At 35.4% G+C, this 234,079-nt stretch overlaps 14 protein-coding genes and 2 long non-coding RNA genes across 25 annotated transcripts in view; 7 read left to right on the forward strand and 9 right to left on the reverse strand.

Annotated features, from left to right (window-relative positions):
• Positions 1-452, reverse strand: part of LOC122281269 (G-type lectin S-receptor-like serine/threonine-protein kinase At1g11300) — a 4,025-nt gene extending 3,573 nt beyond the window's left edge. For both annotated transcript variants that reach the window (XM_043092630.1, XM_043092629.1), the window contains exon 1: positions 1-452. This exon is cut by the window's left edge. In XM_043092630.1, coding sequence (XP_042948564.1) covers positions 1-426 — 426 coding nt within the window. In that variant the 5' untranslated portion in view covers positions 427-452.
• A 23,292-nt stretch (positions 453-23,744) lies between these two features.
• Positions 23,745-27,735, reverse strand: LOC122281270 (G-type lectin S-receptor-like serine/threonine-protein kinase At1g11300). Its single transcript, XM_043092631.1, has 7 exons — positions 26,458-27,735; positions 26,113-26,235; positions 25,825-26,024; positions 25,224-25,434; positions 24,876-25,113; positions 24,605-24,752; positions 23,745-24,302 (listed from the first exon to the last, which is right to left on the reverse strand). Exons 1-7 carry the CDS (start codon positions 27,674-27,676, stop codon positions 23,991-23,993), a joined length of 2,451 nt encoding a protein of 816 aa, XP_042948565.1. The 5' UTR covers positions 27,677-27,735; the 3' UTR covers positions 23,745-23,990.
• A 993-nt stretch (positions 27,736-28,728) lies between these two features.
• LOC122281279 (sodium/hydrogen exchanger 4-like) lies at positions 28,729-33,771 on the reverse strand. The gene is given in 16 exon segments (XM_043092643.1): positions 28,729-29,540; positions 29,832-29,923; positions 30,043-30,105; positions 30,207-30,351; positions 30,853-30,955; positions 31,048-31,147; positions 31,598-31,664; positions 31,796-31,842; positions 32,290-32,484; positions 32,581-32,605; positions 32,607-32,622; positions 32,793-32,852; positions 32,950-33,008; positions 33,010-33,048; positions 33,160-33,275; positions 33,553-33,771. Coding segments are annotated over 16 exon segments (1,572 nt in total). The 5' UTR covers positions 33,718-33,771; the 3' UTR covers positions 28,729-29,260.
• An 871-nt stretch (positions 33,772-34,642) lies between these two features.
• Positions 34,643-41,564, forward strand: LOC122281274 (glycerophosphodiester phosphodiesterase GDPDL3-like). Its single transcript, XM_043092637.1, has 9 exons — positions 34,643-35,233; positions 36,087-36,380; positions 36,587-36,705; positions 36,841-37,342; positions 38,614-38,652; positions 38,797-39,081; positions 39,884-40,026; positions 40,350-40,833; positions 41,139-41,564. The coding sequence occupies exons 1-9, from the start codon at positions 35,119-35,121 to the stop codon at positions 41,402-41,404; spliced, it is 2,247 nt and encodes a 748-aa protein (XP_042948571.1). The 5' UTR covers positions 34,643-35,118; the 3' UTR covers positions 41,405-41,564.
• Positions 41,565-46,662: 5,098 nt separating this feature from the next.
• Positions 46,663-148,475, reverse strand: LOC122281265 (disease resistance protein RPV1-like). 4 transcript variants are annotated; one of them, XM_043092620.1, is made up of 7 exons: positions 147,718-148,457; positions 144,618-145,152; positions 142,558-143,650; positions 141,383-141,796; positions 140,395-141,303; positions 140,229-140,282; positions 139,472-140,114 (listed from the first exon to the last, which is right to left on the reverse strand). In XM_043092620.1, the coding sequence occupies exons 1-7, from the start codon at positions 147,878-147,880 to the stop codon at positions 139,713-139,715; spliced, it is 3,570 nt and encodes a 1,189-aa protein (XP_042948554.1). In that variant the 5' UTR covers positions 147,881-148,457; the 3' UTR covers positions 139,472-139,712. The 4 variants fall into 4 exon arrangements, with proteins under 4 accessions (XP_042948556.1, XP_042948555.1, XP_042948554.1 ...); XM_043092619.1 differs by having other exon boundaries at positions 139,472-140,282; positions 147,718-148,455; XM_043092622.1 differs by lacking the exons at positions 139,472-140,114; positions 140,229-140,282; positions 140,395-141,303; ... (1 more) ...; positions 142,558-143,650; positions 144,618-145,152 and adding exons at positions 46,663-47,615; positions 47,691-48,038; positions 48,939-50,022; positions 50,729-51,266 and having other exon boundaries at positions 147,718-148,475.
• On the forward strand, positions 65,832-72,807 carry LOC122281273 (glycerophosphodiester phosphodiesterase GDPDL3-like). 2 transcript variants are annotated; one of them, XM_043092636.1, is made up of 10 exons: positions 65,832-66,435; positions 67,296-67,589; positions 67,796-67,914; positions 68,050-68,551; positions 69,859-69,897; positions 70,042-70,326; positions 71,130-71,272; positions 71,596-72,079; positions 72,366-72,552; positions 72,607-72,807. In XM_043092636.1, the coding sequence occupies exons 1-10, from the start codon at positions 66,318-66,320 to the stop codon at positions 72,683-72,685; spliced, it is 2,250 nt and encodes a 749-aa protein (XP_042948570.1). In that variant the 5' UTR covers positions 65,832-66,317; the 3' UTR covers positions 72,686-72,807. The 2 variants fall into 2 exon arrangements, with proteins under 2 accessions (XP_042948570.1, XP_042948569.1); XM_043092635.1 differs by having other exon boundaries at positions 65,833-66,435; positions 72,366-72,807.
• Positions 76,912-77,922, reverse strand: LOC122281278. Its single transcript, XM_043092642.1, has 2 exons — positions 77,794-77,922; positions 76,912-77,718 (listed from the first exon to the last, which is right to left on the reverse strand). Exons 1-2 carry the CDS (start codon positions 77,842-77,844, stop codon positions 77,146-77,148), a joined length of 624 nt encoding a protein of 207 aa, XP_042948576.1. The 5' UTR covers positions 77,845-77,922; the 3' UTR covers positions 76,912-77,145.
• LOC122281267 (disease resistance protein RPV1-like) lies at positions 77,903-85,891 on the reverse strand. Of its 2 annotated transcripts, none has more exons than XM_043092623.1 (5): positions 85,276-85,890; positions 82,511-83,048; positions 80,273-81,374; positions 79,320-79,583; positions 77,903-79,243 (listed from the first exon to the last, which is right to left on the reverse strand). In XM_043092623.1, exons 1-5 carry the CDS (start codon positions 85,445-85,447, stop codon positions 78,428-78,430), a joined length of 2,892 nt encoding a protein of 963 aa, XP_042948557.1. In that variant the 5' UTR covers positions 85,448-85,890; the 3' UTR covers positions 77,903-78,427. The 2 variants fall into 2 exon arrangements, with proteins under 2 accessions (XP_042948557.1, XP_042948558.1); XM_043092624.1 differs by having other exon boundaries at positions 78,997-79,211; positions 85,276-85,891.
• Positions 88,671-96,307, reverse strand: LOC122281268 (disease resistance protein RPV1-like). Of its 3 annotated transcripts, none has more exons than XM_043092626.1 (6): positions 95,807-96,307; positions 93,445-93,974; positions 91,645-92,737; positions 90,571-90,963; positions 89,528-90,437; positions 88,671-89,458 (listed from the first exon to the last, which is right to left on the reverse strand). In XM_043092626.1, exons 2-5 carry the CDS (start codon positions 93,888-93,890, stop codon positions 89,820-89,822), a joined length of 2,550 nt encoding a protein of 849 aa, XP_042948560.1. In that variant the 5' UTR covers positions 93,891-93,974; positions 95,807-96,307; the 3' UTR covers positions 88,671-89,458; positions 89,528-89,819. The 3 variants fall into 3 exon arrangements, with proteins under 3 accessions (XP_042948560.1, XP_042948561.1, XP_042948562.1); XM_043092627.1 differs by lacking the exon at positions 95,807-96,307 and adding an exon at positions 94,975-95,201; XM_043092628.1 differs by lacking the exon at positions 95,807-96,307 and adding an exon at positions 94,115-94,824.
• On the forward strand, positions 127,757-128,543 carry LOC122281280. 2 transcript variants are annotated; one of them, XR_006230191.1, is made up of 3 exons: positions 127,757-127,862; positions 128,042-128,145; positions 128,269-128,543. It is a non-coding gene; the product is annotated as an uncharacterized LOC122281280 (long non-coding RNA). The 2 variants fall into 2 exon arrangements; XR_006230190.1 differs by having other exon boundaries at positions 128,042-128,543.
• Positions 148,476-154,202: 5,727 nt separating the features above from the next.
• Positions 154,203-163,589, forward strand: LOC122280910 (glycerophosphodiester phosphodiesterase GDPDL3-like). The gene is made up of 9 exons (XM_043092031.1): positions 154,203-154,393; positions 160,102-160,398; positions 160,572-160,687; positions 160,868-161,369; positions 161,453-161,494; positions 161,677-161,919; positions 162,197-162,339; positions 162,486-162,951; positions 163,309-163,589. Exons 1-9 carry the CDS (start codon positions 154,252-154,254, stop codon positions 163,398-163,400), a joined length of 2,043 nt encoding a protein of 680 aa, XP_042947965.1. The 5' UTR covers positions 154,203-154,251; the 3' UTR covers positions 163,401-163,589.
• Positions 163,590-169,613: 6,024 nt separating this feature from the next.
• On the forward strand, positions 169,614-173,544 carry LOC122281961 (glycerophosphodiester phosphodiesterase GDPDL3-like). Its single transcript, XM_043093853.1, has 9 exons — positions 169,614-169,808; positions 170,101-170,397; positions 170,571-170,686; positions 170,867-171,368; positions 171,454-171,495; positions 171,678-171,920; positions 172,198-172,340; positions 172,487-172,952; positions 173,303-173,544. Exons 1-9 carry the CDS (start codon positions 169,667-169,669, stop codon positions 173,392-173,394), a joined length of 2,043 nt encoding a protein of 680 aa, XP_042949787.1. The 5' UTR covers positions 169,614-169,666; the 3' UTR covers positions 173,395-173,544.
• Positions 173,545-173,723: 179 nt separating this feature from the next.
• Positions 173,724-175,410, forward strand: LOC122281963. Its single transcript, XR_006230349.1, has 3 exons — positions 173,724-174,410; positions 174,720-174,758; positions 174,898-175,410. It is a non-coding gene; the product is annotated as an uncharacterized LOC122281963 (long non-coding RNA).
• A 3,341-nt stretch (positions 175,411-178,751) lies between these two features.
• LOC122282541 lies at positions 178,752-180,547 on the reverse strand. Its single transcript, XM_043094475.1, has 5 exons — positions 180,112-180,547; positions 179,831-180,012; positions 179,652-179,741; positions 179,508-179,564; positions 178,752-178,922 (listed from the first exon to the last, which is right to left on the reverse strand). The coding sequence occupies exons 1-5, from the start codon at positions 180,545-180,547 to the stop codon at positions 178,752-178,754; spliced, it is 936 nt and encodes a 311-aa protein (XP_042950409.1).
• Positions 180,548-181,501: 954 nt separating this feature from the next.
• LOC122282543 (protein FAR1-RELATED SEQUENCE 5-like) lies at positions 181,502-182,188 on the reverse strand. The gene has a single exon (XM_043094476.1). It carries the CDS (start codon positions 182,186-182,188, stop codon positions 181,502-181,504), a length of 687 nt encoding a protein of 228 aa, XP_042950410.1.
• Positions 182,189-194,336: 12,148 nt separating this feature from the next.
• LOC122281962 (glycerophosphodiester phosphodiesterase GDPDL3-like) lies at positions 194,337-198,177 on the forward strand. Its single transcript, XM_043093854.1, has 9 exons — positions 194,337-194,539; positions 194,835-195,131; positions 195,293-195,408; positions 195,589-196,090; positions 196,178-196,219; positions 196,371-196,613; positions 196,891-197,033; positions 197,185-197,650; positions 197,935-198,177. The coding sequence occupies exons 1-9, from the start codon at positions 194,398-194,400 to the stop codon at positions 198,024-198,026; spliced, it is 2,043 nt and encodes a 680-aa protein (XP_042949788.1). The 5' UTR covers positions 194,337-194,397; the 3' UTR covers positions 198,027-198,177.
• The last annotated feature ends 35,902 nt before the right edge of the window (positions 198,178-234,079 follow it).

Raw genomic sequence — 234,079 nt, forward strand, 5'->3', positions numbered from 1 at the left:
AACTCTGAGATTGCCTGTATCCAATAGCATGGCATAGGTATCGTTCCCAGAAGAAGTGTTGGCCACCATGTACTGCATTATGCCGCCAGATATTACAAGGTTCCCATCCGGATTAAGGGTTAGAACGGCAGAGGAATTTGGGAATGGCCGCTCTCTATTTGCAACCCAAACTACGGTGCGGTTAGGATCTTTCTTGTACCATATTCCCACATAATTCCTAGTCGAATTTGCCGGGGAGAAGAAACCAAGTTCAAACTTTCCCTTAGCAGAGACAATAGTCTCCGAGGTTGTTAGTGACTGGCCTGGTCCGATAGTATCAGTGACACTACCATTGGCGAGCTGCAAACCAAGACAGAATAAAAGCAGAAGGGTGGGAATAAAAGGAGAGATTCTACGGCTCATATTTGGAAAAGGAAGCTTTGCCATACAGGTTGCTCTTTGCAGAAAAACGGTATTCTTGGACTAGGAGACGTAAGAGTTCAACGAGGCTGCATATAAAGTTCAAAATATCGAAGTTTTTTTGACCATTCAACTCAAGTTTTGGCAAAAGCAATGGAATTAATTTTTTCAAGACCGCAGTCGACATAGACCAGAAGCGGTAGCGGAACCAGAAAGACTATGTGTATGTATATATGACACTTTGTTATTTATAATTTTAAGAAAATACATTATAGACATAATTTAAATTCATATTCATTCAATTTATAAGAGATTTCTTAATTTTGGTCTGTATATTTTTTAACTAATATTTTCAAGTTTTTAAATTTTTGGTATTTTTTATGTATGTATACTCATTTTTTATATTTTGGATGCAAAAATTATTCTTTAGATCAATAAAATCTTGTTTATTATAAAAAATAAAATAAACTTTAAGAAAATATATATATACTATTTTTTTTCATACTTTTAAGAAGCCTCAAGAATTTTTAGATGGGATTACAAGAAAACTTTCATATTTTAAAAAACTTAAAGAAATTTTAAAATTTTTGAGATCAATATTAGCTTTTATTAAATTTTATTTAAATTTAAATAATAATGATGATTTTTTTTGTGGTTCCGCCACTGACCAGAAGCCAGAATATTTTTCGTTTCACATGCATCCCAATCTTATTATGGACCAACAACAAAAATTATTAAATATGACTCCATAACATACAATAATTTGACATACTGTATTAAGATAAAAGGGTACAGCTTCAAAATTCAAACATTTCCTCTTCTAGTCTACGATACCCCATCATTACTCAAAGTAGAATCAAAAGAGACGTTAACGAGAGGAAAATGTCTTCCGCCGTCTTCTTCTGTACTACTCTTGTGTGGTTGTCATCAGCTTTCTCGAAAGCGGTACTTTCGCACGAGCTTCCAAAAGCAAGTTATACAAAGGAATCATCAATAAAAAAAGGGAAACACACTTCTATTATATATATCATAAGAAAAAAATAGACATAGATAGTTAGATACCATTACCCTACTGGAAGGATTAAAAAAAGACAATGCTAGTGACATTAGAAAAAGGACAATGTTAGGAAGACTGAGAATGGTCTCTCGTATTGTATGCACTTTTTTATTTTCTTTCAACTCTTTCTTATACATTTTTAAATATTTTTTTTTTTAAAAAAACACTTTACTTTCTTAAAAAAAAAAAAAAAAGCCAATTGATAACTTTTATAGATAGAATTCTAAATTCAAATAGTATTTTTCTTTAAAAAAAAAAAGAGGAAATTCTAGATGATAAAATAAGAAACGAAACATTAATCAATCAAAGTATTTAAAGTAAGGATTATCAATAAAATTAGGTATCGCTTTTTATTTTTTATTTTTAAAAACATTAATTAATGTGCTGTCGAAGGGAAAGTATTCAAAGTATGCATGTAATTTAAAGTTGCCGTCTTGGACTTCGAATCCAGCAACCTGGTTTCAACTCCCGGTAGGCCTTTCAAACACAGTTTACCTTAATAAAAAAAAAAAATTATATATATATATATATATATATATCTAAAGTTGCCGTCTTCACCGTCTTCAAGGGATTTCTTTTCTTTGTCAATGCTCATCATCCGAATAGACTTTTCTCAGTTGCCACGTTGGTCAACTCGTGCCTAGCCGGCATCACATTTATTTTTAGGTCAAGGTCGTGTTATTATTTCTCCTCTATTATTTAGTTGGCTCTCAATCACTCACTGAATACACTCAATTTTTATTTATTTATTTGTTAAGAAGAGGATAAAACTCTAATTTTATTAATAGTCCTTATTTTTAAAAGAAGAAAATTATAATTACAACTAGACACTTGAGATTACAACATGAGCAAAAGGACCAAAACCCAGACATCAAAATTAAACAAAATATTAATAGACAAAATACAAAACAACTATAGCAAAACAGCACGAAGAAAACAACCACCTGTAAAAGAAAAAACAACATCTCACCATATAAGATAATACCAAAGCAAACAATAGCAAAAAGGGCAAATACCTTACTTCAAAAACCTTAAATAAGGAAAATCCAATTTGTCCATGGGAATGAGGCCTCTTAAATGATTGAGTAACATATCCATATCACAGATCCAATCCATATTTAGACCCCCAGAACCCTGTTTAGCGAGGAAATCAACCACTGCATTACCTTCACGATAAATATGGTTCACTCGATACACCTTACAATCAAGACAGTCTTGAAGCTCATTCTTTTTTTTTTTTTTTTTTTGATCAAGAGTCGGGGTCCCTTAACAGGAGACCTCTCCCTAATATATTAAGCTTAAGCAAAAAAAAAAAAAAAAAAAACTTTGTGCATGGGATTACAACCTCCTTCCCAGCCACAAACAACCTGCTAGAATTACCAGAAAAAACATTGTTCCCTAACCAAACAAATACAAAAGGAATAGGGCTACAGACATTGCTATCAACTTAAACCAGAAAAACAACTTAAAACAGAAAGACATTGCTACAGGCTTAGTGACAGCACTAGATATATGGCAGCCCAAGTTTATCAGTTGGCAACACTCCTCTCAACAAGTGAGGAAGTGAGGTCCAGGAATCCCAAACCTTGTTGATTCCTTGAGATCTCAACCGAGCCAAGAAGTCAGCAGCTGAGTTTCTTTCCCTGTAAATATGTTTCAAGGTGAACGTGATTTGCTGTAAATAGGCCATAAGCTCCTCCCAAAATTCTTCAAGGTACCATAACCCACATGAGGATGAATTGATCCAGTTTATAACCACCTGGGAATCCATCTCTATTTCCACTTGAGAGAAATTCTTCTGTTTTATGAGTCTGGGGCCATGTAGTAGAGCAAGGAATTCAGCAAAAGTGTTAGTACCTTGTCCAAGTTCAACTGCAAAAACTGAAATCAATCTCCCCTCACTATCACGTATCACCCCTCCAGCTCCTGCCATGCCCGGGTTGCCTCTACTACTCCCATCCACATTTAACTTGTACCAGCCCATTCTTGGTCTAAACCATCTAATCAGCTTATCAGGTTTCAGTTTTGGGGATTTATAGGGAATATTCAGATCCAATAAAATCTCCTCATCTCTTGCACTCAAAGGCTTAGTCGCTTTGAGTTTTTCACTTATCTTTACAATCCAGAATTTTATTTTCCTCCATACTTCTTCTGAGCTGATGTCTCTTCCTTCCATACGCACACTGCATCTTCTAAGCCATAACTGCCATGTGACTATAGAGGGAATTATTCCTAGTAACAGTCCCTTCGTGGTTGATTTAGAGGCTTTACTAACCACTCCTGCACCACTTCATACCAACTTTGATACCATCTCCGCGGCATACCAACCTGAGTTGCACATCTCTCCCATATAGATCTAGCCATCTCCCCCGTAGCTAGCACATGATTGAGGTCCTCATATCCACCAATTTTACAGCAGTTACATTTTGAGGCTAAAGGAATTCCTGTTCGGCGAATATGGTCATCCACACTTAAGGCTTTTTTGACACTTCTCCACATAGTAATGGAAATGTTTTTAGGAAGGCTTGGGTGCCACAGCCATTGTGCCCAATTACTCTTTGGAGATTTTATCCTCAAGACCTCCCATGCACTTTTTGTTGTAAAAATCCCATCTTCCTTGGCCATCCACACAAGTAAGTCATCACCTTCTTTTTGACTACTCAAAAATCTGAAGATTTCCCCTGCTTTAGGTTCTCCAACTAGGCTTATTAAAAGATCCATATTCCATTCCCCATTCAACTTGCACTCTTTAACCTTCATATTTGGATACCTAGAGATTGGCATCCTTTCTCCAAGTGTCTCTTTCCCCATCCATTTATCAAGCCAAAAGGAAACTGACCCCTCTCTCGGTCTCCACTTAGAGTTCTCTAGAATGAGTGGAACACTCCTTATCACCATCTTCCAAAACCGACTACCTTTGTTTGGGTTAACTAAGGAGACGTGATCATTGTTAACATATTTTGCTTTGAAGAAGCTGGCCCAAAGAGAATTTCCAGTTAAAAGTCTCCACGCAAATTTCGTGTGTAGTGCTTTCTGAGTTTCATGCAAATCACGAATCCCCACACCACCTTCCCCTATCAGCTTACACATAATGTCCTAAGATTTCCAATGCTTCTTAGGCTTTCCATCCTTGTAGCCCCAAAAAAAATCAGACAAACACTTATTGATGCTGGAGAGGATAGATTTTGGGACTTGCAGCACAGATAACAGATGAACTGGAATGCTACTAAGCACATGTCGAATTAGCAGCAGTCTTGCGCCACTCGACAACAATCTCGTCGACCATCCTCCAATTTTCTCTCTGATTTTTCCAACCAGCTCCTCAAAATGAATGGCCTTTAGTCTTCCAGCTATGATAGGGACCCCCAAGTATTTAAAAGGCAGTCCACCCTCTGAGAAACCCATGTAATTTAAAAGAGCCCTGTGCCTTGAAGAGGAGAAATGATTAGCAAAAAAAATTGCAGACTTTTGCTTATTCACCCTCTAGCCAGACCAAGCTTCATATAACTCCAACACCTCAGAAATGGACCGAATGGACTGTTTACAGCCATTTGAAAATATTACAATATCATCCGCGTACAAGAGATGAGATATAGTAGGGACCTCTCTAGCATGTGTAAAAGGTTTGATTTTGCCTTCTTGGAACTTCTTTTTTAAAAGTCTCGTCAGGATCTCCTCCACAATAATAAAGAGATACAGGAAAATGGGATCACCCTGTCTCAGCCCACGGCCCCCTTGGAAAAAACCTTTTGAAGTGCCATTCATAACCACTAAATACCACGGGGAGGATATGCATTGCCAAACAAGGCAACAGACCGGTTCAGAGAAACCAAAGACTGCCAAGACTTGAATGAGAAATTTCCAGGCAACAGAGTCATATGCCTTAGCCATGTCGATTTTAAGAACTACATTTCTACCTCTTACTTTTTTATTAATGGACTGAACCATCTCTTGCATCAAGCTAATATTCTCCAGGATGCTTCTACCCTGAATAAAAGCTCCTTGTTCTTGGGAGACAATACGAGGTAGCAATGGTGCTAACCGACCCACTAAGAGCTTTGAACAAGTTTTATAAAAAACTGAACAGAGGCTTATGGGGCGAAACTTGTCAAAGCTCTTTGGATTTTCAATCTTTGGAATCAACACTAAAAAAGAAGAAGAAGAGAAAAATTTTGGGATTGGATTACCTCTAAAAAAGTCATGGACAGCAGCGACAACATCTTCAGCAAGGATCTCCCAACAGGATTTAAAGAAACCTGAGCCAAAACCATCTGGCCTCAGACTACTATCAATGGGGATGGAGAAGACATCATCTTTTATCTCTTGGATTGAAGGAAACTCCAGAATATTCAGATTTTCCGCTGGACTCACCACAGGGTCAACTAAACTGGTCAAATCAGGAGCAGTCCTTAAATGGGATTATGCCAGAAAATTCTTGAAAAATCAACAGCACCCTCATGAACCTTTTCAGGGGACTTCAACCATCTATTATCACCTATTTCCATCTCCCTTACCACCCTATGGGTTCTAGAAGACAGAGCACGGAAGAATTGGGCATTACCCTCCCCCTTCTCAAGCCATCTTTGCTTAGCTTGTTGGGCAAGTCTCATTTCCTCCCTCCTCTCCCATGTATCCAGCTCAGCCTTCGATGCTAACAGGTCCAGTTCAACATCTTTAGAAAATCCCATCTGAAGTTTTTCTTCCAGGCCACATATCCGTTCCTCAAGCCCCTGAATATGAGAGTTAGTCCAACCAAAAACCTCTTTGTTCCATCTTCTCAGCACCCCTTTTACAGCCTTTAATTTATTTGCCAACTTAGTCATTCCCTATCTGACCTGATCCTTACGCCAAACACCTCGCACACAGTCATGGAATAGCTCATGAGAGGTCCACATATTCTGGAATTTGAAAGGGCTGAACCCATACGGTTGATCATTTTTCTCCATGGCCATCACTAGCGGGGAATGGTCTGAGTTTTGTCTAGGCAAATAGTTCATCACCAAACCTGGAAATTCCAGCATTAGTTTCGAATTAACGAAAGAACGATCCAGCCTTACCCAGCTACGAGCTCTTCGTTGCTGCCCATTACACCACGACATCTTGTTTCCTTCAAACTTTGTTTCAATCATCCCCACCGCATCAATAAAATCATTGAATTCCCTCATAGCAATGGTCGGTCTGGGTCTTCCTCCAATCCTCTAATCATTATTACGGATAATGTTAAAATCTCTCATAATGATCCAAGGCGTGATTCCGGTACTCAACAAGCTCAAATCCTCCCAAAGTCTTCTACGATCCAGATATGAACATTTAGCATAGACAAAAGATGTGAGGATTTGCTTATTCTTCTCTTTGACCATTAGCGAGATGCTTTGACCCTTGATGGATTGAACAATAACCTTGACCTTGGTGTTCCACAGCACCCATAGTTTTCCCCCAGCCTCCTCATTAGAAACACATCCCCCAAACTCCAGTCTATTCTGAAGCCGAGCCATACACTGCTTATTGACAAAAGGTTTCGCAATGGCTACCACATTCACTTTATATTTCTTTATCATTTTAATCAATTGCTCTTTGGAGGTACCAAGCCCCCTTAAGTTCCAATATAAAAATGGATTCATAAATTCAACTTTGATGGCCTGCTCTTGACCCTAAAGGAACTCCTCTTCCTAGCAACTATACCTCTTTCACTATTTTCTTTTAGTATTTCTTCATCTGAGAGAATTTCCTGGGTTTTTTGCAGGTGCACTAACTCTTGCGCACCTTCAGAATCAGATAGGGAAACTGGTCCCATGATAGGCATCAATTCCCTTACTTGGTTAACAGCTTGGTTCTCCGTATCCGTCTCATTTTGTGGCTCTTCCCTTGCCACATTCTGCATTTCCTGGTTTTCCTCCAGCATCATTGGCACAGCTGATACTAATTCCTCCTGTAGAATAGGGGAAGTATCTTCTGCCCTTTCAGCTTGTTCATCTCTACTTGGAGGTTTTTTCTGAATCTTCTCAAAAGCTTTTTCTATTTCTTCTAGCTCCCCCTCTTCTATTTCTTCTACTAGAAAAAAAGTCATCATCGTTCACAGCTTCCTTTTCTGATACCAACTCTGATTCCTGTTGAACAACCTCTTTCCCCTTCTTCCCAGAGGACTCTCCTGTCTCATGCCTTGTAAAAACCTCTGATTCTTCATTCCACTTTATACTTCTCACCCCATTTTCTTGTGCTGGTTCCTCCACTTTTCCTGCTTCTCCTTCCTTTGTTATTTTCATCTCTAAGGTGCGTTTCTTTCTAGACTTTCCCATTTCATCTATACCAGGATTTTTATCTGTTTTTTGCAAGTACTTAAGTTATGGCCCTGCATCTTGCACTTACAGCAATACGCTGGCAGGGTTTCATAAAGCACAGCTTGATATCGACTTGAAGGAGCCCGAGGAACACCAATCCAAAAGCCATCTATCGGTTTCATCGCTGCATCCATTTCAATACAAATCCGAGCTCCATCTATTCGGGTGGCACATCTAGTGCTATTATCACTTCTTAAATATGTACCAATTGGTATAGCAAGGTTTCGAAGGTAGGATTCATGATAAAAGTTGGGCGGAAGCCCAGGAAAAACCACCCATACCGGAACCAAGGATGGTTCCGATTCCTCTGAAAAATCTGTAGACCACTTGAAAATCCGATATGGGCTACCTTCAATATCGTAGGCCTCACGAGCATAGGCCTTATGGTAGTCATCTTCTTTAGCAAATCTCAGGAAAACATGCCTTGGGAATTTCATAGAGGAAATGACTGGTTGGGCATTTAACCCCCACCGATTTCGAATAAAAGCACGAATAATGTCTAAGGAAGGACGTTGCCGAATAAATTTCAGAACAAGAGAGTACCTGAATGGCTGTGCAGACCGCTCCATTTCATCTTGGGAGAACCAGATGTAGGTTTCGCCGTCCAAGGATTTTGGGGCACGCATCGGCACCACCACTTCGGGAAGGGGAATCAGCCTCTGCGAGACCATATCCGCGAAAGTCCGTGGCTTGGAGCTTGCTGGCGGGCCCTTAAGGGCCCCGGCGGCTACCATACGCCTCAGGGGAGACCCAAACCTAGAAACAGAGTAATCGCGTTTCTATTTCTCTCGTACGGGTCGATAGGACGCAGTTTTTTCTGGACGTTATTGATTGCGTCTTGAAGCTCATTCCAAAAGTCCTCAAGATACCAAATATTACAGCTTCCCCTAGTAATCCAGTTAACAAGAATTTGAGAGTCTGTCTCAATATGAATTTGATAAAAACCAAGCTGATAGCACCTCCTAACTCATTCCAGCAAACTTCTCATTTTTGCAAAATTATTAGAGCCCTGGCCAAGATACACAGAGTAAGCCGCACGAAGCTTGCCACCTGCATCATGAACAACGCCCCTAGCATCGGCCATACCAGGATTAACCAAACTATTATCATCGATATTAAGCTTCACCTAGTCCTACTGGGGCGGAATCCACTTCACCAAAGTAACCTTCTTAGCTTTAGGAAATAAAATGGGGATCTCCAACCTTTTTAAGTAATCAACATCCTGCTTAAGAGGCCTCGACATTTTCATATCCACCTGCATAACACGGTGGATCCAAAATTTAATAATATGCCAAGCTGACTCCACTGATTCAACCTTACCTTCATACCCAGCTTTACACCGTCTATCCCAAAACTTTCAAGAAACTATGGATGGAAGAAGATAAAAAATAAATTGAATTTGAGAAGACTGACCAGCACAACGAAACCAGAGATTAACTTGCTCATGCTAAGTACGAAAAAGACCCATATGCACACCTAAGTGAATTGCGGCCAAACGCCAAATTTGTCTTGCAAAATCACTAGTACAAAGAATATGATTAACATCCTCAAGGTGACCCGCAGAACAACAGTTACATTTAGAGACCATAGGAATGCTAGCCATTTTAATCTTTTCATCCACACTCAAGCAGTTATTATTTGCCTTCCACATCATTATAGAAATTTTCTTGGGGAGATCGGCATGCCAAATCCATTGAGCCCAGGATAAAGAAGGTGCTCGAACCTGAATAAGATCCCAATCACTCTTAGTAGTAAATTGACCATCCTTATCATTCTTCCAAATAAGAAAATCCTCCCCCTCCGTATGTCTAGCAAAAATTTGAAGCAAATCCTTAGCTTTTTGGGGACCCACCAACCTTTCTAATAGATGAATATCCCACGCATTATCAATACAACACTCTTTAATTTTCAACAAAGGCTTTTCAGTCACCGAGTATTGGCCATGAAGAGGGCTATCCTCATCCCAATTATCATACCAAAAGGAGATGTTTCCATCTCTCACTATCCACTTAGAATTATTTAGAACATCAGGGATACTATTAACAATAACCTTCCAAAACTGAGAACCCTTCATAGGATCAACAAGGGAAAAATGATTACCTCGAACATACTTACTTCTAAAAAAATCCGCCCACTATGATTGCCCAGAAATCAATCTACAGGCCAGCTTTATGTGTAAAGCCTTTTGAGTATCCCCAAATTTGTAAAATGCCCACTCCACCTTCATCAATGGGTTTACAAATTTTATTCCAAGACACCCATTTCCTCTTACCTTTACATTCATAATTATCTCAAAAGAAAGAACTCATAAGCCTATTTAGCACCTTGATCATCACATTAGGGACATGTAAGACAGCAAGAAGATGAGTGGTCATACTAGATAAAACATGACGTAAAATAATAGTTCTACCACAAGTTGAAAGCAATTTCATCTTCCAACCCGCAATTTTCCTTTTCACCTTCCCAAGTAACTCACCTAAGTCCAACGCCTTCAAAAGACCAACCACAATAGGGACACCCAGGTACTTAAAAGGAAAAAACCCTTCATAAAAACTAATGATTTGAAGGATCTCTTTCTGGATGCATGAATAAGCTTAGAAAAAATAAATAGCACTTTTATTTTTACAAAGAACTTGATCCGACCAATCCTCATAAATCTGTAAAGCCTGCATCAATGCTCGCATATACCTTTTACCATCATTAGCAAAAATAACAATATCATCAGCATACATGAGGTGGGTAACAAGAGGAGTACCTCTAACTTGAGTAAACTGCCCAATTTTACACTGTTCAAAATAATGCTTAATAAGACGAGAGAGCACCTCTTGCATAATAATAAATAAATACAGGGATAGGGGATCACCTTGTCACAGACCATGCTCAACTTTAAATAACCCCAAAGATGTGTCATTCATCATAATAGAATACCAAGGCAAAGAAATACACGTCTTAAACAACTCACAGACTAGAGGGGAAAAACCAAAAGCATCCAAGACATGCAGTACTCCAATTAACTCGATCATATGCCTTGGACATATCAAGCTTAAGTAACACGTTACTCCCATTGGATTTTTTATGGATGGAATGGACCATCTCTTGGATTAAGGAAATGTTCTCAAATGTACTATGACTAGGGATAAAAGTCCATTGCTTCTGAGATATCATCTTAGAAAGCAACTTTGTCAAACGGGCCACAATAATTTTAGATAGAGCAAACCTTATAAACAACTGAACAAAAACTTATGGGCCTGAATTTATCAAAACCAGTCCGCTTGTCCACCTTGGGAATCAAAACAACTTAAGAAGTAGTATAAAACCTGGGAAAATGTCTTTCTTTGGAAAAAATTAGAGATAGCTTCCAATAAGTCATCCTTAGTAAAATCCCAACAAATTCTAAAAAAGCCAGAACCAAAACCATCTAAGCCAGGGCTGCTATCAATGGGGATACTGAAAAGAGTATCTTTAATTTCTTCCAAAGAAGGATCTTTACAGAGTAAAAAATTTTCCTTATTAGTGATCATAGGGGAAATTAAGTCACTTAAATTGGGCAATTCTGTAAAGCGACTTTGACCTAAAAAATGTTAGAAGTACTCAACAGCAGCCTCATAAATATCCCATGGAGAATGTAATGTAGTTCCATCAGCAAGGCATATATCACTAACCCTTTTATGCTTCTTAGAGCTCAGAATAGTATGAAAAAATTTAGAATTTTAATCCCCATCTTTCATCCAGTTTTCTTAGCCAAGTGCGAAATTCTCATATCTTCTCTTTGCATCCAAGTTGATAATTCCAACTTAGACACCAAAAAGGTCATTTTCGTCCTTAGCATTAAAACAGACTTGAAGACTATTTTCTAATCTGTCTATACATTGCTCAAGATCTTTGATAATGATATTGGTTCTACCAAAAACACGTTGATTCCACTCCCTAAGTGTAACAGCCCGTTAGAAATTCAATTATGGAATTTTTATAGACTTTAGGAACTTCGTGAAAATTTCATAAGTTTTCACAAATCAACTAATCGTATAGGTTTTATTCTGTCAACATAGTCAGTGTCATCACTCACTATGATGCCAGAAATGCGATTTTAATTATTTAAAGAGTTAGAAGTGTCAGAATACATTATGGTCTGCGCCACTAGATTTAGTTGATTATTTAGAATTTTATGACACAATAACTCATTTTCATAATTTCGAACGAAACGCCTGTTCAAAACTATGAAATTATTTTTAGGGGCACTTTGAGGTTGAGTTTTGGTAAACGATTTTCACTGTAGATTAATATGAATATTTAGGATTTTTAAGTATTAAGTTTATTATGCATTTTTTTAGAGTGAATAGTAACCTCGATAAGCGTATTAAGTGCAGTGTTTTCAAAGTCACAGTGTGGAATGTCCAAATTAGGTTAGAGAAGTTTTATTAGGAAACTTGGCAAGATCTTAACCACACATAGCGAATAGTATTAAACACTTGGTACAAAGAGGAACCATTAGATGGATTTGTGAATGAAAATCAAGGTGTGAGATCATGCCACCTAAGCAAAACTTTTTTTATCTGATCAACCATATTGTCTTAGACCAAAGATGGTTTCAACCCTAGCGAGACCCTAAACGGTTGGAATCCAATTGAAATTTCAAAAACTTGGTTGAAACCGAAACCCTAAAGGGTTTCCCTAAACCCTAAAGTTGGCCTCCAAATCCATTTTTATGCGATTTCTAGCATTGTGTTTAATCACTTGATTAAATCACTTTCACATGTTATTAATTCATCAAATCCTTGTTATGATATTATTATCCAACCTTTAAACCTTGAAAATTTGATTGTGCCAAGAAAAACTGGATTTGGGCTTGATAGAATCTCAAACCCTAACCAAACCCCCTTTAAACCCCAAATTGAAGCCCACTTGGTTGAGGCCCACCAATTTGGCCATCTTGGCAAAACTTCTTGAAGAAACTTCCTCCCCCACATGGCAGACCATCCACTGCCCTTGGCTGCACCCAATAGTGCCTTGATGAGATGGAGAAACTCACCTCATCAACCTCCATACCTCACAGCTTCTGCAGACAGTCATTTCCCCTCAGTATTCTCCACTTTATGTCCCATAGCCACCTCCAATCAAGGGTTATTCAAGCCCAGATCTTCCCCCTCTAGAAGTATAGAGTCGTGCAAGACACACTTCTTTTCCTTTAATCACTTCTTCACCCCATTCTTAGAGAGAAATCCAAAAGAGTTCTCTTGGACAGATTTCTGGATTTTTTTGCATGGAGATTTTTGACCATTTTTTGGTATTTTCACATGATGACTCGTCAATAAAAGTTGATCATCTTTGAGTATAGTTTCCGTAGATATATTATTCGTATCATTCCATGTCATTTGGTTTGTCAAAAGTATTTAACTATAGAAAGGTCATTCTAGGCGTGAAACTGGAGAGTATGTTATGTTTTGAAAATTTTGATCAAGCTAATAGACATATCTTGGTCCGAAACTTTTATGTAGATTTTTTAGCATGTGTTTAAGAGCGTTCATTGAATTTTTTTTGTATAAATAAAGCTTTTGATAATATATTTTCTTAGATCTAGAAACTGGAAAACTAAAAGTGAAAAACAGTTTTTATTTGGAGAAAGTTTGAATATTTCGTGGTTTAATCTTACTCTAAAGGCTTTTATATTTTTATATGATAATCCTAAGTCTCTTATTTTCATGTTAGAATGTTATTTTGAAGATATTTAGTATTAGTTTCAAATATATGATTTTTCTATGCAAGAGGATTTCGGTTAGGCCTAAGATTTGATTTTTTGGATTAGATCCATGTTTTATTGATTTTTATCGATATGATTTCAAGTTTGATGGTTGGATATTCTTTAGGACACATTTTTAAACCATGTGATGCTTTATTTCGAAGATTTCACCTTCTTAAGCCATTGATCAAAAAATTTATCAAAGCTAGTTGAGGAAAGAGTTCCTGTTTTTGGACTAAGTGTAAAACCAAAAACTCCAAGTGTTATTTTGTAATTTTGGTGACTTTAGTTTGATGATTTAAAACATGGTTGATCTTAGGATGATGTTATGAATATGTTAGAAGTAAGATTTGATTTTTTGAAATTCTTGGAGATGTTTTGATTTAGGGTCAAAACTTGTGATTCAAGTGTTTGGATCTTTTTATAAAAAAGTTTGGTGTTGATTATTGATTTGTTCTAAATGGATATTTTAAATATGGTTTTAAACTTAGGATAGGAAGATCCTTGTTGCATAATTTTAGTTTAAGCATGAGTTTTGAAATTAGAAGGAATTGCAACAAAAATCAAGAGAAATGACCTATGGATGTTTCGGCCATAGTGTGTTTTTCATAGTGGTGATTTATTTTAAATTTTTCTGAGTTGATATTTAAGTTTAGGATAAAATTTACATGAGGAATGTAAATTTTAAAAATTTTTGGAGTTAGGATGTAAAATTCTTAAGTTATGGATAAAATGGTCATTTTTCCACATGTAGAGGGTAAAATGGTAATTTTATTCTAAGTTGTCTCTTTTATACATTTCTAGTTGTTAGTAATTAAATTTCTAATTTTTAGAATATTTTCTTACAGTTTCTTGTGTTTTGCGCTTTATTTTCATAGAACGCGACAAACAATGTAAGTTAGCTTTCAATTTATTGTGTATGTATGATAGGTAAGGGAACTATAATTTATGTATGTATGTTATCATATATGCCATGCTATACCACGTCATTACATATTTATCTGTTATGCATGATTTATTCTGTCATAAATATTTATCTGTTACACAATCTATTTTGTCACGTATTACTATATGTTATAAGAATGTCATGTTAAGTATGTCATATGTTACATGTATGTCATATCATGTAATATTTACCATTGTAAGTATGTCATGTTAAGTAAAGAAGTCAGATCAAGTTTATGTTAAGTTAAGTTTCAGATCACGTTTATGTTAAATTATTCATGTCAATCACGACTCTAAGTGTTAGGATGGAGTAATATCCTAGTGAAACTCCTTTGTTTATGCTGGAGTGTCTAAATAGGTGTGAAATTTCCTAAGTTGACAAAGTCCAATTAACAGGTTGCGAATGGAGCCTAACTAGCTGGTCACCGGAGCACGCCAGGCACTAACGTCGATGAAGCCATATTTTATTTTACGTGTATTTATAACAAGTGTGGCACAAATAATTTATGGGGCCATAACAACTGTGGAGTACGTATTAATGCACTCACAGCTGGTGTAGATACCTGTATTGTGATGCGGTAATCGACAAAGACACACGGCTCAAGGGGACCCGTATAGCACCCATATGGTCACGTTATTAATTAAGTCTATCGAACAAGATTCAAAGTTCATGTCAAGAAGTTAAGAATAAGCAATCATGGTAGCCCCATGAGATAAGAATAAGCAATTATGATAACCCCATGAAATAAGAATACACCATCATGGTAACCCCATGAGATAAGAATAAGCAATCATGGTGATCCCATGAGATAAGAATAAATTTCAGATCAAGTTCATGTTATGTTATGTTATGTTCACGTACATGTTATGTTCATATTCACGTTAAGTTTTAAGTTCATGTTCATATCATGTTATGTTCACGTTTATGTTATGTTCAAACTCACGCTCATGTTAATGTCATGTTATATTCACGTTATTTTTTAAGCTCACGTTCATGTCATGTTATATTCACGTACATGTTATGTTCAAGTTCAAGTTTATGTTATGTTATGTTATGTTCATGTTTACATTATGTCTCAAGTTCACGTTTATGTCATGTTATGCTTAAGTTTATGTTAAATTCAAGTTTATGTTTATGTTATGCATGTTCACATTTATGCTATGATTCAAGTCCATGTTATATTTCAAGTTCACGTTCATGTCATGTCAAGTCAAGTTCAGTTTATGTTATGTCAGTTATGTCATGTTATATGTCAAGTTATGCTATACTTACTTATGACTTTAATTATGCATTCATGCTTTCACTGCCATGCATGCATCATTAACCTGTGTAGGAGTTTCCTGTTAACTTACTGAGATTTGTAATCAAATCTCACCATGGTAGTTCTAACTACCATTTCCTCTGAATGGTAGGTGATGTGTCAGAATCAAAGAAGGGAGCAGACATTGGTAGATTGAAAGAGGTTGACTAGATGCCGCAGACACGACACGAAACTTACAGTTTCCATAGTTAGTTTTTGGACAGTATTTTGGCCTCGTTAGTTGAGTTAGATGAGTTACTCGACGAATTTCCTCAATAATATATTTTGGTAATGTAAATTTGCAATCTGACCTCCCATGCTTTTGAGATTACGGTCTTCTGAGACTCATAGTGAAATCGTGGATGTTTATTTTTGTTAAGTATGCTTGAATTACAATTTAATTATTTGAGATATTATAAGTTTGGTGTATAGTATTGCTAAAAAAAAAAAAAATTATTATCCGCTGTGAATATTGCATAATGTTAGATGCATGTTAGGAACATTGCATCTTATATGTTATGAAAAGGGGCAGGTAACCTTGTATTGCATGTCCCGACGCTTCAGATGTTTGTCCGATCCCAAACGGAATCTGGGGGCGTCACACTAAGAGCAACCTTAACCCTTTTCAACTTAGAAGATAATTTATATAGCCCAAAATCAAACCCCTCCTGCTTCTAAACCCTCTCCACAAAACTAAGAAAAGCCTTATGATCAGTTCACATATATTGAAAATAAAAAGGACTAGGGCCATATTTAAAGGGATCCTCTCCCATTTGAACGACCAAAGGAGAGTGATTCGAAGTGGTACGAGCCAAGACTTGATAGAAAACATTCAGATAGGAATTGAGAAAATTTGAATCAATAAATATCTGTCTAGCCTGGCCCAACTCCAAGCCAAACCACCTTGACCATTGCACCAAGTCATCCTCAATCCTTTAAAGCACATGTCCAACAAACCACAATGTTGAATACAAATATTAAACTCTTCCATTGCAGAAAAATGGTGAGGACACCCACCCCTTCGCTCTGAGTCTTCTTTAATAATATTAAAATCACCATAAATGACCCATGGAAGGTTATCGCTAACAAACATTTCCAACTCCTCCCAAAGAACCATCCTCTCAAATCTACTAAATTTGGCATACATAACAGTAAGAATGAAAACATGACCATTGTCCTCCACCCTCACTGTCACAAACTAACTAGAACCTGCCAACCAATTCACAAAAACTGTCGAATTCCATATAAGCCAAATTTTACCGTCATGCACTTCATTAGTAAGAAAAGAAGCGCAATGTAACCTACTAAAAAAAGTAAGAAGTCTATTTTGTAATAAAAAAAGGTTCAACAAGAGCAATAATATTAGGCCTGTAAGTATTAATAAGCTTTTTTAAACACAAAAAGGAAGTACCAGCTCCCCTAATATTCCAAAAAATAATAGGACTAATCATAAATTAAGTTTGGAAGGGCGTATTACCGACCTGGTAGAAATTCCTGTCTTTACCTTCCTAGCACTATCTCTTGAAATTTCTGAGTCTGTGCTATAGTCTTTTTGTATGTTGACCCGCATCTTAATTTGATCTACTTCCTTTTAGGATTGAGTTTCGTCCAAAGCAGTACACATCTTCGGCTCCCGCACTATTTGAATGGGCTCTTCCAAAGCAACACACAAGTCTGTTACAAGAGGATCATCAATAGCATGACAATTAGAACCATCCTTCACCTCTAGCATCATGTTATGCAAAAGCCCACTACTATTAAAATTTTCCTTGTCACCTACATGCAATGGCACTGATGCAACATGCGTGTCATTTTCAACAAAATTTTCAAATCTTAAAACCTCTTTTTTTGATGTCACAAACACTACACCAGGAAGATCGGTTTCAACTTGAGGATCGGTTCTTGAAGCCTCATCGCCAGAATTCAGAACCATTGCAAAAGTATTGTTAGGTTTCTCAGAATGAAGGGCCGAATCCTCCATGATGCCACCATCTTCCTGCATAGTTTTGGTAGTCTCAAGTTCCATCCCTGACGACTCACCATTCTCCACTTCCGGAATGTCCCCTTTGACCTCCACATCCACCACCCATTTTATACCAGTTTGGACCCAAACTTGGCCTTCCTTTAACTGATTTTTCTTCTTGTCAAGAGCAATTCTACAAGTCTGTAGGTTGTGCCCCTGCCTCTTACAATTAGGACAATATGCAGAGTCTCATAGATAATTTCTTGTTTTCTACTTTGTGGCATACCAGATATTCCAATCCAAAAATGAGAGATTGGTTCTTTTAAAGCATCTATCTCAAGACATACTCTAGCTCCATCAATTCTTGTTGCTCAAAATGCAGAATTATCCCGACGAATAAAACGTCCAAGTGATGTTGTAAGCGATTTTAGAACTGATGAATGATAGAAATTAGGAGGAAGCCTAGGCAGAAAAATCCAAACTGGCATACATGAAGGTTCATTGTCTTCATCAAAATCCGGCATCCACGCAAACTACCGATATGGGATGCCATTAATCTCACACGATTCCCTTGATAAGGCCTTGTTAAAATTAGCTTCATCCGAAAGTCTAACAAAGACGTGTCTTGCCTGTTGCATGCTTGAGACCATAGGGACAGTTGCTAAACCACATCGACAATGAATAAAACTTTTGATAAGATCAAGAGATGGCCGCTATCGTAAGAACTTGAGGACCAGAGAGAAACGGAATGGCTGGGCGGTGTGATCAAGTTCCTCCACAAAAAATAGAAAACAGAGTTCTCCCTCAATGACTTTCGCTGGCTAAAAAGCCACTTCCATCTCAGGAAGGGGTTACAGCACCACAACAACCATGTCAGCGAACAATTGTTGATGGCCTGCTAAGGATGGCTCGACGGCCGCCATGCAGAGGTAACATAAGGCTATCAATGAAAGGTTTTTCTATGTAAGGAAAGTTTTTCTTATGGCTTGCACACTAGAAAAAAATACTGATAATGGAAGAGGAAAGATCGAGCAAAAGGTATGAAGGCTGAAATTGGCTCCACTAACTTATTAAGAAAGAGGAATGTGTATGATGAAGTGGAGAGGGTATGATGAAATTGGCTCCACTAACTTATTAGGCTGAACATGCTCATATGGAAACCATTCATGCAAAAAATTTTGAGTCTTGTCTCTCTCTTTTTTCTCTCTAGAAACGGTGGAGGTGAAGTGTGAGCGTGCGTTGGTGCATGTGGTTTTCAGTTATAACGTAAAGGTGAAGTAAGGCATGAGGAAGATTCTGTAGTGGGCCCAAAATAGAATTCCAGTGGTGGGTAGAGGCTTAAGGGAGGAACAAGGCGGAGACGATGAATGACCTGGAAGAAAAATGGAAGAATCTCAGACTATCAGAAGGGGAAGCCATAAACATAATTATAGAAGAAAATTCTTCTGAAGAATTGAAGTATAAAAAAGATAGAAGTTTCATGGAGAATTTATGCTCAACGAGAACTATAAGAAATGAGGTCTTGGGATCGACAATGGTTAAAATATGGAGGGTCAGTAAGGCAACAAAGTTTTTGGAAGTCAGCATAAACATATTCGTCATTACTTTTGAGACACAAGCCAATAAACTAAGCGTATGGGCAGGGCGACCTTGGCTTTTTGATAATCAATTGTTGGTACTCAAGAGTTTCGATGGTTTTACATCCCCTCAATGATTGAATTTTGACACTAAAAGGTTCTGGGTGAGGATGCATAACCTACCCCTTGCGTGTATGACAAAAGATCGAGGTGAGCAAATTGGTGGGACTTTGAGGATGGTGGAGGAGGTGAACGCATATGAGGATGGAAATGGATGGGGTAATTTCCTTAGAATTTAAATCAACTTAGATGTAACACAACCATTGGCAAGAGGAAGAATGGTGATGGTGAAAGGGAAGAGCCTATGGATACCATTCAGTTATGAGAAGCTGCCTAGTTTCTATTTCTCTTGTGGATGCATCGTTCATGGAGATAAAGGTTGTAGTAGTTAGGATGGCCACAAGGTTGGTGAAGAGCAGTATGGAGTTTGGTTGAGGGCAAGTCAAATTCCTAGGATAAAGAGTTACATGAGGAATTCGAATGGGGATGAGGAAAAAAATAATAGGAAAAAAGGGTGAGGAAGATGGGGGATATGTAGAGTGATGGATATGGAAGTTATTATGAGGGTAACATCAATTATGGTCTCACAGGTGATGGGGGAAACAAAAAGCAAAAGGAAAGAAGATGAGGAATTTCTTTTAAAAAAAAGGATGGAAAAGGAGTAGAGGTTGGGATGTAAGGGGAAAAATGATGCAGTTGATAGTGGAAAAAAGAAAGAAAGGTAAAGTTGGTAATGACAGGCGAGAAGGAGATGGGGAAAATCACAGTGAGAGGACAAGTGAAAATATAGTTAGCCTCAATGACCATGAGGTAGAAAAGATGCAAAAGGGTGGAGTGGGCGAGTTGCAAAAGGGTGGGGTGGATTCAAAGAGGGTTGACTGAATTTCTATGAGAACAGATATTATGGAGGGGAAGTGGGATGGGTTAGAACAAAGAGAGAGTAGTACCCTTGATGACAAGATTCAGAAGAAGGGAGTATGGAAGAGGAAAGCTTGAGCAAAAGGTATAAAGGCTGAAATTGGCTCCACTAACTTATTAAGAAAGAGAAATGTGTATGATGAAGTGTAGAGGGATCAGATTAAGAAGAAAAGAAAGCAAGCAAGAGGTGATAGAGGGGAAGTAGAAAGAGAAAACACAATTGTAGTGGTGGAGGCTGCGTTTCAGCCCTCCAATCATCATGAAAATTTTAAGTTGGAACTACCGAGGGTTTGGGAGCTCTCAGATAGTTCAAGATCTCTACAATTTGGTAGAGGACAAGAAACCCAACATAGTCTTCAAAATAAAAACAAGAAAAAAGAAAAAAAAAAGAAATGGAAAACATGACAGTTTGAGGAGAAATCTGAAATGTGATGGTTGTTTTACAGTGGATCGTAGGAAAAAGGAGTGGTATGATTTTATTATAGAATTCTGTGGTAAATATAGAAATTGTGAACTATTCTCAAAGACACATAAATGTATGGGTAATAGATGAAGAAGTGAAGTCTAGGTGGTTGCTTATTGGGTTTTATGGACAGCCAGATACAATTAAAAGAAAGGAGGGATAGGTTTGCTAACTTCTCTTAAACTAGAGGGGCTAAGGGGTGGTGTATTGTGGGGGACTTTAATAAGATATTATATTAACTAACCATGAGAAATATGGGGGAAGACCAAGGTCTGAAAGGCAAATAGAAATGTTCAGAGAAGTTTTAACTGAGGAGAACCTTCATAAGCTAGGATGGAAGGATGATAAGTTCACATGGAATAAAATGCATAGGGATGAGACTTTCACAAATGAAAGATTAGACAAAGCTGTGGCAAATTTAGCATGGATTGAAGTGTACAATGAGGTGTGTGTGGAAGTACTGGCTGCCAGAACGTCAGATCACAAACCATTACTGGTCCATGTTATTAAAGGAAGGGAGAGGAGATGGGTGAGGAAACAAGGCTTCAAATATGAAGCAAATTGGGCCCTCGAGGAGGACTGTGACATTGTGTTAAGAAATGTGTGGAAGAAGGAAGTGGTTAGATTGGATTCTATAAAAAAATGTGGAACAATAGAAGCATTATTGAACAGAAGCAAAGAGGCCTCTCAAAGATGGAGTTGACAGAAGTGTAAGTTGGGGGGGGGGGGGGGGGTGAGAAGGAAACTGAGGAAAAGATAATCATGCTGCAATAGTTACAAGCTATTGAAGGAAGACATAATGTTGAAGAGATGACGGGGGTGAAAGAAGAGTTAAGATTGCTGTTGGAAAAAGAAGATTTGCGGTAGAGACAAAGAGTTAAGAGGAATTTGTACAAGCTTGGAGATAGAAACACGAAATATATCCATGCTTGTGCCAATCAAAGGGGGAGGAATACTATAAAGGAAGTTATTAATGACTAGAATAGACTGATAAGTGGCAGCACTAAGATAGAGAGGACTTTCAGCAGTTATTTTGAGAATCTGTTTACTACAACAAACCCAACCTGTGTAGATATTGAGGAATGTTTAAAATGCATTAAGCCAAGGGTCACAGTTGATATGAATTAGAGGTAGATGAAGCAGTAAAATAGATGTACCCTCTGAAGTCACCTAGATCAAATGGATTTGGAGTATGCTTTTATTAGAATCACTGGAGCACAATTGCAGATGAAGTGTGCAATGCTGTCCTATCAACTTTAAATGGTAACTCTATGAAAAAGTTCTGGATTTTTTTTTTTTTTTCTGGACTACTTTGTAGATAGTTTGGCAAAAAACAAGAATTGTATGGTTTGAATTCATATATGAAATACAGTGTTACATTAAAAAAAAAAGGCTCAAAATCCTATACAGAAAAATATTATTTGCAACTGTTTTGCGCTGTAATGAACAGAAAAACAGATGCCTGTTTGAAAGCCAATGCAATAGAGACTGCCCCTCTCATAAGCCCGGCTCACCAAATGATTATCTACATGGCAAACTAGCTGGCAGTACTCACCTGGTGTTTAAATGTGAGTTACTCTCTCTAGAGCGAGCTATGATAAGAATTTGATCATGGCTCTTGACATGTTTGAAAAAGTTCAGTTTTTTTCATTAACATTCATGTTTTGGTCTTTTGTCCTGCACGCTAGGACCAAACACGTAAAATGTTGTTAATATTAGACAGACATCTGAGTACAATATAGGATTTTGGAAGCATTAACATCTAGGAAGTTTTGTCCATGTTCATTCACATCATCTTGTCTCCCATAATATTAGTAGATAATTGTCCAAATTCCCGTACATCAATAGAGTTAAAAAATCTTGGAGATCGAAGTACCAACATTGACTCTCTCTCGAAAGTTCTATATATTCATTGCATAATGGTCCAAGATAGTTTAACTTAATCACGTGTATTATTTTCTATTTAAGAACTTAATATTCCAGTTTATGATATAGGTTTGAGAATTTGCTATGTTTTGAGAAAGAAACGTTTTCTAGCCATTTAATAATATATATACATATAATTTTTATTGTTGTTGTTGCAGTGGGTTGAAGAATTTATGGTAGCATCTGCCTCAAATATTCTGAGCTCGCCTTGATGTAGTTCTTAATTTCCAGTATCTGTTGAAGATTTTAGTATTTTGACATAAACTTCACTTCCTGTCAAGAAAACTGAAATGGTTTTATTCTGAAGGCACTTTTGTCGCCGTAAATGCGTCCCTGTTGTTAATCGGCAATTCCTCTCATTTTGAGATCCAATTCTCACTCTCGTTCTGTATATTTGGTTGAAAAGTGAAAAATAGAGAAGAAGACAAAGCAATACCAGGAAAAAATAAAAATAAAAAAAATAAAAATCAAACGTAATCAAGTGATGAAATGCAGAGGGCGGTAGAACATCTACCAAAGCAGAAACGATTAAGTGGAATTGTAAAGCCAGTTTAATCTATATTTTCGTAGCTTTTCATTTATAATCCAGTTTAATCTATATTTTACCATAATAATAAAAATAAGGGGGTGGGGCTACTCTCTCTTACCGCTGGGCTTACCGCCCAATGTAATTTTTTTTTAATTTTCTTTTCACAATTTTTTAATCACTTTCTTAATCATTAAGTAAAAAAAAATACACCAATACATTTAAAATCACTTTCTTAATCACTAAAAAAAAAAATTCCCAATGGTCAACCCGGGCGGTCAACTCCAGGCGGCAAAAGGGCTTTTTCCTAAAAATAATAATTTGTTTATTATTTATGGAAAATTATGAAACACCAAAGCTCTGTGGCCAGTTCAGATACTCAGAACTCAGAAGAGAGCATTCCATCGGGTTAAAGCTTTCTATGAAGGAATCACTGACAAACATAGATGCCAGTTTAGTTTTGTGATGCCCATATTGGACTCTGAGAATGTTATGAAGAGATGTGCAGGGAGTCTTGCCATGTTTCAGGCATACTTGATCTCTCCTTATCAGAGATGAAAGCTCATATTTATCGACTATATTACAGGATTGACTATAATACCATAACCATATTAACAGATTTTACGCTGAAGACTCAAAAATCCCATACACTGCTCACTCTGTTGAGTGGACTTTGACATAAAACAGGAAAAAGGGAAGTACAACCTGTAGGCAACCTAACAGAATGTTTTTATGATTATTACACAGATAGTATGATGCTTATGGCCTGTCTTTCAAAGATTAACGGCCTTCAACTATTGAAACTGTTTCATTCTTCAGATAAGAGAAGTCTGACATGCCGCTGATTGGGTTTGGCTTTACCTTACTTCTCACAAACAAGAAACCAGGTTGGTTGGGATAAGGTAGAACTGTACTATCATTGCTAAGCATTGCGACAACGTCGGACATGGTAGGTCTATCCTCTGCACTTTCTTGTACACAGAGGAGAGCAATGTTAATATATCTCAACACCGTACACATGGAGGACATATCATCAAGGAGCAACGGATCCACTAAGTCTGATCCCTTGTCACTAATCCATAATTCCCACGCCTTCAAAAAAAAAAAAAGAAGCAAAATGGTTAAGCGATTGAATTCCTTTTTTCCTATCATTTGAGCTTTTGAGAGATTGGCAATTCATCATCATATCAGAGAAGTAAAAGGAGAGGGCCAGGTGTATAAGAGGAGAGGAGAGGAGTAATGGGATTAACTTTCTTTGCAGTTCTGGAATTCTTCCATTTGTTTCCTAACCATTTCTAGTTTCTTTTGCATTAACAATGTGTAAATCCTGAGTATCAATCAGAAGTCAAACGTGTTTGAATTTCTCCACCAGAAGGTACAAGTAAGATACTCACATATCCCAAAAGATGGAGAGAGTCAGGTTGATAAAAACCAGTGTTCTTCCGGCCACTCAAAATCTCTAACAATAAGACACCAAAGCTAAAGACATCAGATTTGATGGAGAAGACACCTTCCAGAGCATATTCAGGTGACATGTAACCGCTGTTCACCATCATCAAGTTAAAAATATTAGTAGCAGAACGTTTTATGTGCATGTCTATGCATGTGTATGCTACACTGATGAATTGGTTTTTATGATTCAGTAGTTTCCTTTATTTTACTTACTGTGTGCCCACGATCCTATTGGTATTTGCTTCTGACTCGTTTCCTCCAAATATTCTTGCCATTCCAAAATCTGATATTTTGGGATTCATGTCGGTGTCCAACAAAATGTTGCTAGCCTTCAAGTCCCTATGAATAATCCTTAATCTGGAATACTGATGTAGATAAAGAAGTCCTTGAGCAACCCCTTGAATGATTTGAATCCGTTTCCCCCAATCTAGTATCTTGCGCTTTTCTGCATCTGTTTTAAAAATATGATTAGATTGACAATACGGAGCCAAATTTGAAGGACAAAATAAAAATCCTAAAAAGAGTAATGAATTGTATTCTAAAGTGCGAGAAAATACAAACCAAACAGGAAAAAATCCAAGCTTTTATTTGGCATATACTCATAAACTAGTATCTTTTCATCTCCTTCAATGCAGCAGCCCAAAAGTCTGACAAGATTCTTGTGTTGGAGAGTGGCTATGAGGATTGCTTCGTTTTTTAGCTCCTCCCAACCTTGCCCAGATTTTCTCGAAAGTCTTTTTACAGCTACCTCGTCCCCTCTCAGTAATATTCCCTGGATTTGTTTTTGTTTTGAAAAAGATAAAAAACAATAGAATGGTAAACTAGATCCACAAGAAATCCACTATCAATGATAAGCACTAGGCACTTTCGTCGCTAAAACTAACTAGTTTGGACACTTTTAAACTCGAGACCACAATGACATTAACACACCACTTCCAAATATCACACACCTGGTACGTGCATGCAACAGTTTAATTTAAACTTAGTTTCATTAACCCAAAATCAGCCCACTTCTTATTTAAATGGGTACACAGCGGCGTTACAGCATATGCAGCAACAAAAGATGCATGTGTCTGTTAACATGGTAGGTTGGTTACTGGCAAAGTGTTTACCCTCTATGTGTAGCCCGCATCCGAGTAAGTTTAGGGATACTTAAACATACCTTGTAAACGGGTCCAAAACCGCCCTCGCCTAGCTTATTTGCATCCGAGAAATTATCAGTAGCCGCAGAAACACTTGCAAAACTGAATAATGGCATTTTGACTTCGCCTCTTCTACTATTCCCATGCCTAATTGACTCCGTAAGCTCCGAACTATTAGATTCTATGGTCATGCTCAAATCTAACAGTAACAAATCGTCCCCTGCAAGGTGAACAACATATGATTATGGCTTTGCTTTAGAATATACATTTTGATTTCCGAAATACATTTTGAACACTTCTTAGCTCACCGTTTTCTTTGAGCTCTTTCTTTCTCCTCACACAATAAACAAAAAGACTGAATACCAATGCAAGAGATATGGTCGGTATGATGGCTGCCCACAATAGCCCTGCAACCTTCGCGTTCTTATGTCCTGAAGATGTTACAGTTGCATACCATAGAAGGAAATCAGAGAAATAGAATTATACATGTGTTGTACTTTTGTTACGACTGGATTTTCCATTGGCAGGCCTAGAGGTACCTCCTCAAAAAAATTGCTGACAGAGAAGTAAATAATTGAAGAAAGAAGAAGAAGAAGAGACAACAACAGCAATAATAGTCAGCAATAGCTGACAAGTCCTTGTGTTTTTCTGACCTTTGGTACTCAATTCCGAAGGATCAAGCTTCAGATAAAAATCATTTCCATATCCATCATCTTCTGAGAGCTGCTTCACATTTAGCAGAGGACCTTCCCATACTAAGCAGTCATGGTTTCGATGATCATAAGCATAAGCAATACAGGAACAGTTGGTCGAGCAAGCTGACATGCACTCTACAGAGTCGCTGATGTCCAATTTATTCGGATTACTGGGCCAATCTACCTGAGACAAGGGGAAAAATTTTGTATAATTGCCGCACTTGAGATCAATTTTCCTCACACACCCTCGGCCACTCGACTTAATCCCTTCAGCTACCACCTGTTTAAATCCTGGCAAACAGTCACATCCTCTATCGGTTGTCTCACTGCATATGCTGTAATCACCGCATAATGCATAAGCCCCGCACTTAGGTGAGGGTAATAAATGCCAAGATCGGTCAACTTCTGCCCACGAGAGCAGTCTAAGTTGCCCTGATGCATCTAAAACCATTCTTAACATTTCATCGGTGTACTTGCTACGCCAAGTAACGGACTCCCCAACAATCACTAATATATCAGCCAGACGACCAATGAGTGCGCTACTCCAGTATATTTCAGACCCCTTCATTACGAATAATTCTTTCCAAGAACCCCGAAGCAGTTTGTTCCAAGAACCGAGATGCAGAGTGAAAGGACCAGGAGCAGGGTCTTCTGTACTTTTCCATGATGTTAATGACCATCCCGTGGTGAAATCACTAACGTTCATTCCGGGCAAAACAGTATCCGTAGGATGCTCAAAGCTTTGCCACAAAACAACACCCGAGACCCTCTTTGTAACTCTAAGATTGCCTGTATCCAATAACATGGCATAGGTATCTCTCCCAGCAGAAGTGTTGGCAACCGTGTACTCCATTCTGCCGCCAGATATTACAAGGTTCCCATCCGGATTAAGGGTCAGAACGGCAGAGGAATTTGGGAATGGCCGCTCTCTATTTGCAACCCAAACTACGGTGCGGTTAGAATCTTTCTTGTACCATATTCCCACATAATTCCTAGTCGAATTTCCCGGGGAGAAGAAACCAAGTTCAAACTTTCCCTTAGCAGAGACAATAGTCTCCGAGGTTGTTAGTGACTGGCCTGGTCCGATAGTATCAGTGACACTACCATTGGCGAGCTGCAAACCAAGACAGAGTAAAAGCAGAAAGGCGGGAACAAGAGGAGAGATTGTACGGCTCATATTTGGATAAGGAAGATTGCAGCACAGGTTGCTCTTTGCAGAAGTAAGGTATATTCTTGGACTAAGGAGACGTGCTGCATTTAAATTCCATTTTTGGCCATGCAACTCACGTTTTTTAAAAAGCAATGGAATTAATTTTTTACTTCACCAACCACGTTTTTGTATTTTGCTGTGATGGTTTGACATTATTTAGGTGAAGGCCGAAGGGAACTTCAAAATCCAAGATATTCTCCATTATTTAGGTTCGGTTTGACCAGAATTTTGACGTGAGAATTTAAAATTTTAAGATGAAATATTAAAATATTATTATTATTTTAAAATTTAAAAAAATTATAATAATGAGATAAAAATTTTAAATTTGAATTGAGAAATTTTAATGACCAAATCGAACCTAGGGCAAAGGGATTTCAAAATTCAAAATATTCTCCACTTTCTCTTGTTGTCTATGATCTTCAAAACTCGTGAGTACGATTAATACCATAAAGCATAGTCTCTACACAAGAATGGCAACATCGTATTACAATTCCAATGAGTAATGATCTGTTGCTTAAACATTTTCACTGATCCTTCCTTTCGGTTAAAACGGTTTTTTGAAGAATTATGATGAGCTACTCAACTTTGTACACCCCATCATTATCCAAATTGAATATTAAGAGATGTTAATCACTTTATTAAAGAGGAAAATTTCTTCTGTAATCTTGTCATCAGCTTTCTCGACAGCTATACCTTTGCACCAGCTTTCCCAAAGCAAGTTATAAAGGAACCATTTTCCGAAAGCTAGCAAAGAAAGCAGACATTTTTAGGTTTAGGTCGTGTTATTCTTTCTCCTCTATTATGCTCGTGACCTTTCGGATAGAATGATCAATTATTGGTCTAGGTTCATCGAGATTCAATGAATTTCATTGTTTTACGCTAAGTAATCGGATTTATAGATCTAAATTGTTAAAAAAGTTGACAAACTCATCAACATCTTCAAAATCTCAATTAAATCAGGAAAAAAATGATTTGCATATTTATTCATTTGAACCGTAAAGTGGATTTTCTATGAACCAAAAACAATACTTTTTTCCCTAACAAAAAACCAGTGCTAAATTTGTACCATTTTCTCTGTTTTCTTTCTTCCACAGATCCTTATTCTATTGAATTATCTACATTATTACAAAGATTGTAGTTTAATCTCTCTCATTACCATAATACATAAAGCCTACACATGCTTATGGAAAGAAAAAAGCTTGAAAACCAAAAACCAAAAAAGATAAAAGCTTATACCCAGAAGTGTCTCAGTAAATCTCCCAGCGAGTCTACTAACAGATTTTGCATAGTCATGAGGAAGGTTAAACCTTACTCACCTAATAGATAAACATACAGCTGCCTCAAAAACTTTCAACTCCTTTGTCTCCAGAAGTACACTCACGCTTGTAAGTCTGACCTTTAAAGCCGCATAGTTTGGTTATAACTATGCCCAGAGATGTTAATGTCAAGAAAGTATGTATCCCGCAGAATCCCATGCGTATGTAGGCTGCACAGCAACCAAGCATGCCCATTCGTAACACTGGACTATAATGAATATCTGCTGTAGTTCGCTTAACACTCCAACTGGTTGGTAACAGGCCCTCCAAATATGGGTCTCATGCAGGCATCATCAAATTTCCTCCAATAGAAATGTATGGTGCACACAGGCCTTTCTATCAGCATGGATAAACTATCCTTTGCACGGGTTATGTCGCTTGCAGCAGATCCTTCCAAGGAGATCAACGGCATGTTCAAGTCTTCTCTTGTAGAGGATGATTCTCGATCCCCAATTTTGATAGTATCATGGTGGGGAATCAGATAGCTTATAAGTGGTTTGGTTAGAAAAAAACACCTGCAACCAGTATAATAGTTATTACCAAATCTTTCAAATCTAACAAGGTTAAAAACTTGTTCAATGTATCAACTCTCAACAACTACTCCATTAGTAGTTGGGAATGTCCACATTTTGTGGTGTGAAACAATGTTTTATGCTCCTAACTGCCAGGAAGACAGAGAGAGAACTGCTCCTAACTGCCAGGAAGACAGAGAGAGAACCTGACAGTTGCATGGATGTATAATGGTTCTTTTGAGAGTCTGAATCTTCTAACATCATTGTTAACTGAAATCAATTGGAGAGATAGACGAACATACTAGTGTACTGAAGAGGACTATGACAATGGTGTCGGTAATCATTGTAGCATTGATCGGAATCAATGTAACACCAGAATATGTGAACTTCACAATCAAGGAGAGAATAGATTAAGACAGGATTTTTAACAATTATAAAATTCACAATCTTACAGAGAATATTCTTTGCAACTGTTTTGAACTGTAATGAACAGAAAAACAGATACCTGTTTGAAAGCCAATGCAATAGAGACCGCCCCTCTCATTAGCCCAGCCCACCAAATGATTATCTACATGGATAGAAATTTCAATAATAAGAGGCCATCAAAGCGTGACTGCCTTTTCTTTAAGTATGGAACAAATCTACCATGGCAAACAAGGCAATACTAACCTGGTGTTTAAATGTGATTACTGATGTTCTCTTGGCTCTTCTATTCATGTAATTGGAAAGAACAGAGAGAGGAAAAACCAATGCAGCACGGCAAAGCAATATTAGTAAGATTAAGGTACTATAGATGCTCATTGAAGTCCCAAAGCTGCAACCAACAGAAAGTTTAAACAACATGATTTAGATAAAGATACCTGCAGTTGTTCCAGAGAACAATGATGTCATGTGAGAGGTTCAAATTCATATTCCTAAGAATTTAGGTTAACTTAAGATATTTCTGGCTTGAATTTGAGTAAATCAAAAGACTTAGATCTTTGTTTGAAGCACAAACGGTGTATGCAAAGGTCTTCAGAGATTTTTTTGAAGCACATACAATGTATGCGAAGGTATTCCATATGAAAGTGTAGTATATATAATATACAAGCTTTCACTGAACTCGTATCAATATAAATCCACTTAAAACTTCTTTGAAGAACATACAATGTATGTGAAGGTATACCATATGAAAGTGTAGTATATATAACATACAAGCTTTCACTAAACTCGTATCAATATAAATCCACTTAAAACCTAATTGGACGATCTGAATATAAACTAACTGTAATATGTGATATGAATGAGCTGAATTGTAGCAGAAGAGAATTAGCACCTTAATTTGGTCATCCTCCACATTTCAATGTCAAGAGCATCCATTCCCACATAGAGAAATATGAATGTTTCTGCAATAAATGACATTGTTGCAAATAGATGCCCGCAGAGGAGAGGCAATAAACCAAGCACTAGGCATCACTAATTACAGACTTTTACAGTCACCACACTTCCAAATAATCCCTTCATACGCACCTGGTCGTGATTCTTGAACTCTCAGAAAGATTATGCCATGTATAGTGTGACATCAGAATTCCACAGAAGAAAACAGTGAGAATTCCACTAAGTTGCAGCAGCTGCACAAACAAACAGCAGCATCCAAACTATGCACTTGCACAAACAAGCTGCAGTATACAAAATATTGGCTTACAATTTGATGCTACAAAAACAGTAGTTTTAAAAAAGGTTCAGAGTGTACATCTTAAAGAAGCTCAAGATCATCAAGTGCATGATATGGATTTGTGGTTTCCTTCATCTCACACTCTTTTCTCTATCTTCAAGGAGTTGAATAAAAAAAAAAAATCTCCATAAAGAGGGTTTGGCTCCTAGGTACTTAAATTTCTCAGATGTTAATCGGCAAATTACTTATATGTTTGAAAGAGACATCTACTTCAATGATATACATACATACATATATATATATATATATATGTGAGATTGGATTTGAGAATAAAAAATCTAGCACTTCGTATCAAGTCTTGTTATAATTACTCATAAAGTGAATGGACATCTGAGCACATCATTACCTCTGCCAACATGTAGGAGAGATATGCCATTAAGATCATCAAAGCTATTTCACGAACACTGGAATGTCTGAAAGCAAATAGAAGAGCAGATTCATAACGGTGGGACATCTTGTTAGTCTCCAGATATAAATAAGGTATGAAATCTGACCTTCATATCACAGAAATTAATCTGCACCTTTTATTCAAAACAGAGTTTACCTTCCAAAAGTTAAGGTCTTAAGAACATATGATGTCACAAGTCCAGCCTGCAATGAAATTTTTTGGCATGATTTTCCTCCCGATATATGCACAACTTATTACTGGCATATTCATTAATACAGAGAAAATTAAGAACGCATTATCTAGTATTGTGCAACAACTACACCGCCAAAGACTATGTAAAAAATTTTACATTACATAGTTCCAGATGGTGTGTTATGGATGTTGGATGAGCAAGATTGGCAGGCAGGAAATATTCAGATATGCAATAAGCCAGAAATGAGCTTGAAGATAAGAACATATCTTCAGGAGCCATGTCAAGTCCAGCTGCTTAAGTTTTAAAGGCGAAATTCAACACAAAAAGGTTGTCACTTTATTCAATCGACAGGGACATTATTAAGTCACAGGTAGACACAGAGAACGTATTCTATGTGTATGGCAAAGGAGAGCATAATTAGCTGTACAATATGGCATGGCATACTATCAATGCTTACCGTGATTCCAAGAGCAGTACTTGCCAATAAAAGGTAAAAGAAATCTCCAATAACGTGAAGTGCCGTCCTACCATTAATTCTTGAAATATCAAGCTTCTGAACTGCATTGAAGAGAACAACTGTCGTTGCATCATTCACAACTCCTTCCCCAAAAACTAGGCTGTACAGCAAAGGAGTTTCGTCTTGATGGAGAACCTACATGTAGATATATTTATGTATACACAGAACATCCAAGATTCAAAGCAGCTCACCGCAATTAAAAGAAAGTGAATAATTACAAACCCAACCAACCTGCAGTGTACACACTGTATCAGTTGAATATAGTACCTACAGCTGAATCAAAACAACCTAAATTCATTTGCAAATAATGGTTGTGAACTAGAAACAACTAAATGCCTAAATATTGGGGTACCTTCCTCTTCCTAAAAAATAAAAAATAAATGCCTAAATAGATCTTCCAAGTGTCTTATATATGAAAAAGGTGATGAAGGGAAGAATCTCACCAACATAGTCTCGTGCGGTCAGACCAAAAAAGCCCAGCTTAGGAAATAGCCACCAGCTGCCTACGTCAAAAATAACATGCACCAATTTAGAAGTGAACTCATGGAAAATAAGCAAAGGAAAAAGAAAAGAAGAACAAGAAATTGATTTAAAAGTTACCAGCAGTAATAATTATTGCTGAAATAAAAACGCTAATCACCCCAAACGACATGATTGTGGAAATTTTGAAAGAACTGTTTTTTCTTCACCTGGAATCCGTAGTAGGTATACAAAGCAGAGAATTGCACAGCAGATACATGTTAGTTATCCGCAGAGTAATTCAATACATGACCAATTCAAGAATCCGGTTTATAAAGACGTCCTTACCCAGCATTGAAAATGATTGGTGGAAGGAGATATATGAAGAACAATTCTTCGTTGAATGCAAGGATGTGAGAGCTCTTCCCCTTACTCAGAAGTAAGATTATAGTTCCGGCTATGCATCCCTACTAATTCAAAAAGAACATTGATGGGCATTACAGGACTAAAGTAAACAAGTTTAAGCAATCTCTCATAGAAAAGCTATATCAAGTTATCCACACACCTAAAAAACAAAACATTCTCTACAGCCACACTTTCCTTGAATTTTTTTTATTTCGAACTTCATTTCGTCCCCTAAAGCGAAAAAAAAATCCTTTACCGACAATATCATATATTTATGTATATGCTAAATTAAAGAATCAAGTAAACATCATACACACACGTGACAGAGAGAGAGGTTACGATCAAAATGGCAATTATAGACTCGTTAACCCAGCGGTTTTCTTCGAGCAAGTGACCGATGACTAAGCACAAAAAAAGAACAGCCACGAACACCGTTACTGGAACCACCTGTTCATGGTCGTTCCCAAGGTTTCTTACATATTCAGATACCACCATCGTTGCCATTCCGCTAGCTCTGCAGCAGTTCGAAGTGGAGGAAGGGAGTGAGAGTTTGCCCGGATCGTGAGAACATACTTTGTAGATGGTGCTGACACGTGTGAAAGACTGCTTGGGAAAATAACACGTGGTGAGAGTGAATAAGAAACGCTGTTTTTTTTTTTTTTAACACATCATAAATATTTCAGCTCATATAAAAAAAATAACCACAGTGAAAGAGTACGTTTTATCTATTTTTATCTTCCTTTAAATTTTTATATAAAATATAATAAATAATTTAATTTTTTAAAATTTTAAAATAATAATAATATTAAAAAACAATATTATAATAATATTTTATTTAACTTTTATTTAAAACTACTAATCTCATCTCATCTTATCATTCAAACAAAAACTCAATGATTAATGGAACGCTATTTTTAACATATAAATATACATAAGTCTTAAATTTTTGTTGACAAAGACTACTAATTTTATATTACTACATTTTTTATTCTTCTTTGGTTATATTTCATAAATGTGTTGTTTTTTTTTAATAATTTTAGATAATATTATAGTAAAATAAAATTTTATAATATTCTCAAACTTTTACAAAAGCCCTTTACACATTGCAGCTATGTATGTTAATTATTATCTTATACGGCACTCTCAAAATATAAAAAAATTTAATAATACTTTTATTAAAATCTGATAATCAATGTTATTTCATATCTAAGAAACTAATTAATTAATCGAGGTACATTAATATTAGAAAGATCAAATCAAAACCATATATGTTTAGAGTTTTTTAATATAATGGATAATATTACGAACAAGTCTCGAATATACAAATCGTACATATCGGATCTATTTTTAATAAAATATCAATTTGTACACATAATATATCATTGATTTTATAATAGAGCAAGTTCATAGATATTAATGATCTCCCCGGCCACAAGCGTTTCTGATCCGAAGAGATGAAGATTGTTCGTGTTTTGTGTGTTAATTGTGTGGAGGGTTACTGCGAGTACTCCAGTTCGCATGCATCCAAGTTGAATTTGTAAAAGTAGGAAAATAAAAGCTAGTGGAGGAGGCTGATGCATTCAATTCCCATGCTGATCATGAGTTTTCCCACTTTCTCGGTGTAGTCGTCGATTAGCTGTAATGGGCAACCTAAAGGCCATATCATTCGTTCTTACATCACATCATGATGAGTCTTCGTCAAACAAGCATTTTTACCTGTTTGTTTTTTATGCATTGACTCTACAGTTGACCCAAATGGAAGATGATTTAATCATCAGACTGATCTTCGTCAACCAAGCCTGGTTGCCTGATCTCTTTCTCTCTAAAACCTTAAAAGATCTATCTCACGAATTCTCCAGCAAAACCTGATCGCCGGAATTTATTGACGTCGATTACTTGCCGGTCATGCACAATTCACTTGGTCGCACGTTCTTTCTTCTTCTTCTGCTTCACTCGTTGGTAGTGACTCTGGTCTCTGCTCAGGGATCTAACAAGACCACTCTCTGGCCTACACTTAGCGGTTTGTGTTTTGCTCAATCTCTCTTTCTGCTCCGTTATTTTCTGTCTGATTGTCACTAAAATGAAGGGAAGGAAAATAAGGATTTTTGTGTGTGTTTTTATCTTTATAATTGGCGTTGTTTTGACTGTTGGAAGATGAAAAACTGGTCTACAGTTGCTTGACTTTTTTTTATTCCGTCTTTCAAACAAAAAAAATTTATGTCTGTTTAATATTCCTGAGAGATCTTTTGAATCTTTATTGGAAGATGAAAACTGATCTACAGTAGCTTGACTCTTTTTTCCGTCTCTCAAACTCGACAAATTTATGTCTGTTTGATTGCTGATCAGAGAACTAAATGAAGATAGAGAACCATGTTGAATCTTCATTTAGCCTTGTTTCTATTTTTTTTTTTTTTCGGGGTGCAGTGAAAATTGAAGACTTGTTCAATTAGCAAAAGAGTTGACTAATTGTAGCGAAAATTTTTCTAATATGGAAAATTTTGTACTGAATAGCTAGATCCATCGATGGAAAAAAAAAAGACAATTGTGGTTCTATAATTCTATTAAATCATATACGGCAGTAGAAATTGACAAACTTTCCAACGTTAGAAACAGAAACTATGAAAATGATTCGGAGATTGCAGCAATTCAACATTCCCAACTTAATTTGGATCGTTTTCAGGAAATGTTTAGAACTTCCGATTGTGAAATTCAACATGGAACACTATCTCAAACGTCAAAGTTAACCCAATCAGTTTAGCCTCAACATTGTTACAGTAACCACTTAGTCTTGTTGTTTATACTTGACATTGGATTCCATCACACGAGATACTCATGTTCTGTTAGCTAACCGATATGATTGGATTAATTTGTAGGTAATCCGCCTTTGGTTATTGCACGCGGTGGGTTTTCAGGGCTATTTCCTGATTCTAGTTCAATTGCCTACGCTCTGGCACTTCAAGTTAGTGTACCCGATGTGCTCTTATGGTGTGATGTGAAATTGACAAAGGATGGAGCCGGGATTTGTGTGCCGGATATCAGGCTGGAAAATGCCACGAACATTGCGGAAGTTCACAGAAACAAGAATAAGGTTTACCTTTTCAATGGAGTTCCAACCCGAGGATGGTTTCCTGTGGATTTCACCCTCAATGAGCTAGCAAATGTTTCCCGTAAGTCTGAGTTGTCTTATACTTTTTTTTTCCTTGCATTTCATACCGGTTACTTGGATGTCTAGTCAACCAACATTTTTCTTTACATATGGTTGATGTCGTATTTGTTTAAAGCTATTCTTATGGAAGTAAGGCTATCGGGCCCTGTTGTTGCTTATCCTAATATTTTGCATTAGAAATTGATGTAAATTTCTGTCTCTAACCAGTAACACAAGGAGTCTATTCTCGAACTAATAAGTTTGATGGAAATAGCTTACAAATTCTCACCGTTCAAGATTTGGCTAAAACAACAAAACCACAACCAGGCATATGGTTGAATATTCAGGTAAATGGATGATTATAAACTGTCTTACATTAAAATTATATCCTCTGATGTTGTACAGATGTGTCTCTAATCATGTAGGATCTGGCTTCTCATCTATCATTTTCACCAACCCATTTGTTCTATCACTTTTTGCAGTATGATGCATTCTTCAAGCAACACAATTTGAGCATGCGAAGCTTTGTTCTTTCTGTGTCAAGAAGTGTGGTAGTAGGCTATATTTCATCACCAGAGGTGGGTTTCCTAAGAAGTATTACAACACGATTAAATCCAAGAACGACAAAACTGGTCTTCAGGTTTCTAGGACAAGATAAGCTTGAGCCTTCAACTAACCAGACGTATGGTTATCTGTTAAAGAATCTTACGTTTATCAAGACATTTGCCTCTGGAATTCTAGTTCCCAAGGCTTACATATGGCCTGTAGATGCCAGTCTTTATTTACAACCTCATACTTCTGTTGTCGCGGATGCTCATAAGGCAGGGCTAGAAGTTTTTGCATCAGATTTTGCAAATGATGTTCCTTTTAGCTTCAATTACAGTTATGACCCAGTATCTGAGTCGTTGTCTTTCATTGACAATGCTGACTTCTCTGTTGATGGCATGCTGACGGACTTTCCAATTACTCCATCGCAAGCTAGAGGTAAATTATTTCCTTCCACTTGATAGGAATAGCAGTCACCTAAATATCATGCATATCTACAAATTTTGAAGTAATGGTTTGTTATCGAGCTTTTCTAGCCTTTTTTATTTTTGTAATTTCTGAATAGATCTTGATTTGGCTATCTGGATTCCCTGACAGATCTGTAAGATTTGTGATGATCAAATGAATAAGCTTAAACTTTGAACTTACTGGATTCAGCTACTAGGAGCTTTTTTTTCCGATGAGGCCGATATCCTATAAATTTATTAAAAGGCCCTCATTTGTGGCAAAGGAATACTGTAGATATAAACCTCACTTTGGGGAATCCAGAAGGTGGAAAAAAGAACCTCTACCAGACTACCTACCACAATATATATACCGTTCAACATTTAATCAAAGAAAATCACAGAAACAAACAAATCAAAACAGTTTATTTACATCTCAAGTAAGGCAAACCAGCTCTATCAAGTACTAATTTCCCTTTAAGCTCCCATGGCAACTCATTGGAGGCCAGAAAAGTTTTGGACTCGCCATTTGCACCCTGCTTAGAAAGAAAATCTGCAATTTGGTTGGACTCTCTAACTTTTAATGGTACAAATAAAATTCTTTCAAAAAGCCAATCAATGACCAGTGAATGAGGCCCTTTCCCCTCGACCAATTAACTACTATCAAAGAATCAGGTTCAATCTCTATGTTATGCAACTGACGATTAAGGCAAAGATTTAGTCCATCCATGACTGCATGAAACCTCAGCCAGATTAGTAGTTCCAAAACCATAAGAAGAAGCAAAAGCAACAAATCGTACTTCTGAATTTCGTATACCACCACCCCCACCACATTCACCAGGATTACCATAACTACTTCCATCCACATTTAGTTTATACCATCCTGGATTTGGTGTGTGCCAACTCAACATCTGCTGAATTATAATAGTATCCAGCCTAGTTAAGACACCAGCCTTGGAAACTTTTGACTATACATCTATCTGGTAGAACAGATTTAATCTTAGAACATACAGCAAACTTCTCCTTTACATCCTCCATGTGTGCTTTACACCTTCTTAGCCACAAGAACCAAGAGATCAAAGATGGGAGTATCCCAAATATTAGACCCACTTGGGATGACAACTTGGCTTTCCTTGATTGAGTTTTACCTGACTCTGTATCTTGACCTTGTATGGCATTATTAGTTTGTTTTGTTATTGAATTATTGACTGCTTATTTCAGCAAATATTTTGCTCACGTTACTGATTTCTCTTCCCATACTTGTAGATTGCTTTGCTCATCTAGGCAAAAATGCTTCAGCGCAAGGTAAATCCTGCTGCACATCGCTTTTGATAAAAGTTTTTCTGCTCATAGCTTATTGATATTGTTGTCTAAATGAATGTTTCTATGCCAACATAATTTTCATAATATCATTGTTAACCTTTTTCCTTCACAATGCTCATTCTCCAGCAAAGCCTTTGGTTATCTCTAAATGTGGAGCAAGTGGAGATTACCCTGGCTGTACAGACTTGGCATTTATGCAAGCTATTGCAGATGGGGTAGATGTACTTGACTGCCCTGTTCAATTGTCGAAGGATGGGACACCATTTTGCTTAAGCTCAATAAATCTGATTGATAGTACACTAGTTGCTCAATCAAGTTTCACGAGCCTTTTAACAAGTATCCCAAAGATAAAGACTGGCAGTGGAATATTTACCTTCAGCCTGACATGGAGTCAGATTCAAACCTTAACAGGTAAGTCAACTTTGGTTCTCCTTTACTTACTCTGTGGTGAAATACTCGTTAACCTCACCTCCCATTCTAGCTCCCTCCCCAAAAGAGAGGAAAAAACACCAATCAAAGAAAAAGTTCACTGGAAGTCTGGAACCTTTCATGGTTTGTGGAAAATGTTATACTTCACAAAAACAGCTTTTGTTAAGTCTGAAGGATCAACATCCTTTTTACACCTAAACTGTGACTGGTGGAAACTTATTACCTTCTAATACACTTCTAAGATATGGGGTCTACTAACAACTGACGAAAATCACATTATTTTATTTAGATCACTTCTGTCTGCATTACATGGAGAACTACTGTCATAGAGATTTTTTGTGATTGTTGCTAATCACACATGCATAACCATGGGAAGAGAAAAAAAAGAAAACTATGGGGAGAGGTGTAATTATCCAACACGTTGAACCAACCCACTTAAACTTGTTTAGAATGACCAATGCTTGCAAATGTATGTAGGAACTATGGGAGTTTGGCAGAAGAATAAAAAATTACATGTAACTATTGTTTTCTTACAACTTGAAAATGACAACTATTAAGGCATGATTTTTTTGAGATTTAGGTTTTAGCTTCTGCAGATTATAAGCCCTTGAGTTGTGAGGGCCTCTTCTCATATGATTATTCACATGCTTTCACCGGTCTTCTGCTGCATTTTAGTTATGTTATTTGACTCACATTCTGTCGTATTTTTGTAAATATCATTTGCAAACTAGTTCTGAATGCATATTTCAATCCCTGTATATACCGTATTTGCAAATTCCTGCAGCGGCAATAGCAAACCCTTACAACAATTATAGAATGTTCCGGAATCCGAAGTTCAGAAAGGCTGGAAAGTTTCTTAAATTGTCTGAATTTTTGGCCATGTCGAAGAATGCAAGCTCTCTTACTGGTGTCTTGATCAGCATAGAAGTAAGTATTTGCTTTTCCTACATTCTTTTAATTACTAAAAACGTTACAAAAAATAATGTTACGAGGAGATTTCACACCATAAATCCATGGTTAGTAATTTATCAGAGAGAGGGATATTCACGTGGAATCAAATTGTTGATGTCTTATCTGCTATGTAACCAAATCCTCATGACGCCAATGTTGAAATTATTGTGTTTTATAATAATCTGAGGATGTTTGGATGTGCATTATCTGCAGCATCAATTGAAAAATGAAAGATTTTCCTCAACACGACGTGATTATTTCTGTTGGTAATGCCATTTTATTCTGTTATGTTCCTTCAGCATGCGGCCTACCTTGCAGAGGAGCAAAGATTGAGTGTAACTGATGCAGTCATCGATGCCTTGAGCAAAGCTGGTTATGACAACCAGACATCCTTGAAAGTTATGATTCAGTCCAGTGATAGCTCAGTTCTAATGAAAATCAAGGACCAAAAAAATTATGAGAGGGTGTACAAGGTTGACAAGAATATTCGTAATGCCCTCGACTCAACCGTTAAGAACATAGAGACGTTTGCTGATTCTGTGGTTGTCAGCAAGATGTCTGTCTTTCCTGAAAGACAGGCATTCCTCACTGGTGCTACTGATACTGTGTCAAAGCTACAATCATTTAAGCTCCCGGTGTATGTAGAAACCTTCAGCAATGAGTTTGTGTCTCAAGCATGGGACTTCTTCTCAGATGCAAACATGGAGATCAACTCATTTGTCATGGGGGCAAACGTTGATGGTGTGATCACTGACTTCCCTAAGACAGCTGCCAGATACAAAAGTAAGTGGATTTACTTACATTGAAACTCTTCGTTTTAAATGATGCAGAAATATAGCTAGTCTTTAGTCAACCACAAAATTAACTTTATATATATTATGCTTTGAAAATCATATAGATGTAAATATATAGATTACATCTAATAGGCATTTATTTCACTCCTTGCCTCTTTTTATTTCAATTTTCTGGGAACCTTTCAGCAATAATACAGCTGTACTATGAAGCTTTTTTGTTATTCCGGTTGATCCAATAGAGCTATATTCAATCTTGCCTCTTGTTGCTGATATAATGATTACAATGTAATTCAGGGAATCGCTGCTTAGGTTTGGGCAATGGAACACCTTCTTACATGACCTCTGTTCAGCCTGGCCAACTCATGCAAATCATTAGTCAAGCCTATATGCCAACAGCTGAGGCTCCATATCCTGTCCTGACAATTGCTGACGTGGCAGAGCCACCTTTGCCCTCTGTTTCAGCAAGAGCCCCAACTTTCAGGCCCGTTGGCGGATCCAGTAGCATTGTCATGTCAAGTAAATGGGATGATTTGATGAGCTGGATAAATAAATTACTGTAATATGACTGAACCGAGTCATAGGAGAAGAGAACTATCAACTTAATCTGGTCACCCTCCACGTTTCAATGTACCCATTCCCACATAAAGATGAACGCTTCTGCAATAAATGACACTGTCGCGAATATATATGGCTGCAAATGCATGGGAAACATAAGGACAAGTACTAGGCATCATGAAGTATGATTTTTTAAGCCACCACCATCTCAAATAATGCTTAGGTACATAAAACTAGGATACTTTATTATTTATGGACTTACTTCTGAATTTGTAGTTAACGTATTTCTCTTATAGAATCCCATAAGAGAAAACAGTGAGAAACAGGAGATGATCACTTGAAAATGACAAGGCAGATTGAAAATCTATTTGGAAAAGAAAAAAAAATGTCGAGATGTATGGTTTTAATGTTCGTGAAAGTGGTTTTCAACATTTCGTAAATGCCAGTATTAGGGTTTGTTCCCTTTCTGTTTTAATTGTTTTCAGTCTTTAATGAGTTGTTTGGTTTCATAAGTATGCGGATGGTTTTAAAATTCTTAATGGTTTTCCAAATTTTCAGAAGTTATCCTTTTTGTGAAGTGTTTCTGTTGGGAATTTGGACCTCTCAAATTCACCCCCCTAGGATCTACCCTTTGCAGGAGTAACAAGGAAAAATAGAGAAATAATAACAATACAAGATTTTACGTGGAAACTCCTAAACAGGAGAAAAAAAACCATCAGACCCAGAGAAGAAAATACACTATGTGAAAAATTATTACAATCACATAATTTCTCTCCTCACCCCAAACACACCCACAAAGCTTTCCCCACTAGAAAAACTCTAACTCACACCTCTTCCCATTTTACAAAATGGACAACAGAGGAATTTAACTAGAGTCAAAAGTTACTAGCTAAGCATTTGACTGGTGCACTTAAACTAAGAGGCTAAGCCTCTTATTTATAAGCCTTGAGAGCTTGCTCCTTCCCATTTCCCATCCATGTGGGACTAATCAAAGGAGCAAAAAGTCCAACAATCTCCACCTTGTAACTTTGACTGGTCCCACAGCCAAGCTCCACCTCAATGAAGATCTTCATAGCTTCCGCTATCATGCTTCACCATAAAAGCATACTCACTCAGAATAAATCAATTCCAAGCATTTCACTTCGGCCCATGTCGAAAAACAATCTTGCTGAAAATTATGGTGTAACTTCCACGTTTGGCTCTCCTGGAAGTTCATCAGCCATCGACATGAATTTCCACCACACACCCTGCATCAATGCGAAACCAATGCCTGTGTGCAAATTGTTGGGAATTTGGACCTCCCAAATTCACCCCCCCTAGGATCTACCCTTTGCAGGGGTAACAAGGAAAAATAGAGAAATAATAACAACACAAGAAATTTACGTGGAAACTCCAAAACAGGAGAAAAAACCACCAGACCCAGAGAAGAAAATACACTATGTGAAAAATTATTACAATCACATAATTTCTCTCCTCACCCCAAACACACCCACAAAGCTTTCCCCACTAGAAAAACTCTAACTCACACCTCTTCCCATTTTACAAAAATGGACAACAGAGGAATTTAACTAGAGTCAAAAGTTATTAGCTAAGCACTTGACTGGTGCACTTAAACTAAGATGCTAAGCCTCTTATTTATAACTCATGAGTCTTGCCTCTTCCTCACTCACTACCAATGTGGGACTCAAAGAGCAATACTCAACAATCTCCATCTTGCGACTTTGACTGGTCCCACAGCCAAGCTCCACCTCAATGAAGATCTTCATAGCTTCCGCTATCATGCTTCACCATAAAAGCATATCCACTTAGAATAAACCAATTCCAAGCATTTCACTTCGGCCCATGTCGAAAACAACCTTACTGAAAATTATGGTGTAACTTCCATGTTTGGCTTTCCTGGAAGTTCATCAGCCATCGACATGAATTTCCACCACACACCCTGCATTAATGCCAAACCAATGCCCGTGTGCAAACTTGTGGACCTGCTAATATTAACACATCCTCTATCATGGCAACTTTGGGAATTAGCAGCATGCCATAAGGATGTACATGTCTCCTTTTTCATAGAAAGAGACACAACATTAGCATCAATACCAGTATCTCCATTTACTAACTTGGAGCTACTTGCCGAACCAGCTCCTTGTACTAGCAGTTTCATCAGTCGCTAGAATCACTGCTGACTTCAGGGGTTGATCTGCCCTTCCACACCTTGTGTAAACTAATTTCTCCACCTCAAATCTAACAAGATTTGAAGCCCTACTTCCTAACATTGTTTTGATGAATTTATTGTAGAAATGAATAGTACCTCACTAAGTTAGTTCCCAGGAAAGATTGGAGGGTCACAATGGACACACTTAAAATTTCCAATCTCCTAGACAGAGCCTCCTTAGACTGTACATATCCACACTACCACACCAAAGCTTCACCTCACAAAAAGAACCTAGTAGCTCTGATACCAATTGTTGGGAATTTGGACCTCCCAAATTCACCACCCTAGGATCTACCCTTTGCAGGAGTAACAAGGAAAAATAGAGAAATAATAACAACACAAGATTTTACGTGGAAACTCCTAAACAGGAGAAAAAAACCACCAGACCTAGAGAAGAAAATACACTATGTGAAAAATTATTACAATCACATAATTTCTCTCCTCACCCCAAACACACCCACAAAGCTTTCCCCACTAGAAAAACTCTAACTCACACCTCTTCCCATTTTACAAAATGGACAACAGAGGAATTTAACTAGAGTCAAAAGTTACTAGCTAAACATTTGACTGGTGCACTTAAACTAAGAGGCTAAGCCTCTTATTTATAAGCCTTGAGAGCTTGCTCCTTCCCATTTCCCATCCATATGGGACTAATCAAAGGAGTAAAAAGTCCAACAGTTTCCTCTAGTTTTTTGAACCGTGTCCATCTAGCATTTTTGGTTTTGAAATGGTTTTGTTAATTTGAGAAGTGATTCCACACTAGAGTTCATGTTCTACCAATTGTTTTAGACATCGTATTTAATGTTCTCCTTCAAGTATTATCATTCTGAATATAAATCAAGATAAAATATAAAATGCAGAGAGAGAGAGAGAGGTGATTACCCTCCACAAATATTAGTAGCCAAATCTTCTCCCTCCTTACTCCTCACAAAATATTAGCTTTCAATGAGGGCAAGCCAATCGATAAGTATGGAGAGAAGAGGGGACCTAGTTCATATATAGAAAACTTATAGTCTTCCCATTAAAGACTCAAATTTCGATAAGGTTTAAAAAATTTTTGAAATAAAACCTTTAAACTTTCTGCCCTATATATGTAATTTACAATATTAAATAGGATATAATCATTTATTATTAAGGTGCAAAAAACTCCAAATGATGACTCAATATATTGGGTTTAACCAAAATACTATTATGAGCTATATATCTAACCCGTTTTTATAAAACACAAAACATTCAATCAAATGATGTTCATATTTTAAAATTATTCAAACATTCTTGGGAAAGAAAGTGATTCGTTAGGGAGGAAGGCAGCGGGAATGCAGAGAGTTTTGTGTTTTACAGTTCATTTTTTTTAACCCCACTTATCCACGTGTGCATCTCGTGAGCTTCAGGGGGCTTCTTTGTAGCACTACTTTTTTTTTTCTTTTGATATATTGGGAGAGGGGGGTCGAACTCAAGACGTCCATTTGGAGGCTTGGCTGATAAGTGATGGAGATGCTAATAATTTAGTTGATAACTATGCTGGATGGATGAAAATTATTTTGGGATTTAAATCATGTTTATATAGAAACGTTGAACAAAAATGAGAAATCTTTTTTATTGTCAAACATGATCTAACGTTTTTGCATGATCTAACGTTTTTTTTTTTTTTTAATTACAACACATGCCGTCACAAGTCAACCCAACAAGGTTGTCGCTCAGTTCATTTTAGAGCTGTTAACTCAGGTAGACAGAATGGCATGTCATTACAAACCTAACGGTATTTGCAGTAATATGCTCGTAAAGAGTAAACACACGACCTGTTAGCAATATGACTGGAATAGCATGCAGTACTCGTCAAGAAAAGGCAAAAGAAATCTTCGCCAGCAGGAAGTGATTTTCTCAACAATATGAAAAAAATCTCTTTCGAGCGAGGGTATGTCATTAAACAGGTTTAGAGAATAGTAAGTGTAAAAACTTTTGCATCCATAACAAGATATAACTAAAAATAAACTTATAAATTGACATGACTTCACGTAATACGTTATATCTATTTTATAATAAAAGTAAATTTACATTTTGAAATACCATATTAAACCACATCAAGTCATAAATTTACTTTTATGAAATTCCTTAATGGCCAAAGCCAAGAATATATGCTCCATACACAAACAGAAGAATAGATTTAACAGTAATCTCAGGGACTTTTGAGATAAAGATGATATCTTTGATTCTCTAAATATAATATCACAAATCAACATAAAATTAGTATCTGATAATGTACAAGGAAGAAGAGTATGTGAACATGATTCTTGTAAGAGTGACGTGAATAAATATATAATAACACACCATAAAATGAAATGATCAGTCAGGCAATATCTTTATCCATTCTTCCAGCCACCATTTCCCTCCCACCTTTCATAAGAGAATTAAGCCCTCTGTTTACCCATGAATGATCTTTCTAGGCATTAGTCCTCAGTGAGGACTCCTCACCTTCAGAAGGCAAAGATACCTCATTATCATCTGCTGCAGCAGACATTTCATCATCTTTAGCAGTATCATAGCCGGGATCTTGGACCATACTTCCATTGTTATCTATTACATTTGACTTCTCGAGCAGAAGATGAACGCCACACTTGCTCACCTCAATGTTGCTCAAGCTTGAATAAATGAAAGACACCTCGATTTCCTCTCCACTAACCATTTCCATTTCCATTTCTTTTTCTGGAAAATCTACCGTCTTCAACTTATTTCTTATAACATGGGCTTGGAATAAGAATAAATTTTGTGAAATGTTTAAACAAGCGCCAAAATTTATTGCCACAAGAACGTGACGGTAGTCTCTGGTTTTATTATGGATCATCACTGCCAGATATGGGTTAATCCTTTCTTTCTGAAATGTACAAACGGCGCAAATAAGTAGCACGCGAATCTCACCTTCTGAGAGTGAAGGTACACGAAAGGAGATGGAAGATCCAATTCTTTGATGGCTAAACCAATTTGGAACCTCACTGCCAGGGATGCAAAATAGTCTTTGCGCAGCACTCTGGGTTGACGGATACTGTTTCAAGAAAATATTCACATCATTGCGTGGAGAGAGAGAGAGAGAGAGAGAGAACCTGAAGAAGATTAGTCCTAAAATTGGATGGTAGATTGTGGCTCCCAATCATTTCAATGAATGAAATTGGTTCCAAATTCAAGCCCTGAATCTCGAGCAGTTTGCTGCAGTGATTGAGGGAAAGACCAAATAATTGTGAACTCGGTGAAAGTGAGAGCCTTTCCATTGATGAGCAACCATTTGCAAACAGGATCCGTAAATTTGCAGGGAGTTCTGAAATTGAGTGAAGGGACCCACAATATTCTAAACGCAAAATTTGTAATTTAGAGAGGCGACCGATGCCTTGAGGTAGCCTACAAAAGTTGTTTTTTGATAGATTCAATTCTCGGAGTGAAGATAAACCTCCGAGATCAATGGCATTCTCAGCTCCAGACAAGTTGCAGTTATTGAGAACTAGTTTTCCCAAAGAACAAATTCCAACAACTGAATCTCGTACCAAATTCATGAGGTTCAAGCATTTTGGTGATGAAATCCACGATGAGAAGCATGACAACCAAGATTCTAAAGAAGTACCTTCATGTCCAAATAATGATATGGCTTTGAGATTCTTCAAAAGACTAAACGAGGATGGTAATTGCTTGATAGCAGTTCTATCTGCAAACAACTTTTTTAAAGTTGTTAAATTCCCCAATTTCTCTGGCAACTTGTCAAGTTTTAAGCAGCCAGACAAGTTAAGAATTTCAAGAGATGTTAAGTTAGAAATGCTTTCTGGAAGATTTCTAATATTCTTGCCCTCTCTTAAACTCAGACAGACAAGCCCTTTCAGATATTTAATAGACTCATGTAGTTCAACCAAGTTTCTGCATTTTTCAAGTAATAGTACCTCCAGATGTGGGACTTGTAAGAAGTCTGGCGATTTTATGAGAGTTCTGGAATAGCTGAGATTAAGAACTTTTAAATTGTTGAGTATCTGTTAAAAAAAATGGAATTATCGTTAGTCACACACTTAACGAAAGAAAAAAATGTATAGTAAAATAGGCTATACCCTGTTCTCTTTCCAGATTTGTTTGAGATTGCTGTACCGCATGTCAAGAACAACAAGGTTCTCTAGATGAAAATTTTGAGGTAGAAATTTCAGAGGGCAGACATGCCAACAAAGCCATATTAGCTCTTTGGAAAGATATTCATAGCTTCCTGTGAGATGTACAGCATTGATTTGTAGCAGTCTCAAATTCTGCATGTTTGCAAATGCTTCCGTTTTCAAATGTTCTACTTTAACGTCGCGTAAATTTAGGAGGTGATTCTTCCCATCAGATGCTTTGATCAACACACGTTCTTCATCTCCAAACTCATAAAATGGATTTAGGATGAGACCCTCCACTGCTTCCGATCCCTGGCAAGATATAAGTTTAGTTCAGTGCGCAATACACGGATCATCGTTTTCATTTTGCTAACTTAGAATGCCTAGATATTCTTTTCTGAGAGTAAAAGGTATATACTCATTTAGGACTAAGTTAATTGTTTTGAGTTATTATATAATAAATAATTTATTTAATTAAAACGTACCAATGTTCCCACATTTATTTCAAAAATTTGACTCAAAATCTTGATGATCTCCTTTCCCTTTACTTTCCTTCATTTCCATGTACCATAAGAAGCTTAATATGCTTTGTTTGAGTGGAGAGAGAACCAGGAAATCTCGATAAAGAATTTTATTTAAACTATATATTTAGAAAACCAAGAATGTATCAAGACAACTACTGTGACTAAAAAGGAGCAAACCTCCCTAAGGAACTTTTTTTAGTGAAAAGAGAAGTGAAAGGATTTTTTAAAGAAATAAAAGGTATGTTTTGAATAAATAAAATCAAATTTACAAGCAAAAATTGTTGCAAAACTTTTAGACTTCAAATTTTTTAAAGTATAAATGCTTAATTGATCAAATTTTTGAGGGGAAATGATGAAATGGCACATAAGTGAATCTCCTATTTCAAAAATTATGTGTTGTAGATTGCTTAAAGCATAATTACATGCCTTTTTAAGATTATTCAAAAGTGTCACATATTACTTCATTTAGAGAAGTTTTGGACTTAAAATTATAAAATTATGAGTAATGTTGATATATATGCTACTGAAATAATAATAAATAATTGGTATGAAGACAAAAATCTTGTACATACCTAAGTTATGTTTGGAAAAATGACGAACACTTGTGCTACCCACAAAACATGAACATATTATACACCTATGCGTATGCACATGTTTTTTTTATATAAATGCAAATAATGTCTCTCACCGTATGTTTGTGCAATACACTCAAGACGTCATTGCAAAACCACAATCTACTACGTTCTCCTGGATATTTGTACGATTCTTCACGAACAATTTCCCTTCCCATATCTCGAATCAAATCATGCATCGCCAATTTATGTTGACTGTCAATTCTCAGGAGGGCCCTTTGAACAAGAATATCAATCCCGCTTTTGGATGAGAAGCCACAACCATCAAGTATTGTAATGACATATTCTTTGTCTAAACCAACAAAGAAACATGAAATATCAAGGAATATGATCTTTCTATTACGATCTAGGGAATCATAACTTCTCTTAAGTATTTTATGAATATCGTCGTGAGGCATTTTTTGTAATATTTCCAATTCACTTTTCCATGCATCGACACTTCTTCCATACAAATGACAACCCAGAACTTTAAGAGCTAATGGAAGTCCTCCAGCATAATTCATAAAACTAACCGAAAGGTCCCGGTGATCTACTGTTGGACGGGCATGCCAGTTGAAAAGTTGAAGAGATTCGAACTCATCCATTTTTCTAACCTCATACCTTCCATTCACTTGTACTTGTGTAAGCAAATGTTCATTTCTAGTTGTTATAATGACTCTGCTTCCTAGACCAAGCCATGATTTGCATTGTCCAACTAAGTAATGTATTTGTTTCAAGTCATCCACGTCATCAAGAACAACAAGAACTCTTTTTCCATGAATTCTTTCTTGAATCAATCTGATCCCTCTGTCAACACTGTCAATCCTAAATTCCTTCATTTTCAAGATCTCAAAAAGAAGTTGGTTTTGGAAATGAACTAACGGTTTAGACTCTTCTTTCATATTGAGAAGACAACTGCTTCCTTCAAATGTATAACGTATTTGGTTATAGATAGCTTTTGCTATCGTGGTTTTACCGATCCCGCCCATTCCATAGATGCCCACAATGCGAACGTCACTTTTTTCGAGATCTAATAAAGTTTTCATCTCTTCAACACGTGAATTGATTCCTACTGGGTGAATGGCAACATCCAAATATTCAGCTGGCTTCAATTTACTTAAAACTTCTTCCACAATTTGGTCTATAACTCTTGATTCATACCTGATCATTATATTTCACAAGATAAATATATATAAAAAAAAATTAAGATTATCACAATTAATTGGTATAAAAAGATGTTATTACCTCCATCATTTAAGAATATAATGTGTTCATAAAATTAAAGAGTACTACTAGTTACAAGTCAGCATGTAAACACACTATTGATTTATTGTAGGACCAGAGCAATAAAAAAAGTAAAAATAAAAACACTACTTTTTATGTTAACTAATATAGGTGGCTTCTACATCAATAATGTGTTTGGTGTGTCAATAACTCAGCTTGCAAATAGAGTTTTTCTTCACAAAATGAATTGTCCTATCAAATTTATTAAGAACTTCATTTTATAAATTTAATTGAACATAATCTCTAGGCTTACCCCTGTGACATGACACAAAATATGTCTCTCTACTTCGTGGACAAAATCATCAGCAATGTCACAATAAGTATGGTTACAATATCAGTTATCTCAAGTGTGCGATAATCTATCTAAAAGGCCATCCTCGAATTACAAGAACTCTCTAAGGGATATATATATATATATATAGAAGAGTGGCAATGAAGCAGATGATGATGAACTAATTCAACCAAAGGCTACTTGTTCTGTCAATCCGTTTTTTGTTCTTTCAATTTTATAAATTTTAGACAAAATTTGAAACAAAAGAAACTAAGAAAATGCAAGAAAAAACACAAGAAAGAAGCATAATACCCATTTGCCACTTCCTTAATATCCCAGCCGGAATGAGAAGAAGCATCTCTAAGTGCTGCTCTCCACCCCTCCACCCGTTCCATATCATTCTGAAATAGCTCTTCATACCTAGCAAATGCATCTGCAAAAGTTCCAGTTTGTTTTCGGATATCCGAGGGGTCTACATGATAAAATATGGGAAGAAGAGTTTGGACTCTAATTTTTACACGGTGCATAATCTCGACAAGCTCATTAAGACACCACTTAGAATAAGCATAGCCTTTTGAGAAAACCACAATGGAAATTTTTGACCCATGAATCGCTTTCTGCAGTTCGGTAGAGATGTTCTCCCCCCTCCGGAGCTCTCCTTCATCTCGAAATGTATGTATTCCAACTCGCCTTAAGGCAGAGTACAAGTGGTCAGTGAAATTCTTGCGAGTGTCTTCACCTCTAAAACTTAGAAAGACTTCATAATTGCAAACACTTGGGCAGGGTGAAGGAAGAGTTTGATGAGAAACCATGGAAAAGGAAGTGCTTGTTATGGCTGGATTTGAGTGGACTGAAAAAGAATAAACAAAGTTTGTGCGTTAATAAATAACAGTATGTGCCAGGAAAATACATGAAATCAACATTCTTTTCCAGAAGTACATTGATAAAAGAAGAAAGATAAGCTACTGAACTCAGTTCTAAAATAATAACTTTTTTCTTAAGTGTTATAGCAAGGCAAATGAATATTTACAGTGCATGGCATCTGGCTTCATGGGTGTCTTGGGAGCTCAGATGAGAATTGTATGCGTTTCTATTCTTAACCCTAGAGAAAGAAGAGTATACGAATAAGCCAACACATCCATGCATGGCCATCCCCAAACTCTTCTATAATTCTCTTGAATGTCTAAAATTTCTTAAAGTCAACAAAGGTGTTTGGTCACTTACCTACCTTGATCATCTGTTAATTCAGACCATAATTATATATATTGGACCCCAAAAAACTGTCTAGCCTTGAGAAATTTGAGAAAACAAATAAAGGTAAAAACAAACCAATTAAAAGCTAAAAAATCAAAAGAAAAAAACCAACTTTTTTTTTTCTTTAAAATAAAAGTCAAAACCAAAAAATAGAAAAAACATAGGAATTAGAAAAAGAAAAAAGAAAATAATTGGCAAAAACAATTACCAAACGAATTGTCTTGGAAAAATATTAGCTCGATCGAGCTCTTGTTCGATTTTGAAAAGCTTGTACGTGGGAGAGAAAAGCGGGAGAGATAAGCACATAAAATATCTCGTGAAGTGTATTACTTAAGACTATTTTGCATAACGCATTATAGAGTCGTCGATTTGCAATATATGATAAGACTAGTTCTAGGAAAAGATGAATAAAATATTACGTGTATCTCACAAAATTATATGTTATTGGTGGAGAATGTAGGGCTACATGAAATAGATCCATTTACCTCACAGTTATTTAAGAAAGTGCCCGAGTACAATGGGTAGTAGAAAATACAGAATTGTCTACTAAAGGGATAAGAGCTCTCTCATGGCTTCTCTATTTTATAATTTTTTTTGTAAAATAAAGAATAATATGTCAAAATAAAAACTTAAAGCACTCCCAATATATTATTCATCTTATTTTTTAAAATACATAATCAAAACTTACTTTTTTCTATTGTACATATTAATTTTTACAATATATCATACATTAGCTTATCTATTTTTATTTCATATTCTTTAAATACTATACTTTTTAATATTTTATGGGACAAAAAGTACACAGAGAGAGAAATTATTGTGAAAGGCAAAGTACAAGAAGAGACAAAAAATAAATAAAATAATATTTACATTTGTATATAGTTCCTTCTACATTTAGAGGCAACACTATAGATAAATTGAAAATAGAAATAGAATGCATAATCCATTGGATGCACTTTTAAGCTATTTTCCTTCAAATTTTACATAAAAATGAGTTTTACAAAACCCATTGTGAGTGCTCTTACATTGGATTATGTAAAATCAATTTAAAAAATATATATAAGTTAACATGCTTCTCTACATTTAACATTCACCTTTCATCTATGTAAACTTTTTAATTATTTCTTTCTTTTTCCTAATCTTTCCTTATATTTCTCATCACATTTACACATTTATTTATAGTACATGAAAAAGTTATATTAATATTGTTAGAACATTTTGTTTTAATAAGAAGAAAAAGTCATATAAAATTTTTTTTCAAAACATGATAAAAGGATAAAAAGTTGAAAGAAAAAAGATGAATGAGTTTTTCCATCTTTTTTTTTTTTTTTTTAACTTTTTGTTGGACTATTGATGTCATTTTAGCAACAGAGATATATTATGTATATGAAAAAGAAATTATATTTATAGTTTTAGAAAACTTTGCAACCCGGAATACTTTCTTTAAAAAATAGATATATAAATCTAAAACACAAATTCAGAAAAACGATAAATCTCAAACTTTTTAAAATGGAACCGTATGAAATATTGAAAGATCTCGTAAAGTATTTAAAGAAATATTTAAAATGAATAAAGAAATAAGGAAAAAATATTTAATAATATTAAAAAAAAAAGCTAATGTACGAAATTAAGTATTGTAAAAATCGTTATTTTAAAAAAAATGTTTTAAACAACAAAATAAAAAGGGTACCTTCTCCGGGTAGTTCCGCAACGGAATGACGGATGTTAACGTGGCGGTGCACGCGGGGTTCGAGAGCGAGAACCTTGGCATCCTCCTTCCGGTCTTCGAATTCAGGCTCCAGCTTTCGCTTCAAGCCTCTCCTCGCAGCGGCGGTTCGGCCATTGTCTTCGTGCTGACCCATGGGTGGTGGTGAGAAGTGAGAAGAAAGGTGGGGACGTTTATGAAGTTCGGGTTTCTATATATTTGGTATCTCGAATTTCATGGAATGAGTTATGGGTCTCTGATCTGCTTCTCCATCGATCTTTCCAAGTTACCAAACTTTTGAAAATGAAAGACCACACCTTTTTTTGAGTCGTGTAACGTCTTACTTGGGTTTCGACCGACTGCCGTTGTCTGCTAGATTTCCTGGAGGCTTTTCTTCTTAGGAAGCAAAATACTTTATATCCATATGTCTGTATCTGTGATTCTGTGACAGGCTGATCAGTGAGTAAGTTGTTATGTATGATTGACCAGCGGCTTCGTAAGACAGATCAGAGTTGGCGATAATTGTGGCGGACGATTGCGTTTGATTGCCTCACCCGATCAATTGCGTTTACTCTTAAAACCGAAAGGAGAAAGATTCTGATTGCCATCCCAAACGTCATGATCCAACGTATGGGGCTGTGATTTATGAGTTTTCTGGCAGCTACCGCGTACCTTCCCAGAAACAACAGAGGTAGACCAAACGATTGACTTCGTTTTTCAAGTCTAGTGGCACAGTCACTGAAGTGACACAGCACTGCACGCCCTTATTAAAAAAATATAAAAGAACAAGTATAAAATTAATGAAAAAAGCTCTATCGCTACAGCATGCTTACAGCTTACCGATAAAGGGGATTGATGGTCATTTTTTAAACGAAAATTTTATCAAACGTATTATCATCTGGTTTATATCTCATTAAATAAAATATAATATATTTATTATTATTAAATCATCACTTATTACATATATTTTTTATTATAAAATGGTAATAAATACGTTATATTATATATATGATAAAATAGAAGAGAAATGGGTAGGAGAGAAAGAACGTGGGCAGAGAGAAAGAAGAGAGACTTTTGAAGACTATTTTTTTTCAATCGTTGAATTTATTACTTTTATCAAATTAAGATAATAATACCAAATTATTTTTTTGATAATTATAAAACTCAATAGTAAATAAAATGAAATTAAGAATTTTAATTTGATAATATTTCCAACAAAGTCCAAGAAACAAAAGTTGCATTTAAATGTTGAAATGAATTGAATTGTGGATAGTAATATTTTGTGGGTCTCACTGAAATGTGTATAACTTTTTTAGGTTGAGATAGATTTAACTTTTTAGATTAAAATGTATGAAATAGATTGAAATGAGTTTAACTTCTTTTTTTTTATGACAAATTGAAAAAATAATGAATCACATCAATGATTGGTTTGAGATGAATTAAGATGAGTTAAGTTGGGTCCAACAACCAAACACAGCCTAAGAGATTATTTGGATTGAGAGCCTCTCAACACATCTCATCCCATCTAATTATTATAATTTTTCAAAACACTCACATAAAATATAATAAATAATTTTATTTCTTTTAAATTTTAAAATAAAAGTAATATTTTAAAAATATTTTATTTAATAGTAGAACAAAGATTTCAGGTGAACTCATTTCTCCGAGGTTAAGATATGTAAACTGATGAAGCCTACAACACAATTTGGGCTTTATGAGCAGAAATACGTGATGAAGCGGGCTGAAATTAAAATGGGAAATGCTACTGGCCCCGCTCTAATATCCCGTTTTGATATCCCGCTCGACGTGGCCCTCCACGTTTAACTATTGTATTCATTTTAAAACACAAAGCAACAGTATTCTACTTTAGCCCTTTTCCTTCTTATCCCGTGCATCACCACATCATTTTCCTTTTTTAATTTTTTCCCTCCAGACCCACCATTTCGCCGTCCCCAGCCCCACGAGTTCGAGCCCCACCATTTCGTAGTCCTCTCTCGGCCATCTCCGACGGAATCTCCAAGATAAATATATATATATATATTTTTTACCTCAGCTTCCCCTGCACTAGGGAGGTTGATCTCTACAAAATTTTTTTTTTCGTTTGTCTGGTATTTTTTTTTCTTCTGAGCTATGTTGCAAATGTATTGTTATGATCCTTACTATGAATGAATGTATTGTACTAAGGAAGGGAATGGAAAGGGAATGATGGAGACATTTGTGAAAACAGGGATTGCAATTGAAATGTTTGTGAAAATGCTTGTGAAAAATGAAATGTTTGTGAAAACAGGGATGCTTGGAGATTCCATCGGAGATGGCTGAGAGGGGACTCTGAACTGGTGGGGCTCGAACTTGTGGGGCTGGAGACGACGAAATGGTGGGTCTGGGGAGGGCGAAGTTGATGGGGGCTGGAGAGAAAAAAAAAAAATTGTAAACGCTGTGACGATGCACGGGAGAAGAAGGAAAATGAATAAAATAAAATACTGTTGCTTGTATTTTAAATTGAATAAAATAGTCAAACGTGGAGGGCCACGTCGAGCGGGATATCAAAGCGGGACGTTAGAGCGGGGCCAGTAGCATTTCCCAATTAAAATTTGGTAAATGGGCTCCAACCGGTTCAGTTTGGTGTAAAATCGATTCGGTTTGATATTTATTTATTTTTTAAATCAATTTCAAATTGGTCCAATTTCGGTGTTGAATTTTTTTTTTTTTTTTACATCGAACCGGACCAGTTGATATATATATTATAAATAATTTGTTACAAGATTTATTTATATTATACTTATTATATACTAAATTTCTAATTAATATAACATGAAATTTTAAAATCTTAAAATTCATATATAATAATCTAATAACATAAAATTAATATAACATAAAATAAAAATTAATCTTGTAAATCTTATTATAACATTTGATATAATATATCAATTTAAATTTTATAACATAAAATCTTTTAATTTTAATTTTATGTAAGTATCATATTATCACTAAAAACATTATCATATCATTTTCTTTATTCATTTTCGTGCTTATCATCTTCTTTACTTTATATTCTATTCCTCATATTCTTCATCTTCTCATTTTCCTCATATTCTTCATATTCTCCTTGTTCCGCTTTCTTTTGGTATCAGAGCCATCTTTTTTGGCTCCTGGTAATTGATAGTTCGTAATTACTTCTTACCATTTCACCTATTTTGTTGTTCTACAAACCAAAGACCGAGCTCCTACTCTGTCTAGTTATTCCCAGACCTATCAAGAAACCTACTGTCCTGTAAAACCATTGCTAGGTGAGCGTAGGCCATTTGGACGTCAGGGTGAGATTAGTTTTGAGAGTACCTGAGACTTCTGAGGTGTGAGACACTGTTTTGTTTAAGAACAAAATAAGTAAAATGCATAGATCTAATTCAACTATTAGTTCCAGTTCCAGGATTGAACCTCCTGATATCATTAATGAGGAAGATTTCTCAGTTGAAGAAACTGATTCTTCTGTTAATTGGAATCAATGGACGATTCCACGTATTCAACCTAGTTCTATTTACCAAACAAGTTGGTTTAAGTCTAATCTTAGTTTTAATTCAGAATTCAAAGTTAAAATTGTTGAACAAACTTGTGAAGTCTCCAATGTTCAAGAAAAATATCATCTTTTCACTAAGAAATCCATACAGGAATTCTTGTCAAAAGGTTATAAGTTTCTTCATATTGGATCTGTCCAGATCGCTGTTAAACCATTAACAAGATTAGGAATTAATGCTTCTATTCTTCTATGCTTAAGAGATGCTAGACATAACCAGTTTGAAACCAGCATTCTTGGTATGATTCAATCTTCTTTGTTCAATGGTCCTGTTTACTTTGATTGTTTTCCTGACTTACCACTTGCTTTGAATGATCCAAATATTCTAAAAATTTTAACTTTAAACATTGCTACCTCTGGTTATGATATGGTCAAAGGAAGCAAACCCCTTGCTGTTATTTACCGAATTTATTACAGGGTTTTAAAATCAACTTTAAATCCCAAAACTGTTCTAAAATCTATAGGAGGAAAAACTTTGTTAATCCAAAGTTCTACCCCTGATGCTAACGTGAAGGTTCCAACAATGATTCATTGGAAAGATATTTTTCTTCCTAATGAATGGATCCTAAACCAATAAGTTCCACCTACTCCCATCTTAACTGCCAAACTTGATCTTGATTATATTCAACAATATTTAGATGGTACTGTCAAAATTAGCTTTGATCATACTCTGGCGACAAGTTTCAGAAGAAACTCTTTTGCTGGATCTAGATCTTCTTTTAATCCTGCAGCAGAAGACTGTGAAAGAAGAGATCAAAATCTCAATATCTTTCTTAAGGATTCTGCAAAAGCTGCTCAACCTGTTTTAAATAATTCTGATTTAAAAATGAAAGGGCTTTCTACGTCCTCTCAAATTACCTCTGCCTTTTATTCAGCCAAAGATGTTGAAACATCTAAAGGCAAATCCATAAAGGAAGAAACTAATAAGGATGATGAAGATGCTTCAATATTGTCTCCTACAGCTTCAGATATGGCTGCTTCCATTGCTCCTCTACCTAGTCAGCTTAATGTCATTAACAGAAATTATTTTGAAATAGATCTAATTTCTTTGTTCAAAGATTACAATTCAAAAGAAAACCGTGATAAGAGAAAAACTTATCATGCGACTTTTTCTGATCTTGAAAAATCACGTGTTAAACGCAAATGGAAAGAAGAGATGAATACCAAACAAAAACATATTCTCTTCTTTGATTTCCTTGAAAATTACTATGTTTCCAAAAATAGTTTGAATGTTTTAAAAACTGATTTCGTCAAGGAAGAAGGAATGACTACTATTAAGTCCAGTCACCCTCCTTCAGAGGCAATTATTATTTCCCATTTAGGTGTTGATTTAACTGCTTCACCTTTTAAAGCACCTAATGCTGAGTCCAATGATCATGAAACTAACACAGTTTTGTCTGAAACCAAGAAAATTATCCAACAGAATAATTTTTCTAATACTTATCTCCAAACCATAGGGCAACAACTGGATAGAATCGAAGAAAAGATAGAAAATCCAATTTCTATCCAATCTTCAAAACCTGTTTCTCAGTCTATTGAAAATTCTTCTGCTTGTTTTACCAGAAAAAAGGCCAATCTTTGATCCCAAAACCAAACAAGCCCGAACCCTTGATCAAATTAATCAAATGCTTCAAAAAATTAAGATTGAAAAACCCTCCTCTAGTAAACCAGAAAAATCTTCAAATGCTTTGACCAACAAAGAGGAAGAAGATGGTTGTATTCAAACTACAGATGAAGCCTCATCCGAAAGTGATTCTTCAACTGTACGAAACATCGATTTACTCGAAAAGAATTTCCAACTTGCTAGTCTTGAATCTAAACCCAATCCAATGAGCTTTACAAGAAATTGGTATTCAAAACCTACCCCCCCTGATTTACAATTCGAAGAAAAGATCTTCCAATCCCAATCCTCTTATTCAGCTGATAAAACTTACGAATGGAATATTGATGGAATGTCTGAACAAGAAATACTAAATACCATGAGTAAAATGTCTTTAGTTGCAAATGCTTACATTAATAATAATATTAGAGAACCTGATATTGTTGTTATCTTAACTACTGGTTTTACTGGAATGATCCGTAACTGGTGGGATAAACACTTTTTTCTGGAGACCAGAGAAGCAATCCAACATGCCGTCAAAAAAGATGACAATGGACTTCCTGTTTTTGATCCTGCTATTAACTCTACTCCTTTTGATGGTGTTAATACTTTAATCTATATTATTATTAAGCATTTTATTGGTACTCTTTCTAATATTACAAATCGTGTTTCTGATTATTTAAATAATCTGTGATGCCGTCAGATGTCTGACTACAGATGGTATCAATATGTTTTTACCTCCAGAGTAATGCTTCGAAACGACAGTCAGAAGCCTTACTGGAAGGAAAAATTCATCGATGGTTTACCTTATCTTTTTGCTCTCAAAGTCAAGGATGAACTTACTGATATTTCAGGATTTCTTAATTACGATAATTTCACTTATGGTGATATTTTCAGTGTAATTAAGAAACTTGGTATTAGTATGTGCAATGATCAATGTATGCTTCGTCAACAATTGAAAAATAGTAAGAAAGCCAAATACGAAATGGGAACATTTTGTGAACAATATGGCCTTCCTCCTATTGCTCCTTCTAGACGAAAGCCCAAGCAGTTTAAACAGTTTTCCAAACCTCGTGGTGGTTACAAGAGAAAACCCCGTGATGATTTTTACAAAAAATCTCCTAACAAGAAATCCTTTCCTAAAAAGAAGAATTTCCAAAATGTTTCAAAAGGAAAATGTTTTAATTGTGGGAAGAAGGGACATTTTGCTGAAAAATGTACCCAGAAACCTAACAAATTCAAAAATAAGCTTAATGCGTAGAATATTAGTGTCATTGATCAAGAAGAGTTATTCCAACTCATGGAAATGAAAGCTTCTTCCTCTGACATGAGTGAATTCAGTTCTAGTGATTCAGAATATCACTCAGAAACTGGATCTTCTGATTCTCCCATTATTAAGCTTGGTTGTAACTGCACTGACTCTTGTTGCAAACCTACAGGAAAAACAATTAATGTTTTATCCAAGGGTGAAGAACAAGAAAATCTTTTATTAATTATGATTTCGCAAATTCAGGATCCAGAGCTTAAACAAGAATACCTTCTTAAGCTCAAGAAGACACTGACTCATCCTGAGTCAGAGCCTCCTAAACAAAGGATCAATTTTCAAGAAACTTTAGAAAGGTTTCAGAAGAAAAAACCTAAAGAAGTTTCCACCCAAGATTTACAAAATGAAGTAAATCTAGTAAAAAAAGAGATTATTGAACTCAAGACTGAGGTCAATAAACTCAAAGATTCAAACTCTGCTTTACAGCAAGAGCTTTTATGTGTTAAAATTGATAAACATTTTGATCATAACATCCCTTCAGACGATGAGCAACCTTCTAGTTCTGAGAAAAATGAAGAGAAATCTTCAGAAAATCAGATTGCTTTAATTCGCCATTCCATTCCCCCTAAATGGTTTTCACGGGTTAACATTGTCATTGCTCATGATTTCAAATTTTCTGTTATTGCTATGATTGATTCCGGATCGGATATGAATTGTATCCAAGAAAGATTAGTTCCCAGTAGATATTATGAAAAATCTACTGAAAAGCTATCAGCGGCAAACGGCTCTAGAATGAAGATCAATTATGAGCTAAGCAATGCTCATGTTTGCCAAGATAATGTTTGCTTTAAAATCCCTTCTGTTCTAGTCTGAAATATGTCTGATAAAGTCATATTAGGAATTCCTTTTATCTCTGCTTTATATCCTTTTATTTCTGACAAAGACGGTATCACTACTGATCTTTTTAGACAGAAAGTGAAATTTACATTTGCTTCAAAATTTGAAATCGACACTGATAAGAGTTTAAAATCCTTGCTTTTAGCAAAAAACCAACATTTGAATTCCCTTCAACAGGAAATCAAATACAAAAAGATCTCTGAACATTTGTCTAATCCTCTGCTTCAATCAAAAATTGCTGATTTTAATCAGAAATTAATCTCTGATGTTTGTTCTGATCTTCCCAATGCCTTTTGGCATAGGAAAAAACATGTTGTTTCCCTTTCTTACGTTAAGGATTTCTCTAAAAAAACATTCCCACTAAAGCTCGCCCTATTCAGATGAATAGTGAAACTTTAGAATTCTGTAAACAAGAAATCAAAGATTTGCTTGCTAAAAACATTAGACCTAGTAAGTCTCCTTGGTCATGTGCTGCTTTCTATGTCCAAAAAAATGCAGAAATAGAGAGAAGTACTCCTCGTTTAGTAATTAATTACAAACCTTTGAACAAAGTCTTAGAATGGATCAGGTATCCCATCCCCAACAAAAATGACTTAATTCAGAGATTGAGTGATGCAGTAGTTTTCTCCAAATTTGACCTTAAATCAGGATTTTGGCAAATTCAGATCTGTGAGTCAGATAGATACAAAACTGCTTTCACTACTCCCATTGGTCACTACGAGTGGAACGTGATGCGCTTTGGTCTAAAAAATGCCCCTAGTGAATTCCAAAATATTATGAATGACATTTTCAATGCCTTTACCCATTTCACCATTGTTTATATTGATGATGTTCTCATATTCTCCAAATCCATTGATGAATACTGGAAACATTTGCAATCATTTTTTGATATCATCAGATTAAATGGTCTCGTTGTTTCTGCAAAGAAAATTAATTTGTTTCAAACCAAGATTCGTTTCCTTGGTTATGATATTTCAGAAAGCAAAATTAGACCCATCAATCGGGCTATAGAATTTGCTGACAAATTTCCTGATGTCATTATTGATAAAAATCAATTACAAAGATTCCTTGGTTCTCTCAATTATGTCGCTGAATTCTACCAGAACATGAGAAAACAGTGTAAACCATTATTTGATCGTTTGCATACTAATCCTCCTGTTTGGACAGATATTCATATCAATCTCATTAAACAAATCAAGGCATATGTCAAGACTCTTCCATGCATTGGTATCCCTACTCCTGATTCATTTAAAATAGTAGAAACAGATGCCTCAGACATTGGTTATGGTGGCATTCTGAAACAAAAAGTTTCACCAGATTCTTTTGAACAGATTGTTCGTTTCCATTCTGGAGTCTGGAACCCTGCACAGCATAATTATAGCACTATTAAAAAAGAAATACTTGCTATAGTATTGTGCATATCAAAATTTCAAAGTGATTTATTAAACAAAAAATTCTTGCTACGCATTGACTGCATGAGTGCTAAATATGTATTAGAACAGGATGTTCAAAACATTGCATCCAAACATATTTTCGCCAGATGGCAAGCTATTTTAAGTGTTTTTGACTTTGATATTGAGTATATTAAAAATTATGATAATTCTATTCCTGATTTCCTTACTCGTGAATTCTTGCAGCAACCATGAGCAAAAAATGAGATAAAGGAAAACAAATTGTCCCCGCCCCACCACCACCTGTTTCAACCAAACCGGCACCTCTTGTGGAAATTGCCAACCGATTTACTACCTTGGGTAGTATATATCAACCTGCTTCTTTTGCTTCAACTAACTCCATATGATCCATATGCCAAACCTATTGCTTCAGCAACAGCAAGGCCTACTCAATTATTCCTCCCTGCTTCAAAAACCCAATACATCAAAAAAATATATTCTTGGAACCTATTCTACATTGAATCCAATCGATCCATAGACACAGATCCCTATAAGATAGCTACCCGCTATTTTCCCCCCAATTTCCATTGGATCCCAGAGAATCTAGCCAAAAATCTCCAGTTTTATTCCAGTATTTTGATCCACACTGATTCCTTAACCATTAAACCCATTTATGATAAAACAAATGATTCCAAACTGATTTATCATAGTGCTTATATTCTCAGATTCATTACTGAAGAAGATTGGGGTACACACCCCTCTACTTCCAAAAAACTCCGTGATTCAGAAATTACTTACAATTATTATGACTACATTGATGCCTGGTTCAGGTTCATGCTTTTCCAGATACCAGATATGTCACATTCGTGGTTTTTTTAACTTTGATAAGAATTTCAGAGGAAAAATTCCACTGTGGTTCAATAAATGGTGGCACCAATTTGGACTCATTCCTGACATTTTCCCAGAGGAACTCCAACGGGCCTACAAATCCTTTATTCAAGCAATCTCTTCAAAGTTGGATGCATATGAGTCTAAATTTCCATATTGCATTCATTTCAGTAAAAGATTCAAACCTCCATAGATCCTGAAATGGTCCTATGAGAAAAATGGTGATATATTACATAGGTTTGCCTTCGTTAAATGGTGGGACAGGTTTCCGCATATGGCAAACATGATCAATACTATTTCTAAAGAATTTGGTCAGACTACCCTTAATCTGAAAAATTCTGAAGACTTTTCTGCTATTGACCGATCTACGCCTGAATATCCATTAATCCAGGCACCAGCCAGTTCAACCACTTCAAAGAAGAAGACAAATATTTCTTCCTCCCAGAAGTCTGTTCAATCTTCAAAGTCCAAGAAGAAGAGTATTTCCACAGGACTAATGAAGAAGGATTTGATTCACTTACTCCAACAGTCGCTAAAGGAAGATAGCTCTGACCTAGAATCAGAAGCCTCCTCCGAAGCCTCCTACAGTAACACATTTGGACATGATTCAGAAGACACTCCAAGACTATCTGATGACTGATCCATCATTATTCAGCTGACAGTCAGCTGCCTTGATTCACGGGATTGAATACACTGTTTAATCACGGGCGACATATTTACTGTACCTCTACTCATGATTGTGTACAGTACCATTTACTATTTGCTTTCACTGTATCCCTACTTTAATGATTGTATACAGTGCTTCCTTGCTCTATAAAATGAATGCCTGGCCTCAGCATTAGGCACAACTTCTTTTAGAGCTTCTCCCTCGACTCTAGGTACTACGCCCAGAGCCTCTCTTTTCCCTCACCTTCCTTCTCTTCTTCTTCATCCCTAACCTCTCCAAATATTCTTCTGTAATCTTGTTTAAACTTGTTTATTTTAATAAACTTGTTTATATTCAGTATTTGCTTATATTTTCCATATTTGCTTATATTTTTCATTATTTATTTTCTGCAATCATATTTATATTTCAGTACTGCATATTTATTTTCTGCAATCATATTTATATTTCAGTACTACATACATGCATAGGTCGGCCGAGCCGCAACATATTCTTGCTCACGTTTAGTTCTTGCTATTTATTTTCGTGCTTATCTTTCATTTTCTTTATTCATTTTTGTGCTTATCATCTTCTTTACTTTATATTCTATTCCTCATATTCTTCATCTTCTCCTTTTCCTCATATTCTTCATCTTCTCCTTGTTCCGCTTTCTTTATGATAATATGATTCTTATAAATAATGTATGTATACTATAATAGTTTTATTATAATTCTTATTTTTGTTGCATATCATTTTTGTATTTAAACAATTTTTTTAACTTATTGGTTTGTTGTTCCAAGCTTGACTTCCTAAACGTTCGACCTTGCTAGTTCATAGGGAAAATTGGCCAAATCGAACCGAAACCGAAAAAATTAAAAGTATTTATTTAGGAGGTGCATCGGTCCGATATAAGTTTTTCAATTCTTAAAACCGATATGGAAAACACTAGTCCCACAGAAAGGGGTTACCGAAATTTTTTACCGAAAACTGTTTTGATTTTTTTTAAAAAATTTTTTTTTGCTTAGTGATTAAGTAAGTGTTTTTAAATGAATATGTGATTTTTTTTTATTTTTTAAAAAAATTTAAATAGTTTTAAAAAATGTTGAAAGAAAAATTGAAAAAAAAAGAAGAAAGGGAAATGCACTGATCGGTAGAAGATTTCTGTAGAAATCTTCTGTAGACGTAGCAACGTCCAACCGATATATACTGATTCGGTTCTAAAATATTTTGAAAACCAAACAAAATTAGACCAAATGCACCCCTAATGCCTAAATTTCGCTCCATATCTAAAGGCTCCATGATGCCATTTAATAAGAGAAATAGTTTGTATACGATGGGTAGGTCCCGTAAACTTTCTTTTAAAAAAATAAAAAATAAAAATAAATAAAAAAAAGATAAATTTGAAAGTTATATAGTGAATAAGGAACGTTGTTTTTTTTTTACATCATAAATATTTCAGCTCATATTGAAAAAAAAAAACCACAGTGAAAGAGTACGTTTTATCTCTTTTTATCTTTCTTTAAATTTTTATATAAAATATAATAAATAATTTAATTTTTTAAAATTTTAAAATAATAATAATATTAAAAAATAATATTATAATAATATTTTATTTAATTTTTATTTAAAATTATCTATCTCCTCTCATCTTAATATTCAAACAATGATTAGTAGGATGCTGTTTTTAACATATAAATATACATAAGTCTTAAATTTTTGTTGACAAAGACTACTAATTTTATATTACTACATTTTTTATTCTTCTTTGGTTATATTTCATAAATGTGTTGTTTTTTTTTTAATAATTTTAGATAATATTATAGTAAAATAAAATTTTATAATATTCTCAAACATTTACAAAAGCCTTTTACACATTGCAGCTATGTATGTTAATTATTATCATATAGGGCACTCTCAAAATATAAAACAATTTAATAATACTTTTATTAAAATCTGATAATCAATGTTATTTCTTATCTAACAAACTAATTAACTAATCGAGGTACATTAATATTAGAAAGATCAAATCAAAACCATATATGTTTAGAGTTTTTTAATATAATGGATAATATTACGAACAAGTCTCGAATATACAAATCGTACATATCGGATCTATTTTTAATAAAATATCAATTTGTACACATATTATATCATTGATTTTATAATAGAGCAAGTTCATAGATATTAATGATCTCCCCGGCCACAAGCGTTTCTGATCCGAAGAGATGAAGATTGTTCGTGTTTTGCGTGTTAATTGTGTGGAGGGTTACTGCGAGTACTCCAGTTCGCATGCATCCAAGTTGAATTTGTAAAAGTAGGAAAATAAAAGCTAGTGGAGGAGGCTGGTGCATTCAATCCCCATGCTGATCATGAGTTTTCCCACTTTCCCGGTGTGGTCGTCGATTAGCTGTAATGGGCAACCTAAAGGCCAGATCATTCGTTCTTACATCACATCATGATGAGTCTTCGTCAAACAAGCATTTTTACCTGTTTGTTTTTTACTCATTGACTCTACAGTTGACCCAAATGGAAGACCCAAATGGAAGATTATTTCATCAGACTGATCTTCGTCGACCAAGCCTGGTTGCCTGATCTCTCTCTCTCTCTAAAACCTTAAAAGATATATCTCACGAATTCTCCAGCAAAACCTGATCGCCAGAATTTACTGACGTCGATTACTTGCCGGCCATGCACAATTCACTTGGTCTTACGTTCTTTCTTCTTCTTCTTCTGCTTCACTCGTTGGTAGTGACTCTGGTCTCTGCTCAGGGATCTAACAAGACCACTCTCTGGCCTACACTTAGCGGTTTGTGTTTTGCTCAATCTCTCTTTCTGCTCCGTTATTTTCTGTCTGATTGTCAATAAAATGAAGGGAAGGAAAATAAGGATTTTTGTGTGTGTTTTTATCTATATAATTGGCGTTGTTTTGACTGTTGGAAGATGAAAAACTGGTCTACAGTTGCTTGACTTTTTTTTATTCCGTCTTTCAAACAAAAAAATTTATGTCTGTTTAATTTTCCTGAGAGATCTTTTGAATCTTTATTGGAAGATGAAAACTGATCTACAGTAGCTTGACTCTTTTTTCCGTCTCTGAAACTCGACAAATTTATGTCTGTTTGATTGCTGATCAGAGAACTAAATGAAGATAGAGAACCATGTTGAATCTTCATTTAGCCTTGTTTTTTTTTTTTTTTTCGGGGTGCAGTGAAAATTGAAGACTTGTTCAATCAGCAAAAGAGTTGACTAATTGTAGCGAAAATTTTTCTACTATGGAAAATTTTGTACTGAATAGCTAGATCCATCGATGGAAAAAAATAAATAAATAAATAAAACAATCGTGGTTCTATAATTCTATTAAATCATATATGGCAGTAGAAATTGACAAACTTTCCAACGTTAGAAACAGAAACTATGAAAATGATTCGGAGATTGCAGTAATTCAACATTCCCAACTTAATTTGGATCGTTTTCATGAAATGTTTAGAACTTCCGATTGTGAAATTCAACATGGAACACTATCTCAAACGTCAAAGTTAACCCAATGAGTTTAGCCTCAACATCGTTACAGTAACCACTTAGTCTTGTTGTTTATACTTGACATGGGATTCCATCACACGAGAAACTCATGTTCTGTTAGCTAACCGATATGATTGGATTAATTTGCAGGTAATCCGCCTTTGGTCATTGCACGCGGTGGGTTTTCAGGGCTATTTCCTGATTCTAGTTCAATTGCCTACGCTCTGGCACTTCAAGTTAGTGTACCCGATGTGCTCTTATGGTGTGATGTGAAATTGACAAAGGATGGAGCCGGGATTTGTGTGCCGGATATCAGGCTGGAAAATGCCACGAACATTGCGGAAGTTCACAGAAACAAGAATAAGGTTTACCTTTTCAATGGAGTTCCAACCCGAGGATGGTTTTCTGTGGATTTCACCCTCAATGAGCTAGCAAATGTTTACCGTAAGTCTGAGTTGTCTTAAACATTTTTTTTCCTTGCATTTCATACCGGTTACTTGGATGTCTAGTCAACCAACATTTTTCTTTACATATGGTTGATGTCATATTTGTTTAAAGCTATTCTTATGGAAGTAAGGCTATCAGGCCCTGTTGTTGCTTATCCTAACATTTTGCATTAGAAATTGATGTAAATTTCTGTCTCTAACCAGTAACACAAGGAGTCTATTCTCGAACTAATAAGTTTGATGGAAATAGCTTACAAATTCTCACCGTTCAAGATTTGGCTAAAACAACAAAACCACAACCAGGCATATGGTTGAACATTCAGGTAAATGGATGATTATAAACTGTCTTACATTAAAATTATATCATCTTATGTTGTACAGATGTGTCTCTAATCATTTAGGATCTGGCTTCTCATCTATCATTTTCACCAACCCTTTTGTTCTATCACTTTTTGCAGTATGATGCATTCTTCAAGCAACACAATTTGAGCATGCGAAGCTTTGTTCTTTCTGTGTCAAGAAGTGTGGTAGTAGGCTATATTTCATCACCAGAGGTGGGTTTCCTAAGAAGTATTACAACACGATTAAATCCAAGAACGACAAAACTGATCTTCAGGTTTCTAGGACAATATAAGCTTGAGCCTTCAACTAACCAGACGTATGGTTCTCTGTTAAAGAATCTTACGTTTATCAAGACATTTGCCTCTGGAATTCTAGTTCCCAAGGCTTACATATGGCCTGTAGATGCCAGTCTTTATTTACAACCTCATACTTCTGTTGTGGCGGATGCTCATAAGGCAGGGCTAGAAGTTTTTGCATCAGATTTTGCAAATGATGTTCCTTTTAGCTTCAATTACAGTTATGACCCAGTATCTGAGTCGTTGTCTTTCATTGACAATGGTGACTTCTCTGTTGACGGCATGCTGACGGACTTCCCAATTACTCCATCGCAAGCTAGAGGTAAATTATTTCCTTTCACTTGATAGGAATAGGGGTCACCTAAATATCATGCATATTTACAAATTTTGAAGTAATGGTTTGTTATCGAGCTTTTCTAGCTGTTTTGATTTTTGTAATTTCTGAATAAAAGTTGATTTGGCTATCTGGATTCCTTGACAGATCTGTAAGATTTGTGATGATCAAATGATAAGCTTAAACTTTGAACTTATTGGATTCAGCTACTATGAGCTTTTTTTTCCGAAGAGGCCGATATCCCATAAATTTATTAAAAGGCCCTCATTTGTGGCAAAGGAATACTGTAGATATAAACCTCACTTTGGGGAATCCACAAGGGGGAAAAAAGAACCTCTACCAGACTACCTACCACAATATATATACTGTTCAACATTTAATCAAAGAAAATCACAGAAACAAACAAATCAACACAGTTTATTTACATCTCAAGTAAGGCAAACCAGCTCTATCAAGTACTAATTTCCTTTTAAGCTCCCGCGGCAACTCATTGGAGGCCAGAAAAGTTTTGGACTCGCCATTTGCACCTGCTTAGAAAGAAAATCTGCAATTTGGTTGGAATCTCTAACTTTTAACGGTACAAATAAAATTCTTCCAAAAAGCCAATCAATGACCAGTGAATGGGGCCCTTGCCCCTCAACCAATTAACTACTATCAAAGAATCTGGTTCAATCTCTATGTTATGCAACTGACGATTAAGGCAAAGATTTAGTAAATCCATGACTGCATGAAACCTCAGCCAAATTAGTAGTTCCAAAACCATAAGAAGAAGCAAAAGCCACAAATCGTACTTCTGAATTTCGTATACCACCACCCCCACCACATTCACCAGGATTACCATAACTACTTCCATCCACATTTAGTTTATACAATCCTGGATTTGGTGTGTGCCAACTCAACATCTGCAACTTCAGACCCTACACAGGAACAGTAACTAGTCCCAGTTGCTGAATTATAATAGTATCCAGCCTAGTTAAGACACCAACCTTGGAAACTTTTGACTATACATCTATCTGGTAGAACAGATTTAATCTTAAAACATACAGCAAACTTCTCCTTTACATCCTCCATGTGTGCTTTACACCTTAGCCACAAGAACCAAGAGATCAAAGATGGGAGTATCCCAAATATTAGACCCACTTGGGATGACAACTTGGCTTTCCTTGATTGAGTTTTACCTGACTCTGTATCTTGACCTTGTATTGCATTATTAGTTTGTTTTTTCATTGAATTATTGACTGCTTATTGCAGCAAATATTTTGTTCATGTTGCTGATTTCTCTTCCCATACTGTAGATTGCTTTGCTCATCTAGGCAAAAATGCTTCAGCGCAAGGTAAATCCTGCTGCATATTGCTTTTGATAAAAGTTTTTCTGCTCATAGCTGATTGATATTGTTGTCTAAATGAATGTTTCTATGCCAACATAATTTTCATAATATCATTGTTAACCTTTTTCCTTCACAATGCTCATTCTCTAGCAAAGCCTTTGGTTATCTCTAAATGTGGAGCAAGTGGAGATTACCCTGGCTGTACAGACTTGGCATTTATGCAAGCTATTGCAGATGGGGTAGATGTACTTGACTGCCCTGTTCAATTGTCGAAGGATGGGACACCATTTTGCTTAAGCTCAATAAATCTGATTGATAGTACACTAGTTGCTCAATCAAGTTTCATGACCCTTTCAACAAGTATCCCAAAGATAAAGACTGGCAGTGGAATATTTACCTTCAGCCTGACATGGAGTCAGATTCAAACCTTAACGCGTAAGTCAACTTTGGTTCTCCTTTACTTACTCTGTGGTGTAATACTCGTTAACCTCACCTCCCATTCTCCCTCCCCAAAAGAGAGGAAAAAACACCAATCAAAGAAAAAGTTCACTGGAAGTCTGGAACCTTTCATGTTTTGTGGAAAATGTTATACTTCACAAAAACAGCTTTTGTTAAGTCTGAAGGATCAACATCCTTTTTACACCTAAACTGTGACTGGTGGAAACTAATTACCTTCTAGTACACTTCTAAGATATGGAGTCTACTAATGACTGGTGAATATCACATTATTTTATTTAGATCACTTCTGTCTGCATTACATGGAGAAGTACTGTCATAGAGATTTTTTGTGATTGTTGCTAATCACACATGCATAACTATGGGAAGAGAAAAAAAAAAAAAAAAAAAACTATGGGGAGAGGTGTAATTATCCAACACGTTGAACCAACCCACTTAAACTTGTTTAGAATGACTAATGCTTGCAAATGTATGTAGGAACTATGGGTGTTTGGCAGAAGGATAAAAAATTACACGTAACTATTGTTTTCTTACAACTTGAAAATGATAACTATTAAGGCATGATTTTTTTGAGATTTAGGTTTTAGCTTCTGCAGATTATAAGCCCTTGAGTTGTGAGGGCCTCTTCTCATGATTATTCACATGCTTTCACTGGTCTTCTGCTGCATTTTAGTTATGTTATATGAATCACATTCTGTCGTATTTTTGTAAATATTATTCGCAAGCTAGTTCTGAATGCGTATTTCAATCCCTGTATATACCTTATTTGCAAATTCCTGCAGCGGCAATAGCAAACCCTTACAACAATTATAGATTGTTCCGGAATCCGAAGTTCAGAAAGGCTGGAAAGTTTCTTAAATTGTCTGAATTTTTGGCCATGTCAAAGAATGCAAGCTCTCTGACTGGTGTCTTGATCAGCATAGAAGTAAGTATTTGCTTTTCCTACATTCTTTTAATTACTAAGAATGTTACAAAAAATAATATTACGAGGAGATTTCACGCCATAAATCCATGATTAGTAATTTATCAGAGAGAGGGATATTCACGTGGACTCAAATAGTTGATGTCTTATCTGCTATGTAACCAAATCCTCACGACGCCAATGTTGAAATTATTGTGTTTTATGATGGTCTGAGGATGTTTGGACGCACATTATCTGCAGCATCAATTGAAAAATGAAAGATTTTCCCCAACACGATTTGATTATTTCTGTTGGTAATGCCATTTTATTCTGTTCTGTTCCTTCAGCATGCGGCCTACCTTGCAGAGGAGCAAAGATTGAGTGTAACTGATGCAGTCATCGATGCCTTGAGCAAAGCTGGTTATGATAACCAGACATCCTTGAAAGTTATGATTCAGTCCAGTGATAGCTCAGTTCTAATGAAAATCAAGGACCAAAAAAATTATGAGAGGGTGTACAGGGTTGACAAGAATATTCGTAATGCCCTCAACTCAACCGTTAAGAACATAAAGACGTTTGCTGATTCTGTGGTTGTCAGCAAGATGTCTGTCTTTCCTGAAAGACAGGCATTCCTCACTGATGCTACTGATACTGTGTCAAAGCTACAATCATTTAAGCTCCCGGTGTATGTAGAAACCTTCAGCAATGAGTTTGTGTCTCAAGCATGGGACTTCTTCTCAGATGCAAACATGGAGATCAACTCATTTGTCATGGGGGCAAACGTTGATGGTGTGATCACTGACTTCCCTAAGACAGCTGCCAGATACAAAAGTAAGTGGATTTACTTACATTGAAACTCTTTATTTTAAATGATGCAGAAATATAGCTAGTCTTTTGTCAACCACAAAATTAACTTTATATATATTTTGCTTTGAAAATCATATATAGATGTAAATATATAGATTACTCTAATAAGCCTCTTTTTATTTCAATTTTCTGGGAACCTGTCAGCAATAATTCAGCTGTACCATGAAGCTTTTTTGTTATTCCGGTTGATCCAATAGAGCTATTCAAGCTTGCCTCTTGTTGCTGATATAATGATTACAATGTAATTCAGGAAATCGCTGCTTAGGTTTGGGCAATGGAACACCTTCTTACATGACCTCTGTTCAGCCTCGCCAACTCATGCAAATCATTAGTCAAGCCTATATGCCAACAGCTGAGGCTCCATATCCTGTCCTGACAATTGCTGACGTGGCAGAGCCACCTTTACCCTCTGTTTCAGCAAGAGCCACAACTTCCAGGCCAGTTGGTGGATCTAGTAGCACCTCTGTTTCAGCAAGAGCCACAACTTCCAGGCCAGTTGGTGGATCTAGTAGCATTGTCAAGTCAAGTAAATGGGATGATTTGATGAGCTGGATAAATAAATTACTGTAATATGACTGAACCGAGTCATAGGAGGAGAGAACCATTAACTTAATCTGGTCACCCTCCACGTTTCAATGTACCCATTCCCACATAAAGATGAACGTTTCTGCAATAAATGACACTGTCGCCAATATATATGCCTGCAAATGGGAAACATCAAGACAAGGACTTGGCATCATGAAGTATGATTTTTTAAGTCATCCCCATCTCAAATAATGCTTAGATACATAAAACTAGGATTCTTCACTATTTGTAGACTTACTTTCGTAAGGTCTCTTTGTGGTTAAAGTATTTCTTTTACAGAATTCCATGAGAGAAAACAGTGAGAAGCTGGAGATGATCACTTGAAAATGACAAGGCAGATTGAAAATCTATTTGGAAAAGAAAAAAAAAAAATGTCGAGATGTATGGTTTTGGTGTTCAAGAGAGTAGTTTCAACATTTTGTAAAAATTTGAAATTTTTAGCTTCTATAAAAGGGACGGGATATGCTAATGATTTAGCTGATAACTACGCTGGATCGATGAAAATTATTTTGGGATTTAAATCATGTTTATGTAGAAAAGTAATACAAAAATGAGAAATCTTTTTTATTGTAAACATGATCTATCGTTTTTGCATGATCTAACGTTTTTTTAATTAGAACACATGCAGTCACAAGTCAACCCAACAAGGTTATCACTCAGTTCATTTGAGAGCTGTTAACTCATAGGTAGAGACAGAATGGCATGTCATTACAAATCTAACGGTATTTGCAGGGTAGTGATAGGTTTACTAACCTATTACTATTCATTTACTACTTATAAAGGATTTGAAATTTTTTATTTTATTATTATTTTCTTTTAAGTATCTTTTTAACATCTTTAATCACTAAGAAAAAATTAAAAAAATATATAATTTTATTAATAATCACTTCCTTAATCATTAAGTAAAACAAAAAAAATCAAATATAAAAAGAATAGTAAATGAATAATAGAATGGTTATAACTCCATCATTTTCCTTTGCAGTAATATGCTCGTAGGATCCGGCTTGCCTCCAGTTTCATAGTAATAGAACATCTCTTGTTAAAACTTGAACGCCCAGCATAGAAAAATAAAATCCAACCATACTGAAAATATACTTGCAATTTTAATAAAAATAAATTTAAAGAGACCGTTGCTATGTTATTTATATGTTTGTATACAAATATTAAAAAAATATATAAATATATTTTATACTAGTTATTATGTTTAATTGATAAATAGATGGTTTATTATTATTATTATTATTATTATTAGTGTGTTTAATAATTAAATAAATAACTTTTTTAATTTTTTGGTTAAAAGAGTTATAGTTGATGCAATGTGTTGGGCGTAAAGTTATTGAGGGCTAGTGTGGGGGACAAAATTTCTTTATTTTTAATATTAATATTTTTGCAAGTGCCAGGATAAAAGATGTTAATATATTTTTGTTTTTCTACTATTTATAATAAATAATATATTTATATATCAACACATAAATAAGGTAACAAAAACAAGAATCTTTAAAATTTATTTATAGTAAAATTTTGACAAAAATTAACAAATAAAACATGTGCCCTCTCCAACCCTTTTTTTGTTTAGAAGAAGCAATAATATCCGTTGAATCTACTAACAGGAGATGTCCTGTTACTTTGAAACCGGAGGCAAGCCGGATCCTATGCTCGTAAAGAGTAGACACACGACCTGTTAGTAACATGACTGCAAGAGCATCCAGTACTTGTCAAGAAAAGGCAAAAGAAATCTCCGCCAGCAGGAAGTGATTGTCTCAAAAATATGAAAAAAATCTCTTTCGAGCGGGGGTGGTTTAGAGAATCATAAGTATAAATACTTTTGTAACCGTAAAGTGATATCACTAAAAATAAGAGTCCTGCTAGAAAGAAGCCTAATATTTTGCACACCCCGCAAACCCTAATGTCGAGGTGACGCGGAGCCTTTTAATAATAATAATAATAATAAACAAATAGAAATCATAAGCGTTTCTGGGCAGGACATAGCATTTCTGACCCAGTGGTTCTTCTTCTTTCTTCTTCAACAGCAGCGTAGCATTTCTAGTCGTTGGAGGCAGAGGAGAGTAATCACAAATTTCCTTTCTAATTTTCTTTTCTCTAAACAATTTTTACCATTCAAGAATGAAATGAATACGAAGGCGGTTTTGCCGATTTAACCAATCAACAACTGCATAGCATTTCTGGGCATAACAGTAATGAACTTTCTTGAATAGAATTTTGGTTTCTCTAGATCTAAACTCTCTCTCTCTCTCTCTCTCTCTCTCTCTCTCTCTCTCTCTCTCTCTCAAGTTGCATACAATGCATTTTCGATTGTGTATTCGAATTATTAGCTCCACATCTGTAAACCAAAGGCCCTAAAATCCGTCTTAACATCCCTTATGAAAATCAAACCCAGCTTTCGATTTTACTCGAAATTCTCTTTCTCTGATGTTTATAGCTCCAGTTGCATACAATGGGTTGGTTTGTGATTGTGATATTTGATTGACTAGCTTCATAGCCGTACACCATGGCAGCCGTTCTCCATTTTTTTTTTTACATAAATATTCCCCTCGGGTGAGCCGTGAGCTTCAGGAGGGGGATAAGTGAAGGCTCCATCTTTTAAGAGGGTAAAATTGACTTTTCATGATACTGATACGGAGGGTGTGCATTTCATGCCTAATCTCCGCCGTGCTTCGTAGCATTTTCCTAACAATAAACTTATAAATTGATATGATTTCACGTAATATATTATATCTATTATATAATAAAAATAAATTTATATTTTAAAATATCATATTAAACCACATTAATTCATAAATTTACTTTTTTAAAATTCCTCTATAGCCAAAGTCAAGAATATATTCTCGATACACAAACAGAAGAATAGATCAAATCATATTTTATTCAATAAAAATAATAATAATAAATAATATTTTATTTAATTTTTATCTTTCATATAAACTTATATCATCTTATCTTTCAATCTAAATCAGTCTTAAGAGTTTAAAACACATTTTTTAAAATTAAATTAGATTAAATCATCTCTAAATCGATAATTTTCTAACAAAGATTAAATCAATTATTAGTTAAAAATGTAATATAAAATTTTAATCAGTAATTTCCTTTGCAAAAGGATAGCAATTATTATTAAATAAAAAAGTAATGTAAAAATTAAATATAAAATTATTATTTTTTAAATAAAAAAAAAATTTCACTCAAAATTTCCGCATTAGGCCTTCCAACATATTGAGCCGGCCCTAATGATACGTGGGCCTTGGATTTGGTCTGTGCCAACTCAACATCTGCTACTTCGTAACCTTCACAAGAACAGTAACCCGTCCCATGCAGTTGCTGAGTTATAATAAAATCCAGCCTAGTTAAGAGTTAAGACACCAGTCTTGAAAACTTTTGACTATACATCTATCTCGTAGAACAGATTTAAACTTCATACATACAGCAAAATTCTCATCCTTTACATCCTCCGTGCTTGCCTTACTTTACACCTTCTAAGCCACAAGAACCAAGAGATCAATTAAAGATGACAACTTGGCTTTCCTTGATTGAGTTTTACTTGACTCTGTTATCTTCACCTTGTGTGGCATTATTAGTCTGTTTTATCATTGACTCTGTTATCTTGACCTCATGGAAATAATGGCTAATAAGAGTTTGTTTGTGAATACTGCTGTTCTTATATATTTTTAGATTATTTTACTATTATTTATAAATAATTTACACATTATTTATTATTATTTGTAAATAATCTAAAATATTGTTAACATCCAAACCAAATCTACCTGAGAGTATATTGGTGTACAGGTGTCCTATTGATCAGGAATCATTGGGATCATATATTAGACTAGGATTTATGAACCTTTTTTATTCCTCTTGACGGTCCTGGCATCGCTGATTATATTTTGATTTCTGTCAACCCCAAGCACGGTTGGGAGGAGATTTAAATCTTATTTACAAGACGCTCTCTTTGATCACGTTCAGAGATGGGTAAATACTGGAAATTGCTACAAAATATTGATCCCGTATTTTAAGCTAAATGCGGTATAAAATGTTGAATAAAAATATTATAAGAATATAATTTTTATTTTTAGAATTTAAATGATTGAATTATTTTTTGTATTTTATTTAGAAGTTTTAAAAGGTTTTAATGAATAAATGAAAAGGTTAAATATTTAAAATTAAAAAATATTTGTATTTGTGTTGTTTAGATATTGAAATGAGATTGAGACTTTTATTATACAAACCAAGCTTAAATATAATATCACAAATCAACATGACTAGGAAGGGTACGTGAACATGAATCTTTTTAAGAGCGTGAATAAATGATAACAGACCATAAAAGGAAATGATCAGTTAGGCAACATCTTTTTATCCATTCTTCCAGCCACCATTTCCCACCTTTCATAAGAGGATTAAGCCCTCAGTTCACCTATGAACGATCTTTGTAGGCATTAGTCCACAACTTCAGATGGGAAAGAGATCTCATTATCATCGGCTGCAGCAGACATTTCATCATCTTTAGCATTATCACATTTGAGATATTGGACCATACTTCCTTTGTTATCCATTACATTTGGCTTCTCCAGTAGAAGATGAACACCACACTTGCTCACCTCAAAGTTGGCCGAGCTCGAATTATTGAAAGACACCTCGATTTCCTCTCCACTAACCATTTCCATTTCTTTTTCTGGAAAATCTACAGTCTTCAACTTATTTCTTATAACATGCGATTGGAATAAGAATAAATTTTGTGAAATGTTGAAACTAGCGTCAAACCTTATTGGCACAAGAACGTGCCGGTACCCTCTGGTTTTATTCTGGATTATCACATCCAGCTGTGCCAAGTCCAATATGTTCTGAAATGTACAAACAGTGCAAAAAAGTAGCATGCGAATCTCACCTTCTGAAAGAGAAGGTACACGAAAGGAAATGGAAGATCCAATTCTTTGATGGCCAAACCAATTTGGAACCTCGCTGCCAGGGAGGCAAAATAGTCTTGGCGCAGCACTCTGGGTTGACGGATACTGTTTCAAGAAAGAAAATATTCACATCATTGCCCCAGAGAGAGAGAGAGAGAGAGAGAGAGAGAGAGAGAGAACCTGGAGAAGATTTGTACTAAGATTGGATGATAGATTGTCGCACCCAATCATTTCAATGAATGAAATTTGTTCCAAATTATTAACACTGACTTGAAGAAGGTGAACCAGAGGCGAGAATGAATGATGGAATTGTATTCATACGGAATGAATCTTTACATGCACAGCGTGAGCTGCTATATATACGACAAATATGGAATAACGAATAAAAGAATAAAGTGACAGATCATACTAACAATCCTAACAAACTGTACATTCATGTAATGCTGGTGCTCTGTATTATATCAGGTGGATCCGTATGCATGGGTAGCAACTGTAGGCTTGATACCCCCCGCAAGATAGAGAGTAAATATTGATAACTCCCATCTTGGATAGTAACTTGTTGAACGTAGGAGAGTGGAGTGGTTTGGTGAGGAGGTCTGCGAGTTGATGGGCAGATGAGATATGTGCAGGGGATATTTGACCAGCTGTGATTTTGTCGCGAACAAGGTGGCAGTCGAGTTCGATGTGTTTTGTTCGTTCGTGAAATACCGGGTTGGCTGCAATATGGAGAGCAGCCTGATTGTCGCAATATAAGGTGGCTGGCTCCGGGATGAGAATGCATAAATCTTGTAGTAAGTATCGGAGCCATGTGAGTTCACAAGAAACTGCTGCCATTGAGGGAAAGACCAAATAATTGTGAACTTGGTGAAAATGAGAGCCTTTCCATTGATGAGCAACCATTTGCAAACAGGATCCGTAAATTTGCTGGGAATTCTGAAATTGAGTGAAGGGACGCACAATCTTCCAAACGCAACATTCCTAATTTAGAGAGGCGACCGATGCCTTGAGGTAGCCTACAAAATTCGTTTTTTGATAGATCCAATTCTTGGAGTGAAGATAAACCTCCGAGATCAATGGCATTCTCAGCTTCAGGCAAGTTGCAGTTATTGAGGACTAGTTTTCCCAAAGAACAAAATCCAACAACTGAAGCTCGTACCAAATTCATGGGATTCAAGCATTTTGGTGATGAAATCCACGGTGAGAAGCATGACAACCAAGATTGTAAAGAAGTTCCTTCATGTCCAAATAATGATATGGCTTTGAGCTTCCTCAAAAGATTAAAGGAGGATGGTAATTGCTTGATAGCAGTTCTGTCTGCAAGCAACTTTTTTAAAGTCGCCAAATTCCCCAATTTCTCTGGCAACTTGTCAAGTTCTAAGCAGCCAGACAAGTTAAGAATTTCAAGAGATCTTAAGTTAGAAATGCTTTCTGGAAGATTTCTAACTTTCTTGCAGTCTCTTAAACTCAGTTGGACCAGCCCTTTCAGATGTTTAATAGACTCATGTAGTTCAACCAAGTTTCTGCAATCTTCAAGTAATAGTATCTCCAGATGTGGGACTTGTAAAAAATCTGGCGATTTTATGAGAGTTCTGGAATAGCTGAGATTAAGAAATTTTAAATTGTTGAATCTCTGTTAAAAGAAAATTATCGTTAGTCACACACTTGACATAAAGAAAGAAAAAAATATATAGTAAAATACGCCCTACCCTGTTCTCTTTCCAGATTTGTTTGAGATTGTTGTACCGCATGTCAAGAACAACAAGGTTCTCTGGATGAAAATTTTGAGGTAGAAATTCCAGAGGGCAGAATTGCCAACAAAGCCATATTAGCTCTTTGGAAAGATATTTGTAGCTTCCTGTGAGATGTACACCATCGATTTGTAGCAGTCTCAAATTCTGCATATTTGCAAATGCTTCCGTTTTCAGATGTTCTAGTCCATGCAGCTTGAGACCCTGCACTGCTTCCGATCCCTAGCAAGATTTAAATTAAGTTCAGTTCGATACAAGGACCATCAAACTAACTTAAAATCTAGAGTAATAAGTTACAGACACTTTTAACTTCCTGAAGAGTTTGGTAACTTTTTTAAAGAATTTAGAAAACCAACTATGTGTTAATGGAAGTGGATGATGTGACTAAAAAGGGCAAAGCTCCCTAAGGATTTTTTTTTTTTTTTTAAATTGAATAGAGAACTAAAGGGATTTTTTAAAGAAATAAAAGGTTTGTTTTGAATAAATTAAATTAAATTTACAAATAAAAATGGTTGCAGAACTTTTAGACTTTAGATTGTTTAAAGTAGAAATGCTTAACTGATAAAATTTATGAGGGGAGTGATGATATTATGGCGCATGAGTGATGAGTGGATCTCCTATTTCAAATATTATGTGTTGTAGATTGCTTAAAGCAAAATTACATGCTTTTTTAAGATTCTAAACTGTCACTTTTTACTTGATTTAGAGAAAATTTGGATTAAACATCGTAAAGTTATGAGTAACGTTAATATGCTACTGAAATAATAATAAATGATTGGTAAAAGACAATCTTGTACATACCTAAGTTATGTTTGGCAAAATGACGAACACTAATTCTACCCACAAAATAACATATATTATAGATCTATGCATATGCACAATTTTATATATATGCAAATAATTTCTCTCACCGTATGTTTGTGCAATACACTCAAAACATCATTGTGAAACCACAATCTACTACGCTTTCCTGGATATTGCTTCGATTCTTCACGAACAATTTCTCTTCCCATATCTCGAATCAAATCATGCATCACCAATTTTTGATTGTCAATTCTCAGGAGGGCCCTTTGAACAAGAATGTTAATCCCGCTTATGGATGGGAAGCCACAACCATCAAGTATTGTAATGACATATTCTTCCCCTACACCGACAAAGAAACATGCAATATCAAGGAATATGATCTTTCTAATATCATCTAGGGAATCGAAGCTTCTTTTAAGTATTTTTTGAATCTTGCTGTGAGGCATTTTCTGTAATATTCTTAATTCACTTTCCCATTCAATGACACTTCTTCTACACAAAAAACAACCTAGAACTTCAAGAGCTAATGGAAGTCCTCCAGCATAATTCATGGCACTAACCGAAAGGTCCAGGTAATCTTCTATTGGATGGGCCGTTCCAAAGGCATGCCAGCTGAAAAGTTGAAGAGATTCGAACTCATCCATTTTTCTAACCTCATACTTTTTATTCACTTGTGCTTGTGTCAGCAAATGTTCATTTCTAGTTGTTATAATGACTCTACTTCCTTGACCAAGCCATGATCTGCATTGTCCAACTAAGGCATATATTTGTTTCAAGTCATCCACGTCATCAAGAACAACTAGAACTCTTTTTCCTTGAATTCTTTCTTGAATCAATCTTATCCCTCTATCAACACTGCCAATCTTAAATTTCTTCATTTTCAAGATATCAAAAAGAAGAAGTTTTTGCAAATGAACTAAGCCATTGAATTGTTCAGACTTTTCTTTGATATTGAAAAGACAACTGCTTCCTTCAAATGTATAACGTATTTGGTTATAGACAGCTTTTGCTATCGTGGTTTTACCGATCCCTCCCATTCCATAGATGCCCACAATGCGAACGTCACTTTTTTCGAGATCTAATAAAGTTTTCATCTCTTCAACACGTGAATTGACTCCTACTGGATGAATGGCAACATCCAAATACTCAGCTGGCTTCAATTTACTTGAAACTTCTTTCACAATTTGGTCTATGAGTCTTGATTCATACCTGATCATTATATTGCCCAACATAAATATGTATTAAAAAAAATTAGTTCTTTTATTTTTCATCCCTTAACTACACATTTGTTAAGAGAAAAAACAAATAAAAAGTAAAAAAGTAAAAACAGATATAGATATGGTATAGGGATGATAAATAAAAATTTTTATTTATAAAAAGAGTACTACTATTTACGAGTCAGAGCGTAAACGCACCTTTTATTGTAGGACCAGAGCAATAAAAAAATTACAAATAAAAAGAGTACCCATGTGACATGACATAAAACATGCAGTCTCCCTGCCTTCGTGGATAAAAATCATCACAATAATTAGTATGGTTACATGAATATCTTCTATCTCAAGTGAGCGATATTCTATCTAAGAGGCCATCCTAGGATTACAGGATCTCTCTAAGTGGCATATATATGTATATATATATATATAATCGGTAAATAAGATCATTTTATTTGTCATAAGGAGGGGCCATGCAGCAGATGATGAAGAACTAATTCAGCCAAAAGCTATTTGTTTTGTCAATCCATTTTTTGTTCTTTCGATCAACTTTATAAATTTTAGACTAAAGTTTGAAACAAAAGAAATTAAAGGCTTGTTTGGACACATTGAGAATTATCAGAATTATCAAAACTTCTCGTTATTTTAAATACAAAACACATTTTAATTACAAATATTCAACTTTTTTTTATCTAATCATTACTTAATCATTGTTCAAATACAAAAACCATTACAACTTTTAGAAACTTTAAAATAAAAATAATATTCAAATAATTTTTTAACTTTATAATATATTTATTTAACTTTTTCTCTCTCATTTTCTTTTTCTCATTTCCAAAACCTAGTAAAGCATCTTCATTCAAATCATTTCACTATTATTTACAAAATTCTAAAATATTCTAGGGCTTTGTTTTATTATTTTACTCCATTACTTTTCATTATTTTATCATTATTTTTCACATGCTTTTCACTACTTTTTATTACTATTCACTATGATTTAATATTTTATCATTATTTTTCACTACTTTTTATTATTATTAACAGAATACTTGAGATCATTTCACTATCCAAACGCAACCTAAGTGTCTACCCTAAGAAAATGCAAGGAAAAAGACAGGAGAAGAAGCTTAATACCCATTTGCCACTTCCTTAATATCCCAGCCGGAACGAGAAGAAGCTTCTCTAAGTGCTTCTCTCCACCCCTTCACTCGTTCCATATCATTATGAAATAGCTCTTCATGCCTAGCAAACGCATCTGCAAAAGTTCCAGTTTGTTTTCGGATATCAGAGGGGTCCACATGATAAAATACGGGAAGAAGAGTTTGGCCTCTGATTTTTGCACAGTACATAATCTCAACAAGCTCATTAAGGCACCACTTAGAATCAGCATAGCCTTTTGACAAAACCACAATGGAAATTTTTGATCCATGAATCGCGTTCTGCAGTTCGGTAGAGATGTTCTCCCCCCTCCGGAGCTCTCCTTCATCTCGAAATGTATGTATTCCAACTCGCCTTAAGGCAGAGTACAAGTGATCAGTGAAATTCTTGCGAGTGTCTTCACCTCTAAAACTTAGAAAGACTTCATAATTGCAAACACTGGGGCAGGGTGAAGGAAGAGTTTGATGAGAAGCCATGGAAAAGGACGTGCTTGTTATGGCTGGACTTGAGTGGACTGAAAAAGAATAAACAAAGTGTGAGTTAATATATAACAGTATGCGCCAGGAAAATACATGAAATCAACATTCTTTTCCAGAAGTACATTGATAAAAGAAGAAAGATAAGCTACTGAACTCAGTTCTAAAATAATAAGTTTCTTTTTTAAGTGTTATATATAGCAAGGCAAATGAATATTTACAGCGCATGGCATCTGGCTTTTCATGCGTGTCTTGGGAGCTCAGATGAGAATTGTATGCGTTTCTATTCTTAACCCTAGAAAAAGAAGAGTATACGAATAAGCCAACATCCATGCATGGCCATCCCCAAACTCTTCTATAATTCTCTTGTATGCCTAAAATTATTTAAAGTCAACAAAGGTATTTGGTCACTTACCTACCTTGATCATCTGTTAATTCAGACCATAATTATATATATTGGACCCCAAAAAACTATCTAGCCTTTACAAATTTGAGAAAACAAATAAAGGTAAAAATAAACCAATTAAAAGCTAAAAAATCAAAAAAAAAATTAAAAAAAAAAAAACCAACTTTTTTTTTTCTTTAAAATAAAAGTCAAAACCAAAAAATAGAAAAAACATAGGAACTAGAAAAATAAAAAATAAAAAAGCAAAAAGATAATACTTGGCAAAAACAGTTACCAAACGAATTGTCTTGGAAAAATATTAGCTCAATCGAGCTCTTGTACGTTCGATTTTGAAAAGCTTGTGGGGGAGAGATGGGCGGGAGAGATAATCACATAAAATTATAACGATTAAATAAGATGAGAAGAGATAATTTAGTATTTGGTAATCAAACCAGACCTTATCTCTATATTGGATAACCCATTTAGAGAGTCATCGAGTTGCACTATTATATGAGAAGACTAGTTTCTAGGAAAAGATAAATAAAATATTACGTGTATCTTACAAAATTACGTGTATTTACAGACAATAAATAGATTTTTAATAATAAAGCTTACTAGGTTAAATTCTAAGTTTTAAACATTAAATTAAAAGTAATATTTTTTACCACAACTCCAAACATATACTATGTAATATATATATATATATATAAACTAAAGTGCTTCTCTACATTTAACATACAGTACCATTCATCTATGTAAACTTTTTTATTATTTCTTTCTTTTTCCTAATCTTTCTTTATATTTCTTACATTTGCATATTTATTTATATAACATAAAAAAGTTATAATATTATTAGAATGTTTTATTTTAATAAGAAGAAAAAGTCATATTAAAATTTTTTCAAAACATAATAAAAGGATAAAAAGTTAAAAGAAAAAAGATGAATGAGTTTTTCCATCTTTATTTTCCTTTTAATTTTTTATTGGACAGTGGGTGTTCAACTGGGTTTTGGACCGGGTATCCGGATATATCCGGGACGGAATCCGGATTCAAAATCCAGACAGGATTCCGGCCCGGATATACTCGGATTATGACCGGTCCGAAACCCAGATTAATCCGAATATTTACAACCTTTAAAAATTAAATAAACCTGAAATACAAATTTTCAAAAGAGAAATCCTTTGGGACCGAATCTGGTTCTGAATTTGCCTCTCGAATGTATTTTTTATTTATTTAGTGATTAATAAATTATTTTTTAGTAATATTCTGAATTTTTTTATTTTTAAAAAAATATTTAAGAATAGAAAAAAATAAATAAATAAATTTTTAAAAAGAAAAAAATATATTTTTATCTTATTAGTGAGTTTTGGGGCTACATCCCAGGTCCAAAAAATAGGTTGGGTTTAAACGTTGGTAAGTGTTAGAAATATATTTGAATAGTAGTAAAAATATAGGTGAAAAATAATAATAGAATATTAAATAGTAATAAAAAAGAGAGATAAAAAATAATAATAAAATATTAAATAGTAATTAAAAATAAAGAATAGTAATAAAAAAATAGATAAAAAATAATAATAAATAATAATAGAGTATATTTAAAAGCGTTGAAGTATTTTGAACACCTGATCACAGCCTAAATCTCTCTCTTTTTAGAGTGGAACCTACGAAATATTGAAAGATTTCATAAATTATTTAAAGAAATATTTAAAATGAATAAAGAAATAAAGAAAAAAATATTTGAGTAATATTAAAAAAAATAAGCTTTTTTTTTTTTGGTAGGAAATTAAAAAAAATAAGGTAATGTACGAAACTATTGTAAAAATCGTTGTTTAAAAAAATGTTTTAGTTATATATTTTAAACAACAAAATAAAAAGGGTACCTTCTCTGGGTAGTTCCACAACGGAATGACGATTGGTTCGAGAGCGATGCACGCGGGGTTCGAGAGCGAGAACCTTGGCCGCCTTCCGGTCTTCGAATTCAGGCTTCACCTTTCGCTCCAAGCTGCCTCTCCTCGCAGCGGTGGTTCGGCCATTGTCTTCGTGCTGATCCATGGATGGTGGTGAGAAGTGAGAAGAAAGGTGGGGACGTCTATGAAATTCGGGTTTCTATATATTTGGTATCTCGAATTTCATGGAATGGGTTATGGGTCTCTGATCTGCTTCTCCATCGATCTTTCCAAGTTACCAAACTTTTGAAAATGAAAGACCTGTAACGTCTTACTTGGGTTTCGACTCGACTGCCGTTGTCTGCTAGATTTCCTGGAGGCTTTTCTTCTTAGGAAGTGTCTATATCTGTGACAGGCAGATCAGTGAGCAGGTTGTTATGTATGATATTTGACCAGCGGCTGCGTAAGACAGATCAGAGGTGGCGATAATCTGTGGCGGACGGTTGCGTTTGATTGCCTCTCCCGACCAATTGCGTTTACTCTCAAAACCGAACGGAGGAAGACTCTGATTGACAACGTCACGATCCAAGGTATATATTTTGGGGGGGGGGGGGGGGGGGGGGGGGGGGGTGGGGGGATGGTGTTTTTGAGTTTTCTGGCAGCTACCGCTTACCTTCCCAGAAACAACAGCGGTAGAGCAAACAATTGACTTCGTTTTTTAAGTCAAGTGGCACACGGGCACTACAATCACTACACAGCCTGCACGCCCTTATTAAAAAAATATAAAAAGAACAAGTATTTGAACAGAAAATGCTTACCGACAAAATGATTGATTGTTTTTTTTTTTTTAAATGAGTAAAGAAATAATTTTTAATAAATTTATATTTTTTATTTTTTTAAAATATCTAAAAATGTATAAGAAATGGTTAAAATAAAAATAAAATAAAATACGTATATTTACACTTGTCGATCGACTCAAAATAAATATGTAAAATAAAATAAAATAGAAGAAAAATGGGCAAGGGAGAGAGGTGGGTAAGAGATAAATAAGAGATACTTTTGCAGACTATATATATATATATATATATCTTTATTTTCAGTTGTTGAATTTATTACTTTTAAATTATATATTTGATAATTATAAAACTTAATTGTAGATAAAATGAAATTAAGAATTTTAATTTGATAATATCACCAACAAAGTAGAAGATGCAAAAGCTTATTTGAATGTTGAAATGAATTGAATTAAGTTTTTAATAATAATATTTTATAAATCTCATTAAAATGATATAATTTTTTTAATTTAAAATAAATTTAACTTTACAGATAAAACATATGAAATAAGTTGACATGCGTTTAAATTTTTTATCCAAAATTGAATAAGAAATGAATCTTATCGATGATTGGTTTGAGATGAATTGAGTTGGATCCAATAACCAAATATAGTCTAAGGGATTGCTTGGATTGAGATAATCTCTCAATTAATCTTATCTAATTATTATAATTTTTTAAACTCTCATATAAAATATAATAAATAATTTAATTTTTTTAAATTTTAAATTTAAAAAATATTTTAATAATATTTTATTCTATTATTATTTTATCTCATTTTATTTTACCCTAACTCACTGTCAAAACCGCCCATTCGTAATTTCAGAATCCTATTTATATAATGGGAATAGGAAAATAATAGTAGAACAAAGATTTCAGGTAAACTCATTTATCCATGATTAAGATATACAAACTTATCGCTCAAAAAAAAAGATATACAAACTGATCAAGCCAGAGACCAACACGGTTTGGACTTTATGAGCAGAAATAAGTGATAATGCCTTATAGCTGTCATGATCCAACGTATCTCTTGGGGTGTGATTTATGAGTTTTTCGGCAGCTACCGCGTACCTTCCCAGAAACAACAGAGGTAGAGCAAACGATTGACTTCGCTTTTCAAGTCAAGTCCGTCACTGAAGTGACACAGCACTGCACGCGCTTATTTAAAATAATAAAAAGAACAAGAATATAGAAGATAAATGAAAAAAGCTATTTTAATCGAGAATGATTGCTAATGTTGACAAAAGTGATTGATTATCTTCTTTCAATAATTAATAAAGTGAGTGCAAATAAATTTATATTTTTTAATTTTTAAAAATGTTTAACAATATATAAAAAATGATTGAAATAAAAATAAAATAAAAAATATATATTTACATTTATCGGTCCTAATTATCGATATCTTTTCTCGATATCTTTTTCTGGATATCGGTAGCAGGACTCAAAATAAATATCTAAGATAAATAAAATAGAAGGGAGAAAGAAGGTGGGTAAGAGAGAGAAGAGAGACTTTTGAAGACTAAATTTTTATTTTTTTATCAAATTATTTATTTGATAATTATGAAACTCATTACTAAATCAAATGAAATTAAAAATTTTAATTTGATAATATCACCAAAAAAGTAGAAGACACGAGAGTTATGTCTTAATATTGAGATAAGTTGAGTTGTAAATAATAATATTTTGTAGATTTTATTGAAATTAATTTAACTTTTTTAGATTGAAATGGATTTAATTTTTTGAATTAAAATGTATGAAAAAGATTAAGATGAGTTTAATTTTTTTATGAAAAATTAAAAAGGTAATAAATCTCATTAATGACTGGTTTGATTTGAGATGAGTTGAATTAGGTTCAACAACTAGATACACCTTAAGAGAGTATTTGGATTGAGAGAGCCTCTCAACTCATCTTTTTTAATCTAATTATTATAACTTTCGTAAACGCTTACGCAAATTACTTATTAAAATTTAATTTTTTTAAATTATAAAATAAAAATAATATTCTAACAATATTTTATTCAACTTTTTATTTTATTTTATCTCAACTCAACTAACTATCCAAACTCATTTTTCTTTTGTGGGAATACGAGAATAACAGTAGAACAAAGACTTCAGGTAAACTCATTTCTCCATGGTTAAGATATCTAATTTTTCATTTCATCGAACATTTTGTGTGCAATCAGTTTATTTATCACAACAATTATCTTCCATTTTCATTCCATTTCCTTATTACAACACAGTGAAAAATAGCTAGGTTCATTACAGTACAGCTCTTCTCATATATTTTTTATTATTTTAATATTTTTAATAAATAATTTATTAAAATATAATTTTTAACATAACTTTTATTTTTAGAATTGAAAAGATTGGATTGATTCCTGTATTTTATTTAGAAATTTAAAAAATTTATAATGATTAGATAATAATTAAGATAAAAAAATTAAAAATTAAAAAATATTTATATTTATGATGTTTAAATATTAATATTAAATAGAATACTTTTTATTATCCAAGTCAAGCCTAAATATAATATCACAAGTCAACATAACTAGGAAGAGTATGTAAACATGATTCCCTTTAAGAGCGTGAATAAATGATTGTTGACTAGGAAGAGTATGTAAACATGATTCCCTTTAAGAGCGTGAATAAATGATAACAGACCATAAAAAGAAATGATCAGTCAGGCAATATGTTTTTATCCATTCTTCCAGCCACCATTTTCCCACCTTTCGTAAGAGGATTAAGCCCTCATTTCACCGATGAACGATCTTTGTAGGCATTAGTCGTCAACTTCAGAATGGAAAGAGATCTCATTATCATCGGCTGCAGCAGACATTTCATCATCTTCAGCAGTATCATATCTGAGATATTGCACCATACTTCCATTGTTATCATTTGGCTTCTCGAGCAGAAGATGAACGCCACACTTGCTCACCTCATTGTAGCCCGAGCCCCAATTATTGAAAGACACCTCGATTTCCTCTCCACTAAACATTTCCATTTCCTTTTCTGGGAAATCTACCGTCTTCAACTTATTTCTTATCACAGGGGCTTGGAATAAGAATAAATTATGTGAAAATTTTGCACAATGTTCAACCGGTATTGACACAAGAAGATGCCGGAAGTTTCTGGTTTTATTATGGATTATCACGTCCAGATCTGGCGTATTCCCATTTTGCATGTATGAACAAACAGCGCAAATAAGTAGCATGCGAATCTCACCTTCTGAAAGTGAAGGTACACGAAAGGAAATCGAAGATCCAATTCTTTGATGGCTAAACCAATTTGGAACCTCCCTGCCAGGGAAGCAAACTAGTCTTTCAGTAGCACTCGGGGTTGACAGATCCTGTTTCAAGAAAATGTTCGCATCATTTTGAGAGAGAGAGAGAGAGAGAGAGAGAGAGAGAGAGAAAACCTGGAGAAGATTAGTCCAAAAATTGGATGGTAGATTGTCGCACCCAATCATTTCAATGAATGGAATAGCTTCCAAATTTAAGCCCTGAATCTCAAGCAGATTGCTGCAGTGATTGAGGGAAAGACCAATTAATTGTGGACTCTGTGAAAGTGAGAGCCTTTCCATTGAGGAGCAATCATTTGCAAACAGGATCTGTAAATTTGTAGGGAGTTCTGAAATTGACTGAAGGTACACACAATTTTTCAAACGTAACATTCCTAATTTAGAGAGGCGACCAATGCCTTGAGGTAGCCTACAAAAGTTGTTTTTTGATAGATCCAATTCTTGTAGTGAAGATAAAACCTCCGAGATCAATGGCATTCTCAGCTTCAGACAAGTTGCAGTTATTGAGAACTAGTTTTCCCAAAGAATAAAATCCAACAACTGAAGCTCGTACCAAATTCATGGGGTTCAAGCATTTTGGTGATGAAATCCACGTTGAGAAGCATGACAACCAAGATTCTAAGGAAGTCCCTTCATGTCCAAATAATGATATGGCTTTGAGATTCTTCAAAAGACTAAAGGAGGATGGTAATTGCTTGATAGCAGTTCTGTCTGCAAGCAACTTTTTTAAAGTCGCCAAATTCCCCAATTTCTCTGGCAACTTGTCAAGCTGTAAGCAGCCAGACAAGTTCAGAATTTCAAGAGATTTCAAGTTAGAAATGCTTTCTGGAAGATTTCTAACTTTCTTGCAGTCTCTTAAACTCAGTCTGACCAGCCCTTTCAGATGTTTAATAGACTCATGTAGTTCAACCAATTTTATGCATTCTTCAAGTAATAGTACCTCCAGATGTGGGAATTGTAAGAAGTCTGGCGATTTTATGAGAGTTCTGGAATAGCTGAGATTAAGAACTTTTAAATTGTTGAGTATCTGTTAAAAAAAAAATTATCGTTAGTCACATACTCAAAAATGGAGGTCTTGGGTTCAAAACCCCCTCTCTCCAAATGTATAAAAAAAAAATAACATGTAGAAAGAAATAAAAGTATAGTAAAATGCAGTATACCCTGTTCCCTTTCCAGATTTGTGTGAGATTGTTGTACTGCATTTCAAGAACAACAAGGTTCTCCAGATGAAAATTTTGAGGTAGAAATTTCAGAGGGCAGACATGCCAACAAAGCCATATTAGCTCTTTGGAAAGATATTCGTAGCTTCCTGTGAGATGTACAGCATTGATTTGTAGCAGTCTCAAATTCTGCATTTTTGCAAATACTTCTGTTTTCAAATGTTCTACTTTAAGCCCAGGCAAATGTAAGGTGAAACCATTCGCTTCAAATCCTTTAAGCTCGGGTGAATTTAGGGAGTGACCCTTCCCAAAAGATGCTTTGGTCCTCAAACGTTCTTCATGTCTAAGCTCATAAAATGGATTCAGGATGAGACCCTCCACTGCTTCCGATCCCTGGCAAGATATAAATTTAGTTCTTTTTACTAACTTAGAATGCCTCTTAATTAGTGTAGGCAATGGGCATAGATATTCTTCTATGAGAATAAAAGGTTAAAACTAATTTTGAGTTATTATATAATAAATAATTTCTATAATTAAAACGTACCAATGTTTACACAATTATTTCCAAAATTTGATTCAACATCTTGATGATCTCCTCTCCCTTTACTTTCCTTCATTTCCATGTACCATAAGAAACTTCATAAGCTTTGTTTGAGCGGGGAGAGAACCAAGAATTCTTAATATAGAGTTTTATTTAAACTATAAATGCTTAACTGATAAAATTTATGAGGGGAAATGATGACATGGCACATGAGTGAACCTCCTATTTGAAAAATTATATGTGATGTAGATTGCTTAAAGCATAATTACATGCCTTTTTAAGATTCTAAACTGTAACTTTTAACTTGATTTAGAGAAGTTTTGGATTTAAAATCATAAAATAATGAGTAATGTCGAAATATATGCTACTGAAGTAATAATAAATAATTGGTATAAAGACAAAAATCTTGTACATACCTAAGTTATGTTTGGAAAAATGACGAACACTTACGCTACCCACAAAACAACATATATATTATACAACCTATTTGTATGCACATGTCATTTTATATAAATGCAAATAATGTCTCTCACCGTATTTTTGTGCAATACACTCAAGACTTCATTGTGAAACCACAATCTACTACGCTTTCCTGGATATTGGTTTGATTCTTCACGAACAATTTCCCTTCCCATATCTCGAATCAAATCATGCATCGCCAATTTATGTTGCATGTCAATTCTCAGGAGGGCCCTTTGAACAAGAATGTCAATCCCGCTTTTGGATGAGAAGCCACAACCATCAAGTATTGTAATGACATATTCTTTGTCTAAACCAACAAAGAAACATGCAATATCAAGGAATATGATCTTTCTATTATGATCCAGGGAATCAAAACTTCTCTTAAGTATTTTATGAATCTTGTCGTGAGGCATTTTTTGTAATATTTCCAATTCACTTTCCCAAGCATCGACACTTCTCCCACACAGATGACAGCCCAGAACTTCAAGAGCTAATGGAAGTCCTCCAGCATAATTCATGAAACTAACCGAAAGGTCCAGGTGATCTACTGTTGGATGGGCATGCCAGCTGAAAAGTTGAAGAGATTCGAACTCATCCATTTTTCTAACCTCATACTTTCCATTCACTTGTACTTGTGTCAACAAATGTTCATTTCTAGTTGTTATAATGACTCTACTTCCTGGACCCAGCCATGATTTGCATTGTCCAACTAAGTAATGTATTTGTTTCAAATCATCCACGTCATCAAGAACAACAATAACTCTTTTTCCTTGAATTCTTTCTTGAATCAATCTTATCCCTCTATCAACACTGTCAATCTTAAATTTCTTCATTTTCAAGATATCAAAAAGAAGTTGTTTTTGGAAATGAACTAAGCCATTGAACTGTTCAGACTTTTCTTTGATATTGAGAAGACAACTGCTTCCTTCAAATGTATAACGTATTTGGTTATAGACAGCTTTTGCTATCGTGGTTTTACCGATCCCGCCCATTCCATAGATGCCCACAATGCGAACGTCACTTGATTCATGATCTAATAAAGCTTTCATCTCTTCAACTCGTGAATCGACTCCTACTGGGTGAATGGCAACATCCAAATACTCAGCTGGCTTCAATTTACTTAAAACTTCTTTCACAATTTGGTCTATAACTCTTGATTCATGCCTGATCATTATATTTCACAAGATAAATATATAAAAAAAAATTAAGATTATCACAATTGATTGGTATAAAAGATGTTATTACCTCCATCATTTAAGAATATAATGTGTTCATAAAAAGAGTACTACTAGTTACAAGTCAGCATGTAAACACACCATTGATTTATTGTAGGACCAGAGCAATAAAAAAAGTAAAAATAAAAACACTATTTTTTATGTTAACTAATATAGGTGGCTTCTACATCAATAATGTGTTTGGTGTGTCAATAACTCAGCTTGCAAATAGAGTTTTTCTTCATAAAATGAATTGTCCTATCAAATTTATTAAGAACTTCATTTTATAAATTTAATTGAACATAATCTCTAGGCTTACCCCTGTGACATGACACAAAATATGTCTGTCTACCTTCGTGGACAAAATCATCAGCAATGTCACAATAAGTATGGTTACAATATCAGTTATCTCAAGTGTGCGATAATCTATCTAAAAGGCCATCCTCGAATTACAAGAACTCTCTAAGGGATATATATATATATATATATATATGGAAGAGTGGCCACGGAGCAGATGATGGTGAACTAATTCAACCAAAGGCTACTTGTTCTGTCAATCCAATTTTTGTTCTTTCAATTTTATAAAATTTAGACAAAAATTTGAAACAAATGAAACTAAGAAAATGCAAGAAAAAACACGAGAAAGAAGCATAATACCCATTCGCCACTTCCTTAATATCCCAGCCGGAATGAGAAGAAGCATCTCTAAGCGCTGCTCTCCACCCCTTCACCCGTTCCATATCATTCTGAAATTGCTCTTCATGCCTAGCAAATGCATCTGCAAAAGTTCCAGTTTGTTTTCGGATATTCGAGGTGTCCACATGATAAAATATGGGAAAAAGAGTTTGGACTCCAATTTTTGCACGGTGCGTAATCTCGACAAGCTCGTTAAGACACCACTTAGAATCAGCATAGCCTTTTGAGAAAACTACAATGGAAATTTTTGATCCATGAATTGCTTTCTGCAGTTCGGTAGAGATGTTCCCCCCCCTGGGGAGCTCTCCATCATCTCGAAATGTATGTATTCCAACTCGCATTAAGGCGGAGTACAAGTGATCAGTAAAATTCTTGTTAGCACCTCTAAAACTTAGAAAGACCGTCATAATTGCAAACGCTTGGGCAGGGTGAAGGAAGAGTTTGAGAAGCCATGGAAAAGGAGGTGCTTGTTATGACTGGATTTGAATGGACTGAAAAAGAGTAAACAAAGTGTGCGCGTTAATAAATAACAGTGTGCGCCAGGAAAATGTATGAAATCAACATTATTTTTCAGAAGTACATTGATAAAAGAAGAAAGAGCTACTCATGAACTCAGTTCTAAAATAATAACCTGCAAACATCTGAACATCCCGCAAGTCCCAATTCTTTTTCATAATGGCCGGATACACTCTATTTCCTCTTCAATTTTCTTAAGACTAAAAAAAGCAATTGAGGAATATTATGTAAGAAAAGTTTTTCAGGCGTGCGTCCAAACTATATATCTTGAGAGTTAAGGTGATAAAAAAATCCGATTCATATTTCCACATTACTTGGGATGCATTTTAAGACATATATCCTATATCATTGACAACACGACAACAAATGAGAAATTCCAGTACACATCCATATAAATGTGTGAAGCATGGCATCACCAACGCCCAAAGAATAATTGCATGCGCCTATGCGCTAAGGGTTATGGCTGATCAAGACACCATAGTCTTGGGACATAAAGGTTATATTCTTGTCAAAAATTATTTTGAAATAAAAAGCTCATGCGTAAATTTGGAATTTGGCATTTTTTTTTTTTTTACAGTGTTATACCATGGCAAATGAATATTAATTACAGTGAATGGCATCTGGCTTCATCCGTGTCTTGGGAGCTGATCAGATGAGAATTGTATGCGTTTCTATTCTTAACCCTAGAGAAAGAAGATCGAGTATACGAATAAGCCAACACATCCATGACCATCCCCAAACTCTTCTATAATTCTCTTGTATGTCTGAAATTACTTAAACTCAACAAAGGTTTTTGGTCACTTACCTACCTTGATCATCCGTTAATTCAGACCATAATTATATATATATATATATATTGGACCCCAAAAAACTGTCTAGCCTTTAGAAATTTGAGAAAACAAATAAAGGTAAAAATAAACCAATTAAAAACTAAAAAATCAAAAGAAAAAAAAAAAAACCAATAAAGGTAATTACCAAACGAATTGTCTTGGAAAAATATTAGCTCGAGCTCTTGTTCGATTTTGACAAGCTTGTGTGGGAGAGATGGGCACATAAAATATCTCGTGAAGTGCCAATTACTTAATTAAGAACTTGATCATGTAAAATCAATGTAATATATATATATATACACCATTCATCTATGTAAACTTCTTTATTATTTCTTCCTTTTTCCTAATTTTTCTTTATATTTCTCAGATTTACACATTTATTTATAGAACATAAAAATGTTATAATATTGTTAGAACATTTTATTTTAATAAGAAGAAAAATTCATATTAAAAGATTTTCAAAACATGATAAAAGGATAAAAATTTAAAAGGAAAAAGATCATGAATGAGGTTTTCCATCTTTATCTGCCTTTTAGTTTTTTATTGGACTATTGATGTAGTTTTGGCAACAGAGAGATATTATGTTCATATTAATATAAATGATATTTATAATTTTAGAATATTGTGCAGCTGTGTAATTTTTTTTATAAAAATAAATAAATATGAAACTACTAAAATGGCGAATCTCACTTTAAAAATAAAAGGGAACCTATGAAACATTGAAAGATCTCAAAATATTTTGATAATCAAAAAAGTATTTAAAATAAATAAAGAAAAAAGGAAATAATATTTAAATTATATAGAAAAATAAGCTAATGTACGAAAGTATTGTAAAAATCGTTATATAAAAAAATGTTTTAGTGATATATTTTAAACAACAAAATAGAAAAAGCATTGGGAATATTACTCTTAAAGTAAGTTAGTTGGGGGAAGGGAAAAAAAAAAAAAAAAAAAAGTAAGGTGGGCGAAAACGGTACCTTTTTCGAGAGCGCGAACCTTGGCATCCTCCTTCCGGTCTTCTTCAGGCTCCAGCTTTCGCTTCAAGCCTCTGCTCGCAGCGGTGGTTCGGTCATTGTCTTCGTGCTGACCCATGGGTGGTGGTGAGAAGTGAGAAGAAAGGCGGGGACGTTTATGAAATTCGGGTTTCTATATATAATTTGGTATCTCGAATTTAATGGAATGGGTTATGGGTGGTGGTGAGAAGTGAGAAGAAAGGTGGGGCGAGGTTTATGAAATTCCAACGCTCAATTTCTATATATCTGGTATCTTGAAGCTGATGGAATGGGTTATGGGTGGTGGTGAGAAGTGAGAAGAAAGGTGGGGCGAGGTTTATGAAATTCCAACGCTCAATTTCTATATATCTGGTATCTTGAAGCTGATGGAATGAGTTATGGGTCTCTGATCTGCTTAAGCGATCCTTCTGTTACCGAGATTTTTCTTTTGTATGCATGGGAGGGATGCAATCCTTGGTAGGTCCAAGGACAGCTTTTGAAAATGAAAGACGACAATTTATTTATTTTTTTTGACTCCTGTAACGTTTTTTTCGACTGCCGTTGTCTTCTAGAAGATTTCCGGGCGGCTTTTCTAGTTATAACAATGCTTCGTTCAGCGTAAAATGTGTATACGTCACTTAATTATTTAAAGAAAAATAACATTTACTATTAAACAGTTAATTCTTTTAATATAAATTTCATATTATTATTATTATTATTTTAAATTACACGATAATTAGACCACGTATATCATTTCTTTCTCTTGTACAGATGGGAGTTGGCAATATTGAATAGAGAGCTGCTGCACAGCAGTCTCACATCTAATATATTATTATTTTTAAAGTATAAAATAAAAGAAGTTAAAATAAAAAATTTCTATTTTTTAATAATATAAAAAAATGTAAAACTGCTTATATTTTCTCGATTGAATAATATGTGTGGCAGACGATTGCGTTTGATTGCCTCCACAGACCAATTGCGTTTACTCTCAAACCTAACCGACAAAGACTCTGATTGAAATCCCAAACGTCAGTCATGATCCAACGTGTAAATGGCGCGTGGTCCATACGTTTTCTGGCAGCTTCCGCCTACTTTCCCAGAAACGAGGCAACAACTTCGCTTTTCAATATATAAATTTAAAAAAATTCTAAATATAAATTTATATACCACGTACTATTTATTTTTTTTTTAATTTTTTATCAAATATTTAATATATGAATAATAAATAAAAAATTAAATTAATTTAAAAAAATAAATATAATTTTTTTTTAAAAAAAATATAAGATATATGATATATGAGACTTATAAATAATAAAACTCATAAATTGAATAATCTGCATGGCAGACGATTGCGTTTGATTGCCTCCACCGACCAATTGCGTTTACTCTCAAACCGAACCATTTTTTTTTTTTGACTCCTGTAACTTCGATAAAGACTGATTGAAATCCCAAACGTCCGTCATGATCCAACGTATATATGGCGCGTGATCCATGCGTTTTCTTGCAGCTTCCGCCTACTTTATCAGAAGAGAAATACTTTTTGCAATCGGCAGATACAGTCGGCGTGTAATCTATTGTAAAAAAATAAATTAATACGGGACCTACATAAAAAAAAATTATTTTTATAATTTTTTTATTCATGTAGGTTCTCCTGAATATAAAAAAAAAAATTTATAATTTTTTTTTATTCATTCCGTATAATCGACTACACGTCAATTACATTTACCGACTATATGTAACAAAGAGTTTTACTATTTATAAAAAGAGTTTAATGTATCATAAAAAGAGTTTTACTATTTATAACAAGTCAGCGTGCGCACACACAATTTATCGTAGGACCAGATCAACAATCTAAAAAGTAAAAATAAAAACAATATTTTTTATGTTAGACAAAAGTGTTTGGCGTGTTAATAAGTCAGCTTGCAAATAGAGTTTTTTTTTCGTGAAAAGAAATTGTCCTATCAGATTTTTTAATAATTTCATTATATATATATAATTTAATTGAACATAATCTCTAGACTTACCCCTGTGACATGACACAAAACATTTCTCCCTACCTTCGTGGATAAAATCACCACCAATCTCACAATAAGTATGGTTACAATATCATCTATCACAAGTGTGCGATATTCTATCTGAAAGGCCATCCTCAAATTAAAAGATCTAATTGGCATGCATCTCTCTCTCTCTCTCTCTCTCTCTCTCTCTCTCTCTCTCTCTCTCTCTCTCTGTATATATATATATATATATATATGGAAGAGTGAGTGGCCATGAAGCAGATGATGATGAACTAATTCAGCCAAAAGCTATTTGTTCTTTCAATTTTATAAATTTTAGACTAAAATTTGAAAAAAAAAAAAAAACGAGAAAGAAGCGTAGTACCCATTTGCCACTTCCTTAATATCCCAGCCGGAACGAGAAGAAGCTTCTCTAAGGGCTGCTCTCCACCCCTTCACCCGTTCCATATCATTTTGAAATAGCACTTCATGCCTAGCAAATGTATATACAAAAGTTCCAGTTTGTTTTCGGATATCCGAGAGGTTCACATGATAAAATATGGGAAGAAGAGTTTGGCCTCTAATTTTTGCACAATGCAGAATCTCAACAAGCTCATTAAGGCACCACATAGAATGAGCATAGCCTTTCAAGAAAACCACAATGGAAATTTTTGATCCATTAATCGTGTTGTGCAGTTCGGTAGAGATGTTCACCCCCCCCCCCCCGGGGGAGCTCCCATTCATCCCGAAATGTATGAATTACAACTCGCATTAAGGCGGAGTACAAGTGAACAGTGAAAATCTTGCGAGTGTCTTCACCTCTAAAACTTAGAAAGATGTCATAATTGCAAACACTTAGAAAAGTTGAAGGAAGAGTTTTAGAAGCCATGGGAACTGAGGTGCACATATAGATCAAATATTTGAGTTGAGGAAGAGATTTGAAGAAGGAATAGGGTTTCAGGGACGAGATCTGTCGATATTTGGGGGGTTGGGGATTTTGGGTTGGTTGTTCTGTGCTAAAGGTATGAAGAAGGAATTTGTAGAAAAATAAATCCCGTTTGTTTGTTTTTAAAAGAAAAAATTAAATGAAAAAACACAATTGTATCATGCCATGTCAAGCAGGAAGGGAAAGCGGGACATATGAGTGGTGGCTATAGAATGATCCATGTATATATTTATATATATATATACACATTTTTATAAAGGGGTTGCGGGTTTCGAATCAGGTTTTCCATTTGAAAAATTGAGTCTACATATACTATCAGACTCTTAGCCACCAAAAGAATAATTAAATGCATGCGCCTATAGGTGTGGTTGAATACACCTTAGCCTGGGGACATAAATGTTAATTAAATTGAACGAATAAGATTGGACTTGTCCAAAATTATTTTGAAATAAAATCTCATGCATAAATATGGAATTTGGCATATTTTTGCAAGTGATATAGCATGGCAAATGAGTATTTATTGTGGCATCTGGCTTCATGCCGGTCGTGGGAGCTTAGATCATGAGAATTCATGTATGCGTTTCAATTCTTAACCCTAGAAAAAGAAGGGAGCCATACGAATAAGCCAACACATCCATCATGACCATCCCAAAACTCTTGATCTATAATTCCTCTTCAATTATTGTTGTATGTCTGAAATTACTTAACAGTCAACACCAAAAAGCAACATATGATATCGATTTGATCATAATAGTCTTACTAATACTTGTAAGCTGATATGGAGATCATACCATCAATTCGATCCACATCACTTATATGATAAGATTTAATTTATAAAATTTAAATTTTAAAATTTCTCTTTTAATTCAAATTATATCATATTAGCAATATGAAATTATATGTATCGTCCACAACAACTTGCAAAAAGAATTTTTCATCTAGGTCAGGTTGGATTACTAACTGGGTGCAAGTATCTTGGTTTCCAATTGATTAAATCACGAAATACATACATTAAGTCATTAATTCCTTCCGTAGGAGTCGCCTCCTAATTGCAAGGTTTTTGGTCACTTACCTCCCTTGACCTGTTAATTCCGACCATTATATTGGACCCCAAAAAACTGTCTAGCTTTAAATTTGAAAAAACAAATAACAGTAAAAATAAACCAATTAAAAGATTAAAAATAAATAAACAAATAACCAAAAAAAAATCTTTAAAAGAAAAGGCATGAAAACCAAAAAAAATAGAAAATTATAAAATAGGATTTGGAAAAAAATAAAATACTTGGTAGAAACAATTACCAAACGAATTGTCTTGAAAATAAATATATATATATATATATATTAGTTCAAGTTCTTGCATGTTCAACATGAAATATCTGGTAAAGTACATATTACTTAAAGAAGTTGACCTCCGTAAAGTATTTTGAAAACGGTACGGCCTTCCATAACGAAATGAAGGATGTTAACGTGGCGATGCTGGCGGTGTTCGAGAGCGAGAACCTTGGCATCCTCCCTTGCTCCGGTCTAATTCGAATTCATGCTCCAGCTTTCGCTTCAAGCCTTTCCTCGCGGCGGTGGGTCGGCCCTCCTTGTCTTCGTGCTGACCCATTGTAATGGACCCACTAAAGAACTATAACCAATTCGAGATGGTTAGTCTCCAAGAACTAGAGAGAGGAACTAAAGAGAGTTAGAGAGAGAAGCTTGTTGAATTCTTGATACCATAGTTGGCCTCCGTCCCAACTGATGGTTTCTTTTTATAGATGAAATCTGCATTAGTTGAATCAGGATGATTAAACGACTGTGTTTAATCATCCTGTAGTTTACAATTTACAACCTCTTATTATTACTTGTCGTATACCCTCTTTATACATTTCACTTAATAGAACGACAGCGTATTACAATTCTTTCAACTACCACTTCCCAACTGTCACTCACTGTTGTTCTTCACACTTCCGTTCATCATCTTCCTTCCACAACTCAGCTCCTCCTCCTCATCAAACGGATCATAACATACCCTTTCCCTTTAGAAAACCTTGCCCACAAGGTGAGGATAGTTATTCTATAACTTTAATTGCCAGTAAGGTTCCCAAGTCGCATCCTCAGCTGCCCCTCCTTTCCATTGTACTAAAACTTCAGTCAATGATCTATTGTTCATTTTTCTAAATCTCCTCTGCAGAATGCATTCAGGTTCTGGAATCAATTCCCCCTTAAAATCAACTGGTGGTAATGTTGACAAAGGTGAAACAAGTTGGCCCAACTTCCTCTTAAGGCAAGAGACATGAAAAACTGGGTGTATAGCAGACCCTTGAGGCAACAACAACTTATAAGCCACCTACCCAATCTTTTCAATGACCTGAAATGGCCCATAAAACTTAGGAGATAATTTGAAATTTCTCCTCACTGCTAAAGATTGTTGTCTGTATGGCTGTAGCCTTAAGAAAACCCAATCTCCCACACTGAATTGTCTTTCAGTTCTCCTTTTATCAGCTTGGTATTTCATCCTTTCTTGAGCAGCATTTAAATTTGACTTCAAAGTGGCCATAATTTCTTCTCTGGTCCTTAAAACTTCCTCGACTGCCTGGTTAGTAGTAACTCCAGGAACAAAGGACTGCAGCTTGGTTGGGGGCCTGCCATAAACTACCTCATAAGGAGTTAACTTTGTTGAAGTGTGAAAAGTGGTGTTATACCACCACTCAGCTAAGGTCAACCAATCAGACCAGAGCCTTGGCTTGTCAGCTGTAAAACACCTCAAAAAATGCTCTAAGCATTTATTTACTGTCTCAGTTTGTCCATCACTTTGAGGGTGATAAGCAGATGAGTAAGAAAGAGTTACTTCTTGCAATCGAAACAGTTCTTTCTAAAAAGAACTAGTAAAAGTGGCTCCTCTATCAAATACAATGTTGTGAGGCATACCATGCAACTTAAAAACATGATCAAAGAAAACCAAAGCTACCTTTGCTGCTGTAAAGGGATATTTAAGAGGCATAAAGTGGGCATATTTTGATAATCTGTCCACCACCACCATAACTATTGAAAAGCCTTTAGAATTTGGAAGACCTTTTACAAAGTCCATAGAAAAATCTGTCCAAATTAATTGAGGCACAAGCAATGGTTGCAATAACCCAGGAGGGTTTATATTTTCCACCTTATTCTTCTGACACACCTCACATTCTCGAATATAAGTCTTCACTTCTTTTTTTAAACCAGGCCAATAAAAGTCTTGTGTAGCTCTCTGCAAAGATTTATGATAGCCTAAATGACCAGCAGAAGGGCTGGCATGTATAAAATGCAGAATTTTAAGCTTCAACTCGTGAGAGTTAGGAACATATATCTTCTCTTTCCTCATTAATACTTCATGCTTTATAACAAACTTAGAGTTTGTAGCAGCACCATTCTTCAACACAGCTAACTGTTCTTGCACCACTGGATCAGATAGATAGGTCTGTTTCAATTCATCCAACCAAATTGGAGTAGGATATAAAATGGCAAAAACTGTTGCAGCTTCATCTTCTAACCCATCCCTTCGAGATAAGGCATCAGCAATCTTATTTTTAGCTCCCTTTTTATACTCAATTGAAAACTCATAGCCCAACAGCTTTGAGATCCATTTTTGTTGAGCTGCTGTACCTATTTTCTGCTCCAACGGGTACTTCAAGCTCAAATGATCAGTTCTTATGGTAAAAACTGACCCTAACAAATAAGGTCTCCATTTTTTAATGGCTAATACCAAGGCAAGCAACTCCTTTTCATAAGTGGAAAGAGATAAACTCTTCCCTTTCAAAGCCTGACTCAAAAATGCCAAAGGTCTCTGATTCTGCATCAAAACAGCACCTATTCCCACTCCACATGCATCACATTCAATGACAAATTGTTGAGTGAAATCAAGCAAGACCAATACAAGTGGACTCACAACAGCCTCCTTTAAAGTTGTAAAAGCTTGTGTAGCAGATTCATTCCATACAAAGGCATCCTTTTTAAGCAAAACAGTAAGTGGTGCTGCAATCTGGCCATAGTTTTTGATAAACTTTCTGTAATAGCTAGTTAATCCCAAGAAACCCCTTAATGCTTTAAGAGTTTTTGGAATTGGCCACGAAACCATTGCCTCTAATTTCCTCAGGTTAGCTCTCACACCCTCCTTGGAAATCACATGGCCTAAGTACTCAATCTCCTTGCATGCAAAATGACATTTGGACTTCTTAGCATATAACTGGTGTTTCTTCATAATTGCCAACACATATGCTAAATGAGTCAAATGAGAGTCCAAATTCTTGCTATATACAAGAATGTCATCAAAGAACACAATAACAAATTTTCTCAAAAATGGTCTAAAGACATCATTCATGAGAGCTTGAAAAGTTGAGGGGGCATTAGTGAGTCCAAAAGACATAACAAGGAACTCATAATGACCCTTATGTGTTCTAAATGCAGTTTTATGAATATCTTGAGGCCTCATTCGAATTTGATGATATCCTGATCTTAAATCCAGTTTTGAAAAAATAGTAGAGCCAAATATCTCATCTAACAGCTCATCAACTACTGGAATGGGATACTTATCTTTAATGGTGGCCTTATTAAGCATCCTGTAATCCATACACATCCTCCAAGACCCATCTGCCTTCCTAACCAAGAGCACAGGAGATGAAAATGGTGATTGACTGGGCCTAATTACACCAGTCTGTAGGAGCTCAGCTACAATCTTTTCAATTTCTTCCTTTTGACAATGTGGGTATCTGTATGGCCTTAAACAAACAGGGGCAGCTTCATTCTTCAACAAAATCTTATGGTCTTGAGACCTATGTGGAGGAAGACCCTTAGTGTAATAGCCCGCTAGAAATTCAATTGTGAAATTTCTATTAATTTTAGGAACCTCGTGAAAACCCCATAAGTTTTCACGAATCCATTAATCGTATAGGTTTTTGTCTAACTACATAGTTAGTATTATTATTTACTATGGTATCAGAAGTGTGTTTTTGATTATTGGAGATAGTTAGAAGTGTCAAAATGTATTATGATTTGTGCCATTAGACTCGGAGGGTTATTTAAAGTCCTATGGCGCAATAACATTTTTTCATATTTTCGGACAAAACGTCTGTTCAAAACTGTAGATATTATTGGATAAAAAGAAATATCTTGAGGTAATTTTTGTGAAGATTATTGGGTAAAAATATTTTGAGTTGATTTTTATAGATATTATTAGATAAAAATATCTTAAGTTGATTTTTGTAGATATTATTTGATAGAATATTATGAGATAATCTTTTATAGATATTTTGGGTAGGAGAAAACTACACTCAACTCTCAACTCCAGCCTTATCATCTTTCTTATCTCGTCCATAAGTAGCTCCAGCCATCACCTACAAACTTATCTTCATTTACACATTCCTTTAAAAGAATATCAAATACTTTCTCTCGGACAGCTTTTAGGAGTTCTTTTGCACACCCATTTTGAAGCTTTTTTAAGTGTTTTATCATAAAGTCTCCTTCATATAAGTTATTCCTTTTTGAGTCTAGTTTATATGGATATATTATTTGCCCCATTTTAAGATCATTTGGTCAGTCAAATATTATATAAACTATAGAAAGGTCATTCTGGGAGATAAACTGGAGAATATGTTATAGTTTGGAGTTTTTGACCGAGCTAATGGATATATATTGGTCCGAAATTTTTATGGAGTATTTTTAACATGTATATGTGACTATTGGTTGAGGATGTTTGCATGATTAAAGGTTTTGATGAAAGATTTTCTTAGATTTAGAAACTTAGAAACTGGAAGAAGAAAAACAGTTTCTGTTTTGAGAAAGTTTAACTCTTTGGTGGTCTAAACCAATTCTAATGACTTTAATAGTTTTATTGAAGGATCCTAAGCATCTTATATACATGTTATATTATTATTTTGAAGATATTTGATGTTAATTTCAAAGATATGAAATTTTATGCAAAGAGATATTCAGATAAGCTAAAGTGTGGATATTCTTGGCTAAATTTATGTTTTGGTTAATTTCTAACCATGTGATCTTGAATTAGAAGCTTATATATGTTTTAGGACATATTTTTAAACCATGTGATGGTTTGGTTTGAAGATCATATATTTATAAGTTATAGATCAAGAGATTTATCAAAACTAGTTGAGGAAAAAGTTTCTATTTTTGGACTAAGTGTAAAACCAAAAACTCCAAATGTTATTTTGTGATTTTGGTGACTTTAGTTTGATGATTTAAAGCATGGTTGATGTTAGGATGATATTATGAATATGTTAGAAGTAACATTTGATTTTTGAAATTCTTGGAGATGTTTTGATTTAAGGTCAAAACTTGTGATTCAAGTGCTTGGATCTTTTTACAAAAAAGTTTGGTGTTAATTATTAAATTTTTCTAAATGGATGTTTTAAGTATGGTTTTGAACTTAGAATTGGAAGATGTTTGTTGCAAAATTTTGGTTTAAGCATGAGTTTTGAAGTTGGAAGAATTGCAACAAAAATCAAGGGAAATGGCCTATAGATGTTTCGGCCATAGTGTGTTCTTCATAGTTTTGTTTTGTTTTAAATTTTTCTGAGTTGATATTTAAGTTTAGGACAAAATTTACATGAGGAATGTAAATTTTGAAAACTTTTGGAATTAGTATGCAAAATCCTTAAATTATGGGTAAAACGGTCATTTTCCCACATGTAGAGAGTAAAATGAAAATTTTACTCTTTAAGTTAGTATTTTTCATATTTTAAATTATTAGTGATTTAGTTCTAACTTTTAGAATCACTAATTACAGTTCCTCGTGATCGCATTTGAAGTTTTATAAGAAACGCAGAGATTGAGGTAAGTTAGCTTTTAACTTACTAGCAGTCTACTGTGTATGTGTGCTAAGTAAAGGAACTACAGTGTATATATGTGTGTTATCATATATGTCATGCCATGCCAAGTTATCACGTAATTGTCTATTATACAGAATTTATTCTGTCATCAATTTTTATCTGTTACATAATATATTCTGTCATGTATTACTGTACCTTACAAGTACGTCATGCTAAGTATGCCATATATTACATGTATGTCAAGTCATGTAATATTCACTGTTGCAAGTATGTCATGTTAAATATGTTGTCTATTATATGTTATGCCATGTTACAAAATGTTTCTATCTCAAGTTAGTCATGTATTTCAAGTTATATTCAAGTCATGTTATGTTACGTCAGGGCTTCAGTCATTTCGTATTCCAGTCACGTTTCATCTTGATTACTTATGTATGGGGTCACAGCAATTGTGACGCATACACCACGTGAGACACAGCAATTGTGACACGTAGAATACATGGGGCCACAACAACTGTAGAGTATGTATTTAAGCAGTTAAAGAATAAGTTTTCGTAGAATACATGGGGCCACAACAACTGTGGAGTATGTATTTTTCATGTTAAGTCAAGTTTGTGTAAAATACATGGGGCCACAACAACTGTGGAGTATGTATTTACACGTAGAATACATGGGGCCACAACAACTGTGGAGTATGTATTTTTCATGTTAAGTCAAGTTTCAGATCAAGTTCATGTCAATTCAAGTTTCAGAACAAGTTCACGATAAGTTAAGTTTCATATCATATTCATGTTAAGTCAATTTAAGTTATGTCAATTATGCTATGTTGTATGCCAATTTATGCTTTAATTACTTATGAATTTGATTATGCATTTATGCTTTTACTGTCATTCATGCATCATTAGCTTGTGTGGAAGTTTTTTTGTTAACTTACTGAGATTTGTAATCAAATCTCACTTTGGTAGTCCCAACTACCATTCCCCCCGAATGGTAGATCTTGTTACAGGACCTGAAGGAGAATCAGGAGCTGATCAACTAGATACAGTTGACTAAGCGACGGTGCAACATCAATGTTAATATAGTAATTAACGTAAATTACTACTTGTACGATTGAGTTGTATCTCTAGTACTTTTTGGATCATAACCATTTTGGACTAGTGTTGTGATCTTAGTTGTTCAATGAGTTTTTATGTATGAAGTATGTTTTAAGTATTTGGTATATTTTCAATTTAGTGCATAGTATTGCTAAAGAAAAAAATTTATCCGCTGCGAATATTGCATATTGTTAGATGCATGTTAGGAATATTGCATCTTATATGTCATGAACATGGGGAGGTAACCTTGTGTTGCATGTCTCGACGCTTCAAATGTCCGTCCGATCCCAAACGGAATTTGGGGGCGTCACACTTAGGTTCCTCAAAAATACCCTCATACTTCTTTAATAATTCATCAACTTGTGGACAAGATATCATTTGCTTTTGAACTGGTTCTACAGCCATCAATTGGAGCCAAAATCCCTTGGAACCCACTTTAGAAATAACAGTCATTTCTTTATTATCCACCAACTCAGAAGTTGGTGAGCTAAGTCCTTTAAGAACCACACTTCTATTATCATAAGAAAACTCCATTTGCAAATTAGCAAAATTCAGCATTATAGGACCCAAGGATTGCAGCCACTGCACACCCATAACAACATCACATCCTCCCAAATCAAGAGTAAAAAAATCAGCTAGAAAATTATTACCTTGCATCTGAATTTGTACATTATGAACTCTGCCCAAACTCTGCACAACCTCCCCATCGGCCACTCGAACTTGTATTGACTGGTCTCTCTCAACTGTTAAAGCACATTTAGCTGCAATTGTAGTATCCACAAAGTTGTGGGTGCTACCAGTATCTATTAAAATCACCACTTTCGTTTTATTAATTTGACCCACAATCCTTATTGCTTAGGATTAGGTGACCCAACAATAGCTTGTAAGGAAATTGAAGTCACATCTGCAACCTTGACAGGTTCTTCTTCAGGTACTGTTTCATCACCTTCAACAATCTCAGCATCAAGAATATCCATACCTTCTAAAAGGTAGATTCTTGGTTTAGTACACTTATGGCCTTGGTGCCATTTTTCCTCACAAAAATAACGGAGACCTTTCTTTCTCCTTTCTTGCATTTGTGAGGAGGAAACCTTTTGATAAGGCAGCCTTGTAGAGGGCAGCCCTTTTGGCACCCCCAAAATCGAACCTCCTTCAATCCGAGGTACAGATTCACTGTAAGTAGTCTTCCCTGACCTTTTAGTTAACCAAACATGCTCTTCTTGCATTCTTGCCAACCCAAATGCATCATTCATATTGATTGGTTTCAACATACGTACTGGAATTCTCACTTCATCCTTCAACCCACTTAAAAAACAACTAAGCTTGTTTTCTTCAGTAACTCCTTTAATCCTATTCGAAAGCAACTCAAATTCTGCCTTATAAGCAGTAACAGAATTAGTTTGCTTCAAACGTGTTAATGCCTCCATTGGATCATCATATGATGATGTACCAAACCTTACTTGTACTGCCTTTATAAGATCCTCCCAAAAATGGAAGTATCCTGCCTCACTTGCCCCTTGAAACCACACAAGAGCTTCCTCCTCCATATGAAAAGAAGCAAAAAAAATTCTCTGACTTGGAGGTATCTGATGGTACATAAAGTACTGGCTAGCTCTATAAATCCAAGCTTGAGGATTCTTCCCAACAAACTTTGGAAAATCAAGCTTAATGCCCTTCACAAAAGATCTGTCACCCATATCACGTGCTTCCCCACTACTTTCAGGCCCATCAATATTTCTGAGTTGCTCATAATTCTCAGATGCATTATTGGAAATTTTGGACAACTGTTGGAAAAGATCAGAAACCTCTTTTCTTGCACTTCCTTCTCAATCCTCGCAGTTTCTTCTTGTTGGCAAAAAATGGAAATTGTATCTTCTATCTGTTTCTGTTGTCTTTCTTGCTGAAGTCGAACCTGGTTGATTATGTCTGCAACTTGAGCATACGATCTTGTTCCTTCCGCCATTGTGACTGACTCGTGATACCAATTGTAATGGACCCACTAAAGAATTATAACCAATTCGAGATGGTTAGTCTCCAAGAACTAGAGAGAGGAACTAAAGAGAGTTAGAGAGAGAAGCTTGTTGAATTCTTGATTGTAATACCTCATATGATAATGATAAGGGTGGATGGTGAATGAGATCCCACATTGTTTGGAAAAAAAAGTTCTTGCTCTTTATAAAATTCTAATGGGGTTTCAATTGTATTGTTAACTAGTCATGTTTTAGTGTAAGTTATGTGGTTTAGGCCTTCCATTAGGACGTTACAGATAAGGACATGCCATTTGAAGTTAAGTGGGTAGGTTTTGAGTTTTTTGTATGAGTGAACAGGTTCTGCCGGAACTAATCATCGCCAATCAAAATCAACTATCGAATTCCAGAATCGACTGATATTGGTGGAGAAGAGGTCAGCAACAGTCTAAATAGACATAACTAATATCAATCAATTTGATTTCGGTGTTCAAACTAGTGAATCAACCACTATAATATATTTATTTATTTTATTCTTATATAAAATGATGTCATTTAACTTAATTATGTTAGATGGTGTCGTTTTATAACAATTTGTTAGAAAAAATAATTGAAACAATGTCATTTGATTTAATACATCAAACGACAATATTTTGAGTTAGGACTACCCAAGCCCCCTCCCCTCCTCTTCACTCTCTCTCTCTCTCTCTCTCTCTCCGTGGGCTCTCCCTTTGGCGTCCGTTCAGCTATATACCACTGAGACTCAACTCGCCGTGTTACTCCTATGAACGCACGTGTCGTTTGGTTTTCAGAGTGAATAAAGCAATTCACCATTCGGACAGCTTTTGAAAATGAAAGACGACAATTTTTATTTTTTTACTCCTGTAACTTTTTTTCTACTGCCGTTGTCTTCTAGAAGATTTCTGGGCGGCTTTTCTTGTTGTAAAAATGCTTCGTTCAGCGTAAAATGTGTATACGTCACCTAATTATTTAAAGAATAATAAAATTTACGGTTAAACAGTTAATTTTTTTATATAAATTTTATATTATTATTAACTTTTTTTAAATTACACGATAATTAAACATTCACGATCACGTATATCATTTCTCTCTCTTGTACAGATGAGAGTTGGCAATATTGAATAATCTGTGTGGCAGACGATTGCGTTTGATTGCCTCCACAGACCAATTGCGTTTACTTTCAAACCTAACTGATAAAGACTCTGATTGAAATCCCAAACGTCAGTCATGATCCAACGTGTAAATGGCGCGTGGTCCATGCGTTTTCTGGCAGCTTCCGCCTACTTTTCCAGAAACGAGGCAACAACTTCACTTTTCAATATATAAATTTAGAAAAATTCTAAATATAAATTTATATACCACGTACCATTTATTTTTTTATCAAATATTATTATTAAAAAATTGAATTAATTTAAAAATATAAATCTAAAAAAATTTAAAAATATATATATATATATATATGATATACGAGACTTATAAATAATAAAATTCATAAATTTATTATAAATTGGTAATCCTGATTTTTGCGACCCAGTCAGGACTTTATCAACAGAAATAAGTGAAGATGTCTTATTTATAAAGAAAAATCTAGTTGTAAATACAATTATGTATTACTCTAAGCATTAATTTAATATGATTAATTAAAAAGTAGATTTTATTAAAAACAGTGTTAATTTAAATTTTAAATATGAAAAAATTAGTATTAATATCCAGATTAGTACGTGACTTTACTTGTATATAACAAAACTCTATTTGCAATGTCCTTCGGTGAGGATTCTCAACTCCTCTATACATATATAGCATCAGCCATTTTTTAGAAAAGAAATGCAGCACGTAATCTTCCTTCCCCACAATATATAATATGTATATTTAAATAAAATGATAAATCATATATTCCTATGTAGTGACAGTAGTGTAGAGATAATAAATAAAATTTTTATTTTTTAAAAAATGCGATCTAAATTTATAACTTTATACCTATATAAATATTGATGTGTTAGTTATGGAAATAATAAAAAAATTTAAAATTTAAAATTTGACAATAAATTTAAAAAGAAAATTTTGATAAAATAGGACTCTTACTCAATCCTTATAATAAGAGTAATGCTACGTGCAGTTGTAGAGTTCGCAAGCTTCATGTACTCATTTTGAAAAAAAGTAAGGTACACTATTAAAAAATTAATATTTTTTCAAGTAGATCTCGTACTTATTCACTTTTTTTTAAAAAATAATTATACAATACTTATATACTCACAATTGTAGTTATCATTTCTTTTATAATAAATCCTAACCTACACATTTTTAAGCGTGCAATATAACTTTCTTACCAATTGGGGAAAAAAACAATTAAAAGTTTACAGTCTTTAATTATTTGTCCATTTTTTTTTAAATAAATTTCAATTCAATTCATGAATGAAGGAAGTTACAGCTGTGACCAATAAGTTCAAGAACAAGCATTGATTACAAGCCAACTACTCATCGGTTATACGCCCCCCCGCACACAACTTTTATTGTGCCGGACACTGTCTAAAAAGCTTCATAAAACTCTCCAATAACACATCCCTTCTGAGATGCGAGATTCTATAAAAATAGAAGTATCCATCTCGATTTGTTTGTGAGAAAACAACTCATTCCACCCCTACCATCCAAAGGAGGAGGGAGATTTTTCACCATCATCCTCCAAAGAAGGATAGTGACTCACTACCCTACTCTTCCAAAAGAGGAAAGAGAATTGCCTACTTTAAATTATTCTTATTTAATCATAACAGACAAAACAAAATAAAACAAACTCAACTGAAAAATAAAAGTAAGAAACCCAGTGCTCCACACCTTACGTCCACACCGTACGTCCTTCTACTCACTGCATTTTCATACCCACGCAGCTCCCCACTTTTGTCGCCTACTATCCCTGCTTTCCGTAACTTCCCCAGCCTGCAATCATCAAGCATGCAGCAATCATCAAGCAGGCAGCAAGCATGACTGAGCGAATAGACAACTGCACGGTGTAATTAATTTTCAAGCATGCAGTAAGCACGACTGGAATCTCCTCATGAAAACATGAAAGTACAACAAACTCATCTTTTATTATCAATATAAAACATGAAAACAAACACAGTGGAAGAGAAAACTAAAAACAAGACTGAAAAAAAAAAGGGAGATGAGGGAGGGAGGAGCCGAGGCGCCCACCTCCCTCTGACGGTTTTCGCCAGACTTGTTTCCTAGAGAGAAAGGGGACTTTCTCTCACTAGAAATCGAAGTTTTTGATTTTTTTATTTGTCCTGTTTTTACTTCAGTATTATTCAAACTTATTTTATGTAATTTTCTGTATAAATTATTAAACAGTTCATATTTTATTATTTCAGGTTAATTCTCACTCTTCCATATATATATATATGGAGAGAGAGAGAGAGAGAGAGAGAGAGAGAGAGAGAGAGAGAGAGAGAGAGAGAGAGAGAGAGAGAGAGAGAGAGAGAGAGAGAGAGAGAGAGAGAGAGAGAGAGAGAGAGATGCATGCCACTGAGATCTTGTAATTCTGGGATGGCCTTTCAGATAGAATATCGCTTACTTGAGATAGATGATATTGTAACCATACTTATTGTGACATTGATGATGATTTTATCTACGAAGGTTGTAATTCTGGGATGGCCTTTCAGATAGAATATCGCTTACTTGAGATAGATGATATTGTAACCATACTTATTGTGACATTGATGATGATTTTATCTACGAAGGTAGGGAGAAATGTTTTGTACCATGTCACAGGGGTAAGCCTAGAGATTATGGTCAATTAAATATATATAATGAAATTCTTAATAAATCTGATAGGACATAATTTATTTTCACGAAGAAAAACTCTATTTGCAAGCTGACTTATTAACACGCCAAACACTTTTATCTAACATAAAAAAATATTGTTTCTATTTCTACTTTTTAGATTGCTGATCTGGTCCTACCATAAATTGTGTGTGTGTACACGCTGACTTGTTATAAATGGTAAAACTCTTTTTATGATACGTTATTTTCTTAAATGATGGAGGTAATAACATCATTTTTTTATACCAATTAATTGTGATAATTTTAATTTTAATTCTGATAGCGCGAGGATGAGGCCGACTCCCCACCTTCGCAGTCGTACCCATTTGCCATAGGCCAGGATTAGGAAATTCCCATCTAGATGCCAACAAACATGTTTTTCCCGTGGGGACTCCCATCCCCCACACATTTTCCCGGATTTTTTTATTTTTATTTTTGGATATGATAATTGAAGATGCGAAAGTAGTTTTTATATAATGAATTTTCATCAGAAATAGCCTTTTGGATTATAAAATTATGGTAACAAAAATTCGTTTCTCTTATAACGAGAGATATACCTAAACTATGAAAGGAAGGTTAATAAATCTTTACCATTATTAGGAGTACCAATTATGTAGAAAGTTGTAACCCACTTAAGACTAATCTTCAGTAGATATAAATAAATAATGGTGAATTTAGCTGGCTTCACTATGAAGAATTAAAGGTTAAAATGTCATCTATAAACCAAAAAGCAAAAATATATATGTGAAGGTTTAAAAGGAAATTGTAGAATTGTCCAGGTAAAGTGACATTTCAGAAACATGCATTCATACTGAAAACTAAATAGTGACTTAGTTTGATAATAGGAACCTTGTGCTAAAGAGAAGCCCAAGCTGCAGCCTTTTTTTAGGCAAAGTTATACTGCACCATTCTCCCAAGTAGTATGAAATACTACTAGTAACCTTGCATCACCATTGCCTGTTAGATAAAGAGGATATATGTATTAGTATGCAATGCTTTACTAGTATTAATAAAGAGAGAATTAGGCCCTAAAGTCCAAAAGTCATGATTTCATACCTATATGTATGTTGCACCCAGTCCATGTGCAAAATTACAACTCCAACCAAGTTTCCATCATAGTGCCTTCTCGGTTGCTTACCAGTCCTCCACAATATGTTGATCACAAAACATTTACGAATATATCCTAACTACTTAATGCACTGCCTTAGATATCCTGCTCACCACCCAAAACTATTACCCTGCAACTCCAAAAAAACCACCTGCCACCATTTACACAAAAAAGCACCACAAAAAAGCATTCATTCACATCAGTTCCAAAGATAATCACCATGAGTCTCTCTATGAGACTCATCTTGTGACTGAATTGTGTTCACTAAACTACCAAATGTATTGTCAAACTCAGCCTGCCTCTCCATCAGAAGTCTAATGCTTCCCTTCAATTCCTCAAACTCACTCTTGTAATACTCGACTTCTTTTTTGTGTCTTTCCACTTCTTCAGCATGACATTTCTCCCGTTCAAGATTTTTTTTTTTTTTTTTTTTTTTTTTTTTTTTTTTTTTTATTGTAGAGTCCAGTATTATCATCTCACCTAGCCCCCTAGCATAACCGGGTTTATATCCTAGGACATCCCTAAATACAGAAGCTGCTAGGGAGACCTTCACATCTGGTTCAGAGGGCAGGGATATCCCGACCCTACTATCATTATGCCTTTGCAATGTTACTTGGTTCAACTCTATTTGTGACCTTTTTTCGTATGTGGGACTCTCTATCTTCTTGGGTAGATAATCGATCGTCTTTCATTTTGATAGTGAGTAGTTTTTATAATAATAAGTCAAATCAAGAATAATAATCGAACTGGGGGAGCTTGCCAGGATGGCTTGGTAAGCAAGCAACCTGTTATGTAGGCGCCACTTATGATCAGTGTTCACAAGAGCGAGACGGTTCAATGTCTTACAATGTTCAAGCAGCATTCTTGTCGGAAGGATTTTTAGGAGGCCCGGACACCAACCGAACATCCCTGAAGGATGGAACAACATGATGAAGAAGGCAAGGCGGCGAAGGTATGGAGGAAAATCTGGGAAGAGAATAAGGAGATCTTTGAAAAGGGAAGGCAAGGAAGTAGTAGAAATGTTGAAGAGGAGACAACCCGCTCTTGAACTTAAGACTATGCGCGTCGTGTGCTCGATCTAGCAATCTTGGACAATTGTTTTGATGAACTGTCACTAAACTAATCAACTGCTCCGCGCCAATCACTTCAATTATAGCCGATCTTCGCCTACCAACTTGACCGCTTATTGAGAACCCTTAGACACCAATACTCTTGTTGGGGGGGGCATAGGCGGAGAACCCCTTACAATGCCAGCCGCCACTCTCCCGCCGATTGACTTGGTCTCGAATGTGCTTCCAAGTGTAGAAGTGTCAAGTTGTATCAAGGATAAGTTCAGGATCGTATTTCACAGGGACAAAGGGTTATTAAAGCGTATACAAGATTTTTGAGTAACAAATGTGTCGATTATGAGAGATGAAAATAAAATTAAAATGCAATGCAAAAAAAATCGAAGTTGAAATTTTAGTTTCTAATCAAAAAGGCAAATTAACAAACACTTGGGTTGGGTATGAGACTCTCTTTATTTCAGATCCTAGATAATTTTCTCGATTAACAACCCAATCAAGGTATTGATAAACGGAAGATAAAAATGTTAAACTCAAGTTTTTGCAATATTTTCCAAAGGGATTTTCTACTTTACTAGCCGAACACACATTAACAAACAACTGAGAGAAGCTTTGATAATTTTTAAACTTTTGTTATGCCTTACGTCAACAACAAATCAAGAGCAAGAGCCGCAATCTATTTTCAATTTAAATCTAACTAGTAACTTAGTGAAATCAATAGTTATCAACAAAATATTGCATTAAACTAAAACCTAAGATAAATTCAATCTCATCCCACAACCCAAGTTTCAAAAATTAGCTACACATGATAATTCTAACAACAAAGATTAATTTAAGTAAAGCCATAACAAAAGCTGAGAGAGAAAGAAACCCAAAATGGAAATAAACACCAAGCTGAAACTAAACAAGAAGCTGCCTCTCGTTCCGCAACAATCCAGAAGAAAAAAAAAAGAAATTACTAAGAACTAAGAAATAAAACTAGAAACCGAACAAGAAAAGGCTAAGAACGTAAAGTAAAAAAAAGAAAAAGACCAGCCGAAAGCAAAAAAATAAAACTAAGAACTAACTACTGAGAACAAAAAAAAGGAAGTGGAAATTAATGAAAGAAGTCGTCCAGGTCTAAACGAAATGAAAGCTACTCCTTCAAGAAATAAAAACTTTGCTCATGTGTCCGTCTAACACGAAAAGGAAAAGAAATAAAATTCAAACCAGCTGCTGAGCCTACCTCCTAAACGAAAGTAAGAAAATGAATAAAAACAAAAACTGCCGCCTCCAGCTACAAGAAAACAAGAATTAAAACTAAACTCTACCCTACTGCTACGCCGAAAAGAAAAGAGAGAAATAAAATTCTCAAACTGCCTAGCGTCTAAATGAAAAGGTAAAAGCCAAAGCTATCCCATCTGCTGCTGCTTCCAGCTAAATAAATAGCTAATCTTCTGTTGCTGCTTTCCGTCCAGCTGTCTTCCATCTCTCAGCTTAATTGACAAATTCGGTGGAATCACATGCCAAAAGCCGTCTGTCTATGCATGATCCAATGTGATCTCCTGCTGTCCAGCTTTCCAAAAAAGAAAGAGAAATAAAAAGCTCTGCTGCTGCACGTTCAACTATCCAAAAAAAGACAGAAGAATTATTCTGTTGCTGCAATGTGATATGCTCCAGCTAAATCCAGCATGCCGAGTGTGTGCTGTCTGTCCGTGTGCCCCTTGTGTTCCCTTCATTTATTTCTTTCACTTGCTTTTTGAATTAAATCATTCTCAGGTTGAACGTGGATTTCAGTAGTTTGAAAATGCTTAGATCCACTAAGGATGCTTGCCTCCATCTTATATCTTCATAGATTTTTTTTTCCAACTATGTAGGCAATGGCTTTACTCCTGAACACTGACCAAGATTCAAAGTTTTACGTAAGCATTAGTCGGCCCCACATCAAAATGCATGCATCTATGTTTAATTAGGGGTAATATCTTATTTCACATGTCAAATAAAGTTAAGTCACATTATCTAATTAATACTCTTATTTTAACTCATAAAGCACTTTTAACTCAAGATATTTAAGAGTATTAATACCACATAATTGACCATTTATCACACCCCCCAACTAACTTTTTGCTAGACTCTAGCAAATAAAGCGAATGAATTCATGCAAAAGCAAAATTACCAACTTCAATTTGAGAAAATCCGAGAATCACATGCCATGAAATAGACTTGTTGAGTTTAAGAACACTGGAAATAGATTAATATGAATTTTGTATCAACTGGGATATTTATACACCATTTAGTAATCAACTAAGGGAATTATATGTAATAAAGCTTACTTCTTCAAGTGCATGGGAATGAGGTTAAAATTCCAAGATTGACTACCAAGAGGCATTAACAGTTTCAATCACAGCAGTTAATCTGAGATAACCATAGGTCTTACTCTAAGTCAAAACCATTGTAGTTGTGGCTTTCACGCTATTACACTTTAAAAGGCACCTACTTTCCTATTTAGTAAGGACCCCAATAATAGGCAGCTTTTTCCAATACACAAATATAAAGCATGTTTTTTTTTTGGAAGCATATCCTAGTGGGAGAATCAAGCCTATGAATATGCGCCTACCCACACTTTCACAAGTCCGCCCTTACCACTAGTCTACCTAAATGGTTTTTTTTTTTCTTTTTTTTGATCACTGGCTTGTCCCTTTTCTAATTTGATTCATTCCAAATTTCTTCCTAAGCCATTAGGATATGGTTCATTAGAGTCCCAAACAACCGAAGTGTAAATCAACAAACAATGACCCAATGTAGTCTTTCTAGGCATTCTGGGCATGTGTTGTGTGTGTTGTAGTAAAACTTTTAACATCTTTCCCTTGGTTTAACAACTAAATAAAATGGATAAGTCCCTCTTTTGACATATACTCATATTTGCACTACATTCCACATGTTCCATGACCTTAACAAATCATTTTTCAGTTCATTTTCCAGAATGTAAAATTCAAAAATGAGGGATTTAATCTGCTTTCAACTCATTACTAACACTCCCCCAAAGTGGACCAACAAAAGTGTAAGGCATGCAAACAGAAAAATAAATTCTCTTCCACCCTCCAACTAGATTGTAGCATTGTCCTCAATGGTGCAAGAGAAACGAAAGAATTTACACAAAGAGAGCAGTGAAGGAGCAAAACAGCTATAAGAAGAGCCAAATAGGAAAAGAAAAAAAAAATGAAGGCAAAAGGAAGAGGAATTATTTGGGTAGTTTCGAAAAGAATGCAGCCAAAATAAAAATAAAAATTGAAGAGCAAAAGAAAACAATGAAAAGAAATGGATAGATCAAGAACCATCAATTAGGATCAAGCAAATGTAGAGTAGATTCCTCAGGTGCAAAGTTAGAAATAAAAGACTTGAACCTTTGACCATTAAGATTCCTCAGGTGCAAAGTTAGAAATAAAAGGCTTGAGCCTTTGACCATTAACCTTAAAAGCATTTCCATTTTGAGGATTGACAATCTCAATAGCACCATGAGGGAAAACTGTTTTAACCAAATAGGAGCCACTCCATCGGGATCTTAACTTGTCAGGGAACAAATGAAGTCGAGAATTATAGAGTAAAACCTGTTGATTAGGCTCAAATGATTTTCTTTGAATATGCTTATCATGGAAAGACTTCATGCGTTCCTTGGACAGCTTAGAATTATCATAAGCATCCCTCATAAGTTCCTCTAACTCAGAAAGATGTAATTTCCTCAAAGATCCAGCTTGATCAAGATCAAAATTAAACTTTTTGATGGCCCAAAATGCACTGTGTTCAAACTCAACAGAGAGGTGACAAGCCTTACCATAGATTAACCGATAATGAGGCATACCCAAAATAGTTTTATATGCAGTCCTATATGCCCATAATACATCGGTTAATTTCAAAGACCAATCATTTCGATTAGGACTCACAGTTTTTTCCAAAATGGTCTTAATTTCCCTATTAGCAAGTTCAACTTGGCCATTCGTTTGGGGATGATATGGGGTAGAAACTTTGTGGTGAATGCCATACTTATGCAAGAGGACAACAAAAGGCTTGTTGCAAAAATGGGTGCCGTTATCACTTATGATGACCTTAGGCATGCCAAATCTAGCAAAAATATTTTCCTTCAAAAATTTAAGCACCACCTTATGGTAATTTGTTTTACAAGGTAAGGCTTCGACCCATTTTGAAACATAATCAATGGTCACTAAGATGTACAAATAACCAAAAGAAGAAGGAAAAGACCCCATAAAATCAATTCCCCAACAATCAAAACTCTCAATGACCAAAATGGGTTGTAAAGGCATCATGTTCCTTTTAGTGACAGCACCTAATTTCTGACATGACTCACAAGTTTTGCAGAAACTATATGCATCTTTAAACATATGAGGCCAATAAAAACCACTTTGTAAAATATTTGCAACTGTCTTATGTGCAGAAAAATGACCCCCACACGCCTCACTATGGTAAAAAGAAAGGACAGCTTGCATCTCATGGTCAGGTAAACATTTTCTAATGATTTGATCAGGACAGTATTTAAACAAATAGGGATCATCATAAAAGACCGATCTCACCTCATGCATGAATTTCCGTATATCTTGAGCGCTCCAATGAGGTGGGGTTTGTCCTGTCACCAAGAAATTAACTATATCAGCGAACTAAGGCAAATTTTCAACTAACATGAGATGTTAATCATGAAAAGAATCAAGAACAGGTGTCGGTTGTTCAGTTTCAGCAACTGTGAGCCTAGACAAATGGTCAGCTACCACATTCTCTACTCTTTTCTTGTTCTTGATGATAATATTGAACTCCTGGAGTAAAAGTATCAATCTAATCAACCGTGGTTTTGCATATTTCTTTGTCAATAAATACTTGAGAGCTACATGGTCAGTAAAGATGACTATAGGAGAACCAATAATATATGCACGAAACTTCTCTAAAGCAAATACCACAGCAAGTAATTCTTTTTTAGTAGTAGAATAATTTTTTTGAGCAAAATTCAAAGTTTTACTTGCATAGTAAATGACATAAGGAAGTTTGTTCCTACGCTGTCCAAAAACAGCTCGTATAGCAAAATCACTTGCATCACACATGATTTCAAAACAAAGTGACCAATCAGGAGGTTGAAGAATAGGAGCAGTGGTTAGTAAAGTTTTAAGCCGACAAAAAAGCTTCTTGACACTCGGGTGTCCAATCAAATTTTACATCATTCATCAATAGCTTACATAGAGGCTTAGAAGTAGAGCTAAAGTCATTGATAAATCTCCTATAAAAACCCGCATGCCCAAGAAAAAATCTAATGTCTTTTATTGACTTAGGTGTAGGAAGTTTAGAAATCAACTCAATTTTTGCTCTATCTACTTCAATTCTCATAGATGAAACAATATGTTCCAGAACAATGCCATGTTGTACCATGAAATGACACTTCTCCCAATTAAGTAGCAATTGCTTCTCTTCACACCTGGCCAAAACAGCTTGTAAATTGGTTAAACAACTCTCAAATGAATTACCAAATACAGAAAAATCATCCATAAACACTTCTAAGATATTCTCAATCATGTCACTAAAAATACCAAGCATGCATCTTTGAAAAGTTGCTGGTGCATTGCATAAATCAAAAGACATTCTCCTAAAAGCAAAAGTACAAAAAGGATAAGTAAATGTGGTCTTTTCTTGATCCTCTGGTACTATTTCTAATTGATAGTAACCGGAGAACCATCTAAGAAACAATAAAAAGTATGTCCAGCAACTTTTTCTAACACTTGATTAAGAAAAGGTAAAGGAAAATGATCTTTCCTAGTGGCGGCATTCAACTTCTATAATCTATACACATGTGCCAACCAGTAGGAATCCTAGTAGGAATCAATTCATTTTGTTCATTTTTAACAATGGTAAGCCCAGATTTTTTTGAAACTACATGAATGAGACTTACATACTTGCTATCCGAGATGGGGTAAATGATACCCACATCAAGCAATTTCAGCACCTCATCTTTAACCACTTCCTTCATTGTGGGATTCAACCTTCTTTGCATTTCTCTAGAAGGCTTTGCATCACCTTCTAAATAAATCCTATGGGTACACTCCAAAGGATTTATACCTTTTATATCAACCATTGTCCACCCAATAGACTTTTTATGCTTCTTAAGGACATCTAGCAATTTATCTTCTTGTTCACTAGTTAAGTGAGAAGAAATTACCACAGGGAAGGTGCTTTGTGGTCCTAAGAAAGCATACTTCAACTCCAATGGAAGAGGTTTGAAGTCTAAAGTTGGGGATTGCTCATTCGAAGGCTTGAAAGTTGATGTCAGTGGTGGAAGTTGTACAAATTTTGGCCTCCATGGTGGTGTAACTTGCTGACCTATTGAGAAAACAAAATATGAGTCATTAACATTATCAAATATTTTTAAATCTTCTTCAAATTCCTCTAAAGAATCAATAAGTTGAAAGTAATGTGCAGAATTTTCATCAATGAAATTTTCCAGCAAACTCACTTCATGAACTTCCTCAACTTCTTGAGTTTGCTTGCAAAGATTGAAAATATTTAGCTCCAAAGTCATATTTCCAAAACTCAACTTTAAAACTCCACTTCTACAATTTATGAGTGCATTAGAAGTAGCCAAGAAGGGTCTTCCTAAGATAACAGGTGCTTGGAAAGTAGAATGAGTAGTCAATTGCATGTCGAGTACGACAAAGTCTACCAGATAGTAGAATTTGTCTACTTGAACCAAAACATCTTCCACAAAACATCTAGGAATCTTAATAGACCTATCAGCCAACTGCAATGTGATAGAAGTAGATTTCAACTCACCCAATCCAACCTGAACATAAACATTATAAGGCAATAAGTTCACACTTGAACCTAAGTCTAATAATGCTTGGCCTATTTTTGAGCTCCCTATCATGCAAGCTATGGTAGGGGATCCTGGGTCCTTGTATTTGGGAGGAGTGTTGATTTGGATAATAGCACTAACATGCTCAGTAAGAAAAGCTTTCTTTTACACATTCAATTTTCTTTTTATGGTGCATAAATCCTTTAAAAATTTAGCATAGGTAGGAATCTGTTGAATAGCATCTAACAATGGTATATTAATCCTAACTTGCTTAAAAATTTCAAGAATTTCAGCGTGATGCTTATCTTTGTGCAAATGGGCTAACTTTTTAGGAAAATGTGCAAGTGTAGTGCTTGGAACACTTTCAGATTCCAAAGGATCATGTGCCTCATTTTCAGAAGGAGGTTTAGAAGTGTTACCATTATTTTCTACCTCTTGAGCTGGAATGCCAATCACCTTACCACTTCTCAAGGTTGTAATAGCCTTGACTTGCTTGGCATTTGAATCTCCTGCCACACTTTTAAATTGCTGGTTTTGGCCTTGGGGATTAGGCTGAGATTGTGCAGGGAACTTCCCTTTCTCTTGAGCACTCATGGTTGTAGTCAACCTTGTGACTAACTCTCGAATCTCAGCAATGGCATGTGAATTTTGACTGTTGATAGCAGCTTGGCTTTGCATGAATTGCTAAAAATTGGTGGACAACTGCTGGAAGTTGGTAGATAATTGCTGGAAATTGTCTTCAAGGTTCTTTTTCTGAGCTGGGACCATGTCACTACAAAAAAAGACACAATTGGCGGCGTTTATATGCGCGGCGTTTGTTTATGCGCCGGTAGATATTTAAATTTACCGGCGCTTACTATTTCCGCCGGTAAATTATTGAGATTCCCGGCGTTTAAATTGTTACGCCAGTAATAATATATAGCTTTGGCGGCGTTTATAATATCGCCGCCAATATAGTAATTATGTGTCGGGAAATTAATAATTTCCCGACATTTATATTGTTACGCCGGTAATAATATAGGTTTTTTGTGGTGTTTAAATAAACGCCATTAATCTATTGGTTATACGTCGTTATATTAACCGTGGTTTTTGGCATTTATAATATTACGCCAGTGATAATATATAGCATCAGCGGAATTTCACAAAACGCCGATAATTGATAAAGTTTACGCTGGTAAAGTGTTGAATTTTTCGGCGTTTATATCGTTTGAACAAATGCCGGCCATTGATTAATTTTACGCCGGTACATAAGTCGTTTTTCAGCATTTATATAATTAGGACGATAATAATTATATAGCATTGGCAGCGTTTACAAAATATCAAAAATTGATCAATGAAACGTCGGTAATTGATAAATGCGCCGACGTATATATTGTTATGCTGGTAATAATATATAGCGTCAGCGGTGAAGGCTATTATAAATTTATTGGTAGTAAAATAAATAATAAAAATAATAAAAAAAACTTATTTAAATGATACAAAAATACCCCCAAAATTTTAGTTAAATTTCTAGGATGCCCTACCGATAAATAAGAAGATTTGCCGATGTTTATAAAATCACCGCTAATTTATTAATTATTTGTTAGTCTTTTTAAATATATATATATATATATATGTATATGTTAGAACATTCTCATTGGAATAGCTAAAGCCAAAGCCAAACACAAATTTTAGCTAATATGAGAAGAATTTAGTTTTGGCTATTCCATTACATCAAATCCCCACATTAGATTATCTATTTATTGATTATATAATAAAATAATATAAAAAAATTAAATTTAACTATTTCATTCACATCAAATCTCTACGTTGAATTATCTATTTATTCATTATATAATAATAAAATCATATTAATTTAATTTTTAATTTATTTTATTTTATTATTGTACCAATCATATGTTAATTAATAATTAAATTCTAATTAAATTATCAATTAAACAATTATATTTTCAATAGTTATTTAATGCTAATAACCATAATAGTCTAATTAAACACTTAAAATTCTATATAAATTTACTGTCATTTTGGTTGGAGTAGTTGTTTGAGATTGAAAAGGTTAAATTCAAGCAACTATTGACAAAAACCATATGCTGGACAGAAACTTGGACAAAAATCAACATAGCTCTATACAAATATGAGAGGAATTTTCATCGAAGATAGCTCTATACATGAGAGAAAGTTGGACATAAACTCACAAAGCACATCCATCCCAATACTTCACACTTAATCCCGTTACCTCACACTATTTACAATCACATTACAACTACACAGTAGTGCCCCAATTCAACTACATCGCCACATTGCAACCCCTCCGTTCATAGATCACAACACAACACATTTCCCAATATTCCATTTCAGCTTCACAAACATAGCAATTCTTGTGATAAAGAGAGAGAGATTTATACACAAAATTATGAGGCTGAATTGCTGCTGCTGCTTGCTAGTTCTTCACGGTGGTCAGCTTAGGGCTGTGAAACAGGGGGTAAAGAACTCAGGGGGAAAGGGGGATCCAATGAATGGCTGGTTTGTTTGGGATAGGCAGCGGATGACTTGGTTTTTCTTGCTGTCCGTGGTGGTTCTCGGTGGTTGATGGCTGGTCACAGGGCTTTTGAAGGAAACAAGGATGTTGTGTGGGGTGGAAGACTCCGGTTGTGTGATGGGGAATCGTGGTGCTGGATGGCCGTGTATGGCGAGGCAGAGAGATCGTTGGCCTTGTAGTGTGGCGATGTACGATGGAGAGAGAGAGGGAGGGAGTGTGTGCTGGAGGCCGATAAAGGGAAGAGAGAGAGGAAAGGCCTCGGTGGCTGGGGCACGAGACTGACCCCGGGTGGCCATGGGTGGTGTTGGCTGAGATCCCCACACCTTGACGTGGCAGTTCACGGCTGCGCGGGAAGGCGAGGGCCATGCGTTGAGAAAACAGAGGAGGAGAGGGAGAGACAAGGGGGGCTGGCGTTCGTTGGATGGAGGTGACGCTCAACCTGGGGGAGGCTCATGGCGGCTCGGCGCCACGATTTGGGCTAAGTTGCGGTAGCGACGGGAGCCCGAGGGAGAGGAAGGGGCTACGGGGAGAGGGAGAGACGGCATGGGCTTCGGGAAGAGAGATCCGCGGAGGGGGAAGGGATCAGAGGGTCGCCGGTGAGGCCGTGAGAGTGGGTCTACGACGGCGCTGCCGTGGGGGAAAGGGAATCGGGGAAGAGGGGGGCAACGACTAGGCATGGGAGAAGAGAGAGGGAAGGGAGGAAAGTGAAAGGCATCTAGGGTTTTAATCTAGGCCTTTCATCCTAAGGTTTCTAACGTGATTTATGGTAGAGATTTAAACACTTAAAAATAAATAAATTAAATAATAGATAAATGAAATAGAATGCAAAGGGATTAAATTAAAAATCAAACTTTGTTTTATAAAATCACAAAATAATATATTTCATCATAAAATATAACAATGGAGTTCACTAAATATTTTTTAGGAGAATTAAATCTATCTAAATAAATAGAATTTTTAACATAAAATAAAATAATAAATATCACATAATATTCTTAAAGAAATAAAATCATTTAAATAAAAATAATTTTCTGATTATATTATTTTCGGGCTTCACAATATAAAAAAAAAAATTAACTTGAAAATATGGGCTTGGTTCAAAAATACCAAAAATACCCATCTTTAAAATAATTTTAGACATTTAAAATATTTCAAAAACTTTAAAATAGTGGGCTTCATTTAAATTTTCTAATTGTTATTTGTATTTGGTGATTTTGTTGCATCTAGAAGGTGAATTACTTGTAGCCCGGTAGCAAATTTTTTTGAGTGAGAGCAATTATTACTTTAAAGATAGTATTCTATATGCCTAAGAGTTGCATTAATTTTTTTAGATTATCATATCCACTTAATTTCTTCAATAATTTTAAGGTGATAATCGCATGAGATCAAAATCTAATATGGCAATCACAATAGATATAAGTGTAAACTATAGAAGAAACATGCTCTTTTATTGTAAAAGAGTAGACCTTACAGGAAGGCATACCATGAAAGCTGGTGCTGTCTCTTGGCAGCCAAATTTGAAAGCAGAGATATATTCTTGAGGCTTCTAATTGGCTCAATTGAATTATTTTTCTCAATAAAACAAAAGAAAATGATGCGATTGAAGATACAACCCTCAATAAATAAAAAATAAAATAAAAAAACTGGCAAGAAGATTGTATATCCAAGGTAAAAATTGCTAATTGGGCCACTGCTAGTCAAGCTAGTTAGCATTCGATACTAACTAATTCTATGTAAGAAGGTATATCTAATATGGAGTTTGATAAAATGCCGAATGAATTAATTGAGTTATAGAACTTAGTGAACACCTTTATGCATGCACATGTTAACACTCACATATTTTTGGTTGATGTCAATCGAATTTGTTTTGAACTTTTTGAACCAACCCTCGTTTGAATTTATATGTAGGCTTCAGGAAAAAATTAATTAGATGATGAAGAGCGCAAGAAAGATGAAGAAGCCGAAGAAGAATATGAAGAAGAGGAAGAAAATGAGGATTGAGTTATATTTTAAATCAAATAAAAGTATAAAATATTAATATAATATACTATTATGACCTTAACTACATTGTTAAAGCTATTGGAGATGCTATTGACATGTTATCTTTTAATCTTGTTCATCAGATATTATTATTATTTTTAAAATCCAGCGAAGTAATGTTTTGTATTTAGTTATTATCATTAAATTATATTTTAAACCAAATAAAAGTATAAAATTTTAGAAGTAAATGTGCTCAATTATATTGTTTAAAATTATTATTTTATTAAAATATCTTGTGTGTATAAATAATATGTTAATAATAAAATGGTTAAAATTGTTAAAAGCAAATGCAGGTTGACAATTTCAACTTTGGCGGCTCTTCATGCCCTCACTCCCTCTCAAAATTTCAAACAAAGTTAAAATCCCCTCTTGTGCCCGCGCTGGTGCGTATACGCACCTCATAAACTCTTTTGTTCACCAGCACTCCATTCTCTCTCTCTCTCTCTCTCTCTCTCTCTCTCTCTCTCTCTCTCTCTCTCTCTCTCTCTCTCTCTCTCATCGCCTTCTTTTCGTCACCATTTTCTTCTTCAACCCGTTGCTTTCCATCCCTTCTCTGTCTCCATTCCCTTTCCGTCAAGAGTAAAAGAGTAAAGAGCTTCGTCTTGCACTTCTCTTCCACAGTGCAAGAACAAGCTCTCGATTCTGTTTCAGCCCAAAGTAAAGAATCCGAGACAGTGGTCGAAGAGTTTTCCCAAAACAGATTGATTGCCTAGAACATATCTTGGAATTGTACCTTTGAAGACATTCGCGCTTTTTTTGAGAAGCACGAGACCATGCTAGATGTGGAGGTTTTCTTTTTCTTTATTTTAGCAATATTGTATCTGTTGTCTCAGATGGGTTATGGTTTTTGTTTGTTTTCCTGATCTGGGTTTGTGGTGTTTTTCTGTGGTGGTGAAGCTTTCTATGCATAACAAGATCAGAAATAGAGGTTTGGCGTTTGTCACCATGGATTCACCTGAGGAGGCTCTTACGGCTCTCAATAATCTCGAATCGTATGTAAGCATGCTATTTTTTTAGTTTTAGTTTTTTTTTTTTTCATATACCTCTAGGTTTTCGATTAGTCGGGTTGCTGAGATAAGAGTATTCCGGGAAAGAAAGCAATTAGAATAGTTAGTTTCAAATTCTTGCATCATTCGGTACACCTAAGAAAAATTGGAAGACTAGTCTGTATCAAGTGTTTGTAACAATTTAACTCATTGATAATGGTGGCCGTCTGTTTTTGTTTGTGCCTTTTATGGTGGCTCATTCATGCCTGTATGTGTGTGTTTGTTTATAAAGTTTGTTTTTGCTAGTTTTTCCATATCAGGATCTTATTATTAAAAACATTGGATCGGATTCAATTGTTTCTGATGAAGCTCTTCTTGCTTTCCAAAGGAAGGTAATTTGGCTGTGCTGAATCCTTTGCATTTATGAGTTCTGAATATGGTTGGGGGCATGTATATTATGCCTAGATTCCATTCTATCTGAATTTTTTAAAGCTATTCCTAGTTAAGAGCTTCTGAGAATTTTCCCTGCAAACGTTTATGGGAAGACCACTTCGGGTGGCATGGAGTAAACAATTTGTTAAACTACGAGTAGAGGAGAATGTAAAGTTTGAAGACACATCAATTGAGTCAACCTCTAGTGCGGAGCAAGCAGATGCTGCTGATGAGAATTGAAAGTGAATTTTCAGGACAGTGAATCTGTTTCATTTCTTCAATTTTTGATTTAGTTGGTAAAGCTTCTTAGTTGGATTTGCAACTGATGTGGATGCTGTGGTTTACCTGATGCTGGTCAATGATGTCATTCATGGACTTTATCCCGAGGCTGTTAGCATTGGTGAAGATGTATGTCATCCAACTGGAATCAAATTAAGCATCTTTATGTTTTCTAAGTCATATTCTGATACTGTAGAATGTTGATAGCAAATTTAGTAGTTTTAGTTATATTTAACTAATAATATCTGTTACAGGGTTCGTATTGTTTATTTCTAAATATTATTGCATAAGGGTGTAAATTTCTACAGGTCAGTGGAATGCCAGCATTCTATATTCCTGTCCAAGACGGTGGCGTGGGCTTTGATTACCGGCTTCACATGGCAATTGCTGATAAATGGATTGAGCTTCTCAAGTAAGTTACTGAGAAGATACCACTGGACTTCCTTGAAACTAGAAATCTTCTGCATATACTTGTCACTTTTTGAAGATTGCAATTGTAGATATTACATTATGAGGAGAATTTCTTTGTGCGTAGTTATTAAATCATGGAAAAAGAAATGCTGAAGGGAAGAAAAAGTAAGAACAACAAAACATGGTAGACACGCTACCACTGTGAAGCATGGAGTCAGAAGCGGAACTTGTCTATAAATGTAAAAAGTCCCGAAGAAAAAGACAATGTGGTGGTCTTATTGTTCATATGTAGTTTTACTAGCAAATATATCATTGTCTGAGACAGCCACGAATTTATAAGGTATCCTCTACCTCGTGGAGTATATTTCACTATCTCTATATATGACTTATGCTTCTTAAGATTGGCCCTAGTTCTAACTTTTATATATATGCCAGAATTGACTTATGTTCTATCTAAAAGTAGTCTTTTATTATTAAATTGAAAGAATTACATGATTCGATCATTTTTGCATGTATCTACTGTGCGTTAAGGATATATCAGAGAGGTGTTGTAGAAGTATCCAGTCATAAAGAAACTTTTTAACAGTGACAGGGCCAAAGTAAAACACCTATTGATTTGGATAAGGGTTTCTCTCAAGAGCTCTTCATTTCTGATTGTTGGGTAGAAGAATAATTGAAAAATTGTTTGTTGGATAATTAGGTTGAGAAAAAAAATTAGTTGGGAAACAATGACTTAAGTATAAATTAAATTATTAATTAACATATAGTTAGTGTAGTTGCAAAAAATGAAAAAAGAAATATTATTATTAAAAAATATTATATTATTATTTTGATGAATTAAATGGGTAATCCAATGTGGGGTTATGTATATGGAGATTTTGAATTTATGGAAAACATGTATTTTTCATCAAATTTTGAAGATGACTTTGATGAATCTGATATTAGTGCTCTTAGAACCATTAACATGATATATATTAGCTTCATTCCCAATCGCATTTGCTACTTCATCTATTATTCATTTAACGTATATTACTCTCTTTATTAATCTAGTATAACTTTTCTAATCTTTTCCAGGTTCAATGACTGCATAACAATTTCAAAGAACTATTGGATAAATGTGAAGAACTACCCATGAAAGAAATGGTTCTACAGCTAATGACAAGCACAATGTGAAAAAAAAAGAATTATCCATGTAGAACTTTTATGTGATTTGATTTGTAATTTTTTTTATTATATGAATAATTATCCATTATATCATATTTATTATTAATTTATATATTATATATTTTTTTATTGTGGTATATCATATTATTTGTGCGTTTTAAACGTCATTAATTAATGCAATGTGTCGGAAACGTATTCGTAGCAGCGTTTAAATTATTGTTGTTAATTTAAAAAATGTGTTGGCAACAAACGTATTCGTAGCGGTGTTTAGCGGCATTTAAATAAATGTTGCCAAATTATATGATGAGCCGACAGTGTACTAGTGGCGTCGTTTAGATAATCACAGTTAAATTAGGCTATTGGTGGGTTTAGATAAATGTCATTAAATTATTCAATGTGCCGCTGTCAATGTACTATTAGTGGCATTTAAATAAATGCCATTAATTTATATGATGCGTTGGCAACGTAATGGGGCGGCGTTTAAATAAATGTCGTTAATAAATTTGCCAAATTATTAGTAGCGGCATTTATCGTAACGCTGCTATTTTAAAAAGTGGTGGCGGTCATATAAACGCCGTTAACAAATTCAATGTGCTGCCGCCAATGTACTATTAGTGGCATTTAAATAAATGCCGCCAAAGTTGTATGATGCATCGGTAACGTAGTAGCAGCGGCGTTTATGGTAATGCCTCTAGTATATGCTAGGGATGACAACGATAAATTGGCGCTGTTAATGTAGGTATTGTGGTGGCGTTACAAGAAATGCCGCTCAATTGAAACAAACGCCACTAATGAGATTTACAAATACCGGCGTTTGCGCAAACGCCGGAATAATGAAAATAGCGACCCTCCACTACCGGCGGACGGTTACGCCGTTAGAAAAACGCCGCGAATTAATTAACGGCTTCTTTTGGGATAGTTGCCGGCGTATAACCAACGCCGCCAATTTAGCATTTTTTTGTAGTGTGTGGTTGGCATATTGAGATGGTCTTGAACCTCCTAGGGTAGTGTATGGTGTAAATTGTGAAGGACCAGCTATGTTGGGTGCAGGTAAAGCAGCTTGTTCACCCCTCCAACTAAAATTAGGGTGATTTCTCCATCCCGAATTGTAAGTGTTGGAATAAGGACCTGAAAAAGATTTAGCAACCATATTAACAGCATTAGATTAATCTAAGAGAACTTCTTTAAAGGCAGGAATGGTCGAGCAATCATTAGTTAAATGCCCTTGGTCCTCACAAATATTACAGCTCAAGGTAATCTGAGGTACAACTTGTATTTCATTCACTTTCTTCAATTTTATGGTTTCTAATTTCTTAGAAATCATAGCCAACCTAGCATTCAAATCATCTATTTCCCTCAGATTATATTTCCCACCCCCTAAAATTTGCCTTGAACTTTCCGACCTATCATGAACATCAGATGTATCCCATGATTGTGCATTTTCAGCCAGATAATCAAAATATTCAAAAGCTTCCTCAGGTTCTTTGTTAAAAAACTCTCCATTACACATGGTTTTCACAAATTGTCTCATTTTTTGTTGCATCCCCTCATAGAAAAAACTAATGACCCTCCAATTCTCATATCCATGATGAGGACATGCATTTAAAAGGTTTTTGAATCGTTCTCAATAATGATAAAATGTTTCCACATCCTTTTGGCAAAAATTCATGATTTGTCTTTTCAAAGCATTGATTCTATGCATGGGAAAAAATTTCTTTAAAAACTCAGTTTGCATTTCTTGCCAAGTCCCAATGGATCTTGGTCTTAAAGAATTCAACCTTGTCTTAGCCTTGTCTTTTAAAGAAAATGGAAACAGTTTCAATCTTATGATCTCATCAGTGCATGTTCTATCCATGAATGTGGAGCACACTTCTTCAAACTCTTTGATATGCAAATAGGGGTTTTCAGATTCCATACCATGAAAGTGTGGTAATAATGGAATCATCCCGGCTTTGGAATTAAAAGCATTTGCATTAATAGGTAAAATGATGCAAGAAGGTGTGCTAGTCCTAACAGGCTGAAGATATTCTCTAAGTGTTCTGTTGGGATTTTCCATCTCCCTATTATTGTGTTCTTCTTCTTCAACCATGTTACTATGAGTGTCAAATGATGATTCAAATACTGAATTAAGAGAAACAGATGATGCACTCGATGATGAGGTCGATGATTTAGTCCTAGCAAGTCTATGTGTGCTATCTCTAGCCCAACCATACATGCAACTTCAGCACAAAACAAGATAAAAGTAAATAAGTAAAATGAGAGGTAAAGATATCACCCAGGCTGTGAAGAGGTTCACAGCTTCAAAAACGTCATTTCAAGAAAAAAAAAAAAGAATGCTTTGACAAACACCTGTTTTCCCCGGCAAAGGTGCCAAAAACTTGACTCGGTCTCGAATGTGCTTCCAAGTGTAGAAGTGTCAAGTTGTATCAAGGATAAGTTCAGGATCGTATTCCATAGGGACAAAGGGTTATCAAAACGTATACGAGATTTTTGAGTAACAAATGTGTCGATTATGAGAAATGAAAATAAAATTAAAATGCAATGCAAAAAAAATCGAAGTTGAAATTTTAGTTTCTAATCAAAAAGGCAAATTAACAAACACTTGGGTTGGGTATGAGACTCTCTTTATTTCATATTCTAGATAATTTTCCGGATTAACAACCCAATCAAGGTATTGATAAACGGAAGATAAAAATATTAAGCTCAAGTTTTTGCAATATTGTCCTAAGGGATTTTCTACTTTACTAGCCGAACACACATTAACAAACAACTGAGAGAAGCCTTGATAATTTTTTAGCTTTTGTTGTGCCTTACGTCAACAACAAATCAAGAGCAAGAGCCGCAATCTATTTTCAATTTAAATCCAACTAGTAACTTAGTGAAATCAACAGTTATCAACAAAATATTGCATTAAACTAGAACCTAAGATAAATTAAATCTCATCCCACAACCCAAGTTTCAAAAATTAGCTACACATGATAATTCTAATAACAAAGATTAATCTAAGTAAAGCCATAACAAAAGTTGAGAGAGAAAGAAACCCAAAATGGAAATAAACACCAAGCTGAAACTGAACAAGAAGCTGCCTCTCGTTCAGCAACAATCCAGAAGAAAAAAAAAATTACTAAGAAATAAGAAATAAAACTGGGAACCAAACAAGAAAAGGCTAAGAACGTAAAGTAAAAAAAAGAAAAAGACCAGCCGAAAGCAAAAAAATAAAACTAAGAACTAACTACTGAGAACAAGAAAAAGGAAGTGGAAATTAATGAAAGAAGCCGTCCAGGTCTAAACGAAATGAAAGCTACTCCTTCAAGAAATAAAAACTCTGCTCATGTGTCCGTCTAACACGAAAAGGAAAAGAAATAAAATTCAAACCAGCTGCTGTGCCTACCTCCTAAACGAAAGTAAGAAAATGAATAAAAACAAAAATTGCCGCCTCCAGCTACAAGAAAACAAGAATTAAAACTAAACTCTACCCTACTGCTACGCCAAAAAGAAAAGAGAGAAATAAAATTCTCAAATTGCCTAGCGTCTAAACGAAAAAGTAAAACCCAAAGCTATCACATCTGCTGCTGCTTCTAGCTAAATAAATAGCTAATCTCCTGCTGCTGCTTTCCGTCCAGCTGTCTTCCATCTCTCAGCTTAATTGACAAATTCAATGGAATCACATGCCAAAAGCCGACTATCTATGCGTGATCCCATGTGATCTCCTGCTGTCCAGCTATCCGAAAAAGAAAGAGAAATAAAAAGCTCTACTGCTGCACGTTCAACTATTCGAAAAAAGAAAGAAGAATTATTCTGCTACTGCAACGTGATATGCTCCAGCTAAATCCAGCATGCCGAGTGTGTGCTATCTGTCTGTGTGCCCCTTGTGTTCTCTTCATTTATTTCTTTCACTTGCTTTTTGAATTAAATCAGTCTCAGGTTGAACGTGGATTTCAGTAGTTTGAAAATGCTTAGATCCAATAAGGATGCTTGCCTCCATCTTATATCTTCATAGATTTTTTTTTTTCAACTGTGTAGGCAATGGCTTTACTCCTGAACACCGACCAAGATTCAAATATAAGTTTTACATAAGCATTAGTCGGCCCCACATCAAAATGCATGCATCTATGTTTAATTAGGGGTAATATCTTATTTCACATGTCAAATAAAGTTAAGTCACATTATCTAATTAATATTCTTATTTTAACTCATAAAGCACTTTTAACTCAAGATATTTAAGAGTATTAATACCACATAATTGACCATTTATCACCGGTAGAGCCACTTGTCTTGCCATTGACCTTCCTCTCTTCATGGACAATAGTTGGACTGATGGCACCTGGGAGTTTGGATGCATCCACATTCCCCACAGTGTTGGCACTGATGATAGCTCGATTGCTCACTTCTCTAGTATTCATAAGGTTGCCAAATGGGTTTGAAGCTTCCCCAGCTCGAAGGCCCGTCCCTCCCTTTATTCCAGGATTCAAATCACGCCCATTTGGGCTTTCAACTCGCTATGAGAATCTAGCTTCGCTAACGCTCAGCTAAGTCTTGAACCTTCGTGCTGACCGTTCGCTTTCTCAGTAGCAAAAGCGCTTCTCTTTGCCCCTTAAGTAGAAGGACAAGAAAGAGATTTTTGGTTTTATTGCTCCCGCTTCCTCACATCTGCGCTCGTCAAGCCAAATTTGCTTTTTGGGAGGTGAAACAGCGGTTGAAGCGAACATTTTGGAATGATAGCATCAAAGATATATTTATATATATATACACAGTCACGATTATCTCGGACTACGTTCCGAAAAAAGTGGCCTGCTTGAAAGAAAGGGCGGGCACTCTCGTGTTTCAACCCAACTATACCATTCATAGTTGTGAGGCACTGTGTACGTACAGCCTCTACGAGAAGCAAGTGAATGGGGCCGGTGCATGGCAAACGGAATGGTTCATCAAGCCATTTCTCGCCTCAAGCCCCTAAATAGGAAGATGGGTACTTTACAACCAGGGGGTAATTGCTTCGCACCTGACTGTGATAGCCCTCTTGATACCTTATTGGAGCTTTGTAACTAGTGGCCGCTTTCCCATCGCTAGAGCGTTTTCCCAGTGCGCGGAGCCCCAACGAGGAAGGTGTTAGTGCTTTATCATTGGGTCAATAATGCTAATCCCTCTTTTTGTGCTACTCCTACTCCTAGGGTGGGAAGAAGATAAGAAAACGAGAAGCATTCTCTTGGTTTCCCAACCTGTTGCTTCTAAAGGCTGCCCTCTCTCGGCTAGATGTTGGTCAAGCCTACTATGAGGATCCCGTATCCAGAAGTTCCTGATACGTATGCTATGCATACCATACATATCTTACCTGTGTTGTTCGTGAAGAGCAAAATTCTAGCTTGACTGGTGGGTAGCTTCCCTCGTCTGATAAGGTAGCTCTGGTAGTCTCGAGAAGCTGCTGCTGGGCCTTGTATAGGTCCAATAAGTGTCCCATTTCTAGGATAACTATCACTATAAAGAGTAGCGAGGTTTTTGAACAGAACTTCGATAGGCGAGAGGTGTAAGCACCGCGAGGTGTGAAGCGATCTCGTACTAAACGAAACTACTTTCACTTTCCATAACCAAAATGAAAGAAAGTCAACCTATTCGTGCAATTGCGGTCAGTCTCGCTACCTCTTTAGTTGTCGCCCCCTACTTGCTCATTCGCAATTACTACCATAAGAAAGTCGCCCCTATCTCTAAGGGGCACACCGATTTGATCCCAAGGCATTCAGTGATTGCTTGGATGGCTGTAAATAATGGCCTTTATACGGTGGATAAGGTAAGCATATTTCGCCTACTTGCGTACTCTCTTGCTCTCATAATGAGCCCATTGAGCATTTTTTTTTTTTTGGTTGTGAATTCGTGGAATGGATTGTGACTGCTCTTTTCGCTAGACTGGGTCTTAATAAGCATCCCTCCTCTTTGCCTATTGTTATTGGTTGCATAAAAAAGAGTTTTGCCTCGATCCTTCGGTTAGCTTGCCAAAGCAATCTCATTCTATTTCATATCCAACTCTGGCTTCCCGCTTCCTCTCCCTGCCGGTTGAGCTAGCTATCGCTTCCACTTCTCTATGTAATGGAACCCTATAGTACCTGGTCTGCCTCTCGCTCACGGTCCCTAGAACGCTCCAAGTCGAGAAAGGGTGGATCGCTCCGTCCTTGCTTGCGTCTCTGTCTCGTACTCTCTCGTCTGCCGTTCCTCTTCAGTTTTCTGTTGAGGTCTATCCTGTAGAGGTACTCAAATTGGATCAGTGATCGATTTCTAGGTTTCGTTGTAAACCTAATTGGTTACTTCCAATTACGTAAATCAATAGTTCAAACCGCACTCAAAGGTAGGGCATTTTTCATTTTTATAGGAACTTCTGTACCAGAAGCAATGGTATCTCCAATTATAGCCCCTCTGGGATGTCGCAGTTGCTCAAGTAAAGCTACGGCTCCTTGGTGGGAATGAAAAGGTGGTACCCCTATCACAATAAGGCAAGTTCAGTTGACGGACCACTTTTTCCCGTGGGAGGAATCATTTTTGTAGTAAAAAAGCTTATGCACATAGTTCGCTAGAAGCTAAGAGTCTTATAGCCCAAAAACAAACGGGAATAGCGGTTTTTGTAGTTCCTTAAGACCTTATTACTAATCTATTTATAGTCAAGCAAGCCTGGCTAACACACAAAAAAGCACCCGCCGGGCCTCTCTCTTTGTTTCGATGAAAGCCTCAATGCTCGCGTTCTACAGGGAACTCTTTTGACTATTTACCTTTAAAAGCTAGAAGCAAAGGGCGCAAACTCAAAAACTAGTCTAGTAAAGGGTGCTTGTGTTGTGGTTTTGAGTTCCTGGGCTTGTGTTCTAATAGTAACCACAAAAAGAAAGCGGGGAGCATTCTCTATCAAATAATGATGGAGGGGGTTCATGGTCCGTAGTTCTGTTTGCCGAGCCTGCTTCCCATTCATTCTTTTATAAGGATGCTCTTCGGCTGGTCAGTAGAGTAGTTGGCACACACTGGTCAATCCAGTATGTACGTCGCTTTCATTCCTAGCTGACCGGCACCGAAAGGCTGTTTAAGTTGCTGTTTACGGGCTTAACTCACTAGGAGAAGAAGTAAGGAAAGATTCCATCCTTGTCTAAAAGACGAAAAGATGGATGAGCCACTCTCTCCATCCGACTAAGCTTAGCCTTTACCTGGGCACCTTGCCTTCTTATATGCTTTGGTGCTAGCGTATATAAAGTAGTAGACCCCGGCTCCTTTTAGCTTTTTGTGGTATGGCTCTTATAACTCTTAGTAGCTGTTCTCTCCCAAGAACTGAGATAGCTTGATTATTGATAAGTCAAGGATGTGAGAACTACTAAATTGACAAATGAAGGAGGTTAAACGTACTGAACTGAAAGTTCAGCAAGGGGATCATACAAGACAAGGTTGAGAAAGCATATTTGAAGATGAAACCAAATCACTTGGTCCATCCGCCTCAGCCTCATACGACCACTCACTCAACCAATATGGTCACCCTGTCCTACATACGGTGTCCCTTAGCTCCTTCTCCACCCAAAAAGAGGTTGTTGAACACTGGTTTAACAAGTCCTTCCAAGACCAGTTCAAGAAGATGAACGCATCAGTTGATGTCGGCACTACTGATAACCGACTCATCCAGCAAGGGAGCTAACCAAATCCGTCTTAGAAAGGGTAAGCAGCTCCCTTCTAGAAAGGAAACAGTTCCGCTGGAGAAGGATCGAGAAAAGGAAAGCCAACCAGTAGCTCTGCCTCCAAGCGATCATGTTGCACCCCGAAGATCAGACCGGGGGCAAGCAGATCCCTAGAGTATATTGGAGAAGGTGGATGATAACGTCCTCACACATATAAAGAAAATCCCTTGTGTGTATGACGCACTACTTTTGTCCTCAGAACTGAGGGAAAGCCTCATCAAAGCCTTACAGTACAAGAGCCAATCGTGTAACGAGGTCGCTATGGTAGGCGCTGACCGTAAAATCAAAGAAGCCATGGTGGCAGGGGTGACGTTCTCCCAGAAGGACATGTTACTGAAGTCTTCGGATCATAATCGTCCCTTGTACTGCAAAGGCAAGATCCATACCTTGACAATGAATAGGGTCTTAGAAGGTGACGTTCGGTGACTTGCAGACGGACGCTTACTTTTTGGTTATTGATGCAGACATTTCGTACAAGGCTCTTCTGGGATGCTCTTGGCTTCATGAGAATGTAGTGGTGCCCTCTACTCTCCACCAGTGCTTCAAATACGTGATGGTCCACTTTTGTATATTGATTACAAAGCGCCAAGCGTTTGTACTTTGCGAAGAGTTCCCGGCACACTCCGAATGGTACTTCTCTTTCGAAATCTCGTCGAAGCTGTACAACTCTTCATTCCAAGGAGTATACTCATCGTAAACTTGGCCATAAATAGGAAGGCCGCTATTTGATTTAGATCCCACAAGGTTTTTTTCTTCAAATGTTGGGTATTCGTCACCCAGCTCTACTACTCACAAGCGCCCCTATAAATGTTTGCCTCCTTTTGGTAATACTCTTGCGCGGCTCGGACAGCACCATAAATGCCAACGTTATCCAAAGTCTCCCGATGATTATATAGATATAGAATCTACTTCGTCCATTCTGGGAGGCCGAGTATATAAGACGGAGATCTCCTAGTGCGGAAGTGCCTTCCCATTGAACTTGCCCGCTCATAATTCAGCTTCAAAGAGTGGGGAACCAGTCCTATCCCAATGTCATTGCTCGAGGTTCTAGCAAGTACACTTTGTCGTAACTGGTGGATTCATATGTCTGAATCCTTTTTGCGACAAATGAAGATGATGGTGCAACTAATGACAGCTATGGTATCCTCGAGGGGAATAGAGCCCACCAAACTCCTCCCTCAAGTCCAGCAGCACAAAGAAGAAATAGACAAGCAGGTCAAAAAGAAGAGGGAATTCGATCCCCTCCCAATTCTGCCATCTCGTCTACTTCCAGAATTGATTGCATAAAAACTGGTCACTCCCATTTCACTACGTTGCTCAAATTCCATATCATGCATTTTCCCAACCATTTTGTGTTTGCACAAATTAGTGAACTTCCTATTAGTCTACTCTTTAACAAACAGAACAATGATCACCAAAGTATTGAATTGTAACTTATAACTGGATTGCTTTAAATACAATTCTCACATAAAGCTCACTTGTCATCTCTGTCACAAATGCGTTGTTCTTTTTAGACCAACAGACTTGTAAAACTCTACCAGGTTGGGGCTGTTCGAATGCTGTCAAACATGTAGACTAATATATTAATGGTTGTACACACCTTCTACTATGTGCAAAAATGAAATGTATGCTGTTCGTGTGATGCCTAATCAGAAACCAAGCATTTTTCAGTTACTTCAATGTGCGTACCTTTTGTCAAACTCATAGTTTTTTCTGAATGCTTTATTAGTTATCAAACTTACATTTTTTGGTACTCCTTCAGCATTTCTAACAAGTGGATTGGGAATTGGAAAAGAGTAGGTAAGTACATGCAAACCTCCTCCTTTAATAAGCAAACAAATGACTTCCTTCTGGCGGTTTGATTGATTTTCAGCTTGCTACGGTTCTCTTTGTTTTGCTTTGACATTTTCTACAAATACACCAACAATATCTAAATAAAATATGTAAATGACATATTTGCTTTAACATTTGCTTTGTTAATGTGAAGACTTGTGTAAATGAAATAGCTAAAATCTAAATTCATCTTACATTTATCAAAAGTGTCATTTACATTTGCAAATTCATTAATAAAAAACATTGTTAACGGATTATGCATATTAAAAAATAAAGTCACTTTTTAACTGTTAGAGATAAAAGTCGCTTGCAACAGATTAACCAATATCAAATTCTCTAGCTTTTAGCTACAGTAAATGTAAAGATAAAAACCAAATTTGGTTGTTATTGTATCGGGACTAAATCTTTATTTTATTATTTTTTGTAACTCTCTCTCTCTCTCCTCTGGATATTTTCATAACATTTGGTAGAATAAAATATGGTTGAATTGGAAAATGGAGTACATATAGTTGTTGGGTAGTATAGAATATGGAATATATATATATATATATATTTGGATGGAAAATATAGAAATTTGATTTGTAATTAAGACATTTATATAGAATTTTATATGAATTTAATTAGATATTTGAAACTAGAGGCCAGCCGGATCCTTTTTTATTATTCAAACCAAACATAAATAAAATATTACAAATCAACATAACTAGGAAGAGTATGTGAACATGATTCGCTTTTAAGTGCGTGATAAAGGATAACAGACCACAAAAGGAAATGAACAGTCAGGTTGTATCTTTTTATCCATTCTTCCAGCCACAATTTCCCACCTTTCGTAAGAGGATTAAGCCCTTAGTTCACCTATGAACGATCTTTGCAGGCATTAGTCCTCAACTTCATAATGGAAAGAGATCTCATCATCAACGGCTGCAGCAGACATTTCAGCATTTTTAGCAGTATCATAACTGAGATATTGGACCATACTTCCATGGTTATCTATTACATTTGGCTTCTCCAGCAGAAGATGAACGCCACACTTGCTCACCTCAATGTCGGCCGAGCTCGAATTATTAAAAGACACCTCGATTTCCTCTCCACTAACCATTTCCATTTCTTTTTCTGGAAAATCTACTGTCTTCAACTTATTTCTTATAACATGCGCTTGGGATAAGAACAAGTTTTGTGAAATGCCTACACAATCGTCAAACCATATGCGAACAAGAACATGATGGTAGCCTCGGGATTTATTATGGATCATCACTTGCAGCTGTGGCGAGTTCAAGTTCTGAAATGTACAAACAGCGCAAATAAGTAGCATGCGAATCTCACCTTCTGAAGGAGAAGGTACACGAAAGGAAATTGAAGATCCAATTCTTTGATGCCTAAACCAATTTGGAACCTCATGGCCAGGGAGGCAAAATAGTCTTGGCGCAGCACTCTGGGTTGACGGATACTGTTTCAAGAAAATATTCACATCATTGGGGAGAGAGAGAGAGAGAGAGAGAGAGAGAGAGAGAGAGAGAGAGAGAGAGAGAGAGAGAGAGAGAGAGAGAGAGAGAGAGAACCTGGAGAAGATTAATCCTAAAATTGGATGGTAGATTGTCGCACCCAATCATTTCAATGAATGAAATTGGTTCCAAATTCAAGCCCTGAATCTCAACCAGTTTGCTGCAGTTATTGAGGGAAAGACCAAATAATTGTGAACTCGGAGAAAGTGAGAGCCTTTCCATTGATGAGCAACCATTTGCAAACAGGATCCGTAGCTTTGCAGGGAGTTCTGAAATTGAGTGAAGGGATGCACAATTTTCCAAACGCAACATTCCTAATTTAGAGAGAAGACCAATGCCTTGAGGTAGCTTACAAAATTTGTTTTTTGATAGATCCAATTCTCGAAGTGAAGGTAAACCTCCGAGATCAATGGCATTCTCAGCTTCAGACAAGTTGCAGTTATTGAGAACTAGATTTCCCAAAGAATAAAATCCAACAACTGAAGCTCGTACCAAATTCAAGGGGTTGAAGCATTTTGGTGATGAAATCCACGATGAGAAGCATGACAACCAAGATTCTAAAGAAGTTCCTTCATGTCCAAATAATGATATGGCTTTGAGATTCTTCAAAAGACTAAAGGAGGATGGTAATTGCTTGATAGCAGTGCTGTTTGCAAAAAACTTTTTTAAAGTCGTCAAATTCCCCAATTTCTCTGGCAACTTGTCAAGTTTTAAGCAGCCTGACAAGTTAAGAATTTCAAGAGATGTTAAGTTAGAAATGCTTTCTGGAAGATTTCTAACTTTCTTGCAGCCTCTTAAACTCAGACTGACCAGCCCTTTCAGATGTTTAATAGACTCATGCAGTTCAACCAAGTTTACACATTTGTCAAGTAATAGTATCTCTAGATGTGGGACTTGTAAGAAGTCTGGCAATTTTATGAGAGTTCTGGAATAGCTGAGATTAAGAAATTTTAAACTGTTGAGTATCTGTTAAAAAAAAGGAATTATCGTTAGTCACACACTTAACATAACGAAAGAAATAAAAGTATAGTAAAATGAGCTATACCCTGTTCCCTTCCCAGATTTGTGTGAGATTGTTGTACCGCATTTCAAGAACAACAAGGTTCTCTAGATGAAAATTTTTAGGTAAAAATTTCAGAGGGCAGACATGCCAACAAAGCCATCTTAGCTCCTTGGAAAGATATTCGAAACTTCCTGTGAGATGTACAGCATTGATTTGTAGCAGTCTCAAATTCTGCATATTTGCAAATGCTTCCGTTTTCAAATGTTCTACTTTAAGCCCAGGCAAATGTAGGGTGAAACCATTCGCTTCAAATGCTTCGGCTTTCATGTTTTCTTCTTTAAGCTCGGGTGAGTTTAGGATGTGACCCTTCCCAACAGATGCTTTGGTCCTCAAACGTTCATCATCTCTAAGCTCATCAAATGGATATAGGATGAGACCCTGCACTGCTTTCGATCCCTGGAAAGATATAAATTTAGCTCAGTTCGATACAAGGATCAACATTTATTTATTGCCAAAATTTGATGCAACATCTTGATAATCTCCTCTCCCTTTACTTTCCTTCATTTCCATGTACCATAAGAAACTTCATAAGCCTTGTGTGGGTGGGGAGAGAACCAAGAAGTCTCAATAAGTTATTGACACTTGAATTCCTGAAGAGCCAAGAATGTGTTAAGACAATTACTGCTGTGACTAGAAAGGAGCAAAGCTCCCTAAGGATCTTTTTTTTAGTGAATAGAGAACTAAAGGGATTTTTTAAAGAAATAAAAGGTATGTTTTGAATAAATAAAATCAAATTTACAAGCAAAAATGGTTGCAAAACTTGTAGACTTCAAATCGTTTGAAGTATAAATGCTAAACTGATAAAATTTATAAGGGAAAATGATGACATGGCACATGAGTGAACCTCCTTTTTCAAAAATTATATGTGTTGCAGATTGCTTAAAGCATAGTTACATGCCTTTTTAAGATTATTCAATAGCGTCACATATTACTTCATTTAGAGAAGTTTTGGATTTAACATCATAAAATTATGAGTAATGTTCATATATATGCTACTGAAACAATAATAAATAATTGGTATAAAGAAAAAAAATCTTGTACATACCTAAGTTATGTTTGGAAAAATGACGAACACTTATGCTATCCACAAAACAACATATTATACACCTATGAGTATGCACATGTTATTTTATATAAATGCAAATAATGTCTCTCACCGTATCTTTGTGCAATACACTCAAGACGTCATTGCGAAACCACAATCTACTACGCTTTCCTGGATATTGGTCCGATTCTTCACGAACAATTTCCCTTCCCATATCTCGAATCAAATCATGCATCACCAATTTATGTTGCATGTCAATTCTCAAGAGGGCCCTTTGAACAAGAATGTTAATCCCGCTTATGGATGAGAAGCCACAACCATCAAGTATTGCAATGACATATTCTTTCTCTACACGGACAAAGAAACATGCAATATCAAGGAATATGATCTTTCTATTATGATCAAGGGAATCGAAACTTCTTTTAAGTATTTTATGAATCTTGTCGTGAGGCATTTTTTGTAATATTTCCAACTCACTTTTCCATTCAATGACACTTCTTCTAAACAGAAAACAACCTAGAACTTCAAGAGCTAATGGAAGTCCTCCAGCATATTTCATGGCACTATATGAAAGGTCCAGGTAATCTTCCGTCGGATGGGCCATTCCAAAGGCATGCCAACTGAAAAGTTGAAGAGATTCAGACACATCCAATTTTCTAACCTCATACTTTCCATTCACTTGTGCTTGTGTCAGCAAATGTTCATTTCTAGTTGTTATAATGACTCTGCTTCCGGGACCAAACCATTTGCATTGTCCAACTAAGGCATATATTTGTTTCAAGTCATCCACGTCATCAAGAACAACAAGGACTCTTCTGCCTTGAATTCTTTCTTGAATCAATCTGATACCTCTATCAACACTATCAATCCTAAATTTCTTCATTTTCAAGATATCAAAAAGAAGTTGTTTTTGTAAACGAACCAACTGTTCAGACTTTTCCTTGATATCGATAAGACAACTGCTTCCTTCAAATGTATCACGTATTTGGTTATAGACAGCTTTTGCTATCGTGGTTTTACCAATACCGCCCATCCCATAGATGCCAACAATGCGAACATCACTTGTTTCAAGATTTAATAAAGCTTTCATCTCTTCAACACGTGAATTGACTCCTACTGGGTGAATGGCAACGTCCAAATACTCAGCTGGCTTCAATTTACTTAAAACTTCTTTCACAATTTGGTCTATGAGTCTTGCTTCATACCTGATCATTATATTTCCCAAGAAACATATATAAATAAAAAATAGTTATTCTATTTATCATCCCTAGCTTGTACACCACATTTAATTTTTGTTAAGATAAAAAGATAAAAAATAAGCAGTTATATGGTATAGGAATGATGATTAAAATTTTTATATTATAAAAAAGTACTACTATATATTTACGAGTCAACTTGTAAACACATAATTTATTATAGGACCAGAGCAATAAAAAGAGTGCAAATAAAAAGAGTACCCATGTGAGATGACATAACTTAAACATGTCTTGCTACCTTCGTGGGTAAAATCATCACAACAAGTATGGCTACAATATCATCCATCTAAAGTGTCTGATATTTTATATATATAAATATATATATATATATATATATATATCTATATATATATTATATTATCGGTGATGATAAGGAGGGGCCATGCAGCAGATGATCATGATAAAGTACTAATTCAGCCAAAAGCATCTGTTTTGTCAATCCATTTTTTGTACTTTCAATTTTATAAATTTTAGACTAAAGTTTGAAACTAAAGAAACTAAGAGCTTGTTTGGACACACTAAGGATTATCACAATTCTCAAAACTTACCATAATTTCATTTCTAAATTTATCGCTCAAATACAAAACACATTTCAATTATAAATTTCAACTTTTTTTTCTTTAATCGTTACTTAATCATTATTCAAATACAAAAATCAATACAACTTTTACAAACTTCAAAATAAAAATTATATTTAAATAATTTTTTAATTTTATAATATTTTTATTTAGATTTTCTCTCTCATTTTCTTTTTCTCTTTTCCAAAATCCAGTAAAACATCTTCATTCAAACTAATTAACTTTCATTCACAAAATTCTAAAATATTATAATTGTCCAAACATATACCCTTGCGTTTGAATTTAAACATATTACCTTAGGAAATGAAGGAAAAAAACAAGAGAAAGAAGCATATTACCCGTTTGCCACTTCCTTAATATCCAAGCCGGAACGAGAACAAGCTTCTGTAAGTGCTGCTCTCCACCCCTCCACCCGTTCCATATCATTCTTAAATAGCTCTTCATGCCTAGCAAATGCATCTGCAAAAGTTCCAGTTTGTTTTCGGATATCCGAGGGGTCCACATGATAAAATATAGGAAGAAGAGTTTGGCCTCTAATTTTTGCACAGTGTATAATCTCGACAAGCTCATTAAGGCACCACTTAGAATAAGCATAGCCTTTTGAGAAAACCACAATGGAAACTTTTGATCCATGAATCACGTTGTGCAGTTCGGTAGAGATGATCTCTCCCCTGGGGAGCTCTCCTTCATCTCGAAATGTATGTATTCCAACTCGCATTAAGGCGGAGTACAAGTGATCAGTGAAATTCTTGCGAGTGTCTTCACCTTTAAAACTTAGAAAGACATCATAATTGCAAACACTTGGGCACGGTGAAGGAAGAGTTGGAGAAGCCATGGAAAAGGAGGTGTTTGTAATGGCTGGATTTGAGTTGACTGAAAAAGAGGAAACAAAGTGTGTGAGTTAATACATAACAGTGTGCGCCAGGAAAATGCTTGAAATCAACATTCTTTTCCAGAAGTACATTGATAAAAGAAGAGAGATAAGCTACTGAACTCAGTTCTAAAATAATATATAACTTGCTAACATCTGAACATCCCGCAAGTCCCAATTCTTTTTCATAAATGATACATTCTATTTCCTCTTCAATTTTCTTAAGACTAAAAAGGCCTTGAGGATTCTATAGAAAAAGTTTGTCAGGTGTCCAAACCATCTTGAGAGTTAAGGTGATAAAAAGATCCTATTCATATTTCCACATTACTTGGGATGCATTTCAAGACATATTCTATATCGATCATTGATAACACGACAACGAATGAGAAATTCCACACATCCATATAAATGTGTGAAGCATGGCGTCCCCTACGCCCAAAGAATAATTGCATGCGCCTATGATAACTGCTAAGGTTATGGCTGATCAAGACACCGTACCATAGTCTTGGGACATAAAGGTTATAATATTCTTGCCAAAAATTATTTTGAAATAAAAAGCTCATGCGTAAATATGGAATTGGGCAATTTTTTTTTTTTTTTTTTTTTTTAAAGTGTTATAGCATGGCAAATGAATATATACAGTACATGGCATCTGGCTTCATGCGTGTCTTGGGAGCTCAGATGAGAATTGTATGCATTTCTATTCCTAACCCTAGAGAAAGAAGAGTATACGAATAAGCCAACGCATTCGTCATGGCCATCCCCAAACTCTTCTATAATTCTCTTGTATGTCTGAAATTACCTGAGGTCAACAAAGATTTTTGGTCACTTACCTACCTTGATCATCCGTTAATTCAGACCATAATTATATATATTTGACCCCAAAAAACTGTCTAGCCTTTAGAAATTTGAGAAAACAAATAAAGGTAAAAATAAACCAATTAAAAGCTAAAAAATCAAAAGAAAAAAACAAAAAATAGAAAAAACATAGGAATTAGAAAAAAAAAAAAGAAAAAAAAAAAACTTGCCAAAAGCAATTACCAAACGAATTGTCCTGGAAAAATATTAGCTCGATCGAGCTCTTGTTCGATTTTGAAAAGCTTGTGTGGGAGAGATAGGCGGGAGAGATAAGCACATGATAAAATATCTCGTGAGTGTCAATTACTTAAGAACTTGATCACCTTCATCCGTGTCATCTCTATTTTGGGTAACCCATTAATAGAGTCTTATCATATATTGCGCAATATATGATAAGACTACTTCTAGGAAAAGATGATGAATAAAATACGTGTATCTTACAAAATTACATGAAAGAGATCCATTTACCTCACAGTTATTTAAGAAAGTGCACGAGTACAATGGGTAATAGAAAATACAGAATTGTCTACTAAATGGGTAAGATCAACCCTCTCTGATCAATGGCATCTCTATTTTACATTTTTTGTAAAATAGATCATAACAATATGTCAAAATAAAACTTCTATTGGATTATGTAAAATATATATAAAGTAAAGTACTTCTCTACATTTAACATGCACCATTTATCTATGTAAACTTTTTTTTTATTATTTCTTTCTTTTTCCTAATCTTTCTTTATATTTCTCACATTTGCACATTTATTTATAGAATATGAAAATGTTATAATATTATTAAAATATTTTATTTTAATAAGAAGAAAAAGTCATTTTAAAAATTTTTCAAAACATGATAAAAGGATAAAAAGTTAAAAGAAGAAAGATGAATGAGTTTTTCCATCTTTATTTTCTTTTTAATTTTTTATTGGACTATTGATGTAATTTTGGCAACATGTTCACGTTAATATATGAGATAAAAAAACGATATTTATAGTTTTATACTACTGTGAGATCTTGCGTATTTTCTTTAAAAAAATGGATAAATCTAAAATTCATATTTAAAAAAAAAGAAGTAAATCTCACTTTTTTTTAAGGAAATATTGAAAGATTTCAGAATATTTTGATAAAAAAAGAAATAAGAAAACGAATATTTAAGTAATACAAAAAAATAAGCTAATGTACGAAAGTATTGTAACAATAGTTATTTGAAAAAATATTTCAGTGATATATTAATTTAAACAACAAAATAAAAAAGAATTGGGAATACTCTTTAAGTAGAAGCATTTCGGTTCGTTTTTCTAAATTCTCAAAATCTCTAAATTTTGAAAAATAATTTTTTTTTCTTGACAAAACTACCTCTTCATTCGGTTTCTTATTTTAAGAAAAATATTTAAGATGTAAATAGTGATTTTCTATATTTAAAGAGCTATTGTTTATCTTCTAAATTAATTTTTATATATATTTTATAGGGAGTAATTAAAAATGTATAAATAAAATAATAAAAAATAATAATAGAAAAATATTGTTTTAATAAAAAAAAATGGGGAATGAGATTATAAGATATAGGATGTTTTTGAAAAATGAATAAATTTCAAGTAAAAATTTTGTTAAGTATGACTTTTAGTTAAATTAGAGGAAATTTTAAATGGAAGCATGCCGTAGTTAGTTGGGAGAAAGGAAAAAAAAAAAAAAATAGTTGGGCGAAAGCGGTACCTTCTTTGGGTAGTTCCATAGCGGAATGGCGGATGTTAACGTGGCGATGCACGCGGGGTTCGAGAGAAAGAACCTTGGCATCCTCCTTCCGATCTTCGAATTCAGGCTCCAGCTTTCGCTTCAAGCTGCCTCTCCTCGCAGCGGTGGTTTCGTGCTGACCCATGGGTGGTGGTGAGAAGTGAGAAGGAAGGTGGGGAAGTTAATGAAATTCGAGTTTCTATATATAATTTGGTATCTCGGATTTAATGGAATGGATTATGGGTCTCTGATCTGCTTCTCCATCGATCTTTCCAAGTTACCGAACTCTTGAAAATGAAAGACCTGTAACGTCTTACTTGGATTTCGACTCGATCGACTGCCGTTATCTGCTAGATTTCCTGGAGGCTTTTCTTCTTAGGAAGCAAAAAACTTTATATACATATATATGTCTGTATCTGTGACAGGCTGATCAGTGAGCAAGTTCTTATTTATGATTGACCAGCGGCTTCGTAAGACAGATCAAAGTTGCGTATAATTGCCTCACCCGATCAATTGCGTTTACTTTCAAAACCGAACGGAGAAAGACTCTCATTGACATCCCAAACTTCATGATCTGAGGTATATATTGGAGAGGAGGAGGGAGAAAGGAGAGGGGGGTGGGGTGGGGGGGTGATTTATGAGTTTTCTTGCAGCTACCGCGTACCTTCCCAGAAACAACAGAGGTAGAGCAAACAATTGATTTCGTTTTTCAAGTCAAGTGGCACCTTGTTCACTACAGTCACTCAGTAACTACACAGCACTGCACGCCCTTACTAAAAAAATATATAAAAAGAACAAGCTTTGTCAGATACAGTCGAGAAATGTAGTTAGCGTGCAATCGGTTATACGGAATGAATAAAAAAAAATTATAAAAAAATTATTTTATATTCAGAGGACCTATATGTTGAGGGACCACTCCATGTGTGCCATCCACCCACCCCATGTGTGCCATCCACTATGTGTGCCCATGTGTTGGTGGTGTCCAATTCACATGATGATATTCCTCACTAAGTGCTTTCATTGAGTGTCTAGCTTGTGCATTCCAGCACATATGTGGAGGGAGAAGGGTTGAGCCTCTCCTATAAATAGGAGAGGTCATATGAAGGGAAATCCATCCCATTGAGAGAGAGAAGCAAGAGAGTGTGTGTAGTGTGCCATTTGAGATAGAGTTGTTTTGAATATAGTGTTTCCGCTCAGTGGACGTAGGCAAATTGCCGAACCACTTAAATATTGTCTCTATCTATTTTGTGTTTATTTTCAGGGCAGCTTAAGGCACAACACTATATAAATAAAAAAAGTTATAAAAATAATTTTTTTTTCATGTAAATTCCGTATTAATTCATTTTTTTCTCCACGACTGCACGCCGACTGCATTTCTCAACTGTAAAAAGTATTTCTCAAAGAACAAGTACATAGAAAATAACAGAAGTTTCTGAAAAACTCTATTTACAAGTGACAGTATGCAACCGGCACAAAGTTGGTGACGTGGGATGTCCACGTCTTTTATTTAAACGGCCGCGTTTCACTGCTCTACAAACTGTAGGTTAGAGGAGTCCCTGCATAAGCCAAAACGCTGACCTCATTGAAAGAAGCTAGGAGTTTTTGCAGATTTCTATTTCATGCAAGTTAGCAACAATAAAAGCCATGTAAATTTACAAAAAGAAAAAAAAGAAAACAAAAACAAAGAAAAAGAATTTTACGCCAACAAGAAAAAATTTTCAAATTCTAAGAAATAGATTGTCCTGTTCAACTTTCAAAAATCATTAGAAGGATAAAATTGGAGTAAAGATGGTGTTAACCCTTGCTGTTGAAGAGCTAGAGAAGTTGTCTGTTGTACTCGCTTTTAACCACATCTGCAATTACCTTGTTTATTATTTTTTCAGGGGTCAACGAGTACTATAAAGAAATTAATCAAGTATAGCTGGGGGAGATGGGATCTGAGCAGTGAAAGAGATGGGGAGGTGCGACGCATTCTGAGTGAGAGAGGACGAGCTATGGACAGCAGAGTGCAAAAATAAGGGAGAGAAGAAAATGGGAATTGAAATTTTTTTTTTCTCTGTCTATGTGGGACTTACCATGTCAGCCGCTTACGCACCGACTTTGCAAATTCGACTGTATATAGCAATTCTGGCAGCCAAGAAATCTAGCAACAACGGCAGTCGTCGAGTCAAAACCTAGATAAGACGTGTTTCCCCCACCTTTAAAAAAAAAAAAAATACCTAGATAATACGTTACAGGAATAAGGTTAAGCAGTTTCAATTAAATAAATGAAATATTTTAAATAAAAATAAGATTTTTAAATTAAAATGAAATGAGATAATTTATAAAAAAAAATATGTATTTAAATAATGAGATGAAATAAAGTGATTTTAACTTTTTGGAGATTTGATAAAATAGTGAGTCTTCTCTATTATTGAAAATTATTTTTAATTATTAGATGAAAAATATTATGAATATATTAAAAATAAGTAATATCTATTATTAATTTAAAAACTCATAAATATTTTGACTTTTTTTAAATATATTTTTTATTATTATGTTATGACCTATTTATCAAACCATTTTTATAAAATACAAAATATATTTTTCTAAATATATATTATAATAAAATAAGAAATTCTAATATATAATCATATATATTAAAAATGTGATAGTGAGCGTTATTGTAGTGTTACAGTAGTGTTAGTATAGATTTTGTCGCATTAATTAGTTGAAAACGGACCATAAATCCTAGACTAATATATGATCCCAATGATTCCTCAATAGGACACCTCAAAACCAATATACTATGCTACAGATTTGGTTTGGATGTTATTTTAAAATAATAATAATAAAATAATTTATAAATAATAATAAATAGTATGTAATAATTATAAATTATTTATAAATGATAATAAAATAGTTTAAAAAAATATAAAAGCAGCTGTATTCACAGACACAGTCTTCTCGCCCTTTATTTCTGCGAGGAACCATTGTTACGAACGTCCAAGAAGGGTTTCATGGTAAAGGTCTCGCATATCATAAGCACCTGCGAAAATGAAAACTCCAAGCTCCATTGGTCTTTGTTTTTAAAATTTGGCATGACGCGGCAGCTTCCTTGAAACCTTGATAAGCAAGGCTACAGTGGAAACTTACAATTTAGACAGTGAGTTAAGAAGAAAATTTTTACAGTTGGACACTTACAATTTAGATAATAAGTTAAGAAGAAAGTTAAAAATTGAATAAAATATTATTTTTAATACACACATAATAATCACCCATTACGTCTAAAGTCCCGTTTCAACTCCGAAATCAATAGTTTTTTCTCATAATTATCCTTTCAAGTTACTTGCTTTTTTTATGATAATATAGCACTATTACTTTTAAGAGATGATTTTTATTTTGATTTGGACCAAATTTTAAACAATAATTTTATTTTATTATTTATTTAAATTGTAGGCAACAATTGAGATTTGAAAATTTCTATTTAATATATAATTTATCATTTTTATTTTTCTATTTAAATGTATATATATTAATGTATAAATATGTATATTTAAATAAAAAAATAAAAATAATAAATTATATATTAGTATATAATATAAAAATAATGAATAGCATTATCATCAAGATTTTGTTCACATAAAGTCGATGTTTTTTTCAACTATTTCAACTTGTAAAGTTTAGAATCAATTTTTCGACTTTTATCAATAAATATTATTTTCAGAATTTTCTATTTGTGTTACGTGTCTTAATCATTAATTTCACATTAACTAGCCGCCATGATATTATTCGTTATTACATCCCGCGTAAGATAGTACGCGGAAACTGCTCATAAATTAAGACAGGCGGCATTACAAATTAAGACATCGCCATGTATTTCTGCTCATAAAGTCCAAAGTGGGTGGGAAAAAACCGTTTATATATTCTCTACCATGGAAAAATGACTTTACCCGAAATCTTCTCAACACTTCTCATTAATCTCGGCCATTAATCGGTCTTCACTTGTTCCTTTTGTTTTAGAAAAACAGCGTGCAGTGCTGTGTAGTCACTGTCTAACGACTCAGTCTGCCGTCACGTGAATTGAAAAATGAAGTTGTTGCTCTACCTCTGTCGTTTCTAGTAAAGTAAGCGGAAGCTGCCAGAAAACGCATGGACCATATATGCGTTGGATCATGACGGACGTTTGGGATTTCAAGCAGTCTTTATCCGTTCGGTTTGAGAGTAAACGCAATTGGCCGCCGGAGGCAATCAAACGCAATCGTCTGCCACGCAGATTATTGCCAACCCTCATCTGTATAAGGAGAAAAGCCGCCAGGAAATTTAGAGCCTGGGATTGCGGTAGAAAGGCTAAAAAATGCTTTAAAATAGTTTAAAGTATTTAAATGATAAAATTTATCTGTTTGATAATTTTATATTAAAATACTTTTAAATTTAGAAAAAGATAAAAAAGAAAAACAGCTAAAGAAACACGTTTCAACAAAAATATCAAATTAATGATTTCTGTCATAAGTACTTTGTAAAAAGTAAGTCCTACTTTACCTTGACATGTATATTACAAAATGATCCTTACTATTTTACTACAACGACAAATTTGCCCCTCCCCTTCCTCCCCCCCCTCTATCTCTCTCTCAACCTACGAAAACCTTCACGCCTTCAACTTTCAGATGGAGCTGAAAATTTTCAGATGACAGTTTGTCTTCAACCCTTTTTTTTTTTATAACACAATCGGTATTCCTTATAAAAAATCTCGACTGAACCCGAAAACCCACCTTCGAATTCTTCACCCCCTGCACCTTCGACAGCTTGTTAGACTCTTCAGCCACCACATCTTCGTGGCCTTACGATTTTTCTCTGGGAGTTTCTTATGGTATATAGCACGTCAGGTCAGTAAGAAATAGGTTGCAGTTGATGTCTTTCTAGAAAGAAGCCCTTGAGAATTGGTATTGGGGTTTTTGACCAGTAAGAAATAGGTTGCAGTTGATGTCTTTCTAGAAAGAAGTCTTTCAGCCTTTTTCTTTTTCTTTTTTTTTTTTTTTTTTTTTTTTTTTATAACATAGAATCGGATGGCATTGAAACCTTTGACTTTATCATCTCCACTAGGTTCTCTAGCTGAATCAGTAATCATTCTTTGGAGATTTTTCATACGATTTGCTCTCTATCAAATTTGAATGGAGCTAAAACAGAGTTATTGGAGCTCGGGGGCAGAAATCTTTATTGGTACTGTTCGGTTGGTTATCTTTACTTTCCTAAAATCATAGAAAAATGGAACCGACTGCGCAAGAAAATTGTATTGGATAAGTGTCCAGATTTATTGGGTTAGCTACCTACTCAAAGATTGGATTTTAGAAACAAAAAAGTCTCCAGATTTATTGAGTTAGCTACCTACTCAAAGATTGGATTTTATCATCACCAAAAAAAGTGAAGAAATGTATGAATAAATTTATATTAATATCCATTCCGATTGATTCTCATGTATTTTCCATCTATTGGAACTCTACATCTCTGCTCTATTTATACAACACCTATGACTAAGTTCGGTAGTGTGTAAAAAAAAAAAAAAAACCTTATCTTCCATTCGGTGGTATTGCAAATTGTGTGGAGTGTGCATGCATTCTATGGTATTGTCATTTGTGCAAAGTGAGTTATAATCATTCATTCACAGTCGGCTGTAATCTAGGTATGTTGTGATTGGTATTATTTCCTCATTATTTGTTATTTTTGTTTGGAGTTGCTTCTCTAGTTGCCATCGCAGTCCTTGCTCTCCTTTTCATTTCTTTTTGTTTTTTTGTTGGCCATGCAAGGGGGATGAGGTCCTTCATGGAGCACAAAATCACAATGCATAACTGCTGTGAAAGTCCTATAATTTTTATTGTTACGTCAGTAATAATATATATTTTTTGTGGCATTTAAATAAACGCTAATAATTTAAGAATTTTACACCGTTATACTAATCGTGTTTGCTGGCGTTTGTAATATTACGCTGATAATAATGTTATAATAATGTTTAAAGAGTGAATTGTACTTCTTCAAATTTAAATAAACACTATTTATAGTTATGCAAAATTTTAAAAAAACATAATCTATTATAGATCAACTTAAAGGGATATTATATAAATATAAAAATGAATATAAAAATACATAGGCCATTGTCAATGCTCTTAAGCAAATTACAATCGAACTAGCCGATAAGAATATAATATATTTATTAAAAAAAATAAGAATATAATATATAAAATATATACCATCCATTTCCCCGTACAGATCATGCATGTAAGTGCTTGACTTGGTTCTTTTGGCGACGTCAAATATGCAGGATTGCGCGGTAAGCCATCCCCTCATCTCTCTTCCGCATGCAAATAGAGCACTCTCTCTCTCTCTCTCTCTCTCTCTCTCTCTCTCTCTCTCTCTCTCTCTCTCTCTCTCTCTCTCTCTCTCTCTATATATATATATATATATCTGTTACAAAGCTACGAAAATCTCACAAATCTCCCGACAAAACCTTATTCTCGGAAGTTACGTACGTTCTCAGCTCCAATGGTTTGCCAGCAAGCTTTTCCGGCAATGTACAACCCACGCTGTCGAGCGTTCTTTCTTCTCCTGCTTCAATGCTCCGCGGTATTAGCTCTGGTATCTGCTCAGGAACCTAGCCAGACTGATCACTGGCCTACGCTTACTGGTTTGGATTTTGCCTCCAAGCCTCTATTACCTGTGCTGCCGAGAAAAATATAACGTTGGAACAAAACGAAAAAGTTTTCTGCTTTCTTGAAAAATGAAATTAAAACGGAGTGAGAATATTGTTCTTGTTGCGCCTAAAGCCGCCCAGAAATCACATCTACAATAGATAGAGACAATATTTAAGTGGTTCGGCAATTTGCCTACGTCCACTGAGTGGAAACACTATATTCAAAACAACTCTATCTCAAATGGCACACTACACACACTTCTCTTGCTTCTCTCTCTCAATGGGATGGTTTTCCCTTCATATGACCTCTCCTATTTATAGGAGAGGCTCAACCCATCTCCCTCCACATATGTGCTGGAATGCACAAGCTAAACACTCAATGAAAGCACTTAGTGAGGAATATCATCATGTGAATTGGACACCACCAACACATGGGCACACATAGTGGATGGCACAGATGGGGTGGTCCCTCAACAATCACCCCCTCCACCCAAGTGTGCCACATTAGGATACTACATGTTGTATCCTTCCAATGATTTCATCCCTCTATCGAAATGTTCGTTTGCCATGAGAGATCTCCGCTACCAAATGCGCCCTAAGGCGCCAATGCACCCGTGGGTGCTCAGCAGTATGAGATATTAATCAAGTCCAAACAGTGTTGGAACTTGATCCCGGTGACGACCTTTGTCAACATATCTGCTGGATTATCTTCAGTGCCAATCTTCTGAAGTAGAATGTCCCCTTCTTCCAATATCTCACGTACGAAGTGGAAACGGACATCTATATGCTTTGTTCGAGAGTGATATACTTGATTTTTGGCCAGATGAATTGCACTCTGACTGTCACAGTAAACGGTAACCTCTTGCTGCTTAAAGCCCAAGTCTGTTACCAATCCCTGTAACCAAATGGCTTCTTTCACGGCTTCTGTTACAGCCATGTATTCAGCCTCAGTTGATGATAGTGCAATTGTTGACTGCAAAGTTGATCGCCAACTAACTGGTCCTCCAGCCATAGTGAACACATATCCAGTTGTCGATCGGCGTTTATCAAGATCACCTGCATAGTCTGAGTCAACATACCCAGTTACTAGACTATCTTCACTCTTCTCGAACTTCAAACCAATATCTACGGTTCCTAAAATGTACCGTAGAATCCACTTAGCCGCATGCCAATGAGTCTTTCCAGGATTATGCATATAACGGCTAATTAAGCTAACGGCCTGGGAGATATCAGGTCGTGTACACACCATGGCATACATTAAGCTTCCTACAACACTTGCATATGGGACATTTCTCATGTAGTCCCGCTCTTCATCAGTTTTAGGAGACTGCAATGCACTGAGCTTGAAATATGGGGCCATTGGAGTACTCACCGGCTTCGTCTTTGAGTCGATGTTGAAGCGTTGCAGTATTCTCTTCAGATACTGCTTCTGAGTAAGGTGAACTATACCTTTCACCCTATCTCTGCTGATCTCCATCCCCAGTATTCTTCGAACTTCTCCCAGATCTTTCATGTCAAACTCACGACTTAACTGAGTTTTTAAGCGATCTATCTCCCCCTTGCTTTTACATGCAATTAACATATCATCTACATATAAAAGCAAATAAATGAAAGATCCATCTGCAAGTTTTCTGAAATATACACAATGATCGTATTGGCAACGAGTGTATTTCAGATCCATCATAAAGCGGTCAAACCGCTTATACTATTGCCGAGGTGACTGCTTCAAGCCATAGAGAGACTTCTTCAGACTGCATACCCAGTTTTCTTTGCCAGCTTCTTTGAATCCTTCTGGTTGAGACAGATAAATCTCCTCTTCCAGATCACCATGCAAGAAAGCTGTCTTTACATCAAACTGTGCTAACTCCAGATCATATTGTGCAACCAAAGCTAGCAATATCCGAATGGATGAATGCTTCACAACAGGAGAGAATACTTCACTGTAGTCAATTCCCTCTGTCTGAGCGTAACCCTTGGCTACCAACCTAGCATTGTATCGCACTCCATTCTTAGCAGCTTGATCATCTTTCTGATTGAAGATCCACTTACAGCCAATTGTCTTCTTTCCTTTTGGAAGCGGCACAAGCTCCCAAGTCTGGTTCTGGTGAAGAGACTGCATCTCTTCCTTCATTGCCTTTGTCCATTCAACTTGTTCACTGGACTGTATGGCTTCTCTGTAAGTGGTTGGGATCTCACCCCCTTCAGCTGGTAATGCATATGTCACATAGTCTGCATAACGTGACGGTACACATTTCTCTCTTCTCGGTCTGTTGGTTGCTATTGATTCAGGTTGTATTGGAGGTACTGTGACTGGACTATCAACCTCATCTTGTTCGTGCTCTCCATTTGTTTCTCCTGAATCCTTTCGAGTGGAAAACTCCACCTTTTGCGAATCACCAGGTGTTTCGCTATCATGGCTGCATTCACTGGAATCTCTATGCTTATGTGACTTAAGCATCTCAGATTCGTTGAAGGTAACATCTCTACTAATGATCACCTTTTTAGACTCTATGCACCAGAGTCTATACCCTTTTACTCCAGTACTAAAGCCCAAGAATTTTACTTTCTTGGCTCTAGGATCAAGCTTACTCTCTTTAGCGTGATAGTAAGCAGGACATCCGAAAATGTGTAAAGAGTTATAATCAGTAGCATGTGTACCTCTCCACATTTCAGTGGGTGTCTTCCCGTCATTGGCAGATGCGGGTAGTCGGTTGATGAGGTGGCAGGCATATGTCACAGCTTCAGCCCAAAATTGTTTACTGAATCCAGCATCCAGCAACATACATCGTACTTTCTCTAGTAAAGTACGATTCATTCGTTCTGCCACACCATTCTGCTGCGGTGTACCTCGTACTGTGAAGTGTCTGACAATTCCCTCTCTCCGGCATACTTCCATGAAGGGATCTGAAGTGTATTCACCTCCATTATCAGATCTGAGCCGCTTGATCTTTCTGCCGGTCTGAGTCTCAACCATTTTCTTCCAATCAAGGAAGATTTTCAGCACTTCATCCTTATTCTTCATCGTATACACCCACACACGACGAGAATAATCATCTACAAAAGTTACAAACCAATGTTTACCTCCCAAAGATGCATTTTGGGTAGGTCCCCAAACATCGGAGTGCACATAGTCAAGTATTCCCTGTGTATTGTGTACTGCGGTTCCAAACTTGATCTGCCTCTGCTTCCCCAATACACAGTGCTCACAGAAAGACAGTTTACCAGTCTTGGCACCTTTGAGTAAGCCTTGCTTCACCAGTGTTTGCAAAACTTTTTCTCCTGCGTGTCCCATACGCATATGCCACAGACTGGAGGTGTCATCATCAGTCTCATCTAGCTTCTCACAGCCTGTGGAAGCTCTTCCAGCAACAGTACTTCCTTGCAAGAAGTACAAGTTTCCTCGCCTCAAACCCTTCATAGCCACCTGAACTCCCATTAGTACTTTGAGAGTTCCGTCTTCAATGGTGATTCTGAATCCCTTTGAATCCAGAGCTCCCAGTGAGATGAGATTCTTCCGCAAGTCCGGAATGTACCGAACTTCTGTCAGAGTCTTGACGCTACCATTGTGCAGCTTTAACCGAATGCTACCTATTCCCTGAGTCTTACAGGCACTGTCATTGCCCATAAGTACTGTTCCACCTTCAATCTTTTTGAAGTCAGTAAACCAGTCCCGATTGGGACACATGTGATAGGTACATCCGGAATCCATAATCCATTCATCGGAATGACAAATGGATGATGAACTTATCAAGGAAAAATCTGAATCATCATCTCTGTCCACGACATTGGCTGTGGTGGGTTGATTCTGCTGTTGTCCCTTCAGCTTGGGACAATCCTTCTTCCAGTGTCCTTTGTTGTGACAAAAGGAACACTCGTCTTTGGCGAGCTTTCTTCCGACTGATGAACCACGTGATGTGGCTCGGGTTTTCGATTGAAAACCTTTCTTCTTTCCGGGATACCTTGACTGTGGTCTCCCCCTTGCTGTTAGTGCTTCACTTGATGTATCTTGTTGTACCTGTTTATCTTTTCTCCGGTACTCATTGCTAATTAAAGAGCTAGATACATCTTCAAAACTAATCTTTTCCTTCCCATACAATAGAGTAGTAATCAAATGCTCATATGTATCAGGCAAGGAATTTAGCAAAAGTAAAGTTTTATCTTCATCTTCGATTTTAACATCTAAATTTAACAAATCAGCAAGAATTTGGTTGTAACTATTCAGATGTTCAGTCATTGAAATACCTTCACGAAATTGGAATCTGAAGAGCTTCTTCTTCAAGTGCAAACGGCTCTCAATGCTCTTCTTCATGAACTTATCCTCCAATTTCTGCCAAAGTACCCTAGCATCTGTCTCTCTCATGACAAAATACTTTTGTTCTTTGGTAAGGCATAACCGAATTGTACTACAAGCTTGAGTATTAAGCTTCTTCCAACCCTGATCAGTCATATCGTCTGGCTTTCCTTCCAACGCAATATCCAACTCTTGTTGGATCAAAACGTCCATGACTTCACACTGCCACATGCCGAAGTTGCTTGTTCCATCGAACTTCTCAACTTCAAACTTGGCATTTGACACGGTGGACCGACGTCCAGAGCTACTGGCATTTTCAGAGCCCCTATCTCTTCCAGATCTTTCCATTTGAATTTAGAAACTTTAGACACAAAATTTCAAAATTCTAACCGTACGAATGAGTTCGGAATGATCCAAATAGTTGGAAAGCACTATTTGATCGTTGAAATCGGACTCCGGATGGCTTAGATCAAGCCCAAAATGGATCTGAAAAACGGACGGTTCTGATCTGTCTGGCGCGTGGGATACAGCAGATGCACGCGCCGATCTTCTAGGGGCTCGTGTGGGCTCCTCCGATGTTCGTTTTCGATGCCGTTTGCGGCAACGGATCCGACTTGACGAGAGGAACGTTGTGGTGTGATCAAAAGTTGATTCCGATTAACTGCAATTTTCCTGGGTAGCACGAACCGAAGCTCTGATGAATTTTTACGGTAGAAATGAATAGTATCTCACTAAGTCAGTTCCCAGGAAAGATTGGAGGGTCACAATGGACACGCTTAAAATTTCCAATCTCCTAGACAGAACCTCCTTAGACTGTACGTATCCACACTACCACAAAAATCCACCCCACAAAAAAAGAGCCTAATTGGCTCTGATACCAATTGTTGCGCCTAAAGCCGCCCAGAAATCACACCCACAATAGATAGAGACAATATTTAAGTGGTTCGGCAATTTGCCTACGTCCACTGAGCGGAAACACTATATTCAAAACAACTCTATCTCAAATGGCACACTACACACACTTCTCTTGCTTCTCTCTCTCAATGGGATGGTTTTCCCTTCATATGACCTCTCCTATTTATAGGAGAGGCTCAACCCATCTCCCTCCACATATGTGCTGGAATGCACAAGCTAAACACTCAATGAAAGCACTTAGTGAGGAATATCATCATGTGAATTGGACACCACCAACACATGGGCACACATAGTGGATGGCACACATGGGGTGGTCCCTCAACAGTTCTTGCGCCGGATTTAGTACGTACGTACGTACCTTCGATACCTTTGTGAAACATTACATACACAACAATGTTGTAATTCATTCATTGATCATTCATGTTAATGTTTCTACTTGAGTTTTACATGGCATGCTAATAAACTGATACATATGATTGGAATTAATATTTTGTAGGTAAACCGCCTCTAGTGATTGCACGAGGAGGGTTTTCAGGGCTGTTTCCAGATTCTAGTCAAATTGCCTTTGGTCTGGCACGGCAAGTTAGTCTACCCAATGTCCACCTATGGTGTGACGTGCAATTAACAAAGGATGGATTTGGGATTTGTGCGCAGGGTGTCAAGTTGGAGAATGCTACTAACATTGCTACTATTTACAAAAATAGTAGTAGGGTTTACCAAGTTAATAAGGTCCCTACCCGAGGATGGTTTTCTGTGGATTTCGCCTACGAAGAGCTAGCAAATAATGTCGCCCGTATGTTTGACTTTTCGCTCGCAAGCCTTATTTTCCTTACATGTTTTTTTGTCTTTTGGTTACCGTCTACGTACTCGATTTGTTTATAGTTGCTATCAGTCAAGGTTTCTGCTTATTTGATATGAGATTTCTTATCGTTAGCTGATGCGAATTTCTCTATTTCTATTTGTCAGTAACGCAAGGAGTCTATTCTCGAAGTAACCGGTTTGATAACCATGGCTTCGCAATTATCAGCGTTGATCATTTGGCTACACAAGTACAACCACCAGGCTTATGGTTGAACATTCAGGTAATTAAACGAAAGATTATGAACTCTGCTCTGACGGTCTGCCTTGACATTGAATTGGTCTCCTCGATCCTTTGTTGTTTTAATTTTCCGCTGATAATGTTGGATCTGGCTTGGCTTCTCAGCTATCATGCATTCTGATCACTAACCCTTTTGCTCCAACTCCAAACACTTAATTTGCAGTACGATGCATTCTTCACGCAACACAATTTGAGTATGACAAGATTTGTGCTTTCTGTTTCGAAAAGAGTGAAAGTTGATTACATTTCATCCCCAGAGCTGGCTTTACTAACAGCTATTGAGTCGGGATTTAAACCTACAACGACAAAACTGGTCTTCCGATTTCTAGGACGAAATGAGATTGAGCCTTCAACGAGCCAGACATATGGCTCTCTGTTAAAGAATCTTACTTTTGTCAAAACATTTGCCTCCGGAATCCTTGTTCCCAAGGACTACATATGGCCTGTAGATGCAACTCTTTACTTACAACCTCATACCTCTGTTGTCGCGGATGCTCATAAAGCAGGGCTTGAAGTTTTCGCCTCGGATTTTGTAAATGACATTCCCATTAGCTACAATTACAGTCATGATCCCATATCTGAGTACTTGTCTTTCGTTGACAATGCTGACTTCTGTGTTGATGGAGTGTTGAGCGATTTCCCAATGACTGCCTCGGAGGCTATAGGTAAGTCTTTTTTTCTCTCCACTAGGCATTTACTGTTAAGTATTTTCATCACAATCCTGAATTTCTCTCTTCTCATACTGCAGCTTGCTTTGCTCATGATCTTGGCAGAAAAGCTTCATCACAAGGTATATTATCACCGTCGAAAATGCTTATAACCAAAGCTTCGATTCTTTTCAGTTCACAACTAATTGATTATGTTGTCTGCAGTTCACAACTCATTGATTATGTTGTCTAACTGTGTGTTTCTATGACAACATTATTCTCGGTATATCATTGTTGACACTCCTTCACATTGCTCATTATGCAGCGAAACCATTGATTATCTCTAAATATGGAGCAAGTGGAGATTACCCAGGTTGCACAGACTTGGCATATAACAAAGCTATTGCAGATGGCGCAGAAATAATTGACTGCCCAGTTCAACTGGCCAAGGATGGGACACCATTTTGCCTGAGCTCAGAAAATTTGACAGAAAGCGCAATAGTTCCAAAGGATGTGGGTGGAATATTTTCCTTTAACTTGGCGTGGAATCAGATTCAAAACTTGAAACGTAAGTCGAATTGGGTTCTCCCTTACATACTCTGTGCAATGATACCCTTTAAACCACAGCCCCTCCTTCCTAACTAGACAACAAACGAAGAAAACATTCACTGAAAGCTTTCATGCTTTGGAAAAACTCATCCTCTTAAATTTGTTTAAAAGCTTTTGTTAAGACTGAGAGACAAGCGTGATGGAACTTTACATCGGTTTGAATTAATTCTCTACATTAAATGAGGATCTCCGTTATTATCTACTTATATACTTGTATTTTGCATAAATTCCGGCAGCGGCAATAGCAAACCCCTCCACCGAGTATAAAATGTTCCGGAACCCGAAGTTCCAAAATGCTGGAAAGTTTGTAACATTGTCCGATTTCTTGGCCTTGTCAAAGAATGCGAAATCTCTTACTGGTGTCCTGATCAACATAGAGGTGAGTATTTGCTCTGCTGCTTACTGTCTTTTTGTTGCTGAAATATATGTTGGCAATTTATCAAAGGGGTGTTTCTTCTCATGCCTCCAGATTTTAATATTTTTCTTGATCATCCCTGTTTCATTCTGTTGATCTGTTCCTTTCAGAATGCACAGGGAGTGAGAGTAGCCGATGCAGTCAACGAAGTCGTGATCAAAGCTGGTTTTGATAAACAGACATCCTTAAAAGTTATGATCCAGTCCAGTAATAGCTCAATTCTAATGAAATTCAAGGGAAAAAGCAATTACGAGTGTGTATACAAGGCCGACGGGAGTATTGCTGATGGCCCCGACTCAACCATTAAGAACATAAAGACGTTTGCCGATTCTGTGGTTGTCACCAAGGACTTCATCTTCCCTGAACTTGAAGCATTTATCACTAATACTACCGATATTGTGCCCAAGTTTCATGCAGAGAAGCTCCCTGTTTATGTAGAGACATTCAGCAATGAGTTTGTGACCCAATCATATGACTTCCTCGCAGATGCAACTGTGGAGATCAACACATTTGTCCAGTTGGCAAAAGTTGATGGTATCATCACCGATTTCCCTTATACAGCTGCCAGATACAAAAGTAAGTGGATTTACTCATATTCAACCTAGCTATATTCATGTGATGCATCATGTAACGTTAAAACTTAAATCCCTATTTATCCAAAAAAAAAAAAAAAAGTTGGTGACAAGAGATAATCACTCTCTCGTGCTTAAAGTATATATTCAAATTTCGAGTTCAGAACCATTGCTTTAATCCCATATCAAATGATGATCAGTACTTTGAACTCAATCTTTATATTGTAACATGTGAACTAGATTCGGTATTTTTTTTTTCCAACACCAAAATTAAGCATGTTTATTTGATACAGTTGAATACCAAGCGCTCCATATATATCATGATGTCTATTTGATACATTGGTGGTTCAATGCAATGCAGGAAATCGGTGCTTAGGTGTGGGCAAAAAGTTACCTCCATACATGGAGCCTATTACGCCTGGAAGTTTGTATATATTCGGGCAAAATCCTTAATGGATTATCCAAATGTAAAATAAAGTATCATTTAACTATTAGAGCTGAAAAACTGCTTGCAATGGATTATGCAAATTGCAAACTTAAATTTATTAGATTTGAACTACAGTATTTGTAAAAATTAAATCAAATTTGTTTCTTACTGTTTCAGGAGCAAATATTTATTTTATTACTTTATATTACTCCTAATTACTAATTTAATTAGAATATGATTACTAATTAATATATCATACGTAGAATAGTAAAATAAGATCAAATAAAATAAGTTAATAATTAAAAAAATTAAATATTTTTTCAATTATTAATTACTCATTACTATATAATGAATAAATGGATAATCCAATGTGGAGATTTGATGTAAATGATCAAAGTTAAATTCATCTTATAATATTTTATTATTATATAATAAAAAAATAGTTATTCTAATGTGGAGACTTATGTGAATAGAATAACCAAAAGTCAAATTCATCTTACATTTATTAAAAGTGTTCTTTAACTTTGTATAATCCATTGAGGATGTTCTAAGATGATGAAGTTTTATAATAAAGGATAGCATGTAGTTGTTGGTTGAGGAACAGGTAATTTTCTCATGCAACGATGGTACTATCCTAGCTAGCTAATTAGCTAGTAATATATATGTATATATATAGAATAATATTAGATACAGTAGTTATGGTTGTGTAAGCGCTACGCATTTTTTTGAAAAAAAAGTAGAGTCTATCAATAAAAATTTAATTTTTTTTCATATAAATATCATATTTACTTACTTTTTTAAAAAAGAGTGCGCAGCATTTGTGCACTCTATAACTGTAAATATCATACAAACAGCTAATGGATTGCATTGTGATGTATGCATAGGTGAATATTAGAATTTTTTTGTGTTTTACATGCATGTAGTATTTTTAGAACAGAAACATTATCCTTTCCAAGTAGATGACTTAGAAATTTTTTTTAGTAAAATAAAGGCTTTTATATATAAAAAAAACAATTATGGTTTGAATTTTTTTAAATAAATATAAACTTTTACATAAAAAAGTTATGCTTTTAAATGGATTTTCTTGAAAAATCTTAAATAAAATATGGGCCTTTTATTAAAAAAAAATTATGATTTTAAATTTAATTAAAATGAACTTTTATTATTTAAAAAAATAATAATAATTCAAGTTTTGGCCCGGGTCACAATCTGGCTATACCGGGCCCAAACCTGGATGTACAGCCCTACGGCGAATCTTCCTGCATTAACGCTACTACTTGCCGGTAGGTACAAAGGCAGGCCATTTGAAGATTTTGGGACATTCTCTCCTTAATTCCACTTCTTACACTTCTTATCTTGAAACTGCACAACGAGATTGGGTAATTATTGTGATTACTATCGATGCCTTGCGTACGGTGAGAAATATATGACATAGGCAATATTTGAGCTTTTTCTAAACAGAAATACATTTCTAAATGAATTTTTTTTTTTAATTCAATGATTAAAGATAATGATATTGTAGATTTTTTTAATACTTTTTTTTTCAAATATTTAAAAATATTAAAAAAATACATCAAAAAAAACATCACTGTCCAACTACTAATTATTGCTTCTAATTATCCGAACTGTTATCCCTTTTCACCAACCGATTAAAACATGTTTTCCCATGCTAACCGATCAGCCTAATTTACAATACTTAAGAGCCAGAATATTTGCATGCATGCCAAATTCGAAAAATCTTGACCACGTCAAATATGCAGGATTGCACGGTAAGCCATCCCCTCATCTCTCTTTCGCAAGCAAATCTCTCTCTCTCTCTCTCTCTCTCTCTCTCTCTCTCTCTCTCTCTCTCTCTCTCTCTCTCTCTCTCTCTCTCTCTATTACAAAGCTACGAAAATCTCACAAATCTCCCGACAGAACCTTACCCTCGGAAGTTACGTACGTTCTCAACTTCAATGGTTCGGCAGCAAGCTTTTCTGGCAACGTGCAACCCACGCTGCAATCCAAGATAGAAAAAGGAAAAGATGAATTCAAATATTTAATCAACATTTTACACGTCTTTGTGATATTCTTGAAAAACGAGTTACAACATCATCATCTGATAAACCTGGCCGTAGCATTGATGAGGTTATGGCTGTTGTATGAGAATTAGCTAAGATAGAAAATGACTATGAGTTTTTTAGAGATGCAAGTGAGGTACTCCTTACGAAATCATATAGAGAAATGTTTATTGCCCTAAAGGATCCAACATTTCAATTGATTTTATTAAACGAATGAAAAATAAATAAATCAAGAATGACAATCATGATCTTAGTTTTGGGGATTCCTTATTATTTTCTTTTCTAAATGCTTTGTAATGAACTATTTTAGAGGTTGTTGAGAATCAATTTTTTTTATTATATATTTTGGGTGAATTTTTACAACATTTTAATTTTTTTTATTGATGCTTGTTCTTAAGCATTGCAATTTTATTATTTATTTATTTTTCATATTTTTGTGAATTTAATAGACATGGAGAATAATGGTTACGATACAGAAGAGTATACAAGCGATGTTGATAATGGTGAAGAAAAAGAAAAAGAGGATGATATTGACTTTATGATAGCATTACAATTAATGATAGATTCTATATATTACACAACATATATGGTTAAGGAACCTTGTAGGACCTCTCCGCACATAGGTCATAAGTTTGTTATGGAGATTCTAAATGGTCATCATGATAGATGTCATCAACAATTTAAGATGGAAAAAGATGTATTTCATACTTTATGCAAAGAGTTGAATGGAAGATATAACTTAACTAGTACTCGAAACATAACTATCGAATAAATGGTTGGAATTTTCTTGATTACATTAGGTCATGGGTTCGGGAATAGAAGGGCACAAGAAAGATTTTAACATTCGGGAGAGACTATTAGTAGGCATTTTAATAGTGTATTAATGGCTGTTTCATGAATGGCGGTCGACATTATCAGCCCCACTGATAGAGAATTTAAGGATGCTCCAAAAATAATTCGTAAAGATGAGCGATATTAGCCATACTTTAAAAATTGTATTGGAGCTATTGATGAAACCCATGTGCCAGTTACTATATCTCAAAAAAAAAAAAAAATCTATTTATTGGTAGAAAAGGTATACCAACTCAGAATATCATGGCAGTTTGTGATTTTTATATGCGTTTCACTTTTGTTTGGGCTAGGTGGGAAGGTACTGCACATGATACATATATTTTTATAGAAGCTATTTGAAAGGAGGAATTGCACTTTCCACATCCACCTAGAGGTTTGAATTTAATAAGAATGACATTAATGAACTTTAATAAGATAATAAATAATTTTTATATTACTTTTGATTTATTATCCTAAATTGTATGCAGGTAAATATTATTTGGTAGATGCTGGATATCTTCATATGAACGGATACATGGGGCCATACAAAAGAGAACAATATCATCTACCAGATTTTCGTCGTGGTCCTCGACCAATGGGTATGCGTGAAATATTTAATCATGCACATTCGACGCTCAGATGCACTATTGAGAGAAGATTTGGAGTTTGGAAAAATAGATGAAAGATATTAGATCATATGCCAAATTTTCCTTATCATAAGCAAGTTAAAATTGTCGTAGCGTTTATGATTATTCATAATTTTATTAGAACTCATGCATTAAAGGATATTGAATTCAAACTATACGATGATGATGAGAATTATCTACCTCCTGGAAGTATGGAGGACGAAGAAGCAGAAGATTACTCAAGCATGCAACAATCAGAGATATCTAGTGAAAATGTTATTAATATTGAGCATGATTATATTGCTCTTTCACTTATGCATGGTTGAAGTTATTTTCATTACATTATAATTACTGAAAAATCTATTAGACTATTTTCGATGTTATTTTATTATAATATTTTATTTCTATCAAGAATATACCCTTTTGTGTCATTTCTATCTCAAAAAGTACTTTTTAAATTTGTTTCCAAACAAATCTAATATATTTGAAAGTGCATCAGACATACGGATCCCAAACAGTAAATAACTTTTTAATAGTAGAGCTTATTATGTTAAGCTCTAAGGTATAAGCCTTAAACTAAAAGTAATATTTTCTACCATAACCCCAAACATGCACTTAGCAGACAATGGCAGTCGAGTCAAACCCAAGCAAGACGTACGTTACATGAGTCCAAAAAAGTTGTTGTCTTAGGGCAGGTTTGATTGTAAGACGAGATATAAAATTATCATATTATTTTATTATTATAATTTTTTTAAATTTTTACATAAAATATAATAAATAATTTAATTTTTTTAATTTTAATTTAATTTTTTCAAATATTAAAATAATAATAATATTAAAAAATAATATTTAAACTCTTACTTCAAATTCAAAATTTTCATCTTACTTCCAAACCTGGCATTTTCCAAAAGCTCGGTAACAAATCAAGCTAAGGTCTTTTGAACCAACCGAGGCTACAGTTGGACACTTTGGTGCAGGTTCAATATTGAATTAAGATAAAATGAATTGAAATAAAAGTTAAAAATTAAATAAAATATTATTATAATATTATTTATTATTATTATTTGAAAAAGTTAAATTTTTTATTATATTTTATGTGAGAATTTAAAAAAATTATAATGATAAGATAAGATGATATAAAATACTTTCATTATCCAAACGGAGGCTAATAACTCTTACTGAAACCACTTATAACTCATCTTATCTCAACTTAAATATGTCATTACTATTTCACAAACCATCTCAACTTATCTAATCTTAATATGTTGGGCATGGAAACATGTATTCAAACAACAATATCATCAATTATGAGTAAGAGCTTGAGTATAGTACGAGGAGAGAGAGAGAGAGAGAGAGAGAGAGAGAGAGAGAGAGAGAGAGAGAGGCGACTTTTGGCATTTGGAGGACCCCTTTTTCGAGATGGTTTTGGGTATTCTGGATTATTCGAAATTGCTTATTTTGGCAAATTGATGTTGGTTTGCTAGGGTTAGGCCATGGAGGCTGCCCCCTCTCCTCCTTTGGCGAGGGCTACTATGGTGGATCAGGTTTTAAAATCGTTTGTTCAAGTAGTTTCTAATTCAGCGATTCAATCTTTTAGGCTGCCAATGAGATATACTCTAGAGGTTGATGGTGAGCAAGGTTTTATCTTCTTGGAGGTTGAAATGACGAAGGCTACAGAGGATTTCAAGTTTGCTTTATTTCTTAAGTTCTCTCGCATGAGACCTTCCATTGATGATGTACGTTCTCACATTGCAAAATCGTGGGATTTGAAAGAGGTTCTAGTTGTCATCTTTATGGATGATTTGCATGTTCTTGTTTTTTATGAGAAGTGAACGTAATTTTTTTGCAATGATGGGCTTGTGAAGGCCATACAATAGGTGGTTCTACTTTTCGGTTGTTCAGATGGATAAAGGATTTCGATTTGTCAAAGGAATCTCCTTTAGCATCACTACAAAAAAATATAAATTTGGCGTCGTTTATATGCGCAACGTTTGTTTATGTGCTGGTAGATATATATTTTTGCTCGCGCTTAATGTTTCTGCCAATAAAGTATTGAGATTTCTAGCGTTTAAATTTTTATGTCAATAATAATATATAGTTTTAGCAGTGATATAGCAATTATACACTGGAAAAGTATTAGTTTCCTGGCATTTATATTGTTACATCGGTAATAATATATATTTTTTATGGCATTTAAACAAACGCTAATAATTTATGAATTTTACACCGATATACTAATGATGTTTGTTGGCGTTTGTAATATTACGTCGATAATAATGTTATAATAATGTTTGAAAAGGGAATTGTGCTTCTTCAAACTTGAATAAATACTATTTATAGTTATGTAAAATTTTAAAGATGCATAATCTGTAGATCAATTTAAAAGGATATTATGTAAATATAAAGATCATGAATATAAAGATGGCTTGTGCTCTTAAGCAAACTATAGTCGAAGTAGCCGATAAGAATATAATATATTTATTAAAAAAAAATAAGAATATAATATATAAAATATATACCAACCATTTCCCCGTACAGATCATGTACGTGCTTGACTTGGTTCTCTTGACTACGTCAAATATGCAGGATTGCGCGGTAAGCCATCCCCTCATCTCTCTTCCGCATGCAAATCGAGCGCTCTCTCTCTCTCTCTCTCTCTCTCTCTCTCTCTATACATATATATATATATATATATATCTGTTACAAAGCTACGAAAATCTCACAAATCTCCCGACAAAACCTTATCCTCGGAAGTTACGTACGTTCTCAGCTTCAATGGTTTGCCAGCAAGCTCTTCCGACAACGAGCAACCCACGCTGTCGGGCGTTCTTTCTTCTCCTGCTTCAATGCTCCGCGGTATTAGCTCTGGTATCTGCTCAGGAACCTAGCCAGACTGATCGCTGGCCTACGCTTACTGGTTTGTGTTTTGCCTCCAAGCGTCTAGTACCTGTGCTGCCGAGAAAAATATAACGTTGGAACAAAACGAAAAAGTTTTCTGCTTTCTTGAAAAATGAAATTAAAACGGAGTGAGAATATTGTTCTTGCGCCGGATTTAGTACGTACGTACGTACCTTCGATATCTTTGTGAAACATTACATACACAACAATGTTGTAATTCATTCATTGATCATTCATGTTAATGTTTCTACTTGAGTTTTACATGGCATGCTAATAAACTGATACCTATGATTGGAATTAATATTTTGTAGGTAAACCGCCTCTAGTGATTGCACGAGGAGGGTTTTCAGGGCTGTTTCCAGATTCTAGTCAAATTGCCTTTGGTCTGGCACGGCAAGTTAGTCTACCCAATGTCCACCTATGGTGTGACGTGCAATTAACAAAGGATGGATTTGGGATTTGTGCGCAGGGTGTCAAGTTGGAGAATGATACTAACATTGCTACTATTTACAAAAATAGTAGTAGGGTTTACCAAGTTAATAAGGTCCCTACCCGAGGATGGTTTTCTGTGGATTTCACCTACGAAGAGCTAGCAAATAATGTCGCCCGTATGTTTGACTTTTCACTCGCAAACCTTATTTTCTTTACATTTTTTTTTTTTTTTTGGTTACTGTCAACGGACTCGATCTGTTTGTAGTTGCTGTCAGTCAAGGTTTCTGCTTATTTGATATGAGATTTCTTATCGTCAGCTGATGCGAATCTCTCCATTTCTAATTGTCAGTAACGCAAGGAGTCTATTCTCGAAGTGAGCGGTTTGATAACCATGGCTTCGCAATTATCACCGTTGATCATTTGGCTACACAAGTACAACCACCAGGCTTATGGTTGAACATTCAGGTAATTAAACGAAAGATTATGAACTCTACTCTGACTGTGTGCCTTAACATTGAATTGGTCTCCTCGATCCTCTGTTGTTTTAATTTTCCGCTGATAATGTTGGATCTGGCTTGGCTTCTCAGCTATCATGCATTTTGATCACTAACCCTTTTGCTCCAACTCCAAACACTTAATTTGCAGTACGATGCATTCTTCACGCAACACAATTTGAGTATGACAAGATTTGTGCTTTCTGTTTCGAAAAGAGTGAAAGTTCATTACATTTCATCCCCAGAGGTGGCTTTCCTAACACGTATTGCAACGGGATTTAAACCTACAACGACAAAACTGGTCTTCCGGTTTCTAGGACGAAATGAGATTGAGCCATCAACGAGCCAGACATATGGCTCTCTGTTAAAGAATCTTACTTTTGTCAAAACATTTGCCTCCGGAATCCTTGTTCCCAAGGACTACATATGGCCTGTAGATGCAACTCTTTATTTACAACCTCATACCTCTGTTGTCGCGGATGCTCATAAAGCAGGGCTTGAAGTTTTCGCCTCGGATTTTGTAAATGACATTCCCATTAGCTACAATTACAGTCATGATCCCATATCTGAGTACTTGTCTTTCGTTGACAATGCTGACTTCTCTGTTGATGGAGTGTTGAGCGATTTCCCAATGACTGCCTCGGAGGCTATAGGTAAGTCTTTTTTTCTCTCTACTAGGCATTTACTGTAAAAAGTATTTTCATCACAATCCTGAATTTCTCTCTTCTCATACTGCAGCTTGCTTTGCTCATGATCTTGGCAGAAAAGCTTCATCACAAGGTATATTATCATAGTCGCAAATGCTTATAACCAAAGCTTCGATTCTTTTCAGTTCACAACTAATTGATTATGTTGTCTACAGTTCACAACTGATTGATTATGTTGTCTAACTGTGTGTTTCTATGACAACATTATTCTCGGTATATCATTGTTGACACTCCTTCACATTGCTCATTATGCAGCGAAACCATTGATTATCTCTAAATATGGAGCAAGTGGAGATTACCCAGGTTGCACAGACTTGGCATATAACAAAGCTATTGCAGATGGCGCAGAAATAATTGACTGCCCAGTTCAACTAGCCAAGGATGGGACACCATTTTGCCTGAGCTCAGAAAATTTGACAGAAAGCGCAATAGTTCCAAAGGATGTGGGTGGAATATTTTCCTTTGACTTGGCATGGAATCAGATTCAAAACTTGAAACGTAAGTCGAATTGGGTTCTCCCTTACATACTCTGCGCAATGATACCCTTTAAACCACAGCCCCTCCTTCCTAACTAGACAACAAACGAAGAAAACATTCACTGAAAGCTTTCATGCTTTTGAAAAACTCATCCTTTTAAATTTGTTTAAAAGCTTTTGTTAAGACTGAGAGACAAGCGTGATGGAACTTTACATCAGTTTGAATTAATTCTCTACCTTAAATGAGGATTTCCGTTGTTATCTACTTATACACTTGTATTTTGCATAAATTCCGGCAGCGGCAATAGCAAACCCCTCCACCGAGTATAAAATGTTCCGGAACCCGAAGTTCCAAAATGCTGGAAAGTTTGTAACATTGTCCGATTTCTTGGCCTTGTCAAAGAACTCGAAATCTCTTACCGGTGTCCTCATCAACATAGAGGTGAGTATTTGCTCTGCTGCTTACTGTCTTTTTGTTGCTGAAATATATGTTGGCAATTTATCAAAGGGGTGTTTCTTCTCATGCCTCCAGATTTTAATATTTTTCTTGATCATCCCTGTTTCATTCTGTTGATCTGTTCCTTTCAGAATGCACAGGGAGTGAGAGTAGCCGATGCAGTCAACGAAGTCCTGATCAAAGCTGGTTTTGATAAACAGACATCCTTAAAAGTTATGATCCAGTCTAGTAATAGCTCAGTTCTAATGAAATTCAAGGGAAAAAGCAATTACGAGTGTGTATACAAGACCAATGGGAGTATTGCTGATGGCCCCGACTCAACCATTAAGAACATAAAGACGTTTGCCGATTCTGTGGTTGTCACCAAGGACTTCATCTTCCCTGATTTTGAAGCATTTATCACTAATACTACCGATATTGTGCCCAAGTTTCATGCAGAGAAGCTCCCTGTTTATGTAGAGACATTCAGCAATGAGTTTGTGACCCAATCATATGACTTCCTCGCAGATGCAACTGTGGAGATCAACACATTTGTCCAGTTGGCAAAAGTTGATGGTATCATCACCGATTTCCCTTATACAGCTGCCAGATACAAAAGTAAGTGGATTTACTCATATTCAACCTAGCTATATTCATGTGATGCATCATGTAACGTTAAAACTTAAATCCCTATTTATCCAAAAAAAAAAAGTTGGTGACAAGAGATAATCACTCTCTCGTGCGTAAAGTATATAGTCAGCTTCGAGTTCAGAACCATTGCTTTAATCCCATATCAAATGATGATCAGTACTTTGAACTCAATCTTTATATTGTAACATGTGAACTAGATTCGGTATTTTTTTTTCCAACACCAAAATTAAGCGTGTTTATTTGATACAGTTGAATACCAAGCGCTCCATATATATCATGATGTCTATTTGATACATTGGTGGTTCAATGCAATGCAGGAAATCGGTGCTTAGGTGTGGGCAAAAAGTTACCCCCATACATGCAGCCTATTACGCCTGGAAGTTTGTATATATTCGGGCAAAATCCTTAATGGATTATCCAAATTTAAAATAAAGTATCATTTAACTATTAGAGCTGAAAAACTGCTTAAAATGGATTATGCAAATTGCAAACTCAAATTTATTAGCTTTGAGCTGGAGTATTTGTAAAACTAAAATCAAATTTGTTTGTTACTGTTTTAGGAGCAATTGTTTATTTTATTACTTTATATTACTCCTAATTACTAATTTAATTAGAATATGATTACTAATTAATATATAATATGTAGAATAGTAAAATAAGATAAAATAAAATAAGTTAATAATTAAAAAAATTAAATATTTTTTTAATTATTAATTACTCATTACTATATAATGAATAAATGGATAATCCAATGTGAAAATTTAATGCAAATGATCAAAGTTAAATTCATCTTATAATATTTTATTGTTATATAATAAAAAAATAGCTATTCTAATGTGGAGATTTATGTGAATAGAATAATCAAAAGTCAAATTCGTCTTATATTCATTAAAAGTGTTCTTTAACTTTGTATAATCCATTGAGGATGTTCTAAGATGATGAAGTTTTATAATAAAGGGTAGCATGTAGTTGGTGGTTGATGAACAGGTAATTATTTTCTCATGCAACAATGGTACTACCCTAGCTACTAATATTTATATGTATATATAAAGTAATATTAGATACAGTCGTTATGGTTATGTAAGTGCCACGCATTTTTTTGAAAAAAAAAGTAGTCTATCAATAAAAAATTAATTTTTTATATAAATATCATATTTATTTACTTTTTTAAAAAGTAATGCGCAACATTTGTACACTCTATGACTGTAAATATCATATAAATATGCTGGTTAGTTGAAGAAAACCTCTTAATTTTAATTTTTTGGTTTGCAAATTTGGTTAATTTATAGAGGTAACAGGTTGAAGAAAATTAATATGATCAAGTTCCTCCTGGAAGTACCTACGTACCGTATATTCATGACTCATGAGCTGGTCCTGCCCTCCAAATGAGCATGCGCATCATGCTGTAGATCCAAATTAATTTCAGTATGTATCAGATTTGCAACCAATTATTAATTAATGTTTTATTCTTTTGTATTAGTATGTTTGATCATGATCGATAGACTATGAATTGTGTCTGATTTGATCGATCTGGACGTATCAAATTAAATATTAATTGTTCAATATTTTAGAAAGATTCGTACGTAATTCTCTATCACATATGCTGCATTTGCAATTTTTTTAAGAATAGAAGCACTGAAATACCTTTCCTTGTGATTATTATTACATTATCGATCGGCAGATTATTAAAGTAATCCTTTCTTCAAGATGCTGATTTCTCTTCTCGTGCTGCAGATTGCTTTGCTCATCTTGGCAAAGGTGCTTCACCACAAGGTATATCACTGTTATCATGTATTGCTTCTAATTAAAGCTTTGATTTTGTTCTGCTAAGAAGTGATTTTCAATTTTGTCCCCCTGGATATCTCCTGAATATCATTGTTAACCTTATTCTTTCCCCTTGCTCATGATTCAGAGAGCCTTTGGTTATCTCTAGATGTGGAGCAAGTGCAGATTACCCTAGTTGTACAAACCTAGCATATACACAAGCTATTACAGATGGCGTAGAGGTACTTGACTGCCCTCTTCAATTGGCAAAGGGTGGGACACCATTTTACTAATGAGTACCGACGAGATGCTCTTTTACTAGAGCGAAATTACCAGAAATTTGAACTTCTGGATCGGCAGTTTTGGGAAGTGGGTGTTGATGCTCATGCGAGATTAAAGAAGACTCCATTACGCGAAGGCGATGGCTGCAGTTTTCTGTAACAGGTTTCATTGGAAGGGAAAAGTCTTATTGGCTGTACTTAAAGACGGAGGAGGGTAAGAAATAGAGGACTTAACCGGTTTTTTTTTTTTTCAAATATCAGCTGATGTGATGTCATGCCACGTCAGTCGACTGCATAGCGTCTATATGGGACGACTATGTATAGAAGAACTGATTTCTAAATGCGCATGAAGTAGCAACTTTCCCGAGGCTCGACCATCAGACTTGCTAGCAAATATTTCTTCTTTATTATGTTTTATTTTGTTTTTAATAGGCAACATGGAATAGAGAGTATATACTCTTTATCAAATTTCAGAACATGATATTTTTTGAATAATTTAAAATAAATAAATAAATTTAATTAATTAACGTAATTTTGTAAATTAATTAAAATTTTATAAAATTAGTCGTTGTTTTCTTTTAAATTATATAAGGAAGTTAATAATCCAATTTCAAATTAAGAAAAAAAATGAAATAATAAAAAAATATAATATATCATTACCCAACAAAAAAAATCATGAGGACATCAGCCATTTGAGCGCAGAGACATGCCACCAAACCAAATGCCACTTTCCTTTGAGTCTGACCAAGTCTTCCGCCGTGGATTTGAATGCGCTAGCTCCATCCAAATCTTTAAACATCAAAGGGCCCCACCTCCAACGTGTGCTGTACAAGTCTAAGTGCAGTCGTGTTATGTAAACGGCTTGCCGACGTGGATTATTTTATGTAAAATGCAAAACGCACCGTTTCATTTAAAAGTAAACATTCACATTTCGACCCCCCTTCCTCGAAACCCTCCCTCCGAACCCCTCTCTGCTCATTTCCCCCTTGCTCTCTGGTTCTCCCCCTCCCCCGTCTCTGCTCTTTTACGATTTCTCAGAAATTTCTCCCCTTTCTCTTTGGTTCTATCACGGTATCGTTGCTTTGCTGCAAAATCTCTCTCTCTCTCTCTCTCTCTCTCTCTCTCTCTCTCTCTCTCTCTCTCTCTCTCTCTCTCTCTCTCTCTCTCTCGTTGTATACGTGTCAGCTTGAGTGCAGGAACTCAAAATCCCCTTGTCCATTAGCTGCAACCGACCCTTCGAAATCCCTTCCCTTCGAAATCCCTTCCCCTTCATCCAATGTTGAACCCTAACCCTAAGTAGCCTAGGTTAGACCGAAACCCTAACCCCCTAGATCTAACCCGAACCCTCACCCTAACCCTTCATCCCACACCGAAACCCGAACCCGAACCCGAACCCTAACCCTTCATCCCACACCGAAACCCTAACCCTAACCCTAACCCTTCATCCCATACCAAAACCCTAACCCTCTCCCCCGAAACTGGTAATCAGTCGCACCTCTCTAGGTTTTTCATTTACATTATTATTTTATTTTTGCATTATGGTATTGTTATATTTTTGGGTTTTTGCATTTTTGTAATTTTTGTATTTGTTGTATAGTTGCGATTTTTTGTATTTCATTATTTTGTGTATTTGTGAGATTACCATTTCATATTATCTTATTGTAATGAATATTTGGAAGTTGGACTTATTATCAGTATTTTTGTATCTTATTTTTTGTATTTCATTATTTTGTGTATTTGCGAGATTACCATTTCATATTATCTGATTGTAATGAATATTTGGAAGTTGGACTTATTATCATTATTTTTGAATCTTATTTTTTGTATTTCATTATTTTGTGTATTTGCGAGATTACCATTTTATATTATCTTATTGTAATGAATATTTGGAAGTTGGACTATTGCTGTTTAGGAGAAATGTATTTGGTTTCGTATGAATTCTGTTTAAGTAATGAAAATGGTTGCAAAAGGAAGGGTGTAACATGAGGAAATTTCCTGGAACATGAGGATGGATCACACGGGTTATGGTTTAGGAGTGTGGGATTTTTGTTGTTTTTGAAAGTAATTGTGTTTGGGCTGGACTTACTGATTGAAGCCCATAACCTGTTCTTAGATGGGTTGTTTTGGTTTGCATGTTTCTTGATTTGCAAAGATTTGTTAATCTTGGATGTTTTAGTTGTCTGTTGTGCATACGTGGCCTTTGTTTTCTATAAAAATTTTGCTGTCAATGCTGGACTTAATGTTACAAGAAAATTTATTATTGATCGGTTGTTTGGTTTGCATGTTTATTGACTACCATATTTATAACTCTTGCATGTTTCAGTTGTCTGTTATGTATATGTAGCCTTTGTTAGTTCATAAAAATTTCTCTAACTTTGTCTTATATTTTGGATTCTAAACATGCAAAATAAGTAACCACACTATTATTTTGTCTTATTTGGATAGGTTGATTTACTGTATTAATAACAAAACTAATGTTTTTCATAACAATTATGTGCATATTGCCATGCCTTGGGTGTCACAGCTAGCTGTAAGACCTAGCTGTGACACATAATAGCCATCAACATGCCTCTTTTCTATCTCCCTTTTTTCTTATTTTGTTAATTGTAATTTTTTTTGGTTTATGTACTTAGTGGGAAACTTGAATGATAACACTAAACTATTAGGTCTCCTAAACGGGGTAGTTAGTATATATCTTCATTGCTTTAAAGTATGCCATAGCTGCAGTGTATATGTCTTTGCATTCAAGCATATATATACTGTCTGATATATACTGATGTGGGGGCTCTGTTTACTGATTATATCATGATAGCAAATGAGTTCTGCTTCTCATTCCGGGTCAAGTTTGGAGAGACCACTGTGCTATTGTGGCTCCCAAGCGAAGTTTCGGATTTCTGGAAAAGCAAATACTTTTGGCAAAAGGTTTTTCAATTGTCCAAACTATAAGATGAATAAACAATGTGGCTTTTTTGAGTGGATTGATCTTCAAAGTAAGCAAAACAGTTGCTGTAAGCTGACGTTGGAGTTAGCTGAACGGAGGCACGAGAGGGTACTTCATGAGTGGCTCCTCATCGAAGAATCCAAATTAAAAGCATTGGAGAAGAAGTATAACCGAGTCTTCAAAGTATTAAAAATGACATGGTTTTTTTTAGTAATAGTTTGCGGTATACTTTTGATATATCGAACCAATTATAATGTATCTCAGCCATGTCTACAACTCATGTAAGACGCTGTACTTTTTTGCAAAATCATGGTTCAGTTGAATGTAGTAAATGTGTTCAATGGTGTAAATGTGTTGAATGTTGTATTGACTATGAATATTGGAGGTTTTTTGCAATTTATCTATATAATTTTGATGTATTATAATTTCTGCTGTTTGAGTCTGTTTTGATTAGAAATTTTGGTGCTGTTGCAGAAATTTTGGTACCCAATTTCTGCTGTACTACATCTATTTTTTGCAATTTTCCTTTCTTACAAACAACAACCTGCTTTGTATGAATATCACTAATCCAATAAATGTGTAAAAAGCCGAAGTGCACCTGTTAGTTAAGTGGTACCCAATTGACATCAGGAACCCAAGTCGTGTGTAACCTTATGAGGTATGCGTGGCATTTCCTCCTAAACCCTTGTACGTGCAATAGAGATTGGGTCAAGACTAATGAGTTTGACCAACTTTTTTAAACACAAACTTGTTCTACAAAATGGTATAATTTCCCACATTTCAACCTCCATCACATATTACGAGAACCCATCTTAGGGAATTTACCCCCAACTGTAGCATGGTATAATTTCCACCTCCCATAATAACCACAAACTGGACATAACCTCCTACTCCAGCTTCTTCATAACCTGTTCTTAGATGACCAAATAAAACAATTTTCCATTCCATAACCTGTTTATGGAATATAAATATTACCATAAATATTATGATAATTTCTATAAATAAAAAACAAAATGCTTATTATACCCCCTCCAAATATTTTTTAATAACCTGCCTAATTTCCATTAATAACTATTATAATATTCCATAACCTGTTACAATTTCCATTAATATTACTCACTACCCCCCTCCAAAAAATTATGTAAACCCAATAGCCTCCTCCTTCTATCCACATACATAATTACATCAAATTTCCATTAATAATCAACCTAGTATTTTGTGTAAATAAAAAAATAACCTTTTCCTATCCACATGGTATAATTACATAACTGACACTTATATTTGCCATAAGATGCAACCAATAGTTTATCTAACCTAAAATTCTTCTCTGTGCAATTTTCCTATATCATTGTAAATAAAAAAACGCTCGATTTCTCAACCATTTGCCACTAGTATTGCCATGCTTGTGCTCCATCTCCAACCAGTGTGCTCTCGCTCCGCGACATCCAATCAAAATATATCTGAGTTGATAGATATCCAACCATTAGCCTAATGTGAAGCTGACTGTCTGAAATGCGCAAAGTTTAGAAATCTTACACTTTCTTGAGTACCAAACATGGGATGAGACTGCGTGGCGCTAATGCTGTCCATAACCTGTTAATAGAAAAACAATAATTTATTTACAATTTTAATATTGACCAACCATTAAATTAAATTCATACAAAGTGCTCTTTCTGATACCTGCCCTTCTCCAGAATTGGTGATATCTACTTCTGATGCCCTAAATAAATTCCTGCACGTGCCCATGGGAGCTGTATCTCCTTCATCTCGCTAGCAATAAAGTAAGGTTTAAATACTCACTAGAAATAAGTGAGACTTTATCTAACACACGTGAACAACAAAATGGTTAAAACATCCACCTGTTTGCGCTTTCCTCCTGCTTGTGCTTTTATTTGTTTGGCTTTAACCTTCCACATATCTGTCTCCATCTTAGATGCTCTTCTAAGAGATGGGGGTCTCCCTTTCCCTCTGACAACAAGTGGACTCTTTACTCCTTGTGAACTACCAACTACAGCAGCTGTATCCAGTGTCGTAGCAGGTTCTAAATTTGTTACTTGCAAAGATAACAGAAAGATATTTTTAAACCTCCCATCGATATTATTATACATGAAAAAATAAAAGAGGGATTTAACCTTCGAACCTTTTTCAGAGTTCATAGATAACGGGCTACGGTTCTGACGATATAATCCAGTCATCTCATGTATCCTCTTCTTTGCATCTTCAAATTGCTCGTTAGATTCTACCGCATAGTCGATCATCTCATAACACATATTCAAAAGAATTGAATGTCTATTACCATTTGCCCTCTCATCCCCTGCATCGTAGCTACTTCGAATTAATGTGTATCTCCTCTTGATGTCCTTTCTCCATTGCTCTAAAATGTAACCTTCTGGCAATGATTTTATACCGTTTGATTTGAATACAGCCAAAATATGCCTACATAATATCCCTCTCATCTGAAATAATCCACATGAACACTTTGCATTTCCTGCATCGACATTAAAATCCATTGAATATGTAACCTGTTTTGTGAACTCCTGAATACGAACTTCATCTTCTACCAAATAAGAGCTCATTACCCATCCGATGTCTGTAGAGCTGGATCCAAATCAAGCACACCAATTACTTGCTGTTGAACTTCTTTAAATTTAGCATTGGTGTACAGCTCTTGAAATTTCTTTTCAATTGGGGATCTAGATACGCAGGGAATGGTGCCGCTAAATGATTGGAATTCTGCATGACATTCATTTTCAATTTTCTTCTTCAACGCATTGTCAAACTGATCAACAAAATCCTTCAAATTTGTCTTCAAATGGACATAACCGTCAAAAAAGGCGTTCATACTCTCGCTCCGCTAGGTTGTACTCATTCCAGCCTAAAAGTGCTCTTTCAGGAAAACTGGTACCTAATGCTCTCGCTTGGAGTATAAACTTTTCAACCAAGCATTCTCATCTAAGTGGTATGTGTTAATAAACTGGGGCCAACCTTTTTCAAACTCGGCAATAGTTTGTGTGTCGTACACACATTTCATCAGCTCAGTTTTCAGGCCACTTTTGTACGCAGCATATGAATCCAACTTCTCGGGAACTTTCTTGAGTATATGCCATAAGCAAAATCGATGTTGAGTTTCTGGAAATATGATCGCAATTGCATTTTTCATTTCTCTATCCTGATCAGTAATAATAGCCTTTGGAGCTATTCTGTCCATACATTGCAACCAAGTATGGAACAGCCATGTAAAAGTCTCTGTGTCCTCACTGGAAGTCAACCCAGCTCCCAAAAGAATAGACTGCCCATGGTGATTTACACCAACAAATGGTGCAAACAGCATCCCATACCTATTAGTCAGGTACGTGGTGTCGAATGTGACGACATCACCAAAATACTTATACGCAGCCCGATTACGTGGATCTGCCCAAAAAATATTTTTTAACCTCTCATCATCGTCTAAATCCATCAATGCAAAAAAACCGTTATTCTTGTACTGCATCCTCATAAAATAATCACGAAGTGCTCCAGCACCACCTGCATCAAGTCGTAGATGACGAGCTTTGTCGATATAATTGTGACAATCCTTTTTCCAAAAATGGCAGGTTCTCGAAGCCATTTGCTCCAACTACAAGAGATCCGTAACTCTTGTTCAGCCGAATACCAGCTAAGTCATTTGTGTCAATGACTCTTTTAACAGTCTCATTCACTTCTCTGTTACATCGAAAGAAGCGGGATTTCAGAGGGCTAATTACATGATTATGTGAGTTATTCACTGTTGTTAACCGCATCTTTTCCTCGACTCTTAAGGCATTAATCATTGCCTTACAGTCCGTCTTTCCTGTCGGACGTGGGTTGGCGATATTGGAACTCTTAATCTGAGCCTTCCCTCCCCGTGCACAACCGAGGGTGACATATCTGACACTTTGATCCTTTGACCTCTCACTCCTTCGTGTCATCACCCCAAACCCACAATTTTTAGCATACTGCTTATAATAGACCATTAAATCTTCAAACGAATTGAACTCCATTCCTGGCTTTGGCTCCTCAATGATATCATTACAATCCGAAGATGGCAACACATGTAGCGTAGATGGAGTGCCATCGTTAGTTTCCAGTTCATCTAGTCTATCCAATAGATCTTCATCATCAACTCTTGCGGAAGTGCATTGCTCTTCAGTGTCTAAACAATCCGTTAAGGGAGATGCGTGTTCTTCTTCATTTCCCATGGCCTGTACAAGTTGATCACTATTATGTCTACATGTTGAAAAGGCAATTGGCAATCGCATAATAAATTAAAAAGGAAAAAAATTAAAAGAGTTTATTGGAATGGCATGATAAATAGTTTCAAAATAACCTGCTTGGGTCCCATTAAAAAACTCATTAAATAAATTGATGAATTCTTTTGGAGGTAATTGCAACTTTATAATCTAACTATTGAGTAATAATAGTTTAACTTTTGAAACTACTACAAAATTTCTCTTTTCTAGCTACCTACACTTTTTGGCTCAACCATTAAATATTTGATTTGAGTTAGATACGTGCAACTCGCGGTAGCACGATAGAAATAATTCTCTATATTATTAAATGATAGTTTGATTTTTAAAGACTGTGAAAGCACGTGAAACTTCTCTCAATAATTTCACGTACTTGCATTTGCTTTGATATTTTGTGAAATTACCATCTAAAGAGCTTATCATGAAGATTTCTACATTCTTCTAACATCTCAATATATATATTTTATTATATAATTTATATTTTATCAAAGAAGCTAATCAATATTAAAAGAATTGAAGCCCCTTTAAATTATAAAGGACGTATGCATCTCCATCCTGTTTAACTTGTTGAAACAGTTGTTTTGTCACATATTTTTTCTCAATCGCATACTCGATACTCAAGCGGATGCTTTCCATACAAAATCCACATTACTTGATATTTCACATTTCTTTCCAACAAAAATTTTCAGATTTTCACATTATACAATGCAGCTACAACTGTTTCTTCTATTTTGGTTTACAACAAGTAACATAATGTTCTTTAACCAAAGAGTTGCATAACAACTTTATTAAACCAAATAATAAAATACAAAACTGTATCTAATTAAAAATATCCAACTGATTTAATAATAAATTAAAAAATAAAAAATTCATTAACCAACAACCTGTTTGTAGGCAGCATATATCTAGATGAACTTGCATTTGTATTTGTGAGCTTATCAATCACATAATTATATTTGTACTCATCAAGCAACGTAAAAAAAAAAAACTTTAATCAAACCAATATTATCGGATGCTTGTAAAATTATATAAACAAAATTATGTATGTAATTAAGAGAGTAATAAGCTTCTTTTTCATTTAAGATTTTCCAACCTAGTGAGCTTATGTAAATTATTACAAATCCTCCCTTCCATAATCAATGTAAATTATGTAAACAGTCATATTATATTCTATCAACATGCATGGGAAAACCAAGCTACACGAAATTCATGCTAATGCTACACGGGTATTTCATCCAATCAAATGTAAAATATGCCAAATTCATGCTAATGCTACACGAAACCAAGCCAAAACTGTAAACAACCAACAGATATTGATCCTCATGTGAAAACCATAGTTTACACCAATCCACTGCAGCCCGGTTTATGCAAATCCCACGAAACAGAGCCAAATCAGAGTTTTTCATATATCAAACAACTTATAATCCAGTTTAAGACCCATGTTTATTTAAGCAGAAAAACACAATTAACCAACAGAACCAGAACCTACCCGTGGTGGTGCCGACGGGGTAAAGTCAGAAGATGACCCACGAAACCAAAACCGACCCACGACACTCACCCACATTGCTGACCCAAACTGCCCGAACTGCTGGCCCACCGAGTTGACCCGAGGTTATGGCCCACGAAGCTGACCCAAACATAGCCCATGAAGCTGACCCAAATGGCTGACCCAAACGACGCTCGGGCTTGACCCACACAATGCAGACCGGGCCGAAATCAACCCACCCAAACCGGATGCCCAACCCAACGACTCCGTGCTACACCAACGAGGAACAACTGCAGAACGGCGTGGATCTGGAAGAACCCAAGAAGCCCGCTCGATCTTCTACAATGGTTCCTCCTGCGAGCACTCACACATCAGAAGCGGGAACGAAATGGTTTCAATATCATTTCTTCCGCTTTTTCATTCGGGTGTTTTTTTAATTATTTTATTATTTTATTATTATTTTAATAATGGCCACGTCAGCCGACTGCGTGCCGCTTACATTTGCCGTTTGCCTATAGAACTATTGCTCTGCCACAGAAGCTTCCTTCCCCAACGAATGTCGTCTTGTGGTAACTGACAAAAGAAGGTCTCCAGATTTTGTCACCTCATGTGTTTAAGAACCTCCCGAGCAGTAGTAATCTGAGGACGACAATGTCTTCGTTGAATCGGTCGTCAATCAGATACTGTTCTCTGTATTCTGTCTGTCTACAGGATTCTGGGTTTTACACTTTTATTTTCTTTAAAAAATAAAAAAAAAATGTTTAATATTTGATTAGGTAGGGGATCATGCAAACAAATCTTCATAGCTTAAAATATTAGTGATCACAAAGTCTGGCTGTGTATCATTTTTTTCTTTTTTATTTGCAAGTTGTTTAAATTAATTCAAACTAACATGCAGTGCCAAGCCTTTGAGATTTTGTTTGAATTTTGTGACTTACATTTTGGCTTAAAATGGTAGATTTGGCATTTGAATCTTTGATCGTGTTCATATGGCTATATTGGCGTATCAGATTATATAAAATAAAGTTATTATATTCACAAGTCGGTATATAAAATATAACATTCACATCACTTAAATGATAAAATTTAATTTATAAAATTTAAATTTTAAATCAAATTATGTCAAGCAAATATTATATTAACAAAAATTTTATGTGCAGTCATTTTTAAGTATTTTTATACACTCTATTAATATGATTAATTGCGTCATTTTTTTAATATAAAATAATTATTTTGACTAATCACATTAATAAAATATGTAAAAAAATATATGTAACAAAACTCTTTTAGTAGATATAAGCTATACACCAATTTGAGAGTATAACTTATGTATAAAAAAAAGTTGTTGGATGGGCGTAGTGATGATTCGTAGAGTTGGAAAAGAAGTGGGAGAATCAGTGTGAATGATTCGCATCACTTTATGAAACCTTTGGGCTAAAATGGTAGTGGCGGAAGACCTTTTCATTTTTGAGGGTGTCAATTTAACAATAATAGAAAAGGACTCTTAAAGGCATAACAAGAGTAGTAGTTTGGAGGGGAAAGAGGGTATCCAATCCTAATGACCTTTGCATTTAATTTGCATAAAAAGGGATATACTTTTTTCTTAGGACCCTCCTCCCCCCAACTTGACCGCAAAAGTTTGCTCACTCTCCTCTTCCCCCGCCCCCGGGCGCGGCGCCGCGTCTTTCCACGTTGCTCGCCCAATTTAACTTATCAACTTGTATTTGCTTTATTGCTCTCGTCACATAATCTCATATTTATTTTGGAAAATAATGCATTCTTTTCTTTTCTTTTGGTACGGGTCATTTTTATAAAATAATTTATTGATAAAACATAATTATATAAGAAATTATAAAAAGAGTTATATGTTCGATTTATTTTAAAAAAAAAATTGCGATGAACGCATTTAATAAAAATTTAATTAAAATTTAATGTTGGTTATAATAATAGATTCTAAAAACGTCTCGTATTATTTTTAAAAATGTAAATAAATCTAAAATTTATTTGAAAAAATTAATATGTTAATAATAAATTTTATTTTATTTTTTAAAAAAAATATATATATACTAAACTTATATATTCTCTAACCGTAAACATAAATTTTTTAAAAAATTAATACATATTTCAATTAATGTAGTGTGATATATCATATATCTATCTGATAATAAAAGAATTTTATGCTAATTTGTGAAGTATTTTTTTGTTATTATGTCTGGAGCGCATGCATGTATTTTCCTTCCTTGTATGTATTTCATAGACCAACTCTTTTGCCCGTTTTGCTATCCTCATGTGTTGGTAGGCCCAATCATTGCGTACCACGTTTACACTTGCCAGATTGGAGATGACCATGTTGTGGGGCCCGCTCTAGCTGTGTTCCATTTGTGTCCCGAAAATAATGGCCGGCTTCAGTTGAAGGCTGGAGCGCCAGGATGCAACTGTTGACTTGATCGTTTGTCCACGTACGAATAAAATCAGGGCACGTCAGGAATATAGGACAATAAATAAATTTTTTAATATTAAATTTATAAATGACGTGTATGAGATTTTTTTTATTACAAAATAATTTTATATTTTAACAAATCACATCTTGTTAATTTTGAATTTATTTTTATAATTTATTTTAACGATTAAATCATTTTTCTAATTATTTTTTGTAAAGAAGCTTATTTCTTTAATTAAGGTTAATTTGTATAATGAGTTGAGATATTTTGTGTATAATATTGGGATAAAATATTATAAAATTAAAATATTTTAATATTATTTTTTATGATATAATTTTTAATATAATTTTTATTTTGAAATTTGAAAATTATGATTTTTTATTTTGTTTATAAATTTAGGAAATTTTTAATAATTATTAAAATTGAAAAGTATTTATATTTGTTGTGTTGAGATATTGAGATAAGATAAAATAAAATGAAAGCATATTTCTATCGAAACTAGAACTATTGTATAATTTAGATAGTGAGTCGAGATGAGAAGAATTAAGATGAAAATTAAAAATTAAATAAAATATTATTTATTATTATTATTATTTTAGATATTGAAATAGTTAAATTATTTATTATATTTTATTTAAAAATTTAAAAAATTATAATAATAAAATAAAATAAGATAAGATAAAATATTTCTTCTACCCTAAAAACCCTAATATTCTTTATTATTTACAAAAGAATTGTACTCAATAATTACATGCACATTATTAGCACTACGATTTCAAAAGTTACAAAGATTTCGATTTTCAACGCGAACACGGTTGTTAGGTCATGTTTGGGATAGAAATAAGGCTACAATCCAACACAAATTCTACATTTTCATCTCAATTTAACACAATTTATCTCATTTAATTATTATAATTTTTTTTAAATTTTAACATAAAATATAATAAATAATTTTATATTTTCAAATCTTAAAATAATAATAATATTAAAAAATAATATTTTAATAATATTTTATTCAACTTTCAACTCAACTCAATTCAACATCCAAACGCAATCTAAGTTTGTACGTACCTCAGACTCGCACGATCTCTCGCGTTCAGATCGCAAAAGAAACCGCTCAACTTCTCAAGTCGACTTGGAGTAGCCTCTTCCAAAGCAACATGTAGGGGTGAAAACCAACTCATTCGGTGTAGTTTTTGAGCAAAATGGGCGCCGACCGATGAGAGGGAAAATGATAGAACAACCAACCATAACCGGCAGATGGGAAGGAGAAAACTGGATGTATCAACTCCGACAATTCTCTGGCAACTCACGATTGGTTCTCGGTTTCCATAGCGGCGATGGTAGTCTAAGAGAGTAGAGAGAGAGAGAGATTGAGAAACCAAGCAGCAAAATGGGAAATAATAAGTGAAGGAAGAAGACAACGTATTATTGAAACAACGTTGTTTGGTAAGTTTGGTTTAATTCCAAACGGCACTATTCTACTTTTTTGTTCGTTTTGTACCTTATAAATAAAATGAATACTAAACAGCATAAGTTTAATTTGTGTTTAAAATACAAATATAGAAGTAAAACGATGTCGTTCCACTTAAATTTAAATAGAATGCTTCATTTCAAATTGGTATAATTTAAAAAAAAAAAAGTGTATTATTACATCGGGCGGTTCAGCAGTTTGAACCGGCCTCAAACCTTGACCGAACCGATGACAGTCGGTTTTGTTAAAATGTTGCCACCCACCGACTGGTTCTCCATCGGTTTCGGCCAATTTCAGCCTTCGACTGCCAATCTGTGTTAGTCACAGCCGATTCCCTGATTTTTTGTACACCCCTAGCAAGATGAATACGTGTTGTCGAAAAACAAGACAAGGAGATTAGGGGCCATTTGCTTGGTGGATTGCTTTAGATCAATTAAGTTCAGTCTAATTTTAAGATAAATCTAATATCTGAATACACAATTTTCAAATAACTAAACTCATCTCAATTCAAAACTTTTTTATACGTGAAACCCACAACTTATTTTAACTTCTCATAAATACATCTAAACTTATTCTAATATTTAAACTCATCTAAACTCATCTTATGTGTGCTCCACAAAACTCACTTAACCGTCTTAACTCACTATTATTCATAAAAAACTTAATTCAACTCAATATCCAAGCAGGACCTGGTTGGATTTGGACGATGAGATGAGATGAAATAATTTTAGGTAAACGTTAAAAGTTAAATAAAATATTATTAGAATATTATTTTTTAATATTATTATTGTTTTAAAATTTTAAAAAATTGAATTATTTATTATATTTAATATGAAGATTTAAAAAAATTATAATAATGAGATAAAATAAAACACTTTTATTATCTAAATGAGATCTAATTAAAACATTAAAGTTAATCAAATAAGTACCAAAGCAATTTTAGCTTCACAAATTTTATTTTATTTTTATAAAATAATTCTACTTATTAATTTTACATATCACATTTATTTATTTTTTTATAATAAATATGTGATATATAAATGATAAATAGAAAACCCGATTGCCGGAAGCTACTGTGCTTCTATGATTCGCTGCCGAGTTCTTCTAAGCCAACCTTGGCTAGAACCAATGATATTATTTTAACCACTCACTCTTGTTGTTTCTACTTGACATGGGATTCTATCACATAGGAAACGTTCGTGATTATTTTAGGCTACCTGTTGCATGAGCTAATTGATATGATTTGATTATTTTGTAGGTAATCCGCCTTTAGTCATTGCACGCGGTGGGTTTTCAGGGCTATTTCCTGATTCTAGTGTTATTGCCTATGATTTGGCGCTGCAAATTAGTGTGCCCGATGTGTTCGGTGTGATGTGCAATTGACAAAGGATGGAGCTGGGATCTGTGTGCCGGGAATAAGGTTGGAGAAACAACTGACATTTCTTCGGGTGTTTACAAAAGCAGGAGTAAGGTCTATCTTGTTAATGGGGCCTACGGTTGTAATCGAGCATAACTGAGTAGGTCTTTGACTTGTCGAGTTCTGCTCGACTTAAAATACTCGAGTTCGAGATTTTTTTTATTTTTTGTTCAATCACTCGATAAGCTAAACTCTCAACTCGAATTCTTGAGTTTATCCTATAAATGAGTTCGAGTTCGAATTATTATTATTTTTTCTGAATAAGATTTAATAATTAATAAATTAAATAAAAAAAATTAAATATCTAATATTAAATTTATACAACTAATAAGTAGAACCTCTATTGAAATTATAAAATTTTAAAAAAAATTATAAATAATTAATATCTAACTAATTGATATTTATCCAAAATAACAATATATGATATTCATATATATATATATATATATTATTAATACATACACTTAATATGATAATATATATCTATTTCATATATGACTCCCATAAACTAATATATGAAATTATTAAATTTTACTAACTAATTATTATACAAATTATAAAATATACCTATAAATTATATTCACTATATAGATACAAGTAATTAGATTACATATTATATATTTAATTATAAAAGTGATATGCTTAATACATATGTATATTATATACATAGGTGTATGTATATAGTTATCAAGATATGAATGAGTTTTAATCGAGTCAAGCTAACAAATCAACTTGAGCATAAACGAGCGGGCCTTAGCAGGCCTTAATCGAATTGAGTTTTGTTGAGTATGTATAATTTACAAATTGAGCATACGTCTACTTTCACGAAGAGTTTTTTTTTTTTTTTCATGAGTCGAATTCGATTCGAGTTTAACCGAGTAAGTACCGAGCGGGTTATCAAACAGACTAGTTCATTTACAGCCCTAATAGTTTTCGGTGGATTTCATCTTTAGTGTGCTAGCAGCTAATGTCATCTGTAAGTCTGAGTAGTAGTCATTGGCAACTTTTTTCTTTACTTCTCTGTCGTATAGGCTACTCGGAGGCCTAGTGAACCATCCTTTTTTATTTTTTTTACATATAGTTGGATGCCTTTCAAGTACATTCTTATGCACGTAAGCGAGTCTGAGATGAATATGGATGATTGGGATTCAAATATTGTTTTCCAATGTCTTTAGAGTAAATGTAGTTATGCTTCCCCTCTTTCAAAATACAGTTAAAGTTGCTATCAGACTGTGTTGTCGCTTATTTAATATGCTCTTTTGCATTAGCAATTGATGCAAATTTCTCTGTTTAATACCAGTAACTCAAGGAGTCTATTCTCGATCTAATAACTTTGATGGCTCTGGCTTCCAAATTCTCACCGTTCAAAACTTGACTGCAACAATGAAACCACCAAGCTTATGGTTGAACATTCAGGTAAATAAAGACTATAAACTGTCTTACATTAAATTTTTCGTTGCCTTTGTTGTATGAATATTTCTCCAATCATGTAGGATATGGCTTCTCAGCTATCATTTTGAGTAACCTTTTATTCTAACACTTTTTCCGCATGATGCATTCTTTAGACAACACAATTTCAGTATGAGAAGCTTTGTACTTTTGGTGTCAGAGAAGTGTGAGAATTCGTTATATTTCATCACCAGAGGTGGGTTTCCTAAGAATTATAATGACATGATTTAATCCAAGCACGACAAAACTGGTCTTCATGTTTCTAGGACAGGATGAGATCGAGCCTTTAGCCAACCAGACATACGGTACTCTGTTAAAGAATCTTACGTTTATCAAGACATTTGCCTCTGGAATTCTCATTCCCAAAGCTTACATATGGCCTGTAGATGCAAGTCTTTATTTACAACCTCATACCACTGTTGTCGTAGATGCTCATAAGGCAGGGCTAGAAGTGTTTGCATCAGATTTTGCAAATGACGTTCCATTTAGCTTCAATTACAGTTATGATCCATTATCTGAGCAATTGTCTTTCATTGACAATGGTGACTTTTTCGTTGATGGTTTGCTGACGGACTTCCCAATGACTTCGGCAATAGGTAACTTATTTTATTCACTTTGTAAGAATAGTTTTCATCATCAAGTATGGGTTCATTATCAGGTTTTATTTTGGTTTTGATTTCGGAACTTCCTGAATGAAACTTGATTTGGCTATCTGAACCCCTGGACAGATGTATTTATTTGAAATGATCAAATTAAATTAGTCTTTAATTCCTTGTGGGTTTGGTTACCTTGACCCCTTGTTTGATTTTTCCTTGGCCTGTATCTTGACCTTGAAGCACCTCCAATGTGAAATGTTTGACCATTCTTTGGTGCAATCATGTGATATTAGTGCGCATTTTCAGATCACCTTGATTGAGTTCCTTTCGTTTCGTTTAAAATTGGTTGTTTACTACAGATGAATCCATGAGTTATCCTATGTTTTCATGAGAAGTTAAAGAATCCCCTATCTATTAGCAAAGCTTGAAAAACTTCCACAACCCCGCCCTTGGCAGACCATGATGGAAGGCCATTGACGGGGTTGTGGTTGGGGCTAGAATCATTATGCAATATGGTTTACTAAATCGCTCTGATTTTTAGGAAATTTTTCAATTTTATTCTCAAACCTAGGGCTACCTTTAATGCGAAGCACCTTATCAAGTTATGATAGTAGTCGAATGGATTTGCTCTCTGAGTACTTGCATATATTTCTCTATGCTATGTGCTGCAATTATATAGTTGAAAACAGAAGCATTGAATTTCAGAACAGAAATAGATGGATAACTCTGATGCAGACGGTGCTTTTGTTCTTTTCTGAATCTCAGACACAAGCATTAGTTTTTTATAATTGAATTATTGGCCACTTATTTCAATTAATATTTCCTTCAAGATGTTGATTTCTCCTCATACTGCAGATTGCTTTGCTCATCTAGGCAATAATGCTCCAGCACAAGGTATATCACTCTTTCATGTTGCTTCTGATAAAAGCTTTAGACTTTTTTTTCCCTGCTCTTAACTGATAATGCTAACCTTGTTCCTTCACCTTGTTCACCATCCAGCAAAGCCTTTGGTTATCTCCAAAAATGGAGCAAGTGGAGATTACCCTGGGTGCACTGACTTACCATATATAATTAAAAAGCTATTAAACTTATAAGCAGTCACTAAGTTTCATCTTTGGTCTGTGTCGATGGATTATCTCAACACTGACAGTTGCATTGAGATCTAAATGCACTTGCTATGGCCTTTGTCAAAGATTAAAAGTGGGTTTTAAAAGTGGCATTTGCTTGAATTAAGGATTTTTTTTTTTTTTTTTTTTTTTTTTTTAAATTTGGATATACTTACTTTTATACATTGAAAAGCTATTGAGTTCAACTCATTATTGCTGTTTACACTGATGAACAGTCTTATTGCTTCCATTGATGAAAAAGAATGAGTTGTTCAAATCTTTTTGTTTTTTGTAGGATCACTTTGAATCTAATCACTTGAAGTCACTATTTGGTGTGAGATTAATCATCGATGAACATCTTATTGATTTTATAATTCATATATTATAATTTTGCATTTTGTAATATAACGTATAAATAAAAAATAATGTAATATGTAATGGATTGCATTGTTATGCATAGGTGAATATTGGAATATTTTTTTTTTTTTTGTTTTACATGCATGTAGTATTTTTGAACACAAACATTATCCTTTCCAACTAGATGACTTAGAAATTTATTTTAGTAAAATAAAAAAGAATTATGCTTTTAAATAAATATAAACTTTTACATAAAAAGAATTATGCTTTTAAATGGATTTTCTTGAAAAATCTTGAATAAAATATAGGCTTTTACTACAAAAGAAATTATGATTTTAAATTTAATTAGAATGAACTTTTATTATTTTAAAAAAAAAATCCAAATTTCAGCCTGGATCACATGGCAGAAGGCCGGATTGGAAAGTGCGGTTCGCTTTCTATGGAGATAAGAACAAGGAAGCACTGGCCATGGCAAGCATTGGTTGGAAGAAGAGGGCGGATTGCCTAAACTAACCAATACTACTCGCCTACCTGATGTACAGCCCTACGGCAAATCTTTCTGCATTAACGCTACTACTTGCCAGTAGGTACAGAGGCAGGCCATTTGAAGGGAAGCGGGGATGCTTCAACATTTTGGGACATTCTCTGGTTAATTCCACTTCTTACACTTCTTATCTAAAAACTACATAACGAGATTGGGTAATTATTGTGATTACTATCGATGCCTTGCGTAAGGCGAGAAATATATGACACAAGCAATATTTGAGCTTTTGAGATCTCTCACGTATATCTGTCGAGCCACTCTTTAAAATATCCCATGTTGACATATATAATAATGTTAGATATAGTATGAAGATCTTCAAACTTTGCATACATCTTTAAAAAATAAAAATAACTAGCATGTTCATTTATCTTTCATATTATATTTTTTTCTTTTTCTTTTTCTTTTTTTTAAATAAAAAATAAATAAACACGCCTATCTTCCTAAAGGTCATTGGTCTAACTACATGTGATAAATAATAGCATATGGGTTGGGCCTCGTTCAACGGGGATTAATACATGACTACGGTACCAATCCGCATTTATCATCGCCCCGTACGTGTAGCTAGTGCGTACCACAATTCTGATGTCGTTTTGATTAACTTTGGATTCAAATGTACTCATTTTCACTAATGTGGGGTCGGGGCTTGATTCGGCCGTTTACCACCATTAAGTTACGTTCTCACTTCAATCCATCTCAAATAAATTATCAATAAAATCTTTTATTTTTTTAATATTTTATAAAAAAAAATTAAACTTATTTTAATTTCTTTACATTTAAATATATTTTTAAAAAATTAATAAAATATTATTATTTATATATCAATTCAAATCATTTCAACATATAAACACAGTTTTTATATTGCGAGGCAAGGTAGGTTGACCATTTCCCCGTACTGATCATGTACGTGCTTGACTTGGTTCTCTAATCCGTTATGCTATCATTAGTCATCACTGTACAAATACTAATTATTGCTTCTAATTATCCGAACAGTTATCCCTTTTCACCAAGCCGATTAAAACACGTTTTCCCATGACAACCGATCAGCTTAATTTATAATATTTAGAGCCAGAATATTTGCATGCATGCCAAATTGGAAAAATCTTGACGACGTCAAATATGCAGGATTGCGCGGTAAGCCATCCCCTCATCTCTCTTTCGCAAGCAAATCGAGCCCTCTACCTCTCTCTAGATCTCTCTCTCTCTATATATATATCTATTACAAAGTTACGAAAATCTCACAAATCTCCCGAAAAAACCTTATCCTCGGAAGTTACGTACGTTCTCAGTTTCAATGGTTTGCCAGCAAGCTTTTCCGGCAACGTGCAACCTACGCTGTCTGGCGTTCTTTCTTATCCTGCTTCAATGCACCGCGGTATTAGCTTTGGTATCTGCTCAGGAACCTAGCCAGACTGATCGCTGGCCTACGCTTACTGGTTTGTGTTTTGCCTCCAAGCCTCTAGTAACTGTACTGTCGAGAAAAATATAGCGTTGGAACAAAATGAAAAAGTTTTCTGCTTTCTTGAAAAATGAAATTAAAACGGAGTGAGAGTATTGTTCTTGCGCCGGATTTAGTACGTACGTACGTACCTTCGATATCTTTGTGAAACATTACATACACAACAATGTTGTAATTCATTCATTGATCATTATTCATGTTAATGTTTCTACTTGAGTTTTACATGGCATGCTAATAAACTGATACATATGATTGGAATTAATATTTTGTAGGTAAACCGCCTCTAGTGATTGCACGAGGAGGCTTTTCAGGGCTGTTTCCAGATTCTAGTTCAATTGCCTTTGATCTGGCACGGCAAGTTAGTCTACCCAATGTCCACGTATGGTGTGACGTGCAATTAACAAAGGATGGAGTTGGGATTTGTGCGCAGGGTGTCAAGTTGGAGAATGCTACTGACATTGCTACTATTTACAAAAAGAGGAGTAGGGTTTACCGAGTTAATAAGGTCCCTACCCGAGGATGGTTTTCTGTGGATTTCACCTACAAAGAGCTAGCAAATAATGTCTCCGGTATGTCTGACTTTTCGCTCACAAACCTTATTTTCTTTACATTTTTTTTTTTTTGGTTACCGTCTATCTGTTTATAGTTGCTATCAGTCAAGGTTTCTACTTATTTGATATGAGATTTCTCATCGTCAGCTGATGCGAATTTCTCTGTTTCTAATTGTCAGTAACGCAAGGAGTCTATTCTCGAACTAACCGATTTGATAACCATGGCTTTGCAATTATCACCGTTGATTATTTGGCTAAAGAAATAAAACCACCAGGCATATGGCTGAACATTCAGGTAATTAAACAAAAGATTATGAGCTGTGCTCTGTCTGTGTGCCTTAACATTGAATTGGTCTCCTCGATCGTTCGTTGCTTTAATTTTCCTCTGATAATGTTGGATATGGCTTGGCTTCTCAGCTATCATGCATTCTGATCACTAACCCTATTGCTCCAACTCCGAACACTTAATTTGCAGTACGATGCATTCTTCACGCAACACAAATTAAGTATGACAAGATTTGTGCTTTCTGTTTCGAAAAGAGTGAAAGTCGATTACATTTCATCACCAGAAGTGGCTTTCCTAACACGTATTGCGTCGGGATTTAAACCCACAAAGACAAAATTGGTCTTCCGATTTCTAGGACGAAATGAGATTGAGCCTTCAACAAGCCAGACATATGGCTCTCTATTGAAAAATCTTACTTTTGTCAAGACATTTGCCTCCGGAATCCTTGTTCCCAAGGACTACATATGGCCCGTAGATGCAACTCTTTATTTACAACCCCATACCTCTATTGTCGCTGATGCTCATAAAGCAGGGCTTGAAGTTTTTGCCTCGGATTTTGTAAATGACATTCCCATTAGCTACAATTACAGTCATGATCCCATATTGGAGTACTTGTCTTTCGTTAACAATGCTGACTTTGCTGTTGATGGAGTGCTGAGCGATTTCCCAATGACTGCCTCAGAGGCTATAGGTAAGTCTTTTTTTTTTTTTTTCTCTACTAGGTATTTACTATTAAGTATTTTCATCACAATCCTGAATTTTTCTCCTCGTACTGCAGCTTGCTTTGCTCATGATCTCAGCAGAAAAGCTTCATCACAAGGTATCTATCTCGGTCACAAATGCTTATAACCAGGGCTTCGATCCTTTTCAGTTCACAACTGATTGATTATGTTGTCTAAGTGAGTGTTTCTATGACAACATTATTCTCGGTATATCATTATTGACACTCTTTCACCTTGCTCATTATGCAGCGAAACCATTGATTATCTCTAAATATGGAGCAAGTGGAGATTACCCAGGTTGCACAGACTTGGCCTATAACAAAGCTATTGCAGATGGCGCAGAAGTAATTGATTGCCCAGTTCAACTGGCCAAGGATGGGACACCATTTTGCCTGAGCTCAAAAAATTTGACAGAAATTGCAATAGTTCCAAAGGATGTGGGTGGAATATTTTCCTTTCGCCTGAAATGGAATCAGATTCAAACCTTGATACGTAAGTTGAATTGGATTCTCCTTTACATATTCTGTGCAGTTATACCCTTTAAACCATAACCTCTCCTTCCTAATCCGATAGCAAACGAAGAAAACATTCACTAAACACTTTCATGCTTTGGAAAAATTCATCCTCTTAAATTTGTTTAAAAGCTTTTGTCGAGACTGAGAGACAAGCATGATGGAACTTTACATCGGTTTGAATTAATTCTCTGCATTGAATGAGGATTTTCGTCACTATCTACTTATATGCTTGTATTATGCATAAATTCTGGTAGCGGTAATAGCAAACCCCTCCGCCAAGTTTAGAATGTTCCGGAACCCGAAGTTCCAAAATGCCGGAAAGTTTATAACATTGTCCGATTTCTTGGCCTTGTCAAAGAATGCGAAATCTCTTACTGGTGTCCTGATCAACATAGAGGTGAGTATTTGCTCTGCTGCTTACTGTCTTTTTGTTGTTGAAATACATGATTTGCAATTTATCAAAGGGGTGTTTCTTCTCATGCCTCCAGATTTTAATATTTTTCTTGATCATCCATCGCTGTTTCATTCTGTTGATCCGTTCCTTTCAGAATGCACGGGGAGTGAGAGTAGCTGATGCGGTCAACGAAGTCTTGATCAAAGCTGGTTTTGATAAACAGACATCCTTAAAAGTTATGATCCAGTCCAGTAATAGCTTAGTTCTAAGGAAATTCAAGGGCAAAAGCAATTACGAGTGTGTATACAAGGCCAATGGGAGTATTGCTGATGGCTCCGACTCAACCATTAAGAACATAAAGAAGTTTGCCGATTCAGTGGTTGTCACCAAGGACTTCATCTTCCCTGAACTTTCAGCATTTATCACTAATACTACCGATATTGTGCCCAAGCTTCATGCAGAGAAGCTCCCTGTTTATGTAGAGACATTCAGCAATGAGTTTGTGACTCAATCATGGGACTTCTTCTCAGATGCAACTGTGGAGATCAACACATTTGTCCAGGTGGCAAAAGTTGATGGTATCATCACCGATTTCCCTTATACAGCTGCCAGATACAAAAGTAAGTGGATTTATTCATATTCAACCTATATTCATGTGATGCATCATGTAATGGTAAAACTTAAATCCCTATTTATCCAAAAAAGAAAAAATAAAAGTTGATGACTGGAGATAATCACTCTCTCGTGCGTAGATATATGATCAGATTTCAGGTTCAGAACCTTTGCTTTAATACCATATCAAATGATGATCAGTACTTTGAATTTAATCTTTATATTATAACATGTGAACTAGATTCAGTATCATGATGTCTGTTTGATACATTGGTGGTTCAATGCAATGCAGGAAATCGGTGCTTAGGTGTGGGCAAAAAGTTACCCCCATACATGCAGCCTATTACGCCTGGAAGTTTGTATCAATTCGCGGAAAATCGTTAATGGACTATCCAAATGTAAAAATAAAGTCTCATTTAATTATTAGAGATGAAAAACTGATTGCTATGGATTATGTAAATTGCAAACCCAAATTTATTAGCTTTGAGCTACAATATTTGTAAAATTAAAATCAAATTTGCTTGTTACTGTTTAAGGAGTAAATGTTTATTTTATTACTTTATATTACTGCTTATTACTAATTTAATTATAATATGATTACTAATTAACATATAATACGTAGAATAGTAAAATATCATGACAAAATAAAATAAATTAATAATTAAAAAAGTTAGTTAAATATTTTTTTTAATTATTAATTACTCATTATTATATAATGAATAAATGGATAATTCAATGTAGAGATTTGATATAAATAGCCAAAGTCAAATTCTTCTTATATTATTTTATTGTTATATAATAAAAAAATAGATATTCTAATGTGGAGACTTATGTGAATAGAATAACCAAAAGTCAAATTCATCTTACATTCATTAAAAGTGTTCTTTAACTTTGTATAATCCATCGAGGATGTTCTAAGATGATTAAGTTTTATAATAAAGGGTAGCATGCAGTTGGTGGTTGATGAACAGGTAATTTTCTCATGCAACGATGGTACTATATGTTGCGCCTCTAGGCTGTCCAAAAATCACACAAAACGATAGAGAGATAATATTTAAGTGGTTCGACAACTTGCCTACGTCCACTGAAGCGGAAACTCAATATTTTCAATATGTTTGTACAAAATTACAAATACTTATAAACAACTCTCTATCTCTCAAAATGGCCCTCTGTTCTGGGAAAAACCCATAGCCCTGCCTTGATCTCTCACCGCAGTGAGGATGATCTTAATCTTCAACAAATGATCTCCTTTTATAGGAGAAGTCATGGGGGACAAACTCCCACACTTCTTGACGAAGAGGGAGCCTCCTTTCGGTGCAGCAAATTTTAGTCAATATTTGCTGCCAAAGACTTTCGGTGGATGGGTGTGTGGTTGCAAGATCAAATGGCAATTCACACTTGGGGGGTTTCCAACAATCACCCCCTCCCCCCAAGTGTGCTATACTAGGATGCTACAAACGGTTGCATCCTTCAAATGATTGCACTCCTTCATTGGAATGCTTGTTAGCCATGAGAGATTTTCGCTATTAAATGCATCTGCAGGTACGTCTTCAAATGGATATCTAAATGCCTCTCCAAATGCATCAGCATCGTTTACATCCACGAAACTTGTAAGGGATTTTTTTTTTTCAGAAGAGATTTACAAGTGCTTTGTTACATAATCTCAACTCTCTAGGATTCTTCTTTTGCTCGAGTTCATAAGTCTGCACTCATGTACACCTTGAGCAAATTGAGTTTTACTCGAGCCACAATCGAGCAAACAATCTACCTGGTACCTTTACAGCTTTCAAACCAGGCTCCATAATCATACAATCACACCAATCTCCAACTTGGAGACTGGTTCTCAACATGCTAACCTCTATCTCCAGCATGATCCCTTATCATATTTACAATTTTACAGCTCATGTCTTCAAGTTAGAAGATTAACTAAAGTGATGCATAACTTTAGTTTATTACGTACAATGCCCTTAATCAATACATCTATATAGGGCAACACACCTCCCACTACGTTGGGAATCAATGGTCTCAGAGAACCTGTTGCTGAGGTCTCCATCTCTGACCTAGGCGACTGACTCCACATCCTGCTGCTAACATATCCTATCTTCAATCGATGTGCCCATCTTTTGTGCAATCTCTGCTAACTTCGACTTGCATAATTTCCATTCTTGCAAGATTTTCTTCATACCGTAGTTCACTACCTTCATTCAGCAGAATATAGTTTAAGGTAGTAACCACCATGGAGGTCTGATCGTCTTGGCAGTTATGTGATCATCAACTTTAGGTGTAGATATCCCTGGAACATCTGACGTTTTGTTCCCATCTCTCACACCTTTGCTTCATGTCGTGGTCTAGGGAGATTTCTTCAAGTTTAGATGAGGAAAAGTAAAACTGAGTTCCTTTAATTTCCTCATATAATTCACATGATCATTACCACGAGCCAAGACCAATGAATCATTTGTGACCTTCCATGCCTTTTTGAGAAAATACTACTGAATGACTGTTGTCTTCAAGCTGTCTTTAACAGCATTGTGCACTGCAAGAAATGCAATGCCATGTATTTCTTCAGTCACCATATTCACAGTATCATTCTCAGTTTTCTCCTGATTTTAGCAGTCTCTTGTAGCCTATCTTGCCACAATTTCTAGCGAGTCATATGTTGTCCAGATCTTGACTTGCCTCTACCCTTACTATCAATATTCAGGACCAACAACTCTAGATCTTGCCAGAATCTCTTCTATTCACATCTTCATCTAGGATAAGATCTCTTACATTAAGAAACTTCAACTTTGTTTTCTTTGCAGAATTACTCTTCTGCCTTTTATGAAGTTTAACTGTTTCTTCATCTGTAGTTTGTTATTTGCAACTAACTTTTCAAAGAAAGCCACAATGAGACCCGTTGCGGTTATCCTCTTAATAACATTATGCTTCATGAGTTGTATGACTGCAAAAACCTACTTATATAACCAGTTAATCAGCATCATCCAATGATCTAAAGTTTGCTCCTCAAACTTCACGATCCCAACCGGCTTAAATCAAGCCCAAATGAACTGAGTCCAGCAACATTGGACTCTAACTGGCTGACATCAAGCCCAAAACAAATGAGTCTGTCACGACTCCAACCGGCTGTGATCAAGCCCAAAACAGATTTGAAGTATGAACGGTCCAGATCATTAGTACCGATGGAGAATCTTAACATTTCCACCGTACGGTGAGTCCAGAATGATCCAAATAGTTTCTCAACACTATTTGATCATCGTAATTGAATTCCAACTGGCGTTGATCAAGCCCAAAATGATTTGTAACTTTAAACAGTTTAGATCGAAAGTACCGATGGTGAATCTCAACTTTTCCACCGTACAGATGAGTCCGGAATGATCCAAATAGTTTGTCATCACTATTTGATCATCGCAATTGAACTCCAACTGGCATAAATCTAGCCCAAAATGATCTGCAACTCTGAACAGTTTAGATTGAAGGTACCGATGGTGAATCTCAGCATTCCCATCATACGGATGAGTCTGAAATGATCCAAATAGTTGGTGAGTACTATTTGATCATCGCAATTTGACTCCAAATGGCATAGATCTAGCCCAAAATGATCTGCAACTCTGAACAGTTCAGATTGAAGGTACCGATGGTGAATCTCAACATTCCCACCTTATGGATGAGTCCGGAATGATCCAAATAGTTGGTCAATACTATTTGATCATCGCAATGGAACTTCAATTGGCGTAGATCTAGCCCAAAATGATCTGCAACTCGTAGACGGTTCAGATCAAATGTACCGATAGTGAATCTCAACATTCCCATCACACAGATGAGTTCGGAATGATCCAAATAGTTTGTCAACACTATTTGATCATCACAATTGAACTACAACTGGCGTAGATCTAGCCCAAAATGATCTGCAACTCGTGGATGGTTCAGATCGAATGTACCGATGATGAATCTCAACATTCCCACCATACAGATGAGTCCGGAATGATCCAAATAGTTTGTCAACACTATTTGATCATCACAATTGAACTACAACTGGCTTAGATCTAGCCCAAAATGATCTGCAACTCGTGGATGGTTTAGATTGAATGTACTGATGGCGAATCTCAATATTCCCACCATACAGATGAGTACGGAGTGATCCAAATAGTTTGTCAACACTATTTGATCATCGCAATTGAACTCCAACTGGCGTAGATCTAGCCCAAAATGATCTGCAACTTGTGGACGATTCAGATTGAATGTATCAATGGCAAATCTCAACATTCCCACCATACGGATGAGCTGGAATGATCCAAATAGTTGAAATCACTATTTGATCGTTGAAATCGGACTTTGAATGGCTTAGATCTAACCCAACAAAGATCTGAAAAACGGACGGTCCAGATCATCTGGCACGTGTCTTACACGCTTTATAGCAGGGCATCTGAGGTGCGTGTGGCGCATGGCTAACACACACCAGAGTCCTCCTAGGGCACGTGGGGGGCGCGTGAGCGCGTGCCTCTCACGAGTCTTCAACCCCTCGGTGCTTGTAAAGGAGCGTGGATGCGTGTCCCTCATGCGTCTTCTTCCTCCAGACGCTAGTGGGGCGCATCGACGCTTGTTACCCACTCGTCTTCTTCCTTTGGTGCGACTGAGGCGCGTCTGTGCACTCTCCAACTTCTAGGGGCATGTACGGGCCCCTCCGGCATCCGTTTTTTATGCCGTTTGCAGCAACGGATTCATCTTAACGCAAGGAACATTATTGTGTGATCAAAAATTGATTTCAATCAACTTGATTTTTCTGGACAGTACGAAACCAAAGCTCTGATACCAATTGTTGTGCCTTTGGCCTGTCTAAAAATCATACAAAACAATAGAGAGACAATATTTAAGCAGTTAGGCAACTTGCCTACGTCCACTGAAGCGGAAACTCAATATTTTCAATATATTTGTACAAAATTACAAACACTCATAAACAACTCTCTTATCTCTCAAAATGGCCCTCTGTTCTGGGTTTTCCCAGAACCTATATTTTGCCCACAACCCTGCCTTGATCTCTCACCGCAATGAGGATGATCTTAATGTGACGCCCCCAAATTTAGTTTGGGATCGGACGGACATTTAAAGCGTTGAGACATGCAACACAAGGTTACCTGCCCCCGTTCATGACATATAAGATGCAATGTTCCTAACATGCATCTAATATTATGCAATATTCACAGTGGATAATTTTTTTCTTTAGCAATACTATGTACCAAATTGAAAATATCCCAAATGCTTAAAACATACTTCATATATAAAGACCCATTGAACAACTAAGATCACAACACTAGTCCAAAATGGTTATGATCCAAAAAGTACTAGAGATGCAACTTCATCGTACAAGTAGTAATTTACGTTAACTACTATATTAATATTGACGTCGCACCGTCACTTAGTCAACTGTATCTAGTTGATCAGCTCCTGATTCTCCTTCAGATCCTGTAACAAGATCTACCATTCGGGGGGAATGGTAGTTGAGACTACCAAAGTGAGATTTGATTACAAATCTCAGTAAGTTAACAAAAAACTTCCACACAAGCTAATGATGCATGGATGACAGTAAAAGTATAAATGCATAATCAAATTTATAAGTAATTAAAGCATAACTTGGCGTACAACATAGCATAATTGACATAACTTAAATTGAAACATGAACTAAACTTGACTTGACATGAACTTGATCTGAAACTTGACTTAGCATGAACTTGTTCTGAAACTTGACTTAACATGAAAAATACATACTCCACAGTTGTTGTGGCCCCATGTATTCTACACATCACAATGCAGTTAAATACATACTCCACAGTTGTTGTCGCCCCATGTATTCTACGTGTAAATACATACTCCGCAGTTGTTGTGGCCCTATGTATTCTACACATCACAATGCAGTTAAATACATACTCCACAGTTATTATGGCCCCATGTATTCTACGTGTAAATACATACTCTATCGTTATTGTAGCCCTATGTATTCTACACATCACAATGCAGTTAAATACATACTCCACAGTTGTTGTGGCCTCATATATTCTACGTGTAAATACATACTTCACAGTTGTTGTGGCCCTATGTATTCTACACATCACAATGCAGTTAAATACATACTCCACAGTTGTTGTAGCCCTATGTATTGTACACGGCACAATTATTGTATCTCACGTAGTGTATGCGTCACAATTGTTGTGACCCCATACTTCGTGTGCCATAGATGTTGTGGATCCCAAGAAACTGAATGTACTCAAGATGAAACGTGACTGGAATACGAAAGGACTGAAGCCCTGACGTAACATAACGTGACTTGAACATAACTTGAAATACATGACCAACTTGAGATAGAAACATTTCATAACATGGCATAACATATAATAGACAACATATTTAACATGACATACTTGCAACAGTGAATATTACATGACTTGACATACATTTAATAGATGGCATACTTAGCATGACGTACTTATAAGGTACAGTAATACATGACAGAATATATTATGTAACAGATAAAAATTGATGACAGAATAAATTCTGTATAATAGACAATTACGTGATAACTTGGCATGGCATGACATATATGATAACACACATACATACACTGTAGTTCCTTTACTTAGCACACATACACAATAGACTGCTAGTAAGTTAAAAGCTAACTTACCTCAATCTCCGCATTTCTTATAAAATTTTAAGCGCGATCACGAGGAACTGTAATTAGTGATTCTAAAAGTTAGTACTAAATCACTAATAAATTGAAATATGAAAAATACTAACTTAAAGAATAAAATTTCCATTGTACTCTCTGCATGTAGGAAAATGATCTTTTTACCCATAACTTAAGGATTTTGCATACTAACTCTAAAAGTCACCAAAATTTACATGCCTCATATAAATTTTATCCTCAATTCAAATATCAATTTAGAAAAATTTAAAACTAATCACAACTATTAAAACTCCATAAGGCCGAAATTCCCATATGCTATTTCTATTGATTTTTGTTTCCAACTTGTTTTGATCAACCTTTTAATCTATGACTTATAAATATGTGATCTTCAAACCAAACCATCACATGGTTTAAAAAGATATCATAAAATATATATAAGCTTCTAATTCAAGATCACATGGTTAAAAATTAACCAAAACATAAATTTAGCCAATAACATCCACACTTTGGCTTATCTAAATATCTCTTTGCATAAAATTTCATATCTTTGAAACTAACATCAAATATCTTCAAAATAATAATATAAAATATATATAAGATGTTTAGAATCCTCCAATAAAATTATCAAAGTCATTGGAATAGGTTTAGACCATCAAAGAGTTAAACTTTCTCAAAACAGAAACTATTTTTCCTCTTCCAGTTTCTAAGTTTTTAAATCTAAGAAAATCTTTCATCAAAACCTTTAATCATGCAAAAATCCTCAACCAATAGTCATATATACATATTAACAATACTCCATAAAAATTTCGGACCCATATCTATCCATTAGCTTGGTCAAAAACTCCAAACTATAACATATTCTCCAGTTTATCTCCCAGAATGACCTTTCTATAGTTTACATAATATTTGACTGACCAAATGATCTTCAAATGGGACAAATAAGATATCCACATAAATTAGACTAAAAAAAGAACAACTTATATGGAGGAGACTTTATGATAAAATACTTACAAAAGTTTCGAAATGGGCGTGTAAAAGAACTCCTAAAAGCTGTCTGAGAGAGAGTGTTTAATATTCTTTTAATGGAAAGTGTAAATGAAGATAATTTCGTGGGGATGGGTGGTTGGAGATACTTATGAATGAGATATGGAAGAGATGAGGCTGGAATGAGAGTTAAGTGTAGGGCTCTTTTATCCGAAGTGAGAGTTAAGTGTGGGACTCTCTTACCCAAAGTGAGAGTTAAGTGTAGGACTCTCTTACCCAATAATATCCACGAAATTAGCTTAAAATATTTTTATCCAATAATATTCACAAAATTAGTTTAAAATATTTTTATCCAATAATATCTACAAAAATTAGTTCAAGATATTTTTATCCAATAATATCTACAGTTTTGAACAGAAGTTTCGTCCGAAAATATGAAAAAGTGTTATTGCGCCATAAGACCTTAAATAACCCTCCGAGTCTAATGGGACAAACCATAATACATTTTGACACTTCTAACTATTTTCAATAATCAAAAACACATTTCGGATACCATAGTAAATAATAACACTAACTATGTAGTTAGACTAAAACCTATACGATTAATGGATTCGTGAAAAACTTATGGGGTTTTCACGAGGTTCCTAAAGCTAATAAAAATTTCACAATTAAATTTCTAGCGGGCTGTTACAATCTCCCCTCCTAAAAAAAAAAAAGATTTCGTCATCGAAATCGAAATAAGTAAGAAATAACAAGTTAAGGAATAGGTGTTGCTTACCAACCTGGTGTCTATCCCATATATATTTGCCTTTGAGATTATGTCATTCCTTAACTCTCTTACTTTAATCAACAATTATATTATACTTCTTTCCACAAGGTTGGCCAAGTTGTATCGACACACTCTCCAAACCTAAAACTTCAAGTAAATAATCTTCCGAAACTCTTTTTTAGAAAAACATAGGCGATATACTTTAAGTGTTCTTGTAAATACTAAAGTTAGTAGAGAATTCATCAAAATTAAGCCATTATCCTCTCTCTCTCTCTCTCTCTCTCTCTCTCTCTCTCTCTCTCTCTCTCTCTCTCTCTCTCTCTCTCTCTCTCTCTCTCTCTCTCTCTTAAATCAGTGGCCCTCTGTTTTAGACCAGACAACTCTGATCCGCATGATTTTTATAGGTCTTCTGTAGCTGTCAGGTGCCGCATAGCTATGACACTACTTTGCTCTTCTGTAGTTGTCAGACGCCGCAGCTATGATACTACATTGCTCTTCTGTAGTTGTCAGGCACCGCATAGCTATGACACTACTTTGTTCTTCTGTAGTTGTCAGGCACCGTAGTTATGATACTACATTGCTCTTGTCTCTTGTAGAGAAATGCTTCACGAGAGATGATTCGTCATAATTTTCTCTATAAAAGAATTATTCAGTTCATCTTCTTTCGCATCTCATCTTCTTCACTTTTCTGAAATTATTCTGCATTCTTACTCTGCAATCTCTTTCTGCTTACTCACTTTGCAATGGCTCAGCAATCTTCTCATTACCAATACATGAGGTATTCTGCACCTCGTTCACCAGTTGTTTCTGCTTCTTCCGTAAGTGCTATAATGCAATCCAATAATGATCTGACTAATAAGTCAGATAATGAACTTATCTACGAGCTTGTGAGTCTCGGTATCCGATACTCATCAGCCATTGTCGCATATTCTCAGCGACTGCAATCCAAGACTGGTGGGGTTGACAAACTCCACGAGAATATTTCTATCCTTCAGAGGCTTCTTTTGGAATCTAACAAGAAGATAGAAGCACTAAACCGAGAGAACAGAGATTTAAAATCTTTGCTTAACTCTTCTTTTCGAGTGGCTACTCCTTTAGATAGGAAAGGCATGCAGATTTTTGAAGAGCAAGAGCGTTTAAAGATTGAGGCAAAGACCCTCAAATTTCTGTAATTTTGCTTTATGATAATAAAATAATACTTTACAAATATTCATATTTGTGTTTCTATCTTCTAGTAGATGTTTTATGTGCTCCATTTTATTTCTTTCAGGGATTTTCATATATATGACATTATCCAATGATTCATATAAATATGCATTTAATCATGCATATCCAAACTCTCAATAATCTTCAAGTTAATAAAAACCTCAAGGAGTTCTACTGGTCTAGGACTAACTTACTTTTTTATAATCGCAACAATCAGTTCTCTTCCTAGGTGGTACTTCGATAACTGACCAGTTAATAACTTAAACTTGAGACTTTCTCTCTTATGATTGTCATAACTCTTCTATCCATCATGAGTTATCAATTATTCTAACTCTAAATGATTTGTTTCTAATGTTCACATAAATCCTCAAAACTAAGATTTTACTCCCCATATAATAGTTTTCAAAAGAAGATCGATCTATGTATCCATAAAGATAGTGCTTTGCTAGAAATTATTTACTGGCGGCGTGGTAATACTATTATCATAAATGAATCCTATTAAGGCTAAAGCTTCTCCTAATCAAATTACTCTTCCAAACATAATTTCTATCGTATTCTCATAATCAAAACAATTCTCCAAATATGTGGAATACCATTCATCAATCCTAAATATCCTTTCTCATATTACTAAAAGGTATTCTATATCTACATTAGTATGAACAATAATACTTCTAATGAAAATTGTTACTCTTACCACTAGGGTAACAATTCAGCTTCCAAGCTGAATTCTCAAGCACTACCACAATTAATAGAAACAATGACTCGTTTGAATCAAACAATGTACAATTTACTAACCCCAATGACTTGACCTACTCCAAAATAATAATAATGCAATACTACCATCAATTGCAATCAGATCAACGTTAACTATGTTTAACCACATATAGGTTCTCGTAAAATACCAGTGACGATACCAGCTCCTGTAGTTCCTGGGGCGCCAGCATCTACGTCTCTCTAAGTGACAGCATATACTCTAATGGGTATGTGCACTTGCCGTACTTGTGGATGTCTAAACACGTTGGTCAGCAAACTTACCACCTCAACTAATCCTTTATCTATCAGGAAATTCTGATCCTCTTGATTGTTATATCCCTTAGGATTCTAAGGTATTCTATCACGAGTCATGTGTCCCTTCTTGACACATACGAGTATATGTATTAAAATCACATACTACTTTTCATACCTTAAAAAATTCAAGCCTACTGACGACTAAAATTTCAAGCCCAATGTTTGGTGCATTTCCTAAGGACATGTGGATTTACTTCCCAAAGACGTATTGCTCTGATACCACCTTGTGACGCCCCTAAATTCCGTTTGGGATCGGACGGATATTTGAAGCGTCGAGACATGCAACACAAAGTTACCTACCCCCGTTCATGACATATAAGATGCAATGTTCCTAACATGCATCTAACATTATGCAATATTCACAACAGATAATTTTTTTCTTTAGCAATACTATGCACCAAATTGAAAATATCCTAAATGCTTAAAACATACTTCATACATAAAGACCTATTGAATAACTAAGATCACAACACTAGTCTAAAATGGTTATGATCCAAAAAGTACTAGAAATGCAACTTCATCGTACAAGTAATAATTTACGTTAACTACTATATTAACATTGACGTCGCATCGTTGCTTAGTCAACTGTGTCTAGTTGATCAGCTCCTGATTCTCTTTCAGGTCCTGTAACAAGATCTACCATTCAGGGGAAATGGTAGTTGAGACTACCAAAGTGAGATTTGATTACAAATCTCAGTAAGTTAACAAAAAACTTCCACACAAGCTAATGATGCATGGATGACAGTAAAAGTATAAATGCATAATCAAATTTATAAGTAATTAAAGCATAACTTGGCGTACAACATAGCATAATTGACATAACTTAAATTGAAACATGAACTAAACTTGACTTGACAAGAACTTGATCTGAAACTTGACTTAGCATGAACTTGCTCTGAAACTTGAATTAACATGAACATAATATGAAACTTAAATTATCATGAACTTATTCTGAAACTTGACTTAACATGAAAAATACATACTCCACAGTTGTTGTGGCCCCATGTATTCTACACATCACAATGCAGTTAAATACATACTCCACAGTTGTTGTCGCTCCATGTATTCTACGTGTAAATACATACTGCACAGTTGTTGTAGCCCTATATATTCTACACATCACAATGCAGTTAAATACATACTCCACAGTTGTTGTGGCCCCATGTATTCTACGTGTAAATACATACTTCACAGTTATTGTGGCCCTATGTATTCTACACATCACAATGCAGTTAAATACATACTCCATAGTTGTTGTGGCCCCATGTATAAGCTTCTAATTCAAGATCACATGGTTAAAAATTAACCAAAATATAAATTTAGCCAAGAACATCCACACTTTAGCTTATCTGAATATCTCTTTGCATAAAATTTCATATCTTTAAAAATAACATCAAATATCTTCAAAATAATAATATAACATGTATATAAGATGCTTAGAATCCTCCAATAAAATTATCAAAGTCATTGGAATAGGTTTAGACCACCAAAGAGTTAAATTTTCTCAAAACAGAAACTGTTTTTTCTCTTCCAGTTTCTAAGTTTCTAAATTTAAGAAAATCTTTCATCAAAACCTTTAATCATGCAAAAATCCTCAACCAATAGTCATATATACATGTTAACAATACTCCATAAAAATTTCAGACCCATATCTATCCATTAGCTTGGTCAAAACTCCAAACTATAACATATTCTCCAGTTTATCTCCCAGAATGACCTTTTTATAGTTTACATAATATTTTACTGACCAAATGATCTTCAAATGAGACAAATAAGATATCCACATAAACAAAACGCAAAAAGGAACAACTTATATGAAGGGGAGTTTATGATAAAACACTTACAAAAACTTCAAAATGGGCGTGTAAAAGAACTCCTAAAAGCTGTTCGAGAAAGAGTGTTTGATATTCTTTTAATGGAAAGTGTAAATGAAGATAATTTCGTGGGGAGGGGTGGTTGGAGATACTTATGGATGAGATATGGAAGAGATGAGGCTGGAGTGAGAGTTAAGTGTAGAACTCTCTTACCCGAAGTGAGAGTTAAGTGTGGGACTCTCTTACCTGAAGTGAGAGTTAAGTATAGGACTCTCTTACCCAATAATATCTACAAAATTAGTTTAAAATATTTTTATACAATAATATGTATAAAAATTAGCTCAAGATATTTTTATCAAATAATATCTACAGTTTTGAACAGACGTTTCGTCCAAAAATATAAAAAAGTGTTATTGCGCCATAAGACCTTAAATAACCCCCCGAGTCTAATGGCACAAACCATAATACATTTTGACACTTCTAACTATTTCCAATAATCAAAACACACTTCGGATACCATAGTAAATAATAACACTAACTATGTAGTTAGACTAAAACCTATACGATTAATGGATTCGTGAAAACTTATGGGGTCTTCACGAGGTTCATAAAGCTAATAGAAATTTCATAATTAAATTTCTAACTGGCTGTTACACTTAATATTCAATAAATGATCTCCTTTTATAAGAGAAGTCATGGGGGACAAACTCCCACACTTCTTGACCAAGAGGGAGCCTCCTTTCGATGCAGCAAATTTTAGTCAATATTTGCTACCAAAGACTTTCAGTGGATGGGTGTGTGGCTGCAAGATCAAATGAAAATTCACACTTGGGGGGTTTCCAACACTATCCTAGCTAGCTAACTAGCTAGTAATATATATGTATATATATAGAGTAATATTAGATATAGTCGTTATGGTTGTGGAAGCGCCACACATTTTTTTGAAAAAAAAAAAAAAGTAGAGTCTATCAAGAAAAAATTAATTTCTTTTCATATAAATATCATATTTCTTTATTTTTTTTAAAAAGAGTGCACAACATTTGTACACTATGACTGTAAATATCATACAAATATGCTGGTTAGTTGAAGAAAACCTGTAAGTTTAATTTTTTGGTTTGCAAATTTGGTTCACAGAGGTAATGGGTTGAAGAAAATATGATCAAGTTCCTCATAGAAGTACCTACGTACCGTATATTCATGACTCATGAGCTTGTCCTGCCCTCCAAATGAGCATGCGCATAATGTAGATCCAAATTAATTTCAGTATGTATCGGATTTGCAACCAATTATTAATTAATGTTCTATTCTTTTGTATTAGTATGTTTGATCATGATCAATAGACTATGAATTGTGTAACAGCCCGCTAGAAATTTAACGGTGAAATTTCTATTGGCTTTAGGAATCTCGTGAAAACCCGATAAGTTTTCACTAATCTATTAATCGTATAGTTGATGTTATAACTCACTGTGGTATCAAAAGTATGTTTTTGATTATTGGAAATAGTTAGAAAGTTTTAATAGGACACATGCAAAGATTTTAGCCACCTTACTCTTCCAAGTGTACTCTCCACTTTGGAAAATAGCCTAAGATGATTTTGTGGATATTATTGGATAAAAAAAAGAAATATCTTGAGCTAATTTTCATGAATATTATTGGGTAAAAATATCTTGAACTGATTTTTATAGATATTATTAGATAAAAATATCTTAAGTTGATTTTTGTAGATATTATTGGATAGAAATATCTTGAGATGATCTTTTATAGATATTTTGGGTAGGAAAAACCTACACTCAACTCTCAACTCCAGCCTTATCATCTTTCATATCTCGTCCATACGTATCTCCAGCCACCACCCACGAACTTATCTTCAGTTACACGTTCCTTTAAAAGAATATCAAACACTCTCTCTCGGACAACTTTTAGGAGTTCTTTTGCACGCCCATTTTGAAGCTTTTGTAAGTGTTTTATCATAAAATATACTGCATATAAGTTGTTCCTTTTTTAGTCTAGTTTATGTGGATATCTTATTTATCCCATTTGAAGATCATTTGATCAGTAAAATATTATGTAAACTATAGAAAGATCATTCTGGGAGATAAACTGGAGAATATGTTATAGTTTGGAGTTTTTGACCAAGCTAATGGATAGATATTGGTCTGAAATTTTTATGGAGTATTGTTAACATGTATATATGACTATTGGTTGAGGAGTTTTGCATGATTAAAGGTTTTGATGAAAAATTTTCTTAGATTTAGAAACTTAGAAACTGGAAGAGGAAAAACAGTTTCTGTTTTGAGAAAGTTTAACTCTTTAGTGGTCTAAACCTATTCCAATGACTTTGATAATTTTATTGGAGGATCCTAAGCATCTTATATACATGTTATATTATTATTTTGAAGATATTTGATGTTATTTTTAAAGATATGAAATTTTATGCAAAGAGATATTCAGATAAGCCAAAGTGTGGATGTTCTTGGCTAAATTTATGTTTTGGTTAATTTTTAACCATGTGATCTTGAATTAGAAGCTTATATATATTTTATGATATCTTTTTAAACCATGTGATGGTTTGGTTTGAAGATCACATATTTATAAGTCATAGATCAAAAGGTTGATCAAAACAAGTTGGAAACAAAAATCAATAGAAATAGCATATGGGAATTTCAGCCCTATGGAGTTTTAATAGTTGTGATTAGTTTTAAATTTTTCTAAATTGATATTTTAATTGAAGATAAAATTTACATGAGGCATGTAAATTGGTGACTTTTGGAGTTAGTATGCAAAATCCTTAAGTTATGGGTAAAACGATCATTTTTCTACATGCAGAGAGTAAAATGGAAATTTTACTCTTTAAGTTAGTAATTTTCATATTTCAATTTATTAGTGATTTAGTGCTAACTTTTAGAATCACTAATTACAGTTCCTCGTGATCGCGCTTAAGGTTTTATAAGAAATGCGGAGATCGAGGTAAGTTAGCTTTTAACTTACTAACAGTCTACTATGTATGTATGCTAAGTAAAGGAACTACAGTGTATATGTATATGTGTGTTATCATATATGTCATGCCATGCCAAGTTATCACATAATTGTCTGTTACATAATATATTCTGTCATATATATGAAAACTGTTACATAATATATTCTGTCATATATATAAAAACTATTACATAATATATTCTGTTATGTATTACTATAAATTACAAGTACGTCATGTTAAGTATGTCATCTATTACATGTATGTCAAGTCATGTAATATTCACGGTTGCAAGTATGTCATATTAAATATGTTGTCTATTATATGTCATGTTACGAAATGTTTATATCTCAAGTTGGTCATATCTTTCAAGTTATGTTCAAGTCACATTATGTTACGTTAGAGTTTCAGTCCTTTCGTATTCCAGTCATGTTTTATCTTGAGTTATGTTCAGTTTCGTGGGGTCCCCAACAACTGTGGCACACAAAGTATGGGGTCATAGCAATTGTGACGCATACACTACGTGAGACACAACAATTGTGACACGTAGAATACATGAGGCCACAATAACTATGGAGTATGTATTTAACTGTATTGTGATACGTAGAATACATGAGGCCACAACAACTGTGGAGTATGTATTTAACTGCATTATGACTTGTAGAATACATGGGGCCACAACAACTGTAGAGTATGTATTTACACGTAGAATATATGGAGCCACAACAACTGTGGAGTATGTATTTTTCATGTTAAGTCAAGTTTCAGATCAAGTTAATGTCAAGTCAAGTTCAGTTCACGTTTCAATTTAAGTTATGTCAATTATGCTATATTGTACGTTAAGTTATGCTTCAATTACTTATGAATTTAATTATAGATTCATGCTTTTACTGTCATCCATGCATCATTAACCTGTGTGGAAGTTTGTTTTGTTAACTTACTGAGATTTGTAATCAAATCTCACTGTGGTAGTCCCAACTATCGTTCTCCCGAATGGTAGATCTTATTACAGGACCTGAAGGAGGATCAGGAGCTGACCAACTAGACACATTCGACTGAACGACGGTGCATCGTTAATGTTAATATAGTAGTTAAATTACTACTTATACGATGGAGTTGCATCTCCAGTACTTTTGGATCATAACTATTTTGGATTAGTGCTTTGATCTTAGTTATTCAATGGGTCTTTATATATGAAGTATGTTTTAAATATTTGGGATATTTTCAGTTTGGTGCATAGTATTGCTAAAGAAAAAATTTTATCCACTGCGAATATTGCATAATGTTAGATACATGTTAGGAATATTGCATCTTATATGTCATGAACAGAGGCAGGTAATCTTGTGTTGCATGTCTCGACACTTCAAATGTCCGTCCGATCCCAAACGGAATTTTGGGGCATCACAAATTGTGTCTGATTTGATGGATCTGGACGTATCAAAATATTAATTGTTCAATATTTTAGAAAGATTCGTACGTAATTCTCTATCACATATGTTGCATTTGCAATTTTTTTAAGAATAGAAGCACTGAAATACCTATCCTTGTGATTATTATTACATTATCGGCAGCTTATTAAAGTAATCATTTCTTCAAGATGTTGATTTCTCTTCTGTTACTGCAGATTGCTTTGCTCATCTTGGCAAAGGTGCTTCACCACAAGGTATATCACTGTTATCATGTATTGCTTCTAATTAAAGCTTTGATTTTGTTCTACTAAGAAGTGATTTTCAATTTTGTCCCCCTGGATATCTCCAGAATATCATTGTTAACCTTATTCTTTCCCCTTGCTCATGATTCAGAGAAGCCTTTGGTTATCTCTAGATGTGAAGCAAGTGCAGATTACCCTGGTTGTACAGACTTAGCATATACACAAGCTATTATAGATGGCGTAGATGTACTTGACTGCCCTCTTCAATTGGCAAAGGATGGGATACCATTTTACTTAAGCTCGATAAATCAGCTAGATAGCACAACTGTTGCTTAATCAAGTTATAGCAACTTTACAACTTCTATTCCAGAGATTCAGGATGAGAGTGGAATGTTTACTTTTAGCCTAACATGGAGTCAAATTCAAGAATTGAAACGTAAGTCAAATGTTTACCAGTTTTTGTTGAGACGAAGAGATCAATATCCTTCCTCTTTTCTGCCTAAAATTGTAACTAGCGAAAGTTTTTGCATGCAACTGCTGAAAATATTGTGACTGTTGTATCGATATCATTAGTGATTTTAGGTAGTCATAAATACCATGCAACCATGTGGCAAGGTGTAATTAGCCAACACGTCCATTCCTGCCACTTAAACTCGTTCAGAACTACCAATGCGCTTACAATTTAATAGGAAATTGTAGAGTTTTGAAGAATAGTGTGAAAGTACATGTTAGTACTGTTTTTTACAAGTGTTGAATGTGGCAATCAAAATCTTAGCCTTTTGGGATTCCAGGTCACATTTTGGAAAACATTTGTATAGATCTCGGAGAAGGAACACTAGTTATAAGGCCTTTAGTTGAGACAACCTAAATCCTAGCTGGCCCCCTTCATTCCATTATTCATCTATTTTCTCTATAAAACGTCTTCTGCTGCGTTGTGGCAATGTTAGATAGAATGCCATTCTGTTGTGTTCTTGTGAATATCATTAGCATGCTAGTCCTAAATTCCTACTTCAATCGCTGTATTTACTTCCTTTTTTCATAAATTTCTGCAGCGGCAATAGCACGCCCCTATTCCAATTTTAAATTGTTCCGGTATCCGAAGTTTAGAAATGCTGGATAGTTTCTAACATTGTCTCAGTTTTTGGCTTTGTCAAAGAACGCAAACTCTCTTACTGGTGTCTTGATCAGCATAGAGGTTAGTATTTGCTCTGCCTACTGTCTGTTAAGCCTTCATACATGCAGCCTGTTAAGCCTGGCAGTCTCTTTAAGTTCTTTGTGGGCTAAGATAATGGAGTTTTCTAGCATGTATTATTTTCCCAAGAGTCATACAATGACTAGTAAGAACCATATCTATATATCAGTTGGTTAGGTCTTGGGTTTGTTTCCCAATGGTCACTAGTTCGAATCCCCTCAGGATCACTAGAGGTTTATCAGGCCATTAACTTTAGGATCTCATAGGATTGATCGAGGTGTGTGCAAACTGACCCGAACACCACAGATATATTAAAAAAAAGCAAATGACCAAGTATTCTGCCGCGGATTTGAATGCGCTAGCCCCATCCAAATCTTTAAACATCAAAGGGCCCCACCTCTAACGTGAGCTGTACTTTTTATTATGGAAGACCGACTTCTGAAAACTATTTAGCTCACGGACCAATCAGAGTCCTCATGCTCTTGTCTTTCATCGTGGTCATCCCCACGTGCTCCTGTATGGGCTTCTCTGCCACAGAAGCTTCCTTCCCCAACTAATGTCGTCTCGTGGTAACCGACAAAAGAAGGTCTCTAGATTTTGTCACATCTTAATATGTTTAAGAACCTCCCCAGCAGTAGTAATCTGAGGACGATAATGTCTTCATTCAATCGGTTGTTAAGAGTAGCGCAGAGATGAAAATACAGAGTAAAAGTTGAAAGGAAGATGAATGCAAGGGAACACAAAGATGGATGAATAATTGAATTATATTCTCTATCACGTGCTCTGTTACAAGTGTGCATTGCTATTTATAGATTACAAACTGTAAAAATAATAAACGAATAAAAGAATGGATTTACAGCTCATGGCCTCTAACAGAATTACATTCCTCATTTTACTACTTTATCCTTATCGAAAGGAACTACAGGCAACTTAGATTCAATTTCATCTTGTAATTTCATCATCTCCCCTCAAGATAGAGAGTAGATGTTTATCTCTCCCATCTTGGACAATAATCTTTTGAATGCTGGAGAATGGAGCGGATTGGTCAGCAAGTCTGCTACTTCATCTAATGAAGACACATGCACAGTGAAAACTTGTCCAGCCAAAACTTTATCACGAACTAGATGACAATCTAGCTCAATGTGTTTCTTGCACTCGTGAAACACAGGATTTGCGACAATGTGTTGTGCAGCTAAATTGTCACAATGTAAGATTGCAAGAGCTGAAATGATAATGCCGAAATCCTCAAGCAAATATCTTAGCCATGTAAGCTCACACACGATAGCAACCATGGCCCTGTATTCGGACTCAGCAGAAAGTGAAAAACAGTGTTTTGTTTCTTAGATTTCCATGCAACAAGAGACTTGCCAAGAAGAATGCTGATAAAGGGTTAGAATTGCATAATTAAGTTGTTTAAATGAGTGATTTATTTTATCAAATAAAGATTGAACACTTAATTATGCATCAAATTCTAATATTGAATGTCAAATTAATTGATGCCAATATTTTTGCACATCAAAGTCTCATATTTGCCCTTGAAATACTTAAACTATAATATCATTTCATTTATATATTGTAGGGCATTTATGGAAGGAAAGAAAGAATGGGACCTATGAGAAAATAGAGAAGTTAATTATGGTTTTATGGAATCTCATCTAATAGAGATCAAATGCAACATCATTCGGATCACACCAACTCACACATGAAGAAAGAAAATCACATGGACATTAATCACTCACTCGGGCACCACATGGATAGCAAACATGCAGACCATTCACCACATAGACAGCAAACATGCAGACCATTCACACATGCAGTACACATGCAGTAGCTACTACAGCAGGAGAAGAGAACTTACATGTGCAGCAACAAGATCACTCGGACGTGCAGCAGCTACTACAGCAGGAGAAGAGAACTTACATGTGTAGCAACAAGACCACTCGGGCAGCACGTTACAGTAGACTCACACATGCAGAAAAGTGCAAAGACAGCATCATTCGGACAGCACTCACACCCATTCACGCATGCAGGAACACATGCACACATGCAGACCAACATGCAATACACATGCAAAACCAGCAAAGCATTCGGGCTCACACATGCAACGCACACATGCAGTAGACTCACACACGCTGTACAGCAGCAGAAAGAAACCCATTCACACATGCAGAAAGGCACTCGGACGTTACAGCAGACAGCAAAGCATTCAGACCAGTTCACACATGCAGACCAGCAAGGCTGTTCACTTCACTTTTCTTGTTTCTGCACATGGAAGTTGAACGTGCAGCAGCAGTTTTTTTTATTTCTTTTTCATGTGGACGGGAAGGAGCGACAAAAAAGAGCTTTTGGAAGCAGCAGCACCGAGAGCAGGAAGGGGGATTCGGACAGCAGAGGGGGGGTAGTCTAGGATTTATTTTCTTTCTTTGCTTTAAGCTAGAGGGGGTTATTTTCATTTTGCTGCACTTATTTCGTTTGGCCTTTTTGTCTTCATGGCTGAAGGTTGTCAATGTCGGTTACAACAGTAGCTTAGCTTGGAGTTGTTATTTTCCTTTCATTCGTTTAGACGGAGAAGCAGCTGGTTTTGTTTTTATTTTCATTCTTCTTTCGGTTCCAGACCTGGATAGTAGAGTAGGCAGGTGGCTGTTTTTGGAAGGATTCAATTTGGCTTTTCCAATAGACGGATAGTAATGTGGTAGTTGAGAGTTTTTAATTTTATTTCTTTTCCTATTTTTCTTCTTTACGTTTTTCTTTCGTCTAGCATTTTGGAGGTGGTTTTCTTCTTGGTTAATTTTTGGCTTTCGGCTTATTTTTATTTTAGATTTCTTTTGCTTTCAGATTTTATCATGACTCATCTTAGACTTATCTTTGTTGTTAGAATTATCATGCGTAGCTAATTTTTGAAGCTTGGGTCGTGGAATGAAGCTTGATTTGTTTTGGATTCTAGTATAGTGCAATATTTTGTCGATAAATGATGATCACTCTATATTACTAGTTGGATTTGAATTGAAAATAGATTGTGGCTCTTGCTCTTGTTTTGTTATTGACGTAAGACACAACAAAAGCTTGAAAACTATCAAGGCCTCTCTCAGTTGTTTGTTAATGTGTGTTTGACTAGTAAAGTAGAGAATCTATTAGGAAAATATTGCAAAACTTGAGCTTAAATTTGTATCTTCCGATTAGCAATGCCTTGATTGGATTGTTAATCGAGAAAATTATCTAGAATCCGAAATAAAGAGAGTCTCATACCCAACCCAAGTGTTCGTTAATTTGTTTGTTTTAGAAACTCTAATTTCAACTTCAATTATCTTCTTGCATTGCATTTGAATTTTATTTTCATCTCTCATACTTGATTCATTTGTTACTCACAAATCTCTTATACGCTTTGATAACCCATTGTCCCTGTGGAATACGATTCTGGACTTATCCTTGATACAACTTGACATTTCTATACTTGGAAGCACATTCGACTACGAGTCAAGTTTTTGGCACCGTTGCCGGGGACAACTAGTGCTTATTAGAGCATTCCTTTACTGCTAAGAGGACGTTGTGGAGCTATGAACCTTTTCACAGCCTGGGTGACATCTAATCTTTTTCCCTTCTCTCTGTTTATTTTTCATGGTCTTTGATTATCTGCTCTTGTTTGTATGACTAGTTGGACTAGAGACCATACATCTCGACTGTTTAGGACACAATCATTGACATCTTTTAGCTCTGCATCATCTTCTATAGAATCATCATCAGACACTGATAGCATCATGGCTGAAAATGAGCATCATGATAGGGAAGTGGAGAATCCAAATAGGACTCTTAGAGAATATCTTCAGCCTGTTAGGACTAGCACACCTTCTTGCATCATTTTACCTATTAATGCAAATGCTTTTAATTTCAAACCCGGGATGATTCCATTGTTACCACACTTTCATGGTATGGAATCTGAAAACCCCTACTTGCATATCAAAGAGTTTGAAGAAGTGTGTTCCACATTCATGGATAGAACATGCACTGATGAAGTCATAAGATTGAAACTGTTTCCATTTTCCTTAAAAGACAAGGCTAAGACATGGTTGAATTCCTTAAGACCAAGATCCATTGGGACTTGGCAAGAAATGCAAACGGAATTTTTAAAGAAATTTTTTCCCATGCATAGAACCAATGTCTTGAAAAGACAGATCATGAATTTTGGCCAAAAGGATGTGGAAACATTTTATCATTGTTGGGAACGATTCAAAAACCTTTTAAATGCATGTCCCCATCATGGATATGAGAATTGGAGGGTCATTAGTTTTTTTTATGAGGGGTTGCAACAAAAAATGAGACAATTTGTGGAGACCATGTGTAATGGAGCGTTTTTTAACAAAGAACCTGAGGAAGCCTTTGAATATTTTAATTATCTAGCTGAGAATGCACAATCATGGAATACATCTGATGTTCATGATAGGTCGGAAAGTTCAAGGACAATTTCAGGGGGTGGGAAATATAATCTGAGAGAAGTAGATGATTTGAATGCTAAGTTGACTATGATTTCTAAGAAATTAGAAACCATAGAAATGAAGAAAGTGAATGAAGTACAAGCTATACCTCAGATTATCTTGAGCTGTAATATTTGTGAGGGCCAAGGGCATTCAACTAATGATTGCCCGACCATTCCTGCCTTCAAAGAAGTTCTCTTGGATCAATCTAATGCTGTTAATATGGTTGCTAAATCTTTTTCAGGTCCTTATTCCAACACTTACAATTTGGGATGGAGAAATCACCCTAATTTCAGTTGGAGAGGTGAACAAGCTGCTTTACCTGCACCCAACATAGCTGGTCCTTCACAAATTGTACCCTACACTACCCCAGGAGGTCCAGGACCATCTCAATATGCCAACCACATGGTCCCAGCTCAGAAAAAGAACCTTGAAGACAATTTCCAGCAATTATCCACCAACTTCCAGCAGCTGTCCACCAATTTTCAGTAATTCATGCAAAGCCAAGCTGCTATCAACAGTCAAAATTCACAAGCCATTGCTGAGATTCGAGGGTCAGTCACAAGGTTGACTACAACCATGAGTGCTCAAGAGAAAGGGAAGTTCCCTGCACAATCTCAGCCTAATCCCCAAGGCCAAAACCACCAATTTCAAAGTGTGGTAGGAGATTCAAATGTCAAGCAAGTCAAGGCTATTACAACCTTGAGAAGTGGTAAGGTGATTGGCATTCCAGCTCAAGAGGTAGAAAAGAACGGTAACACTTCTAAACCTCCTTCTGAAAATGAGGCACATGATCATTTGAAATCTGAAAGTGTCCCAAGCACTACACTTGCACCTTTTCCTCACAAGTTAGCCCCTTTGCACAAAGATAAGCATCACGCTGAAATTCTTGAAATTTTTAAGCAAGTTAGGATTAATATACCATTGTTAGATGCTATTCAACAGATCCTACCTATGCTAAATTTTTAAAGGATTTATGTACCGTAAAAAGAAAATTGAATGTGCAAAAGAAAGCTTTTCTTACTCAGCAGGTTAGTGCTATTATCCAAACCAACACTCCTCCCAAATACAAGGACCCAGGATCCCCTACCATAGCTTGCATGATAGGGAGCTCAAAAATAGGCCAAGCATTATTAGACTTAGGTTCAAGTGTGAACTTATTGCCTTATAATATTTATGTTCAGCTTGGATTGGGTGAGTTGAAATCTACTTCTATCACATTGCAGTTGGCTGATAGGTCTATTAAGATTCCAAGGGGTGTTGTGGAAGATGTTTTGGTTCAAGTAGACAAATTCTACTATCTAGTAGACTTTGTCGTACTCGACATGCAATTGACTAATCATTCTACTTTCCAAGCACCTGTTATCTTAGGAAGACCCTTCTTGGCTACTTCTAATGCACTCATAAATTGTAGAAGTGGAGTTTTAAAATTGAGTTTTGGAAATATGACCTTGGAGCTAAATATTTTTAATCTTTGCAGGCAACCGCAAGAAGTTGAAGAAGTTCATGAAGTGAATTTGCTGGAAAATTTCATTGATGAAAATTCTGCACATTACTTTCAACTTATTGATTCTTTAGAGGAATTTGAAGAAGATTTGAAAATATTTGATAATAACTCATCTCTTGTTTCCTCAATAGGTCAGCAAGTTACACCACCATGGAGGCCAAAATTTGAGCAACTTCTACCATTGACATCAACCCTCAAACCTTCGGAGGAGCAATCCCCAACTTTGGACTTCAAACCTCTTCCATTGGAGTTGAAGTATGCTTTCTTAGGACCACAAAGCACCTTCCCTGTGGTAATTTCTTCTCACTTAACTAGTGAATAAGAAGATAAATTGCTAGAGGTCCTTAAGAAGTATAAAAAGTCTATTGGGTGGACAATGGCTGATATAAAAGGTATAAGTCCCTTGGAGTGTACCCATAGAATTTATTTAGAAGATGATGCAAAGCCTTCGAGGGAAATGCAAAGAAGGTTGAATCCCACAATGAAGGAAGTGGTTAAAGGTGAGGTGTTGAAATTGCTTGATGTGGGTATCATTTACCCCATCTTGGATAGCAAATGAGTAAGTCCTATTCATGTAGTTCCAAAAAAATCCGGGCTTACCATTGTTAAAAATGAACAAAATGAATCGATTCCTATGAGGATTCCTACTGGTTGGCGCATGTGTATAGATTATAGGAAGTTGAACGCCGCCACTAGGAAAGATCATTTTCCTTTGCCTTTTCTTGATCAAGTGTTAGAAAAAGTTGCTGGACATGCCTTTTATTGTTTCTTAGATGGATTCTCCGGTTACTATCAATTAGAAATAGCACCAGAGGATCAAGAAAAGACCACCTTTACTTGTCCTTTTGGTACTTTTGCTTTTAGGAGAATGCTTTTTGGTTTATGCAATGCACCAGCAACTTTTCAAAGATGCATGCTTAGCATCTTTAGTGACATGATTGAGAACACTCTAGAAGTGTTTATAGATATTTTTCTGTATTTGGTGATTCATTTGAAAGTTGTTTAACCAATTTACAAGTTGTTTTGGTCAAATGTGAAGAGAAGCAATTGCTACTTAATTGGGAGAAGTGTCATTTTATGGTACAACATGGCATTGTTCTGGGACATATTGTTTAATCTAGAGGACTTGAAGTAGATAGAGCAAAAATTGAGTTGATTTCTAAACTTCCTACACCTAAGTCAATAAAAGACATTAGATCTTTTCTTGGGCATGCGGGTTTTTATAGGAGATTTATCAAAGACTTTAGCTCTACTTCTAAGCCTCTATGTAAGCTATTGATGAATGATGTAAAATTTGATTGGACACCCGAGTGTCAAGAAGCTTTTTGTCGGCTTAAAACTTTGCTAACCACTGCTCCTATTCTTCAACCTCCTGATCGGTCACTTTCTTTTGAAATCATGTGTGATGCAAGTGATTTTGCTGTAGGAGCTGTTCTTGGACAGCGTAGGAACAAACTTCCTTATGTCATTTACTATGCAAGTAAAATTTTGAATTTTGCTCAAAAAAATTATTCTACTACTGAAAAAGAATTACTTGCTGTGGTATTTGTTTTAGAGAAGTTTCGTGCATATATTCTTGGTTCTCCTATAGTCATCTTTACTGACCATGCAGCTCTCAAGTATTTATTAACAAAGAAAGATGCAAAACCAAGGTTGATTAGATGGATACTTTTACTCCAGGAGTTCAATATTATCATCAAGGACAAGAAAGGAGTAGAGAATGTGGTAGCCGACCATTTGTCTAGGCTCACAGTTGCTGAAACTGAACAACCGACACCTGTTCTTGATTCTTTTCCTGATGAACATCTTATGTTAGTTGAAAATTTGCCTTGGTTTGCTGATATAGTAAATTTCTTGGTGACAGGACAAACACCACCTCATTGGAGCGCTTAAGATACACGAAAATTCATGCATGTGGTAAGATCGTTCTTCTATGATGATCCTTACCTTTTCAAGTATTGTTCAGATCAAATCATTAGGAAGTGTGTACCCAATGACGAAATTTCTGGTGTCTTAAATTTTTGCCATACGGAAGCTTGTGGTGGGCATTTTTCAGCCCACAAAATAGTAGCCAAAATTCTTCAAAGTGGATTTTATTGGCCAACCATGTTCAAGGATGCCTTTAGTTTTTGTAAAACTTGTGAACCTTGTCAGAAATTAGGAGGAATCACTAGGAGAAATATGATGTCTATACAACCCATACTAGTGATTGAAATTTTTGATTGTTGGGGGATAGATTTTATGGGACCATTTCCTTCTTCTTATGGCTATTTATACATTTTGCTTGCTGTTGACTATGTTTCTAAGTGGGTTGAGGCAGTCCCTTGCAAATCTAATGATCATCAAGTTGTTTTAAAATTTTTGAAAGAAAACATTTTTGCAAGGTTTGGCATGCCTAAAGCCATAATCAGTGATAATGGCACACACTTTTGTAACAAGCATTTCTCGGCCTTAATGAAGAAGTATGGTATCCATCATAAAATCTCTACTCCCTATCATCCTCAAACCAATGGACAAGCTGAACTAGCAAATAGGGAGATTAAAAACATTCTTGAAAAAACAGTTAACCCAAACAAGAAGGATTGGTCTTTGAGATTGTCTGATGCATTGTGGGCTTATAGAACAGCCTTTAAAACCATTTTGGGCATGTCTCCATATAGACTAGTGTATGGTAAGGCTTGTCATTTGCCTGTAGAGTTGGAACATAGAGCGTATTGGGCCATTAAGCAATGCAATTTTAACATTGATAAAGCTGGTTGTGTGAGAAAATTGCAATTGTCTGAGTTGGATGAGTTGAGGAAGGATGCCTACAACAACTCTAAATTGTCCAAAGAAAGAATGAAGAACTTCCATGACAAACACATCCAACGTAAGACTTTTGAGCCTAATCAAAAAGTGTTATTGTACAACTCTCGGTTACACTTGTTCCCTGGTAAGTTAAGGTCTCGATGGAGTGGGCCTTATGTGGTACAAACTGTTTTTCCTCATGGTGCTTTAGAGATAATGAATCCTCTCAATGGTAACATTTTTAAGGTTAATGGTCAAAGGCTCAAGCCTTTTATTTCTAACTTTGCACCTGAGGAATCTACTCTACATTTGCTTGATTCTAATTGATGGTTCTTGATCTATCCATCTCTTTTCATTGTTTTCTTTTGTTCTTCAGTTTTTATTTTTATTTTGGCTGCATTCCTTTCAAAGCTATCCAGGTACTTCCTTTTCCTCTTTCTTTCAGTTTTTCTTTGAATTTTTGGTTCTTCTGTTAGTTGTTTTGCCCCTTAACTACTCTCTTTATATAAATTCTTTCGTTTCTCTTGCATCATTGAGGACAATGCTACAATCTAGTTGGGGGGTGAAAGAGAATTTATTTCTCTGTTTGCATGCCTTAGACATATTTTGGTTCACTTAAAAAAAAAAAAAAAAAGATTTGTTGAGGTCATGGAACATGTGGAATGTAGTGCAAATAAGAGTATATGTCAAAAGAGGGATTTATCCATTTTATTTAGTTGTTAAACCAAGGAAAAGATGTTAAAAATTTTGCTAAAACACACACAACACATACTCGGAAGGCCTAGAAAGACTACATTGAGTTATTGTTGGTTAATTTACACTTCAATTGTTTGAGACTCTAATGAACCATATCCTAATGGCTTAGGAAGAGATCTGAAATGAATTAAATGAGAAAAGGGACAAGCCATGGATCAAAAAAATAAAAAAAAATTAAAAAAAATAAAAAAATAAAAAAATAAAAAAATAAAAAGAGAAAAATCCTTTAGGTAGACTAGTGGTAAGGGCTGACTTGTGAAAGTGTGGGTAGGCGCACATTCATAGGTCCGATTACCCCACTAGGAAATCTAAAAACATAAAAAAAAAATAAAAATTACATTTGTGTAGTGGAAAAGGCTGCCTATTACCGGGGTCCTTACAAAAAAAAAAAGTAAGCGCCTTTCAAAGTGTTAATGGCATGAAAGCCGCCACTACAATGGTTTTGAATTAGAGTAAGACCATGTGGTTTTCTCAGATTGGTTGTTGTGATTGAAACTGTTAGTGTCTCTTGGTAGTCGATCTTGGAATTCTAACCCCATTTCCATGCACTTGAAAGAAAGCAAGTTTTGTTACATGTAATTCCCTTGGTTGATTAACTAAATTGTGTATAAATCTCTTAGTTGATACAAAATTCGGATTAATCTTTCTCCAGTGTTCTTAAACTCAACAAGTCTATTTCATGGTATGTGATTCTCGAACTTTTTTTGAAATTGTAGTTGGCATGAATTCATTTACTTTATTTGCTAGAGTCTAGCAAAAAGCTAGTTGGGGGGTGTGATAAAGGGTTAGAATTGCATAATTAAGTTGTTTAAATGAGTGATTTATTTTATCAAATAAAGATTGAACACTTAATTATGCATCAAATTCTAATATTGAATGTCAAATTAATTGATGCCAATATTTTTGCACATCAAAGTCTCATATTTGCCCTTGAAATACTTAAACTATAATATCATTTCATTTATATATTATAGGGCATTTATGGAAGGAAAGAAAGAATGGGACCTATGAGAAAATAGAGAAGTTAATTATGGTTTTATGGAATCTCATCTAATAGAGATCAAATGCAACATCATTCGGATCACACCAACTCACACATGAAGAAAGAAAATCACATGGACATCAACCACTCACTCGGGCACCACATGGACAACAAACATGCAGACCATTCACCACATGGACAGCAAACATGCAGACCATTCACACATGCAGTACACATGCAGCAGCTACTACAGCAGGAGAAGAGAACTTACATGTGCAGCAACAAGATCACTCGGATGTGCAGCAGCTACTACAGCAGGAGAAAAGAACTTACATGTGCAGCAACAAGACCACTCAGGCAGCACGTTACAGTAGACTCACACATGCAGAAAAGTGCAAAGACAGCATCATTCGGACAGCACTCACACCCATTCACGCATGCAGGAACACATGCATACATGCAGACCAACATGCAATACACATGCAAAACCAGCAAAGCATTTGGACTCACACATGCAACGCACACATGCAGACCAACATGCAATACACATGCAAAACCAACAAAGCATTCGGACTCACACATGCAACACAAACATGCAGTAGACTCACACACGCTGTACAGCAGCAGAAAGAAACCCATTCGCACATGCAGAAAGGCACTCGGACGTTACAGCAGACAGCAAAGCATTCAGACCAGTTCACACATGCAGACCAGCAAGGCTGTTCACTTCACTTTTCTTGTTTCTGCACATGGAAGTTGAACGTGCAATAGCAGTTTTTTTATTTCTTTTTCATGTGGACGGGAAGGAGCGACAGAAAATAGCTTTTGGAAGCAGCAGCACCGAGAGCAGGAAGGGGGATTCGGACAGCAGAGGGGGGGTAGTCTAGGATTTATTTTCTTTCTTTGCTTTAAGCTAGAGGGGGTTATTTTCATTTTGCTGCACTTATTTCGTTTGGCCTTTTGGTCTTCATGGCTGGAGGTTGTCAATATCGGCTACAACAGTAGCTTAGCTTGGAGTTGTTATTTTCCTTTCATTCATTTAGACGGAGAAGCAGCTGGTTTTGTTTTTATTTTCATTCTTCTTTCGGTTCCAAACCTGGACAGTAGAGTAGGCAGGTGGCTATTTTTGGAAGGATTCAATTTGGCTTTTCCAATAGACGGATAGTAATGTGGTAGTTGAGAGTTTTTAATTTTATTTCTTTTCCTATTTTTCTTCTTTACATTTTTCTTTCGTCTAGCATTTTGGAGGTGGTTTTCTTCTTGGTTAATTTTTGGCTTTCGGCTTATTTTTATTTTAGATTTCTTTTGCTTTCAGATTTTGTCATGACTCATCTTAGACTTATCTTTGTTGTTAGAATTCTCATGCGTAGCTAATTTTTGAAGCTTGGGTTGTGGAATGAAGCTTGATTTGTTTTGGATTCTAGTATAGTGCAATATTTTGTCGATAAATGACGATCACTCTATATTACTAGTCGGATTTGAATTGAAAATAGATTGTGGCTCTTGCTCTTGTTTTGTTATTGACGTAAGACACAACAAAAGCTTGAAAACTATCAATGCCTCTCTCAGTTGTTTGTTAATGTGTGTTTGACTAGTAAAGTAGAGAATCTATTAGGAAAATATTACAAAACTTGAGCTTAAATTTGTATCTTCCGATTAGCAATGCCTTGATTGGATTGTTGATCGAGAAAATTATCTAGAATCTGAACTAAAGAGAGTCTCATATCCAACCCAAGTGTTCGTTAATTTGTTTGTTTTAGAAACTCTAATTTCAACTTCAATTATCTTCTTGCATTGCATTTGAATTTTATTTTCATCTCTCATACTTGATTCATTTGTTACTCACAAATCTCTTATACGCTTTGATAACCCATTGTCCCTGTGGAATACGATCCTGGACTTATCCTTGATACAACTTGACACTTCTACACTTGGTAGCACATTCGACTACGAGTCAAATGCAAAATTCAGTTGTGGACTGCCTTGTATCGATCTAAGCAATTTGCCCAATTGGCATCTGAGTAAGCCACAAGTTGAAGTGCAGAAGTGCTTGAGAAAAATATTCCTTGGCCTGGAGTGCCATTTACATACCGAATGACCTTGATGAGGGCTTCATAATGAGGTACTCGTGGACTCTCCATGAACTGGCTGAATAAATTTACACTGTAACTAATGTCTAGGCATGTATTAGTGAGATAAAGTAGCTTGCCAACTAATTTCAGATAAAAAGCAGGATCATGAAATGGTTCTCCTTTATCTTTTTGCAGCTTGAGAGTAGGCTCCATTGGAAGAGGAGATGGTTTAGCCGCAAGTAGTCCTGTCTCGACTAATATGTTCAATGCATACTTCCATTGACATAATTGGATTCCTCCCTTCGATCGAGCCACTTCCATGCCGAGGAAATATTTGAGTGGCCCAAGTGTTTTGATTCTAAATTTGGTGGATAAAAATTGTTTGATTGCATTGTTGGAAGTAGCATCCGAGCTCAGTAAAATAATATCATCGACGTATATAAGGAGAGCAATGAAGGAGGTGTCTGTCCGTTTAGTGAATAAGCTATAATCTGTTTTGGATTGCACAAGGCCGAAATCAGCAAGCGATGAAGAGAGCTTAGTGTTCCATTGCCGAGATGCTTGGCGTAAGCCATAAATGCTCTTCTGTAATTTGCAGACTTTGTTGGTGTGTGATGAGGAAAGACCAGTGGGAGCTGCATGTATAATTCTTCATCTAGTTCCCCATATAGAAACGCATTATTTACGTCCAGTTGCTGCAAGTCCCAACCCTTGATGGTAGCTATAGCAAGCAAGCATCTGATTGAAGTCAACTTTGCAACTGGAGAGAAAGTTTCGTGAAAATCAATTCCTTCACGTTGGGTAACACCCTCTGCGACTAATTGAGCTTTGGCACGCTCAATCGATCCATCAGCTTTGAACTTGTAACGATAAATCCATTTGCAATCAATCGGCTTCTTGCCAAGAGGTAGATCAACGATGGACCATGTCTCATTTAGTTCCAGAGTAGTGAGCTCTTGTTGCATTGCTTCTCGCCAAATGGGCTGTTTAATGGCTTAAGTGTACGTGGTTGGCTCAGTGTTGATGGAGAGGGATGTGAGAAAGCATGAAATGATGGAGATAAAGAATTATAAGACAAAACAGAAAACAATGGAAAAGAGATTTTCAAACCTGGGATGGAGGAAGATGCAGGAGCTTTCGACTTGGATGCTAATTGGTGTGGAAGTAGTGCATTACAATGGAAATCCTTAAGGTATGCTAGTGCTGTTCTGGTTCTTGTTGATCGACGAGGTGGGGGTAGGGGTGAAGCTGCAATTGTTTGTGTAACAAGTGGGGGTGAGGCATCGTAGTTAAGTGACTCTATGGTGGCTTGGTCGAAGGGTTGTGAGGTATCAAGAATTATAAGGTCCTGTGAAGTTGGAGTGGGAATGTTGACGTGAGAGTGTGAAGAGTCTTGTTCGGAGTGAGGGAAGGAGGGAAAAAAGTGAGGATCAATTGTACGTTTGAAGGGAAATATTTGCTCATGGAACACAACGTCACGGGATAGGAATATTTGATGTGTGTTTAAGTCGAGAAGTTTATATCCTTTGACCCCATATGGATACCTAAGGAAGAGACATTTTCGGGCTCTTGGGTCAAATTTAGATCGGGTATGACTGAGGGTAGAGGCGAAACACAAGCAGCTGAAAGTTCTAAGATGTGAATAAGATGGTTTTTTGTTGTACAGTAGCTCGAATGGTGATTTGTTGTGAAGTTGAGGGGTGGGTGTTCTGTTGATTTAGTGTACAGCAGTGGTAATGAAATCGGTCCAATATTTCATTGGGAGTCTCGACTGGAATTTCAAGGCTCTAGCCACGTTTAGTATGTGTTGGTGCTTGCGCTTAGCCAAGGCATTTTGTTGAGGTGTTGCGACGCATGTGCGTTGATGTAAAATTCCTTTTGAGTGATAAAAACTGGGCATGCAAAATTTGGCACTGTTGTTAGATCGAATTGTTTTAATTTGGCTATCAAATTGAGTGGAGACAAGTGTGATGAAATTTTGAAGTGATGTTCTTGCTTCGGATTTGGTTTGAATGAGATAAATCCACATGCAGCGGGTGTATTGATCTACAATGGTAAGAAAATACTTGGTGCCATTATAAGATTGAACTTGGTTAGGACCCCAAATATCGACGGCAATAAGATCAAATGGTTTAAATACTAAGGTTTAGGATTGAGTAAATGGTAGCTTGTGCTGCTTTGCGAGTGGACAGATTTCACAAGGGATAGTTGGAGAATTTGTAGGCTTAGAATTTCCGATTTGCATGTCATTTAATATTTTTTGTGTCATAGAACTATGGCCAAGTCTATAATGCCAAAGAGTAAAGTCATCTAGCTTGGAAACACTTGTGGTAGTAACATGAATGAAACGTAAGGCAAGAAAAAAATACTGTAATTCATTGAGGTGAGGTCTGGAAAGTTGGAGATGATAGAGTCCATTGTGCACCTTCCCCACTCCAATCGTCATCCAAGATGAAAGGTCCTAAATGTAACAAGAGTTTGAGAAAAATATTAGGCAATAATCAGCATGAGTAGTAAGAGATTTAGCCAAAATTAAATTGAATGAAAAGTCAGGCACAGACAAAACATTTTTAAGAATCAAATGATTGGAAATTTGGACGTCATCAAGATGAGTAGCTGTTGTGGTTGTGCCATTAGGAAGCTTAATGGTGTGTGAAACTGTGGTAATATTATGTGTAAAGAAGTGAGGGCTACAGATCATATGATCTATAGCTCCCGTATCGATTATCCAAGACACAACAGTATTAGTGACATGATTGAGTGTGTGTGTGTGTGTGTGTGTGTGTGTGTGAAATTGCAGGATAAGATACCAGACATAGGAGACTCGAATGTTGAGAAGTTGGTAAGAACTTGGTTGGCAGCAAGTGTATAACAGAGGAATTAGAAGATTGAAGCAAAGTAATGAGCTGGCTGTACTGCTTCGGAGTAATGGATGGTCCATTGCCGATGTGATCCTGCTCAAGAGAAGATTGGTTAGCAAATGTTTTATGTGTGGTATGGTTTTTATGACCTGGAGGAAATCCATTGAGTCTATAGCACTTCTCTTTAGTGTGTCCTGGTATATGGCAATGAGAACACACTGGTAAAGTTGGATTCGCTTTGAAACATCGCTCCAATGAGTATCCTGAAATATTGCAATGAGTGCAAAACAAACGATCTCGACGAATGGAGGAGGAACCACGATGATCTGGTCCTTTGGCAGCCATTGCAATTGGTGTTGGTGAAGAGTTGAGCTGTCTTCTTTGCTCCTCTTGTTGAACCAGAGATAAGACACGGTTTAAGGTAGGGAGAGAGTCATTGAGCAAAATTTGAGCTCGTACCGAATCATAACAATCATGTAGTCCCATGAGAAACTTCATGACCTTGCTTCAGTGAGCATATTCCATTAGTGTTTTCATCGATCTACACGTACAAGATGGCATAGGTTCATATATTTCCAGTTCATCCTAAAAACTATTAAGTTTGTTATAATACTGACTTACCGAATCATCATCTTGGGTAAGTGATGAAATGGATTTGTTGAGTTAAAAGATTCTTGGAGCATTCTGAATCGAAAATCGTTCGCAAAGATCGTTCCACACATTAGCAGCAGTTTCGGCATGTGCGATGCTCGAGCGATGTTCAAGGCCAACTGAGTGTTGTATCCAGGCAATCACCATATCATTGCAGTGTTCTCAAGGGGTATAGAGAGGATCGGCATTGTTGGAAGGTTTGAGGATTTTGACATCAATAAATTTGAGTTTGTTCTTAATATTGAGGGCCCTGCGCATGGTTCTTGCCCAAGTTACATAGTTCTCCGTGGTGAGCAAGTCTGGGACAAATGGAGAGGAAGCTCCTTCTCCAGGTTGGATGTAATAGGGACTGGCGGGATGGTGGGGATTGGACTCAGGATTAGGAGGCATAATTGATTCTTCAATTAATGTGTTTGGAGGAGTATCTGTCATGGCTCTGATGCCATGTTAAGAGTAGTGCAGAGATGAAAATACAGAGTAAAAGTTGAAAGGAAGATGAATGCAAGGGAACACAAAGATGGATGAATAACTAAATTATATTCTCTATCACGTGCTTTGTTACAAGTGTGCATTGCTATTTATAGATTACAAACTGTAAAAATAATAAACAAATAAAAGAATGGATTTACAGCTCATGGCCTCTAACAGAATTACATTCCTCATTTTACTGCTTGGCCCCCGAGATGAGATACGGAAATCTTAAACAAGTTTAAAACCAAGATAAGATCGTTTTACCAAACAATAATAAATTTTGAAACTTCAAACGAGATTTTCATATGTAAAATATTCTGATACTGTAGAATGACATGACCGACAAGCAGATGCATGCAGTAATGCCGTTCAACTAATTCTCTCTTGCCCCAACTTTCCCAAACTCATCTTCCCGTAACACTTCTCAAACACTAGACGCCCTAAACCCCCACTCCCGAAACCCATCCATTTGGTCAACAGGAAATTTCAGAGGAAATCTTCATCAGCCAAAACAATGGGGAAAGTCTTCTCCTTCTTGCAACCCAACGCTTGCGCAGCAATCTACTACAATGAGTGAACCCCCCTGTTCAAAACTCCCATTTACAAGATCAACGGGAAACAATGAAACGGACCTACGTTGGGTACGAACCTGCCGTGGACTGTGAACAAGAAAGGCCAGAAACAGAGAATCTATGGCTGGCCTAATCCCCCCTGTCGTGAGGTTGATGTTTGAAATTTCCGCAAATCTCTGCCCAAACCGAGAGAACACTGGCAAGCGAATCTCTGCCAAGGACCTATCTACACTCCCTTCCGTTTGTCCCTTCAGTCAATCGGTTTGCTTTCCTTTCGAAAGGTTGCAATAGTCAACAATTTTTTCAGATCTTTCATCTTGTTAGAGTGGACGGTAAAGCATAATGGTCTATAAACCCAAGAAGGCCTTCAAAACCATCCCTGGAAAACACCGACAAAATCACAGCCAAATTCCTGATTCTCCAAAGAGACGGCGTTGCCGTCATACCCCTACCACAACGGCTCCCACGACTCGGTCGTACCAGGTAAGCATTTATCCCCCATTTTTTTGCAACCACCTCCAATCTTTACATTGATTTTGTCCAGTTGTTTGATATTTCCATTTCGAATTAGCTATGGTAATTGTTGTGTTGGGAATTATGAATTATTTGGAGAAATGTACTCAATAATATTGAGTACATTTGTCTTTGGTGTTGGGATTAATGGATGACTCCAGCTTACCGATTTTGACCCTTATAGCTTGGTATTTATCCATGTATGCAACCCTGCCATTTGAACCGCCCTTATACAAATGGCTGCTTCTATAAGTTTATAACCATTGCAGTGTGTGATGCACGAAATAGTCATGGGTTTAGGAAATAATCCAACAGTACCTAGTGGAACAAAATGTGGCAGTGAGTGTGCCAAGAAATTATGGAAGCTTACCTGTTTGGTATTTCTGGGACCTTCACTGGCTTGTAGAATATTGGTCAAGTCTCAAACCAAATATTTGGAATTGACGACTCTGTTTATTC

This window comes from Carya illinoinensis, chromosome 11, assembly GCF_018687715.1.
Source record: "Carya illinoinensis cultivar Pawnee chromosome 11, C.illinoinensisPawnee_v1, whole genome shotgun sequence".
Taxonomy (NCBI): domain Eukaryota; kingdom Viridiplantae; phylum Streptophyta; class Magnoliopsida; order Fagales; family Juglandaceae; genus Carya; species Carya illinoinensis.

Bases quoted from the DNA above. Each gene is read 5' to 3' on its own strand.
- LOC122281270 (XM_043092631.1), bottom strand. From the start codon at position 27,676: ATGAGCCGTACAATCTCTCCTCTTGTTCCCGCCTTTCTGCTTTTACTC. The intron at 25,114-25,223 runs GTTTGTATTTTC...TTTTTAAAACAG, and splicing joins CTTGGATTTTTTCCTGTTTG to ATGCAGAAAAGCGCAAGATA. The intron at 24,753-24,875 runs GTAAGTAAAATA...GATGGTGAACAG, and splicing joins AATAGGATCGTGGGCACACA to CGGTTACATGTCACCTGAAT.
- LOC122281274 (XM_043092637.1), top strand. From the start codon at position 35,119: ATGCACAATTCACTTGGTCGCACGTTCTTTCTTCTTCTTCTGCTTCAC. The intron at 36,381-36,586 runs GTAAGTCTGAGT...GTCTCTAACCAG, and splicing joins TGAGCTAGCAAATGTTTCCC to TAACACAAGGAGTCTATTCT. The intron at 40,834-41,138 runs GTAAGTGGATTT...AATGTAATTCAG, and splicing joins GACAGCTGCCAGATACAAAA to GGAATCGCTGCTTAGGTTTG.
- LOC122281273 (XM_043092635.1), top strand. From the start codon at position 66,318: ATGCACAATTCACTTGGTCTTACGTTCTTTCTTCTTCTTCTTCTGCTT. The intron at 67,915-68,049 runs GTAAATGGATGA...CACTTTTTGCAG, and splicing joins GCATATGGTTGAACATTCAG to TATGATGCATTCTTCAAGCA. The intron at 70,327-71,129 runs GTAAGTCAACTT...AAATTCCTGCAG, and splicing joins TCAGATTCAAACCTTAACGC to CGGCAATAGCAAACCCTTAC.
- LOC122281278 (XM_043092642.1), bottom strand. From the start codon at position 77,844: ATGATTGGGTGCGACAATCTATCATCCAATCTTAGTACAAATCTTCTC. The intron at 77,719-77,793 runs GTTCTCTCTCTC...TTCTTGAAACAG, and splicing joins TTAGTACAAATCTTCTCCAG to TATCCGTCAACCCAGAGTGC.
- LOC122281267 (XM_043092623.1), bottom strand. From the start codon at position 85,447: ATGGATCAGCACGAAGACAATGGCCGAACCACCGCTGCGAGGAGAGGC. The intron at 81,375-82,510 runs GTATTAAGCTTC...TATAATGATCAG, and splicing joins ATTAAGGAAGTGGCAAATGG to GTATGAATCAAGACTCATAG. The intron at 79,584-80,272 runs GTGAGAGAAATT...AAATCTTGCTAG, and splicing joins GTGTATTGCACAAACATACG to GGATCGGAAGCAGTGCAGGG.
- LOC122281268 (XM_043092626.1), bottom strand. From the start codon at position 93,890: ATGACGGTCTTTCTAAGTTTTAGAGGTGCTAACAAGAATTTTACTGAT. The intron at 92,738-93,444 runs GTATTATGCTTC...TATAATGATCAG, and splicing joins ATTAAGGAAGTGGCGAATGG to GCATGAATCAAGAGTTATAG. The intron at 90,438-90,570 runs GTATACTGCATT...TTTTTTTAACAG, and splicing joins AAATCTGGAAAGGGAACAGG to ATACTCAACAATTTAAAAGT.
- LOC122281265 (XM_043092619.1), bottom strand. From the start codon at position 147,880: ATGGGTCAGCACGAAACCACCGCTGCGAGGAGAGGCAGCTTGAAGCGA. The intron at 145,153-147,717 runs GTACCGCTTTCG...CCTCTTTTTCAG, and splicing joins TATGGAACTACCCAAAGAAG to TCAACTCAAATCCAGCCATT. The intron at 141,797-142,557 runs GTGAGAGACATT...ATATCTTTCCAG, and splicing joins GTGTATTGCACAAAGATACG to GGATCGAAAGCAGTGCAGGG.
- LOC122280910 (XM_043092031.1), top strand. From the start codon at position 154,252: ATGGTTTGCCAGCAAGCTTTTCCGGCAATGTACAACCCACGCTGTCGA. The intron at 161,370-161,452 runs GTAAGTCTTTTT...CTCATACTGCAG, and splicing joins GACTGCCTCGGAGGCTATAG to CTTGCTTTGCTCATGATCTT. The intron at 161,495-161,676 runs GTATATTATCAC...CTCATTATGCAG, and splicing joins CAGAAAAGCTTCATCACAAG to CGAAACCATTGATTATCTCT.
- LOC122281961 (XM_043093853.1), top strand. From the start codon at position 169,667: ATGGTTTGCCAGCAAGCTCTTCCGACAACGAGCAACCCACGCTGTCGG. The intron at 170,398-170,570 runs GTATGTTTGACT...TCTAATTGTCAG, and splicing joins GCTAGCAAATAATGTCGCCC to TAACGCAAGGAGTCTATTCT. The intron at 170,687-170,866 runs GTAATTAAACGA...CTTAATTTGCAG, and splicing joins GCTTATGGTTGAACATTCAG to TACGATGCATTCTTCACGCA.
- LOC122282541 (XM_043094475.1), bottom strand. From the start codon at position 180,547: ATGAGCTCTTATTTGGTAGAAGATGAAGTTCGTATTCAGGAGTTCACA. The intron at 179,565-179,651 runs GTATCAGAAAGA...TTCTATTAACAG, and splicing joins CCAATTCTGGAGAAGGGCAG to GTTATGGACAGCATTAGCGC. The intron at 178,923-179,507 runs GTAAGATTTCTA...TTCCATAAACAG, and splicing joins TGTTTGGTACTCAAGAAAGT to GTTATGGAATGGAAAATTGT.
- LOC122282543 (XM_043094476.1), bottom strand. From the start codon at position 182,188: ATGGGAAATGAAGAAGAACACGCATCTCCCTTAACGGATTGTTTAGAC.
- LOC122281962 (XM_043093854.1), top strand. From the start codon at position 194,398: ATGGTTTGCCAGCAAGCTTTTCCGGCAACGTGCAACCTACGCTGTCTG. The intron at 194,540-194,834 runs GTTTGTGTTTTG...AATATTTTGTAG, and splicing joins TCGCTGGCCTACGCTTACTG to GTAAACCGCCTCTAGTGATT. The intron at 197,651-197,934 runs GTAAGTGGATTT...AATGCAATGCAG, and splicing joins TACAGCTGCCAGATACAAAA to GAAATCGGTGCTTAGGTGTG.